Here is a 249,421-nt window from a genome sequence, read left to right as displayed (position 1 = left end):
CCGCTCTCAACTATGCCTCTATCTCCTACTGTCAGTAGCCTTGGAGTTCCCTAGACCTCAGTTATGCCATGGATATTTATGCCATGGGTTTATCCATGAAACAAGAAGCTTGGGGTTGGCTTAATTGGCAGGAATGAGCCACGCTCACCTGCACTGTGCCTTTTAACCTCTGTTGTCATTTGTCTCTGGATCCCTCAGATCCAGTTTTCCTTACTAGGACTTTGACCCAAAGCTTGGAATTGAGTTTGGGACAAAAATTTGTCTCGGGGGGGTGGTGCACGGACTCCTTATCATAAGCCAAATGCTAAGGTGAAACTGTGGAATTGAATCCTCCTCCAACAAGGGAGAGAAAAAGATGTCTTGTGACACAACCACATAACTTGTGGCTACAGTTATGCTTGCGAGGGTTTGGGTGCATGGTCCTTGGCTTTCATTAGCTTTCTTGGTCTTACTTTCCCAAAAAGGAAACCTCCAAGTGATGGGCATTTTATTCATTCCAATCACCTAGCAGGACTTGCAGGATAATTGCTCAGAGCTAGAATATTGATCCAGATTTCTACATTACCCATCCCTTTTGTTCTTTCTGAGCTGCAGCTGGAGATTGCTGGTTGGTTCACAAGAGCAACCAGGGTTAGTCTAAACTGTAGGTGAAAACTTAAAAACAACCAATGAGTTTAGAACTTAATGACAAATGTGTAATAAGTTTTGAAACATGATTTCTCTCTCTCCAGTCCTCATTTTTGTTAAAAAATCATCATAGGGCTGAATGGTTTGCAAAATAGACTTTAGTCTTATACTTGGCCTGATTAATTGCATAAAGTGCAGCAAGAATAATTATTTCTACATAGACCTTTTGGATTGGCTTTAATGCAAGTTTGTTCCACAAGGAATCTCAGATAAGACCATTTAATGCTGAGCCCAACCATGGGTTTGTATCCTCAAACAACTGTGAGTTTACCTTAAGGTCCCAAGATAAACTTGGAGCTCCCGGACCTGTTAGAAAATGACATTCTTTACCTGTACAGGGCAACATATGATGTAAACAACCACATTACCGTAAGAATACTCACAGATAGTTTCCAAATTCTAGAGGAACAAGGCAGAGAGAAACAAACATGCTCCAAATTTTTGTTCATAGGAGTAAACCTTACTCAATTATTAAAGGCTGTAAATAGTTCCAAGTAAGTTTCCTTAACTATGAAAAACAAAACAAGAATCAGCAATATTCCAATCAAAAGTCAAAAAGGTTGCTTCAGCTTTCTGAGTTCAGTTCATTTAGTTAACTCTTCTTTTGTTTGATATTTGTGAACATTTCAGCTCTTCATGAGTCCTGTACATTTTCCTTTATTCTAATGTTACAATCTCCAAAGTTATCAGAAGCCTGTATATGGGAGCACCTGTTAAAGTTCTATAGCTTATTATAAACCATCTTTTGAAAAGAATCAAAACGAGACAACAATTGTCTGTGAATAGCAAAATGTCCAGGGTAGTTACAGTTAGAAACACAATTGACGAAGTTTGGTTATCTTCGTAGTTTGCAATAACTTAACATATCAACCTTAATTATGATTGATAGCATATACTCAGACATTAGAATCTTAGAAATCCCATACAATTTTGGAACATATATTAGTATTCATAAGTATAGCCTAAAGAAGAATGAAGATCATTTTGCAATCCCGTGTACCTAAACATGCCAAATAATCCTGTTTACCTCTTTTCACGGGATGTTTCAGGGGCCCTCTGAAACATCTGAAAAGCCAGGTATCAGAAAAAACAATTTTGAAACTTAAGTTTGATTTCGAGAAGCCTTTTAAATACGTTTAAAGCATCTGATACTATGAAATAGAGTTCCAGATTACCACAAACTATTTATTTTCTCAAAATCATGACTCAGAAATTTTAAAGAAGCAAAAGCTTTTTATAACCCTTTTGCATTTAGTTAATATGTTCACACAGAGAACCTCTTCTGCAAGATTAATTTCCACAGCTTTTCCACCACTTGTGTGAAACTTCAGCTTTCCCTAACTCAAAATAATCCTTTAACCCTAGGCAAAAGTTTACATTTCCATGCCTTCTTATAACCTTTTACATAAAAATCACATTTTACACTTCTTACATCCCTTGCATGTAAATCTATTTTCAGTAGTTTCAATTACATGTCATAATTGTAACTCCTAGCAATTTTTAACTTTAAGGTAAAACTTGGTAAGTTGAATTGTGTGCTAACTGCAGCCAATGTTTGCCTTCTTACTTAAGGGCCTGGTTAGTTCCACATGTCCTCAAGGCTTACCAATTATGCAGCCAGCAAGTCATACAGTTCTCAAAACCCAAAAAGCAGTTTGTAACCTGAAAACACTTAGCAAACTTTGCATCTGACCTGCATTAATAATCTTCATGGCTGTTTTTATTTCTCAAAGATTAAAGTCACATGAACTGAAAGGTACCACAGATTTTATATTCCCTTTAAAAAATATTTATTCCAGGCCGGGCGCAGTGGCTCACGCCTGTAATCCCAGCACTTCGGGAGGCTGAGGTGGACAGATCACCTGAGGTCAGGAGTTCGAGACCAGCCTGGCCAACATGGTAAAACCCCATCTCTACTAAAAATACAAAAAAATGAGCCAGGCATGGTGGTGTGCGCCTGTAATCCCAGCTACTCAGGAGGCTGAGACAGGAGAATCGCTTGAACCCAGGAGGCGGAGGTTGCGGTGAGCTGAGATCGTGCCACTGCACTCCAGCCTGGGCAACAAGAGCAAAACTCCATCTCAACAAATAAAAAAATAAAAAATTTTTTGATCCAAGCGCTTTTCTTTAGGCAAAATTAATTAGAGCTCTTTTTACAGACATCCCACACAGTACATACACAGATAGCACAAGAAAACCCAGTTGCTGGGTGGGGCCCTTTAAGGGACAGGACTAGGAAACATGAAGATATCCAACCAGAGAGGTCACCCCCTAAGGCAGGATTGTTAAACAAAGCCTTGCCAAGCGGTTACTGGCCACGCCCCAGGATGTAAAACAAGATGGAGGCTTAAACCATATAGACCTGCAAAGCTCACCAGATTGGCCACAGCCCAACACTAGCCCCACAAATCCTTTTTCACAATTAAAGCTTTACAGAGAATATAAACAGGGATTCTTATCATTCCTAGCCTAGCAAAATGTCTTCTAGAAAGAAAAAAAAAAAAACAAAAACTTGCTTAAACTTAACTGCTGACGGGGCAGAGAATAGGAAAGAAAAAAAGGTTTAAAAATCCCTGGGGAAGAACCTCTTATTCTTATTCTTATACAAGTGGTTCCTCCATCAGGGAGAAAAGTTTACTGCCTAATGAAGCTGAACCCCTTGGCTGGGGAAGGGGACGGCTGTGGTGGTGCGTGGCTTGGAGCAAACCAGCCAGCTGTGTGCGACCCTTGGGCCATGCATCCCAGCTTCCGCACAGAAGAGAGAGGGAGCAAGGAGCCCCCGCTGGCCTGTCCTTCCCCCAAAAGAAAGGAAAGGACGTTTCTTCTGATCTCCGGAGCCCCCGGATTTGGGGGTATGTTTTGCCCACCTTCAGAAGTTCGAGGATTAAAATGCTTAGGAGCAACAGTGAGAGGTTTTGAGACCCCATTTCACTCACCACTTCTCGAGCCCCCAAATGGGGCGCCAAAACTTTTGCAGGACTTTTCCTTAGCTCAGTTAAAGATGGGGTTCTTTGTCTCATGGCCAGGAAAATTCAGGCTCACAGACAATTTGAATGGTGAGTGAGACAGGGTTTTATTGGGTGAAAAGGAAGAAAAGGGGGAAACAGGGAATCGCGTTACGCCGAATCCCTGCTAGAGCGCTTCCGTCGCAGCTTGAATCTCAGGTTCCACCCAGGAAGAAGAGGGGCCAGGCTCCTCTGCTGCAAACATCCTGAACTCCCCGAGGCCCCACTTCAGTGGGCAGGCTGGTTGGGGTTTCTGCAGGAACCCCTCCCATCCGGCCGTCTCAATAATAATAGTAACCATTGCCATTTGTGTCATGACATATGTTTACAAAGCACTTTCCTCCATCAAGAAGAGATTCCAATTGAACCTGCATTTATTGAGTGTCTACCACATGCCAGGAATGTTCATCTGTGCTATTTTATCTTCCCAAATAGATAAGATGGTTGAGACTATGGTCTCATTAATATCTGAAGACACAGGCTAAGAGAAGTTAAGCAACTTGTCCAAAGACTCACAGCTGGGTAGTGGTGGAGCTGCGACTCCAAACCCACCCCTGCCTCTTAGCATCCAGTCTCTTATGTCCCATGGGGCTTCTCAGTCAGGGACTCTTCCTCCTCTCCCTTCTTGAAAGACACCTTCTTGAATCCCTGACCAAAGATGCTTCCAGAAATGGTACTTGAGGTTTCTTGGCCCCCTTTGAGGAGAGGATTAGGTGGCTCTTTCACCTGGAGCATCACCTGCTGCCATAAGTACCTGCTCTGGGCATGTGGATGGACCTGCTTGAGGCAATAGGGCAACAGCAAGAGTGGAAACCATGCACATTCACTGAGCCATGGGGCCTGGATATTCCTTCATGCCCGCCATCAAGAACCAGAAGGAGGGACAAGAGGAGCTAGACTCTCTCCACATACACGTAGCTGGGGAGCTAGGACAGAAGTGCCACCCCCAGCCCAGCCCTCATGTTTCCTCACTGCCTGCTAGAGAAACACAGAGCTGAAAGTGTCAGTTCAGCCACCGCAATGTCACTCAACCAAAGCAATGGTGAGCTTTTGCCCAGGAAGCAGCAGGCTGGGCTGCTCCTTGAGCAGGGTAGGCGTGTTCCCTGTATGGGGCTCCCCTCCCCAGGCCCTAGCTCCCGCCCCCAGCCAGCAGGCAACCCCTGAGGTGCTGGGATGAAAAACTGCCCAGGGGAGGTTGGCTGTCAGCTGGATCATGCAGACCTTCTCAAATAGTGGCTGCTAGGGGCTGAATTGTGCCCCCTCCTAATTGTTGAAGTCCTAATTCCCAGGACCTCAGAATGTGGCTATATTTAGAGACAGGCTCTCTAAAGAGATAATTAAGTTAAAATAAGGTCATTAGGATGGCCCTAATCCAGCATGACTGGTCCGTATAGGAAGAGATGATACTTGGGAGGCTGAGGGGGAGGATCACTTGAGTCCAGGAGTTTGAGTCCTGCCTGGGCAACATAGCGAGACCCTGTCTCTGAAAAAAAGAAAGAGAGAAGAGATTAGGACACAGACATACACAGCGCACAGATAAAAGACCAGACCAGGTGCAGTGGCTCATGCCTATAATTCTAGCACTTTGGGAGGCTGAGGCAGGACGATCACTTGAGGCCAGGAGTTTGAGACCAGCCTGGGCAGCATAGCAAGACCCCATCTCTAAAATATATATATATTTTAATTATCCAGGCATGATGGCACACACCTGTAAGTTCTCAACTACTTAGGAGGCTGAGGTGGGTGGATCTCTTGAGCCCAGGAGTTCGAGGCTGCAGTGAGCCATGATCACACCACTGCACTCCAGCCTGGGTGACAGACAGAGTAAGACTCTGTCTAAAAAAAACAAAAAACAAACGAAAACAAACAAACAAACAAACAAACAAAAACCATGTGGAGACATAGAGAGAAAACAGCCATCTACAAGCCAAGGAGAGAGGCTTCAGAAGGAACTGACTCTGCCTACAACTTGATCTCGGACTTTTGGCCTCCAGAGCTGTGACAAAATAAACTTCTATTGTTTAAGCCACCCAGCCTGTGATTCTGTGTTGTGGCAGCCCTAGCTAACTAACACAATGATGTGACACAGGGATTGCTGAGATGTTCACTTGGCAGGCAGCAGGAGGAGAGGGGGATCCCCAAAGCAAGGTAAGACACAGCATGGCAAGTCACCTGAGTGTGGTGGCGCTTTCATGGTTCAGGGCGACAGCATCTCCTGTGCCCTGGGTTGCTTCAGATACTTCTAGAGCCCACTTGCTTCCTGGATGTTGGGAGGCATGGCTGTGCAGCTGCTCCTGGGACCCTCACCCCCGCCAGTATCCTTGGGATAACCTGGAGACCTGAGTGGCCAGGGGAGGCATTGTCCTCACTGGGACGTGACTGGCTTGTGAATAGCCCCTTGGGCTGGTGCCTCCTGTGCCTGCTGGACCTGGAGTTCAGGGTCCCCAAAAGGGACTCAGTCTGGAAGAGTTCTCAGAGGAGGAGGAGGAGGAGGCCTATCTGTGCTCAGAGCAGGAGCCTACAGCTGTCTCGCAGTCAGAGGGGTGGATATTTATATTTTCATCAAAAATAGCTATGCTAAAAACAAAAAACAAAAAAACTCTAGAAAGCAAAGAAACTTCTCAAACTAAGAATGCCATTAATAGAGGAAATAAGCACTTTCAAACTCCCAGAAGCTACCCCATCTTCTGAGGTTCCAAACCAGCAGGGGAGCCCCGGAAGTCAGGGGACAGAGGATCCACCTCTGCTGTTGGCCTCTAGGAAAACTTGAAACCCATCCAGAATCCTTTGAAAAAGCCGAGGTGGTGATGTATGGAATTTATTACAAAGAAATCCGTGTTGTTGCTTTGAGCACCCGGTCCTCCAGCATGACGGTGTCCCCACAGTCTGCACCTGCTGTCCCCTGAGTGGGATACAGCCCTTCACACTTCCCCACCTAAACCTTGCCCGGCTTCCAGGTCCAGCCGGAGAACCATGTCCACCGGCGTGAGACAAGGCTGGTCTCTGCCCTCCACCCCGTAATCCAAGAGCCAGTTCCTCCCTCATGAGCTCCATGGGATTCTTGGGGAGGCTGCCAGTCCCAGAGCCCCCCCGTCCCTGAGCAAAGGTGGGCCTGTGGCCCCAGCCAGGCCAATAGCATGTCCTTCTCAGTGGGCTAATATGGAATGATCGGGGTCTTCAATGAGCTCTTTCTAACTGGTATTATGGGAAAACGATTTTTCCTCCTGAAGCTGTCCATAACCAAGGTTCCCACCTCATATAGCAAGAGGCCAGCATGCAGAGGAGAGCAGAGATGAGAGATGGAGGGAGAATGTCTCATGCTGTCATCCCCAAGGCCAGTGCTAGCCCTGTTCCACCCAGAGTTTAATCGCATGAGCTACCTGCTCCTCCCTCCACAATTTTGAAAACTGACATCTGAAGAAGATTGAGTCTCCTCATTCATGACCATAATTTATCATCCCATATATTTAGCCCCCCTTTGATTTCTTTCATAAACATATTATAGTTTTCAGCATATAGATTCTACACATATTTTGTTAGACGTATACCTAAGTATTTTATGGCTTGGGGTGCTATTTATTATACATAATATTGTCTTGAAAATATCCATATCCATTTGCTCATTGCTGGTATATAGAAATATGATTGATTTTTGTGTATTTACCTTGTATCCTGCAACCTTGCAAAGCTCGCTTGTTTTAGTTGCTTTTTTTTTTTTGTACAATTCTTTTGGATTTTCTAAGTCGACCATAATGCCATCTAAAAATAGAGAAAATTTTACTTTTTCCTTTGTAATATGTATTTTTCGTAAAAAGTTCTTTTTCTTGTCTTATTTCAGTGGATAGAACTTCCAGTACAATGTTGAATAGGAGTGGTGAGGGGAAATACGTTTTCCTTGTTCAGATTAGGAAGAAAAGAGTTAATCTTTCACCATTAAGTATAATGGCAAATGCAAGTGTTCTTGCTTTTGTTTTTTGTAGAAACTCTTAGCATATTAAGGAATGTCCTTCTATCCCTAGTTTATTGGCATTATTACTATGAATGTTGCTTTTTTTTTTTTTTTTTTTTGAGACAGAGTCTTGCTCTGTCACCCAGGCTGGAGTGCAGTGGCACTATCTCGGCTCACTGCAAGCTCCACCTCCCAGGTTCACACCATTCTCCTGTCTCAGCCTCCGGCGTAGCTGGGATTATAGCTGCACGCCACCATGCCCAGCTAATTTTTTTTGTATTTTTAGTAGAGACGGGGTTTCACCGCGTTAGCCAGGATGGTCTCGATCTCCTGACCTCGTGATCCGCCCACCTCGGCCTCCCAAAGTGCTGGGATTACAAGCATGAGCCACCGCACCCGGCCACATTTTTTAAAACACATTTTCTGCATTTATTAATATCATGTGTATTTTTTATACTGTTGATATGATGAATTACACTGATTAATTTTCAAATCTGGAACCAGTTCTATATTCCTAGGATAAACTCCATGTGGTCATAAGTTATTATCCTTATTACATATTGCTGGATGTGATTTGCTAATATTTTGTTAAAATTTTTTATTTCTATGTTCATGAAAGATATTGGTCTGTCATTTTCTTATAATGTGTTTGTCTGGTTTTGGTATTAGGATAGTGCTGACCTCATAAAATGGATTGGAAAGTGTTTCCCGCCTTCTACTTTCTAGAAAAATTGGTATAGAATTATATAGAGAATTATATTATTTTTTCCTTCAATGATTAGTAGAATTTATCAGTGAAGTCATCTGGCCCTGGTGTTTTTTCTGTGGAAAGATTTTTGACATAACTTCATTTTCTTTAATAAATACAGAACTATTCAATTCATTGATTTCTTCTTGAGTGAGTTTTGGTAGTTTGTGTCTTTGTCCATTTTATCTGAATTGTTAAATTTGTGAGCATAAAGTTGTGTCTAATATATCTTTATCATTCTTTTTAGGGTTGCACTGTTATTCTTATTGATAGTCACCATAATCAATTTTAGAACATTTCACCACCCTAAAAAGAAATCCCATACCAATTAGCAGTTACTCCTCATTTCCTCATAACCCCCCAGGCCTACGCAACCACTAATCAGCTTTCTGCCTCTATGGATTTGCTTATTCTGGACATTTAATACAAATGGAATCATACAACATGTGGTCTGTTGTGTCTGGCTTCTTTCACTAGCATAATGAGTTCTAAGTTCATCCATATTGTAGGATGTATCAATATTTCATTTCTTATAATTCCCAGATAATATTCAATTGTATGCATATACCAGCTATATCTATCCATTCATTAATTGTTAGATATTTGGGTTGTTTTCACTTTTTGGCTATTATGAATAATGCTGCTAGGAACATTTGTATACAAGCTTTTGTCTGAACATCTATTTTCATTTCTGTTGGGTATATATCTAATAGTAGAATTGCAAGATCTTATGGTAATTCTGTGTTTAACCTATTCAGGAACTGCAAGACTGTTTTCCAAAGTGACTGCACCATTTTATATTCCCACCAGTAGTGTATAAAGTTCCAAGTTCTCCACATCCTGGCCAACACATTGAATTGTCTTGGCACCCTTGTCAAAAATCAATTGAACATAAATGTGAGGAATTATTTTTGGATCCTCAGTTCTATCCCATAAGGGTATACATTGGTCTATATGTATATCTCTATGCCAGTACCACTTGATTACTGTAGCTTTGTAGTAAGTTTTGAACCAGGAAATGTAAGTCCTCCAACTTTCTTCTCTTTTCAAGATTGTCTTGGCCATTCTGGGTCTTTTTGTTTCCATGTGAATTTTAAAAACAGTTTGTCAATTTCTGCAGTGAAGCCATCTGGGATTTTGATAGAGAATATATCAGACTTGTAAGTCAATTTGACATATATTGCCATTTTCTAACAATATTATGTCTTCCAATCCATGAACATGGGACATCTTTTCATTATTTAGGTCTTCTTTACTTTCTTTCAATAGTGTTGTATAGTTTTCAAAGGTAAGTTTTGCACTTCTTTTGTTATATTTAGTTCTAACTAACAGCTTCATTTAAAGAATAATTAATGCCATTTTATCACAAATTCTTCCTACAAATACAAAAGGAGGAAACACTTGCCTCCTGCAAGAAAGAACTGGCCTCTGCTGTCCTTGGGCCCATAATGGTCTGTCCAAGTCAGAGGGTCCACCCAGCACCCTCTGCAGAGTGACCCCTCATCCAGACCACAGGACCCTTGGCTCACTCTCATCTTTGCTCCTGTTCTTTCCTTCTGGAGTTTTCTCATAGACCTGAGCAGGCCTGGAGACTCCTCAGCCCCCAAGTGGACCCGAGCACCACTCTGCCTGCTCTATTGCTCTATCCCAGCCACACAGAGGACATCAGTGGGGCTGATAACCCCCACTCCAGTTGGTAACCCACACTCCAGTTGGCGGCAGCCCAACTGATCTGCCCACTTCGGCCTCCCAAAGTGCTGGGATTACAGGCGTGAGCCACCACACCCAGCCCATCTTAACTTTCAAGAGAATCGGTTAAGATACAACAAACAGGCTGGGCACGGTGGCTCACACCTGTAATCCCAACATTTTGAGAGGCTAAGAGGAGAGGATCACTTGAAGCCAGGACTTCGACACCAGCCTGGGCAACATAGTGACATCCCCCATCTCAACAGAAAATAATTTTTAAAAAATAGCCAGGCGTGGTGGCTCACATCTATAGTACCAGCTATTGTGAGGCTGAGGCTGGAGAACAGCTTGAGACCAGGAGGTTGAGGCTGCAATGAACCATGATTGCACCACTACACTCCAGCCTGGACAGAAAAAAAAGATACAACAAACAGTTGTGCTGCTGCTAGAGAATGAGAGAGGTTATTTCTTTTTTTTTTTTGAGACAGTCTCACTTTGTTGCCCAGTCTGGGGTGCAGTGGCACAATCATGGGTCACTGCAGCCTCGACCTCCCAGGCTCAAGCAATCCCCTCACCTCAGCGTCCCAAGTAGCTAGGACTACAGGCTCACCACTAAGCTCAAATATTTTTAACGTTTATAGAGATGGGGCTCTCACTATTTGTCCAGGCTGGTCTTGAACTCCTGGCTTCAAATTATCCTCCCACTTCAGCCTGCTTTGGCCTCTCAAAGGTTACTCCTTCTGAGCAGAACTTTGTTTGAAAGAGGAAAACATACCATTGATATACAGTGGTTTACTATACATCTTTGGCTATAGCCTGTGATAAATTGTTTCTCACTCCTATTTATCTTACTCTATTAATTTTTTCATAAAGACAGTACCTAGAGGTTTGGTACAAAACTAAAAGTAACAGAAGGACCTAGTTTGGTGGGAGGAACTCCACCTCCTTCCTCCCCAGTCCACCGATGGGTATCTTTTCCAGAAACAAGGGTCCTTACTAGAGAATTCCTTGCCATCACAAACTGTTACCAACCTAGCTTTTTTCCAGTTAACAATACAACCTGGGGTGTGCTCCTTCTCAGTGCCGACAGCTGCTTCATTCATTTAAGAGCTGCACAAGGTGAAGGTATGTATTTAATCAGCCCCCACAATGAGACAGACGTCATCTTCAATCTTTTACTGTCCCGGAAAGGAACATTCTTGTACCAATGTCATTTGACATGTGGGCCATGGTATCTGTAAATAAAAACCTGGATAGTTTTGCTGGGCCCGTGAGTATGTGCTTTAAAAAATCTGGAATGCTGGCCCGGCGCCGTGGCTCACACCTGTAATCCCGGCACTTTGGGAGGCCAAGGTGAGTGGATCACCTGAGGTCAGGAGTTTGAGACTAGCCTGGCCAACATGGTGAAACAAGTCTCTACTAAAAATGCAAAAAAATTAGCCGGGCATGGTGGCAGGCGCCTGTAGTCCCAGCTACTCAGGAGGCTGAGGCAGGAGAATCGCTTGAACCCGGGAGGCAGAGGTTGCAGTGAGCCGAGATCGCGCCACTGCACTCCAGCCTGGGCGACACAAGCGAAACTCTGTCTCAAAAAAAAAAAAAAGATGGAATACTTATTGCCAAATTGTCCCTTACAAAAGTAGCATAGCTTTTTTAACAAGCTCATTGATGTATGTGTTGATATATTATTCGTTATTGCTCATTTCATGAGTTTTAGCATTTGCAAATAGTTGTTTGTTTTTTTATAAACAGATTTTACTAAGAATTTGTGAGCTCCATAAACAGCAAGTTACTGCCCCTGCCCAAGCCCAGGTGCTGTTCTAATCCTGACAAGGGCACTGTCATGGATCCTATGTTGTGGGGGCTGGGGGTGGTCCCAAGGTCTCACCTGCTCACTGGGGTACATGGGCTGTGGCAGGCCCTCTAAGTTCTATTTTTCCATTCATTAAACTAACATTTTCCACGTTGCCACTATGTACCAGGCCCCGGGCTGCAGCTGGGGATGCCAGGATGATGACAACTCACAGTGTGGAATAAGTGCCAAAAGAGAAGGGCTCGGGGACACGGAAGGGGAGCCCATCTCTGTCAGGAGGATTCCGGATGATTTAGTCACAAAGCAGTGACTAGAACAAAATCCTTACGCATGTACGTACTTCTGATTATGAAAGCCAATTATGCTTGTTGGGAAATTTTTAAGTAAGCAAAAAACTGTAAGGTAGAAAAGAAAAACCTTTGGAAGGCCAAGGCGGGTGGATCACAGGAGGTCAGGAGTTCAAGACCAGCCTGACTAACATGATGAAACCCCATCTCTAATAAAAATACAAAAAATTAGCCAGGTGTGGTGGTGGGCACCTGTAATCCTAGCTACTTGGGAGGCTGAGGCAGGAGAATCGCTTGGACCTGGGAGGGGGAGGTTGCAGTTAGCCAAGATCACGCCACTGTACTCCAGCCTGGGCAACAAAAGCAAGTCGATCTCAAAAAAAAACAAAAAAAAAAAAAAGGAAAAGAAAGGAAAAACCACTCATTATCCCATCACTGAAACCAATCTCTGTTAATAATCTGATGTTTTTCTTTTCATTCTAAAACTTCAGGACTCACTGGCACATCTGCTTCTCAATTCTGCATTTCTCGCTGAGCGCGGCAGTGTGTGTTTGCCTACCTGCTGCGCCCCAGCAATCCTCTGATGCTATCCCCATGACTCCTGCCCAGGTCTGGTTCTTGAACTCCAGGCCCACGTGTCCAGCTGGTGTCAGATGTGGATGTCCCACAGCCACCTGTAACTAGATGTGTCTCCACTAAACTCATTCCCTGCTCCCCTGCCCTCTAGTCCTGCCTCTCCTCCCATGCTCCCAGCTTAGGGAGGGCCATCCCCATGCTTCTGGCCTACCAGCCAGTCATTCTCGGGGCACCCAGGCCCACCTTGTTACAGCCACAGGGGAAGGGCATCCGTGCGACCTCATCAGCATCTCTCCTGCTCATGGCCTTGACCTCACTTCAGGACCCCATCATCTCTCCTCTGCTTCACCTGACCTCCTCCTAATGAATCTCCTCGCGTTGTCTTCCTTTCTTCTAAGCCACAGGCAGCCAGAGTGATCCCATCACATGCAAATGTGATCTCATCATGCCCCACCTTGACAGCCTCCAAGGACACCTGCTTGTCACTGCAGGAAAGTCCACGCACCTCATCCTGGCTCCCCAGGCCGTGATCCAGCCCTGACCCCTTCACCAGCTCCACAAGGGTCCTCTGCTCCCACTGCCTGGAGCGACTCCAGACGAAGCATGCTCTGGAGGTGTCTCTGTGACTTTCATGTTCTGCTCCATCCTCCAACCTCCTGGTGCCATGTCCTCTGCAAAGCCTCCCTTGAGTGACCTTCTTGTCCCTCTCCTGGGTCAGGTCTCCTCTGTACTCCGTGGAGCCCCATGTTTGCCCCACCACGGCCCTCTTCACACTGCATGCCATGTGCCTGCGAACCCGACCACTGCCACGCCATGCCCTATACCTGGGTTCTAATCCTGGCTCTGGCATTCACTAGCTGTGCAAACTTGGTCAAATTATTCAGTCTCTCTGAGCATGTTTCCTAATTTATACACGTATTTATGATAACACTAATAGCACCTCCCTCAACTGGGGGTGCTATTAGTGTACAGATGAAATAAAGTAACCTGTGTACAGTGTGCACCACCCTGCCCAGCACACAGGAAGCCCTCCCTAACCTTTGGTTTTGGTGATTCCTTCAGCATTGCCATGGTCACTGCCTTTCTGCCAGGGCAAAGATGTAGTCAGGCTGGGACAAGCCATGAAAGAAAGGCAGCTTTCTCTTCTCCAGGGCATTCCTGGGGGTACAGGATTGGACGTCGCTGAGCTCCTGACCCGTCTTCCTGTTCTTCGGGCACCTTGTAATGCACCCGACCGTCCAGAAGGGGGCAGCCTCTGCAGGCGGCGCCAGGCTATTTCAGACGCCTCTGTAGGCGGCCCTCTTGATCTCACTCCAGCACGTGTTCTCAGAAAGCATGACTAAAATTGGGCATTTTTTTTTCCATTGAAATAAAAACAGGGCTGCTGTCGACAGCAAACTGGCTCTGTAAGATACTGTTTGTCCATAATTTGCAGAAGCTATTTTTAAAATAACCCAAACACGTTGCCACATTGAAAGCCACAGAAATTAGCATTGCACTTTTTTCCCCCAAAACTGCTTTACTCATTCACAAGTTTGAAAAGGTACAGGTTGGAAGTCAGAAACTGTCCAGGATGTTAGTTAGCAACAGATGCACTGTTATCGACCGAATGTTTGTGCCCACCCCCTACCCCAAATTCAAATGTTGAAGCCCTAATCCCTCATGTGTATTTGGAGATGGGGCCTGTGAGGACATGGTAAGGGTTGAATGGGTCATAAAGGTGAGGCCCTAACCCAATAGGGCTAGTTGCCTTATAAGCAGAGGAGTGTGCTCTCTGCAGTGTGAGGACATAGTGAGAAGGTGGCTGTCTGCAAGCCAGGAAGAGAGCCCTCCTTAGAAACTGAACTAGCCTGGCCTTGATCTTGGACTTTCCACCCTCCAGACCTGTGAGAAAATACATTTCAGTTAAGCCATGCAGTGTGTGCTGTGTTTTTATGGCAGTCCAAACAGACTGAGACAGGTGTCTGATAGCACTTTGGCCCTCTCTTGTATTATTGTTGTCATTATTACATCAACTCCTTATTTTCTTGTTTAAAAAAAACCCTGCAAGCCCTCACATCTTGCTAAAGCATGAAATCCATCTTCTCACTCCTGGTTTGCCATTCTCTTTCTCACTTGCTTGTTGAATTTGTCATCTCAGGCCCATGCATGGCACTTGAAATGCCAGGAGCAGGCCACAGCTGTTGCAGTAAAACAGTAAGAAAAATGACTTGTCCACTGTTTCGAGGTGTTTGTGGGAACTAGGATAATATTCCGTGTTTCTGTGGGAGGGCGTGGGAGCCAGCCTGTGAGCTAAAGAGTAAACTTGGTTCTGCACAGTCAGTCTGCTGTGAGGAGAGAGGACTGGGGTGTAGGGGGTGCCTAGGTTGTGCTCCCCTGAAGGGTTTCAGAGAGCCCAGAACAAACAGTGCCTCCCTAGAGAGACCCAGGGTCCCCACCTGCATTGGTCCATTTTCACACTGCTATAAAGAACTACCTAAGACTGGGTAATTTATGAAGAAAAAAAGGTTTCATTGACTCACAGTTCTGCATGGTTGGGGAAGTCTCAGGAAACTTACAATCATGGCAGAAGGCAAAGAAGAAGCAAGGCACGTCTTACGTGGTGGCAGGACAGAGAGAGCGAGGCGGGGAACTGCCAAACACTTTTAAAACATCAGATCTTGTGGGAACTCAATTATCATGAGAACAGCATGGGGGAAACCACCCCTATGATCCAATCACCTCCCACCAGGTCCCTCCCTTGACATGTGGTGATTACAATTCGAGATGAGATTTTGGCGGGGGACACAGAGCCAAACCATATCCCCACCCCACCCCAACTCCCCCAGTCCTGCTGGAGAGCAAGTCCTGCCAGTTGATCTTGGGGGCTAGAGCCAAGGGTTGCTACAACTCAGCTGTCCATACTCCACAGGGCCTGGCCAGGTCCCCAAACCAGGACTCAGCTTGACAATGGCTGTCTCAGTAATCTCAGAATAGTGCTGGTGCCGGGGCAAACCCCGCTGCTGTGGAGACCTCCTGGACTGCTCAGGAATAGGGTGCAGAGTCATGGAAAGGTTTTGAACCTTGTTTCAAAGCCTGCATCTGTTGCCTACCAGCTGTGTGATCTTAGATGAGTTACTCACCCTCTCTGTGCCTCTGCTTTCTTACCTACAAAATGGGGTCGATGAAGCTGATCATAGAGTTTTTTTATAAAGATTAAACAACTTAGCTTTAATCACCTGGTATGGTGCCTGGCACAAAGCAATCCTTAATTGCTACTGGTTGCCATTATTCTCAGGCAGGAGTTGGCAAACTTTCTCTGTATAGGGCCAGATGGTAAATATTCTAGGCTTTGCAGCCGCGCGGTCTCCGTGACAACTACACAATTCAACTCTGCTATTATAGTACTAAAGCAGTTACAGACCAAACATAAATTAATGGCATGGCTGTTTCCAATAGACTATTTAGGAAATCAGGTGGGCCATATTTCTAAGGTGACACCTGTTCAGAAGCTGGGCAGTTAAGGGAGTGGAAAAGAGGGGGCCAGGGGCCAGGCAGGTCTCTCATGCACAGAGATGTCACACACGAGAGAGAGCAGACAAAGGGGCCACTCGTCCATGATGTCTTACTGGGCAGGTTATTACAAGCCAGGGCCCGTACACCATCTGGGCATTTACCAATGGTCTTTAGAGGCTGGGGGGTGTCTGTGGGTCCCTAAATTTGTACATAGAATCATTTGTGTACATGCATATGAGTTGTTCTGGAGACATTTACAGCTTCCTCTAAATTATCTAAGGTATATGTGACCCAAAAGGTGAAGAACTACCATGTTAACACAAAAGACCATCTGGACGTCAGTGAAGACCTCCCTGAGATTGTGGTGCCCTAGCAGATGTGGGGAGGAGAGGTCACAGGGCTGACCCGGCCCACAGCTGCTTAGAAGCAGGAGTCTCCCAGTGCCTCTCCCAGGGTCTTCCCCTCATCACCAATTCTCAGACTGGTTCGAGGAGTGTTGTTCTGGTGTGCCCTGGTATGGAGACGGCCTCCTCTCACCAACACTGCTGAGCACCCCCCAGTCAACCTACCGTGGCACCCCACGGAGCTCCTTTATTCTCAGCTTCTCTCTCCTACCCAGACCAGAATTGGGGGGCAGTCCCATGTGACCCCAGCCTCCTGCCCAATTGAGTAAAAGGGTGAAGCCCTCAGTCGAGGACATACAAGGGACAGAGAGGACCGGCAGGGGCTAGGGGCTGGATGGACGCTGCCTTGCTGGTGTTTGCTGGAAAAGGTCCCATCCAAACTTAGTTTACACAACATGCCAGACTGCAGCCACCCAGCCATGGCCAGTACGGTGCCTGTGGTCTTGGAGCCACATCACCAATGCTGCCACCACCGCAGGGACACGCTATGGGGATGTGACATCTGTGCACAGGCTCAGGGGCCCCGTGGTTACTGGAGAGGCTGATGGTGCCACCCCAGAAATCACACCCTCCGGGAGACAGAGCCAGCGGGAGCTGGCACAGATATTTCTATCCCTGCCTCCTCTAGGAGGACTGTCCCCAGACACGGCAGTTCACACAGTGTCTCTGAAGACATCCCATGAGACTAAGGAGTCAATCACACTTGTTGCCAAGCGGTGGCCACAGTGACCTGTTTCTAGGGGGCCCAGGCTAAGGCAATTGGTGCCAGCAGTGGTCCTGGGAAGCAACTGGTGACTGATCATCCAGGTTTGCAAGGACACAAATGGGACAGCTGGTCTCCTTAGAAAACAGACCGAGGGGTGGAATTCTGCAGTCGGATGGCCCACCCATCTGAAGACAATAAAGGGCTCCATTGCTGGACATTAATTGGCACCTGCAGAGCTGGTTGCTGTTGCATCACCAACAATACCATGTTAAGTGAAGGCACAAAAATCTGAAGGAAGCATAGTTACCACATGCCAGCCTGCAGAGAGCAGGTGCAAAGGCCCTGTGGCTTTCATCATCTGTACTCACAACCTATCACTTCTCAGAGTGATGATAAAGAAAGGATGCAGCTGGGCGCGGTGGCTTACACCTGTAATCCCAGCACTTTGGGAGGCTGAGGTAGGATGACTGCTCGAGGCCAGGAGTTTGAGACCAGCCTATGCAACAAGGTGAAACCCCATCTCTACAAAAAATGCAAAAAAAATTAGCTGGGCATGGTGGTGCATGCCAGTGGTCCCAGCTACTCAGGAGGCTGAGGTGGGAGGATCACATGAGCCCAGGAGATGGAGGCTGTAGTGAGCCATGATCGTGCCACTGCACTCCAGCCTGGGAAACAGAGGAAGACTGTTAAAAAAAGAAAGAAACAAAGAGAAAGAGAGAGAAGAAGAAGGAGGAGGGAAAAAGAAGAAGAAAGGAAGGGAGGAAGGGAGAGAGAGAGAAAAAAGAAAGGAAAGGAAAAGAAAGGAGGGAGGGAGGCAGGAGGAAGGGAGGAAAGGAAACAAGAAAGGAGAAAGGAGAAAAAGGAAGGACCTCCACCTCCAAATAAAGAATTCTGAGTTCTGCAAATGAAGCCCCCAGCAATCCAGAGCTAGGGAGAGGCCTAAAGCAAAGTGCACGGTAGCAGATGGTGAAACCATCACGATGTGTGGCAGGGGCTTCGCCCCCAAAGGTCTTTTCTAGATGCCCCAGCCAAGCAGCCATGAACTAGTTCTCCGGACCCTCCCTGGGCTGCTACCGTGTGCCAAGTCAGGGGCTTAGAGCCTGGGATCTGGGACAAAGATAAGACAAGCTCTCTGCCCTCCAGACACTGCTCCCCACACCTCCCCACCACCAGTTAGGAGGACGACAAAACTGGTTTTCAATCAAGGCACATTCTAGATTCAAATTCCTGCTCCCCACTTAGGGCAAGTTGCTTCATCTAAACCTCAGTTTCCTCATTGGTAAAACAGAGACTATAAATCTTTGTTCAGGGAGTTGATCTGGGTAAAATGCGAACTCCGATGGGCACGTTCAGCCCCAGTCTAGCTTAGAGTAAGGCCCCAGAAGCCATCGCTGCACCAGAGACCCCCCCCCCCCTACTTGGGGACAGTGCTTCTTGGTTGATGTTCTAGTCTCTGAGCTACTATTTCAAAGTTTCATGAGGGTTGAAAAGACTCGTTTTGGAGATGGTTGATATTCTTTACAAATTAAAATGTTACCCAATCTGACACCCACTCCCCTAACAGCCCCCATGTGGGCCCTCTAGCTTTCTAAGACTCCCCAGCCTGCCCCTCAGCCAGGTCTCAGGGCTGGGGGCCAGAAGGATCACACCACAGACAGCGCTGGTCTCCAAGGCTTTATTCAGGAAGGTTTGCATCTGTTTGACAGGCACTGTGCAGGGGTTTGTAACAGTTCAGTTTTCTCCAAGGTCCCATGGGGAGAGGGGTGCAGAACAGGAAGAGAGCCTCTCGGCAGGCGAGGGGTCCTCTCCTCCAGAACAAAAGGCACTGAGGAGGTGAACACCCCAGAGCCAGGGGCTGGGTTATATACACATGGGGTGGACGGATGCAGAGAAACTCAAAGCTAAATACAACTGAAGGATGAAAGAGTCCATCTTATAGGGCCAGGGCTGCTTCTGGGCTCTTTCTACCAAGTGGGAAAGGAAGTTCAAAACAAAGGCAAAGCTTTCAAGGAGAAACAAGAGTCCAGCCTTTCGGTCTTAGTGTTCTGTGCAATTTTAAAACCCAACAAAATAAATATAACTTAAAAATGTCTTACATGACACTAAAGGCAAGCCTGGGAAAAGCAAGCAGTTGAGGAAACCTTCCGAGAATGCTAAGCAGTGCTGAATGCCAAGAACTCGCGGGGCCCCCCAGAGGACAGGGCAAGAGGACCCTGCGCCCATTCACCTGGGCACAGGTGCACAGTTTGTCCTGCCTGCTGGCACCTGCACTGCCAGGACCCAAGGAGTCCCTGTGGCGACGAGGGCTGGGCAGGCACGGTCTTCCAGGCTGCCAGGGCAGGGGTTCTGGGAGATTCCATTTCACAATCCATCTATCTCACTGAGACAAAGGGAAGGGCCAGATGGCAGGGAAGCAGGTGGCAAAATGGCTTGAGAGACAGAGTAGGTGTGGAAGAGAACTAGCACAGTAAATACAAAAAAAGAAAAAAAAAAACAGAAAACAAAAACCTTAAGTAACAGAATAACCCTAAAATGATGCTATTTCATACTACTTTCACATATTTAATGTAACCCACAGCCAAGTATTGCCAATAAGAGGCCCTATGGGCCTCCTTTAATAAGCACATCATTTGCATATTAGCACATTGTTTGCAAACAGCTGGTGTCTGCCTAAAGTGCTTGGAACATTTTGTTCTCTTAAACAGGTCCCCTGTAGTTTTCGTTCATATCATGATTTGCTTTAGCAGACTTCTTTCACAGATGGAACGAGGATAACTTTTGGCCAGTCCATAGTCATAGAATCTTTACGTCTGAATTAATGATGCCCCTGCCCTGCAAATGGCTGAAGCACAGACCACCAGGGTCCCTTCTAGCCCAAAAGTCACTATAGCTCCAGAGGCCCAGAGTTGACTTTGGCTCCCCAACGCCCCCGTCCTGCCTGCCTTCCAGATCACATGCTGCCACGAGGTCTCTCGTGCTCCACCGGGTGCGTGTGTGACCTTTAGCAAGTCGGCCCACACAGGAGCTCACCACTGTTTTAAACAAGAGCCAGGAAGTTTAAGTGATTTCCTTTTTTAAAATCTGTACTTATATATCCTCATGTGTCCCACCCTCCACCCCCAGCAAGTGTCACTCACACTTCCAGCACAAAAGGGGAAATGTACATGTCCCGTGGGCAGGCTGACAGTTCCCCAGAGACCCCAGGGCGGTGGGGTGGGCAGTGGTTCCTCCAGACACACACACCTTGGTCCATAGTCTCCCTCTGTGTCCCTAGCTCCTGGACTCTCCCAGCTCCTGTACCTCTGACAGCAAAGGAGTGGGTGGCAAGCCCCAAGGAGCCTGGGGCACAGAGCTGGGGGTTTTGTTCTTAAGAAGTCATGCAAATCTTACATTCCCTTCCGTAACAGACTCACTGGCTTTCAGTTAAAATTGGGCTTAAACAGGTTCTCCACGAATCTTCAAAGGCAGAGACTTCAGGAAGAGATGCCTGGAGCACGTCCTGGCATCCACCACATACCCTGCAAGATACCCACACTACATTGGAGAAGCAGGAATCTAAGCCCTCCAGGCGGTAAGGCTTATTTCAGAGGCAATAACAAATGATGCCAGGAGGCCACCGCGGCATCTCTGGAAGCCAGAAGCCTGCCTTCTTCCTGCCTGGCGCAGACCTGAGCTCCTCCCCTATTTCTATATCTGCAAGGGACTCTGGGCCCCATGACAGGAGCCCATGTATGCAGGCAGGGTTGACCAACTAGCACCAGGTAGGCGAGGGTCGAGAAAAACGTGCTCCTCCCTGGGGCCAGGGCCCAGAGACTCTATAGGTCCCATCTTCCCCTGGTAGCACCCTTGGAGCTCAGCATGGCAGAGTGTGCCTTCTGAACTCATGGGTTGCAATTCCAAATGGCACAGCTTCTGCTCGCCTCCTCTGGGAAGGCCTAGATCAGAGAACACAGCCAAGCTGGCTTCAGCCTTCTCCTGGCTCCCGGGTCTGGCCTGGAGCCAGCAGGTTTCCATACCAGATGGGTGGGGGGCCTTGCCTGAGCAGCCCTGGAGAGGCCACCAGGGCATCCCTGAGGCTGCTAATCGGAAGACTTTTTGCTCACAGTCAACATGTGGCTCCCCGATGGTTTTGTGCCCCAACTACCAGAAAGCCCTGCTCCCAGCCAGGCACCAGGAACCTGGCCGGCCCCCTGGGCTCTCCTGTGGGGAGGCCCTGGCAGAAACAAGGCTGTTTGGCAGCACTCTAACAGCACTGGCCGCCAGGGGGCAGCAGGCCTCCGTAGGTGGTCGGTCCAGGCTGGTGCTTCCTAGGGGGCTCCCAGAGGCAGGGCTCATCTGGTAGGGTCCCCTCAGCAGCCACGGACCCCCTCCAGCTCGACACCTGACCCACCTCTCGGACTGGGCATTTCTCTTCTAGTAGGTGACCCTCTCTACAAAGAGCAGTGTAAACACCACCTCCAAGCCCTGAAGTTAGGAAAATGACTAGAAACTCTCATCTCTTCTACAAAGTGTCTTGTAGTGCAGTTTGGGAGGGTCAGTCAGGTGTAAGTGAAGGAAAAGTTAGGAACGAGAAAGGAAGCACAGGAGGAGGAAAGGAGGCCCAGGCGGGGGCCAGGGAGGGCGTGGGCAGCTCAGGCCAGTGGGGCATCCTGGGACATCTCAGTCAGGATGTCGATAAGGTTATTTAGCCCCGAGAGGTAGCCATCCTCCCGGTTCCCCTCCTGCCAGGGGACGTCATGCTGCAGGGTCTGGCCCTCAGGCAGGGGCGTGGTTTTCCCAAAGTCGATCATCCACACTTTGGCCTGTTCCTTCTTGTCGTGGATGAAGAGGAGGGAGCTGCCAATGACCTGAGGGGAACAGGGGGGTGAGGGGTGAGCTGAAGCCCCGGCCTCGCCCTCCCCACTGCGGCCTGGGTGACCGGGTGGGGAGGCTCGCTCAGGCCGGGCAGTCAGGCGCCTGCAATTCCAATCCCCATTTTCAGACAGGCAGCAGAGCCGGCCAAGAATGGCCATGCCTGGGCAGAGGGCATCGGGTTCCAGGGTCGGCAACCACCCTTCTGTGTGGGCAGCAGCAGGCACCCCTTCACCCCCTGACTCTGGCCTGCACACTTTCCACTCCTTCCCTCCCTCTTTCCTTCCTTCCTTCCTGCCTTCCTTCTTTTCCTTCCTTTCCTTCCTTCCTTCCTTCCTTCCAGACAGGGTCTTACTCTGTCGCCCCAGCTGGAGTGCAGTGGTGCAACCTCATCTTACTGTAGCCTTGATCTCCTGGGCTCGAGCGATCCTCCCACCACAGCCTCCCGAGTAGTTGGGACTACAGGCATGCGCCACCACGCCCGGCTAACTTTTTGTTTTTTTATTTTTGTAGAGACAGGGTTTCACTATGGTACCCAGGCTGGTCCCAAACCCCTAAGCTCAAGCCATTCTCCTGCCTCGGCCTCGGAAAGTGCTGAGATTACAGGCATGAATCACACTGCACCTGGGCAAACTTTCCACTCTTTCTAGACCACAACCAAACCTGGGGCCTCGCTCTTCCGCCTCCTAGAACGTGACTCCTCTCAAACACTCTGGAGGGAATCACAGTGAAAGGGAAGGTGCCCAGGAGGGTCCAAACTCTCCCGGGGCGGGGGTGGAAAAGAACCCGTTTCAAATGCACACAGCACCCCCACCCCAGCAGGACAATCCCCGGCAGATTCAGGGTGGACAGACCCTACAGGGCCTTCCCAGCCTGGCCCAGAGACAGTGGGCACCAAAGAGCCTGCCCCTCCTGGGTGAGCTCAGAGCCTCTGCATGGGAGCGAGGCGCTTTCGCAAATATGGCCACACATACCCCTGCGTCCCCTCAGTGGGGCCAGAGGAAGGCCGGGGGCACAGAGAGGGCTGCGGTGACATTCCAGCTTCCAGCAGTGCAGGGCAGGTGGGGCCCCTGGCGAGGCTGAGCCCAAAAAAGGGGCTTCCTCTTCCCAGGTGGAAAACAACAGACCCGAGCTGATTTGGCCTCTTTCTAGACCTTAAGGGAGACTCCAAAAAGTGTAGAACAAAATGCTTTTCCAAGAAATAAAAGCAGAAGTGTTGAAGAACGGTGGGAATGGCTTTGAGACAGAGCTCTGTGGCCTGAAGTCCTCCCAGGCTCGTCCCCTGGGGTCAGGCAGCCAGGCAGCGCCTCCATCCTCCAGAGAGGCAGCTGGGGCAAAGGGGGCTCTGGCAGGTGGCACAAGGATGCTTCATCAAGTGGAAAGGAGAGGCCACAGGAGGAGCTGAGGATCTGGGGGACGAGGAGAGCAAAGAACATTCTGAGAAGGACTGAGTTCCCTGCTAGGGGCACGGCAAATCCCGAGTCTCCTCTCTGGGTGTGCCACCCCCTCCTCAAAGCCATCCTCTCCAGGTGCCCCGCAGAGAATGACATCCAGAGCAAGGTAGACCATCTGCCTGAGGAGGCCTGGTGGTATAGTTTTCAGAAAGATTCTCCGCCTGCTGGGTGCCCCAGGGCTGACCCTATGAGTTCCTCCTGCTGGCTCTGCAGCCTTCTCTGTGGACATAGGCTGAGGCTGAGGCCACCTCCATATAAGACCCCATACAAGAGGGCCTCCACAAGAGAGTCCCTATGAGAGGGGCTGCTTTCCTGAACCACCTACACAGCTGCAGGGAGCTGCAGGATCCCACTTCACACCCACCCACCCATGGGATTAGCCAGCCCCAGGAGTGCAGCCGTGTGTTTGTGTGTGTGTGTGTGTGTGACTGGTAAAGGCATGCATGTTTGTGTATGAGTGGGTGTGCACACAAAAATGTGTGTGGATATATGAATACATGAATACATGTGTGTGTTTGTATATGTATGACTTGTGTTAATGTGTTGTATGAATGTGTGTGCATGCATGTGATTGTGATTTGCATGTGTGTGAATGTGTGTGTGATTTGTGAATGTGTGTGAATGTGTGTGCATGTAGGGTTTGAGTGTGATCTGTGAATGTGTGTGCATGTAGGGTTTGAGTGTGATCTGTGAATGTGTGTGCATGTAGGGTTTGAGTGTGATCTGTGAATGTGTGTGCATGTAGGGTTTGAGTGTGATCTGTGAATGTGTGTGGTATAGGATTGATGAGTGTGGGATCTGTGACTGTGTGTGTGAATGTGTCATGTGGCTGGGGACCTGGACTCCCCATGTCAGGGTCTCATACCCCTCCAGGGAACCTGCCGACACCTCCCAGAGCCTCTTTCAGGTGTCTCAGTTCCCCACCTGCTGCCTGCTGCCCCTGCCAACCAACGTGTGCAAAGTTGGGAGGTTCCAGCCCTGCAGGAGAGTGGCACCCGAAGACCTGCCTGCCCTCCTCAGGGTCTCATCTAAAGATGTAGGTGGTGGTCGGGGGGTGCCCGGCTACTCTAGCAGCTCAGAGAGCTTCTGCCCTGAGACCACGGGGTGTGTGGGATAGAAGTCCTGCCACTGCTGCCCAGAATGAACAAGACTCTGGAGCTGGAAGGACAAGGGAGGAGAAAGGGGGCAATAGCCAGGGGTCTCAGGCAGGACAGCCCGTGTGGTCACCCCAGGGAGCATTAAGACGCAGCTCCCCCGTGCAGCGAGGGTCTGGTCCCTGATGGCCTGCCTCTGGCTGCACCACCCTGAAAATGCCCGATGCCCCGGGCTTCTGGAAGGAGAAGGAGAAGGCCTGTTGGCACGCGCAGCATTCTGCTCAAGAGGGCAAAAGCCTAGTATCTACCTCGTGGCACTTGAAGAAGGGAGAAACTTCTAGAGTGGTTCGAATGGCCTTCAGCCGGTCCCGATAGGCGATCTGGGAATAGAAAGAGGACCAGATTTTTAAGCACTGCGTGGGGAAAGGGTGGATTTTAGCCCATTTAGCTCATTAGAGTCACAGACTGTAGAAATGGCAGTGACTTTACACCCTGATCACTTATTCCAAGCTCCTTATCTACAAATGAAGAAACTGCAGCCTAGAGGAGGGGTTGCAGCTGGGCTCCGCTCCCGCCCTTTCTCCCACCACCCTTTCTCCAGGAGCAGGTGGTGCCGGGAAGGGCAGTATCAGAACACCCATGCGGCCTCTAGTGGTTCCTCCTGTGAGTGTGCTTTACCCTGAATGCCGGACATCTAGAGGCAGCTTCCTGCGAGCAGGGCTGCTATGGCGTCTTTCTCAGCATAAATGTCAGTACCTTTGACTTTTGAAAGGACAGGGTAAGAGAGAGAACCACAAATATCTCTCCCAGTGCCCTCTCCATGGAGCCCTATAAACTCATGTCAAGCTTTGCTGGCCTTGGGGGTGCCCCACCTTCCCCAGAAGCCAGCTCTGTGGGTCTCACCCCCGGGCTGCCTTGGGAAGCCCGTCATACACAGGTACACAGAGTTCCTCAATGCCTGCTGGAAAGCAGTGACAGCTGGCAGGGCCAGCAGAGCAGCCCCCTGCAGTCTTCAGCACCAGGAACAAACCCCAGGCATAGGAGGCATGTTCCATGGTGGCCACTGCTTAGGGGCTGAGATCCTCCCCTGCAGGGGACTCAGGAACTGGAGGACTTGGGCTACGAAAGAGTCAGGCGCATTCCCCCTGCCTGCAGCCTCAGAGCTTGCCAGGAGCCAAGGGAAGCCTCCTCAGCTGGAAAAGGAAGATTTCCCAGTTCCAGCCGGTACTGAGTCTCCTTGGAGAAACGGCTGCCTGGTCCGCCCCCACTTGCTCTGCAGCTGCTGTGGACTGTTCAGAAGGTGCCATTCACAGGGGCTCCAGGGCCCGTGTCCCAGATGTGCCTGGATCTCTGACTGTCCCAGGGAGCCGTGCACTTGGGGCACAGTGGCACAATATTCCCTGACTCAGCTGGAAGGGTCAGTGCTCTGATCCCAGTGGGCAGAGCATCTATCCAGTCTGCGAGCTGCTGCAGCAGCAACACACAAGACAGAACTTTGTCATGAACCTGTACAACTCACACTCCTGGACTCGGAGACAGCTCACCAGCTCTCGCTGGCAGGGGGCAGTGTGACCTCGGGCACACAAGATGGGGACAAGCAGGTCTACCCACAGCAGGTCTGCTGTGAAGATTTGCTGCACGCTTGGCATGACACCTGGCAGGCAGTGGGCACTGTTCTCTCTCTCAGGGCATGGGAAATGCTCTCTGGAGCTATGGGGCTGATGGCTAAGGGAGAGTCAGTGAGTGTCTGCCAAGCTTCCCCGCCTACCCGCCGCACGCCAGGGACAAGCACATCGCCTTCCTCTTTACTTTCCAAGCAGAAGCCTGGGGCCAGGATGGATACAAACCTTCCTGGGTACTAACTTCAGTGCCCTTGACTTTTTTTTTTTTTTTTTGAGACAGAGTTTCATTCTTGTTGCCCAGGCTGTAAGTGCAATGGCAAAATCTCAGCTCACTGCAACCTCCACCTCCCAGGTTCAAGCGATTCTCCTGCCTCAGCATCCCAAGTAGCTGGAATTACAGGCATGTGCCACCACGTCCGGCTAATTTTTGTGTTTTTAGTAAAGATGGAGTTTCACCATGTTGGCCAGGCTGGTCTCAAACTTCTGACCTCAGGTGATCCGCCTGCCCCGACTTCCCAAAGTGCTGGGATTACAGGCGTGAGCCACTCTGCCCGGCGTACCTTTGACTTTTGAAAGGGCAGAGTGAGAGAGCCACAAAAGTCTCTGCCAGTGGCCTCTCTACAGAGCCCTACGAACTCGGGCTGGGGTGTGCTGTCCCTGGGGGTGCCTTGTCCTCCCCATAGGCACCTCCAGAGTAGACACAGTTGTCCTTTCCTGGCTGGCTGGAGAGACCCTCTCTGGAGGTGCCAGACTCACCAGGATGTTATGGTTTCCTTTAGTGAACTCTCTGAAGGCCTCGGTGACCTGCTCCCTCGTTTTGGTCTTCTTGAAGTCCCGGTTCACGGTGCCGTCTTCTTTCTGAGAAAGAGAACACCCCACCCAGGAGGGAGTCAGCAGGGACCCTCGGGCAGAGACTGTTCTCACCCACCCAACACCACAGAGCAGGCGAGCCCCATCTGGACCTGGGGCAGGGCCAGTGGAGGCACCCAGGTGTCCACGTATGGCACATGGAGGTGGCGTGCACAGCAGAGGGGAGTCTGCCCTGTGCCCAGACACAGGAGAACACAAGAGGGTGGTGCTGACATCCCCAGACGAGTGAACAGTGGTAGGAAAGGCCTGGAGGTGTGAAGGGCATCCGGGCCGAGGATGGAGGAGCATGGCCCGGGGCTGGCCCGTCCTGAGTGCAACAGCAGGGCCAAGAGAGAGGGTCGGCCTCGACTTCCCACTCCGGGGCCCGGGCCCTGGAACTGGTGCCTGGAGGTCCCTGCCCGCCAGAGGCAGCTCCCCTCAGCAAAGGCAGGAGAGACTTGCTCCCGCCCCGAGCTCAACTTGACTTCCTTTATAATCTACCATCTCTTCTTTCAGGTTTTCTGAAAGCCAGGATCCAACACAGCCCTGCCCATCTCTGCTCCCTCGCCCACCCTACTCCCATCTTCTTGGTCCCAGCACTACCTCTGTTCAGTGTCCTGGGCCCTCAGGTGGGACTTTGCTTAACTATGAGGAAATCTGTTCTTTAGGGACAAAGGGTAAGAAAGGAATGGTCCGCCAGGAGCCAGAAGTCCCAACAGTGGGCCGTGTCTGCCCTCAGGCTGGGGAGTACTTCAGCTGTGTCCTCACTGTGGCTGCCTTCGACAGGACTGGCAGGACCTGGGACCGAGGGAGCAGCCCTGGCTGCAGGACGGGCCGAGAGCCGGGGGCTGTGGGCAGCGCACCCCAAGCAGAGCCTCTTGGCTAAGGGCAGGGCAGGCAGGTGATGGTGAAGACAGCTGGCTTCTCTCTGAGTGGGAAGACAGGCTGTCGGCTGTTCTGACGGCTGGACAATAGACAGAGACCAGAAGCACATCCTGCTCGAGAGGGAGAGGTGAAGGGAAAGTGGATTGTTTCTAATAAAGAAAGGAAAGCGAGCGTTAAGGAGAAGGCGGAGGGGTACAGAATTTGCATCCAGACTCAGAGCTGGATGCAAAAAAGAGGGAAGGGCTAGTTTCAAAATACGAAGAAGGGGGCAAATGCCTTTCTCAGCCCAGAGCTCACAAAGCAGCTGTCCCAGGGGAAGGTAAAAACTCCCCCACATGCCACCGCGGGCAGCGAGCCATTGACAGCTGTGGAAGCTACGTCTAAATGCCATCTGAAAGGAGGCTGAGGGGACCCTCCCATCAGGACCATCGGCTGCCCAACCCTGACTCCAGGCTGGACACTGGAGATGATGCAGACCATGACTGGACAGAGAATGGGAGACCCGACAACCCCACAGGGACCGCCATCTGCTCGAGAGGGACAGCTTCTGAGACCCTGAGGGGCCGGCGCCCCAAAGCCCGGCTCTTGCAAATTTAACAGCAAGGGTGCACACAGGGGCCCAGGGACAGGGAAATCAATCCAGACAGTCATCAATCCAGACAGTGCCAGTTCCCCAATTTATTCTGGGGAAAGTAAATCAACATTTGAACATAATCATGTATAGGAAGCTTCTGCGTGCCCATAGCCAGAGCTAAGAACTTTTCTGCCAGATACACATAGATACAAAGGGATAGAAGGGAAAGAGCCATCATTTTGTAAACCACAAACACAAAGTAAATATATTAATTAGGGGAAAAATTACATTTACTTATAAAGTTTGTCATGTTGTTTCTTTGGGGCTTATGTTTCTATTTCTGTTCCAATAAATATTTTGAAATTAAAAAAAAAAAAAAGAAGATCGAAGAGCAAAGAGGAGAGAATGCAGTTTCTGAGGGACCCTGGCTCCAACATCAAAGGCGGTCAGCATGCTCCTCCCTTCCCCGAATTGTCTGCCAGTCCTGGTGTGCAGCCACGGCAGAATGAACCAGCTCCCCCACAGACATCCCGCAGGCAGCTCTCGCCTGGCTCTCGGTGCCAGGCACCGTCTGGGCTAAATGGAGAGTCCTCGGCAGAGGGCTGACAGCTGGGCAGGGCTAGAAGCCACTCTGCTCTGAGGCCTGAGCCCGCTACACAGCCATCCCACCTGAGGAATAGGCTGATGTCTCCAAATGTCTGGCCTTGGGGCGGGCCACCCACATTCTGAGCCTGTGCCTGGAGAAGCTTACAGCTTCCAAAGGGCCCTGAGAGAAGCCAAGCCCCCTGAGGTGGGCACCGGTGGGGCCCGAGGCTGCCCTCACTCGCCGGCCTCACCTTGATTCCCTCGATCCTGAACCCCAGGGTGGCCGTGGAGCTGATGGTCTCCCGCCACTGCATGTACCGTGGCTTGGTCACAGCCCGCTGTGCTTTCTCCTCCTCGGTGGGGGCCTCGGGGTCCACCTCGATCATCTTCTGGTACATGTCTTTCCGCAGGCTGGGCTTCTTCCGGGCCTTCGTGAGCTCCTCCTCCAGGTAGGTCCTACGTGGGAGGGAAGGCGACATGAGGGCCGCGGCCTGGGGCAGGGCTCACCAGCAGCTCCTTTCCCGCCTGGTGGATGAAGGTTTGGGGCGTGTGTTGCCCGACAGCTGCAGTCAGCTCAGCGCCCTGAGTCAAGGCACGTCTTTCCAAGGGGACAGCAGACTCTGTTCCAGCTGGGGCTGGCTCTAATTTTTTTTTCTTTTTTTTTTTAAGACAATTTTTTAGTAGATGAGGGAGTCTCGCTATGTTGCCCCGGCTGGTCTCAAACTTCTAGCCTCAAGTGATCCTCCCACCTTGGCCTCCCAAAGTGCTGGGATTACAGGTGTGCACCACCACCCAGCCTGGGGTTGGCTCTTGATCCAGGAGAAAAGGGGCAGCCTCACTGAATTGGAGTGCCTTCACTTTCACTCCAAGCCCGTCGGCTGGCCTCACAAAGCCCAAGGAGCTCCTCCTCGGGAGACCCCCACAAGAACCAGCAGAAGAAGGAAGATGGAGGCAGGGCAGCAGGGGGGGTCGGGGGTGGCTTGTCCTGATCCTGCTGCTACGGTGGAGCTGAGAGAGGGGACTAGGGGCAGGGTCTACTCAGGGCCCCACTGTATCCCCTCGGCTGCCTCGGCCCTTCCATAAAGCGAGGGCTTCCAAAGCCAGAACCTGTCCTGGTGGCAGAAGTCGTCTGTCCTCAAGCCCCCATCTCTGCTGCTCTCAGGCAGCCTGGAGGCTGAGCCTGCCCATAAGTATCTCTGGCTCTTTCCAAAGAGGGGAAATCTTCTGGAGCACAAAGTTCAGGTCAGAAGGTGGCCTCTGAAGGGGTCCCAGTATGGATGGAGAAGTCCGTATTGTGGGGGAAAGGCAGGGGGCTCCCTCAGCCTCTGCTCATCCCAGAGACATGCCTGGCGCACCCCATCCCATCGACACCAGGCCTCCTCATAGGTGAGCCCCCAGCCCAAAAAGCCTGAGAAAATGCTTCCAACTCAACTGCCTCATGGCCCTGGCCTCCACACGAGCAGCTCCAGCTGAACTGGCGGGGGCCACCTAGACACTGGGGAAGGTAACAGGGGGAGGGACAGCAGAGCACTTGAGCAGCCGGGGGCTGAATCACTGGCCCTGAGCTGCCGGGACACACCACCTCCCCCAGCACACACCACCTCCCCCAGCACACACCTCTGCGCTTCTACCTTCTCCAGAGCAGAGGTGGGGTGAGTCATCCCACCCCCGCTCCCCTGCTCTCCTTTTAGAGCCCCAGTCTCCCTACACAACAGGCTCAGAGGCTGCCCACAGCCCTTGAGGAGGCAGAAATCAGCAGTGTCAGTTGCAGGATGGGGAAGTTTTCTCCCCTTTGCCCTGTGTGGGTGGGAGCTGCGCACACAGGCCCCGCCCGCCTGCCCTCCACCTGGCCCTCCACTCTTCCTGCATCTGTCTCCCAGGCCTTGTTCCAACGCTGCCCACCTACTTCTCCAAGTTGATGGTTTGGGACCCAGAACAGACTAAACAAAAACTACAGCGTCTTAAAAATGACAGGCTTTAGAAACCACTGTATTAATTGAAATTTGCACAGAAAGAAAAGGGAAGAAAAAAACAAATCCTTTGGGTGTGAACTTAGGCCTGGCTGGTTAGGACGTTCCAGGAGGTGATGAGGGCTGGAGGGGGAAGTCAGTAGCTTTGGGTTGGGCCCTTGCATGCACACACACCCATGTGTGCACACACACACACACGTGCTCATGTACACACAAGCACATACACGCGGACTCCTGTGCACCACTGCACACACACAGGTGCACCCATGCAGGACACGCACAGAGCACACCCCTCACATGCAGAACCAGGTCAGTGGTGACGGGGGTGCTGAGGCAGGGGCTGCGTGTCCATGTGTGTGTGTGCCGTGTAGAAAAGGGGCAGCCAGGCTGGGGGAGGGACTCCTGAGGGTGCTGTAGGGGCCCGTATGGTGGGTGGCTGCACTTCTGCAAAGAGCTCTCAGCACCTCCTTAAACAGGAAGCAGACCTCAATGTGAAATCCCTTTTCACATGGACTTTCTCCAAAAAGGGCCCCCGTGGCTCAAAGCGGGCAGTCACTCACTGCCCAGGAGAGGAAACGGGCTGGGGGGAGATGTCCACAGGGGGTGCCAGCTGGATGGTGGGGCGGGAGGCCCAAAGGAAAGTGAGGCTCAGCCCCTCCCCACACTCCCCTGCCTGCCCGAGACAAAGTCGAAGCTCCAAGCCATGCAGGGAAGCAGAGACCTGCTCGCCCACTCACAGGACGCTGGGGGAGGAGGGGACTCAAGATCAGGTGGAGGAAGTGCTCCTTTGAGACAGGCCAGCCCAGGGAGCCAACAGGTGGCAGATAAAAGCCACCCAGAGCTCCTAGGTGCTAGGGACGGGCTCTCACCTGCACTCCCCAGGCCCCTGGTCCCGATGTCAGGAAGACAGTGTTGACTCTCCAGGACAAGTCACAAACCGCAGAGCATGCCCCAGAGCCACTGAGCACATGTCAGTGGGAGCCAGAGTCTCAAGAAGCCCCGAGGTGCAGACACCACCAGCAACTGCATCACATTCTCCTTAGTGCCACCCTTCTGTCCCCACCATGCCCAGCATTGTTTGGTGACCGGCCCTTCCCTTTCTCTGTGACGTGTCTCAAACTCTCTTGCCCTGGGACTCAGCGTGTGAGGTAACCCTGGGCTCCAGCCTCCTCACCCTGTCATGGAAAGGCCACATTCTGGAGGTGACCATGAGCAGCCAGTCTTGGGAGAGGCCCTGCAGCCAAGGGTTCTGGATGAACGCATTTGGGGGAAGGCACAGTCCACGGCCCAGATGGAACTAGCCTGGCACCCCAGGGAAATGCCATGGAAGCTGGGTCCCACACAGCCCCCTTGGGAAGGGCTGGGCTGCAGCTGGGGGCCTGATTTGCAGTCAAGCAAGCCTGATGCAGAACTGCACCAAGCTGCTGCCTGGCTGGGTGGCCCTGATGAGTCACTGAACCTCCTGGTGACAGAACCCTCCTGCTTACACTGGAACATGACCTATCTCCCAGAATGGCGGTGAGAACGCAATGGGATAAATAATGGAAGCATCTAGCGCAGCCCTTGGAACAAGAAGGGTCCTTAGGATTTGTGTGCAGGAAAGATCGGGCTGGGTGCACCCTGCTTCTGGGGAGACCTTCCTCTTCCCCTCCACACATACTCCTCTCTCATCCTCTTCCCTCTGCCTGTCAAGATGGGTTACATGGGTACCAGCCACGGTCACTCTAGATCTCTCCTGCGAGCACTAGGGTGCAATCAGAGAGAAGCTGCGGAAGTCAAGCGGCTGGGTGGGGGCAGCCCTGGGGCAGGAAGCGGGGCTCCTGTCCCCAGCAGGAGCAAGCAGGTTCTGGGGCAGCCTGGCTCTGTGCTTGGCTGGCTGTGTCCTTGGGACAGCCGACTTCCAGAAATGCCCAGCCAGTGTTCTTCACACAGGCCATACTTTTTGGACCAGGTCTGAGTGGACACCACTTGGATTATTCTCCGTGTGGTCACCTGCGAAGTCCTGCTGCTGTCTGGGTTGGAAGGACGGGCTGGGCCTCCCCTGAGAGGACACATTCTGGTGCACCAGGGGATGCCATCCTGGGTCAGAAATCAGAATTGGGAAAAGCAATGGCCTTGGGCTGGCTGGGGGGGTGTTCTGTCTCCTCTCTGCCCTATCCCAGGTCCCTGCGGGCTAAAGATAGTAAGGAACTTGGATGGTGGGAGGGAGGTGGCCAGGGATGGCACAAGAGCAAAGAGTGGGGCCTGTGCTTCTCCATTCCCCATTCTTTCCCTGTGAGTGATGGCAAGAGATCACAACAGTTGGTGGCAGGGTCTGATTTTAGGACAGAACTCCCAGGAGAAGAGAGAAGGAAGGAAAGAAACGCTGGCTGGCTTAGCTCACTTCTCTCCTGGCCCCTGTCTCTGTCTCTCTCTCTCACACACACACCCCTCTTTCTCAATGTGCTCTTATGAGAAATAATCCGGTTAAACCAGTCACAGTGGACACAGCCTTCTGCTCTGAGCTCTGAGTCTCCGTGCCTGGCCTCCCAGACAGCCCTGCAAGAAAGCATGGAGGGGCCTGGCATCTGGCTGTCCAGCCTGGGTGCTGCAGCCAGGGCCAGGCCCACAGCATGAGCACCGCACGCTGGACACCATGGGGGCTGACAGCCTTAGGGAGGTTCACCAAGCCTGCACGGGGAGAAGGAGCCGTGCTGTGGATGACTCAGGGTGGAAGGGCCGCAGTTTGAGAGGTAATGAGAAAACCCGGCTGCCTAAAACTGAGCCCCGAGATCACAGCAGCCGGCCTCAGGCATCCCTGTCTGCTCTCTGCCCTGCCTCTTCAAGCCCCCTCTTCCTTTCCCCTCTTCCCTGGAGTCCTCTCCAGGCTTATCCCCTGGGCAGGTGTCAGGGTGAGCCTGAGCCCCTGTCAGGAACCTGGGGGTGGGAGCCAGTCCTGCACACAGGGCCAATGACTGCTCTGGGCTCACCTTGGGCCCTGCGGTGCCCTGCCATGTGGGTTTCTTGAGTTCCGTCAGGGGCTTCCTCCTCCTCTTAGGCAGATACAGGTCTTTTTTGGTAAACCAGCATGTTCTACTAGCCACTCTCTCTTCCCACTCACCAGGGCTGGGGAAATGGAAAGACCTCGATTCCCATCTCCCCTGCAGCTCACACAGCAGGAAGTCACCATCCTGCGACCTCCCTACCTCGTGCTCCCCGCATCCTCAGCGATCCCACCTGAACCAAGGGCAGCTCTCTCTTCCTTCCCTCTAGGGAGGCTCAGAACCCAGCCGGTGCCCCTTTTCTGGTTCCGCCAGCCCCTGGCTTCTGCTCACTGGAGAAGGAAAGGGGCCATCATGGGCAAAGCCCAGGTCCGGGAACCCTCTGCACATAATGGGAGATGCCTGGGGATGGGGAGGCTCTAATTGGTCCAACAGCCTCCTCAGCCTGCCCTTGCACCTGTGAGGCCTCTGGGAAGCCCTGAGTGTCGTGCTGTGCACCTGCCATGTGGCTTGCACTGAGGCAGGCATGTGGGCTGCGAGAAGCCTGGCTCACCTGATCCCCATCTTGCAGTCCATCACACAGGGCGAGTCGAAGTCGGCCAGCAGGTCGTCCATCTGGTTGTAGCGCTCCCCGTCCTTCACCACATCCCCATGGTAGGCAGGTACGAAGGGCCTCAGCACATCCACCATCAGCCGGTCCAGGCAGCGCTGCTCTGACTCACAGTGCTTCTTCAGGATCCTGCCATTGGCAGCTGCCTTGAAACTCCCTGCAGAGCAAGTGTAGAAGGTTCTTGGTCCCCGGCTGCAGGTAGCTGGCAGAGGCACCCTCCCTGGCACAGGGCCTGGGCCTCCCTAGGGATGGCTAAGCCTGGGGCTGAAGGTGTGCCTATGTCCCTGCTGTGGACTGAGCACCTTAACGGGAGTGGGTTCAAGACCCAGTCCCCCACTCACTAACTGTAATTCTGGGCTGGTTCCCCAGCTTCCTTGACTCCAGACTCCTCCTCACCAGTGTTCCCTGCTGGAAGGGTACAGAGCTAGGTGAGAGACTGAGGTGCCACGAACCAGTCACTCTTTAGTGTTGCTATTTTCATCCTCACCTCCATCATCAGCGTTGCTTCTCGGCAACGAAGGTGTCTCCTGGCCTCAGTAGAGAAACCCTGATTGGACAGGATTCAGAGCCAAGGTGGGGAGATACAGCAGGCTGAGCAGCTGGGGGGTCTAAGGCTCAGCCCACCTGGGCGGCACTTCTTCTGAGCCAGACCAAGTAAGTATTCACACAGGCTGTCCATCCATGTGCCTTGGGTTGGGCCAGTGTGGCCAAGGAGGTAAGCGAAATGCGGGACCCTGTGCTGGCCTGAGGAGGACCCACAGGCTGGTGAAGTCACAAAGGCCAAGTCCACAGGCAGCCCCTGACATGTCTCCAGATGACAGTGCTTTCAGAGGGTCCTACGTGTGGGCTAGATGGCTCTGGGGCCTTGACTCCAGATGTCCCTCCTCCCCGGCACTGCCTGGACTCAGCTCCTGGCCACCTTCCGCCCAACACTGCACATGGCCTTGTGGCACCAGCTGCAGGCTCCCTCGGGGCAGAAACTATATCTCCGTTAATACCGCAACCCCCAGGACCATGACAATTTGGGCACACAGTAGGTGCTCAATGAAGGGGTTAGCTTTGCCTCTTTGTCCAGGGTGACAAATGGCAGGTAAGCTATAAAGACTGATGGCTTCATCTGTCTTATTGAATACAAAGGGAAGAGAGACAGAAAGAAAGAGACTGGAAGAGACAGAGATAAGAGCCAGAGACCAAGGGAGGGGAGGATGCATGTTTTGGAGGAAGGGGGTGACACAGACTCCAGAGAGGTCAGTTGTCTATGGCATTTACAAGGCACTGGTAAGGCCGCAGCCTGCAAGTGTGGCTGCGATTTCAGACTAGAAAGTCTCAGAGGGAACTTGCTCTGGGGCTTTGATCCCCAGAATGCAGCATCCAGGGCACCTCCCCAGAGGGCTGAGCATCATGCTGGGAAAGTCCAGGAGAGCTGTGTCTACCTGCGTGTCCTGCCAGCTGGATCCAGGGGTACTTCTTCTTGAAGGACATGACAAAGGGAGACCAGTGCACCATGTTTTTTATTTTCCTCCATGATTTGCTCTAGAAACAAACAAAAAGCTCTACATTAGAAAGACAACCACTAATTTCTGGTTAGGACAAATTCAAAGCAAAGGCCCTCATTGCCTGTGGCCACAAGATGGGAAGGGCCCTTGGCGGGCTCCGAGGACATTGCCACCACTATCACCTATGCAGCATATGGTGGGAGGTGGCTTTACCCCATTTAACAAACAGCCTGAGCAAAATGCTCAAGGGAACTCCCCTCGTCCCAAGAGCAACAACCCCTCCAAGGAAGGCTGGAGAGGAGAAGGCTGGAGAGGACACGACCACCCAGCCGCACCACGTTAGTTCATATTCAATTCATAGATGCGGAGGCAACAGAGGCACCTCTTGCCTGCGAGTGGTTTGAAGAGAGACTTTAAAGGAATTCCTCAGAACAGAACCTGCACCGATGGCTTCAGGTCACACAGGAGGGAGCAAGCCCACAGCTCTCTCCTCTGCACCGCGCTCCGCCCTCTCAGGATGTTTCTTCAGTGAAAACAGCCAGGGCTGAGAGTGTGCATGTGTGTGTGCATGTGTGTGTGCATGCGTGCATGAGTGTGTGCATATGTGTGCATGAGTGTGTGCGTATGTGTGCATGTGTGATATGTGTGCATGAGTGTGTGCGTGTGTGCATGTGTGTGCATATGTGTGCATGAGTGTGTGTGCATGTGTGATGTATGCATGTGTGTGATGTGTGCGTGCATGTGTGATATGTGTGCATGAGTGTGTGCATACGTGTGCAAGAGTGTGTGCGCATGTGTGTTTGGGGAGAGCAGGCCCTTTGGGCAGAAAGGAGAACTAAGGTATATTGAGCATCTTCTTATTTTATTTTCTCAATGAGCATGCAAGTCAATTCTTTCTATTTCCATCTGGTGGAGCCTGAGCCTCAGAGAGGTAAATGACGAAGCTGGGATTTAAACATTCATCTATACAACTACTTGAAAATAAATAAAATTCTTTTCTTCCCCAGCAAAAAAAAAAAAAAAACACCGTATTTTTAGAAAAAATATCCTTAAGTGAACTTTAATAAGAATAGGCTGCGGAGTTGAAGATCAAGTGTCCCCAAAATACACCCATCCTCAGGGGGGTGATGAGAACCTGAATGAGAAGCATTGTGAGTTCCTGAGAAAGTGGATCCCAGACCAGCTAAACCAAGGAGAGCAGAAGCCATGAGGCTTGCAGAGGAGATGAGGGTGGTCCTGCCTGACAGGGGGACACGCTGAAGATGTGGTCCCCACTCCTTGCCCCGAAGCGCCCAGCTGCAGCCCTCAGGGGTCAGTGGCGGCTGCTGGGTCCCCAAGGTGAAGTCAAGGTGAAATCAGCCTCCTTTTTTTTTTCTCTCTTTGCTGAGACTCAGCCGCTTCTGTCATCAGGTTTTCAAGTTAAAATCTATTTAAGGAGAGGAATTCTTCCTTACTAAACCTGGCAATTTTTATCCTCATCCCAGAAACTCTCACCCCACCGCCAAGACCAATTCTATTCTTAAGAGAGGGCAGCGCCCCACAAGGCCATGTGACAAAAGGGCCAAGGCTTTACTGACAAGGGTGTTTTTCCTAGATCCTTCTGATGGAGATCGCCAAAGAAGGCTAAAGCCAGCGGAGGCATTTCTTATCTAAGCACCCAGAAGGCTGCATAAACAATCAGGGCACACAATGCATGAGGGCAACAATGGAAAAACCTCATTACACAAGATGAGCCCAGCAGTGGCTCACAGGGACACCCCTGCTCAGGGGGAAGCCATTACGGTGGGTCCAGGGGGAAAGTGCACAGCCGGTCACCACCTGTGGGTCACATCCCCGCAGCAGAGCTCAGAGAGGACAGGGGCTGACAGGCTTCTGGGGTGGTGTGGGAGGAGGGGAGCCCAGAGTGGTCTCAATCCAGGGCTCGCCCTAACCCATGCCATATCCCCATCAGGGGAGAACCCACATCGCACTGTTTCACAGTCCCTCTTGGGGTCTCAGTTTCCTGTGTCTGATGAGGGACAGACAGCTGGTATACCAGGCTCCTTGGATGGAAGGACACTCCAGGGCCCTGGAAAGTGACCTTCCCTCATCCCAACAGCAATGGCCCCTCCGAGGAAGACTAGAGAGGGCTACTCTCTCAGCTGCAGCGTGCCAGTTTATATTTTATGTATACAGGCAGAGGCAAATGAGCATGCATGGAAGAAGGGTCCCAGGACCCTAGAAGGCAGCTCACTGTGGAGAAGGAGGGGGCTTATGGAGGCTGCACCCACCAGAGACAGCTGGAGGCCAGACTCAACAGAGAGAAAGAGAAGACTACAGCTGGCAGAGGGAGTGTGGGGACAAAGGCCCGGGGACTGGGACCGGGAGTGGTTGGGAACCAGACCTGCTATGGGCATGGGGGCTGCAGGCAGAGGAAGACAGGTGAGCAGGCGAGGCCTCGGGAGAGCGTGGGGTGCTGAGGCAGGCCAACCTGAGCCCGAGTCCCGGCTCCCCTTTTCCTCCTCAATGACTGACCTTGAACAAGTTCTTAGTCCTCGTTTGTAAAAAGAGCGACACACAGATTCCCGTTCTCCCAGGAGATAAAGCTGTCAGGAGATGTGGGTACCGGGGTGTCTGTGGGAGGGTCTTTAGCCCTCTGTGTTCAAGGAGGGGACCCAGGTGTCTCTGAAGTTACTTCAAGAATGGTCAGTCCTGTGCTAGGTGGAGTTGCCGGCCTAGGTTCTGAACAATAAAGACCTTGGAGCCTGGGACAGGGTCCTGCCCACCCTGTTGGGGTGCAGCTCTCCAGAGACCCACAAGACACAGTGAGCAGGGGGCCTGTGACCCAGGAAGGTGAACAGATGCTGGGCGAGACAGTGTGGCTTAGCCTCTGCAAGGCCATTTGAAGCTAAGAAACTTCCAGTTCTTGGACTTCTCCCAGAGGCTAAAGACCAGGGGTCCAGAAAGGAGGAGGTGCTCCAGGGTGGGGGTCTTCTGACAGTTCAGGGGATCCACAAGCCTCTCACATCGCTGAACTCTGACGAAACCAGCACTTTTACTATTTGGCTCCCCTCTGCCCACACCTCCATTTCTTCACCATGAAAACAGGTCCCACATGGCCCTGAGAGTCCCCCGATCCCAAGGCTGCTCTGCCTGGATGAGGGCCGTGGAATATTCCACTTGTGAGAATGCCATGCACTTGCACTGGAGACCTCTTTTCTCTCTGCCAGTAGCAGCACACCGGGTTTCCCCGTGATTTTTAAATAGCAGCACCCAGGCAGTGCCTAATGTCACTGCCAAGCAGTAAACAGAAAAAGCCATTTCCAGGTCCAGGCTGGGGGAAGGAGGGCTGCAGGGTGACCCCAACCACCCCAGCCCAGCCCCTAGGAGCAGAGATAAACTAAAGGATGGGAGGAGATTCCAGAGAATCAATGTCCTTGTGATGGTCAGGGAGACCACAGCACCTGCCTCAGGAACCGAATCCACTCCAGGCACACGCCGCTTTCCAGGAGCGGACAGGCTAACTAACAGCCCTCCCTCCAAGCACTGGCTGGAGGAAGCCCCAGTCCTCAGAAATGGACTCCAGGCCTCATCCCCCAGATAAGACGGGTAACAAAGCAAGAAAGGAGGACAACCCAGAAGAATCCCACCCAGAGGGGTTTATCCCGTGCTCCTCCAGCCCTCCCCTGTGGGAGATATTCAAGAGTGAGCTCTCCACAGCAGCCTCTGTCTCTTCTCTGTCTGAAATCAGACCCAGTCCCAGGTCTCCAGCCTCTCAAGCCGAGCTCTAGGAAATACAAAAGTGGCCTTCAAATGCCTTGAACGTGGTGTGGCAAAGGGTACCCGGTCCCCTGACCAGGGCAGAGCTGGCCACCTGCTCCTGCATCACCTCCCAGTCATCAGGGGAATCGAGATGTCCCTTGTGGACCCCTCCCGGAGTGCTCCCAAAGCTGCCTATGTGTGGCAGGTCCCTGCTGGCCTCCTGGGGCTGTGAGCCTCTCTTTGGCAGACCCGGGGCAGGTGGCCAGCTGACTGTGGCCAGCTCTGCTGTGACCCTTACTTCCTCACACGCAGATGTGGGGCCGGCCTAGCCAGTGGATGTGCTGTGTTTCTTCCTAAGCTGGCTGAGTAGTACTGTGCAGGGGGACTTGCTGCTGGCCGGCATTGCTTTTGTCATCTCTCAGGGAGATAGGAGGGCCCATTTCTGCAGGCGTGCACCAGTACCATGGCACGGTGTGCGCACTCATACCTGTTACCACTTATGGGGCTCTCACTATGTGACAGGCCCGGGTTAGAGAATTATGGCCTTGTTCCTATGTTCTAGTTAGGATTATTTTCTCCATTTTACAGATGAAAGAGTCTGAGGCTCAGCAAGTTACTTCCCCAAAGTCATCCCATTCTATGCCCTGTCAGTAGGTACCATGCACATGGGGAGCCTCCAGCCAGTTCACTCACTTCCGTACCTATCAACGAGTGAGGGCTCACCTCCGAGTGCCCCCTCCAGTCTTGAGACAGCAGGATGAGGGGACAAGAGGCAGAAGACTGGGCAGGAAGGATAAGAGCAAGATTCCTCCAGGGCGGTTCCCCTGGACAGCAAGGGTGCCAGCTCAGTGAAGTTTTCTGGCTGCTCCATTAGCAGAGGAGCCCAGGGCCTCTGGTGCCCCTAATGCTGGCCACCGAAACCGCAGATACATCCCTCTCTGCGGCTGCTCAGGTGCCACTTCCAGTGCAGCTGTCAGATGACACAAGGTTTAAGCTCTCCCACGTGTCAGATCAGAGCAGCCAGACACTTCTAGACTCTGTGGATGGAGTTCTGCACTTGTGATGTTCTTGGGGACACTTCAGTGGAAAGGAAAGCACCACGATGCAGGGGTGCCCCTGGGTACGTAAAGGGCAGTGGAGTGGGCTGGAGACACACGGCTTTTACTTTGATTCTGGGCGGGATGGTTAAACCAACTGAAGACCAGGCATGATGTCTTTCAGGTAACCCCCGGCCTCACAGGCTTGGATGCGAACCAGATGGGGAACTCCCTAGGTGGCTGCGCTCCTGGTTACATGAGCACTGGTCTGAGCTTTGCTTAGCTGCTCCTCTGCAGGCAGGGTGGGCAGTGCCTGCTGCTGACATTTATCACACCTGCCTGTTGCAACCTGGACCCTGCTCTGTAAGAGAGTCTCATGCTAAACTCCAGAAGCACAGGGAAAGATGGAGCTTCAATTCACTCCGAGAAATGTGGAAAGAAAGGATCAGAAAACAGCCGGACCAGGGTGAGGGAGGGGTGGTGGTGGTGGTGAGGGGAGTGATTCTTTAAAACTCAGGGAGGCCTGGAGACCTCTGGTGTGGTTTTGTCCCCTGACACCCGACTTGAAAGAGCTAAAATATTCAGAGAATGTGGAGAGAGATTTGTAGTGGGAGGGAAAAAATCTGACAACAAAACCCCAACCATCTTTGCGCTGGAGGAGACAGGAAGTCAGAGAGGAAGGGAGCTTGAGGAGCCAGCAGACAGCAGCCGCATTCCCCTGCAACAGAGAGAAGCCTGCCCCAGCTCCTGATTCTGCTCCCCACATCACCTGGGAGTAGGAAGCCCTCGCCTTGGGGAAGCTCAGGGCACGCCACGTTTTGTCTCCCTTTTCCTCTTCCCCTTTTCCCAGAAGTTCCTGGTCTGAAGAGCAGATGGGAATCTACTCCCTGGGGGCCAAGGCCTACATAGAACGATCTCCTCTCCACACAGAGCCATAAAACAGACCCAGGATTCTGTGGCTGGGGGTGGGGGGGAGCGGGTGGAGCCTTCCTGGGCAAGCAGTTCCTCCTCCCCACCTCCAGCCCATCCTTGGAGCTGCCCCGAGCCAGTGGGGCTGCCTGGGGAGGGTCTGATTTCTGTGTGTTTTTCTGGAACAAGTTCCAATCCTCCCGTGATGCTAATGGTTCCTGGGCGATGCCATCCTCCCCAGGTCCTTCCCATCAGGCATCCTTAGTCATGCTGTACGGAAACACTGCCTTCAACAAATCAGAGGGCAAACGGGCGTAACCTCCAGGTCTAGCCTTTGTCGTTCATAAAGCAGGCAAAAAAGGACTGCTGGGGGCAGGGGAGGAGGAGGAAGGAGGAAGAGGAAGAAGAGGAGAAGAGTGAAGAGGGGGAGGAGGAAGAGGAGGGAGGAAGAAGAGGAGAGAGAAGGGAGAGCAGGAGGAGGGTAGGAAGAGGAAAGAGGAGGAAGAGGAGAGGGAAGAGGAGAGAAGGAAGAGGAGGAGGTGGGGAGGAGGGGAGGAGGAAGAGGAGGGGAAGAGGAAGGGGGGGAGGAGGTGGGGAGAAGGGGAGGGGGAAGAGGAAGAGGAGGGGAGGAGGTGGGAGGGAGGGGAGGAGGTGGGAGGAAGAGGAGGAGGTGGGGAGGAGTGTAGGAAGAGGAGGAAGAGGGGAGGAGGAAGAGGGAGGAAGAGGAGGAGGGAGGAAGAGGAGGAGGAGAGAGGAAGAGGAGGCGGTAGGGAGAAGGAGGAGAGGAGAAAGAGGAGGAGGAGGGGAGGAAGAGGAGGAGGTGGGGAGAAGGAGGAGAGGAGAAAGAGGAGGAGGAGGGGAGGAGAAAGAGGAGGAGGAGGGGAGGAAGCAGAGGGGAGGAGGAAGAGGAGGAGGAAGAGGGAGGAAGGAGGGGAAGGAGGGACCCAGGTCTACCCTACTCTAGGCTGTGGGGATGTGTGGGCCTCTGGCCACCCCACTTACAAAATGCTTTAGCTATCATCAGGATCATCTACATAACATGCAAAATGAAAATGAGGGACCCCTTGTCCAAAATTCAGTAAGAATGTCATGATGGGGAAAGCAGAGCTTCACCAAGCTCGGGGACCTTCTCAGGCCCTGTGACTGCTCAGCCAGGAAATGGGCCCTGCCTCCTGGGGAGGAAATGGCCCCCGTTAGGAGACAGCAGGTGACCCCAGACCTGCAGGCCTCTGTGGCCTGCTCACGGCCAATGACCAGAGGCTTCTCAATCCTAGGATAGGGGAGGGCTCAAGGCCACAGGCACCCGTGGCTCTCTTTTCGGGGCTCAGAGAAGTCCCCTGGAAAGGCCTGGCAGGAGAGGTGAGGATGCAACCAGACCTCAGCCTTCTGCCTGTTCTTCAGAGTCTGGCCTTGCTTCCTGTCCCTGCAGTGCTGTCTGAGCCGGTCAGCGGCCACTTGCCCAGCTCAGCCTTCCCCACAGGAGGCCAAGCCACCCAGGGCCAGCACTGTCTGATCCTCAGCTCAGCCCACATGCCCCCTGGGGTCTGCTTCCTGTCTTCTTTCCAGCCACTTCCCGCCCCTCCAAACCAATGTTATATTTCTCAGTGCAATTTGGGGTGGGTAGAAGAAAGGGTTGTGACGCTGGGGGCTGACACTTGTATGTCGTGAGGACTGCAGGTCACTGGCAGCCCTGGTGACCCCCACCCCCATCCACACATGGCACCATCTGCAGCGCACCTGGGCTCATATTCTCTCAGGCCTGTGGAGTTCTGCAGGCAACTTCTTGCTCCACACACCTGTCCCCATGCCACCTTAGGCCCGCAAATGTGTCAGCTTCTGCTATTAGGGACTTTCCAGAAGAATGACTGAGGATGCTCTGGACTTAGCTAACTCCTGTTTTTAAAATGCTCCTGTTTTAAAATAACTCCTGGATTTTAAAATGCAACCCAGACACCCTCTTCCCAGGAAGCCTTCCCGTTGCCCCTCCTGGGTGCTTCCAAAGAGCCCTGGGCACACCTCCATCCCAGTTCTTCTCTTTAACACAAGAAAGGGACCTTGGTTTACCCTGGTGGGCCCTCAGAGACCCCCAGCAGGTTTCCTGAGTGCCTGGCTGGGCAGGTGCCAAGCCTCACAGCATCCAGGAGGAGGGAGATCAAACTCAGCAGGTGTGGGAGGGGCTGCACTTGCCCATCGGGAGCCCGGTCAGAGGCTGCTGAAGAAATTTCACATTCTAGGCAGGTGCGGGCTCCACTCCATTTCCTCATCAGGGCCCTGACATTGCTCTCCTGGAAGCCACAGCTGTGCTGGAACAACTTCAGAGAAGCAAGGAGGACTTCAGGAAGGCAGCTCCTTCCAGTCCCAGCATACCCCAAGACAGCTGCCCTTCCTCCAGCCCCCTTCTTGCTGATTTTGCCAGGCCCACAGTGGTTTCACCACCTTACAAATTAAGGGCTGAAGCGACATACATATTCCTCTCCCCCTCCATCAAGATCTTAAAAGGCAGCCCATGGAGTTGGATGTTGTTCTAGAAGGCAGGACGATGACGCAGAATGCAATTCAGGTGTAGAGGTTGGAACGAACCTTTGTTCTACTGCCTTCCAGCTGCAGCATGGGCAAACCTCGGTGTACACTGGGCACGGCAGGTATCAATGCACACACCCTGCCCTCCCCATGCAGTCACCGTGAGAGCCTGAGCAGGTGACAGGCACAAACAGCTGCTCTGTAGACTGTCACGGACAGGCAAACCTTCCAGTCTCACTTTGGTTTTTTGCTTCTGTGTCTATTTTCTTAAATTGAAATGATTTTTTCCTCCAAGGCATAGCAGATTGGCAAGCATCCAAGTAGGCACTTTCAGAGGGCCTGATCGTGGCCAGTGGCGATCAGATGAGGCTAACTGTGATTAATTGCTTACAAAGCTTCCCGTCCCATGCCCACGGCAGCTCCGGGGACTCATGGGGCGGTTCCTCAGGCCCCCAGATGTGTAACTTGGAAAGAGTCAGAGCCCAGGTGAGTCAATATCAGTTTCTGGTTCAAATCACTGACGTTGCAAAAAGAAGAATGATTTCCCAAAGCATCTTATTTCACATATGTGGAACTCTGCTAGGCACTGCCAAAGAAAGATATTTTCAAGGTGAATAATAAGATTGCTTGGCAAATTTCATTTTCTAAAGGGGGTTTACATTCTTTTCTTAGCCTCTTTCTCACCTGACTTGTTCCCTCAATTTGCTACTTTTTCCTCCAGCACTTCTCTTTTTATTTAAATAGTTTGATCATTTGGCTTTTATCTTTAGATAATCATAAAGAAGGAGTCTCTGTTTGTTGTTGTTGTTGAGTAAAAGAGATGAGGGGAAATCTCTAAAATATCAGAAATGGGAAATGATCTCTGGACCCTCTAACACTCCGAAAACAGTATTGCCAGCCTAACTCTGCTGCGTGTGTGCAAAGAGATCATGTTACATGTCTAACATAGTGTTAGATACTATGCTAATAGCTCAGGTAACTCTCACAACACTGATATAGTTGTCTCCATTTTGCAAATGATGAAACATGTTGAGAGGGGTTTAGTAACTTGCAAAAGGTCACACAGCTTCCAGGTTTGTGCCACTTAATTCCAAGGATTTTATTTCAGCCAACAGGATTACTGGGCTCCCATCATCTCTCTCGGACCTGGGGCTATCTGCTTCTCCCCTAGTTATAAAATAGCCTTACATAAACAGCAAGGGCTTTGTCAGAAGAGTGACCTTTCAGATGGGGGAGGCCTGAACAAAGGCCTACTCTCCCCTCCCTCCAAGTCTGTTCCCAGAACGTCCTTACTGACACACGCTCAGGGAAGGCACATTTAACAAAGCGTCGAAAGTGGATGAAGAACGCCCCTGCCCGGGGAGATTTGTTCTGTGTCAAAGCCTTTGTTCTGCTCTTGCAAAAGTCTGAGTGAGAGTCATTGAGTTTTCCATGTTTGGAAAAAATCCTTTTTTCCTTCCTTCTTCATTTGGTCTTTCTAAAAAAGCAGTTAGGGTTTCCCTAGTGATCATTATTTCCTTCACTGGGGAAAAGCCTGGTGCTTCTCCTAGGCTGCAGAGTGGAGGCGGTGGCCAACTTTGTTCATTGTATTCCCCCTGGCAGGGCCCAGCTGGGTTGGCGGCAGCTGGGTACAAGCCCAGGCAGGTAGGGGCCCCTGGCTCAATAGCTCCCTCCTGTAGCCCTGGTTAGAAACCTGGCTGGGGCCAAAAGTGAAACCTGCCCCTGCCAAAAAGGAACTGGGAGGGAAGGAGGGGAAGGGCTTTCAAAACCAAGACACCAAGGACTGGAAAAATTAAGCCCAAGGACTTGGCAGGACAGGTAGCTCTGGCTAAAAATAGAAGTCTGGATTTAAGACTAACTGCCTTTCCCCTTTTAACAAACAAGAAAATCCCCCTAAATGCCAAATGCAAAAGCACTTTCAGAAAAGACCCGAGTAAGGCTTTATTTCATCCCCCGTCTCCACCCCCCGTGTGATGTTCCCACAGGCTTGATGGCACAGAACATCCTCCACAGCGCTGCTCACCAGGCATGAGGTTCTTCTCCCCCGCCCTTTACGGAACCCATGAGTGTAGGGTAGGGATTACTGAGCGCTGTCGGGTTGGTGAAGTCCCTCCTTCAGAAGCAATTGCTGGGCCTGGGGCAGGAGAACGAGGATGGTGGGTCCTTACCAGCCCCTGCAGACCAGGACCCCCTGCAGGGGCTACACGAACCAGCTCAGTGAACTAGCTCGCTGAACTAGCTCCAGGTGAGCGCTCTGTCCCCTCCACACCCAATCAGGCTGCGAGGGCTGCCGGGCCCCTGGTTTGCAGTGCGTAGACCTGGTCAGGCTGAAGGCTGGAGCTCCCCACCTGGCTGACCCTTTTTGAGGGACGCCACTATGGTCAATCGACCCCTAGCAGCACATTCTGGCCAAAGCCAGGAAAACCTTGAGTGACTGCCCAGCTGTCTCCTGATTAGCTGCCTTCTTCCGGTTGCAACTAGAGGCCTAGTTTCTAGGCCAAGGGCAGCACCCAGACTGGCACCCAGGGGGCCTCCATCATGGCCACTCTTCCTCTTCCACCATAAGCCCTAAACCCTGCCAAAGGAGGTTGCCCAAGGCCCAGCCAGCAAGGACAGGGCTCCAGGAGCAGCCCAAGGCCTCACCAAGGCTCCCTGACCACCCATAAGAGGGAGCAGAGTCCATCCGGGATACAGAGCCACCCCCAGATACGGCCCCACACTCACTCTCTGGCGTGCCCACTCCAATCCGTCAAGGCAAGCCATCCCATACCTGCCCCACCTCCAGGTCTGCTGTGCAGGTGCTCTGCCCAGAAAGCTCTCCCTCCTCCCTTCAGTGTATCCACATCCTACCTCTCCTTCCAGCAGATCCCCTGGAATCTGCAAGCTGGCCCTACCTTGTCCCTGAAGTCTCTCAGGCCACCCTAGCCCCACGCCACTCCTGGAATCCTCCCTGAAGCTGGAGGGAGATGCAGGATGTGGATACGCAGAAGGGAGGAGGGAGACCTTCCCGGCAGGGCACCTGCACAGCAGACCTGCAAGTGGAGCAGGGAAGGGAAAGGAAGCTGGAGTGCTTCGTGATTCTTGTGTGCCACACCATGTCTCCCAGTGGCAGGAAGGCTCCTGGGCAACTGGGGATCTGTCCTAACCTTCTGTATGTCCCCCAGGCTGGATAGCCAGCAGGAATCCAATACTCCTGGCCTCTGGCTGATAAGAGGACCCTGCGGGCCCAGCACATGCTAAGGGCCCAGGCCTGGAAGATAAAGCACACCTACACCAAGGCTCACACTGCTTTATGTTCACCTGCTCACACCTGGATTTTTCTAAAGACTTCTCCAAGTAGCAAGAGGGGGCATATTTGTGGGAATTTCCTGTTTGGTCTGCCTGGGTTTCTCTCCAGGACCCCACGGCTGGCAGCCTGGCTGGCCCCGGGCCCCAGGGGTCTTTTTCACCCAAGGGTTTGGAGGGCAACCTTTCACTCAGGTTAGTCACTGTTTGCTCACTCTCCCGTCCCTCAATCTGTGATGCCCTTACTGGCAGGCAGGGGACATCTCTTCATGGGTATCCCCAGTGTCCTGCAGGAGCCAGGGACACTGGAGACACCAGCAAAGAATGCTCTTCCTTAGCGACTCTTTCAGGTCCGCACTCCTTCCCTCATCCACACTGTATAGGAGCTGGCATCAAAGGGGCCTGCAATCTTGCTAAACCAGAGTCTTTTTTTGGTTACTCAAGAATCGAGGTGTCCTTCACCCAAAATGGAAATGTTCCTAACCCTCCCTATTGGGCAGGGCCCAGCAAATGCTCCATCTCTGGTGAGAAGGTCATTAACTTGGCTCTTCCCTCCTCCTCTCTCCTGGATTCCATCCTCTTAAGAACTAAAAATAATGAAGGGCTAGAGGAAAGAGGCGAGAGAGGAAGAAGGCACAGGAAATGCTGTGCTGAACAGAAGCCTCACAGAGCTCACACCAGGGGCCTCGCAGAGCTCACACCAGGGGCCTCTCCAGGCCTCAAAGGCTGCTGGGCCCGGAGGCTAGGAGGGGACCAACAATAGGAGGAAACAGGGAGTGGCCAAGGGGGCTGGGGAAGAGCACAAGGCGGGTGTGCAGCCTTTCGAGGCTGACTTCCTAATGGATAAAGCTCAGAGGACAGAAGGGCTCAGCCTTTCCTCTGGGAAAGGGCCCCTGGGCTCTGCCCAGCTGGTTAAGGGCCACCCCTGCAACATGCAGCAGATCCTCTCCCGCCCTGCACTCATCCACTCCTCCCCAGAGATTTTATTTTTACTTTAGTAAATGCAAAACAACAAGGCCAAGTTACAGAGGGTGGAAATTTACCGAAGCCCTTCACTGATCGGCAGACAATTGGCACTGAAGTTCTGGAACCTCCGAGCACCCGCAGAGTCCATCTTGGGCTGCTCTCTCAGAGGCGCCAGCCAGGGGACTCAGCCCCATCCCCACCCCCAACACACCTTCTTGGGAACAGCTCCCTGGTCTGGGGAGCTAGAGTTGCTTAATCCTTCCTTTATAGCCCACAGAGAGGTAAGGCAGGGCAGGAGCGCAGCCCATAGCATGTGAGCTGTTCTAGTGCCAGTTCAAGAAATAGCTCGTGTGCTTATCAGAGCCAGACACAGGGCTGAGTATTTGCTATGTGTGTGTGATAAGAGTCTCTCAACCTATCACAGAGGTGCTGTCACTGTCCCACTTCACAGATGGGAACACTGAGGCACAGAGTCATGAGACAACTTGCCCAAGGTTCTGTACGTGTGTAGTCAGGCAGGCTGGCTGCAGATCCAAGCTCTTCATCACTCTGCTGGGCTACCTCATTTCCTGTCATGTGGAACAGGTAACATTATAACCAGATAAACTCAGATTTAGATCCTGCCACTCCCGGCTGGTGGCACTAGGCAAGTTACCAAACCTCTGTGAGCTTCAGTTTCCTCATCTATAAAATGGAAATACCATGTATCCTAAAGTATTGTTTTCAGGGTTAAATTAAATTCTCTGTGTGCGATGCCTGGTACATACACAAGAGCACTCAACAGAGGCAGATAAATATTGCATACCTCTCATGTATACTGTCTGGTCTGACCCCCTCAAGGTCAAGAGCCTATGGATTGGATGAACTGTATGGGAGACAGCTCTGTATGAGCCCAGCAGATGTTAGCAGTAGGGTCTGACCACCTCCTCTTCTATCCCTAATCCCAGCCTTGAATCCCACCTTTCCACAAGGAAAGGGCAAAAGGTGAAGGCCATAGCCAGGAGGAAGTGGATCCCCAATGAAAAGTCCTATTCCTTGACAGAAACAGTCTCTCTGGAACTCCAAAATGCCCAGGAGCTACTTTCTAGCCGGGTGTGAGAGGGAGTGCACGGACGATGAGGCAGCCTGGCAGGGAAGCCACCAGAGGCTCTCGTGTTTCCTGAAAATCCCCCCACCCAAACCTCCCCCAGGGACCTGCGATCTGAAATAAGTAACTCTGCCTGTTCCCCGGGAGACTGAGCTGAGCAACAGGGACACAGGCAGCTCTGCCAGATGGCCACAAGTGGAAACAGACTTCTTCATCCCATGCTGGAGGATGACATTTACAAAGCCAGGAATCTAAAAGGAAGATTTCTGCAGAAAGTTCAAGAATCTAAAATGCCATCTTCTCTCCCCAAAGCTCCCCCAGGCACAGCTCTGCTAAAGGAAACACACTTACTTCTGTGTGAGCAGCTCTTTAGTAACCCCTGGTACTTTTTCAGAGATTCCTGAGATTGAAAAAACTTCAGGTTATACATTTTAAAACCTTAGGATACTACTGGATATAGTAGAAGGGACAAGATTTCCTCAACCTCCAATTGCTAAAAGTTTACCTCTCTAGGCCAAGAACATTAATGGACAAAATACTGCCTTTTAATTAGTTTCTGGGAATGCAAAAAAGACCTTGTAAGAGATTTGGTTAAGGGGGTCATCCTGGTCTAACTCCAAAGCCAGAGTTTTGGGAACTCCCTCTTAAGGAATTTCCAACAAGGAAACTTTTGAGGGAGGACTTGAATACCACATGACGGCTTATAAGCAGTTATCAAGCTACACTGGTGCAATTCATATTTCTGACAGATTATGCTGATTTGCCTGTGGCTAAATGGCACTCAGCGAGCGAGAATGCAGACTTGCAGAGAGAACCAGAAACCCCAAGCTGCTTTCCAAAGAAGCGTCTGCAGCCCTGCCCCAGCAGTGGCCAATGCGCAGCTCTGAATTCTGCTATGAGTCACCCAGCTTCTCTCTCCTGACAAGAGCTGTTCAGGGTAGAGACCCTGTGTCTCGGTTCAGCAGTCATGCATCTGTTCACGTGCAGACCTCTGGAAGCACAGGAAACGGGTTGCCAAAAAGGGACACCAGAGAACCCCCAAGTATGAGCAAGACTCATCAGCTATCAGGGCTCAGCTGTCCCCCGGGTCATCTTGACGGTATGTGTGACGATATGTGTGATTTTCATAAACAGATTGACTCATCGCCCTTCCCCGTGCATCTCTGTCAACCAGGCCCTGCTAGTGGCAGTGGGTGCTTACTTAGCACTTTCCCCACGTGACAGGAGCCTCCCAGGGCCCCAGAAAGGCAGGCACCAGTCTCGCCTCCTATTCCCAGAGCAGCAAACAGGGGTAAAGGTGCGTCCCTAGGTTTGTGTCCCAATCAGGGCAGACCTTGGGGTCTTGCCCAAACTCCTACTCTGGAAGCCTGCATGCCCTACTGCAGCCAGGTTCTCCCGCCCACCGGGAGCAGGGACACCCCGAAACTGTTTCCTTCAATTCTTGCTTTAGGCTACAATGATTCAACATTTCTTTCTTTTCTTTTTTTTTTTTTTTTCATGAGACAGGGTCTTGTTCTGTCACCCAGGCTGGAGTGGAGTCAGTGGTGCAATCACGGCTCACTACAGCCTTAACTTCCTGGCTCAAGCAACCCAGCAATCCTCCTGCCTCAGCCTCCCTAGTAGCTGGGACTATACGCATATACCACCATGCCTGGATAATTTTTGTATTTTTTGGTAGAGATGGGGTTATGCCATGTTGCCCAGGCTGGTCTTGAAGTCCTGGACTTAAGGTGTCCAAAGAAGTGATCCACCCACCTCGGCCTCTCAAAGTGCTGGGATTACAGGCGTGAGCCACCACGTCCGGGTTAACATTTCTTTTATATCGAGGTCTTTTGCAGCAGCTTTTGGGATCATTACAGACGGCATGGGTTTTCACAAAAGTGAGGTGAGGATTTCCTATGAGACAGGGGCAAAGAAGGGCTGCACCCCAGGTCCTCCCTGTCTTCTCCCTCAGATTTACAGAGAAGCAAAACCAAGAAACAGAGCATCAACATCTGTAGAGGCTGGTCCAGTTTTCTATCTAAGGGATCTTAAAGCTTGGCCCCCACAAAAGTCACTCTCTTGCCTGCACAGCTTACAGAAGGCTCCTGGTTCTCTTAGACTTATTTCATCTCCTTCCTACTGTGTTAGAGGAAATGAAACATTATCGAGGGAATGCAAGCGGGTTATCTGAGAAATGTATTCTGGAATGATAGAGGCTGAAGAACAGGCTTAAATGACCTCTGGGAGTCCTTCCAGTCAGTGAGCCTAAACACAGGGACGAGAGAGGCACTTGGAGGAATGGTCTGCTTTGTGCAGTCAGGATTTAGGTCTCACCAAGCTTGGAGCCTCTAGGCTCCGGAGGCAGGAGCTGAACGAGAGCCTCTGACCATCTCCGAAGAGAGCAAACCTCCTTTGCAATGTCCATCTGCTGTATGCCGGGCAGTACACATATCCTGGTGGGACGAGGGGAGAGCCTTGGGGACTCTGTCCCAGGGAGAAGGACTCCAGACTCTCACAATGACCACGGCCCTATTGCAGGCTCAGCCCCTCCAAGGTCTCCAGGGAGAGCTCACATTTAGGAACTGTAACATCATTTCTAGGGAACAGAACCAGCTGGCTGACTTATTCCCCTTAACTTTCAACGCTATTATTAGGGCACATCTGTCTCGGAGTGAAGTCACCAAGGAAAAACCCAGCTGAAGAAAATATTTTCAGGCAGTCGTCATTTGAATCTTCGGAAAAGGAAGCAAGCCGATAAACTGCCAAAGAGCCCTGGGATTCAAGGTGGCCAAAGAGGCGCATGGAAAGTATTTGCCTTGGGAATGTGGGCAGCTGAGTTATTTACACAGTGTGTGGCCAGCACGACGCAAATGGACCAGAAGCTCCTAGAACTGTTTCCTCTTCCCTTTCCTTTCCCCCTTTCCCTTAACAGGAAAGCCAGCCAGCAGAGGCTCCCCGTAAACCTGAGTCAGGAGGAAAGGCCGTGGGTGAGTGACCAGCAGCCAGGTGATATAGGGCAGAGGCCAGCAGACTCACTGTGTTTAGCTACATTTTTTTTTCTAAATTAGCTGCCAACATTTAAAAATCAGATTCCACACAAAAATCCGAATTCCCAACTTCTCTTTGAAATCCTGGGCCTGCAATCCCGGACAGTGGCCCCTGCCTGGGGCTGAGCAGCAGCCACTTAAGACGGGGCCTTCTCTTCCCCTGTCACTGGGTCCCGCTGACACAGGTCACCTGCCTGGCCCCTGGTGGCATTTGAGTTTGAGCCCCTGAATTTAGAGACAAAGGGGAAAGTGCTGAGGAAAGCCAAAGACCTCAACTGTAGTCTACTCACTGGCCATGTCAACGCGGGCAAGTCACCTACTTCGCTGAGCTGCTGTTTCTCCCTCTGCAAACAGAAATGAAAATGCACAGCAAGGCCTCATCCCCAAAACTGTAGGGAGGACTAGGTAGGAAAACAAGGGACATGCTTGAAAACCTGAATACACACCATGCAAGTAAGATGTGGCCCTTCGGGTCTAAAAGACGAAATAGAACACCAAGACAAAACGGGCCTCTCTGATGAGATGAGTAGCGGAGGAAACGACAGGAAACACAAAAGCTACCTCGGTGGTCACCGGTGGGGGCTGAGATGGAAGCCAGGATTTCTAAACCACCCAGCCCCACCAACCCGGCCCTGCCTGTGGTACCACCTCCCCACCCGGAGAAGCGGAACATCACTGTGGTCATGGCAGAGCAGTACCTGACTCTGACCAACCTCTGCCTCTAATTAGTTAGAACACAATTTAGAACCGGGGATGGTTGGCGTTTGGGACTTCCAGCCATGGCCCAGCCCAGGTGAGGCGAGGAGACACTCACGGAAGCATCTGTGGTGGGGCCAGGAGGAAGCCTACCATCTTGGGCATGAAACTCAACACTCGAAATGCGAGGAGCAAATCACAGGGCACTGTGGCCTCTGAGGATTTCACAGTGTAGCGGCCAACTGCATTTTGAGGGGTGACCCAAAAGCTCCTGGCCATCTGCGGTCTTCCCCACCAGCCTGCCTAAAAATGAAAGAAATGACAGACATGACCGCAGAGGGCTAGCTACCAATGGGCTTCTCAGAAGATAAAGAGAGGTTTAAATGATAAAGGCATCAGTCCTATATCTGCCCCAAAGCCCTCCCTAAGGCCACATGTGGAGAGTGAACAGCTGTGATACCAGAAGGGAGCACACGGCACGGTGGGATCTGGTGCCTGTCGTGGCAGCAATGACTCAGGCCACCCAATCAGGGCACGACTCAGCAAGGTCTGCCAGCTCCCATCAAGGCAGAGGCGCTCAGAGGGAGAAGCTGTAAGTGCTTGCTGCTCTCAGGAGCAAGAGGTCATCTTGCTTCTTACCAGCTCCTTACCAAAGCATCATACGTGACGGACATGGTTCCCTGGTGTCCAGGGGCTCCAGGGGCTCTGGGCAGATAGAGCATGTGCAGCGTCATGCCCCGGCACACAGACCCCGCAGATCTAATGGGACAATGCTGAACATATGAGGATCACAAATTCCATGGGAGACCCTAACATCTACCCTCAGGGACAGCTAAGGAGATTCTGGAACAGGACTGCCAAAACATCCAGTCAATCATTAAAGTTCCTAATTTACCACCCTGACAACTCTCCCTATGGCCAGCACCCCTTGCTCTTCCTATCTCTCCAGGATCACAACAGCCTGTCCCGCCTTGGGTGTGCCTTCCTGCAACCCACTCTCCACTCATCAGCCTTGCAGACCTTTCTAAAACATCAATCTGATCATGCCAATTCCATCATGTCCCTTCCCTGCTTTAAACCTTCTGTGGCTTCCCTAAAGCCTGCAGGACAAAGACCACAGACCACACACGGACTCTCAAGGGCTCTCGCCTTTCCCCACCAATGCGTCCCTTCACTCCCTGGGCTGTTGCAAAACTGATCTGGTTGTGTTTGCCAACACACACCACACTGCTTCATGCTCCTGAACCTTCTGTGCTGGCCCCTCTGGCTGGAAGACCCTTCCCCTAACCTACCGAGAGAACTCTTCTTCATTCTTTACCATGAGCAATTATCACCTTGTCTTTGCACTTTTTGCCCAATGCACTCAAAAAGGCTAATCACTTCTCCCCTATACCTCACACATGCATCTGTTTCTCTGCTGAGAGCACATTCATGTGATCTGGTGATGACATGAGTGTTATCCCCACTAGAATGAGCATTCCCTGAGGGCTGGAAATGGCCAGTTCATTGCTGAACCCCTAGGCCCTACCTGGCACACTGCTTTCCCAGAGTTGGGAATTGATAAATATAGGCTAACATAAACATGTGGGAACCCCACCAAAGACCCAAGAGTCTGGTTGAGAAAGCGGAAGAGTGCTCAGAATGCCTAGCCCTTACTGTGGGGTCTGGCTTAAGGGTGGGGTTTCTGAAGCAGAAAGGTAAGTTAAGTAAGGGTTGCCTTACACCCAGAGGCCAAGAACCAGAGGCAGCAGCCTCCAGACTCAGCGAGGTCCCACAACCAGGGCCAGCCCATCAGGCAGAGAGGCAAACAAGAGGAGCTCCGGAACCAGGACCCAGGCAGGTAACCTGGGCTGGCTCCCGGGCTCCTTTGTCCAATCAGACCACCCACATTTTCTGACATCAGTGCTGTCCCTGGAGGCACTGGACACAGCTGGGAGCGCTTTCTCCTGCAGATCTGGGATAGGGCTACAGGAATTCAGAAGAGGAAGTTATTACTTTGGGAGAAAAAGGGAAAAAATTAAGGAAGCTTCATGGAAAAGGTGACATTTAAGCTAAGTCTTAAAAAGATGAGGAAAATGTGTGTGTGTGTGCGCGCGCGCGCGCACAAGTGGAGGTTGGTATTTCAGGATTGAGAAAAGCATAAGCAAAAGCCTAGAAGCAAAAAAGCACCAACAGCACAGCCAACAGCACAGCCAACAGCTTGGCTCAGCTCGGCTCAGCTCAGCACCAAGGGCCTGGCACGGAGCAGTTTGCCCCAGAGGGAGGCAGAAAGAGGGAAAATTGTCTGTAAGGAATTTAAAACAATACTGAAACTGATGGGCTTTTTATCATGACCATGAGCTGGCAATTCTGATTTAAACATAATCCAACACCTCCCCCAACAACCTTTTGTCTAATTCTAAACAATTGCTGCATTATTCTTGATTTTTAATAATATATGTAAGCTTCAAATTCACACAGACTAATTACCTTTTAATAAACATTACATTCTCTATGGAAGTTAATTCAAATAACTCATATTAATAGTTGCAAAGCCAGCCCCTGACACCCGTGGACTCAGCTACCCATGTTTCAAGAGCAAGTTCACAGGATTCGGTATCACTGGCACTCACTTTGGGGTGGCTCGTCCCCTGAGTCCTGTGGTACGATGTGTTCCTAAGCTTGAAGACCAGACCAAAAATAAAGGCTGGAAGCACAGTCATTGTAAAGACAAAGAAATAGAACCTGGGCTATTCCATCCTCTCATTCTACCATACCACTTGGGAGTTTTTATTTATGTTTCTAACTTTTCAACAATGAGATGTTAATCAATCCTGAAGAACTGAAGAACAGGACTTTGTTGCAATGTCTGGAATTTACTGTGAAATGGGATTGTTGTGAATTTCTGCCAAATTTTACGTTTAAGATTTATCTTATTTGTATATCTGCTGTTTTAACCAAAAGAAACTTTTCAAAATTAACAGGAATAAAAAGTGCTCTGCGACCAGCTTTGAGGGAAGATAGAACAACAAATGCGGCTTTGTCTATTGATCATGATGAATAGGCAAAGATCAGTATTTACGAAGTCTGATCAATTTACAGAAGACTCAAAACCAGAAACTATAGAGTTTTTATTCATTACTGCTACAGACCACTATGAAAGTATAACCTTTCCCTTTTTTCAAAATAAGCATTAGCGTCATTAAATTCATTACTCCTCGCCCCCCTTTTTTTATTGCTGGCATCATATACACAAAATTCAATAATAGAAATGTTTAACTGTCTGAAATTATTTTCTGGCCATTATCATCATCATTATTATTTATTTCTTAATTACTGAAATAATTTTGTTACTATAGAAGAGGGGAGTATTTTAAAAAATCTACTCCTGAGCTGGGCATGGTGGCTCACGCCTATAATCCCAACACTTTGGGAGGTCGAGGCGGGTGGATCACCTGAGGTCAGGAGTTGGAGACCAGCCTGGCCAACATGGTGAAACCCCGCCTCTACTAAAAATACAAAAATTAGCCGGGCGTGGTGGCGGGCGCCTGGGCTGAGGCTGAAGAATCGCTTGAACCCAGGAGGCAGAGGTTGCAGTGAGCGGAGATTGCGCCATTGAACTCTAGCCTGGGCAAAAAGAGCGAAACTGTCTCAAAAAAAAAAAAAAATGTACTCCTGGTGTAAAATATGCTAGATGCACCACTGATTCAGCTTCCCAACAAGAAGGTCCTAAGAGAACAGAAGGTGAGTCTTCTGGAATAACAAAGCCAACATCGCCACAGGCCTCAACTGCCAGGCTAATGAACTTGGACCACTGTCTCTAGGTAAATAACAGAGAAAATTACCAAGAACTATGACTATCCAAAATGTGAAAACTCAAAGTATCAAAAGCAAAGACACCTGCAAACCAAAGCAGAAGTCAAATAAACTGGAGAAAATATTTTACAAAATAAAGTATGATTGAAGGGTTAAGTTTTATATACAAAGAACTCAAACAAATGGGTAAAAACAATCTCAGGTGCCAGTAGATAACCTGGCAACATACATATAATTCAACATACATATAATGAAATAACAATATATGTTTGCCTATTAGCAACAAAAAAAATGTGTTTTTTTGTTTTGTTTTGTTTTTGTTTTTTTGAGACGTTGTCTCACACTGTCGCCCAGGCTGGAGTGCAGTGGCACAATCCCAGCTCACTGCAACCTCTGCCTCCAGGGGTCAAGCAATTCTCCTGCCTCAACCTCCTGAGTAGCCGGGACTAGAAGATGCACGCCACCATGCCTGGCTAATTTTTGTATTTTTAGTAGAGATGGGGTTTCACTATTTGCCTCAGCTGGTCTCGAACCCCTGACCTCAAGTGATCCGCCTGCCTCGCCCTCCTAAAATGCTGGGATTACAGGCGTGAGCCATCAAGCTCTGCTGCAAAAAAAAAAAAAAAAAAAAAAAAAAAAAAAAATTTAAATAGCGAATCCTAGTGTTGGTGAAGAGGAGAGTAAGGTGTGATACATGCCAACCCACTGCTGGGAGGCATCCCCAAGACACATGACCTTTTGGGAAAGCAGCCCAGGAATATGCTGCAAGGGCCATAAAAATGTTTCAACTTTCAGTTATTTATTTTACCTCTGGAAATCTACTTAAGGAAATACTCCAAAAAATGGAAAAAGTTACATGCACAAAGATGTTAATTATGCCATTGTTTCTAATAACAATAGTAGTGAAAATAGCCCAACTTCCAACAATAGAGGAATGATTAAACAAATTAGGGGCACATCCTTGGGATTGATCATTCAGTCCCTAACTATAAGGGTTAAGAAAGAAACGTGGAAAATTTTGCTATAAGATTAAGGGGCAGGGAGCAGAATAAGCTACGAAAAATATACAGACTTAGGCTAAGAAGAAATATACCAATTTATAAGAGTAGTTGTACTAATATGCATTTCTGCACATTAACTTTATACTGGCTTTGACAAACAATTTAACCCTTTGCTCTCATTTCTCAGTTATTATATTCTATTGCACTACATGCATATTTGTAAGTATCCACAAATCTTTTGAATAAGGTAGAATACAAATTAACCAATTAATTAATAATTCATAGAATCAAGCTGTTTCATTATGATCATAGGGTTATGATGATACCCATTCTTTTTCTTTATTTTCGAAATTTCTGTAGCCTGGTTAGTTTGCTTTTACAATGTAAAAAATATACAGAACACCAAATAAACAAGTAACATAAAGAAATTGCTACCATATCTTACACCTTCAGTGCTCCTTCCTATATTTGATCTGAGAACACAGCACTCTCCAAAATGTCCCCTCAGCTAACGGAGAAATAGGGCTTTCTTCCTGTAGGTTCTGTGAGCTCAGGACTGAAAACTGTTCCCTGAATGGGTTGACTGCTCCGTGAAGACCCCAAGGAACTCTAGAAGCCCAGGAACATTAGTGTAGGACCATTCTGATGACAGACAGCAGCTAGACTCCTGGGGTGGAGGGGCCTTTCCAATATTCAAACAACATGGGTAAGAACAGGATCAGAAAAGAGACTGATGTGGGAACCCTTCCACAAAGAACAGATCAAAGGAGTGAGCCCCTGAGGGCAGAGACCGTGGTATCCATCTTTGTACTCCTTGCTACAAACGTGATGCCTAGTAAAAGAACCCAATAAATGCTGTTGCTAATGGATTCACGTATGCATGCACACATGCATTCACTGTTGGACAAATATTTACAGATGTGCCACTGTTCTAGCCGCAGGTGATTTAGCAGTGAACACAACGAAGTCCCTACCCTTAAAGCAGCTTACATTCTAAGTGAGGACAGGCAGATGATAAACAAATAAAGACATATTGCATCAGGCAGCTATGAGCATCCTGAAGATAAATAAAGCCAGGTAGGGGAAAAGGGAGAGCCCCAGGGAGGCGGGGAGAGGGGTGTGCTGGCTTAGCTGGCCATGGCCTTTCTGCAGGAAGTGAGGGGCTGAGCCATACACAGGCAGAGGATAGGGCACTGCAGACAGAGGGAGCGGCCAAGTGCACAGGCTTTGAGACAGGTGTGTGGGCAGCTTCAAAGGCCAGCAGGAACAGCAAAGTGGCTGGAACAGAGTAAACAAAGAGGAGAATATATCACATATGAGGTCAGTTCCTGCAGAGTTTTTTAGGCTGTTCTTAGGACTTTGGATTTTATGTCACTGAGATAGGAAGCTGCTGGAGGGTTTTGGGTGAGGAGTGTCATAGTCTGGCTTATGTTCTAAAAGGCTCACTCTGCTTCTGTGCGTACACCGGGGGAACAGAAAGCAGGTGAGAAAGGGTGAAAACAAGAAAGATCCATTTTGAAGCTGCTGTAATTGTCCAAGTGAGAGAGGAAGATGGATTTTTTTTAAACTCTCCATTTTAGACTAAGAAAGAAAAATTTTGTATCTGAGAATCCAAGCCCCCTTTAATTATCAAACCCAGAGAGGCACCGAAATGTGACAGCGTGTGACAGCGATCACGTCTCACTCCCCGCCTGAGCTAAATAATTACCTCTTGAAGCCACTTGCTATGTGGGCTCCAGACTAACTGATGCTAAGTAGCCATAAAATGACATATGCTGGACACCATCACTCGTACTCCATAGTTCAACAGTGTAGAGCAATCACTATCCAATGTTATCTCTGTAAACCAGGGAGGATTCCTGTCAAACAACTTTGTGTCAGCCCACTTCCTTATTCCTTTTGTCTTTGAAAACTGCTTGTAACAAATGCCAAACAGAGCACTCCCCAAGGCAACTTGGAAGTGTGTCCTGGGCAGCTGTCCTCAACCTTGGCTCAGATATTAGATCAACAAGACCATGGCTGTCTTTTGGTGTGAGGCACATGGCTTCTTCTCACTCCCACTCTAACCTGGAGCTGCAATCCCTGCTGAAAGAATTGCCCTCTAAAGGCCTAAGGATCTCAGCAAGAGGGAAGTGGGAGGAATCTTCATGCCAGAGATAAAGAGCTGGTCCATGGGCATGTGTGGAAAGCACTGGGGTGGGGCGAAGAAATCTATCTCCTGGGAGGTGTTATCACTACATAAATCCCAGATTTGATCAGGCAATGCAGCCATCTCACTATTTCAGGCTGCAGCTGCTAAGACAGGTGTGAACTGGGCAGACAAACAGGAAGAAGGTCCCAGGTGGAGAACTTGCATTTGGCTTCTGTACCCCAATTCCAGTAATTAACAAAGCAAAAACCTGCCACATTCAGAATGATGGCCCTTCCCAACCAGAATCCTGTTTCTGACAAGTGGTGAAGACACTCTAAACTGCACCGAGTGTATGACAAGGACAATCTTCTGCATATTCCCATTTAAACAGGGATGGGCCAGATGCAGTAGCTCATGCCTGTAATCCCAACACTTTGGGAGGCTGAGGCAGGAGGACTGCTTGAGGCCAGGAGTTCAAGACCAGCCTGGGCAACATGGTGAGACCCGTCTCTATACAAAACACAAAAATTAGCCAGGTGTGGTGGCGCGCAGCTACTCGGGAGGCTGAGGCAGGAGGATTGCTTGAACACAGGGGTAGAGGCTGCCATGTTCGTGCCACTGCACTCCAGCTTGGGTGACAGAGCATGACTCTGTCTCAAAAAACAATAAAGAAAATAAAACAGGGATGAACTGGAGAAACTGTGAAGGTATAGGTGCTGTCTTGCTTAAGGGTGGGGATGATTTAACGAAGGCTAACACAAGGGCCTTGGTTAGTCTAAAGATAATCATGGCAACTAGGTGGTGGTACCAGGAACTAGTGCACCAAATCCCAACCTGCAGCCATAAAGTCTCAGCTCTCACCTATAAAGGGATCCTTCTAAATTCTCTAGATGTGTAGAAATCTTTGACAGGTCTTCTGAAGCCTAGAGGCATCGTATAGACATACAGAAATAGTGTAGATATTGTATAACTATAGATTGATATGTACATATACCATATACATTAGATATATGCTATATATTTACACTTCATGGCTTTTCGGCTTTGTTATCTATCTCCACAAAGTAGGACAAGACAAGCTTGTTTCCCATTTAAGTTTTTCTATCTGTACTGTTCTGCAAATCCGCCAGAGAGTTGCAGGACACTCCTGCTACGGAAAGATTTCTGCCAGGCAGGCTCAGAGATCTGCTCTGTTACTGTTCTATTTAATAACACAAACACACAAATGGGGGCCTTTCTTCTCCATGACTTTCATGGCATGGCTGGGGGCAGAGCTGGGAGGTTTTCACGGCCCATATATCCTCAAACTGCTCCATTTCCCCCCACAAATACATGAAAACCCAGCCACAAGTTTTCATATATTTTTAAGTATCTAAAATTACCTCTCTTTAAACCTTTTACTCACCCTTTCCTGACCCTTTCCTTGTATCCCCCATTCCCTTTCGATTTCTTCACCATCCCTATTTGCCTCCTTTTCCTCACTACCTACCCACCAAGTCCTGCTCTGCTCCCATCCCACTTAAGATTTTCGTGTCTCTTCTGTATCACCCTTAATGATCCACTGAGGCTGTCAGCTTCCTGTTTACCCACAAGCGTTCAGCAGATCCAGCCATCCTACCAAGGGTTAAAGATGCTGTAGTCCTACTGTGCTGCCTCCGACCCAGTTCCTTCCAAAACAAAGCAGGATGACAAGGTGACTCCACGAGAACGGTGTTTGACCTCTATGTGGGTTTTCTGTTTCCAAGGCCACAGCGGGGTACTCTGAAAACTCTAAACTAAAGGGAAAGGAGACCTAGCCTTCAAAACTCTGTATGTATGTGTTTAAAGGCCAAAAAAAAAAAAAAAAAAAGGAACCAATGAGGTTGTCAGAAGGGGATACTCTGCTGTAACTGGTGTTTACCACGACCCACCGGGTGCTGAGGAGGAAGTGGTTGCTATAACCCCAAGGGGGAAACACTCGCTTGAAACAGGAAAATGGAACTCTTACAACTTTCCATTAGCAGCGTTCAAGAAGCCGGCCACACTGGGAAACGCTTGCACAAGCACTCCCCAGAGTCCCTGAGACGAGTGTCAAGACAGTCCAATCACGAAGCACAGATCAGGACACAGATACAGGTCCATGTTTTTTCCAGAACGTCTCAGCACTGGAAAAACTCTCATGATCACTTCCCTTACCTCCAGCAGGCTGAACTTGCAAGGAGCTGTGGGGAGGAGGAAGGAAGGGGAAAAAGGCAGGATGACATATTGGAAAGAATGCTGGGCCCAGTGAGGGTCAGAAGACCTGGGCTTTAGTCCCAGTTCTGCGATTTACTAGTGGTGGAACTTTGGGCAAATTACCCAACCTTCCTGCTTCTCGATTTCTACTTCCTCTATAAAACAGGGATATTGTTTACTGCTCTGCTCACATCCTTGGGCTGCTGTGAGAATCCTATGGAATCCTTCATAGGATGAAACTCATATGTGCTATGCAACTGCTTGTTATCACTGTAAGATTCGAGTCTGCATAAAGCTTTCTTGAGTCCCAGCCTCTTGCTCCTCAAACACATCCTCTCGGCTACACTTTCACCTGTGCACTTCCTCAACCCACCTTACTTGTAATTCTTCCCACACTTCTGTAGAATTTCTGTAGAAGATCCCATAGTCTGGTCAGAGGAGTATAAGCAAGTCTAAATAACCAAAGTGGGGGGAATTCAACCAAATCACTTGACTCTGGGCTCCGTGCTCCCACATTCCTTCCTCTCCAGAGGTGAAGACTTCATCCTCAATGGCTAATTTGCCTGCTTGGAGGCTCAGATTGGCCTGTGTTCTGAGTCATATTTTCCATTTAGTAAAATGAACATCTGGCTGCTGCATGATGCCTTTTGTGTACCGTCACCTAAGCCACAATTACCTGCAAGGTAATTCATACCACTACAGCACGGTGCAAAAACTACAGGGTTGGTTTGGGATGGTGAAAGTCAGCCATCTTAGTTTCAATCTTACATGCAAATTCTGATGAAGAAAAGCCACTACCAGCAGGTCCACACACACTCACAAAGAACTCATAAATTATTTTAATCCAAGCGTTCAAAGGGATCTTGGGTCCCAGGAACCATCCTGCTGTTTCATCTCAGTGAGAGGCAAGATGGTTAAGGAAAAACAGCTCTAGTTTCCTCCACCCCCCCAATCCCCCTACTGGTGTGACCTTGACCAGGCCACCCAACTTTCTAAAAACCTTGGCTTCCTCATCTGCAAAATAGGGATAATAACAAGACATGTCCTTCCCGGCTCCCTGGGTTATTATGGCAACCAAGTGAGAAAACAGATGTGAAAGTGCTTTGCAAACCACAAAACACCATCCAAGTGTGAGGTATTGTTATCTAGCAAAAGTGCCTTGAGAATAACACAGAAATCTGGAAGTATTTTAATTCGTTAATGGACTTATACCACACCTTGACTTAAAAAGGACGTAGGGTAACTGCCTGGAGGAATTCTGAAATAATTTCCAAATAAGTTTATCCAAGCAAGTTGCCAAAACAATCCACTGAATTGGGTAGTAGGCTTTTGGATAATAGGAAAACTGCAGATCGCTGTTCTTTATTCTTATTTCACCTTTTGAGCTCTGAAAAGAACTGGAAGGACCATATTGTGTTGTCTTTTACGCAAGAACTAAACAGTCTCTTTGTACCCTCCACACCCTCCCTATTCTCACTTCCATCCCCTGAGCACCTGGGAAGCACCTCCTTCTCCAAACCTGCAAACCCTCTTCCCAGAGCCCAGGCTAGCTTGGAAGCCTGGAGCAATTTGAAACGCTGTCCTACGATCTTGAGGCCAAAGGCATCCCCATCATCCTTCCAAGAGGGTGTTACCCCCAGGGACAGCAGGAGTTTCCAGAACACACAAAGACTTATTCTGCTCACAAGGATATTTACCAAATCAGCCCCACAAGAATTTGCCAGGATCAGGGCAGAAGAACAGAGCTGGGACAGCCTTCTGATTCACTGCCTGGCAGATTCACCCTTCTCTATTATTAGCAACCCAGGCACGATGCCACCAGGGCTGGGGAGAGACCTTGGTGTCAGAGTAGAGAAGGCAGGAAGAGGTGTGTGTGCAGAGGGGGAAGTACACAGAGCTGCCTGAGGTTTCCTCCAGAGAGAGTGAGCAGAGGGGTGGGTTAAAGCCTTTTCCCCTTCCTCCTTAGTTCTCTAACCTCCTGTGAATCTCAGACAAGCCCAGCCCCAGGATCAGAAGCACTGGAACCCAGATCCACCCTGAATATTGCTGGAGGTTCTCCCTCTTCCCCTTAAGGGCCCAGCTCAGAGCTGCACAGCACTGCCTCTGCCGGATACCACTGGACTCTGGGCTGTGCCAGAGGCTGCAAGATGTAGAAGCATAGAGAAACCGATGGGAAAGGTGGAGAATCTCTCTTCCCATGGCAACAATGCAACTTACTGCAGCCCTAATGCACATGTGTTCCCTCCTCATAACAATGACTACCACTGAAAGAGCACCCATTACATACATCACAGGGCGTTTGCCTCCTGTTATAGACAGGAAGACAACCGTGTGGAGGCTCAAGAGGCTGCCCTGGAGAAGAACGTGGCTAATGCCGACTGAGAGGGACAGGACTGAAGGAGGAGATGAGCAGCTTCACCTTCATGCATCTTGTATTATTTCACTTGTACAGGTATTTCACGTGCATTATTTAGCGTGCTATATCAAGCTTGTACAGGCATTACTTGAATACATTGAAAACCATGAAATGAAGAAATTAAAAAAAAAGGCATGTTGCCAATCAATAGTAGAGTCTAGATTTGGACAGATTTGTCCAACTCCAGAATATACTCTCTGGCCACACCTCCACAATTTGTCCAAATACCAAACCAGGACATGGATGCTAACAAAGACTATTTTTCTAATATTATTCATACGAAGAATTTTACAAAATAACCAATAACCAAATAACATTTGGTTATTAAATATGATAAATGTGGCCTATGGAAAATAAAATGACACAAAATGAAAACTGGCTGCCATGCAAACTTAGGAGAGGGCAGAGGAGCCACAGTGACCCCAGACTCACTTTCCCTAATGGGGGAGGAAAATCAAATCCCCTGCAGACGGCTACAGACCTCAAATAGAGCGCTGCCACCAAGGGCAGAGGCCGAGCCCCTGGAGCAGGCTGATTAGTCTAGTCTAGTGGTTAGGAACATGGTCTCTGGAGCCAGGCTAAGTGTGAATTCTGGCTCTGTGCTTCATAGTTGTGACTTCAGGCAAGCTTATTTGTGCCCCATTGGTTTCCTCACCTGTGAAATGAATTTGGGACACTGTGTGGATTAAAATGTAAAGTGTCTACCACTAAACACTACCTAAGTGTTCATTATTATTATCATTATCAGTCCTGGCCAGAGAGAAAAAGGGAGAATTGTCTATTCCAAAAGGAGCCAGGACTGGGATAAGGCTTTGGTGAGCTTTTTACGTGGTCTTGACAACGGTGTTCATGATAGGCTTATTCTAGGCTGCTCTCTGCTCTCAGGAAGGAGGTTTCCTGTTTGAAGAGAAGGCCTCCCAGGAAGTGACAACAGAGGTATCAATACTCCCAGCAAGAGAACCACAGGCCCAGAGTCGATGTCAGAAAGAGGGGCATCTCAGGGAGCACGCCTCTGCAGAGGGCTACTGATGAGGACAAGACCACATGGTTGCCTAGAGGGCAGGCCTGTGGGGAAGCACTGACGCCAGCACTCAGGCTGGGGAGTCCTGGGGACAACTTCTGCAGAGATTGGTGCTCATATCCCAAAGAACTGGGTGCCTAAGATAGAGCTCCCTGCCTCCCAATATCTCTTCCTGCAGGTGTTTTGTTCCAATGGCTGACATCGTCTATTCAGAATTTTTTAAAATGTCCCTTTGTTTCCATTTGTAAAAAGGAATTAAAATGTACCAAAATTCCAAAGAAAATTGCCCCTTTTCAAATGTGGCTCCCTGTCTCCCCGCTTCCCTTTTCTGCTTTTGATCTTATTTAAAATTTCTGACCTAAAAGTGAACTCTGATATTCCATGCTCTTGGAGTTTTGGGAGGACCCTGACTTCAGAAGCGGAACTCCTGAGTTCTTCTGGTTCCAGCTCTGCAGCTAATTTGGAAACCCCAAGAAAGTTGTGTCACGTCTGTCTCAGTCCAGAAAATGGAAAGATTAACCACATAAACTCAAAAATACTATCTGGCTCTGAAATTCTGTGTTCTTGGGATAGTCTCAAAAAAGCTGAGTTGTGGGGACTAACCTAAGTCGATATTCTGCCTCCCTTTTGAACTGATGTTTAAAGGAGAAAGACGATAAAAGAATGTTTTCCTCATCAGTCATTCAAGACTATACTTAAAATTACATTTTGCAGAAATAAAAGCAGTATTTTTAATGCTAGGAAAAAGCCTAAAAGGGTGACTACGGGTGATTTTCATTTCTTTATAGTTTTCTGTATTTACCCAATGATCTACAATGGACATGTCACAGTTTAAAACTCAAAGGTTATTGCTCTAAATTCGATTTCGCTGGGGAGAAGGTTAGGAGTCTGGCTTCTGAAAGCGTCCTTTTCACCAGTGAAACTGCCCTCACTCCCAACCCTGCAGCAAACCCGGGAAGAGTTAAAGCCCAGGCCAGGCGGAGAGGGTGAGGAGAAAAGGGAACTGCAAAAAGCCTCAACACCCAGTAGATTTCCTGCTGCTGCTGACACCTTGGCCCAGCGTCTGCGCCTCCGACCAGCTTAGGGAGACCAACCACACCTCGATCCTAACACATCACCTGTGAGAGCAGGGTCAACTCTCCAGCGGCCTCAGATGGCCTCAAACTAAGCTTGGGGCGGGGTTTTCAATCCTGAAAGCCCAGAACTGAGCCTCCAGGCAGCGCAGCGCCCGCTACCACGTGAGCACGGACCCACCTCCCCAGCCTTTCCATGACGTGACTGCTGGGGCGGGGAGGGGGCGGGGCACACCCAACTGCCCAAATCAGCGCGACCCCAAAAGAGCAAGCGAGTTCCTGAAATTCCTTGAGATTTGAAAGACAGCTTAGAGATCCTAAGTCCCTTTTGGCAGAGAGCGGGGAGGTAGGGAAGCCTGAGGGCATCCCAGAACCAGCAGGAGGAACAGAAATGTGTCAGCTCTTTCCCCAAGAAAGTCCATGCTGAATGTGTTAGGTAGGGTCCTTTTCCGGGACCAGCTGGTGAACCGATGTGAAGAGTCGGCTCTAATGATTACTTGTATTAAGTTATCCACGATTCTTATGAAAAAGGAAAGCAAATATCCCACAGTACAAGGAGGAAAGAAAAGGGGGCCCCAGGCTTTTCAGCAAGGGCATTTGGGAAGAGATGGATATTGATGATAGGGACTTTTCAGAGACCAGGCTCAGCCCACTTGGGATGCAACTCAGGAAAGTCAGATCGAGGGAACCAAACCAAGGTACTGTTGGCCAAGAGACATTTTAAACGCTTTTTCTCACCAGGATTCATGAAGCCCTTTTGCCTTGAAGCCCATAGGGCACAGGAGAGCTACCCTGTCCCTGGGACAAACGGGAAAATGTTCAGCCCCATCCTGGGTGAATGCAAGACCTCTGCCGCCCCCAGCACAGACACCTTGTGACTACCCTAAGTGGATGCGTTCTTTCACGTTGCTAAGAAAAAGTCCGCAGCTATGAAGTGGTCAGCCTCTGAGGTCCAGTCATTGCCCTGACAAGACTTTGAGATGCATGCTCTCTGAAACTCCCCTCCCCTCACCTGGCAAAAATTATTCATGCCATCCTTGACAGCCTTTCAGCTGAGCGCCTTGGTCAGAAAATTAACCACCTGCCTCTTCTCACCATGTCAAACCCAGTGGTCTGGTGAGAAGACCTAACGTGGGATGCTTCTCAGTCCACAGACAGTGTTGCTGGTTCCCAGAGGCCAGATTGTTCCTTTCTTCCTAGCCTGTGAATAACACTCCCACCTAGAACCAGCCCTTCTGCTCTTGAGGGGTTACACTTCATTTGCCTTTGATTTAGCCAGAAAGTTTACCATTGCAGACACCCCCATCTGTAAAATTGGGCAGAGAAGGCAGGGAAAGCAATTAATATGTGTTGAGTGTGTTCTCTGAGCCTACCATTATGCAAGAGAGCTTGTGTCCATTCTCTAAGTTGGTCTTCACAACCACCCTGGCAAGGGCACAGAGTTGGTAAGTGCAGAAAATTTGATAAATCCAGAGCCCAGATCCAACCCAGGCCTTCCCTATGCCAGGCTGCTTTCCTGCAATCGCCTGGGGCATACAGAAAAATACCTACATTGAGGTAAAAGGTTTGATTTAAAAATTAAATAGAATCATTTTCTTTTAAAGCCCAATTTGCATATTTTTGCATTGTGCAGATTTGGATCTGTGCTTCATCCTCTCCCACCTGCAACAACATTTAAATGCCTCAGCCTGGGCACTAAAAAAGGGAGCAAATGCAGGTCTACTAGCTGGCCATGTTTTTGGCAACCCTGCAAAACAAAATTTCCAACTCTCCAGATGATACCCCCGCCTCCTCCAAAACAAATGCCTGTACTCCAGCATCTGCCACTCAGGAGTCCAAGCTGGGAGTTCAGACACTGCTTATAAGCTCATAGGCTGAATGAGGGCATTACATAAAAAGGCTCAGAGCTATGTGGAAGCAGTGTAGGAGTGATGTCAGCAGTCCACCTAAAGGCCTGGCTGAAGAATTTCTCAGCCTCCTAAACGATCCCCAGGCAGCTGCCACCATCTCATCTCCAGTAGTCAAAGGACCACTACTAGCTGAAGGCTGGGAGGGCAATGCAGTGGTCCTTGACCTTGGCTGCACATCAGTATCACCTGGGAGTTTTACAACCATTGTTGCCTGGGTCCCCCCCACCCCACCCTGAGATTCTGGCTTAGTTGGTGTGGAGTGTAGTCGAGCACAGGGATTTATTTGTTAAGCTCCCACATGTTTCCAAAGTACAGTCTTGGCAAGAACCACTGGACTAGTGTTTGGTCAAAGTGGCCCAAAAGAGCTAGGAAAATATAAATAACATTCAGCAGGCCATTCAGGGTTCCTGAGAACAGAGAATGACCGAAAGGACTTCTGTGTACTGGCAGTGAAAGTTGAGGTAGCAAGATAGAGCAAAGGGTTTGGAGCAAAGCAAGCAGAAATTTGAGTCCTAGCTCCAGCATTTTGCCCACCATGTGACCTGGGTAAATCCACTCATTCATTCTGAGCCTTAGTTTCCTCACCTGTAAAATGAGGCTGCTTCCCTTGCTGGGCTGTGCTAGGAATTAGCTGCACTAGGGCATTGCCTGGCACATACAAGGTCTTCCGTAAGTGACACTTATGATTGTTAATAAACAAATTGCACCTGCGATTGACTGGTGTTTGGTATGAAGAGAGGCTGTGGGCCGACAGTACCCTTCAGAGGGGACCCCTTTAGTGAATGAGATTCAGACTTCCTTGGGGAGGAGCTGTGGAAGATAAAAGAAGCTGAAAGTGGTATAGGAGACAGGCAGGGCAGCCACTGCAGCATCTGGGGCACCTCCAGCCTTTGTTCTCCATCTCTAGTCCCTTTTTCTCTGCAAGCTGAGCCTCAGGAGGAGGTGTGTATTTACAGGGAGAGTCCAGCTGTATTTGGCCACGTTCTACCTACCAAAGTGGGTGGCAATCAGACTGGATTGTGTCACCCTGGATTGTGTCATCCCAAGCAGCTCTGCCCAAGACAGGTCTGTCTGCCCACAGACTCACACCTGCCTTCTCCCTCCTACTTTACACCATGATGCTCTGAGGGAAGCCAGGCCCTAGAGGGGCAGCCAGCACTGCAACCTGTCACTGTGCTGTCCACGCTTGCATAAACCTGGGTGGAAGATACAGACCCTGGGAATGTGTGACAACTGTCCCAAGGCAGAGAGGGCTGGGAAATCCCAACTCTGCAACACTTCCCCCTTCGTGCTTTGAGCAGCCCAGCATAAAGGAACCCACTGCCTACATGATTCTTTCTCCTTTTCCTTTTCTCTCCTTTCTCCCTTAACACCTGTAGAGTTGATGGAGCTCTTTCTCATCCATTATTTCTTATGATGTTCAAAACAGCCCTGTGAGGCAGCTGACTGCAGGGACTAAGATGACCTGGATTCACCAGTAAGAAAAGAGAGGCTCAGGCAGATGCCATGACTTGCTCCCGGTCACAGGACTCATCAGAAACAGGATTTGAACCCATGTATAAGTACCAAGAACCCATTCTTCTCCACCATGCTATGCCCCATGACCCCCTACCCATGTCAAAGGCCCTCCTGCTTGCTGTGTAGTATAAGCCATCTGTGAAGTGGAGACGGTGGTGGGGGAAGGGGAGTGTAGACATGCAACTAATCTAAGCTCTAGCTGAACTCAGAGTCCCCCCGACTTGATGCTCCATTCTAAAACTGAGTTTGAGCAACATATCATTCCCTCTTTTCTATGCCTCTCTCCTTTCTTCATCTGAGAAAATGGCAAAGCCAGCTACCCAAGGACAGGCTGGAGGAGGACTCAAAATCAACCACCAAACATCTTACAACATCTGTGCCTCAGAACACAGCTTTCATCTTACCAAACTTCACTTTAAAGAACCTTCATTGCAAAGAGACTTTGTTCAATTGCCAGGCCAAAGTGGGAAATATTAAATTCCAGTCAAAGAAGGCATGGATATCCTACTAATTCCCTGAGGCATGTTCCATATTGACAAACCATCTGACTTTCTGAGTGTCAGGGAAATTTCCAATCCAAAGAGTATATGAACTTCCGTAAGTAGAAAAATAGCCTCTTCACAGCACCCAATTCTCTGCCACCAAGAATTCTCTCTCACTTTTCGCATGCAGTACTGACGTTGGGGCCATTAGGAACAAAACGAAGGGGAAGGAAATGGCACCAGTCCAGGTGTTACCAAAAGGATATGTGAAAGCAAGTGTAGAATCACCCCCAAGAAACTCAAAGTAGAAGAAGCACTTGCTCATCTGTTACCAGATACTCACTGTCCAGCTGGTCAGCCTAGTGCATGCTTCCAGAAGGAGACCAGCACCAGCCAGGAAGCAGAGCAGTCAACCTGTGCACCCCACCATCCTCCCTCGAAAGCCTGCATGGAAGGCCTGCATTTAGATTCACAGAGCAGCTATTCTTTCAATGAGCATAGCAGAGCAGGACAGAGCAACGCTTTTTTTTTCTTTAACCAGGGAAGGGGACCCACAGAGGCAGTACATACAAACCTGAAATCAGACTTATTCTAGAACTGGGGTCTCTTAAAAGCCCTTCTTCTCAGGCACAGGGTCCTTTCCACAATAGAGAACGCTGGTGAATCAGCCCTGGGAAAGGTCAGCTACCGAAATGCAGATGAATGCGTGAAAAGATCTCAGGCCTTGTGCTTTTCAAATGATATCCTCATATGTTCTTTCATTTGCTCTGCATGGAGACTCCAGAAGGTAAGCAGTCACTCACATGTAACTTACAGGTAACAAAACCCAAGTACAGAGGGCCCCAAAGACGTGCCTAGAGGCACACAGCAGGGACCAGAGTCCAAATCTGCCAAGGCCACTGAGCTGCTCTGCCCATCATGGAGGGCCCCCGCCTGCCTCCAGCGCTCCACCGTTCACACCCCTGGGTCAGCATTCCCAGGGTGGCAGATGCTGAACCCACAATCAGCAGACTCACAGGTCCTACATAGGGAGAGTGGAATGGGGTCAGGAAAAACCATTGCTTTCCTTTTCCCTTTGAATGACTGAGTAGACATTGAAGCCAAGGTGGGGAATGAAGGAGTTGGCCTCTGCCCCAAGAGGGAAACAGCCCTTGAACGGGAACAACACAGTAAGAGATTTATCCAAGAGTCCCTGTCTTCAGAGCTACCTCCCTACACCTCCATCTGCGGACGCCCCTTTCAAAACTCAACCTGTCCTCTTGCCATCCACAGGATATTTTAATTTCCTTAGAATGTAGCACTTCAAAATTCAGCTCATGCTGAGCCCAGTGTTCAGCACCCTGGCTCCACGCATGCCCGCTCTGCCCCACCCCTGCCCCTAAGTCCTGGTAACATTGACCCACTCACCATTTCCCGGTCCCGCCACATTCTCTCTGGTTTCCTGGCCATTGCTCACGTGGACCTTCAACTTGGAATCATCTTTCCCCCTCTGTCCAGCCACTGAAGTCCAACTCAACAGTAAAGATGTTATTGACTGTCCCCTCTCCCACAGAGCCTCCACAGATGAGCTCTGGGCCTCCCAGCAGGCCCCAGGGCAGTAGCTGTTCCTCCCTGTCTGCACCCACACGGCACTGCACGGCCCTCACAGGCCTCCCTGCAGCCTCTACCCAACAACTCTGTGATCTGATTGCATGTCTCTGTGACCAGTGACACCTCTACGTCCTCAAGGGCAGGCACCAGGGCTTGCTGGGCTGGAATGTTCAGCATGTAACAGGTGTTTAGTTCATTGTTTATAAAATGGACACATGAGTTAACTAATTAAAAGCTCCACAACATTGTACAAGGAAAAAAATTCCACTTTCTCATCCATGAAGCTCTGGAGCTGGGGAAATGAAGCGGCTGGCTGCTGAGTGCCGCGGTGAACTGCCGGGCAGCACAAGGAAGGTTCTGAGCCAATGAATGTGATGCAAGACAAGGAACTGAGGATGGGGGAGGAAAGGAGAAAGAGTGAGGGAGAAGAGGAGGGGGATGACGAAGATTCCAACCTGAGACATTATTGCAGAAAGCAACCCCAGGTTAACAAGGCAAGTTGCTAAAGGGAAGGGAATGGCAGATAAAGCCCCCCCGCCCTAAAAGGCTTACCAGGGCACTTCAGCAGAACCCAAGGGAAAGCCATGTGGGCCAGCAGGCTTCCAAACCAGTTCTGTCTGCTCTAATTAGGCCACGGGGGTGGGTGGGCAGGGGGCAAATCACAGAAGCATCTGCTCTTGAATAAACAGTGAGGCTCTGGCTGGCTGAAGAATGTCTCCAATTCCCTAGTCACCCAGTGGGCCTAATTTCATTCCTGGACATGTCTAGTATAGATTGAAAGGGAAGCCATAGTCAGTTTCAAAAGGAAGTGGAAAAATTCCCTGGGGTTCACTGAGATACCATTATTAGATTGGGGTCCCCAGGAGCATTTCTTGTTAAGTGCCAAGTCCAGAGTTTGGCCTTGGGGAAATGGGGGAAATTCAAAAGGATCAAACCCCACAAACTCCCTTTAGCTCAGTGGGAAAAACCCAAAGCTCCTGCCCTGCCTCTGTGCATCCTCTGGGGCCCTGAACCTGCGTCAGCCTGCGGTGTAACGTGCCCTCCATCCCAGCACAGACATAACACAACATAAAACTCATTAAAGACCAGAGGACTCCGTACCTATCTGGCACTAAAAGGAGATCTCCTGCCACATGTCTCCCATCTGGATTCTTTCATGAAAGATCACGTGTAGCTGTGCACAATGTTGAAAAAGGGCATCCCAGAGGGTTTGGGTGTGTGTCCATTTTTCCTAAGGCTTGTCCTGGGGTGCCAAGTGTGCACATGCCACCGTGCCCTGGGGGCCACATATGGCTGACTTATCTGGCAATGGGAGGGGACAGAGCAGAACTGGAGGTAGAGAAAAACGTGCAGGGAGAGTGAGTTATTGACAAGAGGATTTGACTGTGCTGTGACAACAGAAGTCCCCTGGGTCTTCAAGCCTCAGGCTGGGATGCTATAATCTGGAACGTCCAGGGAGTGACATCACCAGGTGCTGGCAGGGACTAACGTCCTGCCTCACTGATGTGGCACAAGTCATTTGCTGCCTTGGGTCTCTAGTACTGTATATTTGTAGTCAGTGAGCAAAAAGGAATATTTAAAAAAGGAATCTTTCTATAGCGTCATTTACACTTGGGCCAAAATAAGATCAGAGTGGAACAAAATAAACTCTGGTCAAGAAGAGAAGGCAGAAATAGTGCAGAATGCTGCCAAATATTTCCACCATTAGATATAGAACCGTAAATTATTCATAAGAGAGCTCTTCAGAGTCATGAGCCTATGGCTTCCATCCTCGGATGAAAACAAAAATCTCACCCGCTGTCCACAATGAAACAACCAAAAGTGGGCCTTAAAGGGGAACACTAGGGTTTGGAGTCTTCTGTGCCATCTGCCCTGCCACATCACACCCTGATCCCTTGTTTCCAGCCTCCAGCTCAGAGGCCAACATAGGAACAACCTCTACCCTCTGTCCCTGGAACAGCTTTTTCCACTGAGACCAAGGGTGCTGCCCGCTGTAAAGGAACATGAATAAGCTCAGAAACCACATCTGCTTTTGCACTTGTCAACTTGAGGCTGGCAAAACTGAGGGGTTCCATGAAACTGCAGCCCCAGCAGTTCCAGCACTGTAGGAAGCACTTACCTAGAGACACAGTGCCCTCCTGCCCTCCTGTGGCCTTGCTTGGCACAGAGAGGCCACACAGATACCAGCTGTGGGAAGGAACTTTAGCTGGGCAGCATCGCCATTGCTCCTCATTGTCAAGGGGCCTTTTGCATGTGGCTCTCTACTCAAGACCACAGAGATGAAGGTAAAAAGATTAAAAAGATACTGCTTCCGAGTTTCCTCAAGGAGCTCACCAACTCCCCCAGGCATCTGGGGAGGAGGAAAGAGCAGCTCCTACAACCTCAAGAGTCTTTGCCAGGACCAGCCAAGGGAATCTCTGTAACAACTATTTTTAAAAAGAAACAGGAGAAAGCTCCCAATTGCCCTAAGTTTTCCTTAGGATAAATACACCCAAAGTAGAGGCCATACCAAGTCTCAGGCCCAAGCCTCTGGCAAGAAAAAACAAATGGGCTTAGCACTTCTGATACGGTTCACACTTCTGATGGGGTTCAGCAATGATTAAGCCCCTGTGAATGGCAAATAGTGATATTATCATACAAGAGATCCCTGCAGCCCTGGAGGGTTCCAGAAAAGAGCAGAGCCTTTTAAACTGCAGCCCCCTATATATGGCAGGTACCATGCTGGCACTGGAAATGCAAAGATGAATTAGACAACATCCCTCGGGGAGCTGTTTTGCAGAGCTGTTCCGGGAAACTCAGAATGTAACCACCCCCACTCCTAACCGCCCCCCATCAGGATTGTCTCGTGTGTTCAGGGTCCCACAGAACCCAAGCCAAGAGTCACCCCCACTCTGTATCTTTGGCATTAGATAGTAATGAGGGCCCAGAGGAGAGGACAGAAAAGGAGGTCCTCCATCTGCAAAGCAACCCTTGAGAGCAGCAGCCCAGCTGCTCGGGGCCACTGCCCAAAATGCTAATAAAGCCAGTCACAATTAGCAGGCTACTCAGGGGCTGTCCAGGCCACAGAGCTGCTGCCACAGTCAGCTGTGCCAGAGCAGCCTGCTGAGTCCCAGGCAGAGCTTTTATGCTAGAACTTTCTCCTTCCCCTTTCACCTGGCATTTGGAATCCCACCAACAATCTTTGTACCCTTCTCTCTGCCTGACCCACAAAACCACCCAAGGATGCTGGTAGGACTCTCATTGATAAAGTCAAAGACAGATGGGTAGGGATAGGGATGAGAATTGGGAGAAGGGTCCAGAAAAAATGATTTGGACTCTTTTTGCTCCCATTACCAACCACTCCATTTTCCCCCACAACAAACAAGTGCTTCCCCACTTTACTGACATCTGGATTCCACTGGCTAGTTCCACTAGCTTGGAAGCAAGTTTGCTCTCCGACCTCTTTAGGGTATTCAGCAGATGGTGATCAACACAGCCCTCTCCAAGGAGAGACGTTTAGCTTTATGAAAATTCCTAAAGAAAGCCACTGGGATATGTTTTTGTGCCAAGACATCTGACAACTGGCCTATTTTCAAAGTTCCAACCAATAATCTCTCAAAAGCACTCTACCCACAGACAAAGGGGCAATAATGAAAAAAGTAATGAGGCCAGTATTATGTTTTTGCTTTTCAAACAAGCCAGAATTTACTCATCCAAATAAATAATATTCTCTTCAAAGCCTACCCCCTTAGAAGGCTCTGTGCTGATTCCACTGGGGCTGTGTTTTCTCAGAACATTTTTGGAAAGTCCTGTTGTGGAACAGCCTTTGTTTCCCAGAAAGTGTCCAGGATAAAGTTAATAAGCATCCAACCAGCAGCCGCTACTGCGGGCCAGGTACTGTGGTAGGCCCAGGGAAGGGGAATTCTATAGGTAAATACAACAAGGTCTCTCCCTGGCAAGATGCTCACTATCCTGGTGGAGAAAGGAGGAGAAGGTTTTTGTGGGTTTTTTTCCTTTGTCAGAAGGTTTTATTTATTTGTGTGTGTGTGCACGCATATGTGTTTGTGTACTTTCAAGTTCAGAGGTACATGTACAGGTCACACAGGTAAACTTGTGTCATGGGGGTTTGTTTTACAGATTATTTCATCACCCATGTATTAAGCCTAGTACCCATTAGGTATTTCTCCTGTCCTCTCTCTCCTCCTACCCTCTACCCTCCAAAAGGCCCCAGTATCTGTTGTTCCCCTCTATGTGTCCATGTGTTCTCATCATTTAGCTCCCACTTATAATAACATGCAGTATTTGGTTTTCGGTTCCTGTGTTGGTTTGCTGAGGAGAATGGCCTCCAGCTCCAACCATGTTCCTGCAAAGGACATGATCTCATTCCTTTCTGTGGCTGCGTAGTGTTCAATGGTGTATATCTACCACATTTTCTTTATCCAGTCTACCACTGATGGGCATTTGGGTTGATTCCATGTCTTTGCCATTATGGAATAGTGCTGCAATGAACATACACATGCATGTGTCTTTATAATAGAATGATTTATATTCTTTTGGGTATATATCCAGTAGTGAGATTGCTGGACTGAATGGTATTTCTGTCTTTAGGTCTTTGAGGAATCGCCACAGTCTTCCACAGTGGTTGAACTAATTTACACTCCCACCAACAGTGTATAAGCATTTCTTTAAGGAAGAGAAGGTGTTTTGAACACATACCATCAGCCAGGCACCGGGCAACAGCTTTTGACATGTTACATTTAATATGGACCCCAAAATCCTCTTAGATGTAGACAACCAGGCTCAGAAAAGTTAAAGTGACCTAGCCAAAGTCACACAACAAAGAAATTCTGAGACTCGTCCTGATCTGGGGCTGTCAGGCTCCCAAACTGGTCCTCTCATCCCCACAGCAGCCTGCAGTAAACACACTCTCCAGGGCAGGAGGCTGAGGCAGGATAAGTCACTCCTCCTACGTCAAGCACTCACCTCCTGTTTACCCTTTCATCAAGAGGCTCTGACAAGCCAGTGGGCAGGGAGAGTTTCTTTAGATATAAAACAGGACTTTTTATAACCCTAGTATTTACGTCAACTGAGAAGGACAGACACTCAGACACAGTCGCACACACTTCACTCACACACAGGACCGTCGATTCAACGTGTCCACCTACCTCACAAGCAGGCAGGGAAATCAGGCCTGCATCTCAACACGTCAAAACTAGTTTCCTGCAATAGCCAAAGGGTGGAAGCAAGCCAAGTGCCATCGGCAGATGACTGGATAAACAAAATGTGATATAGACACACAATGGATTATCATTCAGCCTTAAAAGGGAAGGAAATTCTGACACATGCTACAACAGGGATGACCCTTGAACACATTATGCTCCATGAAATAAGCCAGACACAAAAGGACAAATGTTGTATGACTCCACTTATCCCAAATACCGAAAATAGGCAAATTCACAAAGACAGAAAAGTAGATTAGTGGTTGTAGGGACCTAGGAGAGAAGGGAGAGGGATTATTTAATGGGTAGAGTTTCAGTTTGAGAAAATGAAAAAGTTCTAGAGATGGATGGTGGTGATGGCTGCGTGACAGTGTGAATGGATGTAATGCCACTGAACTGTGCACTTAAAACGGTTAAAATGGTGAATTTTATGTTATGCACACTTTGCCACGTTTTTTTAAAAAAACCTCGTTTTTTTTTTCTCTTTGGAAATATGGATGTATAATCTCTTCCTCAAACAAACTCTGGGCACATGCATATGACCAGTGTCTTCTATTCTCTTCCCAGCCTCAGCTCATGAGGCTTCAGATGACAGAGGCAGGAGCCGTGCTGGGGTGGGGCCTGGCTGGGGGGGGCTCTGCACGCACAGTAAGCAGGCATTCTAAAATCGGCCCCAGAAAATCCCCCAAATGCAGCACAGAACGCCTTAGACTGGCCTGAGTCAACAGCAGGAAGGGGAGGGCCCAGAATGAGCAGCCGCATCCCCTCCCCTGAAATTTGCAAAACAGTATTTTGGCTAGTGCATTTGGCCCAATATAGAGCAGAGCAAAAAATTTTTATGGAGGAACAATGAAAAGAGACTGCTAGTCCTAAGACTGAGGTCTTTAGGAGAACTTCATTCTCTGACCCATTTCAACTTTCCCTAATAAATAACAATGCTGTAATGCCAAGCAGTCTATCATGCCACCTTAGCAGCTGTGCTCTGCTCCCAAATGTTCTGTTTATGTCTCCCCATCGTGTCATTGTGATGGGTTCAATTTTAAACTACCCCAAGCTAACAGCAAATCTCCCAGAGCTCTGGAAGCAGCTCTGTGTTGCGTGGGCCCTAATCATGAAGGTGGATTCAGTGGTCACCCAGGGCCCACCTGGAGTCTGTAGCACTCTTTTTCCTCTGGGCTCCCAGGTACCTGCTGAACCCCACATGGGTGCCTACAAAGGTCCAGTGAAGAAAAGTTAAGAGCCCCAGAAAAACAAAGATAAAACGCCTGGGAGGGAATCAGTATTTATCAAGGGCCTACTACATGCAAGGTGTCATGTATTTATTTTTCCTGGAGCCTTCGAAACCCTGTAACTTTCAAGTTTTATACATGAGGAAATGGAAGAAATTCAGCAATATGTCCAAGGAGCAGAGCTAGGATTCAACTCTAAGTCATCTGACTCCAAAGCTTACACTCTTTCCATTACACTAGGCTGCCTCTCAAAATCATGTGGGTTTTTTTTTTTTTCCTGGTTCTTGTTTTTTATAATCCTGCTTGCCTGGCTTCTAAACTTCTCCAGCTTTTCCATAGGCCCTAGCCCAATCCAACTTTCCATTTGGGTAAAAGGAACATCATCCCAGCTGCTATGTCCCGTCACATGAAATGGCGGGAACACATTTCATAAACACAAGTTCAAAAGCCCCTTTAAATAGATAGGAAAGTGGAAATTATTTTTAAGGGGGTAAGCTTCTAAAGAAAGCATTCCCATTCTGCAGCCCTGGACTTCTTAACGTAAACCACCAGGTCCAATTCTCACCCTACACTGCCACAGAACAGCTGACGCTAAACTTGGGCTCCAAAGCCTCTGTCTTCCTCCAGAGAGCCTGGCAGTCTGTGTAATAAGTGTGCTGGCTATTTCTGAGCCGGCCACTATAAGGGAAAGCCACCCCCAAATCACCAGTTTAGTCCCAAGAATGAGAGCTGAAGGTAGCATGTCACGCAGGGGATTTACTCTTCAAATGTAGAATCGTTAGTGCTCAAAACATAAATACTCAGGTTTGAAGAACATACCAACTTCTTTAAAAAAAGAAAAGGGTAAAAAACTCCCCCATGTAACTGTGAATATACTCTCATTTCTCCTTCTCCTCCTTTCCTGACAAGAGCCAACAATCAGCAGACAACAAAATCTCAACTTCTGGCTCCTAAGTCCACAGCTTTCAGCTTTTTCCTGGGCCTGGGAACTCTTGCCTCAAACAAATCCCTGATGAGCTGCTTCAAGTGTGATGGTAATAAAGTTCGGCTGCTCAGGGAGCAAGGCAGGCATGTGAGTCGTGGCTTGGGTGCTTCTGTCCTCCAGGGTGGCCCAGAAGCCCTTGAAGGTAGCACATTACAAGAGCCACTTCTGGTCAACTTCAGTGAGCAGACAGCACCCAGCTCTGCTTTCTCAGGAGCAGGACTGCAGTTTCTGTTGGGAATAGTGACAGCCAAAAGCTCAGAAGCAGAACACACAAGACACTGAGCTGAGATCTATTCGGGCTTCTGGAAGCAGTCAGACCCTCCACCATGCCCTTCCTTTCCCTAGCTGGTCTAAACTGCTGTCGAGCGATGATGGGCAGCTTTTTGCACACAGATATTAGGAAAACCCCTGCCTAAGAGTCACTGCTTTAGAATTTAATTTCTAGACTTTAGAACCACTTCCTATTGGGTCCATAGAGATCACTGCCTGTCCCCCTACTGACGTGTTTTATTGTAAGCAATCTAATTTATGGTGTGCTCAGTATATTCTTCATATATCCAGACACATACAACTGAAAACAAAAGTTTCACACAACAGTACTTACCATTGCTTTGTGCAATGAATGCTGTTATTTTCTATTCTACTCTATCATATTCTATTTTATTAAAATCTATTGGTTGTAACCATCTAAACTGATCCCCATTTGAAGATCACAATCTGTAGTTTTAAAACTGCTGTGGTCATAGAAGCCAGTCCCACGTTTTTGAATTAAAGGCCTGTGCTGACACCATGGGTCAGAGGAAAGGTGATTTGTACCTTATTCCCCTTTCCTGGATAACTCAAGTTTACTCAAAAAGCTCCACATCAACGCTTTTAAAAGAGAATTCAAATGATCCATGCAGCCCTACCCACAATGGGTTCTCACAGCACACCTTGTCTTCAAGGATAGCTCTGAAAGAACTCAATTCTGCATTCACAGAACCATTACTAATAACCTTTAAGAGGTGTCAGAGGACTAAAGATGGGTAACTATTTGCCTAACATTTTGCCAAATTGGATTCTGGAAGCTTCAGACTGGCAAACATAGGGCTGGATTACCGAACAAGTGATTTGTGAGCATTTACAGGGAAAGATAGAAATCACTAAAAATATACATGGGTTCATTAAGAAAAAGTCTCAACAAACCAATCTCATTTCTTCTTTTGATGCAGCATACAAAATCAGGAAGAATGCCATAAAGAATGTGTTCAGATTTCACCAAGGTGCATGAAAAGACAGAAAAAGAAAAATCTGTGTCTAAGTATGGTTGAACAGTTTTGAAGCTGTTAGAACAACTATACCCCTAGAGGCTACTGATAAACACACCCTTAAGAACATTGGAAATTGCTTTTATTAGGATCCTAGAAGGTTCTTTTCTGAGTCTGATCCTAGTCAACCTTTCTATCTATGACTTCTTTAATTAGTGATAGCAACATTACCAATTGGTATGGCGTGTCCTCAATAACAACTGATCAACTGATGAACTGGGCACCCACAGAGCACTTTGCAGTTTTATCAGGTACTTTTACACATCTTATCTCATTTGAGCCTCCAAGTCAAGGAGCTAGGTATTATTATATTCATTTCATAGTAAAGAAACTCAGGCTTAGCCATCAGTGTTTCTCAACCTCAGCAATATGAACATTTTGAACTGGGGAATTCTCTGCTGTCCTGTGCACTGGAGGATGTCGGCAGCATCCTGGCCTCTACCCACTATGTGCCGGGAGCAGCACCACCCTTACAGTTGTGACAACCAAAAATGTCTCCAGACATTGCCAAACATCGCCTAATGGCCAAAATAACTCCTGGTTGAAAACCACTGGGTAAATCAAACTTTGATCTGGCTCGATCAAGGTCCACAGTTAAAAAGTTAACCAGGGCAATATTTGAATTTAGGTCTCCTCATTCTTCCAACTCTTTCAAAAAGCTGGATGGTATTGGGCACCATGGCTCACGCCTGTAATCCCAACACTCTGGGAAGCCAAGGTGGGCGGATCACCTGGGGTCAGGAGTTTGAGACCAGCCTGGGCAACACGGTGAAACCCCATCTCCACCAAAAATACAAAAATTAGCCGGGTGTGGTGATGCACGCCTGTAGTCTCAGCTACTCAGAAGGCTGAGGCAGGAGAATTGCTTGAACCCGGGAGGCGGAGGTTGTAGTAAGCTGAGATTGTGCCACTGCACTCCAGCCTGGGTGACAGAGGAAGACTCTGTCTCAATAAGTAAGTAAGTAAGTAAGTAAATAAATAAATAAATAAATAAAAGCTGGGAGGGATAGTGAACAGGATAAGTTACAAAAATCAAGAGTCAAAATTATCTTGATTGACATTCTAGACCAAAACCAATAATAAAAGACTGAAGGTCCATATTTTGGTTTTAAATAAATCAGTTGTGCAAAGTGAGACTGGCACTCACGGCATTTTATGGCAGTTAATGTATGGAAGGTTGGGGAAGGGGGTCGGTTAACCTTCAGCCCAGAGAGTGGCAGTCCTGCATGACTCCACAGAAGCCAACATAATCTTGGCTGCACTGACAGGGCAAGCAGTCCAGGCATCTCTCACACTCCCACCCAGGCCAGCTGCCCGAGCATTGACCCCGCCATCCTCTCTCTCTTCTCACACCTGCCGCAGACCTGACACTACCTGTGGGGCCTCCCCCTCCCCTACAGAACGTGGCTCTGCCCCATCCTCACTCTGTCCTCCGGCAGCCGCAGCAAGAGTCGGTGTGCAGCAGAATTGGAAGACAGATAGCAAGAGGGAAGAGAGGAAGGACAGGAGGGAGAGGACACGGGGGAGAAGACAAGAAGTGAAGTGGAGAAATTATGGCAGGGCCCACAATGTCACTGTAAGCCCCCCAAACCCAGGGGGCAAGACAGTAAGATGAGGGAAAAGAGAGGGAAGGGGGGAGGAGGGGGAGGAAATGGATGCAAGGCCAGCAAAGGGAAGAGGATAAGAAAAAAGCAGAGCAGAGGGAAAAGACTAATTACTCCCAGCCCTCCAATATTCACTTACATGCTTCTTCTTCTTCCATTCAGTTCCTTCCTGCTGCTTGCCCGGGGCACCCAGCTTGGCCCATTACCCACCCATTAATGCCCCTACCTGGGAATCTCTGGAATTCACTATGCTGGATTAAAACCCTGGCTCTACCAGTCACTAGCTGGTGAATTTAGACCAATTACTTAATCTCACTAAGCCTTAGTTTCCACATCTGTGAAACGGGGATAATAATATCTATCTCATAGTTTTGGAATGGGATTAAGTGAGACTTAATTTTAAATATATACACACATATATATACACATATATAGATATACGTGTGTGTGTGTGTGTGTGTGTGTGTCTCTCTCTCAATACAGATGCTTGGCCCATAAAAGGTGTTCCCTTGTAGCTAGTTTTAGTTATAATGTACATCCCTGGCACGTAGATAGCAACTTATTTTACTATCTTGGACACCGGCTTCCACTTCCGACAAGGCCAAAACTTAGAGACGAAATGGCATATGCCCGGCCCCTGTATTTTCTACTGTTTCCTGAGAACACAATTTCTAGTTGGAGTATTAATTACTAGCTTGGAGCATTACTAGCTGCTGCTATTTCTCAGGGTCCCCTTGGAGACCAAGCAACCGCTAAGATGGCTGGTTTTCTCCATAGAACTCACAGCTAGCACTAGCAATGAGGAAATACGCACGCACACATGCGCGCGCGCGCGCGCGCGCACACACACACACACACACACACACGGTCTTTACATCTGGTTAGGGCTCCGAATATTTCCTAAGTGTCTCATCACACTTACTAAGGCTTGAGAATCTCAGAGCTGAGACACTGCAGAGGTGATGTAGCCCAAGCCGTCCCCTGAGGCCTGAGTGTCCTCTGCAGCACCCGACTAGGGGCAGGGGGGTTAGCACAACCTGTCCCCATTCCCAGGAAAAAACCCAGCACACAGATCACACTCAATGATGTCAGCTTCCTACAGGAAGGACAGGTACAGCATCACTAATTAAAAGGTCACAACCACGAAGTTCATTCATCCAGGCCTCTTGGGAACAAATCATGTCAACAACCACCAAACAAACGGATTCATGTTAATTTGGAGGTGTTCTTATCTGAGAGCAATAGAATATAGTTCACCAAAGCAGAAACCTGGGCAAGCATCAACTAAATGTTGGTAGGTCCAGGAAGAAATCCACTGATTCAGGCTAGGTGCCTGTCACAACTTGGTTAACCTTTCTGAATCTGTTTCCTTGTGTGAAAGATGAAAGTAGCAATAGTCGTTGTGAGCCGTGATTAAGGCATGATGCATTTAGAGGCGCAGTACATGTTTGGCAAAGATTCAAGAAACTTTAGACTCTTTCCCCTTTCTGCACTAATAAGCAAATCTGAAAAGATCATGAATACACAGTGCTACAAAATGAGAAATAGAATTTCCCCCTCTAGACAAGAGAGCACTGTGATGCAGACACAGCCCCGGCATCAGCAAGAAAGGCCCTAGTTCCCCTTCTCATCATCCCTGGAGAGATGGGTGTCCAGAGGTCAGGTGAGGGAATCTCTTTGTGCGTGATTCTCCAACTCTGCAAACAATGGCTGGCCATTTCTTCTGAGGAATAAGCTGAAATCAAACATACCTGATAGGCGAACTGGGCTTTATGCAGTCCCAAGCACTCTGCTGAGCACTGAAGCCACTTTTCCTCACCACGACTATGGGAGCTAGAGAAGGGAGGCAATTAGTGGTGAAGACACTGGGGACCTGCCCCAGGTGGCATTAGTGAAATAGACAATTCTCTAGGGTCCTCTGCACCTACCCAGAACTCTCCACATAAGAGCTGCCCTAGGAACACCACAGTTCTGTGGCCTGCCCTGGCAGACGTGCCCTCACATCTGGGTGATAAGGGGTCCCCAAGAGGAGCCAAACCCTCTGGGGGCAGCCCGGTCACAGCCACAACTGGCTGCCCACAGGCTGGGAGCCACTCAACTCAGAGGCAGGGTCCTATGCACTGCGCTCTCCAGACAGATGGAAGGACACTCCCCCCGGGGCAGAACAGCACTGTAGACTGAAGGACAGCTTTGAATTTGTCTGCCCAACCGGTTCAAATCTTGTTTTCTGTCCCCTAAATGTCACCAGTGTAACTGTCAAGGGGCCAAGGGGAATCACCCAAATTGGACAGCACCTTCAGGGCAGAAGCTCTGTTTGATTTATCTTTTGTTTCCACAGCACCTAGCCTACTGCCTGGCATAGAGTGGATATTCAGGAAATTTCTGTTCATGTGAAAGATGAGAAAGGTCACAGACTCCTTAAGATCCCTAAAGCAGCTACGACAGCTCATTTCTGGACTGAGCAGAGCTGACCTTAGAGGCCAGAAGGGCAGGGCTAGGGATGCTGACTGCTTAGGGGGATGAGAAACCTCTCTTAAATCAGAGTATGGAGGCACTGGGCCAATTAGAGGAGGATCAACCTTTCAGAATCATAAGACTGGAAAGTGTGTGCCTTCACGTTTCATTTTGCCTCTCCCCAGACTAAACCAACTAAACCATCTCTGGAAAAGACAGAGGCCAGGGTGACAGGTATTGTTCATTTATATATGAATGAGGCGTTACTAAGTCATCAGAGGCTGGAGAAAAATGGAAGACTCTTTTCCCCAGGTTGCCAACCTCAAAGTTAGGTAACTATTGGCAGAGGTCAGACTAGGAAGAGGACAGGCATGATCTGCAGGAGGTTATGGAAAGCAGCATCCCAGATGGGGCAGCCCTCCCTGCTCCAGGCCACTGGGCTAGAGCTCAGCTCTGGAGCTGGCCTCTCTTCCTGTCCTGCTGACTGCATAGTCACAGATCTGCTGACAGTCTCCAGACAGGACTAGCTCTGCTACCCTGGTCATATCTCAGGCTGCTACCCTCTCCAACCTGGTGCACCTATTTGCTTAAAATTAAGAGGGCTGAGCTGGGCAGTGCAAGAAAGAACTAGAAAGCCAGTCTCACCTGGAAACTCTACCAACTGCTGGGAAGGACACAGGGAAGAGCTGGCAGGCAGGAACAATGCCTTAAGTTTTCCCCAGGTTCCTTGAACTCTCCATGGCCCTCTAGCCTCCTCTCACCCCCACTACCTCTCGTAAGGAAGCAGCCCTGGCTTTCTAGTATGCTGATAATAAGGTCCTATCAGGCCAACTGAGAAAAGTCTCATCTAGAAGGAAAGTACTCAGTGCACTATCTGTTCTGTAGGAAGGCTGAAAGCAATGCCTCCTGGTCACAGCAGCAATGCTATAGAGAAAGGAAAGGTGCAAGAGCAGGACAGAGACTGCTCTGGCTGCGTACCTGGAGGATGATCTCTGAGGATCTCTGCACCGCCAAGCACCCTCCGGGCCGCTGACGACACTGTCAGATTCCCCAGTGTGTGAGCCTATACTACAGCAGTGTAGACTACAGCAGTTAAGAGCCCGACAGTGCAGCCAGGCAGGTCTGGGCTCTGAAGAACTGTGTTCACATACTAGAATTTTCTCGGACAACTGAGAAGTCATTTAACACCTCTGGGGTCTCAGTTTCCTCACCTGCAAAATAGATATATTAATAGCACTTACCTCACAGGGTCATTAGGGGGATTAAATAAGCCAAAATATTCAAACCACTTAGAACAATGCCTGCAGCATATTAAGCATTCAATGAACGTTAGTCAGTATCATCTTTACTGTCAGCTTTCTGAGAATAGTTCTTTCTGGAATATTCTTCATAGCACCCAGTACAGCAGAGCTTCATTAATTTTAAAAAGAAAGAGAGAGAGAAAGAAAGAAAGAAAAAAAAGACAAACAAACACTAAGCTATTCTATTAGTCAGGGTTCTCTAGAAGGACAGAACCAATAGGATAGATAAATATATAAAGGGGAGTTTATTAAGTATTAACTCACATGATCACAGGTCCCACAATAGGCTGTCTGCAAGCTGAGGAGCAAGGAGAGCTGGTCCAAGTCCCAAAACTGAAGAACTTTAGAGTCTGATGTTCAAGGGCAGAAAAGATCCAGCAAGGAAGAAAGATGTAGGCTGGGAGGCTTGGCCAGTCTAGTCTTTTCACATTTTTCTGCCTGCTTTATTTTCTATCTGCACTGGCAGCTAATTAGATGGTGCCCACCCAGATTAAGGGTGGTTCTGCCTTTCCCAGTCCACTGACTCAAATGTTAATCTCCTTTGGTAACATCCTCACAGACACACCCAGCATCAATACTTTGCAACTGGCCGGACGCAGTGGCTTATGCCTGTAATCCCAGCACTTTGGGAGGCCAAGGCAGGCGGATCACGAGGTCAGGAGATCGAGACCATCCTGGCCAACATGGTGAAACCCCGTCTCTACTAAAACACAAAAAATTAGCCAGGCATGGTGGCATACGCCTGTAGTCCCACCTACTCGGGAGACTGAGACAGGAGAATCACTTGAATCCGGGAGGCGGAGATTGCAGTGAGCCAGATCACGCCACGGCACTCCAGCCTGGCAACAGAGCAAGACTCCGTCAAAAAAAAAACAAAAACAAAAAACCAGAACTTTGCAACCTTAAATCCAATCAAGTTGACACTCAGTATTAACCATCATCACAGCTATTAATACGATTTAATATATATGCAAGGCACTTTACACACATTGCTCAGTTCCCACATAAACCCAATGCCAAAAGTGTTTTCACAGAAAATATCTTGCCTAGAATGATATTAGCGATTGGCCAGGCTAGGATTGAAACTCAGGCTCTGACTCCAGAGCCTGCTTCTTCTTCCCAAAGGTTACACTGCCTGCCTGCAGAACACCACCTTCTGAGCCCCTCTACCCTTATCAGAATAAGAAGTGAGTGGGGGCCCAAACAAAATTCAAGCAAGAGAGGAAAAGAACACAAAAAGAGATGCTGGGAAGCTCAGAAGAAATTCACCACCTTGTCAAGGCCTGTGTCTTTTTCTGGATCTGGGTTTGCCATCATTTGCAGCTTTTGCTTTGACTCTGGATGTTAGATTACGTAGAGCACTACATGGAGCACACGGTGCCTTCAATGAGAAACCAGCGAGCAGTCAGTCTGAAACTGTTTCTACAGACTTCTCACAATGTCCCAGCTACCCAATGACACTGATTGTTCATGCTAACACACCTCCAGGAACTTCAAATGCTTTTGGCACTCTGACCAGAAGCTAGCCACGCGGGGTCTGTGTGAGCTGCAGCAAGACTCTCTGCTGTATAAGCTCAGAACTCCTACTTTTGGAAGAAGTATCATTTCAACAGAACAGAAAGTGACACCCCAACAGGAGAATTCCTACAAATTCTAACTGTGCTAACATGTTCCTAACAACAGTCCTACTTAAAAACTTCACTTTGGCCGGGCGCGGTGGCTCATGCCTGTAATCCCAGCACTTTGGGAGGCCGAGGCGGATGGATCACGAGGTCAGGAGATCGAGACCATCCTGGCTAACACAGTGAAACCCCGTCTCTACTAAAAATACAAAAAATTATCCGGGCGTGGTGGTGGGCGCCTGTAATCCCAGCTACTCAGGAGGCTGAGGCAGGAGAATGGCATGAACCCGGGAGGCAGAGCTTGCAGTGAGCTGGGATAGTGCCACTGCACTCCGGCCTGGGCGAAAGAGTGAGACTCCGTCTCAAAAAAAAAAAAAAACAAAACTTCACTTTACCCATTTTCTCCAAGGACTTAATCTCTTAAGCTCCACAGAGCCATGGAGATGCACACAGCAAAATTGTCAGCACACAGGGAGTAGGAGGGGTGGGACAGTCTTCCCGAATTCTGCTGCTGACTGCGCCAGAAATGAGTACACACACTTCAGGGGCACTCACTAACCCACCCAGTTGTGACTGCAGATGTCATGATGACTGAATCCTTCTGACTACTTGTCAGCATCAGCACTCCCTAATTCTGCAGAATAACTGGTACCAAATAGCCATTTCCTGCTCATTCATGGCTCCCTTAACAGAAAACTCCCTCCTCCTTCCTCCCCTAAGTCCCATGCACACACAGAGAGGGAATCAGAAAAGGCAGGAAATGCTTGCCTAAGACCAGAGAAAATGCCAGGGAAGAGAGAGACAAGAAAATTCCACCAGGTCTACGTTGAGCAGGGAAATGATTCCCCCAAGAGAAAAGTTCAACTTGGCCCCGCACGGTGGCTCATGCCTGTAATCCCAGCACTTTGGGAGGCCGAGGTGGGTGGATCACTTGAGGTCTAGAGTTCAAGACCAGCCTGGCCAACATGGCAAAACCCCGCCTCTACTAAAAAATACAAAAATTAGCCGGGTGTGGTGGTGGGCGCCTATAATCCCAGCTACTCGGGAGACTGAGGCAGGGAGAATTGCTTGAATCCGGGAGGCGGAAGTTGCAGTGAGCCGGTATCACACCACTACACTCCAGCCTGGGCGACACAGTGAGACTCCCTCTCGAGAAAAAAAAAAAAAAAAAAAAAAAAGGGAAAGTTCAACTTCACGGCTACCCCTATTTCATCGTGGTGAGGTACAGAAAAAGGATTCCCTTCTGCAGGGCTGCCTGTCCTCTTCTGATGACCTCATTGTGGCTATCTGGTTACAAAGGCAGGCAACAACTTGCACTAGGCCTAGAGAGAGATGACCAAAGTTGACTACGCTTGCACAGTAAGGGACTAGATTTAATCCAATCATTCGGCTCCAAGAAATGCACGAAATACAACTACTGGTATTCTCTTTATTCGGCAGATGATAATGAAGACCCATTGGGAGGGTGCCTTTCCATTTTGTCAGTCTAGGACCTGAGTGGAGTCCCAACCGGGAAGCCTGGGGCAGTGTGCTAAACCAGTAGCCAACAGATACTGCATTCCAATAGTGGCTTCTTGGTCCCCTGGCATTTTTTGTGCTTACCTTTAACTGTTCCTTGCCTAAGCTCCCTCCAACCTCAAGGAACTAAGAGAATTTCATTCCTTTCTAATTAAATATTTTTCCTCCAACAGATAATCCACACTGACCCTATCAAGGGAAAATCTGAGCTGGTGTAACTGCAGGAGGTGGTTTATTTTCATAACAGTAAAATATCTAAACCAAATATGCCCTGTGTTTCAGCAGTTTAAACATTGAGGTCTGACAAGAATCCGAGATTCCACGTTGCCTGCCAAGGGCTAAGTGTGTATGCTGAAGCGAGAGAAAGTGATTATGAGGAAAAATGGGGAATGTCTGAGTGGGTGAAGGAAAAAAAAGTGCAAGATATTACTAGAAAAACCTGACTGCACACACAATCCTATCCCCTATGCAGGAGAAAGACCGAGTGCCAGCACCCGGGGTGTGAAAGCCTGCACTAAGGGACCCGGGGAACCAGGCCTGCCTCCATTTCTCACTAGACTTGTTTACAATGAACGGACGGCGCCCGAGTCCCTCCGCCCTCAGCTCAGGCCCGGTTCCCACCGCCCGACGCTCGCTGGCCGAGGCGGGGGCGCCGCGCGGGGATTTCGGGCGGGGCGGTGGAGCAGGGCCTGCTCTACAGGGGGCTTTTCCTCGCCGCGGTTTCTTCCCCTGTCGCTGCCCGGCCCCCACCTCCTCTCTCCTCCCGCGCGCGCTCTGCCCGCCGCCCACGCGCGGAAGCCCGCGGCCGGGGAGCGGGCGCCGTCTCCCGGCATGCTCGGCGGCGGTGCCGGTCACGTGACTGGGAGGCGGCCGCCCCTGCCGCCTTCGCCAGAGCCAGCGGCTTCTCCAGCGGCAGCGGGCCCGCAGCAGAGGCGGCAGCGGGGCTTGAAATGCTGACCTGCAAGACTGGCTTGCGCACCCCCAGGCGGGAAAGACAAGGGGGCTGCTGTTGCTGCTTACGAAAAGAATCTCAGCGCTGCTGGCCGCCAGCTCCCGGCTTGGGAGAAAGGATGTGTTTCAGTCTGGGTTTCCTCATTTGTAGGGTTGAACTGTAGGTCAGCAGGCTCCCAAATCCTGTCTTTCCTTGTCCCCCTCACCCCCAAGAGTAACAACTTTTAATTAATTTTGTTCAAGAGCTAATTAAAAAAAAAATCTTTATTTCTTTGGATGACACTGTGCCCAACTCCACGGTCAGCTTGCAGAGCGTAGCGGTTCTGCCCGAAACCCATCCGCCCAAGGCTTTTATTTTCCTAGATCTCAAACAGTGGGAGGGTCGGACTCTAAATACTATTTGTTTAGACCCCTGAAAATTTTTGATAATTCAGTCTTAAGCCGAATTCCGTTTGCCTTTACAGTATGAAAAAAGGGTGACTACGAAACTAATAAAGAGTATAAACATTAATAATACAAGCACTTCAGAAAAATGTTTAGCATGCCATAAAATACCAATTACAAAGCATTGTTAACTCTCAATAATTAGATCTCCGATGTAATTATACATGACCAATAAAGTAATAACACTGCTTATCTTTAAAAACATTAATATAACCAAGGCTACCCACATTGCAACAGGTATCATACCTGGTCAACACGAGAGTTCCCTGTAAAAAAAGCTTCTCGTGTGTGCTAATGAAGATGTGTGAGAATGGAGAAGAACCCAGCTAGTTTATTTCCCGGGCATTTATGAAAAACTGAATGGAGCGGGCAGCAACGAAAATTGTCATTCTGGGGAATGCAATATTTTTCCTCTCTGGGGAAATGAACAAAAAGATGTGACAAAAGCACTGGAGATAAAAGTGACACTGGGAAAGACAGTTTACAGTGGCTTGAAACAAAGCAGTGCATCATTCTGCCAACTTTACAGCCAAGCTTTTTCCAGAGATCATTGGCTACTTAAACAGTAAGTAATGGACGTTCAACAATGCTGTGCCCAGTCTAAAACTAAGAGGATTTTATCTCTACCGATGACATGAGAAAACCTGTGACTACACACAGCCTCGACTTCATTTGAAATCTTGAGCTGGAATGACTTTTCTTGAAGTCAGAGGCTCCTTTGCACAGTGGAACAAACTCCTCATAAAATTTAGAACTTGAAAGAAGTACTGGCAAAAGCTTGTACTTTTTAAAAGAATCACAGCATTGCTCTTGCTTGGCCAAATGTATTAAATGTTCAGAGATGAATTCCAGAATAGCTAGGAGATAAGAACAGCATCAGTAACTGGGATAAAACCAGAAGGGCCTAAGAAAAGTTATAGGTCAGTTACTCAAAGGCTCCCCACATTCAGGCCACTCCTCCACAGAGCAAAATCATCCTAACATTATGTAAAATATTTAGGTGCTAATTCCTTTATCCCTCATCTCACATTTTTCCATAAACATTCTGATGGCCAGAGGAAGAGAGGAGAGTCCAGAAACATAAAACTGATGTCCGTCAGGTGCGGTGGCTCACACCTGTAATCCCAGCACTTTGGGAGGCCAAGGTGGGCAGATCACCTGAGGTTGGGAGTTCGAGACCAGCCTGACCAACATGGAGAAACCTCATCTCTGCTAGAAATACAAAATGAGCCGGGCGTGGTGGCGAGTGCCTGTAAACCCAGCTACTCGGGAGGCTGAGGCAGGAGAATCACTTGAACCCGGGAGGCAGAGGTTGCGGTGAGCCGACATCACGCCATTGCACTCCAGCCTGGGCAACAAGAGCAAAACGCCGTCTCAAAAAAAAAAAAAAAAAAAAAGATGTCAAAGCTTCTGATTTTCTCCCTCCTTCCCCAAGCTTCCTGGGTCAAATCCAAATATGCAGATGTGCCTATGGGCACATACGGGCCTGAATACCTTCAATTTCCCACCAAGGAGACTTATTATCTGTGACTGCCTCCACCCCATTCCAGGAGGCTAGGCTGGCCTCCACAGCTGGAGGTTGGAGGCATCCCCTCTCCAGCTATATCAACTTATACTGCACGTTTTCTCCTGACCCCTGAGGACAGATCTTTGAGGCCCAAATCATTTCTTAGGACTCCCTGTCAGGCAGGTCATTTGAGGAATTAGAAACTCTGAAGTCCCTGGGAACCACGCAAGCCCAGAGTGCTGGGAAAGCACTTGTAGAGCCATCAGAAGGGACTCCCCCCACATCTTCCAACTCCCAAGCACCCATAGGTTCACATAAACATCAACCCAACCAGTTTGTTGCCTCTTATTCCAAGCTGCTAAAGGGCTGGAAGAGGAGGCTGAGGGTCAGCAGGCAGAGGCTAATATCTGCTGGGAATTGCCAGAAAAATGATCCCCCTTCCTGTGAGGTGAAGGTCAAAACCACGTAAATCCCATTTCCACTCCACAAACCTGTAAGAGTTCAATTGTTTCAATCAAAGGCAGTACGAAATTTAGAAAGATTAAGATGATGGGAAAGAAAGTGGTACCACAAAGTCAAACTCAATCCTGGAAAATAATAAATGGCAAAACAATAAATAAAAATACTTGACAGTGAAACCCATTGGGCTGGACAGTGGTTTCCTCCAAGTTAAGTACAAGAGACTCCCTTTTACCCATTTCCATACCTGGGGTCCTTGACAGAAAACTTTCTAGAATGTGGGTTTTCTGAGCTGAGAGAGACTTCAGAGATCAACAAGTCTCTGGGTTCCAAACCTGAAGACTGTGGGCTAGGATCTAGACAGGCTTCTTGTTATCAATGTCCTGAAAGGGCAAAATGGCCTGTGAAATGTGCCTCTCTCTGGAAAGAGGGTGTGTGGCTTTCTACCACTTTCCAAAATGGCATAAGACCCAAAAGGGGTTAAAAACCACTGATTTTGTCCAGTTCTTGGATTTCACAGATAAGACCCAGAAAACTCAATTGAGTGCTCCAGGTGACAGGGCAAATTATATGTCACCTTCTAAAGCAGGTTGGGGCCTGTGGGAGGAGGAGGAGGATACCACTCGAGCTAACAGGTCTTTTCCATTTCTAATTACAAGGATTCCATGAAGTTTCCAGCCGCCAGTCTGTCTGGCTTTCTGGGCCTGGATGTGTCAGTTGCCACTCTGTTGCCGAGGTGTACAGATGGCCAGGGGACTGGGGTGGCTGGATATGGCCAGCAGCCAGCTGGCTAGCATCCAGGCATCAGCTCTCAGCCAAATTGCTTCCTGGGGGCTCAAAAGGGGTTTCCAAAAAGTCCAGTCCACAGAATGAGGCACAGTTCAATCCTCTAGGTACTCATCACTAAGGGTGGTTGCATGAGAAAAATTATGAAAAACCATCACCCTCCAGTACCATATGGGCTCTATTTCCAGGCCAGCGCAATTAAGAACAATTTCACAAGGAAAAAAAGGGACCTAGTATAATAATTCAGAATAAAAACATTATTGCCAAATACAAGTACAACTTTTTTTTTTTTTTTAGATGGAGTTTAGCTCTTTCACCCAGGCTGGAGTGCAGTGGTGCCATCTCAGCTCACCGCAACCTCCGCCTCTCGGGTTCAAGCAATTCTCCTGCCTCAGCCTCCCAAGTAGCTGGGATTACAGGTGCCCACCACTACACCTGGCTAATTTTTGTATTTTTAGTAGAGATGGGGTTTCACCATGTTGGCCAGGCTGGTCTCGATCTCTTGACCTCAGGTGATCCGCCTGCCTTGGCCTCCTAAAGTGCTGGAATTACAGATGTGAGCCACTGCGCCTGGCCAATAAAGTAAAATTTTAAGAGAAAAACATGGAATGGAAAAATATTTGTACATTAAGTAACTGACAGCTTACTATATAAAAAATGCCATCAACATGTTCAGGCAACGGTGGCTCAATGGGCATAAATAGGCAGTGTACACATGAGTAACTAAAGGCCATCATCACAAGGAAACATATAGAGTCCCTCTTGAAAACTAAAGAATTACAAATTACAACTTTAAGGGACAGTAAGACAATATCAAACTACAAACAAAATCCAATGGTCAAAGCGAAACTGCAGCCCTTAGACTTTGCAGATGACCCCGTAATTGGCTCAGTCTTTCCAGAGAGTAGTGTGGGAAGATGAAATATGCTATACATCATTCTTGGTATTGGACGTTGCCCCAGCAGTACCACTGAGGGGAACACTTCCCAAGGAAGTCACTAAAGGGAGAAGAAAAGAGGTCATTTTAACAAAAATACTCATGGCTGCATATGGCAATAACTGCAACAAAATATGGAAACTACCCACCCAAAGGTAGGAGTAAGATGATGTAAATGATGTAGTAGCTGAAAGTTCACACTCAGGAATCAGACCACACAGTTCATTACTATATGAAATGACGTTAAAACAATAAAAGATAAAACTAGTACAATCAGACTGCAATTATGTAAAACAAAATTAGGCAATTGGTCAAAGACCAAATTGGATTTACAAGGACTGTAAATACCTAGAATGAGTTAAATCATTCATTTAGTCGTGGTTATCATTATTTAGTCATGGTTATCATTAGCTTCTTTCTCTGTAATATTTAAGTTTTTGTTAAAAAACAAAAAGAACAAGGAAAAAATAAATCAAACCTGCCTCAAACCGTTGGTAGAATGAGGTAGGGAACAGTTCAAGGGACCTAATTGAGACCCACCCAAATGTATGCTCTTTGGAGCTACTCCCAGAGTCAATACTAATTGTTATAAGCCACTCCCATGCCAGAGGCTGACTTAGGCACGAGTATCCGAGACATTCTGGTCAATGAGACACAGAGGATATCTGCTGGGAGCCTTCTGAAAAAGATGTCTCGGCCTTAGACATCAAGAAGAGCCATCTCCTCTCTTTCCTCCAAGGGATATTATCCTGTCCACAGAGGACGGGAGGCCCTGTAGCACCCATCCGGCAACCACGAGGAAAGATGAGTCAACACGTTGTGGGACAGGGCAGAGAGATGCAGAGGACACAGGTCTTTCAGTAACTCTGCTGTGTTGATGAATTAGCCAATGCTAGAACTGCCTGTGCTGGGACTTACTGATCAAGGTGAAAGAATGTGTTTTCTTTATTGTTTCAACTCTACTGGGTTGCAGTTTTCTGATACTTGCAGCTGACAGCATCTTAACTCATGAGGCAGGGAGCCTGAGCAGCTTTCTGATGGAGGCCTGGCAGGCCGTGCTGCCCTAGGCCAGTATTCTGCCAGGCCCCTCACTGTATTCCATTCTGGGGGACAGCCTACTGGAGATGTAAGAAGACACTGGTGAACATGAGCTACACCAGGCCTCAGAACAACTCCAGATGGTACAGCAAGCAGGTGGCAGCAGTGGGCAGCAGAGCCCCAGACGTCTGGCCCCTCAATAGGGGACCTCCAGAGGCCTCTGGGCCACCAGCTGTCTCCTTTCTGGATTCACCCATTTCACAAAGGCTGTGACAAAACTGCCCTCTGGGTTAGAGCTGCCAGAAAAAGTACAGGATGCCCAGTTACGTTTGGATTTTAGATAAACAACGAGTGACTTTTTAGTATGAGTATGTCTCATGCCTTTATTCTGGCTGCACCCCCTCCCTGGCGAGGCACCAGGCTAGGAACATCCAGAAACAGAGATAGATGGCCTCCCCTGCCCTGGGCTGCCTGTCTGGGCTGCCGTGGGTGTGTCTGGCCCAGTGGTAGGAGGATGTCCAGTGTCTGGCCTCTCCAGGTCTCCGATGGGTCTAGGAATGTCTGATGTGCATTTTATAGTAACAGACAAGAAGTGGCTAACAATTAAATGTATGGGTGGGGTGGGCGTCACTGCGGTCCTGGGACACTTGGAAACTATGCAGCAGGCTGTGGAGGGGACTAGGGTAGAGGCAGGCACAGTGGCTCCTGACATCCAACTTCCCCCCAACAAGAACTTCCTAGATAAGGCAGAAGATGTGATACTTCCCTGACCCTCCATTGTCTAAATATGAAACTTCCATGACTAGGGACCAACGGTGAAAAGCGGCAGTTGGCAGGCCTAGCCCTCACCTGTCCCTGTCTACAGGCCCACCTACCTGCAGTTAGGTTTCCTCACTGTCATTCTCCCTTGGGCCATGTCTTACAGCATGATACTCCTGCCCAAGGACAGTGCTTAACTTGTTTGGTGCAGCACTATCTCCCCGCTTGGTCTCTTAGTAAAGCTTGCTGATGAGAGCAGAGCCTCATTTCTTGGAACTTTGCTTTATGGTTCCCTGTCTAGTATCCTGATAGCATCCTGCCTGGGGCCAGCACTAGCTCATAACTACCTGGGAAGAAACCACTCCCCAATGGGAAGATTCACAACCCACCCACCACAAAATTCAGCCACATCCCAGTGACAGATACATCTGTCTTCCCTGCCCCTGTCTCCTCTCCCCTGACTCACGGCCTCCTTCAGAAGGTGCCATGCTAACAGGTAGCATTGGAAAAGGAGTCTGGGGTGGGGCAGCTGGTGATTGGCTGGTGATCATGTCCCTCAGAAGAACAGAAAGGGGGAAACAAATGGAAGCACCTGCGTTCATGGTGAGCCCTTTTAACTAGTTATTTCTTTTTAGAAACGGGAGACAGAAAATAAACAGAAACTGCAGATAGTAATGAAGTAAGCAAGTAGGGGCCAGCTACGTAAGTTTCAGGGCCCAGTGCAAAGTAAAAATGCAGTGCCCTTGTTCAAAAAGCAGGAAAAAAGTGCCATAAAAGGTACTAAAATAAACCGTTTCCTTCCTTTCTTCTGCAGGGTTTCTCTCAACTTGATACAGTGTTTCTTATTTGCTATTTAATGAGTGCAGAGTCTCACAAGACGCTGGGATCCTGCCCCTTGACTCTGGCCACTCTTAAGTGTCTACTGCCTTCCTGTGCCAGGTGCTGGGCCAGGAGCAGAGAGGTCCCCTCTTCCCACACACCTGCCTAGGCAGACCCAAAGCGTTTGCACACTCGTGCTGGGACGCGCTTGGTATTTGGATCTGGAGTGAGCTGGATTCTCATGCGGTTGTCCACTTTTTGGCCCTGCCAGCCTGGGGTAGGGATGGCCACCACACCCTGCCTTCGGACACCAGTGATGCCAACCCTGGTGTCACTGGAAGGTTCCCTCCCTGAACCTTCACCCAGGCCCCTGATGGGATCAGAAGAGTCAGTAGTTGCCAGGGGTGGGGAGAAGGAAGCCAGGTGGGGCTGGAGCCCAGGGAATTCATGCTTCATTGTCCCACTGGACTTCACTTACAAAACACCAACTCAAAGAATTATTACGAATTTCAAGGCAGCAGCGGCCAGGCATTCAACCCCAAAAGCGGGGCTCTTCTGAGCATGCGGACTGTGCAACTGCATTCATGAAGCCGGCCCCACAGGTAATAGTGCTTATTAAGAGACATCTTATTAAGACATTCTTATTAAGAAAGAATGAAAACAAAACCAAACAAAATGCACAAGATTCTCCAATTAACTGAGAGTGCTCAGTCAATTGGGTGCTCATAAATAGGACAAAAAAAAATGAAACTTCTTCACTTAAAAAAATTAGGCCAACACCCTGTCGAAGCTGACAGGACATTTCTCAGCCTAACATCCTCTACCTCCTTCCTACTCCACCTCCCCAAAATCCTTTGACTCCAGTTCGATATCCTCTTGAGATGTTGCCAAGGTAAATAATTCCTTGCAGTGGTTCCTAAGCAGATGCAGTACCTGCCTCCAGCCCGGAGGGTGTTTTGGGGGAGGGAGGGAGGGGGGGAGGGAGGGAGGGAGAGAGAGAGAGAGAGAGAGAGAGAGAGAGAGAGAGAGTTGTGTATGTTGCACAATGGCAAATAGTGCTCCAGGGCCCAGATGCCCAGATGCTCAGTGACCTTCAGTGTGCTGGACAGTCCCAAACAATGGGGATCATCCTACCGAAAATGACAATCATGGGTTGTTTGAAAAAACTGCCCAGGGAAATTGCAAGGAACCAACGCTTAAATGGAAACCTCCCAACCTGGACCTCCCATCATTTGTCCTGGCGATGACGAGTGCTGAACAGAAGTTCCTCAGGAGTGTTGCCCATCCCCATCCCCTCTGGAGTTTGAGCTGAACCCACTAGGGTGTCTGCTCATACTTAGCATCCCTCACCACCACGTCCATCCCTGACCCAGAGACTCCATGTTAAAAGGCAAAAAAGAGGAAGATGAGGGGCTTCCCTGTAGGCTGGTACCATGTTGGTCCCCAACTCAGCTAGTGGGAAGCTCACTAGGGTGAGGTTGGGCATTTGCCGGGACATTTTTATTCTCCTCCCTGTTCTGCAAAAGGCCTCCCTGCGGGGAAGGTTTTCTCTCTCAGAAGGCGTCCCTCACCCTGGCCCCAGAGCTCCGGGAGAAGGGCTTCAGGAAATGTTCTCCCCGGTGGTGTACAGTAAGCCGCGAGGGTGGAAACTTAGCAAGAGTGAGATAATAGTCTTAGTTTTATATATAGCACCTGTGTCTTCCGGAGACCTCAGAGCATGGGGTAAGGGCAGGGTTTAAACCACCTTCCCACCGCACTAGAGACGGGCAGGGCTCACTGCGAGGCAACCCCTCTCTCTCAGTCTTGCTGCTGCCCCCCGTCCTGGCAGCCCAGACCCCCTTCCTGGGAACTGGCAGGCCCTTGTGAGGTCCATAGCCATCTGGCTCCCCAGCCTTCGTGGTCACTGCAGGCACAGTCCTGATCCTAGAATATGTGAAGGGTAAGTGGGTGTTCATAGCTACTCCAACTGAATGGACAACTGACAAGGTGAAGAAAGCCGAGGCTGTGTGCGCCACTGACAAAGGGCCTTCTTTACTCAAATTCCCAGAGCCTGGGCACTTGCAAACACTTCCTACATAGCTGTATGCAACATGCCCATTTTACAGCTGGGAAACAAAGGCGTTGAAGGGAAGATGGTCATCGTGAAGGGAGCACTCGGCTGGGAGGAAGTGGGCTGGCATTGCCCTAGCCCTGCACTCCCTGGATGGCCTGTGACCTTGTTCAGGCCTGTCTGTTCATTCTGGCCCTGAGCATTAAGGCTCCTCTTAAATTATCTGGTCCTGTGTTTCCTGCTTAAGCACCCAGAAGGGCAATATTGCTCTCCGAAGGAGAAAAGAACAATACAGATTGCAGGTGTGAAAATATTAGCGTCCCGGTGCATCACGGAGCGCCCTGAGTGTCTGCTTGGGGAGGGAGGAAACACACAACCCAGATTAAGCAGCTATCAGCAAACCACAGGATGGTCAGTAATGCTTACGCAGCTGCACACAACTTCCATCGCACCCCTCCCGTGGGTGTACGCGTGTGCACACCCACACTTATCTACACACCCACATATCTACACCCATACATGCATGCATGCACATAAACACACATACACTGCACACTTACCCATAAACACACATGCATGCACACACACACACACGTGCATATGCGCAAATACATATACACACATATACACACACATACACACACACTCATGCTCTGCTAAGACACCAGAGGCGAGGAGACTCTGGACCCAGCTGGCTATTCGACCTCTTCACATTTCTAGAATGCCCCCGCCCCCAGTTCCCAGACGGCTACTAATTCTGCCTTCCTTTGAGTTGCTGCCTGTGTCCCCTTCCTCCCAGTCCCACATTTACCCTGGCTTCCTACACACCATGGGGCGAAACAGTTCAGAAATAGAGTGGAAACCAGGTTTGGAGAGAACACTTTATTGGGGAGGGAAGTGGCAAACAATTGCTATTTTTATTTTTGTTTCTCTAAGGCCTCTGTGCCCCCTCTGTCAAGGGGCGACAAGGACGGCGTCCTCCCCACAGGTTTCCGGTGTCATCCCGTTTTAGATCCACTACAGCCAGGCACCCTCTCTATCTCCCCACCCCAGGGCCAGGGCCAGAGTCGTGGTCTGGAGGAATTTCTAACAAGGAGAATGCTCCTTGGTGTATAAGGAATTTGTTCGGGGTTTACTAAAATCATCCAGAATGTTCTCAGTCGCTACTGTTGGCATCTCTTTGCTCTCAGACACAGCCCCATAAATTCAGAGTTCACGAAGGACACCCTCCTGCTGCTTGACACTTGGCTCAGGCTTTAAAAATGTTCTTTTTACTACAGTGACAGCCAAAGAAAGCATCCTGGGTGTTCAGATAACAATCAGTGTCCTGAACAACTACCCTCCCTCGTAAAACTACCTACCACATCCAGGCTATATTGACTTCAATCACTTCTATCACTCCCACCCCAACATCCTGACTCTAAAAACTGAGGGCTTGTGACCTGGTCCCGCAAGGACTTTCCTTGACTTACTCAGATAATTGATATTTTTAAAAATCTTGACCGTCTGTGGCAAAGGGCCCTTCTTGAAAGTCAAGCTAGGAGGCTCTCAGAGAGCAGACGATGAGTTGTGTGTGCTTGAACATTTCAGGTATCAGCCTCTGACATCTATGGTACACCTGAGTGCTGTCCCCAAATATTTCTAGTTCTCCTGGGCACATGGTAGGACTCTACTCCCTTGTCCCCTTAGAATTAGGTGAGGACAGCAGACTTGCCTGGCCAATTAAATGTGAGCAGAAGTGGTAAGTGTTGCTTGTCTGGAATGTAGCTTTACAAGTCAGTATGTGATTCGCCATGTTCTCATTCCCTCTGTACAGTAACCAGCACCATGAGACCACAGCTGACCCAGATCAGGTATGTGGCATGAGCAGGAAATAAACCTTTCTTGTTTTCTGCTGCCAATTCTGGGGCTGTTTGTTACTGCAACATAACCTAGCTCATCCTGACTAACACAACACCTTTGATTTGAAGTAAGAATGACATGAAGAGCTGCTGTGACCCTGGCTTGCTGCTTGAACAGAGGAAACAAGAGAACAGCACTGAAGAGGAAATTAAAGGGTCTATAGAAAACTACCTGTCATCCTCAAGGTTGCCCTGCTTCCTCCTGCTGCCGTGCTTTTGTGCACACACATCCCTTTACTCCAGATAGTCTTCCTTTTTCTCTGACTACATGAATCCCTTCAAAATTCAACTCCAATGGCACCATATCTGAGAATATTTCTCTTCTCCACCACCCTAGGTAGTGTTGGCATCTGTCCTCTGCTGCCAGCAGGAATTGGGACTTCACACTGTAAACATGCTTATTCTCTTCCATAGCACTCACTCATCTGGGAAGACAGTACAGATTGGTGGGCACAAGAGCAGGCTCTAGAGCAGTGCTTTTCAATCAGGGGCGATTCTCCCCACGGGGGACATTTGGCAATGTCTGGTGACATCTGGTTGTCACAAAAGGGGGGAGGTGCTACTGACCAGAGATACTGTTAAACATCCTATAGTACACAGAGCAGCCCCACACAACCAAAAAGTATCTGTCCCTAAATGCCAACGATGAGAAACTCTAAGAATATCTTGGTTCATAACCTGACTCTTCTATTACTATGATTTTAGACATGTCACTTAACTTCTCCTTCAATGTCTACCACATAATAAAAGCATAATAGGTATTAAGTATTACAATCTGCCTCCTCTACTAAACTTCGAATCCCTAGAAGGTAGGAACTAAGCTATGCTTGTACATGTATCCCTACTGCCAGTACACCATGAACGTTCATGAACTCCATGAGTAAAGCGTTAGTTCACTCTTTCCTGAAAGCTAGTTAGTCGCAGGTAGTAGATAAAACCGTCTACCTTGCACCAAAAAGACAAGGCCTGTGCGTGCATTCTCTTTAGCAAAACCTCTGCTGGTTTTAATAGAAAGTATTTATTCTAGTTCATTGCGAAGCACAAATGCAAGTATAGTAACTCTGACCCAGAAGATTTAAGATACCAGAAGATCAACACATACAACCATCCTGGAAGAATGTAAGTTCACGGAAATTAAATTTTATAACAATGATGCTATCTGGAGAAGTAACTTGAATCAAAATGAACTAACTACTCACCAGTGACCATAATATATTTTATGTATTCAAACAAACCAAACACAAATATCAGATTGAGTCAGGAATATAAAAAGAGGTTTTTGTATGGCAATATTTTGTTTTATTTTTCCCATTCAACGTCAATTTTCTAGGTATTACAAGTTTTCTTTCTTTATTAAACCAAGTCATTTGAAACCTTCAAAACGTGCAAGATTTCCTGGTTCACACTGTAATACTCTATTGCTTTTATTTTTATGTATTTATTTTTGAGATGAAGTCTCACTCTGTCGCCCAGGCTGGAGTGCAGTGGCAAGATCTCGGCTCACTGAAACCTCCGCCTCCCAGGTTCAAGTGATTCTCTTGCCTCAGCCTCCTGAGTAGCTAGGACTACAGGTGCCCGTCATAATGCCTGGCTAATTTTTGTATTTTTAGTAGAGATGAGGTTTTGCCAACTTGGCCAGGCTGGTCTCAAACTCCTGACCTCAGGCAATCTGCCCGCCTGGGCCTCCCGAAGTGCTGGCACTGCAGGCGTGAGCCACCGCACCCGGCCCTCTATTGCTTTTACATGCCATTTTCTGAGCTTATAACATGTTCATACACTTCTAATCAGATGACTTAAAGTAGTGTGGTTGATGTGGAAAATACTAAGAAATCCCAAGTTGTGGCATGCAGTAAAAATGCGTAAGAATAGTTTTGTATATCTCATATAAACCCAAATCATCTTCTGTCAAAAACTGCTCTACCCAAAGTATTTCTATTCTTCCCATACTGTAAAAAGAGATTCGGTGGCTCTAAAATCTTTTTCTTTTTTTTTTCTAAAAATCTTCTTTTTATTTTCTTTTTAAAATTTTTTTATTTTATTTGAAGTTCTAGGATAAATATGCAGGATGTGCAGGTTTGTTACATAGGTAAACAAGTGCCATGGTGGTTTGCTGCACCTATAACCCATCACCTAGGTATTAAGTCCCACATGAATTAGCTATTTATCCTGATGCTTTCCCTACCTCCACCCCCAAAAGGCCTCAGTGTGTGTTGTACCCAAAGTTTTTTTTTTTTTAATCTATTGAACAACTGCAACCAGCATCAAACCTAGGTTTTCAAAACGTACCAAAACGGAAAAATATTCTGAACCAAACCATCATTTGATTCAGTTCCAATTTTGGTCTTGAGCCCAATCAAATAACCACTGAAACATGTTGGACAATTCTAGTGGGCCACGGGGACTGGGTGGAAAGCCTGTGGTCATCTGTCTCCATGAGATGATTTCCATTCCCCAGGCTCAGGGAATACATGGGAAAATCCTCTGCCCATTTTCCAAAAATCCTTTAAGCCCATATAGAAAACAATACTTTCTTTGTGATAGTTTATACAAATTCACCAAAGGAGATTTTGCAAATATTATATAGACTTCATCATACCGAGGGAGAAACAACCATGCCTTTTAGTTTCTTCTGATTCACTGAAATGAGGACTAAGATGCTTTATTTCACACACTACCAGGTTCATGTATATCACTGGGCAGAAAAACAAACATAAATACCTTCTTAAGCAGACGACATCTTCCCCTGTTTCTCGATGGAGACCAAACCCTCCAGCAGGTAATCAAACTAGTAGCAATCCCATTAACTCTCAAGACTACTTTCTGCTGCCCCCTCCTGAGACAGGAGTTAAAAGATGACAAGGACATGGGCAAGTGGCCTAGGGTGCAAGGTGAAATCTAGTGCTAGCTTTAAAGAGAAAATTCCTTCCATCGCTGTGGTTATGAGTAGTTCTAAATTACATACCCCATGTTTCTTTTTTGGCTTAATTACAATAAAAAGGGGAAGCATCTCTGGGACCTTCAGCATGACTGTGTTGCAAAACTAAACCCAAAGCACAGGCCCAGGCTGCAGAGAGACAAAGGGAAGCACCAGTGGCGGAAAGGAAGCCTCGCCCAGAGCGGGGCCTGGTCCTCAGCCACCATCTCGGAGGCGCCCAGAGGGAGGTGGCAAGGAGACACTCTGCATCTGCTTCTTTGTTTTTCTTTTTATTTCCAGGCCCAACAATCAATAAACAACTTTCCTTAAATAATACAGCACCTGTGAGTCAGCCTGGTTAAGCTCCTGTGGAGACGGGGCTGGGCGGTGATGGCATGTGGGCAGGGGCCGCCGTCCGGGCCTCCTACACACCACAGCTCCCGCCGGGCTGCCCGCCAAGGGGCATGACTCTATCCTGGAGTCAGAGGACACCGGGAGCAGGAAGAGACCTCAGAGATGACCAAGCACCTTCACCTGAAGCCCTGAGAGCCAAAGCCCAAACAGGAGGCCAAGGCTTTTGACACCCTGCCCGTTTTTATAGCACCTCTGTGGAATTTTTCTTTTTCTAAGCCAGATCATTCCACACAAGGAGACGGTAAATAAGCCAATGAAAAAATTAACATTGCCAGCCATTAGAGAAAAGCAAGTTGGCCAGGCGCGGTGGCTCACGCCTGTAATCCCCAACACTTTGGGAGGCCGAGGTGGGCGGATCACAAGGTCAGAAATTCAAGACCAGCCTGGCCAACATAGTGAGACCTCGTCTCTACTAAAAATAGAAAAATTAAGCGAGGCGTGGTGGCGGGCACCTGTAGTCCCAGCTACTTGGGAGGCTGAGGCAGGAGAATCACTTGAAACCAGGAGGCGGAGCTTGCAGTGAGCCGAGATCGCACCACTGCACTCCAGCCTGAGCAACAGAGCAAGACTTCTTCTCAAAAAAAAGCAAGTTAAAACTGCAATGAAGGCTAGCGTGGTGGCTCACTCCCATAATCTCAGCACTTTGGGAGGCCAGGAGACTTGAGACCAGCCTTGGCAACGTAGCAAGACCCCATCTCTACAAAATAATTTAAAAATTAGCTGGGCATGGTGCTGCATACCTGTTGTCCTATAAATCATTACTTGGGAGGCTAAGGCGGGAGGATCCCTTGAATCTAGGAAGTCAGGGCTGCAGTGAGCTATGATTGCCCACTGAACCCCAACCCGGGCAAGCTACAGAACAAGACCCTGTCTCAAAACAAAACAAAACAAAAAAAGACACAAAAAGAACCTACAATGAGATGGCCTTGCATACCTGCATACCTACCAGAGTGGCTAAAATAAAAGTAGCTACTTAGCTACTAAATAAAACGCTGGCAAGGATGTGGAGAAGCTGCAGCACTCATACACTGCTGTGGGATGTAAAATGGTGAAGCCACTCTGGAGAGCAGTGTGGCAGTTTCGTAAAAAATGAAATCAACATGCAACTACTGTACGACCCAACAACCGCACTCCTGAGCATTTATCACAAATAAATGAAAGCTTACATCACACAAAAATGTGTACACGAATGTTCACAGCTGCTTTATTCAAAATAGCCAGACCTGGAAACGACACAGATGTCCCCTCCTAAAAAGTGAATCGGGGGCCGGCGCCATGGCTCGTGCCTGTAATCTCAGCACTTTGGGAGGCCGCGGCAGGCGGATCACTTAGAGGCCAGGAGTTTGAGATCAGCCTGGGCAATATGGCGAAACCCCGTCTCTACTAAAAAACACAAAAAAAGTAGCCAGTTGTGGTGGCATATGCCTTTAATCCCAGCTACTCGGGAGGCTGAGGCACTAGAACCACTTGAACCCAGGAGGCAGAGGTTGCAGTGAGCCAAGAACACGCCACTGCCCTCCAGCCTGGGCAACAGAGCGGGACAAAACAAAACAAAAATTGAATCTGAATCTCTGAGGGTAGCATAGCAGAGGCTGAGGAATCCAACTTCAGTAAGGAATCCTGGCGGTCACTCCCTGCTGACTTACTGTGCCCTGTGGTCGGTCACTTGCCGCCCCACATGGCCTTTACGATGGAGGCCACAGCCTCACCTGGTGACTGCAGCTGTGCTCCTTTCCAGGGAGGTGCCACACCCTTCAGTCCCACCTCTATCACCTATTGAGACTATCACCTATTGAAAGCCTGGGCCTTCTGTGTCCTGGCCCCTTTAAGGCCCTCACCCATGTCTCCTAATTTAAATGACGATTTAATTTAATTTACCTGCAGGCAGGTAACTCAACTTGAGTGCATTCAATTCCTACTTAGGTGCTGACGTTATAAGCCCACAACAGCTTGTACCTGTTGGACTCATGCGCAGGCCATGCAGCTCCAGGCTGCCTGGGTGCTTCACCGTATAGCAGTACCTAGCAAGCCCCATGCAGCAAAGAGGCCCACGATGCTCTCTCTGGGTGGCCTGAGGCATCTGGACATGTGCAGATCCGTGCTCTGTATCTGCTGAAACCCTCTGTCCTGTGGGCAGATCTGCCCTTCTTCTCCCTGTGGGAGGCAGGCTGAGTCCCTGGGGACCCGGATTGCAGAGTGAGTGCCTTGGGGTGCTCCCCTTTTCTGCTATCAGGGGCTTACTGCCCTGATATGTCTGTAGCAATGAGGAGCTTTAACCTTTTCCTGCCCTTTAGGGTTAAGAATTCTCTTCCAGTTCATCAGCCTAAGGAGGCAGCTCCAGGGGCTCACTTTTGCTGCAGTTGCATCTATTACATCCCTTTTTTAAACAAAGGCCCATTCATTTATAAGGAAAAGAATCCACTCTTAGTTCCACCTCCTCAAGTAGAAAATTTTTAACCAGACTAAAACGGTACTCCAGGGGACCTATGTGAACACACTCTCTTTCTCCCGGGTCCAATATTTCCACGGCAACAACCAATCCTAATTCCCTCAGCCGCCTCCCAGGGCTGTGGTTCAGAGCCCCCATCGCTCCACCCAACCGCCTCAGCATTCAGTTCAGTTAGCCCCAATCCCCCTAAAGCACAAGGCCCAGAACTAAATTCAAAGCCACCTTCCTCTGTTCTCCAGGCGACAGCTGATGGGTGGCAGAGAGGACAGGGTAGCAACTTGGGAGATTCAGATGAGTTAAAATCCCAGTCCTGCCACTGATCAGCTGTGGGCTTGGGACTAACAATTTATATGTCTCATCCTCATCTCTAAAAGGAGGAAAATAATGAATGCCCTGCAAAAATTATATAAAGTATTTGATGGAACATGCCTGGCACATAATAGGCACTTCTGAAATCATTGCTGCTATTATTTTTATTATTATTGTGCATCCTAAGACTGTTAAGTATTTTTTACAGCCGCACCACCTGTTAATTCATATTGAACTGGTAGTAAAATTATAACTCCCAGTGAATTTCAAAAGAAATATTGGCCGGGCGCGGCCGGGCGTGGTGGCTCATGCCTATAATCCCAGCACTTTGGGAGGCCGAGACGGGCAGATCACGCGGTTCAAGATCAGCCTGGCCAAGATGCTAAAACCCCATCTCTACTAAAAACACAAAAATTAGCCAGGTGTGGTGGCACGTGTCTGTAATCCCAGCTACTCAGGAGGCTGAGGCAGGGGAATCGCTTGAACCCAGGCAGCAGAGGTTGCAATGAGCTGAGATCATGCCACTGCACTCCAGCCTGGGCGACAGAGCAAGACTCCATCTCAAAAAATAAAATAAAATACTGGCTGGGCGCGGTGGTTCACGCCTATAATCCCAGCACTTTGGGAGGCCGAGGCGGGTGGATCACCTGAGGTCTGGAGTTCAAGCCCAACCTGACCAACATGGAGAAACCCCGTCTCTACTAAAAAAAAAAATACAAAATTAGCCAGGCGTGGTGGCACATGCCTGTAATCCCAGCTACTTGGGAGGCTGAGGCAGGAGAATCGCTTGAACCCAGGAGGCGGAGGTTGCAGTGAGTCAAGATCTCGCCATTGCACTCCAGCCTGGGCAACAAGAGCAAAACTCCGTCTCAAAAAAAAAAAAGAAATAAAAGAAATATTGATGAGCCAGGACTCCTCCATCCTATCCTTTGGACAACTGACTTTTAAATACCTTTATGGGGAACTTATGTTCCCTTTTATGATATCTGGTCATGGGGTCATACTGAACTATTTTCTTTTCATTTTTTTTGAGACGGAGTTTTGCTCTTGTTGCCCAGGCTGGAGTGCAGTGGTGCAATCTCAGCTCACTGCAACCTCTGCCTCCCAGGTTCAAGCAATTCTCCTGCCTCAGCCTCCCAAGTAGCTGGGATTACAGTCGTACGCCACCACGCCTGGCTAATATTTTGTATTTAGTAGAGACGGGGTTTCACCATGTTGGTCAGGCTGGTCTGGAACTCCTAACCTCAGGTGATCCACCTGCCTCAGTCTCCCAAAGTGCTGGGATTACAGACGTGAGCCACTGCACCTGGCCTTTTTTTCTTTTCTTTTCTTTTCTTTTTTTTTTTTTTTTTTTTGAGATGGAGTTTTGTTATTGTGGCCCGGGCTGGAGTGCAGTGGCACGATCTGGGCTCATTGCAACTCCCGCCTCCCGGGTTCAAGCGATTCTCTTGCCTCAGCCTCAGGATTAGCTGGGATTACAGGCGCGCACCACCACACCCAGCTGATTTTGTATTTTTAGTAGATACGGGATTTCACCATGTTGGCCAGGCTGGAATCGAACTCCTCACCTCAGGTAATCCACCCACCTCAGCCTCTCAAAGTGCTGGGATTATAGTCATGAGCCACCGCACCCAGCCATAAACTATTTTCTGAAGTTGCTCAAATCTTCTTTGCAAAGTCAGTGTTCCCAAACTACAGTCAGAGGCCAGGCTCACGGTCCCTAGCAACCTGCCACTTGGTACATTCAGGGCACTCGCCCTTCAAGCACAACATGGATCCTTGGGGCTCCTTGCCACTCCAACTCCTAGGAGACTCTCCTGCCTTCCCCTGGGAATGTGGTATTTGAGGCCAATGGTGACAGACCAGAAAATCTAGGCCAGTTCAAAATGCCAAAGACAGGATGCCAGGAAGGACCCAGGACCTGCAGGGCTCCGTTCAGCTTCTCAGGGTTAACCAGCAGTCTGCAGAGGCGGGAGACGGCTCGGCTCTCAGGAGAGAGCAGCTGATTTTTAATGTACAGTGTAATACCGCAAGGTAAACAGCATCCCAGACGCTGCTCCATATGGCTTTACCCTGAGATCGAAACTAATTACCATTCTGTGTATATTTCCAGGTTGGGGCAATAAGGGAGTTACTGTCCAGCACATTCGCCATCAGACCACCTCTGAGGTCAACACTGCCACATGGTAACAAGCTCCTTTCGTGGTTTCAATCCTCCCAGACATCAGTCCCTTCATCCTGCAAAGGGCAGAAAGAAGAAACTGGGGCTTGGGGAGGTGTTAGGGCAGGCTGAGCCTGAGACACGTATGTCTAGAAAGGGACAACATCTCAAAACTGCACATTCAGAGCCTGGAAGCTCTGTACAGATGCCTAATGGGTCCTAGGGCTACAAAAGGCTTGAATAGATCATCCTGGACAGAAAAGTTGCAAATCCCCAGGGGTCAACCCTGCAGGCTGCCTGCTCCCCCTGCCCCCCGCCCATTACAGCTGACAGGAAGGACAGAGTTCCATTTCACTCATCCTGTGTGTAGCAGAGTAGAGACCAGGGTTTGGCAGGCAGGATGCCCAGGGCTGTGGTGACGCCAGTCCGTGCTGCTCAGATGGAACCTGTCACCATCCAGCCCGGATCCTGCATGGGTTCCAGTAGGCCCTCCTGGGACTTGGAAGTGAGCTGGTGTGCTCGGGGTTCATCAGCTCTGTCCAGTCACCTGACTGGCTTTTCCTTCCACTCCACCATCCCAGCCCAGATGACAAGGGCACAGTATGGCCTTGTGACTTGGGAAGTGCTGGGTAGGTTCTCTGTGGCTTACTTCAAGAGGAGGCCAGGGTGACGCACAGTGTGCTTCAGAGACCCCAGAGCCACCTGGACCTGAGTCCCTGTGAATGGACGCGTGACGGGCCTCAATGGGTGTGCAGGAAAATAAAACATCTCCTTAATCTCAGAAAGAGCCTGTGTTAATAAGCACGTGCCTGGCCTGGCACCAGATGCGGCACAGAGAAGAGACGAAGACTAATTAAATCACACACATCCAGAGACCTCCTTGGTAAGAAAAGCCACAGCGATACAGAGCAGTGTTGTTATACACACACACGTGTGTGTGTGTGTGTGTGTGTGTGTATAGAGAGAGATATATGTATATATTTCATTGGCTCTCTTATGAGCTACAGTGACTCTAAAAGATGCACCAAGAAAGCAGAGGAACAAGGGGAAGGGAGGGAAGGGACAGAGGCTTTCACACCCCAAATGCTGGGCGTTTTGTGTCTGGATGACCTCAGCCAGTTTCCACCTACAAAACAGAATAAAAAGAGGCTGGTCCCCAGGGTGTGTAACCTGACACCTCTTGCCAGCAGCTGAATACAGGGGATTGTTTTTTTAAACTTCAAGTTCCAACCCCTAGTAACCAAGTGAGGCCTCTCCTGCAACTAAAGAACCTCCTTGGAAAAATAAATCCTGCTGCCTGTTTTGTCATCATCTTCGACAATTAGCTGTACTTGGGACGATGTGACTCGAGCCAATTGGTGAAGGCGATTAGGGCATCCACTTAAAAACACTCTTCACAACTGGTGGAGGGGTGTCCTCTATTCCACCCCTGTTCTGCACCCAGTACTTGAGCCGCATTATCTCCTTTCATCTTCACAGCAGCCCCTGAGAGAGGCTCATTATCCTCATGTTAGAGATGAAGAAACTGAGGCTCAGAGATGTTCGGCCCATGCCAAGGTCTAGGACAGAGTGAGGGTGTGGGTTCAGGTCTGGCTGGCTCGGGCTCCACACTCCCCAGCAGACCATCTTGCTTCTGTGCTCGGCAGAGCAAGCCTCCTCCAGCACACACTTCCTACAAACCTCAATGTCAAAGAGCTCCCAGACCCCATGACTTCTCCTCTTCCAAGGGAAGAAGTCGGCAATACTGCCTCAGACACCGTTATTCACTCTCACCCAATCAAAGAGAATGGTGGAGGTCACAGGTTCAGCATAAAATACTAACAAATGACACCACAGCTGCCTCTGAGGTCCATGCTATTGTATCGAGCATTTAGTATGTCCAGACGCTGTACTAGGCATTTCCCACATTACCTTGTTTAAGGCTCACAGCCTTAAGGTGGGTATTATCAGTCACATTTCACAGATGATGCAACTGAGGGGCAGAAAGTTTTCTCTAGGGTCACGCAGATAGGAAGTAACAGAGTTTAGACTCAACCCAGGACTACCACCTCAGGGTTCTTCTCCTCCCCCTAGGGCTCTTCCATAGCTAAGGCTCCATAATGCGTACTAAGCAGAAAAACCCCTGCCGCGCTCTCCTGACCATGTCCTTCTGGTCAATCGGGGTCCTCCTGAGAGCACAGCAACAGTGCAGCTGACTGAGCTCTGCACCGTGCATCTGCTGAGCATCAATCTGTGCAGAATCCAACGCTCCGAATCAAGTCCTGGGGCAGGGGTGCCCTCTTTCATTCCAGCCTCCATAAGCCTCTGGATCCAGAACAGTCTCTTTGATCAACCACTTCTAACAGAGGGAGCAAATTCCTCAATACCTTTACCCCAGACTCCTTCCCTAAGGGCTGTTGCCCAAATCCAATTCCTTTACTCCCTGTTCCACAACATGTACTGAAGCTTTCTGCATTGTGCATGCCAGCACCAATCCATTATTTATTAACTCATATTTAATGAACATGCTTGCTCAATGGCCATACAACTTGTTCTTCAGTTTCACAAATCTCCAATATGTCTGTTGGCATTAACTTTGTCTTAGAAGGCAGATCCCCAAGGACAGGGACAGCATCCGTTAAGCCGTTCTTTTCAGCACAGGTGTCTGCAGACAAGGGTATTAAATAAATGCCTGCTATTTGGGCCGCCACTGGGTGCAAAATGCACTTCTCAAAGTGGGCAGTCACCCGAAGGGAGATCCAGCTCCGTGAGAAAGGAGGCAGTGGTTGCCAGACCTAGCCCAGGGCCTGGCAGAGGCACCCAGTATATATCTGCTGAATGTAATATCTGCATTAAAAGCTCAAGACTTTGTTGAATTCCCCTGTTTCACTTTCCATGACACAGAAGAGAAAACCACTACATGGTACTGGAAAAGTCCATGCCCCCATTAAGTACCCTCAAATTCTAGAGTGCAGCGCAGTCTCCCTGTCATGATTCAGCAGCTGGCAGCCCTATTCAGGGAGCATGAGACCCCTGCTTTGGGGCCCGCTCCTTGCTTGCTCCAGCCTTCCCTGGTGTCTCTTACATCTGCATGCCCACTGACGAGTGGGCAAACCACAGCCGGAGGAGGCTGCGTCCACAGTCTACGATGGCCAAGATGGTCACATAGGCAAGAGGAGACAGTGCTGCGGCTGAAGTGAAACCAGGGCGTTATCCAGAATGTCTCCTCATCCCAACCAGACCTCACTGCTCCGTCCACCTCAGAACTGGCTCTGCTGTGGACGCAAAGATTGTTTTTAACATAGTCCTTAGCAATTTCTCTTCAAGCAACAAGGTCAGAATCCTCTTCACGAGTGAGTGCTTGCCCTTGTCCATCCTTTTTGTAAAAACTTAAAGCAAAGTCATCGTACTCATAATTAAAAACTCATTTAGGCAGGAAATAATTCACTGTCCCCAAATGACTGTATACACGTCTTATTTGGACTCACAAAGACCACGTGAGGTAGGAAGACTATCAATATACCCATTTTACAGATTGAGGATACCCAAGTCCAAAGAGGCCCAATGAGGTCAAGTGCTGGATCTGAGAGTCACAAGTCTTTCAAGCACGTTCACTTGTAAAGCACAAAAAACATTCTCAGAGGAGGCCTTGAGTCTCCTCAACTACTTGCAATTAGCCAGATGGTCAATATTAATGAGTGTTTAATGCTGTGATGACTATGATGATGATGAAGGAGAAAGGTTAAGAAAGAAAGAAGGCCAGGCTCAGTGGCTCCCAGCTGTAATCCCAACACTTTGAGAGGCCAAGGCGGATTGGGAGGCCAAGGTGGAAGGACCGCTTGAGCTCAGGAATTCGAGACCAGCCTGGGCAACATAGCAAGACATGTCTCTACTAAAAAATAAAAAATTAGCCAGGCATGATGGTACGAGCCTGTAGTCCCAGCTATTCGGGAGGTTGAGGTGTGAGGATCTCTTGAGCTGGAGAGATGGAGGCTGCATGCAGTGAGCCGTGATCACACAACTGCACTCCAGCCTGGGCAACAGAGTGAGACACTGTCTCAAATTCAACAAAGTTTTTTTTTTTTTGTAAAAGAAAAAGGGTTCAGCAGCCACATAGACTAAAATATCAATTATAACACATTCAAAATGTCCCCTACACTGGCGAATGTTTAATCCGTAAGGTTTTTTTAGTAGTTTCTCAAACAGTGACCTTCTCACTTCCCAGCTGTAACACATAGCAACCAATTTTCCTACCCTTGGCTCAGCAATCTGGGTCTCAGGATTATTTGTGCCCAACAAAATCTCTTAGCCATTTCTTAAGCTACTGGCAGGTAGTTAGATTTTCCACTTGACATTGTTAAGAGATTAAAATTGTTTATCTCATTGTCATACACAGGCCTTTTCAGTTTCCTGCTAACAGATTCAGGTTAGATAAGGATTACAGAAGTGATACTCCCAAGTTCCTCTCTATACCAGCCGGCATCCTTTCCCCATAAGATTATGAGGTATATTTTATTAAATCTATCATTCAGATAGCTAACGTGTAAAAGCATTAAATAACATATAAAAAGCATTATACCTCATGCATAAGCAGAGGCTTAGACAAACACCAGCTCCTATTCAACTGGGGAAGAAGCACTTCACAGGAGAGCCTGCTGAATTACACAGTCAGTCATCAATTGCCATAGAGAAGATGAAAACAAATTGAGTTGAGCCCGGAAAGAATGTCAGTGAAATTGGAAAAAACACTTGCTGGGAACTGCCTGGGGGTGCAGTGACCTCCCTTGTAATTGCCCAGGTCCCACCAACTCGGCAGCGTACCAAGAGAGATTGCAGATTGAGCTGGGTAGATGGCCAGTCACCAGGGAACCAAATCCGTCTCGCGGCAGGCTGAACGCTCCGTGTAGTTCATGAAAATATTAAACACTGGTAATATAAAATGTGTTATGGCTTCTTCTTGGAAAACAGTAAAATCAGTTTATTCATTCTCCTTTAATGGATGGGGGCAGGAAGGGGGACAGAATGCAGAGAACCCTTTAGAAGGGCCAAGAAAGAAAACTGCTGTCATTGCCCCAAAAGCCAGAGGTAAAAGCACCTCATTTGCACCCCCACCCCTCAACGCCCTGAGACCAACTTTATAAATGTGAGCAAATGGCCCACCCCTTCAGAAGAGTTCTCTTTGGCCAAGGGCCGGCCCTTACCCTGCATCATTAATACATATTATCATCTCTGAGTTAGGCAAACCCTAATCTTGGTCACCAGGTCAACGGAAATAATCTTGATGCCTATGTTTGAGATGCTGTATCATTTCATTTGCCCTTTCCACCCAGAATCTTACCACAAAAGTAAAATGCTAAATTAACAGGATAGCAGTGAGCTTCACGAGGAAGGATTCCCTTTAGCTGAAAATTCACCACCACCACCCCAGGTTATGTGAGATGTTTTTCTACTTATTCAAAGATGGGGAAAAAAAACTCCTCCCACTCCAAGTGAAATCATACATAAATATGAATTGCAGAGGTTCATTCTGCTTCCTTATTGTCTATAGCTCCTGCTTTTTGCTTACTTATAAAACTTACCAGCTGATGTGGGGCAACATAGAAGTAAAAATCTCAGGAAATAAAAAATGCTGTATTGACTAGTGGCCTGAAGAGATACCTTTTGTTGAATGGGTTTCTATTAAGTGATATCAAATCAATAAAATGCCCAAGTAAAGCTCAACAGAGGAGAAAAGATCAGATTTCTAACAGTGAATTCTTAATGGAATTGTTGAGAAACACGCCAGACAAGTTAGTCAAAAGCCTGAGTGTTGGCTTGCCTGTGAAATGATTGTAACAAGTCATTCCGTATAAGAAAAAGTTGGAAGACCCTGCCTTTAAGTAAGAAACATCGGAGTGGTCTTCCCTGCACAAACACTTGGCAGACATGTGTCATGGTTGACCTTGTCCCTTGAGGCTGGTGTACAGTGTGCACTTCTGCTGACCAAGCAATTCATTCCTATCGCTTTGAGTCTAAGCCTTAAAGTAATCCCCAACCCTGCAACTGAACAAAAGGAAACCACTACTACTACACCCCTACTATATAGCAGGTACAGTGCTAGGCACTTTTATAAACATGGCATAATTGAACGCTCACCACTCCATGAGGTCACACTTCCTCTCCCCGTTTTTCAGAGAGCTTGCTGGCCATGTGTAGACTGGAATTTCACCCAAGTCTCCTAAACCCAAGCCTAGCACCCTTATCCCTGTGGCAGCAGTCACAGGAATAAGCAACAAACTTGCATTCCCAGGGCTTGATTCCCTTTCTTTGTTCTTCACCTTCCAGATGGTTCTGTATTTCTTTTATGGGTAGATAATGCAGCAGGGATTTTTTCTCTCCTTCATTCATTCACCCATTCCTTTAACAAATGCTTTAAAAGCATGTACAGTGTTCAAAGCTGAGGTGGATCTGCAAAGGCAAGTAAGGAGCTTATCCACTGAGGAAGTTTGTTAGTTGAAAAGGAGGGTGTAACCATGGGTCCTGTAATGGTATTGAATATTTTCCACCCTTGCTTTCCTCCTCTGTAAAACGTGGATATTAAAGGAAATGAGGCCGGGCGCGGTGGCTCACGCCTGTAATCCCAGGACTTTGGGAGGCCGAGGCGGGAGTATCACAAGGTCAAGAGATCGAGACCATCCTGGCCAACATGGTGAAAACCCATCTCTATTAAAAATACAAAAATTAGCCGGGCGTGGTGGCATGCGCCTGTAGTCCCAGCTACTCGGGAGGCTGAGGCGGGAGAATTGCTTGAATCCGGGAGGCAGAGGTTGCAGTGAGCCAAGATCATGCCACTGCACTCCAGCCTGGCGACAGAGCAAGACTCCATCTCAAAAAAAAAAAAAAAAAGGAAATGAGCTCTAAAGCCTGCCCCAGACCCAGATTTCGATACTGTTAATTATGGAAGCTATCGAAAAGTTTTTGTTTTATTTTTATTTATTTATTTTTCTTGAGACAGAGTCTTGCTCTGTTGCCCAGGCTGGAGTGCAATGACGCAGTATCGGCTCACTGCAACCTCCAACTCCTGGGTTCAAGTGGTTCTCCTGTCTCAGCCCCCTGAGTAGCTGGGATTACAGGTGAGTGCCACCACGCCCGGCTAATTTTTGTATTTTTAGTAGATCTAGTATTTTTAGTAGACAAGGTTTCACCATGTTGGCTAGGCTGGTTTCGAACTCCTGACCTCAGGTGATCCATCCACCTCAGCCTCCCAAAGTGCTGGGATTACAGGCATGAGCCACCACACCGGCCTAGTTTTTGTTATTTTTTAATAGCAGGCACAGAGGCCTAACTTCCTAATGAGATCATATATATTTACGGTGTCTTTCAACCAAGGAGACTTGAACTGTATTTAAGATAATAGTTTACTCCTGGAAAAATGGATCAGGGCTGCTGTCTTCACCAGAAAGTTGGGGTGAATGAAGGGGGCCCAATGAGAAAATGAAGAGCTGTCTGGCAGAACTTCAGCAAGTCAAATTTGACTACAAGGTCAAGAGACCAGGTCAGCAGATTCTTCCAGATCACCAAGGTGGCCCTCCACAGTCAGATGGACCGGACCCATGGGTCTGAAGGAGATGCTGATTATTTCTGCTCCGTGTTGTTTGGGACTGCCTGTAGCACCATCGTCACTTGGTTGGTAAGTTCACACAGGACGGGCAACCATCTTAGAACTGGTAATACAAAATCCCGAACAGGCAGCTGCCACTCCACTTTTCAAATTACCAAAGAGTTCATAGTTGGGTTTGGTGTGACTTTTGTTAACAATAAGCTCCCCTGATGGCTGAAAAATACATCTTTCACAATGCCCATTCTACCCAGTGAGGAAAAGAAAAATCACGGCAAGGCCTTCTTATCATGGAGTTGAGAGTACCATATGCGTAAACCTACGATCCCGAGGTCTCCTCTCCCACCAAAATCCACAGAACACTCTACACTGATGCTGCGGTCACAACATGCTTTAGACGAGTTCCCAAGTTAATTCTGAATCACCTCCTGATTATCCAAAGTCTGCAGTTTTTTTTCCACCAAGATATAAAATTCTTTCCATTAAATACCTTAAAATTCTACCTTTAGATAACTAAATTGAAACCTGACAAAACAAAATAAGCCTAAACAATGTTATCAATACTCCTAGGAATATAAATAAACTAGCTGGTACTAATCTAATCTGGAACTGCATTTAACAGGTATGTGCCAACAAAATCAGAAAAGTGACTCTGTAGCAATTCAGCACTTAAAAACAAAAATTCTGAAAATGACTTATGTAACACCTGAAATATATTTCTCTAAAAACACCGACTGGTTTAATGTTTTCTTGTAGTACCTAAAAGCGGGTAAGTCTTGAGCTGTATGTTTTGCAAAGTCTAAGCATTTGCATGATAAGTAGCAAAGCTTAGAATCAATCTCTCTTTGTCTGTATACCTCACCTTTACTTGAAAAAGTTTTAAGCTGGCTGAATACTTTTATCTTTGATAAGAGAAGGTCTTTGAAGTGATGTTTTGGCTCTGTGTGGGCAAGGCCTCAGTTTCTAGACTTCAGTATCTGAGGGGGGACAATGCCCTGCTTTTTGTTTTTAAACAGAATGAATCTTTTACTGTTCAGGTTAATGTTCTGGCATCCTACCAGCTGTCTCTACCACCAGACTAATTATTAATGATAATCTTAGGTATTGTACTGATGATTTATTTTGATGACACTTTTTCAGTGTGAAATTACAAAGAGCCTTTCTTATGGCAAAGAGATAGAAGATAGGCAGATCAATCAATTGGTCTCAAGCAAAAGCACAAAAGTAAAAGTGCCCAGTTTTGGCCTCAGTGCTGGAAACCCACACCTAAGAAGTCTTGTCGCATTTCCTGATACCCTAATACAAACACTAGGTTTTAAATCAGATGTCTTCAATTACATAGTCACAGACAGAACTAGATGACCCCATGAAATCATTCTCATACAATACCCACATTTTCAGAGGAGAAAACTAAGCTAGAGAAGCAGAGCCCATGAGTGTGTCCTTGGTTCCCTTTGACTTTCTGAGTGTTTATTTCCTCATCCCCAAACAGATCAGAGTCATACCCGGAACCCAACATAAATGACTCGGGGTCCTCCCAGATCTCAAAGCTGCTGAGCCCTTGCCAGAAAGATCCTCTCCATGTACCTGAGAGAAGAATGGTACCCCATCTTCAGAAAACAGCATATGCAACCTGAGCTCTTAACCCCACAAATCTGAGCTTTCAACATTCTCATCTAGAAAAGAATTTTCCACTTAAAAGTATTCACCAACAGATGCATTTTTTAAAGTGCCCCTCTAAGGTTTTAAATTTTAGTTTGGTTTACCCCGAACTAAAATTTTTACACACTTTTCAAAACCACATAAAACCATGTTAAACTGTTTGGATTTTTTTACTATGAGTTCGTTTTTCACTCAGAAAAAAAAAAAGACAACAAAACTAGTCAACATCAAAAAAAAAAAAGGCTAAGGAAACAAAATTCCAATGGCCTTTAAAAAACAGTAAGCACCATGAAGCCAAGGGTTTTGTATTACACTTCTTTATACATCCCCCAGGTAATTAGGCCAGTGTTTTTTGTTTTTGGTTTTTGTTTTTTGTTTTCTTTTGAAACGGAGTCTCACTCTGTAGCCCAGGCTGCAGTGCAGTGGTACAATCTCGCCTCATTGCAACCTCTACCTCCAGGGTTCAAGCAGTTCTCCTGCCTCAGCCTCCCAAGTAGCTGGGATTACAGGCGCCTGCGGCCACGCCAGCTAATTTTTGTATTTTTAGTAGAGACGGGGTTTCACCATGTTGGCCAGGCTGGTCTTGAACTCCTGACCTCAAGTGATCCACCCACCTTGGCCTCCCAAAGTGCTGGCATTACAGGCATAAGCCACCGTGCCCAGACTGCTTTTGTTTTTTTTTTTGTACATATAAACTGACAGAACAATTTTGAAATAAATCAATAAAAATCGATTTTTAAAGTAAGGTACTTTTATATCTTAATACAACATTTTAAGCCTGGTATCTCAATGGTCCAGATTCTCTTAAACAGAATTATATAGGGAAGTAAACAACCGCTGGTTAATTTTTAGTTGTCAGAAAGAACAAAAGATTGAGCACTATCCTTGCTCAGTGCAATTTGATTTTGTTCAGATCTCGGAGAACAGTAAGCATGAATGTGCCTGAATTTCAGCCATTGCACACTGGGTGTGTAATGCAACTATTTCTGAGCAAATTTCAAGTGTCTGATCCCTACTAAGCAGATACACTGTCACCCCTTGCCTGCACACCAAATCATACACACTCATTCCTCAGCAAGGATGAAGAAAGCGCCACAGGAGGCCCGAAAGGCTTAACTCTGTGGGAAGGTAGGGCAGCATAGAAAAAAATCTCAGTGTCTAGTGTGGGTCTGAGGGCCAGGGGTTGGTTATGTGACTGGAATGCTGAACGTGCCATTTCAGACCTGTGTGAGTGGGGTGAGCAAGTGGGAGCCTGTGTGAGCATAGGAGGGTGAGTGTGAGCATGTGTGAGGGTGAGTGTAAGCAAGTGTGAGCAAGCATGAGAGTGTGCAGCTATAGCGTTGTGCAGTAGCTGGACAGACACAGCAAAGTCCAGAAAAGAGAATGCTACACCAGTTTGGTAGAACCTCTGATGGGGCTGGTGGGGCTTTTATCTATCAAACACAGAAAGGCCCAGCCAAAAGACTCACTCCATCAAGATGTCTGGCCTTCTGTAGACAAAATATCTATCGCAGGTAATCAAGTGATTTTTAACCAATGAGCTGATGTTTGGGTGTCACAGATAAGGCTCCAGCGTAACCATCTGTACAAGAAGAAAACTTTGCTTATCATGCAAGCATTCAACCAAAGCTCAAAAGTCCCTAGGATCCCATAATTTCCAGTTGGTTACCCACCCTTACCCCCCTACACACACACACACACACCCACCCCACTTCCCACCAGTCTCATGTGATTCAGAGGGCAAAGCCGGCAGGGGATTTTTCCCTGGCTCTGCTCTGCGGGTGTCTGAAAACCTGTTTAAAGGTGGGAGGTAGACTGGACAACAGGCTGGCCTTGTTTCTACCTCTGGATATGTTCAGTAACTTAAAAACACCACTTAACCCTCTGGTTTCTCAAATGGCATCCTTCTGGCAAATGAAAAAAAAGTCACCTGTCGTTATTGATCTCCCCATTAATTCTCTTCTAGACAAGAGCCCTTTTCAAACATCGGGACACAAACTGTTTTGACAACCAGCCAATAGAAGTTGCTAATCTACCACTAGAAAGGGTGAATGGACAGTCAGGAAACAAGTTAAAGTGACTTTGGCTGTTCCAGCTATGCTTCAGGAGTTCAAAAGCAACCAGGAGGGATGGGACAGGGGACCATTTCTTATTCAGTAGGCCTCTAACTGCTGGGCAGAAAGACAGAGAAATCTGGCCCATGCCTTCAGAAAGAAGTATTTCCCACCTGCCCTTGACCACCATCCCCTTCCAGGTGGACCGTTTCCCCCTCTAAAGGTGGTGTGCCTATGCCTGACAGCAGGTGCATAATGCCCAGGGGCCCTGTCCTAGCCACAAAATGCCAGGCTGATTGGGGCGATTGTGCATACACATTTGCCTCCAGATCATCAGCAAAAAGCAGAGTTTCATGAAAAGGAATGCCTGGTCTTCAAAAATCCAGACTGTGATTTGTGAATAGGGAATCAGAGAGGAGTATGTTTTGTGGTCCAAAATACCTTAGTGAAGAATGCAGAGTAGAAACATAAAGCTCCTAGTCGTGGTGGAGAAAGTTATTGAGGTACAGTGAAGAGTATTTGATATTCAAGATGAAATCGGAAGGCTACCTACTATAATAAAATGCAGACTTTCCCCCAAAATAGCACAACCACCCCTGGCACGCTGAACTAGGAAATTCCCCATGCTCTCTGGAAAAGCTAAGAGAAAGCCCAGACCTTTTCAGAAGTGCTAGCTTCAACTCCTATGTCTTCTGTAAGATACGCTGATCCTCCTAAGAGTAAAAGCAGCCTACAAGTTCGATTAACCATGTAATAGAAATAAACTCCTGTCTACTGCCATAACCAGAACAAGATGTCAGTGTGATGACCCAAACCAGAGGCATGTGAAAACATACCTGAAATGTCAACCTGTACCAACTGACATGTACATCCATTAGGAGGTACCTACTCCGGAGATAACACTCAGGTGCCTATGATACTGAAGAAACCATCTGCTTAGCTCAAAGTATGGTTTTCATTTAATTCATACATCAAACTGCACCTTGGTTACACCGACCACACAAATATTGCAATGGCCTAGCTTAACTTACTCAGGCTCAGTGATTCCTCACCCAGTTGACTGGCCACAACCACATCTACAGGTTTCAGCGTCCCTGTCATAGACTCACATCACTCATTTTCCTGGCTTATTAGTAGAGGCTAACTTAATTTGATGATATCCTTGTCAATTTTCTTTGGCCTGTATGAAACACAGAGTTAAGTGTTTCACCTGATCAGACAAAAACTACACTCAGTAGCTCAGTTCACTATCTTTGGGGATTAGTCCAGAAGTTTTTGGTGACGTTTATGAATATTATTTTCCCAAGAAGCGTGGTGACTTACATGAAATACTTTTAAAACTTGTGTTTTAAGATGTGCATGGAAATAGTAGAAAGACTTAGATTCACTGTCCAAGCTAAAGTGCATGGTCAGTGCCTCTGCTTCCACCTCAGCAAACACACCTGGACAGAATTATTCACTGTGACTGTCCCCGGGCCCTGGTCTGGGTTTTCATGACTCTGTAGAAAGTAAGAAAAAGGGATGCATAGGGCATCAAAAGTCTGCTGAAATCAGCATGCGTTCTGGGCAAATCTCAGAGCAAGACTTACCACTCTAGGTTTCTGCTGGTCCAGGGTATGCAGGAAGGCTGAGTTGGGGTCCAGGGTGCGCTCAGGGTCACTGGAGATGTCCTCCTCTGAGTCTTCGTAGGATGAGGAGAAGCCCGTGGAGGAGGCCGAGGAAGAGGACAGTTTCCTCAGGGGCAGGTTGCCCCGAGGGCTTCCCTGCGTCTCCTCCAAGGCCCCATCCTCCTGGGTGCCCATGTCTGTAATGATGACAGCAGGTATGTTGCTGGGGCTGCAGGCCTCCCTCAGGAAAGGCTTGTCCTGATCTTGGGGTAGCAGCTCCGGACTTGAGTGGGCATCACTGTCCTGCCGCTGGCTTTCCCAGGTCCCCTCTGATTGCACCCCTGTGCCACGCGTCCAAGCCAAACCGGCTTCCTCCATGGTGCCCTGCCAAACCCTGGAGCTCCCAGGCTGCACACCCACCCTGTCCCCAGGAGGGCACTGAGGTTCTTTCAGATCTTTCGCAGCGTCCCAACAGGGCAAAGGCTCCAGCATTCCGCCAGAAGGAATTCCCGCCTCCACATTCCCGGTCCCCGGCTGTGCTGAGGGGCTGCCCCCAAGCAAGCCCAGCGTTGGGGACCCTCCCTCCACTCTGTCGGAGAGCTGCCAACGCCCCCCGCCCACGGGGGCCCCACTTCGGGCCTCCTCAGGGCCTACGGAGGCCAGGGCTCTGGGCAGCCTGGACCAGCTCAGGGCATCAGAGGACTCTGCGCTTTGCACGCTCACAGTCGTCTCCTCTGGCCTTTTGCCCACTTCAGGCGCCCCAGAGCCCGGCATGCCACAGGGCAGATTTCCTTTCCCCATCTTCCCAGGGGGTTCTCCATCGCGGGGCCCGCCCCTTTCTGGGGCTGGGCTTGTCTCACTGCCCAGAAACTGCCCCTGCCTCTCCACCAGGGCCTCTGGGGGCTGCAGGTCCTCAAGCTCACGGGCTCTCCCAGACGGCTCAGTGAGGGCAAGATCCTGTGGACGGTGTGGCCCAGTGCATGTAGCTCTCGCTGCCACTTCTGTGGCCACCGTTAAGCTAGCTCCGACCAGCCCCAATGAGGGAGCTAGGCAGCTCCGAGTTCCCGGGGTAAGAAAGCCCCTTTTGTCAATTTCCATAGCTGTGGGTGAGCCACAGCGGGGACTGGCGGGGATACCCTTCTCCATCCTTACAAAAGCGGATGGACCCTGAGCCTCTGATCCTGTAGGGGCAGCCCGGCCGGGAAGAGGTGGCATTCCTTTCTTCACCTGCGAGGTGCATAGGCTGGGGCCTCCTTTCCTCCCGGAGTCGGTTCCTGAAGTCTCTGGACATTGCTCCCCCCAGGACTTTGTCCTCCGTTCCTCGCTCCGGGCGCCCTGAACCGGGACCCTTCCAGGGGGCTGACTGCTGCTGCGGAAGGGGCACGGGGAGGGCGAGCGAGCCCTGCCCAAACGCGGGCTGCGGGGCGCTTGAATGGCGGAGCTCTGTGCCTGGATGTGCGCCTCAAACATGCCCACTTTCTGGTTCACCTGCACGTTCTGCAACTCGCGCTGCAGGATCCGCAGCTTCCTCTTGGCCTCCTCTGGCCCCGGCGGGGAGAGGGTACCGGCTGCCACCACCTGCTGCCCGTCCCCTCGCAGGCGACCAGCCCAACTTGGGCTGCTCACGCTGCTGCCGCTGCTGCCGCTGCCACTGCCGCTGCTACTATTCAGCCTGCGCCGGCCGCTCCGCCAGCCCCCGGGGCTCCGGGGCTCCTCGGGCGACAGCGACTCGGCGGGGGGGAAGAGGAAAGAGGCGCCTCTCCTGGGGCTGAAAACGCTGCCGGGGCTCAGCACTGCCCTCCCCGGGGGCGGGGGCGTCTCGCTGCCACTGGGCCCCGGGCCGCCGCCGCTCTTCATCTCGTTGGCGCTATTCATGATCACCAGGCTATTGAGCGCATAGCAGTACACAGCCATAGTACTGGGTCCCGCGCTGCCCGCCGCCGCGGCTCCCGCTCCTGCTCCGCCACCGGCGCCTCCTCCTCCCGGCGCTCCCGGCTCAGCCCCGGAGGCCCGGCAGCCGCGGCTCCGCGCGCAGATGGGGCGGCATGGCCTGGGCAGCGGGCTGGGGGCACGACCGCGGGCTCAGCCCCCGCCCAAAGCTCCATAAACAACCGTGCGGCTGTGGAGATACAAGGAGAAAAGTCAGGACCCTGGAGGGCGCGAAGGGGGTTGGGGGTCGCCTGCAGAACCCAGAGGGAGCCCCGGGAACACAATCTATCCGGGACCCAGCGCCACCAGACATCTCACCTATGGGGACGGCGAGGCTCGGCGAGGGCATGCCCCGGCTGCCTCGGTCGCCAGCGCGGTTACGGGTGTGCTTCCCCGCCCCCCACCCCGCCCCAGGCTGCGATGCGCTTTATGAGGTCCCTTCAAATCCCAATCCTAACACTCGTCTCGCGGACCGGCGAGAAGCGAGGTCCAAGTTCTTGGCTCCTAAGTATGCTGTGTGCGGGGCGCGGCTGACTCAGCTCTCCCGGGCTGAGGACACCCCAGCCACCGTCTCCGGGTCTCCCCAGCCTGAGCTAACATTGGCTATCCAAGGCAACCCGGCAGCCCTCGCCCTGGGCTTCAGGGTCTCCCTGCTCCACCCTCTCGGGCATCAGAGACCGACCGGCTCGGAGGGAACCTAAGCGGGACCTGCCTTGGCCGAGCCGCTGCCAGCGCCCGGATCTGGGAGGGCGCCCGCGTGCCCGTGGTTTACCTTCCTGACCCTAGCCTTGGGGCTGTGTCTCTCGGCCTACGAAGGCCTGGGCGGGCGGCGGGGCTGCAGCCGAAGCGTTTTTCAGCGCTAGCCTTGTCGCCGATCCCTAGACAAGTGTTTTGTGAGTGTGGGCGCACCGAGGTTCTACACGTTCTCTTTACCGGAACCAGTACTTGCTGCCCCCCTGCCGTCGTCCCCTATGGAGGGGTGTCTGTGAGTGTGCGTGTGTGTGCACGCGTGTGTGTATACGCGCGCACGCGCGCGGAGCGAGTCCGCTCTCAGCGCGCCCTGTTGCAGAGGACGCGGCTGCCCCTGCGGGCTCCCGGACCCGCGCCCACTCGGAGGAACTTAGGGGCGTGCATGGCTGCAGCCGGGCAGCAGCCCTAGGTGCACAGAGCCTCTGGCTCTGCAAACCTCCCTGGAGCCAGCGCTCTAACACCCCAGGGCAGCGCCGCGGAGCGCAGGGCTTCTCCGCATCCCGGGCAGCCTCGCCCAGCGCCAGCAGAGCCGCCCCGAGACTCCAGCCTGGGTACTCCTGGAGCGCGCTGGGGGAGGCGGCGCGGAGTGAGCGGCCCGGAAGGCGGGTAGGAGAAATGCGAAGACCTCGTCTCTCCCTATTTTCTCCCCACCGCCACTCCATGTCACCCTCCAAAATCAAACCCCCTTCCCTGCCTCCCCAGCCCACCCCTTTGCCCTGTTTCGGAACCAGGAACGCCGAGATTCGCTCCAGAGCAGAAAGTGAGGGAAAAGAGGGTTGTTCAGAGGCGAGAGCCATTAAAAGGCCGCCAAACTTACCTGCAGTTTCTCAGATTCTCAGGTCCTGTGTAGACTACATGCCCAGAGGCGCAGACCTCGTAGGGACGAGATGGCTTTAAAAGTAAAAATGCTCAGAAATTATTTTCTCACAAGCTATGGAAGACAAAAAAGAGGAGTGCGAAAGAGAGGGGAAAGCTCTTCGGTTCAGGGGCCCGGCGATCCCGGCAGTGGCGACGCCAAGCCGGCCCTGCACGCCCTTTTCGACCGTGGAGATACTGCCCCTGTCAGTGTCTGCTCCGGGTTACTTCAGTGTTTGTTCAATGTACGATTAAAAAAAAAAAAAAGAAAGAAAAGTTGGGGGGGTAGTGGAGGAGGGAGGAGGGAGAAAGGCGGAGGCTTGGGGGAGGAAAGCAGGAAGGAAGTTGTGAGCCTGTCTGGGGTTGAACTCAGCGGAACAAGTTTTTCTTTTCTTCTTTTTTTTTTTTTTTTTTTTTCTATTGCTTGGCAAGACGAGGGAGGGAAACACTTAAAAAAAAAAAGTTTCCATTGTTAGCTAACAACAAAAAAAAAGGCTTTTAACTTCTGCGGTTTAAAGATATACAATTCATTTTCCACCCCTCAATCGAGGCTTGCTGATGTGTCTAGCTTTATGAAACTATTTTTGAAAAATGTTTTTAATAAAGTTTTGAGTGTATGTCTTAAACAAAGCAAATCATGGGGACCTTTTTTAGCATTTAAAAAAGGCTACAATCCTATATAAACGGTTTGTGTTCTTGTACACAATTCTGCAAATTCAAAGAAGGTACATTGAGGTCACCTTCCTGCAGAGTTGCAGACTTTAAGTGCATCACAGTAGTATTTTGGAAGACTGGTTGGTCTATGAGCTGGGGATGGTTTTGCAGTGCAATTGGTAGATATATAAATACACCTTTACATGTCACATTTATTTATAAATGCACACGGCACATGTGACATTCGCATATTTTTGCACTTAATTCTCAGAATTATTTTAAGAAAAAGCATAGTCCTGGAACTAAGAAGGCTTGGGTAATGTCTGAAACCCCTCTTGCTCCTGTAGACCCTTGTAGACTGTCTCCTGTAGACTGGATCATTTTCAAGAACCTTTCTCCCCTACTATCAGCAAAAAAGGGAGAAAGAACATCAGCCAACGTTACTGGGCAGGGGATCCTGCCCCTTCTAAGCCCTGGCACTGCCAGTGTGTTTTACATAATTCTCTAAATCTTAAACTACAGCATTTAGTGAAAGGAGGGAAAACACAGCTGCACGGCTCAGGAGACTGAAACATCCAAAGCCTGAATTGGTCCTTATATCATGATTAGCTGAAATTCAGATGGAAATTTTGACTTTGCATGTAGCACACAGATCTCTTGCTTGTTTATGTAACAATACTGTTAAGTGAGCAAAGCAACCTGCTGCTCAATCAGGAAAAGGCTCATGCTAAATCTGAAATCAAGAGATCTTCTAGCCAAGAATTCCTGAGAATCACACACTGTTGAAAACTTTCTAATTTTTAAAAATTAGAAATGGAAGAATTGAACCTAATTACCCTCCTACCCTCAATGGGGCTTTAAAAAAAAAAAAAAAAAAAAGCCCAATCCCAGAACTTTGGGAGGCCAAGGCAGGCGGATCACAAGGTCAGGAGTTCGAGACCAGCCTAACCAACGTGGTGAAACCCCGTCTTTACTAAAAATACAAAAATTAGTCGGTCATGGTGGTGCGCTCCTGTAATCCCAGCTACTTGGGTGGCTGCTGAGGCAGGAGAATCGCTTGAACCCAGGAGGTGGAGGTTGCAGTGCGCCAAGATTGCACCACTGCACTCCAGCCTGAGCTACAGAGTGAGACTCCATCTAAAAAAAAAAAAAAAAAAGAGCCCAGAGTTATTCAGGTCTCTGAGCAGTTATTCAGGATCTGAGCAGTTCCTAAGAAAGAGAAGCCAGCCCTCTCCTTGACCCTAATTTGGTTCCCTAGGGGCAAAAAAGAGGAGTTGCCAGTTTTCAGGAGACCCAATCATTGGAGTTTATGTCTGAGGGGCCTTTGTTCTAGTAGAGGCCAATACCTATGTCAGATGTCATGGTGGAAGCAACTGAAGGACCTAGCAACGCATACATTAAGCACAGACACTTAGCTTCCCAATCCCTGGGAAACCTCACTGTCACCTCACAGCCTGACATCATCAGGCTTCCGTAGCTGAGAAACTTAGCCTTCTTGAATGTGCAGTCAACCTGAAGAATTATTGGTCAGAAGGCAGCCAGCAGCTGTCAGGTGTGACATGCAGAAGGGGTTTCTGCCTTGGGCTTGAGGTGGGGCTAGCTGATGCTTCTACCAGTCTAAAATTCTAACTGTGCCACCAAGAGCAGCAGGGGTTGGGGAAAAGATGGAATAAAACCCATGTCTGGAAGCTAGCATAGTGGGCTTGCATCCTGAGAGAGAATCAAGTTGTCTTCCATGATTGTAAATGAACATGAGAAGAATATTTTACATAGCACTTATTTGCGAGACACTGTTCTAGACACATTATAAATATTTATACGTTTTTATCCTCATTAAAAACCCTATGAGGCAGGCATCATTATTATCCTTATTCTACAGATGAAAAAATGAAAGCGCAAGTGAGTGAGTAGTTTGTCCCCAAATTCCATTGCTGGTAAGTGGCAAAACCAGGATTTGAACCTGTGTAATCTGGGTCTAGAGTCCATGCTTGTCACTACTTCTCCATATTGTATAGTTATTATCTATAACCATAGGGAAGGTGTGCCTAACTTTTCAGTTTTCTCTATAACTGTAGGGAAGGTTTGCCTAACTATTCAGAGTACCCATTTGCCTGCTTTTGAAATTGAAGTTAAAAAATCAAAGCTATGAAACTAAGAATAAAAGGAAACTTCCTCAACTTGATAAACAGCATCTGCGAAAAACCTAAAGTTAACATCATACTTAATGATGAAGTACTAAACACTTACCACTAAAATTAGGAACAATGGCCAGGCACGGTGGCTCATGCTTGTAATCCTAGCACTTTGGGAGGCTGAGGCAGGTGGATCACTTGAGGTCAGGAGTTCAGGACCAGCCTGGCCAACATGGTGAAACCCTGTCTCTACTGAAAATACAACAATTAGCCAGGCGAGGTGGCACGCACCTGTAGTCCCAGCTACTCAGGAGGCTGAAGCAGGAGAATCACTTGAACCCGGGAGGCAGAGGTTGCAGTGAGCCAAGATAGCACCACTGCACTCCAGCCTGGGCAACAGAGTGAGACTTCATCTCAAAAAATAATAATAAAATGAAACAAAATTAGGAATAAGGTTAGCATGCCTCCTCTCACCATTTTTATTTAACACTACTTGAAGTCCTAGACAGTGCAATAAGACAAGGAAAAGGAATGAAAAGTCATCAAATTGGAAAGGAAGAAGTAAAACTATTTATTTAGATTATGTAATTGTCTATGTGGAAAATCCTGGGTCTATGAAAAAGCTATTAGAACTAATAAGTGAGTTTAGTAAATGTATTAGTTTGCCAGGCTGCCATAATAAAGTACCTCACACTGGTTGGCTTACAACAGAAATTCTGTTTACAACAGAAATTTATCTTCTCACAATTCTGGTGACTAAGAATAGTTGCAGTCTGTAGATCAAGCTGTTGCAGGGCCAGTTTCTTCTGAGTCCTCTCTCCTTGGCTTGTAGATAAATCTTCTTTCTCTTTTTTTTTTTTTTTTTTTTTTGAGGCGGAGTCTCACTCTGTCGCCCAGGCTGGAGTGCTATGGCATGATCTCAGCTCACTGCAACCTCTGCCTCCCAGGTTCAAACAATTCTCCTGCCTCAGCCTCCCAAGTAGCTGGGACTACAGGCACTTGCCACCACGCCTGGCTAATTTTTGTATTTTTAGTAGAGACGGGGTTTCACCATATTGGCCAGGCTGGTCTCAAACTCCTGACCTTGTGATCCGCCTTCCTCGGTCTCCCAAAATGCTGGGATTACAGGCGTGAGCCACCACGTCCAGCTGATAAATCTCTATGTATCTTTATATGGTCTTCCCAAAATCAATTGTATTTCTACATACTGCCAATAAATAATCAGAAATCTTAAAAAATCAAATAATAATATCTTTACAATAACATAAAAAACTATGAAACACTTAGAGATAAACATGACAAAACATTTGAAGATCCATAACGAGAAAATTATAAATCACTACTGGAATAAAAAAGACCTAAGTAAATGAAGAGATATACCATGTTCATGAATTGGAGGACTCAATATTGTTACAATGTCAATTCTTCCTCAAATTTATCTGTAGATTCAATGCAATCACAGTCAATATTTCAGCAGGTTTTTGTTTTTGTTTATTTTATGTTGTTTTTATTTTCTAAACTTCATAGGGAAATGCAAAAGATCTAGAATGACCAAAACAACTTTGAAAAAGAATGCAGTGGGAGGACTAACACTATCTCATGTCAAGACTTATTATAAAGCTACGGTAATCAAGATAGTGTGGCATTGGCATAAAGTTCAAAAAATAGATCAATAGGACAAAATAGTCCAGAAATAGACCCACGTATATATGGACAATTGATTTTTGACACAAGTGCAGAAAAAGTGGAGAAGTCTTTTAACAAATAGTGCCATAACAATTCAACATCCATATCTAAAAAGAGGAAATTCAATGAATATCTTATCAATATTGTACAAAAATTACTCAAAATGGCTCACAGATCCTAATGTAAAGCCTAAGACCAAGAAACTTTTATAAGAAACATAAGAGAAAATCTCTGGGAATTTGGGTTCCTGTTTCTTAGATATGATACCAAAATTAATTGGACTACATCAAAATTTAAAACGTCTCTTCAAGGCCAGGCACAGTGGTGCACACCTGTAATCCCAGCATTTTGGGGAGGCTGAGGCGGGCAGATCACTTGAGCTCAGGAGTTTGAGACCAGCCTAGGCAACATGGCAAAACCCCATCTCTACAAAAAATAAAAACAAAAATTAGGCCAGGCATGGTGGCTGATGCCAATAATCCCAGAACTTTAGGAGGCAACATGGCTCACGCCTGTAATCCCAGCACTTTGGAAGGCCAAGGCAGGCAGATCACTGGAGGTCAGGAGTTTGAGACCAGCTTGGCCAACATGGTGAAACCCGGTCTCTACTAAAAATACAAAAATTAGCCGGGCGTGGTGGTGAACGCCTGTAGTCCCAGCTTCTCAGGAGGCTGAGGCAGGAGAATCACTTGAACCTGGGAGGCAGAGGTTGCAGTGAGCCGAGATCACACCACTGCACTCCAGCCTGGGTGACAGAGTAAGACTCTGTCTCAAAAAAAATACAAAAATTAGCTGGGCATGGTGGCAAGTGCCTGTATTCCCAGCTACTCAGGAGAGTGAGGTGGGAGGATCAATTGAGCCCAGGAGGCCAAGGCTGCAGTGAGCCATGATCATGCCACTGCACTCCAGCCTAGGTGACAGAGTGAGACCTTGTGTCCACAAAACAAAACAAAACAAAACACCCCACTTCTCTTCAAAAGATACTGAAAAGAATGAAAAGACAATGCATAGACTGGGAGAAAATATATGCAAAGCATACTGTTCATAGCAGCTTTATTAGAATTAGCCAAAAATTGGAAACAACTCAAAAGTCCATCAGGTGAATGGATAAACAAATTGTGGTATACAATGGAATATTATTCATTAATAAAAAAGAAGTGGACATTGATGTACATACAACATGGATGAATTTCAAAAAAATTATGCTGCATGAGAAAAATCAAACAAAAGAGAATATCTACTGTATGATTCCAAATATGGAAAATTCTAGAAAACACAAACTCATCTATAGTAACAGAAAGCAGACTGGGTGGCTGCCTGAACATGGAGGCTGTGGAGAGGGGCAGGAAGTAGGAAAGATGAAGGAACATGTAGGACATTGTGAAAGTAATGGATACGTCCACTGTCTTAATTGCAAGGATGATTTTATGAGTGTATACATACGTGAAAACATATAACACTGTAAAATATTAAATACGTGTAGTTTGTTGTATATCACTTATAACATAATATTTTTTTTTTTTTTGAGATGGAGTCTCGCTCTGCCACCCAGGCTGGAGTACAACAATGGCGCCATCTTGGCTCACTGCAAGCTCTGCCTCCCGGATTCACGCCATTCTCCTGACTCAGCCTCCTGAGTAGCTGGGACTACAGCTACACCATGCCCGGCTAATTTTTTCTATTTTTAGTAGAGATGGGGTTTCACCATGTTAGCCAGGATGGTCTTGATTTTCTGACCTCGTGATCCGCCCGCCTCGGCTTCCCAAAGTGCTGGGATTACAGGCCAGATTTTTTTTTTTTTTTTGAGACAGAGTCTTGCTCTTGTCCCCCAGGCTGGAGTGCAGTGGTGCGATCTCAGCTCACTGCAACCTCTGCCTCCCGGGTTCAAGTGATTCTCCTACCTCAGCCTCCCAAGTAGCTGGGATTACAGACAACCGCCATCATGCCTGGCTAATTTTTGTATTTTTAGTAGAGACGGTGTTTCACCATGTTGGCCAGGCTGGTCTTGAACTCCTGACCTCAGGTGATCCGCCCGCCTCGGCCTCCCAAAGTTCTGGGATTACAGGTATGAGCCACTGTGCTCAGCCAATAAACATATTTTTAAAAACATAGCTATGGATGGATATAGCCTTTGATGAGGATATTATGGGCCCCATTCCTAGTGTCAAGCACAGTGCATGACATATAATCTCTCTTCTGGGTGAAACGTTCTGGATAAATTGTTCATTTGTTCATTCACATGTTTCATGGAATAACTAACTCTGTGTCCCCTTTTTTCAAATATAACTTTGTGAAATTATCACAATCGTTCCAGCTGTCGCATCTATCCTGCAATATCATCCTCTTGGGAATCCTCCTCTGATGGCCCAGCCTGAAATGACCTCCTCCTCCTCACACGTGGAGACTCTGCATCAGCACCCTTCACTCAGCATCCCTCCTTCTGCCTTGCACTGTTAGTAAGCTTTTCACACTCTTTCCCATAAGGTCCTTGAAGGCAGAGAGCAGCTATGGCTTTTCTATGAACAACTCCCACCTCCCCTGGCCACTTAATACCTTGTCTTACATATATTTATTCATCATTAATTCCTTAGTCATTAAAAATACTATTTTTTAAAACACAGACTTATTTATGTAAACATATACATACACAAACACAGTCTTGCTACCCTCTGCCACTACTCATGAGGCATATGGTCTGGAAGAGCAAAATGAAAACAGCAAATGTTATGATTCTAGGTTGATATGGAAAAGAGAAAGTCCGTTTTTACATTCCCTATACACCTGAGCTTTAGCCCTAGTTTCATGGCTTCCTGGGTATACTTCACTATTATAACAGCTTATTCTTCATGTATTCATTCATTCATCAAATGCTTACTAAACCCTTCCCTCACTCCATGCTATGTTATAATGTGCTACCTTTTGTCTCCTCCTCTTTGAGGACTTAGTCCCATTTGCATCTGCTATGTCTGGTGTAGGGAAGGTATTTGATCATATTTATTGAAAGGTCATTGTCCCCAACTCAGGCAAGAGCAACAGAAGCATTTTCTGCCTCTCCTAAATCCAGAGGCTGCTTTGTGGTGGTACTGGAAAGAGAATACCAAGCTGATTAGGATGATTTCTGCAGCAAAGAGTAAGATACTTATAGGTATATTCCATTTACATGTGGACACTGAAACAATTATCTAGTTTCAAACTGACTTTTCCAGCCACCTAAACAACAGATTGGGTTGGCTCTGTTGCAAATCTATTAATAAGTTATGCACAGAGACTCAAAATCCATAGAATAGCCATGATCTGAGCCAGTGGTATAAATATATGTATTCACTCAACATCAAAAATGTATATATACATTTTTTCATTGTCTGTAAACAACCATGAACTGATAAGAGATAGACTGAAAAAATGCGATCCTGCTTTTCCTACCTAAATGTGACTTAGCTAACTTAAACACTCATGTTGAAATGTTATGTCAAGCCCAGGTGCAGTGGATTAGCACTTTGGGAGGCCAAAGTAGGAGGTTTGCTTGAGGCCAGGAGTTCAAGACCAGCCTAGGCAACATAGCGAGACCCTGTCTGTACAAGAATTTAAAAATTAGCCAGGCATGATGGCGTGCACCTGTAGTCTCAGCTACTTGGGAGGCTGAGGCAGGAGGATCACTTGAGCCCAGGAGTTGAGGCTGCAAAGAGCCATGATTGCACCACTGCACTCCAGCCTGAGTGACAGAGTGAGAGCCTCTCTCTAAAGAAAAGAAAGAAAAGAAAAGGAACGTGGTGTCAAGACTTTGTTTTAATTGAAACCAAGTCATTTACTGTCAGTTTAAGATGCTGACTCTATATGGCTTTGCACTAAACCTCTTCTCCAGGGATCCCCTCCTACACACTGAAAAGGCTGCCTTTGCTTTTAAATCCTAAAGAATGAAGGGTGGGCCGGGCATAGTGGCTCGCACCTGTAATCTCAGTACTTTGGGAGGCCGAGGCGGGCAGATCACCTGAGGTCAGGAGTTCAAGACCAGCCTGACTAACATGGTGAAACCCCGTCTCTACTAACAATACAAAAATTAGCCGGGCGTAGTGGCGGGTGCCTGTAATCCCAGCTACTCAGGAGGCTGAGGCAGGAGAATCGCTTGAACCCGGGAGGCGGAGCTTGCAGTGAGTGAGATCGCGCCACTGTACTCCAGCCTGGGTGACAGAGCAAGACTCTGTCTCAAAAAAAAAAATAAATAAATAAATAAAAATAAAGAGTGAAAGGTGAGGAGCGGCCTTAGCACCTTTTTCTGGATAACTGGATTTGTATGACATCTGCCGACCCTTAGGACAAAAATAATTGATGAGAAAGAGCATTGGAAACACGCAAGTTACAGGACATTCACAAAATGTTTTCTCTGAGGTTTTGATACAGTGGGCCTTGTGTTTGAATAGCCTCCATTAGGAAGTTTAGGAGAGCCAGAGAAGGACTTTGAGTCAAACTTGATCCATCATTTAAGATTTTAGGAATGAAAAGAAAGTGTTAAGTTTACGTGCTTGGTGTGTAAGAACAGAGTCTCAGAAAAGGTCACCATATAATGTTCTAATACAAAATAGACGGCTGTCTTTGGTAGAAAAGGGAAGTTTCTCATGCCTCCCATTTCTCCTTTCCCTTACAACAAAGGGACAGCACCAGCAACAGGAGATTATATCTATACTGGTTGCAAACCACACTCAGTCCACGCTTCAGGTGTCTACAGAGCTTCTGCTGGTACCCACTAACGCAGCCTACCTCACTGCTGTTTAACCCATGAGCATCTCATTTCAGCTTTGGGTATCATTAACACCATTCATTTACTCTTTAAACTGTGACTGGGTTTTCTAGGCAGGGGAGAGGGAAGAGAAGGATATGAAGAGGAGTTGTACTCATCTTTAAAGTACTCACAGACTAGAAGGGGAACCAAGTGTTAAAATAGTTATAATTATTTTTATTTTTATGTGATATATGGTATAATAGCACTCAAATTACCAAGAGAGAACAGTGGTAGGGGTGGCCTTGGGCTAGGGGAGGAGATGGGAAGGCTTCAGGAAATGGTGATCTTTTGGTGGACTGTAAAGGATGAGTAGGAGTTCACCAGGAAACGAAGAGAGTCTTCTAGGCAGAGGCACAGCAATCACAAGTCCCTTGACCCGTGGAAGAGCAGGTTTGAGGAGTGCTGAGTCCATGTGGCCAGAGTATATGGTGGTGGTGGGTGGGGGGCAATGGGGGGAAGAAGAGCCTGGAATAACAGTTTGGGGACATGTGGTGAAGTTCCTTAATTACTGTGCTAATTAGCTTGGATTTTCATTAAAAATGATAGGCAGTCACTGAGGAGTTTTAGGCAGAGAGTGACACAATTAAATTAGCATTTTAAAAAGACATCTCTGAGTCAATACAGAGGATATATTGGAGGGGAAATAGAGACCAGATTCAGTGGTCTCTATTACAGAGCTCCAGGGCACCGGGCCCTCAGAGATGAGTGAAACACTGCAACACAGCCCTACCTTTCAGGAGCTCGCTACTGTGGAAGGAGCATATTAATTACCTGTTGCTATCCCAAATTACCAGAAACTTAGCAGCTTGAAACAACACGTATTTATTATCTCACAGTTTCTGTAATATGCAGTGTGGTTTAGCTCAGTCCACGGCTTCAGACTACACTTAAGGTGTTGGCCAGGACTGGGCTTTATCTGATCCTCAACTGGGGAAGAATCTGCTTCCAAGCTCACAGTGTTGTTGGTGAGATTCAGCAACTTGCTGGCTTTGGCCAGAAGCTTCTCTCACTTCTTTGCCATGTGAACCTCCTCAACATGGCTACTTGCTTCATCAAAGCGCGAAAGCTTAGAAGGCAACAAAGAGCGTCTGCTGACAAGACGGAAGTTGCAATCTTATGTAACATAATCACCTCCATTGCTTAGAAGATTATAATCCTATCACCTCCACTGCTTAGAAGCAAATCGCCGAGCCCACTCACGCACAGGGCCGTGAATGCCTGCAGGCAGAAATATTTCAACCCATCTTAGAGTCTGTCTCTAAGGATAGAGACTGATCTTGAACTCTCTCAGAATAATAAGACAAAAATAAGGTAGCTGTATTCTCCAGGGGCTATACAATCAAAGAGAGGTTATCTGGACTGATCTGGTGATTAAGGGAATACTTCCTCAAGGGGCTCAATTAGAATGCCATTACTGTGGTCCTGGAATAAGATGTTGAAGACCTGAAATTTCCCTATTCATCAGTTAATTCTTTTTTTTTTTTTTTTTTTTTTTTTTTGAGATGGAGTCTTGCTCTGTCGCCAGGCTGGAGTGCAGTGGCGCCATATCAGCTCACTGCAACCTCCACCTCCCGGGTTCAAGCGATTCCCCTGCCTCAGGGTCCCTCGTAGCTGGGACTACAGGTGTGCGCCACCACACCTGGCTAATTCTTTGTATTTTTATTAGAGATGGGGTTTCACCATGTTGGCCAGGATGGTCTCAATCTCCTGGCCTCTTCATCTGCCCTCCTCAGCCTCCCAAAGTGTTGGGATTACAGGCGTGAGCCACCGCGCCTGGCCTCATCAGTTAATTCTTATTATCCATTGGGTCCTTTGGTTAAAAAGTCCATGGTGGACAAAGATTTATTTATTTAGTCTTTTGCTTGTTTTTGTTTTTGTTTTTGAGACAGTCTCGCTGCAATGCCCAAGCTGGAGTGCAGTGGCGCAATCTCAGCTCACTGCAACTTCTGCCTCCCAGGTTCAAGTGATTCTCCTGCCTCAGGCTCCCAAGTAGCCGGGACTACAGGCATCTGCCACCACGCCCGGATAATTTTTGTATTTTTGGTAGAGACGGGGTTTCACCATGTTGGCCAGGCCGGTCTTGAACTCCTGACCTCAGGTGATCCACCTGCCTCGGTCTCCCAGAGTGCTGGGATTACAGGTGTGAGCCACTGCACCTGGCCTGGACATGAGTTTAAATCCCAGTTCGGCCACTTAGAGCTGTGTGAACTTGGAAGTCAGGTAGCCTCTCTTCACATCAATTTCCTAATCTGCAAGATGGGGATATTGCTGCTTACCCTATAGGGATCTTGAAAGATTAAATGACATGGTGTATATGAAAGACCCTAGCATGGGCCCTGCCACATTGGAACTTAGCCAGTAACTTAGGCCACATCCTAAGCAAGACTCACGAGTGCAGGAGGACCTTAAGGCCTGGATCGAAGTTACAGACAAAACTGGCTGTGGAAGAGCCTGATCCTCAGGCTTCTCCTTAGAGGGCAGCCAAGACTGTCACAGACACATCCCATATCAAGGCCCGCTCAGTGGTAAAAGCAAGAGGACCTTGCATCTCCATGTTGTGGACCCTCCTTTTATTTGGTGACCACCTGATAAACACTTGCTGACCCGCCAGGACTGGAGTTCCAGGGCTACATCACCCATCTCTAGCAGCTCTCTAGGGCCCTGAAATGAAGTGTTTCCTCCCCTTCCGAGGTCTCCCCCATCATCTATCCAATGGTTTAGCACTCGATTGCTTTTTTTTTTTTAAAAAAAAAAAAAGGATCTTGCTCTGTGGCCCAGTTTGGAGTACAGTAGTGTGATCATGCCTCACTGTAGACTTGAACTCCTGGGCTGCAGTGATTCTGCCGCCTCAGCCTCCTGAGTAGCTGGGACTACAGGCATGCACCACCATGTCCAGATAATTTTTTCACTTTTTTGTAGAGATGGGGTCTCCCTATATTGCCCAGGCTGGTCTCAAACTCCTGGACTCAAGTGATCCTCCCACTTCAGCCCGCCAAAATGCTGGTATTACAGGCACGAGCCACTGTGCCCAGCCTAGACTGCTTTTAAAGGTATTTATTATGTGCCCATCTCTGTGCTAAACTAAAACACCTGATTGGGATGGAAGGCTGGGGTAAACAGAAGCAGGGGTGAGGGGAGGAGCTCACCTTGGGCTGAGGCTTTGTTTTTCTGTCTTAGAGGCCATGTGCTCCCTGCTAAGGCAGAGCTGAGAAGCTGGGAATAGGCTGGGATGCTCTTCCTTCACTTGGTCTCCTGAGTACAGCCTCCGTGCTTGTTGTTACATAATTTCTATTAAAATTCCTGGAAATGCAGCTAGAAGAGTAGCTCCCAAAGGAACCCTGAGGCATGAATGCTGAGGTTGAAAGCTTCCCATCTAAACTGTGTCTCCAAGTGCTGACAATGCCAACCCGACTCACATCGTCATTGGTGACAATGCCAACCCAACAAACTCACATTGTGTGCAGGATTCCCAAATGCCCAGTAGCTTCAAAAATAGACATCTTCTCCAAAGAGAGCAGACACGGTGAAAAGCACAAAGATGAATGACTTCAAATTATGAGATGCAAAGAATGCCAACTTGCTCACATTAAGATAAGGTATAATAGGTTGTAGGACGTTAGGAAGGCATCTATGAGGCCACTGCTTTTCCAGTGGTTCTGCATGCCCTCACCCCACTGTGCTTATTGCCATAAAGCATCACACAGCATGGCCCGACAGTGGTCAGGGTGCTCAATGGCAAGCAACAGAAACTGTGTATTGCCTCTGTAAGCACAAGATAAAGTTATAAAAAAGATATGGGGAGCTCATAAAATCATCAAGAATGCCAGAAAATCAAGCTTGGGAGATGGGGCAGGAATGAGGGAGGCTCCCTAGGTCAAATAACTCCTGAGAGTTTGTCCAGTGCCACATAAGGTGTTGTCAACACAGCTCCTGCTGCAGCACTGACACTCCTGGAGCTTGGACATGGCCATGCTGCTGGTGCCATTACCACAAAGATGGCTTCTCCATGGCCCTGCTTCTCTGTGTCAATGTCCAGTGGGTGTGTCTGATGGGCTGAGCTGAGGTGTGTATCCATACCCACCCCTGGAGGCTGGTGAAGCAGGCATCTCAGGCTTGGAGGCTGCTCAGCTAAAGAGCCCAGAGGGTCCACTGGAGCCCCAGGGCTGACTTCCAGGCAAGTGAGCAAGTGAGTTCTCACAGCATCTTTTTCTTTTTTCTTTCTTTCTTTCTTTTTTTTTTTTTTTGAGATGGAGTCTCGTTCTGTTGCCCAGGCTGGAGTGCAGTGTCACGATCTTGGCTCACTGCAACTTCCGCCTCCCAGGTTCAAGCGTTTCTCCTACGTCAGCTTACCGAGTAGCTGGGATTACAAGTATGCGCCACCATGCCTGGCTAATTTTTGTATTTTTAGTAGAGACAGGGTTTTGCCATGTTGGCGGAGCTGGCCTCAAACTCCTGACCTCAAGTGATCTGCCCGCCTCAGCCTACCAAAGTGCTGGAATTACAGGTGTTAGCCACCTTGCCCAGCCATCTTTTTCTTTAAATAATTAAAAAGTGATTAAAAACCGGGCATGGTGGCTCATGTTTGTAATCCCAGCACTTCGGGAGGCTGAGGTGGGTGGATCACCTGAGGTCAGGAGTTCGAGAGCAGCCTGGTCAACATTGCGAAACCCTGTCTCTACTAAAAATACAAAAATTAGCCTAGCATGGTGGCGGCCACCTGTAGTCCCAGCTACTTGGGAGGCTGAGGCAGGAGAATCACTTGAACCCAGGAGGTGGAGGTTTTGCAATGAGCTGAGACTGTGCCAGTGCACTCCAGCCAGGGCAACAGAGTGAGACTCTGTCTCAAAAAACAGACAAAAAAAGTGATTAAAGGTAAAAAGGGAAGAAGACAAATTCATTGAAAAAATGTTACTGAGCAGTTATATGTCAGGCAGTATTCTAGACTGTGAGGATAGAGCAGGGAGTCACACACAAGTCCTGACCTCAGAGAGGCTTCACAGTAATGGAAGATAGGGAGTAACAAGCCTGTATATATATATATGTGTGTGTGTGTGTGTGTGTGTGTGTCTGATGTGTGTGATGTTGATAAGAGCCGTGGAGAACATGGAGAACAATACAGGCAGGGTAAGAGGGCCTTGGGAGTGCTAAGTTACTTTGTAGAGGTGATCAGGAAAGACTTTCTGCCTAAGATGATGTCTGAGCAGAGATCTGAAGGATGGAAGGAGGGAGGACGTCATTCAGCCACCAGGGAAGAGTGTTATCCACAGAGGGGACAGCCAGAGTGGAGGCCCTGAGGCAGGAGCACACCTGTGGGGTCAAGGAAGCAAACAGCCATTGTGGCCGGGGCAGAGGGAGTGAAGGGAGTGTTGGAGAGAAGAAGGTTAGGGAGGTAGTCAGGGCTTTTCCCAGGGCAAGAAGAGACACTTTTGGAAGGTTTTGAGCAAGGAAGTAAGATGACTTGACTCACATTTTAGAAGGAGCCCTCTGGCTGCTGGTGGAGAACAGAGGGTGGAGGGGCAAGAGAGCAGGCAGGAAGAGCATTCAGGGTGCTCCTGTGGGAGGCCAGACTGGAGGAGCAGGGTGAGGCCAGGCGGGAGAGCAGAGGTGCTGAGAAGGAGGCAGGCTCTGGATGCATTTGAAGGTAGTCGCCAGGTTTGATGCATTGGATGTTTTATACTCTTGCGCTCTCTCTCTCTCGCTCTCTCTTGTTCTCTCTCTCTCTCTCTCGTTCTCTCTCTTACACACACATGCATGCGTGCATGCATATACAGGAATACCTACTTTTATTCTACTTCACAGATATTGTTTTTGACAAATTGAAGGTTTGTGGCAACCCTGCTTCAAGCGAGTCTTTTTTTTTTTTTTGAGATGGAGTCTCACTCTGTTGCCCAGGCTGGAGTGCAATAGCGTGATCTCAGCTCATTGCAACCTCCACCTCCCAGGTTCAAGCGATTCTCCTGCCTCAGCCTCCTGAGTAAGTGGGATTACAGGCACATACCACCATGCCGGCTTATTTTTGTATTTTTAGTACAGATGGGGTTTCACCACGTTAGCCAGGCTGGTCTTGAACTCCTGACCTCAGGTGATCTGCCCACCTCGGGCTCCAATAATGCTGGGATTACAGGCGTGAGCTACCTGTTGTTTAGTGTATCCACCTTCACCACTTAGCTGAATCTTCTGGATAACTTGCTGCTGCTTTTTCATCAGCACTTGCTGCTTCTCCTTGCACTTTTATGTTAGGAAGGTGGCTTCTTTCCTTAAACCTCATGAACCAACCTCTTTTAGTGTCTAACTTTTCTTCTGCAGTTTCCTTATCTCTCTCAGCGTTCACAGAATTAAAAAGAGTTAGGGCGGGAGCCACCACGCCCAGCTGAGCAAGTCTATCTTTGCAATTTTTCCAACAGCATGTGTTCACTTTGTGTCTCTGTGTCCCATTTTGATAATTCTTGCAATATTTCAAACTTTTTCATTAATATTATATCTGTGATGGTGATCTGTGATCAGCGATCTTGGATGTTCCTACTGTAATTCTTTTGGGGGTGCCACGAACGGCACCCATATAAGTCAGCAAATTTAATCCATAAGTGCTGTGTGTCCTGACCGTTCCACCAACCAGTATACCCCATCTCTCTCTCTCTCCTTGGGCCTCTCTAGTCCCTGAGAAACAACAATATTGAAATCAGGCCAATTAACAAACCTACAGTGGCCTCTAAGTGTTCAAGTGAAAGGAAAAGTCACACATCCCTCACTTTAACTCAAAAGCTAGAAATGATTAAGCTTAGTGAGGAAGGCAGGTAAAAAGACGAGATGGGCCAAAAGCTAGGCCTCTTGTGCCAAACGGTTAGCCAAATTGTGACTATGCAGGAAAAGTTCTTGATGAAAATTTAAAATGCTACTTGAGTGAACACACAAGTAACAAGAAAGCAAAATAGTCTTACTGATGACACAGAAAAAGTATAGTGGTTGGGATAGAAGATCAAACCAGCCACAACATCCTTGTAAGCCAAAGCCTAATCCAGAGCAAGGCCCTAACTCTCTTTAATTCTGTGAATGCTGAGAGAGATGAGGAAGCTGCAGAAGAAAAGTTAGACACTAAAAGAGGTTGGTTCGTGAGGTTTAAGGAAAGAAGCCACCTTCCTAACATAAAAGTGCAAGGAGAAGCAGCAAGTGCTGATGAAAAAGCAGCAGCAAGTTATCCAGAAGATCCAGCTAAATGATGAAGGTGGATACACTAAACAACAGGTTTTCAATGTAGATGAAACAGCCTCTATTGAAAGAAATTAATAACTAGACTTTCATAGCTAGAGGTGTGAAGTCAATGCCTGGCTTTAAGGCTTCAAAGGAGAGGCTGACTCTTGGCAGGAGCTAATGCAGCTGGTGACTTTAAGTTGAAGCCAGTGCTCATTTACCATTCCAAAAGTCCCAGGGCCCTTGAGAACTATGCTAAATCTACTGCCTGTGCTCTGCCAATGAAACAACCAAGTCCAGATGTCGGCACATTTGTCTACAACATGGTTTACTGATTTTTTTTTTTTGAGACGGAGTCTCGCTCTGTCGCCCAGGCTGGAGTTCAGTGGCGAGATCTTGGCTCACTGCAAGTTCCGCTTCCCGGGTTCACGCTATTCTCCACCTCAGCCTCCCGAGTAGCAGGGACTACAAGCTCCCACCACCATGCCTGGCTAATTTTGTTTTTGTATTTTTAGTAGAGACCGGGTTTCACCATGTTAGCCAGGATAGTCTTGATCTCCTGACCTCATGATCCCCCTGCCTCAGCCTCCCAAAGTGCTGGGATTACAGGTGTGAGCCACCACGCCCAGCTGGTTTACTGAATATTTTAAGCCCACTGTTGGGACCTACTGCTCAGAAAAAAAAGATTCCTTTCAAAATATTACTGCTAATTGACAATGTACCTGGTCACCCAAGAACTCTAATGGAGATGAACGAGGAGATTGACATTGTTTTCATGCCTGCTAACACAATATTCATTCCGCAGCCCGTGGATCAAGGAGTAATTTTGACTTCTAAGTCTTATTATTTAAGACATACATTTTGTAAGGCAATAGCTGCCATGGGTAGCGATTTTTCTGATGGATCTTGGCAAAATAGATTGAAAACATTCTGGAAAGGATTCATTATTCTAAATGTCATTAAGGACATTCATGATTTATGGAAGAAGTCAAAATATCAATGTAAAGAGAAGTTTGGAAGAAGTTGATTCCAACCCTCATGGATAACTGAGGGGTTCAAGACTTCAATGGAGGAAGTGCCTGAAGATGTAGTAGAAATAGCAAGAGAACTGCAGTTAGAAATGGAGCCTGAAGATGGGCCTGGATTGCTGCCATCTCAAGATCAAAAAACTTGAATGGATGAGAAGTTGCTTCTTATGGATGAGCAAAGAAAGTGGTTTCTTGAGATGGAATCTACTCCTGGTGAAGATGCTGTGAACACTGTTGAAATGACAATCAAGGCTTTAGGATATTACCTAAACCTAGTTGATAAAGCTGCAGCAGGGTTTGAAAGGATTGACTTCATTTTTGAAAAAAACTTGTACTGTGGGTAAAACGCTATCAAACAGCATCGCATGCTGTGGATATATCTTTTGTGAAAGGAACAGTCAATCAATGCAGCAAACTTCACTATTGTCTTATTTTGAGAACTTGCCATAGCCACCTTAACCTTCAGCAACAATCATCCTGATCAGTCAGCAACTATCAACATTGAAGCAAACCCTCCACCAGCTAAAAGATTACGACTTGCTGAAGGCTCAGATGATTGTTAGCGCTTTTTAGCAATAAAGTATTTTTAAAATAAGGTATGTCCATGTTTTAGACATAATGCTATTTCACACTTAATAGACTATAGACTACAGGACAGTGTAAATGTAACTTTTTTTTTTTCTTTTTAGAGATAGAGTCTCACTGTCGCCCAGGCTGGGGTGCAGTGGCGCGATCTCAGCTCACTGCAGCCTCCAGCTCCTGGGTTCAAGTGATTCTCCTGTCTCAGCCTACTGAGTAGCTGGGATTACAGGCGCGCACCACCATGCCTGGCTAATTTTTGTATTTTTAGTATAGACAGCGTTTCACCATGTTGGCCAAGCTGGTTTTGAACTCCTGACCAGGTGATCTGCCTGCCTCGGCCTCCCAAAGTGCTGGGATTACAGGCATGAGCCACTGCACTCAGCCATGTAAACATAACTTTTATATGCACTGGGAAGCCAAAATATTCATGTGACTCATTTTATTGCAGTGGTCTGGAAACAAACCCATGATATATCCAAGATATGCCTGTACATACACATTGTGTATGTGTTTAGGCAAAACAAGAAAACTGTAATTCTAACCAGAATGCTGTTTAAAAGTTATTATTACATAGTAAAATAAGCATAGATTAGAAAGAAGAGTGAGATCAATTTCATTATTAAGCCATAAGTTGATTTACACAATCCGCCAATTTCTTGCTATTAAGTAACAGTAATTATAATGATAGATAAGTGCTTATGAGGTGCCGGGTACTGTTCTAAACACTTTACATATGTTATTTACATGTACTGATCATTTAATTATCACAGCTAAGCCATGAGGTAGGTAATATTACTGTTCTCACTTTAAATGCAATGAAACTAAGGTATGGAAAGTTTAAATAAGTTAAATAAGAACCATTTATAGAGAAATAAAGTTTTGCCTATAGTAAAAGATGAAATAAGCCAGGCATGGTGGCATGCACCTATAGTCCCAGCTACTCAGGAGGCTGAGGTAGGATTGCTTGAGCTCAGAAGTTTGAGACCAGCCTAGCCAACATAGCAAAACCCCACGTCAAAAAAAAAAAAGGAATAGGCCGGGTTGCGGTGGCTCACACCTATAATACCAGCACTTTGGGAGGCCAAGGCAGGTGGATCACTTGAGGTCAGGAGCTCGAGACCAACCTGGACAACATGGTGAAACCCTGTCTCTATCAAAAATACAAAAATTAGCTGGGTATCACACACCTGTTAGTCCCAGCTACTCCGGAGGCTGAGGCAGGAGAATTGCTTGAACCCGGGAGGCGGAGGTTGCAGTGAGCAGAGGTCGCGCTACTGCACTCCAGCCTGGGCGACAGAGCAAGACTCCGGCTCAAAAAAAACAAAACAAAACAATAATCATTAAACAACCACCTAAACATATACATTTCTCACTGGGGTCAAATGACTCACCTATAAAATGAGGGCAGTAGAAAGGTGATTATGAAAGTCCTTTTGCCATGACTATCTGTGACTCCTTCATTGCTAGCAGAGACAATAGTCCCCCTTTTCTCCTTTGATTATAAACAATAAATACAATCAATTAATGTTTTCTAAATGCCTATAATGAGCAATTAAAGATTACTTGAAAAAATAGTTTGATTTCATGAAGTACTTATGTTGTTGCTTAAATAATCATTATTGATAATATTTAGTTTGATGAAGTGTTCCTTTGTTTAGAAAAATTGTACTCTGGCCAGGCGTGGTGGCTCACGCCTGTAATCCCAGCACTTTGGGAGGCCGAGGAGGGTGGATCACCTGAGGTCTGGAGTTCGAGACCAACCTGGCCAACATGGTGAAACCCCATCTCTACTAAAAATACAAAAAAATTAGCTGGGCTTGGTGGTGGGCGCCTATAATCCCAGCTATTTGAGAGGTTGAGGCAGGAGAATCGCTTGAACCCAGGGGGCAGAGGTTGCAGTGAGCTGAGATCGCACCATTGCACTCCAGCCTGGGCAATAAGAGCAAAACTCCATCTCAAAAAAAAAAGAAAAGAAAGAAAAAGAAAAATTGTATTTTTTCACATATACAGGGCCAAATATTCCTCAAAATGGATGAAAAGTCAACAAAGGGTGCTATAGTTCAAGGGACAGCTACATAAACCACTCATATACCCACCCATCCATCCATTCATCTGTTCATTCTTAAAAGACATATTTATTGAGCTCCTAATATGTGATAAATTGTGGCAAGTTAAGATGTTACGAGACAGCAATATTCTCAACGTTGGATGATATAAAAGTTGTTATAAGGATTGGAAACAACACATATGAAGCCCATGTAGCCCTATGCTTGGCTTGGAGTAAACTCTCAATAAATGATGTCTCTCAGGGTCACCTCTCTGGGACAGCTCTTCACTCCTTTGAACTCTTTGAACCCCAATGCCCAGCATCCTGCTATGGCTGCACCACTCCCGCAGAGCCCCCATCTGCTCATCACTATCATCATCAGGGGTATAGTCAGGGACACCTTGGGCAGCTCCCTGCAGCAAAAGGAGCCAGGTAGAAGAACCAGGGTGGGTGGGCTGGGAGCTGGAGGAAGGGATGGAAGAGTCCAGAACCTGCTCTTTCTCACAACCCATGTCATCTTCATGGACCCACAGGCATTTGTCACCACAGCCCTGATGCATGCTCATTGGTTATCCTGGGGCCACCTTTGAAAAACGTTCATATTTATTATATACTAGGACGCAGGTCATTGTAGTAGTTCAGATCATTGACTTTGGTATCAAGCATTCATTCAACAAATATTTATTTAAATGAATGTCAGGCATGTGCCAGGCCTGTATCTCAGCATCTAGGAATATATCCATAAACAAAATAGATTTAAATTCTGTGTTTTCTAAAAAGACACTTTATTGCCCAGGCTGGTCTCAAACTCCTGGGCTCAAGGGATCCTCACCCATCAGCCTCTTGAGTAGCTGAGATTATAGGTGTATACCACCGTGCCAAGCTCAAAATCTGTCCACTTGAAGTTTACATTCTAGATGGGGAAGAGTGTAGTAAATAATAAACATAATTTGAAGCTCAGTGATTTCAGGGATACAAAAAAAGAATAAGTATATAAATAAGTAAATTATATAGTATGTTAGAAAGTGATAAGAGATGTTGATGTAGAAAACGAAAAGCAATGGTAATTCCCCGTACAGGGAGATTAGGGGCAGGTTAGGAAAAAGCTTATGATTTGTAACAGTGTGGTCAGTGCAAGTCTCCACAACATTTGATTCATAGTTGTTCTACTTCATAGCTCTATGACATTGGGCAATTTACTCAATCTTTTTTTTTTTTTTTTTTTTTGAGACAGAGTTTCACTCTTGTTGCTCAGGCTGGAGTGCAACGGCGTGATCTCGGCTCACTGCAACCTCCACCTCCCGGGTTCAAGCAATTCTCCTGTCTCAGCTTCCCGAGTAGCTGGGATTACAGGCATACGCCACTATGCCCAGCTAGCTAATTTTGTATTTTTAGTAGAGACGGGGTTTCTCCCTGTTGGTCAAGCTGGCCTCGAACTCCCGATTTCAGGTGATCCACCTGCCTCGGCCTCCCAAAGTGCTGGAATTACAGGCATGAGCCACCGTGCCTAGCCTACTTAATCTCTTAAAGTCTCAGTTCCTCATCTGTAAACATGGAGAGAATGGTAGTACTTATGGGGTAGGATTGTTGTGATGATGAAATGATGTAATATGTAACAGCTTTAGCATCTAGAGAGCACGCATTACAGTTTAATTCTCTGAATATACTTAATATATTCTGCTTTAATATGTTGCAGAAAGCTTTAATATGTTGCTTAAAGCTTAAAAACAAAGCAAGGCAAGAAGAAAACCAATAATCCTGCTACACAGAGGTAACACTTAATATTGTCGTAGAGACTTCCACTCTTCTTTTCTCTGCATAAATCTACACACTTGGCAAAAAATTGAACTATACACACCATCTTCTACACTGATTCATTTTGCTGAGTAATATTCTGAAATGAATACCACAGCATTTAAAAATGATTAAGAGAGTGGATTTACAACTAGAACACAAGGTTAAGCAATTCACTGTTCCACCTTTAAAGGAAAAGTATTCTTGAGAAAGTGCCTCCCTGTACTGACAAATTACTTTTTATTATGAGGTTACTTAGATGTGTACAAACACAAAATGCACGTGTGTAAGCTCCTGACTATTAAAAACAAATTTTGGAATAAAATCTCCCCTTTTCTCACTGGCTCTTACTCTGTAGACAAGAAGCTTTCAAACCTTTTTAAATTGATGGCCAGAAAGAGATCCATTTTACATTATTTTTCAGTATATCCTCAGGTCTACCATGAAGCATCTATAGCAATAGATATGATATAGATACTCTATAGATTCTATCTAAGCATAGACACGATCATAAATTCAAATCAATTCTTCATGGAACTTACTCTTATTAAGTGTGAGGCACTCTGATACTTTCTTTTCATTCCTTTAGATTTTTTTTTCATAATGCTGGTCGGATCCACTAAAGTTGTTTTCACCACCCTCTAATGAGAAGTTACAATCTTTAGAAAATCTTGTACCTCTGGAGGCAGAAACTGCGCCTTTTTTGTCTCTGTATCCTCAGCACAGAGGCTAATGTTAAAGTTTATTGAAAGAAGGAAGGAATGAATGAAACTCAGTTATATTATTTTCATTTTTAGAAATGGATCTGAACAATAGAATTCAGAGAGGTTAATTGACTTACTCAAGATCACACAGCCACAGAAACGTATTCAAACTCAGGTCTGTCTGGAACTAAAGTCTATACTCATTCCAATGTGGTAGGTGTAGTTCACAAGAAACAGAACGTAAGACAGAGTCTGCAGCACATCATTTATAAACAAGGTATGCTGGAGAGAAAGGGGTGTAGGAGGGAAGATAGGACAAGGGAAGGATATGAGGGAAAGGCCATCATCTTAGCTGGAGACTGGTTTCTTCAGCCGAGTCTCATGGGGCCGAGTCCCTTCAGCCGAGTCCCAGAACATGAATGACACCACAGGGTTTGTCCCACCTCGAGGCAAGAAGGGAGCCAAGTCGGTACCTTTATGTGTCAGTGAGTCATTGGCTATGGGCTGCAGACATTTTCCATTATTTTTCAGAATATACCTAGGTGGGGCAGGGAGAGTACCCTCCCACATGAAGCAGCTCCCATTTGGCCAAGGGCAATTCTCTGGAGAAGAGGAGCAGCTGTGAACAGTAGCAGCCAATGGTCACGGCCATTGGAGATGAGTCCACACTGTGGGAAGGGATATGGGTGGGACATCAGCAAAATCTATTGCTTTCACATTGCATCCCCAGCCACTGACTGAATGAATCAATGAATATACATGTTCACTCAGTAATAGAAGTGGTAATATGTGTTTCAGGGGATCATTATGAACAGGAAATGAGATAATGCGTATAACTTGTTTATTTTAGTGCCCAGCGCATTCTAAGCACATAATTAAAAAATTATTATCAGCTACAGTAAAAATTAGTATTAATTTAGCAGTAATTATCCATTCATGCTATTCGCGATTATAATTTTATTTTTGTGACAATTGGCAATAAACCTTATTCTGAAGTCTCAGCTAGTTGACTGAAGAAAGATGAAAATTTGTAAAACACAAATTCCTGTCTGCCTGAGGGGGGCAGTCCTTTCTGGCTCAGACCTGCATGAGGCAATTCAGTCACTAAAGCCCCGTGGAATCCAAGGCAACTCCACTTCAACCTAAATTCTCCAATGTTCTTTCTTTTTTTCCTTTTTTGAGACAGGATCTCACTCTGTCATCTAGGCTGGAGTACAGTGGTGCAATCATGGCTCACTGCAACCTTGAACTCCTAGGCTCAAGTGATCTTCCTGCCTCAGCCTCCTGAACGGCTCAGACTATAGGCATGTAACACCACACCCAGCTAATTTTTTTTTTTTTTTTTTTTTTTTGAGATGGAGTCTCGCTCTGTCACCTGGCTAGAGTGCAGTGGCATGATCTCGGCTCACTGCAACCTCTGCCTCCTGGGTTCAAGTGATTCTCCTGCCTCAGCCTCTACCGCACTCCAGCCTGGCAAGAGAGCAAGACTGCGTCTCAAAAATAAATAAATAAATTGTAGAGACAGGGTCTCACTCTGTTGCCCAGGCTAGAATCAAACTCCTGGCCTCAAGCGATCCTCCCATCTTGGCCTCCCACAGCACTGAATTGCAGGCATGACCCACTGAAGCCAGCCCTTAATTAATTCCTATGACAATGCCTAGGGATTGTGGTGGTCAGTGCGCCCTTAGAGAATGAACTTGGAGATTCAGAATGAAATCATCACCCCAGCCCCCAATAAGTCCAAGGATGTTGGATAGAGGGGGTGCAGGTGGGGGACAGGGGTACCAAGGGAGATCATGGAATGTTTCCCCAGCCCACAATCTCCCCTCCTAACCAAGAAGAGAGCAGACGCAATCTCAAACCTCATGATTTATGTTGATGTCATTGTTTCTAGACCCTGCGTCATCACAGAGGGTAACCTTCCCAAGCTCTTCCTTCGGGCTACTGTCTGACACTCAGCATTTCCTGCTGGTGCTTGTCTGCCCCCACCCGCCTTGGCTCTACTGGTTGAGCTATTCAAATGCCTATGTAGGTTCTGCTGAATTTTCAGAACTTCACATGACTCATCCCATACACTTCAGTGACTGCAAAGAAAAGTAAACCATTCCCGCTGCTAAAGGCAGTTGTCTTTATGCTTACTGAGATTATATAAATCTGCATTTTATTTTTGCAACTTTGCAAAGAAACATTTGATGGGGGAGTAATGAGGGTAAGGGCAGGATGGGGAAGAAGGTGAAACAGAAGTTACGTTGGGCACAAATGCGACACGCATCTGCATATCTTTTTTTGATTTATTTCTAAAAACATTTTCTGGGACCTGGAGCCTCATGGAACCAGATTTCTTTGCCTGTGACCCCTCCTCTACTTTAAATCTGGATCAGTACCTCACTTCTCTGCCCCATTCTCTTGTCTTCTCTACTCTTCTAATTCCATTGCTTCAACCTCTACCTTTGCTGATGCCTCCCCAAACTGTCCAGCTCTCTTCTCTCCTGAGCATCAGCCTTGTGTTTAAGACAGCCCAATGTGACCAAAGCTAGCAAGTCCAAATTAAACCCATTATGATTGGCCCCTTTGGTGTTTCAATTCTCAGTGAAGGACCTAACCACAACACCTGTTCATCAAGCTATAAACCCCAGAATCTTCAGTTTATCTTAAGAGTCTGGCTTTCCTTCTTACTCACTGCTCCTCACTCCACCTGAGTTAGCAAGCTCTCTCCATTCTACTCCAACTTCCAATGTGCCTCAAAGCCACCCTTTCCTCTCCACTGCTGCCCCACTGCTTAGGCCCACATTGTCCCTGCTTGAACTATGGTGAAAGCCTCCTCATCAATTTCTTTGCTTCTTCATCCATCCACTCATCTGTCCTTCACATACTTATTGAGCACCTGCAATATGCCAAGTACTCTTTTAGCATCCAGAGACACAGGAATAAAACAAACCAACAAGACCCCTGCCCTCATGAAATTTACATTCTAGTGAGGTAGCCAGATAACATACAATAAATAAAGAACTTCCTAACTAAGATGGCAGTATGAAATTTTCTCATAGAGTTTGATATGGTTTGGCTCTGTGTCCCCACCCAGATCTCATGTTAAATTATAATTTCTAATGTCAGAGGTGGGGCCTGGTGGTGGAGGTGATTGGATCATGAGGGTGGTTTCTAATGATTTAGCACCATCCCCCATGTCCTGTCCCGTGATACAGTTCTCATGAGATCTGGTTGTTTGAAAGTGTGTAGCACCTCCTGCTTTGCTCTCCCTCTCTCTCCTGCAGCCATGTGAAGACACACTTGCTTCTCCTTCACCTTCTGCCGTGATTGTATGTTTCCTGAAGCTTCCCCAACCATCCCTCCTGTACAACCTGTGGAACTGTGAGTCAATTCAATCTCTTTTCTTTATAAATTACCCAGTCTCAGGTAGTTCTTCATAGCAGTGTGAGAATGGAGCAAGACAGAGTTTTGGTCTGCCAATACCTCAAAAATAGCCCAAAGAAGTAAAAATAAACAAGGCCGGGTGCAGTATCTCATGCCTGTAATCCCAGCACTTTGGGAGGCCGAGGCTGGTGAATCACTGGAGGTCAGGAGTTTGTGACCAGCCTGGCCAACATGGTGAAATCCTGTCTCTATTGAAAATACAAAAATTAGCTAGGCATGGTGGCATGAGCCTGTAATCCCAGCTACCCAGGAGGCTGAGGCAAGAGAATTGCTTGAACCCGGGAAGCAGAGGTTGCAGTGAGCCAAGATCGCACCACTGCACTCCAGCGTGGGTGACAGAGCAAGACTCCATCTAAAAAAAAAAAAAGAGGTAAAAATCAACAAGAGAAATTTACCAACAGCAATCAAATAAGGAAAGAAGCAATGAACTTTGAAAATTGTTAGCCATGAAAATAAGCAAGATTCTGGAGTAGAGTGGAGAAGCCTGACAGGACTTGGCTCCTCACCTGGTTCCCACGCCCCCTGAATCTGCAGTGGAGACCCAACAAAGTCCTGGCAATTCTCACGAATACCCACAAAGCCGAGAGAAGCCAAGCACAAAGGTTTATTTATCCATTTCCTTCTCTGACTGTAAATAAAGCAGCAGAAATGCCTGTTGGGGAGAAATAGGTAAACTGGAGGAAGTGAACAACTGGGCTGATTCTGACCATAGTGAAGCCTCCAGGGCTACAAACTGAATTTCAGCACTGATGCAAAGCCTAAGGTTCTACCCTCCATGGGACTGGTGTGTACTACCCGGCCTGGAGGAGTAGATCCCGACACGTCTCCTAAATCTTGCAGTGGGCAGAGCGGAGCCCAGACATGCTAGACCCTGACACTCTGCCCTCCGAGCCTTCCCTGCCCTCCCCACCTGGTTCCCTCAACTCTCCCAATGAAATTGCGAGAAGAAAACAAATAGAAGAGGAAGAGCGTCAAGAAGTCACCCACACACTATCAGAACAAATAAAATAAATGGCTGAAATTCCCCAAACATGAGCAAATGAAAAGAAAAAGTATGGCAAGTGTAAAACCATCCTGCAGGGTGGAAAAGGCAACGGATGAAGAAAATGACCAGAAACCCAAATGAGAGGAAACCTGACTCCAGCAATGAAGGCAATTCCTCCCAATTCTGCAGGCTCTACTGCTTAATTAGAAAGTGAATTAGGTGAAACAGGAACTCAAAGAAGAGCTGGTAAAATCGAAATGAGATGAAAAGAGAGATTTCAGATATAGGGAAACAAATAGAGGGCAGAATTATTAAGGAGTTAAAATATAAACTAGAAATAAGAAACAAAATACTGTTGAAAACTGAATTATGATGTAGAGGAAAGGCTTAAGACAATCGTAGGGAATATAAATGATAAAGAAATGGATATGAAAAAGAGGAAAACGTGACTGAATATAAGGATAATTGGTGTCCCTTAAGTAGAGAGTCCAACACATGGAACAAAAGATGTATTCAAATGTATAATCAAGTGAATTTCCATGAAATGAAGGACTGAATATACAAATAAACAGAATAGACTGTATTCCCAGAAAAATGTAATACAGAATGTTAAATACTAATGTGTACTCTAGGCTGGGCACGATGGCTCATGCCATTCTGGTGCTTTGGAAGGCCAAGGTGGGCAGATCGCTTGAGCCCAGGAATTTGAGACCAGCCTGGGCAACGTGGTGAAATCCCATCTCTACAAAAAATACAAAAACTAGCCAGGCGTGGTGGTGCAAACTTGTGGACCCAGCTATTCTGGAGGCTGATGTGGGAGGATTGCTTGAGCCCAGAAAATTGAGGCTGAAGTGAGCAGTGATCATGCCACTGCACTCCAGCCTGGGCAACACAGTGAGACCCTGTCCCAAACAAAAAACAAAACACAAAACAAGAAAAAATGTACTCTAATTAAATTAGCGAACTTTAGTGATAAAAAATTTTTCAAGTATCTTAATAGAAAAAGCGAATCTTGCCAGGGGTGCAAAACCCAGGGAGGATTCAGCCTTCGTCACAGCAACATTCAAGACCAGGATACAGTGAAGACAAAGCGCAGCCAGGTAAACTCATGCCCCGGCGGTGGGAGTTACATTTGTTTAACAACTCTAGAAAAATACTTGGCATTAGCTTGTAAAGCTGACCATGCACATATCCTACAGCTCCAGCAATTTAACCTGTGTATATTTATCCTACAAAACTTATTGCTGCGTATACTAGGAGACAAGCAGAGGTATGTTCACGACAGCATTGCTCATGATAGGAAAAAACTGGAAAGAGCTGTAACTGACAGGAGAATGGATACATGCATTGTAGTATACTCATAAAATTAAAATTCTCAACTACACTGAAAATAAATGAACTACAGCTATATACATCAAGGTGACTGAATCTTAGGAACATTCTGCATTTATCGTGTTTAAAAACAATAAAAAATAATTAAACATTTAACAATTAAATCATATATTATTTACGAAAAAATTGGCTGGGTGCGGTGACTCACACCTGTAATCCCAGCACTCTGGGAAGCCAAGGTAGGTGGATCACCTGACGTCAGGAGTTCAAGACCAGCCTGGCCAACATGGCAAAACCCTATCTGTACTAAAAATACAAAAAAATTAGACTGGCATGGTGGCGGGTGCCCGTAATCCCAACTACTCTGGAGGCTGAGGCAGGAGAATCACTTGAACCCAGGAAGTGGAGGTTGCAGTGAGCTGAGATTGTGCCACTGCACTCCAGCCTGGGCGACAGAGAGAGACTCTGTCTCAAGAAAAAAAGATAAAAGAAAAAATTAATGGTAATTCTACAAAGAAGCCAGGATAATGATTCTCTCTGAGGGTTGGGGTGGGAGAGGGCTTGGGCAGGAGCATAGGGAGCTGCAGTGGCAATATTCTAGTTCTAAAGGGGGCAATGAACTTGCGTTTATTTTATTTTGATTATGTATAATATATTGGTTCTACATGTTTTTTGTAGGTATCAGTATTTCATAAGAAAAAAGGAAACAAAATTCTAAACTTTTTTTTTTTTTAGACAGGGTCTCACTCTGTTGCCCAGGCTGGAGTGCACTGGCTCAATCATCGCTCACTACAGCCTCCACCTCCCAGGCTCAAGGAATCCTCCTGCCTCAGCCTCCTGAGTAGCTGGGACCAGAGGTGTGCACCATCACACGCAGCTTTTTTTTTTTTTTAAATATAGGAATGGAGTCCCACCATGTTTCCTAGGCTGGTCTCAAACTCTTGGACTCAAGTGATCCTCTCATCTCAACCTCCCAAAGAGCTGGGATTACAGGCATGAGCCACCATATCTACCCTAAACATTTTTAAAAATATTTTTATCACTAGGGAATAATTAAGGAAGACAATAGCACATTGTCTGTAAAAAAAAAAAAAAAAAAGTGACTGAGAAAATGAGACCCAGACAAGATGCCATTTCAGTATAAAGGCCAAGTCACAATCCCAAACATGAAAACACGACAAGGAATGTAACACCCTTGAGTGCTTCTTGGGAGAAGAAAGCCTGCTTGTTTTAAAATCTAACCTGTAAGGAGAATGAATCACATGAAAAACTCAAGAATGGAGAGAGCACTGTAGAAAGACTTAGAACACTGAATCCATTTAAATGTAGAATTATGGCATTAAAGAGAGAAAACAGTGAAATTGTGACTTTAAAATAAAATATACATGTTATAAACTTGAACAATATCCTCATCATCACAACATTTTCTTTCTGTCTTTTTTTTTTTTTTGAGACAGAGTCTCCCTCTGTCACCCAGGCTGGAGTGCAATGGCACCATCTCAGCTCATTGCAAACCCTCCCTCTCAGGTTCAAGCGATTCTCTGGCCTCAGCCTCCCGAGTAACTGGGATTACAGGTGCCCGCCATCACACCCGGCTAATTTTTGTATTTTTTTTAGTAGAGACTGGGTTTCACCATGTTGGCCAGGCTGGCCTCTAACTCCTGACCTCTGGTGATCCACCCACCTCGGCCTCCCAAAGTGCTGGGATTACAGGTGTGAGCCACTGCGCCTGGCTCACATTTTTTTAATGAAAAATAAGAGATGAATTTTCATATCTGGCCATGTGGGAGCGACTGATATTAAATGGGTACTCACCTGCTTTAAAGAACTGTAAAAATGGGCAAAATAGACAAGACAACTGTTTCCAGGAATTAGACCCCAAGGGACACAGGGCTGATCCTTGAGAGCCAGGAAACCCACAGGTGACCGCACAACCACCCCTGGGGGCACTCTCTGGACTCCAGTAAGGAGATGAAGAGATGTGGTCTCGCTGAGCTGAGAAGGAAAAGCTCAGAGAAGATGGAGGCTGCTGAAGTCACTGGAATTTGTGGGGGCAGGGAACTGGAGAGGAGAAGCTGCCCAGAAGAGGAGCCCAGGACTGTAGAGGGGGGGTCTTCTCGGGGAGGACTGGACAGGGCAAGACTCAGAAGGCCCAGCAGTGAGCAGCGCTGTGCAGCTGACAGCTGCCTGGAGACCCCAGGAGCCTGCTGGGGCTGAGAGATGCTGTCCTTCCCATGAGGTGGAGTAGACGGGCCTTGCTGAACCCCTGGGGTGTCCAGCTCAACCCCAGCAAGGAGGAAACCTAAAGAGAAGATAAGGTGGGCATGGGACACTCAGAAATGAAATCAGGAACAGTCTAAAGTCGGAACTAGCAAAACCTATATCGATTCCAGGACAAAACCAAAATCAGGGCAAGGAGACCACAGTTTCATCATTAAATAAAAAACTAGCTTAGAGGAAGCAACTTGTACCCTAATGCCCAGCTGGAAGATGCTTTCAGACGTGCACTCTTAATTCAACCTGTGTCAACACAAAATGAAAGGCATTTTTCTCCCACTACAGTATCCCTCATGAAACAAAGATCAAGATTATCATGTAGGGCAATTAACGCTGTGTTTAAAAATCTCCTTTTGAGAATAATGTTTTAGTATTTGTGAAAGTATCTTTCAACTTTTAATGACTTTCATTTGGTGTTTATTTGGTGTTAATCTTCTCTTTTAGTTTTCTGTTTTCAAATGTCTTTATCACGTAGAGATTATTTTTATGTTATTGAAATAATCTATAAGTACCATACATTTTCTCATAACAATAATTATACGTTTATTATACCTTTTTTAAAACAGAAAACTTTTGAAACATTTATGATAACCCTGACACAGGAACATGATTCACTGTTTCTTTCTTTTTTTTTTTTTTGAGACAGAGTTTTACTCTCATCGCCCAGGCTGGAGTGCAGTTGCGCAATCTCTGCTCACTGCAGCCTCCACCTCCCGGGTTCAAGCGATTCTTCCTGCCTTAGTCTCCCAAGTAGCTGGGATTACAGACGTGCACCACCACACCTGGCTAATTCTCTTGTATTTTTACAAGAGACAGGGTTTCACCATGTTGGCTAGGCTGGTCTCAAATTCCTAACCTCAGGTGATCTGCCCGCCTTTGGCCTCCCAAAGTGCTGGGATTATAGGCGTGAGCCACCAAGCCCAGCCTCATTATTTCTTCTTATGGTCACTCTGTTATCATTTAAAAACAAGTAAATCATTGGGGATTTTTTCATTTTGTTTTGTTTTGAGACAGGATCTTGCACTGTCGCCCAGGCTGAAGAAATCATAGTGATGAAATCATAGCTCACTGCAGCCTGGATCTCCTGGGCTCAAGTGATCCTCCCACCTCAGCCTCCTGAGTAGCTGGGACTACGGGTTCACATCACTACACTTGGCTAATTTTTTTACTTTTAGTAGAGACAAGGTCTCACTATGTTGCCCAGGCTGGTCTCGAACTCCCCCCACCTCAGCTTCCCAAAGTGCTGGGATTACAGGCATGAGCCACTGCACCTAGCATAATAGTATTATAAAAATACAGAACAATTTATAAGTTTTGAGACATCCCAAGAAATCCTGGGAATTATGATTTTTCCTGAATCTCAAAGATTAATATAGAACTTTTTGACTGGTGGGCATCTTCTTCAAACTCTAGCTCACACGTCCTATCTTCTTTAAAAAAAACTTTCTGTATTAGCCAAGGCTAATGGTTGCAAATGCCAAAAATCTAATACAGTGGGCAAAGGGGTACTTTACTGATTCATGTAACTGGGAGTGGTTGTAGCTTCAGGCACAAGAGGACCCAGAGAGGTTCAGAGTGTCATGGCCTCTCTCTCTCTCTCTCTCTCCAGTTTCTCCTCTGACTTAGATTTAGTTTTCCTCCACCTAAAGTTAAAGTTAGTCACACTGGGAGCTCCAGATGTGTGTTATCCTTAAGTCTCATGATCCCAGACAAAGAGAGAGTGAACGCTTCTCTAATAGGTTTGGTGAAAGTCCCCAGGAGCTTTCGGATTGCCCCAGCATGTGCCCCATGCGCATCCCTGAGCCCGTGACTGTCAGCAGGAAGACACAATACCCTCAGGGCCAAACTTGGGCCACCTGCCCCCCTCTGGGATCAGTCCCACCTGACTCCATGGAATGGATCCCCCATAAGAAAGATGGATTCTATGTGAAGAAGGCAGGGCTGTGATGCTGGGTACGGGGAAGTGACAGATGTCCCCCTCACCCTCCATTGTTTTCTCCTTCCCCGAAGAATCAGTACCTGCCTCACCTGCATGTCCGTGGCTTTGGATTCTTCCTGTGTTGTATTTCTTCTCACAGCACACTCTTGTAGGCACATCCATCTCGCCTCTGTGAGTTCCTCCAGGAGCTGGTCTTGCTCCTGTGGCACTCCAGCACCTAGCATATGCCTGGCATGCAGTAGGTACTCCATAGCGAACATTTATTGGAATTTATTATGTGTCAGGTACTATTCAAAGTTGTATATGAACTGGTTTACTCTTCACAGTAATACGATGAGGTAGATATTATTGTCCTCCATTAAATATTTATTGACTAAGCTAATGAAAGTAAGCCATGATTTAAAGAACCTATCCACTGAACCCCATGATAGAATTCAAGGGCTGTCTACCATAGTTGAAAGGACTTCTCTCTGTCAAAGGGAACTATTGTCTTGTGACTACTTCCCTGAAGGTAGTAGCATGTCTGACCACATAACAAGGGTGGGATGACCTCCACCAAAGAGGCTGGGCCAATGCTAATGACGCAGGCCAGAGGCAGAGGGCACCAGCCACCAGGCACTCCCTGCCACCCCCATAGCAGGGACATCATAAAATGTCTGGGTTTCCCCGGAGGCCAGCAAACAAAGGAACAACTGCCTTTTGGAGTAAGTAATCCTGATACTGCACGTAGTCCAATGCACACAGAAGGAATCCCTCTGGCAGATAAACCGTAGAGTTGCACAGCAAGAGGGACCTTACAGATGATCTAAGACTGTGCTTTTGTTTTCAAGATGAGGAAACAGAGGCCTGTAAAGGTGAAAGGAATTGTCCAAGGTCCCGTGGTTAGTACAGAAACTAGAAACTGGAAGTAGAACCCAGATCGCTTTCTGAGTCCCCTGAGACTTTGCATATGCTGAATGATTATAAATGATTATAAATAAGTCTTTGTTTGTTTTTTGAGACGGAGTCTCCTGCAGCGGCACTCTGCAACCTATCTCGGCTCACTGCAACCTCCACCTCTCAGGCTCAAGCGATTCTCCTGCCTCAGCTTCCCGAGTAGCTGGGATTACAGGCATGTGCCACCATGCCCAGCTAATTTTTGTATTTTTAGTAGAGACGGGGTTTCACCATGTTGGCCAGGCTGCCCTCGAACTCCTGGCCTCAAGTGATCTGCCAGCTTCAGCCTCCCACAGTGCTGGGATTACAGCCATGAACCACTGCACCCGGCCATAAATAAATCTTAAATCTGATTGAAGGACCCAACTTCAATACTTGGAGGTGATGTTAACCTGAGCAGGTAGGCTCCATGTTTTATCTTTAGCTTCCTATAAATATGCTCTAGAGAAGCTTTGGTTTGCGGGTAATCAGAGGTGGAAGCCTCAGGACAGACCCAGCTTCTGTTGCCTGGAGCCCTCCATGCTCAGGATGGGCCCTGGCGCCCAGGACCTGGATGCAGACCCATTGCAGAGGTCTGCTGCATTTCCTCCAGAGTAGGACAGCAAAATCAGTTGATTTCATGTTCTATTCATCAGAACAAGTGGCCTTCTGAGCCCATCAGCTTCTCAAGGATTCTCTCCCTGTAGTGGTTGTCACAGCCACTGTGCATTTTCTGAATCTCTCCACTTCCAGCCACCAGTCTGCTAGGGTGGCCTTTTCCAACCCTATGACAATGTTTAGCACTATTATTGGAGAATTTCTAACTGATTTGATGCTGTTGCCATCCGTTTTTCTGCAATTTGGGGCTAGACCTAATCAGAATATCAGAATATCTGCTAAGCTGGGCTGCTGATTTTCTGGGATACAGACCCCAGAATACTGCCTATACCCTCAATCTTCACAGAGGCAGGTCCACCAAGATGTGGATGGGTCCCAGTGCAAGGGCATGAATGGAACTCCACATACCATGTGTCTAAATGTGAAGAGGTAATACATCAAGCCAATAAACTGTTAAGTAGCCAGGTGCAGTGGCTCACACCTATAATCCCAGCACTTCGGGAGGCCAAGGCAGGCGGATGACTTGAGGTCAGGAGTTTGAGACCAGCCTGGCCAACATGATGAAACCCCATCTCTACTAAAAATACAAAAAATTAGCCGGGCGTGGTGGCAGGCACCTTTAATCCCAGCTACTTGGAAGGCTGAGGCTGGAGAATCGCTTGAACTCAAGAGGAGAAGGTTGCAATGAGCTGAGATCACACCACTGCACTCCAACCTGGGCAACAGAGTGAGACTCCATCTCAAAACAACAACAACAACGACAACAAAAAGTTAAATAAAACATGTTTTATCCTCTACCTTGATACAGTTATCTTTGTAACAACAAAAATTTTAAGTATGTATAAAGCTCTTTTATATGACTGCATGTCAACAAACTATTAAAGACACCTGAATTTTATTATTTTATTTCTTTATTTTTATTATTATTTTTTTGAGACAGAGTCTCACTGTGTCACCCAGGCTGGAGTGCAATGGCATGATCTCAGCTCACTGCAACCTCCGCCTCCCAGGCTCAAGCGATTCTCCTCCCTCAGTCTCCCAGATAATTTTTGTATTTTTAGGGGTTTCACTATGTTGGCCAGGCTGGTTTCGAACCCCTGGGCTCAAGCAATCTACTGAGCTTGGCCTCCCAAAGTGCTGGGATTATAGGCGTGAGCCTCATGCCTGGCCTTGATTTTATGATTATAGGACATATCTGGTCTGCTGATGGGCTGGCAAGATCTAGCTGAGTAACAAAATTAAGACGTACATAATTCATATGTTATCACAGCCTTTGTTCCATAAAACTAATTTACTTGCCTTGATTTTAGCAACATTATTAATTATATTATTGTAATAAAGTATTCACTTAATTTTCTTTTCCTTTACAGCAATGATATAAGCAATTAAATAATGAAAGCATAGTCTGTTTTTTAAAAAAGGCAAATATAGCCGGGCGCGGTGGCTCACACCTCTAATCCCAGCACTTTGGGAGGCCCAGGCGGGCGAATCATCTGAGGTCACAGACCAACACGGAGAAATCCCATCTCTACTAAAAATACCAAATTAGCCGGGCGTGGTGGCATATACCTGTAATCCCACCTACTCAGGAGGCTGAGGCAGGAGAATCACTTGAACCCAGGAGGCGGAGGTTGCAGTGAGCTGAGATCTCACCATTGTACTCTAGCCTGGGCAACAAGAGCAAAACTCTGTCTCAAAAAAAAAAGAAAAAAGCAAATATATTCAAAGTACACAAAATTTTAACATATTTTCACAAAAATATAAAGAAATGTAAAAAATTAGTTTTTGAATTTCTTCTAAAATATTTGTTTTTCTATTAAAAGTAAAAGCCAAATTATGTTATAACTAGTGAATATGAACATTTTAGACCAAAACTATTCAAAAAAAGATGAAATTTTTCATTTGTCTATTGAAAATGTAATTAAATCTTATTATATCTTTTTATTAAAAAAAGCTATTTGGGCCGGGAGCAGTGGCTCACACCTGTAATCCCAGCACTTTTGGAGGCCAAGGCGGGCAGATCACAAGGTCAGGAGATCAAGATCATCTAACACGGTGAAACCCCGTCTCTGCTAAAAATACAAAACAAAATTAGCTGGGCGTAGTGGTGGGCACCTGTAGTCCCAGCTACTTGGGAGGCTGAGGCAGGAGAATGGCATGAACCTGGGAGGCAGAGCTTGTAGTGAGCTGAGATGGCACCACTGTACTCCAGCCTGGGCGACAGAGCAAGACTCCGTCTCAAAAAAAAAGCTATTTACAATTTTAGTGTTCTAATCCCAACTAATTAATGTAATATAAAAAGTTGATATCATTTCACACAAGTTGCATCTAGATCCACACACTGGTGATCTTCAGTATTCACAGATTCCGTATTTATGAATTATCTTCCTTGATAAAATTTCTTTGCCACCTCATAATCAATACTCGGTGCTTTGGAGGTCATTTGCTGGCATGTGCAGAGCAGTGAAAAAGGTGTCACCGTACCGAACATTCCTAAGCTGAGGTCAAACATTGTGACACTCTGCCTTCCTGCTTCAGCTCTCCTACGTAAAGTGTCCTTTCCTCAGTCTATTTAGTGTCATGATTTTTTAATTTTTGTATTTTTTCAGTGACTCACTGTTTGAAATGGCTCCCAAATGTGGTGCTGAAGTGCTATCTAGTGTCATTAAGTGCAAGAGGCTTTCATATGCTTTACTGAGAGAATACGGGCATTAGATACGCTTCATTCAGGCATGAGTTACAGTACTATTGGCTGTGAACTCACTGTTAATGAATCGACTATATATATATTTTATTTGTTTGTTTTAAGTTTTATTTTATTTATTTTTTAAAGATAAAGTCTTCCTCTGTCCGCCAGGCTGGGGTGCAGTGACAAGATCACGTCTTACTGCAGCCTTGACCTCCTAGGCTCAAGTGATCCTCCTGCCTTAGCCTCCGGAGAAGCTGGGACTACAGGTGCACACCACCAAGCCTGGCTAATTTTAAATTATTTTTTTTTTAAGAGACAGGGTATCCCTATGTTACCCAGCCTGCTCTCAAACTCCTGGCCTCGAGCATTCCTCTCACCTCAACCTCCTAAAGTGTTGGGATTAGAAGTGTGAGCCACTTGTGCCTGACCTATTTCATTTTTAATTGACACATAATTGTACCTATTTATGGGGCACAATGTGATGTTTCAATACATATACACATTGTGTAATTATCATATCAGGCTAAATAGCAAACCCAGCACTTCAAACATTTGTCATTTATTTGTGGTGAGAATATTGAAATTCCTCTCTTCTACCTGTTTAAAAATATACAATATACTAATATATATTTTAAAAGGTGTCTAAACAGAAACACACATAAAGTGAGGTTATGTATTGATTAGTTGATGAAATGTGACCAGATGCTCACAGGCACCTAGCCCTGTATTTCCCCTAGGAGCAATGGTTCAGTATTTGCTAATTCAGTGTTCTTGGTGACTTTTTTTTAGAACATAACTACCTCTAATAATGAGAATTGATGGTATGTACAAATTGAAGAGTGATGTTTAATACTGAAGAACAATCCAAGGCTGACAGAGGCCCTCCCTGGTGCAGCAGTGGCAAGTACTGCACCAGGGAGGGCCTCTGGAGCCACACATGGGAATCCAAGGAGAAGTAAGAAAATGGATGTTTGACAGTACTGGGGAATGGTGCTTCATTGTACAAGAATCCATTGCATTCACACTGAGAATAAGAACTTGTTAACTGATTTGTCTTTCATCTAACTTCTTCCACTACTCAGATCTCCCTGCACCCCAAAAACAATGTCCATCCCAGTTTGGGCAGTGATACAACCAGCAAACCATGGCTTTCAGATATAGTCATTTTTTTGTTTTGGAAATATAGGGCAAGAGATATGGAGAAGCATTTCTCTGGGGCCTGAATAGTGTTAGTCAATAGAGCAGATGTTTTAGGGCTACGAGTTGGGCTATGCCAGCTTTGAGCACCAAATGCCAGTGACCAAGCCTTCTTTGTGTTATTTGACATGTGCATTTTTGTGTGCATATGTTTAATATATAGAACCCTCCAAAGCACAGGCCCAGGGTGGAATAGAGCACTATCTAAGAGTTGTGCTCCATGGCAGCCTGAAGCTCAGCAACCTTGAGCTCCGCCTGGGAGGCCTCCAAACCAAATCCTCTATTAATATGGTTCTTCCTCTGCTCTTATCATAATCTAACTCCATCATCACTGAAGTTCCAGTAGGATTTTGAAACATTGTGTGTGCTTTTCCAGAATAGTGTGTTTGTGTTAAATTGTTATTGCAGGCTAGGTGCAGTGGCTCACGCCTGTAATCCCAGCACTTTGGGAGGCAGAGGCTGGCAGATCACTTGAGTCCAGGAATTTGAGACCAGCCTGAGCAACATGGCCAAATCCCGCCTCTATAAAAAAATACAAAAATTAGCTGGGTGGGGTAGTGCATGCCTGTATACAGTCCCCACTACTCGGGAGGCTGAGCAGGGAGGATCACTTGAGGCCAGGAGGCAGAGGTTGCAGTGAACTGAGATTGCACCACTGCACTTCAGCCTGGGCGACAGAGTGAGACTCTGTCTCAAAAAGAAGAAAAAAAATGTTATTGCAGTCCCTTTTTCATAAGAGAAAGTTTGCTTATTGTTTTGGAGGAAGGACGACAGATAGTTCTATTTGGTCACCCAATCATTATATTAAAAAACCCACAATATTTTAAAAATTATTATCATAAAATGTACTTTGTTTGGCATGCAATCTTTTGCATGGCCTCTTTGCTCCAGATTCTAAATCAGGATTGTTAGGCAATCCCAAATTTTTTTCCAGGAGTTGTTTCTCTGCCAGTCTATAACATTTCCCTCATTCTTCCAACTTCTTTTCCCTTGTTTTTTTCTTCCTTTACGGGTTAGTGTCCAAGACCGCCGTTGCCAGCTACGTGACCTTGGGAAAGTCCCTCAGTGCCTCCATTTCCCTGTCGACAGACAGGGCATGACTGTGCTGAGCACATGGAATTGTTGTGACAGCAAATGAAATCATCTCCGCGATGTGTGGGAGGCTGAGCTGAGTGCTGGGCAAGTGCTCACTGCGCGTTCCTGGTCATTGTTGTTGTTATTGTGGCAGGAGGATTTCATTGAGTTTGGAGCCCTTCCCAGGGTAACAAAGCAAGGAGTCATTTAAGATTAATGTTGCTCTTTTATGATCTAGATAGGCCCTTGGGCAGAGCAAGAAGAAACCAAAGCTGCTTCTCACCAGCCACGTGGGCTCACTGGCTAGGAGAGCTGATTGGGCTCCTTTTTAAACTTGGAAAATAATTCCTCTTTAAATATGGTTTTGGACAATAAAAATGAAACATATGTACCTATAAAAAATGAACATGCGTCTTACTCCAAAAGCTTCTCTAGATTTCATGGATGGGAACACCAACAGGGAAATCCCAATCCTGCTCTCCTTGAAGCTGGGCAGCTTCCCTTGCTCCCTTGCTGGAACTGAGGGAGGGCCTTGTGGTGCAGCTACAAAGATGGGGTACTGGGGACCCAGTGACTGCTCAGATCTGGGCACTGATCTGATGTGTGTTGGGGGCAGGGTGGGAAGCCAGGTAGATTCCATTCAGGGATGGGGCAGTGAGGATGAAGATTTAGTGGGTGAAACGGGATGAAGGGGGCTGTAGGGAAAGGAGCAGGAATTGGGGACAGGGGTGAGGGCAGGGATTGATTGGAAAGGTATCTGGGAACTCATGTAATTGACAAGGAGCTGGGGAACCAGGCTCCAACAGATCCCAATTAGACATGGGCTAGACAAGACCCCCCTCTCAGGAGCCACCTGCATAGGCCACTGCTGCAATCATCACGACTGCACATTCATTCCTGCTCCCCTGTCCCCGGATGTGCTCACCTCTGTCCTACTGGATGCTGTGGCCCTGGACACATCCACCGCACCACTAGACTGCAGGTCCCACTGCAGCCGCTGCTAATTGTCTCTAACTGGCTCTGCATCCTAATGTCCCTCCCTCCAGGTTCCAAGTCCTGAGTGACACACTTCCTCTACCCGCAGAAGGGGAGGAGCGTCTTCCCTCCCACCTGTCCTGTCTAGGAGGGGTTCTTGGCAGCTGGGTAACCAAGAATGACATGTGTTCACTCTCAGGCCCTTAAGAGCAGTACAAATGGACCGACTCGATTAGATGAGCACAGCTCAATGAAAAATCGCTGTCAGAAGGTCGAAGGGAATCAATAAATCTTGGTAGGGGACAGGGGCTAGAGACCTGGATGGCACATGTTGGTTGAGTCCATCTGCCTGCCCGATTTTATCAAAGATTTACGGAGCTTCTACTCCCTATCAGGCGCTGAGTTCATCTCAAGGAATGTATCACAGCTTCTGTGCTCAAAAAGCTTGCATTTGGAGGGGGAGAGAAATAAACAGTCACTTTCGGCTGGGCACAGTGGCTCACACCTATAATCTCAGCACTTTGGGAGGCCAAGGTGGGAGAACCACTTGAGACCAGGAATTTGAGACCAGCCAAGCCAACATGGTGCCCATTTTTATAAAAAAAATTAAAAATTAGCTGGGTGTGATGGTAGCACACTTATAGTCCCAGCTACTCAGGAGCCTGAGTTGGGAGGATCACTTGAACCAAGGATGTCAAGGTTGCAGTGAGCCAAGATCATGCTACTGCACTACAGCCTGGGTGACAGAGCAAGACTCTGTCTCAAGAAATAAAACGAAAAACGAAAAACAGCCACTTTTCAAACTGTGAGATGCATGCAACGAGAGAGGCAAGCGCAGGGAGAAGGGGCTCCTGTCACCCGCCTCATGGATGGGGGTGAGGAGCAGAGTTCTAATCCAAGCCTGCAATGGCCCTGGGGCAGGAGAGAAGGATGTTGAGGCAAAAGGATCTGCCTGTTCTGGATTCACAGCGAAGTGATCTCCTGTACTAACTCCTGTCTATGAGCGGTAGCTGCTTCTAACATTCTGATGAGAAGAAATTTTAGACTAAATCCCATTGCAATGGAAAATGGTGCTGTACTGAACTAATGGCATCTGTTATAGACAAGGGAGTGGGGACTGAGAGGACATACTGCATGGGCTCATCATGCCAGCCCTAGAGGCGAGGAGGGTCACCAGAGGAGACATAGTTACTCAGATAGCAGGTGCTCATAGCAACAACCATATCTGAGAGCTGTAATTATCAGCCTTATCTGACCTAAAGTCCCTTCTCTCTAAAAAATAGTTTGTATCTCCTGAAATGGAATTAGTGCCTAATATAACCTCCAAGCATCCATATTTTCCAGAAAGAAAAAGAAAAAGGAAGCACTATGAGGGCCTAACTAGGTCATAGAGGTCACAGAGGAAGAAGGAAAGGAACATATTTGTAAGAAAATGATGTGTATTTTAATATGTAAATGTGTGAGTACAGCTACTCCAGAAGACAACATAAGGGGTGAGATGTTCACATCCATACTCAGAATCCCCATAAGCACGACTGTGACAAGTGCAGGCCAGTATAGGGAGGTGGATCCCAAGTAGCCTTGGCCATAGTTCGTGTGATTTTCTGATGGAATGGGAATGACTCTTGGTAAAGTTTGGAATAAAGTAAAGCCCATCTTCCCTGGAAGACATTGTCTATATTTGTGAAAAAAAGCACTCTGGGTCTATATGTAAAACAGAGCCAGGGGCTAGCCGCAGTTAATTATAGCAATCAAATGGATCAGCTGCCTTTCTGGAGGTGATGACCCACCCACAAAAACATGCCCTTTGCAAAAGATCTCCTGCATCCCTTTCCAGAAGAGGAGAAGAGGAAACAGAAGAAGTGCCTGGTGCGGAGCCCCAGTTCCCGCTTCATGATGTGAAACACCCAGAATGCTATAAAATCACATTTGTTAGCCATGCACAAACAGTAGTTTTGTGTGATGGCTTCTCCACTGTCCTCTGCCAGCCCACAGGAGGAGAAGCAAGACTTCCAGAAGCCCGATCCTTCAGGAGGAAGCAGCACTGGATGCACTGTGCCTCAAGATGAGTGGGAAAACATCCCCATAAACACATCTCCCATTAAAACAAAACAAAACCGGCTGCCTTGAGTCCTTCAGGAATAACTTTGTATTAGTTTCCTGTGGTTGCTATAACAAATTACAACAAGTTTAGTGGCTTAAAACCACACAGATTTATTCCCAGACAGTTCTAGAGGTCAGAAGTCCAAATCCAGTTTCTGTGCTAAAGTCAAGGTGTTGCCATGGCTGGTCCCTCACAGAGGCTCTGAGGAGAGAGGCCTATTTCTTACCTTATTCAACTTCTAGTGGCCGCCTGTGTTTCTTGGCTTGTGGCCCCTTCCTCCATCTTCAAAGTACATCACTCCAATCTCTGTTGCTGTCACCATATCACTTTCTCCTCTGACTCTGATTTCTCCTGTGTCCCTTCTTTGAGGAGTGCTGTGATTACATCAGGCCCAAACGGATAATCCAGGACAATGTCTGCTCTCAAGATCCTTAGTCACATCTGCACAAAGTCCCCATTGCCATGGAAAGGTACCATTCACAGATTCTGGGTGAGAACGTGGACGTCTCTGGGAGCCATGATTCTGCCTATCAGACTTTGATTCCAGTTCCTGCTGCAGTGTGCGCACCAACATTGACGTTGGGTAAGACATACACAAGTCTGGCAGGACTGTGGACAGTTCTCTGCCACACATTGAAGAACGTCTAACATTCCTGACTGTAGACTAAATGGCAGTAACATTCCCAGTCACCATGACAAACAAAAGAACTCCTTACATTTCCAAAATGCCCCAAGGGGCAGTACTGTATATCTACCCCCACCCCCAAATTGAGAACAATGTTTCCAGAGGAATCAGGCAGGCTTCAGGCATGGCTTGATCAGGACTTAAGACTTATTTTATGATTTTCTGGGCTTGACCTTCCTCTGTGTGTCAGTGTCATCCTCATCTTTCCTCACTGAGGCAAATTGGCTGCAGCTGTTTCAGAAGAAAATCCACATGCTGCACAGGTCAAAGGAAGACAGAGCACTCTCCCCATAGTTCCAATAAGATCCCTGAGAGCCACACTGACTGGGTCAAATGAAGTCACATATATGCCCTGATTGGTGGTTTACCTGAGGCATGGAGTTTGTAATGGACTCTTTCGTTTTGTTTTGTTTTTTTGCCACCCTGGAGCAGGAGCTGGGAGTGAAATCAGTGTCCCTGAAGCTCATGGTGTGTGTGTGTAAGATGCCAGGAGAAAAAGTTGAGCATTGTTTGTTAGGAGAGGAAAGAATGCTGGGTGGGGACCCAACAAACGTGCATAATGGAGAATGTGGCACATTCTCAGAAAAGCAAGCTCCCTGGTGCAACTGTGGTGTGAGGAACAGGAGAATCCCGGGAGATGGGCTAAAGGAGTAAGCAGATAATAGACCATTTATTTAATCAATTTAATCAGTTTCCCTTGTTCCTTAGCCAAGCTTCCCACATACTCACCCATTGACTTGGAATGCCCTGACTGGGGAAGGGAGCCTCTGGTCCTCTGAGTGACTTGGTTTCTTGCTTTGAATCAGTGACTGGGCACTTTGGTTTGTACATCAGTCTCTGTAAGCCAGGTTAATGTTAATTGGACCCTGAAAAAAATGGTCACCCTCATGGTGTGAGACATCAGATTCCTGAGCCTGCATGACTAAACCCAACCTGTGACAAATTTGCCAAGTTAACTGTGGCCCTGAGAGGCTTCCTGCTGGCTACCAAGCCAGCCTCTCCCTAGTGACCCCTCTCCGTACTGCCATGTTCCATTGGCCATCTACCTCCCATAGTGAGGTTGTGTTGTTGTTGTTCTTGCTTTTTGAGACAGGGTCTTGCCCTGTCACTGAGGATGGAGAACAGTGGGGTGATCACAGCTCACTGCAACCTCAAACTCCCAGGCTCAAGCAATCCTCCCACCTCCACCTCCCAAGTAGCCAGGACTACAAGCGTGTGCCACCACACCCAGCTAATTTATTTTTATTTTTATTTTTTGTAGAGACAGGGTCTTTCTGTGTTGCCCAGGCTGTTCTCAAACTCCTGGCCTCAAGTGATCCTCCTGACTTGGCCTTCCAAAGCACTGGGATTACAGGTGTGAGCCACCGCGTCCAGTCTCCTATCATGTTCTTAGTCTGATTTTGCAAGTGAAGAAACTGAAGCTCAAAGAGGTTAAATGATGGGGCACACAGCCAATAGGTGGGGGAGCCAACAGTTGAACCCAAGTTTATCTGACCACAAAGTTTCCCATTATTACCACCCTGTCTTTTTTTATATTAGTGACATCTAATGGGATAAACAGTCTCCAAAAGCCCCTTCTCATCAAAACAATAGCCAACTGTATTCACACAAGCGGCTGTGCTTAATCACACAAGAACAGAGATAATCACACACATACTCATCCCATGCCTTTGTGTTATTGTTTGAGTCTTTTGTCCGCTGGTCCACAGCCTCCTCATGTCCTTCTCTCCTCCATGTGCCCAGTACAATAGGAGCGCTATGAATCAGCAGGGAAGTGTCCTTTGCCAAAGCCAAATAAGGGGCTGGGCCCTAAAAACAGCAATAAACCCCAAGAGGCTTTATTAATTCAAACAAAGTGTAATCCATGGTAGGGAGGATTTCTAGGGCCACAAACAAGAGCGAATATGACTTCCAAAGGAAAAGAAAGGGAAAGCTGGGCTGCCCACCTGTTTATTGGGAACAGTTGTTCCTCTAGCCCAAACCACATCTCCTTAATAGGGAAGAGGAGTGCAGCCCTATCAGGGAGTTTTTATTCTTAGGGCAGGAAAAGAGCAAAAGATGTTTCTTTGGCCTGCAATATGTCAGCGTCGAATTTCTCATTTCCCTCTCCTCTCCTCTCCCTCCACCCCACCCCCAAGCCCTGGTGTTTGTGGCCTTTTGCTTGCATGAGAATTTATTTCCCATCTGACACTGTTGAAATAATCCATAGCACCTTCTTAGGGACGAGATGAACTGGAAGGTGTGGAAAATGCAATCAAAATTTCCACTGTGTCTCAGCAGCTAAGCTTCTGGAAAATCAAAGGAAGTAATCTGGACCTTGCCTTGCGGGCCCACAAGGTCTGAGAGGGGCTCTGATATCCGGGGCGAGTCCTTAGCATCACGGGAGCCCTCATCACAATAGAGAGGTGAGGCTGTCTTGCTGCTGGCCTTGGGGAAGGAAACCTCCGTGGACCTACGCCCTGCCAGGGAGAGAGAGATTTAAAAAAAATGGTTTTCTACCAGGCGCGGTGGCTCAGGCCTGTAATCCCAGCACTTTGGGAAGCCGAGGTGGGCGGATCACGAGGTCAGGAGATCGAGACCATCCTGGCTAACAAGGTGAAACCCCGTCTCTGCTAAAAATACAAAAATTAGCCGGGCGTGGTGGCGGACGCCTGTAGTCCCAGCTACTCAGGAGGCTGAGGCAGGAGAATGGCGTGAACCCAGGAGGCGGAGCTTGCAGTGAGCCGAGATGGCGCCATTGTACTCCAGACTGGGTGACAGAGCAAGACTCTGTCTCAAAAAAAAAAAAAAAAGGTTTTCTGTTTGAGAGTCTCCAAATTATGAAGATAGCCATCAACGGGTTTCATTTGCCACTTGACAGTTTTTTCTTCCTGAAAAGCTTCCTGGTGTCATTTTAAGTACCCAGGAAAGAGCTCTTGTTGCAGGTGGCTGTGACATCAATGAATGCCATTTAAGGCCAGCTTGCTCTTGGGCAGTCAGGGCTTGGGCTTGGTTCAAGGTTCTTGATGGGTACCTAGGCAAAAGTTGGGCCAGCCTCGTCCCCATCCCCTATTTGTTACTAGGGACCCACCCCAAAGGGATATAGTGGATGGTAGTGGTGGTGGTATGTGTCTGTGTGTGTGGTGTGTGTGTGTCTGTGTGCGTGTGTGCGTCTGTGTGTGTGTGTGTTAGGGGCCATTGGTATACTCCCTGAAGTCAAGTTGAAAGGTCAATCCCTGCGTTGTTAGAAACTTTTCTAAAAACTCCACACATTTATTGCCCACTATGTGAAGCTGAGCATCTTGTCTTAAATTTATTAATACATTTTTTTTCAAATGTCAGAGGAGAGAACCCTGTAGGGATTGAGCGTTCATTGTACACAGGCCATCTGTGTTTGATTTCATCAGTCTCAATGGTACTCCCTCCATCTTTCACCTTTCCAGACTGAGGGGTCCTTCTTCCCAAGCAAAAGTCTGTGCTCATCTTTACCCTTCAAAGTTGACTCCCTTCCATGCGGGGGTGGACAGGCCAGGGAAAAAAATGCCAGCTAAATAGAGAGGCCCTTCTATCTGGGCATGGACGTGAGCCTTCTATGCTACTTTCTAAAAATAAACTGCAAGCATATAGGTGGTGAGGGAAATGCGGAATCAATTCTCCTTTTCTTCTGGGACACACAGGTAGACCGCATTGTCCTGCCTTCATTGCAGTAATAGTAGTGTGGTTATGTGAGAAAGTTCTTGCCAATAGAATATGAGCAGAAATTATATGCATAATTCTTACTGGCATTAAAAGAATGAGCATTCCTCCTTCATGCTTTTGTTCTCTTTTCTCCAGCTGGACAGTTGGAACCTGCAGCAACCAAGCTTTTTTTTTTTTTTTTTTTTTTTTTTTTTGAGATGGAGTCTTGCTCTGTTGCCTAGGCTAGAGTGCAGTGGTGGTGCTATCTCGGCCCGCTGCAACCTCTGCCTCCTGGGTTCATGTGATTCTCCTGTCTCAGCCTGCCAAGTAGCTGGGATTACATGCACATGCCACCACACCTGGTGAATTTTTGTATTTTTAGTAGAGATGGGGTTTTGCCATGTTGGCCAGGCTGGTCTCGAACTCCTGACCTCAGGTGATCCACCTGCCTCAGACTCCCAAAGCGTTTGGATTACAGGCGTGAGCCACCATGCCTGGCTGCAACCAAGCTTTGACATGCAAGTGACAACGGTATCACAGAGCACTGACTTGGAAAGAAGCGGGGTCTCAGAATGACCAGGCAGAGCAGAGCTTCACACCAGCGTGGAATGCTCACCTGGGACTACACGTGAGAGAGATTGAAATTGTCTGTTCTAAGTCACTGACATGTTGGGGCCTCTTTGGTACGGCAGGATAGTCTCACCCTAACTAGTTTACATAAGAAACTTCTGCTCCCCTTCCTCCCTGGAGGAGGGGGAAAGGCACAGACATTGAACTATTGATGGCCACTGTTTGATAGAGATTTTTGCTTTTGTTTTCAATGCAAAGGTTTCAAAAGTGCTTTGAACCATCTTTATTCATTCATTCCACAGGGATTGCCCAAGTACCTCTACATGTAGGGAGGCAGTATGTTACCTGCCTCCCACACCAAACGTTCTCTGCGCACCCTATGCCCACCATATCCAAGGAAGCCACCTTCCCAGGTTTTCAGGAAACAGGATCCATAGAGATGAAATGTGAATTGCTGGTCAAATGCCTTGCTGTGTGGGCAGTAGATGGAAGACAATGAGGATGGAGTGTTTAGGTCAAGAAAAGCCTTCTCTGTCTTTGGGCACCAGTCTCATTCCTGCTCTCATAGACTTGCAATTGTTCACTTCCATTTATTCACCACTAAATTTATTCCTGACACACAAATCTCCCTCCTACCCGAGTCTGTGTCTTTCAATGCGGTTATTGTCAATGATAACTGTTTAAAGGAGGCAGGGGCTATGTTTGGTCAGAAGGCTTGGGGGCGTCCCCTGACTCTTAACACTTCCCAGCCAGGGTATTTAACTTCTAGTCTCTGGAATTCAGGTTTCACATCTATAAAATAGGACAATTTCTTCTGTCCTGATTGTCTCACTTAGTTGTTTTAAAGTTGAGACACAAATATGGAGTTTATGAGTTTTTCTGAGTCCCATCATTTGTAGCCCTAAGAGCACTTAAGTGCACTAGGCACCCCCAAATTGAGGATGATACAATCTGACATGGTGACCCCCAAATGAACTACTGCCCCCTATTTATGAGGCCTAGTCTATAAATTTCCAGATCTGCAAATATTTCCTTTTACAGAGGCCTTAGTGAAAGTAAAGGGATCGTCCAGATGTCCATCAATGGATGAAAGAATAAACAAGTTGTGTTATAAACATACGATGGAATATATTTCAGCCATAAAACGGAAGTACTAACACACACTATGATGTGGGCGAACCTTGAAGGCATTCTGCTACATGAAAGAAGCCAGACACAAAAGGTCACGTACTGTTTGGTCCCACGTACCCGAAATATTTAGAATAACTAAATCCATAGAGACCGAACACAGGTTGGGGTTGCCAGAGGATGCAGAAAGGGGAAAATGAGGAGAAACTGCTGATGGGTATGGAATTTTATTTTGGAGGAACTAATTTATCTAGTTCCAAATTTTATCTGGAACTAGATAGAGGAGGAGGTGGCATAGCATTGTGAATTACTAAAGGCTACCGAATTGTTCACTTCAAAATGCTTAATTTTATGTTATCTGAATTTCACTTCAATAATTATTTTAAATAAAAGGAGCCAATGAAATGATAGTGTTTCACAATGGAACCTCAGGAGTGGTTGCCTGTGAACCTTGTGATGAGTTATTCTTTAAGCTCTCTGAAGAGATTCTCCTCCATTCTCACCACTCAGAACCCTTCTGGCAGATCCTCAAATAATGTCGTTTCATTCAATGTTGTTGCATTACAACAGTGATAAGAGAAAAAATAGATTCCCAGCTGGGGTAACCGTTTGTGTGAGTTTACTGTCTCCGCATGTCTGCGCAGGTTTTCTCCAGGCACTCCGGATTCCTTCTACATCCCAGAGCTGTGCACATGACTTTCATTGGTGTGTCTATGTGGTCCCAGTGTGAGTAAGTGTGGGTGTAAGTGTGATTGTGCCAGTGAAGGAATGGTGCCCTGTCCAGGGTTGATTCCCACCTTGTGCTCCGAGCTCCTGGGATGGACTCTGGTCACCTCTGACCTTGAAGTAGAATAAGCAGGCTGGAAAATGAATGAATGAATGAATACAAATTATTGTCCAATAAAAATCTGTAAAGTAGACGATAATCATAAAAATACAAGGCAATAAAAAACATAGTACAAAAATGCTCAACAAGCCACCATATTGGTTACTGTTTCTTTTTGAACTTCATGGTGGTCAGAGATGATCCCAAAAATTTTCCCTTTGCAAACATTTATCCATTGGTGTAACCCACCACCAACCACGACCACTGTCACTCATTGATTACTTATTTTCCAAAGTTGGGTAAAAATCTTACTCGTTTTGATGAATTTTTCATATATACATACATATATACCTCATATTTATTTCATGTGGTTAATAGTAGAAGTGTTTTGGGTCTCTATTTACAGGTTTGGTGATGTTTTTATGACCAGAAATATAATGGAGGAACTTTACTCTTATTAGCCTATGGCAAAATTGCTTTCATTATGCATCACTTCACTGAAAGTTGTAGTTTCTGAGAACCCATCTGACATTCAGTGGGGACTTACCGTACCTGTAAAGCACTAACTGCTCTTGGAGTTACCATGTCTTTGATGCAACAAGGGCTGAATCAGGACTTGATTAACTTCACCAACTGGCTGCCTGCCTTAGCTTCTGGGTTCATGCTCGGCCAGCTTGAGTCGGGACACTCTGAAATTTATATATATATATATTTATTCACTACATTCTACAAATATTGGAACAGCCATTTCAGAGAAATTAGGCAGATCCAGGTTTCCAGGACAGACTTTAAAAAGTGAAAACTATCTGTGTGACGGGGAGGGTGTGCAGTAAAATGTTCACGGTGATTGTGTCTTATCTGTGGATGCTGAAAATATTAAGATGTGGGCTTTAACTCCCGTTTTTATGTTTATCTAAGTATTTTAGAACCATTCTACAATAAACAGGATTTGTTTATGTAATTTTAAGGAAAATATAGATGGGGATGATTTGTTTAAAGATGTAATATATGCACTCATCAGAAATGATATCCATTCATCAGACTTTTATTTATTTATTTATTTATTTATTTTTATTTTTATTTTTTGAGAGGAAGTCTTGCTCTGTCACCCAGGCTGGAGTGCAGTGGCACGATCTTGGCTCACTGCAATCTCCGCCTCCCAGGTTCAAGTGATTCTCCTGCCTCAGCCTCCTGAGTACCACCATGCCTGGCTAATTCTTGTATTTTAGTAGAGATGGGGTTTCACCATATGGCCAGGCTGGTCTTGAACTCCTGACCTCAAGTGATCTGCCTACCTTGGCCTCCCAAAGTGCTGGGATTACAGGTGTGAGCCACTGCGCCCGGCCTCATTAGACCTTTAGGAGTCCACATAACAAATGTTTCTGGAGCCCTGGTAGGTATGAGGCTTATAAAAATGAGAATGACTCTCTATAAGAGAGTTCATGGTATCATCACCTTCCTGTACTATGTGTGATATTAGAAGCATTCAGAAAGCAATGTGGAAACACAGTGGGGAAGATGCAGTAATTCTACCCAGAGGAGGCAGGAAGAACTTAACAGACTTCCGTCCCAGCCAACTGATCTACCCATTCCCTTCATTTCTCTAGCCTTCATGGTTGTCTTTCCTCCTTTGCTTTTACCATACCCTGTCCTTCCTCCACTTCTGAATTACCTATCACTTGCTGATGGTATCATGCTTAATAAAACGTTGTATGCTACTTATCTTTTCATGTACATATTGCCCCAACAAATAATAATACTTTTTAGGACAGAAGCTGCTATTTTATACTTTTCAGGAACCACAGCATCCTTTAAAAAAAGTGTGTTATTGATGGTTATTATATCATACATATGTTCTGAATCCATCAGTAATATAATAGGACCAGGCACAGTGTCTCACACCTGTCATCCCAGCACTTTGGGAGGTTGAAGCTGGAGGATCACTTGAGCCTAGGAGTTCGAGACCAGCCTGGACAACCTAGCAAGACATCATCTCTACAAAAAATAAAAAAATTAGCTGGGCATGGTGGCTGAGGAGGGAGACTGAGGTGTGAGGATCGCTTGAGCCCAGGAGGCAGAGGTTGCAGTCAGCCGAGATTGTGCCACTGCACTCCAGCCTGGGTGACAGAGCAAGACCCTGTCTGAAAATAATATTATTATTTTTATTATTATTTTAATTATTTATTATTATTATTATTAATATAAATATTACTATTTTTATTATTAATATTATTGATATTAATATTTTATTAATAATAATAATAACAATAATAATAATGTAATGGGCTTGCCAGAATAATCTTTACTATTTGGTTTGTAAAATTCTTAAGATGCATTTTTAAAAGAATCACTGTCATAAATTAAGAGCTGGTGGGCACAAAGCCAGGCTACTCATAACGTTCTCTATCTTTAGGGGAGATGAAAGTAGACTGAAGAAGTAGCTGAAAAAATGAGAGTTTCATAAAGCTATTAAGTTCATTAGTTGTATCAAAAATGGAAACTCTGAATAAAATATGTTCCCACACAATTCAGTTTTGTTTAAATGCTTAATACAAGATAAGGCATGAAAAGAATCATCGTCTAGGCTGGAAATGATTCTTTCTCTGGAATGAGGGATGATTTCTGAAAACTCTTTAGATAAACAAGACCCTTTTCAATGTATCTTCAGAAAAGCTTGTTGCATTCGTTTGATTTCAAGCTGATGGTAAGTAACAATGAAGCCCAGAGTAACAGTAGCTAAAGTGAAATAGGAGTTTATTTCCTTCTCAGATTTAAGAAATCTGGAGGTAGCCAGCTCAGGGCTGGTGCAGCCCTCCATGGTGTCAGGGAACCAGGTCTTCTACCTTGTTGCACTGTTTTCTATGGCTTCCATTTCCAAGGCTCAAGATAGCTACTGGAGCTCTAGCCATTATGTCTGCGGTCCAGAAGGCAGAGAGAATGAAGAGAGAAAGAAGGATATACTCCTCCCTTCTTTTTTTTTTTGTCCTTGAGATGGAGTCTTGCTCTGTCTCCCAGGCTGGAGTGCAGTGGCGCAATCTCGTCTCACTGCAAGCTCCACCTCCTGGGTTCATGCCATTCTCCTGCCTCAGCCTCCTGAGTAGCTGGGACTACAGGCGCCCGCCACCACGCCCGGCTAATTTTTTGTATTTTTAGTAGAGACGGGGTTTCACCATGTTAGCCAGGATGGTCTCGATCTCCTGACCTCATAATCTGTCTGCCTCAGCCTCCCAAAGTGCTGGGATTACAGGCATGAGCCACCGCACCCGGCCTACTCCTCCCTTCTGAAGGACTCTTCAGGCCAGGCACAGTGGCTCATGCCTGTAATCCCAGCACTTTGGGAGGCTGAGGTGAGTGGATCACCTGAGGTCAGGGGTTGGAGACCAGCCTGACCAACATGGTGAAACCCCATCTTTACTAAAAATACAAAAATTAGCCAGGCATGGTGGCGCACACCTGTAATCCCAGCTACTCAGGAGGCTGAGGCAGGGAGAATTGCTTGAACCTGGGCGGCGGAGGTTGCAGTGTGCTGAGATCATGCCACTGCACTCCAGCCTGGGCGACAGAGTGAGAAGCCATCTCTAAATAAATAAATAAATAAATAAGGACTCTTCCGGGAAATTGCATAACACCACACTTGTCAGGTTAGACTGAATAGTGTGATCTCTATCCTTGGCAGCAATGTGCCCAGTTAAATATTGGAGTGCAGGGATTTTTAGCCTTTTTTGGTATCATGAACCCCTTTGGCAGTCTGCTGAAGCTTATGGACTCCTTCTTAGAATAATGTTTTTAAATGAATAAAATAAAATACATAAGATTACAAAGGAATCCAATTATATTGATAAGTGGTGCTGCTGACAAAGCCTTTGAAATCTGTAGGCCCCAAGTGAAGTACCCCTTCTACAGTATAGAAAAAGGGACAGAGTTATCAGTCTCTGACATGTGACATAGAAAAACCTTTCAGAATGGCTTTCTTCATGATTCAGCAATTGTTGAGCTCGTATTTTAAGTCTAGCCTTGTGCTGTGGATTATGATGGATACAAGAGAAGAGATGGGCTCTCCTCTCAGACAGTTATTCTCTAATTCACCTACATCATTAATAAAAGAGAAAATATTCAGCTCGTAAGGTGAGTAGACATATAGGCCAGATCCAATATACCAGCATTTAGGGAGTTCAAAATAAGAGAAAGATCACATGGAGTGGGCCTTGGAGGAAGGGAAGAAAGAAAAGTATAAGATTTATTCTGGGGCAGGTGCAGTGGCTCACCCCTGTAATCCCAACACTTTGGGAGGCCAAGGTGGGTGAATCACGAGGTCAGGAGTTCGAGACCAGCCTGGCCAACATGCTGAAACCCTGTCTCTACTAAGAATACAAAAATTAGCTGGGCATGGTGGCTGGTGCCTGTAATCCTAGCTGTTTGGGAGGCTGAGGCAGGAGAATCGCTTGAACCCGGGAGGCAGAGGCTGCAGTGAGCCGAGATCGTGCCATTGCACTCCAGCCTGGGAGACAAGAGCGAAACTCTGTCTAAAAGATAAAAAAAGAAAAGGAAAAAAAAATATTCTGAAAGAAAGGAGAGGAAGGAGAGGAGAGACAGCATATTTTGGGGAGGGGGCAGGAGCATGTAAGGGGTGGAGATGGGATTGGCAGGAGGATCCTAAGGGGTTCTAGAGAAAATGGCTTAAGAGAAGTGGCTGGCAAGGGGAGCATGTGGTTGAGCTGATTTGAAGTAGAGAATTACTATTAGTTATTGGAAATAAATGGATGAAAAGGAGTCCAGAAATTTCTGTGTGTAGAGAGGTCAGCATGAAAGTAAATAGAATTAAATTAGATAGAAGGAAAACCTTCACATTTCTGACAGTGGGTGTTTCTGGGGCGATGAGTGGGTAGCAGTTAAAAGGACTGAAGTTTTATCTGTAATATTTTATTTCTTTAAAAACAGAAAGAGGCCGGAGGCAAATATGAAAAAATGTAAACTGTAAAGAATAGGGGTTTGTTATGTCATTCTTTGTGTTTTTCCTCTCTATCTTTAAACATTTCACCAGTTTAAAAATGGTCATCATCACTTTTAAAAGTTTAAATGAATTTTTGCTCTGTTCTTGATATGATTTAACTTACCAAATAAATTCAAGCTACACACATTCTAAAGTGTTATGTCTACTTTATAGAGGCTGCTGTCTTCCCAGTGCCCTGAAACGTGACATGATTGTTCTTTCCTTAAATTCTTTCCTTAGTCTGGAGTGTGCTCTCATTTCCTCCCTGCTCAGCCATTGTCTAGATTCCACTCAGGACCAGCTCATATCCCTTTTTTCCAAAAATCTTCCAGCCCATTTTGATTTCTTCTTGTGGAACTCCTATAGTACCACTCACATATACAACTTAGCATATGTCATTTGACTTTGAATTTAACTTGTCTTTCCCATAGAAATCATGAAGCTCCTTGAAGGCTTAGATTTCTTATATTCAGGGATGGCAGTAAGAGCTTCCATTCCCGCATTCCCATGCTATTCCCACAGCAGACATCATAATCAACCACATCACTTTTTCCCACTGAGCTTGGACATGGTCTCAGAATCCTTCTTAACAGAGCTCCTGGGACTGCTGTAATATTGCCAATTGCAGATTGGGCATGCAGATGAAACCTCTTTCCATCCCTGCCTATACCTCTATAGTTTCCAAAATGCCAGTGTTATTCCCAGGAGAGACTCAGAAGGAACTAGCATAATCCTGAAAATGCCAAAGTTATAAAAACCTATGACAGCTTAGGTTTTGAAGAAATCTCATAGCTCATTTTAGTGATAGGCTGATGGCTGATTCAACTGTTTGAAAGTTTCGAGAAAACCAGGGGACTCCGAAATGTTGGAAAAGGGATTAATATAATCCCAAACACCCATGCACCTGATACCCGTTTAGTAGGAAAGCGTGGCTGCCAAGCTACAGGTGAAAAACTCAAGTCCAAAGGCATTTCATCATTTCATTATGAAGTGGAAGAACGCGCCTTTCCAAAGCTCTCCAAGGCCTTGAGAAAGCCCTAGGCCAGAGAGAGAGGAGAAGGGTAGGGGACTGGCTCCTTGGTATCCTTGAGAAATAAGGCAGCTGGGACAGAGGCCTGAGGAGTCCTCACATGGACATCCTTGAAGTCTTATCTACCCCTGAGTGTGTCAGAGTCCTGGAGAGTCCTATGCCAACAAGCTGGTTGGGGGAGCCTCTCCCTGCATGGTTTTTTCCAGCTTCATTGTGTTTTTTTTTCTACATTTTAAATTTTCTATAATGACCATGTTTTATTCTCATGATCAGAAACTGAAAGAAAAAAAGAAAACATATCCCAGAAGAATACCACTCTTTTTTCCTAATGTGGTATCTACTATTACTCTACCTTTGAAATCTGACAGAAAGAGAAAAGCGAAGTGTATCATTTCAGCCAGCAAGAAAGTGGGAACTGGAAATTGGAAGGGAATATAAAACCCCTTCATCAAAATACTCTGTATGGTGACTGGTCATTTATTAATACTCGTGCATTCATTCTGTCTTTCTTTCCGTCATTTGCTTAATAATCATTTATAGAGAGGCTACTACGTGCTTGGGATACAAGAGAACAAATTAGATACAACCCCTGCCCTCATGAAGTATTCAGTCTGCGGGTGGCGGGGTGGGGGCGGTGGTGGTGAGGGTGGAGTGAGCAGAGGACAGGCATTTATCAGATACCACACATAAGGATGTTCAATTATAACCAGGCTAAGCATTGTACCATAAAGGTATGTGATGGCCTGGGCTGGAGGGAAGAGGTAACCTCGTTGTCATTCCCAGCTCTGTGCTGTCTCCACCATCACTGCACTGGCTGCGGACTGTAGCAAAGTCTCCTTCCTGCCTCTTCCTCTCCAGTTCATCTTGCAGCTCCTTTTACTGCCGACCTTCCCACAGCCCTACTTTCTGTACTCGGTAGCTCCGTAACACACAATTGCTCAGTACTGTCTATTGTCTTTTTCTTTCTTTTTTTTTGAGACGGAGTCTCGCTCTGTCGCCCAGGCTGGAGCTGGAGTGCAGTGGCGCAATCTTGGCTCACTGCAAGCTCCGCCTCCCGGGTTCATGCCATTCTCCTGCCTCAGACTCCCGAGTAGCTGGGACTACAGGCTTCCGCCACCACGCCCGGCTAATTTTTTGTATTTTTAGCAGAGACGGGGTTTCACCATGTTAGCCAGGATGGTCTCGATCTCCTGACCTCATGATCCGCCCGCCTCGGCCTCCCAAAGTGCTGGGATTACAGGCGGGAGCCACCGTGTCTGGCCTTCTTTCTCTTTTTGAGATAGGGTATGGCTGTGTCACCTAGTCTGGAGTACAGTGGCAAGATCATAGCTCACTGCATCCTTGAACTCTTGGGCTTAAGCGATCCTCCCACCTCTGCCATCTGAGTAGCTAGGACAACAGATACACCACCATGCCCAGCTGAGTTTTGGTTTTTGTTTTTAATTTTTGTAGAGACAGGATCTTGCTATGTTGCCCAGGCTGGTCTCAAGCTCCTGGGCTCAAGCATTCCTTCTGCCTCAGCCTCCTAAAGTGCTAGGATTATAGGAATGAGCCATCACGCCCAGCTCCTATTGCCGATTGTCTTAAGATTAAAGAACTCAGTCTAGCTTGGCCCTCCTGGGGGATCTCACCTCTCCCAGGGTCTCCACTAGCCCATATGGCACCTTTGGTGCAGATTTTTAAAAGGTGGCTCTTGCCAGGCGTGGTGGCTCACACCTGTAATCCCAGCACTTTGGGAGGCTGAAGCGGGTGGATCACAAGGTCAGGAGATCGAGACCATCCTGGCCAACACGGTGAAACCCCGTCTCTACTAAAAATACAAAAATTATCTGGGCATGGTGGTGGGTGCCTATAATCCCAGCTACTCAGGAGACTGAGGCAGGAGAATTGCTTGAACCCGGGAGGTGAAGTTACTGTGAGCCAAGATAGCTCCACTGCACTCCAGCCTGACGACATAAGGAGACTCTGTCTCAAAAAAAAAAAAAAAAAAAAAAAAAAGGTGGCTCTTCCAGCCTTTGACTAGGGCACACAGCTTGGGGACCTGAGCTCAGGTTGAATTTCAGTCCCTAATTCTCTGCTTTCCTGTTTTACCTCTGCAAGTAGACCACATCCCTCCGGAGCAGAAATTTTCATGTTTTTTGTATTTTGATTCTCAGCTGTCAACTAAGCCCTGGACACAAGGCACAGTATCTTCTTGGGGATAGATATGACCAACTGACTGATTCTTTTTTTTGAGATGGAGTCTCACTCTGTTGCCCGGGCTAGAGTACAGTGGTGCGATCTCGGCTTACTGCAACCTCTGTACCCTGTGTCCAAGCAATTCTCCTGCCTCAGCCTCCCTGGTAGCTGGGATTACAGGCACCCACCACCATGCTGGGCTAATTTTTTGTATTTTTAGTAGAGACGGGGTTTCACCGTGTTAGCCAGGATGGTCTCGATCTCCTGACCTCATGATCCACCCACCTCAGCCTCCCAAAGTGCTGGGATTACAGGTGTGAGCCACCGCGCCCAGCCAATTTTTGTATTTTTAATAGAGACAGGGTTTCTATTTTTAATAGAGACAGGGTTTTGCCATTTCGCCATTTGGCCAGGCTGGTCTTGAACTCCTGACGTCAGGTGATCCATACACCTCAGCTTCCCAAAGTGCTGGGATTACATGTGTGAGCCACCGTTCCCAGCCTGACTGATTCTTAAATGACAGCGGCTTTCAGTGGAATCCTGTTCAGCCTCCACATGTGCTCTTGGAAAGTATTCACCCAACCAGAACACCACAAGAGGTCTTGGAGTTTCCAGGGCAGTCCTGATTTGGAATCTTTGAATCTCACTGTCTAACCATCATCATGGAAAACTTTCTCACTGCCTTAAGGCCTCCATTTCTCCATCTGCAAAGTGGGAGGAACAGCTGGGCACTTTGTATACAGAGAGCTGGGAAGAGAGGACAAATCAGAGCACATTGAAACCTTCAGTGGCTGAAGGGACACAGGAGGAAGACGCGTGGTGGAGAGAAGGAGGAGGTAATGGGTCCTGTCTCTCCTGATCTTCACAAGTGAACCGAGTTTACCACAGGAACTGAGAGCAGTTGGGGCCTACTGCTCTGGGGAGAGCGCCTCTCACCAGTGTGGCCCTTATCTGTTTGCAAGAGCTGCCTCCTTCCTGGGCCCCCAGCCACCTGTGGTTGACTGAAGCTCTCAAATGAAGTTTGACCCAACCACACAACACCCAGCCTGAACACCACAATAGGTCTTGGATTTTCCAGGGCAGTCCTGATTTTGAATCTTTATGTCACTGTCTAAAAATGGTATGTTCCAGTTCAGGGCCCAAAAACCTGATCAGCCGCACACTGGGAGTCCTAGGTGAGAGGTTAAAGTGGAGACCTTGCCTTGTTTCTCACTGGCACCCCAGGCTCCCCGCTCTGAACTGTGCCACATGGGAGCACCTCTCCTGCTGCTCCTCCGTTTCCTGAGCCCGGCCCCTGCCCTCCCACTGTCCCAAGACTCATCTGACCATCATGCCAATGGCAGGCTCACTGGGGTCTCAGGGAGATCAGGCCCTCACTGTCTAATTCATCAGGGACTAGCAGTGGGATGTGAGTTGGGGATGTTTTGGGGTGGATGAGTCTTTTGATGGGTGTCACTCAGGTCATATCAGAACAGGGGCTGAAGGCAGGTAGAGGCAGGAGAAGCCCCGCTTCCCTCGGCATCCTGCGTGGGTGAACAGAAACAGGAAGCAGAGGAGTGTGACGGGGTTGGAGACACCGGAGCACGGTGTGATGTGATGGCTGCTCTGCTGCTCGTCAATACTGAATCTTCCAAGGGGGCCATTTCCTCATCTATACAAAGGGCCCGTAACTGGACAGGATGTGTGCTGAGTGGCCGCCCAGCTGTGGCTCCTCTCCGAGAACACCAGCCCCTGGCAATTTCCTGAACGCAGTGACCCCGCTGCGTACCTGTGACCCCACCCCTGACCAGGCCTGGGAGCCTCTTCTGTCTGAGGCAGCCCTGTGGGAGCTGGCAGGAGGAGAGACACATGGAGGGGACTTCTGCGGCTAAGGGACAGCCAGGAGAAGGGCGGTGGGGAAACTCGTGAGTAAGCAGAAGCCATGAGGCAGGGCGAAGGCGCGTGAAGACAGACGGAGCCGCAGGGGCACAAGGAGCAGCTGCAGACGCTGCAGGGTCCCTGGGAAACTGAGTCACGCCTTGGGCACAGTCACTCCGTGGGGCACAGCGTGGGCACTGCTTCTGAAGGCACACCTGCTGCTGTGGGATCCTGAACAACACTCCAGTTCTCCTGAAGTTCCGATTGTCTTGATGCCAAACTGATTTCCAGTGTTGCTTTACTTCTGGTTTATCCCTACAATTGCGCTCCCCGGCCTGTGGGGACCAGCATTGATCTCTGTCCCTTGCAACCTGAGACAGTCAACAACTGGTCTCAGTGGTTCATCTGAACCCACTTTACAGAGGAGAAAATAGAGTCATAGAGGTCTGTGTCCAAGGTTGTGGCTGGTAAGTGCTAGAGCCGGGATTGATTCCAGCTTCTTTCCCACCATACCCAGGTATTATTGCTGAAAAAAAGGGAAACCTAGAATGTTATGCCTACAGGGTAGGCGTGAGCTCCCGCCATGGCCGGAGTTCCAGCCATGTCCTGGTTCTCATCACGCAGACATGCTTTGAACCTGAAGGTGGAAAGTGGAAAAATGCCAAACTGGTTTGAGAAGAAAGGGGGAGAGCGTCAAGTGGAAAATATTCTGTTCTCTGCCTCATCATTAGAAGAAAGGAAAGGGGTGTGTGTCTCATTTTTCTTAACAAAAGCAACACAGGAAGAAAACTGTTTATTAAACCAGGCATAGTGGCTCAGACCTGCAAACCCAGCACTTTGGGAGGCCGACGCGGGTGGATCGCTTGAGCCCAGGAGTTTGGGACGAGCCTGGGCAACATGGTGAAACCCTGTCTCTACAAAAAAATTAAAAAATTAGCTGGGCAGGATGATGTGTATCTGTGGTCCCAGCTACTCAAGAGGCTGAGGCGGGAGGATTATTTTGAGCCCAGGAGGTTGAGGCTGCAGTGAGCTATGATCACACCACTGCACTCCAGCCTGGGTGACAGAGACTTTGTCTCAAAAAAAAAATTTTTTAAAAAAAGAAAAAGAAAAAGAAAACTTTAAGACACTGCATACTTTAGCAAGTAAGCAAAGATGCAGAGACACTCATTTTGGCTCTCAAGCTCTTAAGAAATCTTTGCAAAAAAAGAAGAAAAAAAAAGGTAATCAATAGCCTTTAAAAAAAGAAACCTGAAATGGTTCAGGTCACTTGACGGCATGTTCGGGCAATTTTGTTTTACTTGAGGTCATATAGATTGCATATAATAAGCTGTCAGCTTATTCTACCTGTACCTTGGAAGTGGCCAGTCAGGAAGGTGAACATTATGGGTCTTTCAAGGATTCTAGGGGCCCTGTCTGATCCCCTACTGGCTCCATTCTTGCCAACCTCTCCTAAACACTCTGACCTAGGGGACCTGACTCAGTTGTTAATGTCAAAGTGAGAGGCATATCTGTTCTCATTCATCTTTCAAAATTGAGTTCCACTGCCTCCTCCTCCAGGAAGCCTTCCTTGATTCTCTGTCTCATTCCCACTGCTCTTCCCATTCAGGATTAAATCCCTCTCCTCTGTGTCCCCAACTTTTCCTGTGCAGTAGTGCATCTCTCTGTCCTGGTATTCATCATAACACATTACGATAATCAGTTCACACTGTCAGGCCCTCAGGGTAAGAGGCAAGTCTTCTTTAACTTCGTATTATCAGTACTTAGCCAAGGGCCTGGCATGTAGTAGATGCTCAATAAATTTTGCTGAATGAATAAAAGAAAAGAAGGGAAGTGGGGAGGACATTTTGGGAAATATGAAATTCTCTTTTTGAGATTTATCTCAAAAATATGTGTCTAGTACTTGTCCACAGATAGCAATTAAAGTCAGGATTCTATTTTCTGCAAATGATTGAGTTTCTTCACTCCCAGTTGTATCTTGGGCACCTAAGGCAGGAGGAAATTGGGGTAGACTTAGAGGGATTTGGGAACATTATGTCTGAGGAGTATGTGTGTGTCCTAACACATTTCTGAACTAAATAGATGTCTCTGAACCACATACAAAAGGCAAACATGCCACATTTTGTCTCCCTGGAACTTAGTAACTTAGCAATTTCACCTTTGGGACCACAGCCACCCACTAGCATTCAAATCGCTTAGTGCAGAAGGGGGCTTGTTCTCTTGTTCACTTTTGTAGCCTCAACCCTAGAAAAGGCCCTAGCAATGGGTAGGTCCTCAGTAAAGATTTGTTGAATGATTAAACAAGTGAGAAAAGGACCTGAGAGCAGCTTAGGTGCCACAAAATTTCTGCTGTAGATATCTTGAACTTCACTCCCAGGAGAACCCTCACATTCTCACTCAAGACAGTTTACAAACAGTTCTATCAGATTTCATTATCTCATTCTATATTCACTGCAGACAAAAAATCGGAAGAAAGGAAAAGAGTTTTTACTCTACCTATAGAAATATGTTTTCTTTATTATTTAGGAAGAAAAGTAGATGCAAGACTTCAAAACACACAGTAGACAAGGGCCAATTGTGGCAGCTATAAGCAGCTTTCAGTAATGCCTTGGTTCCTGGGAGCATGAACACACAGCATTAACCGACATGCAAAATGATAACCCAGTCATGAAATGCAGAAGAAGTTCATTTTGACATAATTGTCTAAGACGACAGGCAAGTCAATAAAACCCTTTTTTTTTTTTTTTTTTTTTTGAGACAGGGTCTCCCTCTGTCACTCAGGCTGGAGAGCAGCAGCGCAATCAACACCCAGCTAATTTTTAAGTTTTTTTATAGAGACGAGGTTTTGCCATGTCGCCCAGGCTGGTTTCCAATTCCCAGGCTCAAGTGATCTGCCCACTTCAGCCTCCCAAAGTGCTAGGATTATAGGCCTGAGCCACCACGCCCGGCCCAGAGAAACATTTCTGAAAGGTCTCTATTAATGATGGATAAAATTGAAAAAAGTAAGGTGCTTAAAGAATTAATCCAAAAGCGTTTCTATTAGCTGGACTATTGTGGTATCTTTGGGTATTTTTGATGATCAGGTTTGTTGCTAATTATCCCTCTGTGGCTTCTCCCATCACCGGATGCCTTGGGGTCCTGTCCCTGGTGGAGGTGGGAAGATGTGGTCCCTGGGAGCTGCCCTGTGGACATCCTGGAGTTGGAGCCCACAGTCTAAACCAGTCCTTATGGACTTATTTCTGATTTTCTTAGACTGTGAGAAAGGGCTTCTCTAGGGAGTGTGGAATACAACTCTGATTGAACACGATTGTAGTTAAGTTTAGGATTAGTGGCAATCGGGGAGAGAAGATGGTAGAGAAAGCCACCCAGGGCTGAGTGGGGAGGAAAGGGCCTCGGATACCTTCCCCCTGCCCCGTGAGTGAGGGGGGCCGATGTGCAGATGGCAAGTATATGTGGAAGGTGGCACTCATTACCCCCCCAGGTGGCACTGGATAAGAGAGCCCCTTTGCTAGGGATGTTTGCTTCCCCCCATAGTTCCTATGTTGAGACCCTTACCCCCACAATGTGTATTAGGAGGTGAGACCTTTGGGAAGTGATGAAGTCAAGAAGGTGGAGCCCTCATGCAAGGGAACTGTGCCTTATAAAAGAGACCCAGAGAGCATGTGAACGAAGAAATGGCTCTCACCAGACACCAAATCTTCTAGCATGTCGATTTCAGACTTCTTGACCTCCAGAACTGTGAGAAGTACATTTGTGCTGTTTATGAGCCACCCAGTCTAAGGTATTTCATTAAAGCAGCATGAACAGGCCCTTCTTCCTCCAGACCCCAGTGGGCAGAGCAAATGACTGCAGAGGAACTGAGGCTGGACCAAGAGGAACCCAAGGAAAAGGTGCTGCCATGTGGCTTGGACAGGGCAGCCTGGGGGTAGTCAGTGGGGACAAACGTGCTCATGCTGCAGAGCACAGGAAAGAGTCACTCAGCTCGAGGAGACTTTATTTATGTATTATTTGTTTATGATTATTTGAGTCAGGGTCTCAATTTGTTGCCCAGCCTGGAGTGCAGTGGCACAATCGTGGCTCACGGCAGCCTCAACCTCCTGGGCTCAAGCGATCCTCGCACCTCAGCCCCCAGAGTAGCTGGGACCACTGGCATGAGCCACCATGCCCAGCTAATTTTTGTATTTTTGTAGAGTTGGCGTTTTGCCATGTTGCCCAGGCTGGTCTTGAACTCCTGAGCTCAAGCAATCCATCTGCCTTAGCCTCTTAAAGTGCTGGGATTGCAGGTGTGAGCCACCACACCCAGCCTCAAGGAGACTTTAAAACACCTCCATCAACCCTCTTTGAGAATCCACCCAACACCCGGTGGATGTTCAGTGGCCTCCATGATCCCAACTTCAACAATCTTGAGGGGGTCTGACAGCTCATGGACAGTTGCTCTGGAGGGCTCCCCAGAGGGAGGGGCAGAGCTGCACCATCCCTCAGATACCCTCCAGGAGCTGGTAACCACAAGAAATCCAGCTGGTGGTCTCACCCAGTAGCAAGACTTTGACTATTAGAACTAGCACAATAACAAAACAAAAGCTGCCAGCATCTGTTAGTTGAGAAGAAGGCCTGTCCTGAAGCAGCCTTTGCTTTCTTCTTAAAGGTAAATATAAGGCTGGGTGCAGTGGCTCAGCCTGTTATCCCAGTGCTTCAGAAGTCCGAGGTGGGAGGATCGCTTGAGCCCTGGAGTTCCAGATTAGCCTGGGCAACATAGCAAGACCCTGTCTCTAAAAATAAATAAATAAATAAATAAATAAATAAAATATATATATATCTCTCCAGGGATGATAGTGCACACCCGTGGTCCCAGCTACTTGGGAGGTTAAGGTGGCAAAGGGTTTTCGAACCAGGTCTGTCCCTCTGCTGGCAGGGCTGCTTCTCACCTGTGTGAGAAGTACCAGCATCTGCCCAGGCCCAGCTTCTCACCTGGGACCTCAGCTGCTCTTCCCAGAGATCCAAAGTTGCCTAGGTAGCCTTGGGAAGGGGCTCCAGGGTGAGACTAACTGACCATCCCATGCCCATCAGAGATGAATGCCAATGGGCTTCAGCCCTCCCAGGTGGCACTTCCTGCTGACAGAAGCAGCTGCTGGCCACCTGCTGTATCTAGGGGAGCCGAGTCCCACCCCAGGACATCCCCACAGGAAGTGGAGGTGACTCCAGGGGTCTGGGCTGGGGTCTCTGTCTCATCCTTGATTGTGTAAGTGTCTAGATCATCCAGACCAGACCTTGAACACTCAACAGAGCCACTGTCGAAGTATTCTGGGAAAATATATTTGGTGGCAAAATCTTGCTTCCTTCTGTTTTATGTATGACATTTCCCTTAAAGGGAAAAAAAAGTTGGAATGACTAGTATCATTATTCTTTTCTTGCTTTTATTTTCCACCCCAGAACCATCTGTCATCAAAAAACAGTTTACTTTACACCTCTCGGGTTGAGTTCCACATTCAGAAAAGATTGGTTGGAGGACAATGGTGACCTCTGGACGCCCCGCGTCATGGGGGCTGGGAGATGCAGGAGGTGAGTGAGTGTCACCCCACAAGGGTGCTCAGGAGAGAGCTGAACTGAGCATCTGCAGAAGGCAGATAAGAGCAGTCCCGCAGCTGTGTCTGCACTGTGCACGGGCCAGTGAGGTATTTAAGGCAGGCAGATGGAAATCCATGTCCCCTGTCTCTTCTCACTGTGTGGGAGTAAGGACACCCAGTAGGGTGGAAATGCAGCTGAAGCTCTGCCTTTGTGGGCAGCAGATCTCATCTGTGACATGGTGGGCAGGGATCACATATGGTGGCAGCTAGCACAGAAATGCTTTACATTGAGATTTTTTTTCATCCTAGAGAGTATGAGGTCCCCATGGGACCAGAGAGACCGGGGCCGGAGCTGATAACTATTCGTTATTAGATTTCAACCTTCTCATAGCTTCATATGGGAGGAATTAAATCAGAGACTCTAGGCTGAGGTTGCTGCTGTAGACTCCAAAGGTACAGATGGAAATGGGAAGATGCATCGATTGTCTAAATATTTTGCTTACACCTGGTCTGATATCCAGCCATTGAAAGATGGGTATTACACATTTGGGTTTTGGGCTTGATGCTGAGCTAAGGCATCTGAGAGCTTCAGTCTTCATGTGAACTTAGATAAAATTTACCACAATTTTTTGAGTGACATTTTCAGACGACTTAGATTGAGGAAATGTCAGTCTTGGCAACCAGAAATGACACTGTCTTCACGCTGTCCCCTCCACCAGAAGGTCTGAGCTCTTACTAGGCCAGGCACGCTAATCAGAACTTTATTATGTAACCAATGAAGAGTCTGCTCAGGGTTTGAGGAGCAGGATCACCTGGTCAGATGTATATTTTCACAAAGATCACCCTGGGTGTGTGTGGGTGGTGGGTTCTGAGGGGGAAACTGGCCTTGCAGACACCAGCGGAAAACCAGTGGCATAACCTGGATGGAAGTTGGTGACAAAGGCCTGCAAATCTTTTTTTTTTTTTTTGTCAGATAGGGTCTCGTTCTGTCACCCAGGCTGGAGTGCAGTGGCATGATCTTGGCTCACTGCAACCTCTGCCTCCTGGGTTCAAGCGATTCTCCTGCCTCAGCCTCTTGAGTATCTGGGACAACAGGTGCATGCCACCATGCCCAGCTAATTTTTGTATTTTTTTTAAGTGGAGACAGGGTTTCACCATATTAGCCAGGCTGGTCTCGAACTCCTGACCTCAAGTGATCTGCCCACCTCAGCTTCCCCAAGTGCTGGGATTACAGATGTGAGCCACTGCTCCTGGAAAGGCCTGCAATTCTGCAGCAGTTTGAGGGATGGAGAGGTTGGGGGTGCCAATGGGCCAGGGTCCTGTCATGAGGTTTCACGTAGAGAACCCAAAATGTCTAATCATGCCTCAGCCCAAACATCTGCTTACCCACAGAGCTCCCCAGGAAATATCCAGGAAACAGAGGCAGAGCAAGGAAAAGAAGATGCTGCTTTTGTTCAGTTGTCATATGAACTCTCCTTTCCTCGTGTTTCCTTGCAAGTGTCGGGATGTCAAGGAGCGCGATACCCTGGTCTCCCTCCACTCCTCCACAGACTCCCAAGGCCGCCAGCACACGGCCTGCTGCTCCATCCTTCCAGTTTCACGGGAGCTGGATCTCCCAGTTTCCCAGTCCAGAGGCTGCCCTGGTCCAGAGCTGACTGTGGGAAGAAATCTGCTTGCTCTCAGTATAAGCCACATTTTCTAACACCAGCTTGATCTACAGCAAAAACGACAATTTGATATCCATATGCCTTATTTCTCCTTTTTTGTCTCTTAACTGGTTCAGAAGTTGGATGACAAAAAGAAGCATGTCATTTATTATGCCCCCTCACACTCTAAATTTAACATTATCTGGTGCTTTGGCCCCAAACTCCAACCTCTGTTAAACTGGGTTGAACCATGTGCATTATGCTTTGGCCTGGGTTTGAGATCAACGCATTTTATTGTCCCTAAGTCCAACTCCCAAATTAAAGGGGTAAGCTTCAACATGAGGAAAGGCCTCAGGGCAGCCTCAGAAGCTGGAGAGTGGGCAAACTCACTTGCCCCATTAGAGCCCACAAGGAATGGTAGCTGGGAAACCACCCCATCAGACCACCATACTTGCTCTTTGGGAGGAAGTGAGGAGAGGGAGAATCATTTGGGGGAGGAACAGAGGAGGACTTGAGGCCCACAGACAGAACAGGAGAACTAAGAGAGGCCTGTTGAAGAGGTAGAACCGGTTGGGTACAGTGAGTGAAGTCCTGTGTGGGAGGAGGCCTGATACTCCCGGCTTGGGAACCTGAATGGATGGAGGTTCCATTCACTGGGATGGGAGACACAGCAGTGCGGAAGGATGAGGGAGTTGTCATGGCTAGGTAAAAGGGAAAGCAATTCTCCAAGTCTCTAGAAGCAGGTATTGCTCATGCCTTACACAGCACCCCTTCATTCCAGAGGCCAGAAGGATCACTGAAATTTGCCACATACAAGAGACCAATAAACCTGGGTTAATAGAAGCCATGAAAAGCCTGAAGTTTGATTTGTTTGACAAACATTTAGTGAGCACCAGTATATGTCGGATACTGCGCCCAGATCTGGAAATACACACGGGGTGAGCAAAAGAGATCTGGCTCTGCCCTTGGGTGTTTAGGAAGGCTTCTCCAGCTTCGTCTTGTTTGTTGATCCTTGTATGGGTTGGGAGTAGAATAAACTTGTTGTCCCACCTGTCAATGCTGAAGATCTGTGTATGTTGATTTCCTGTTGTTACAGGCTGGTGTTAGAAAATGTGGCTTACACTGAAAGCAAGCAGATTTCTTCCCACGGTCAGCTCTGGACCAGGGCATGCTCTAATAGCCAGCTCAAGAGCCAGCAACAATAATTTGCCCAATTAGCCAGGAACGGAAATTCTAAGCAGTGTCTTTTCCATCTCCCTTTTGCTCAATTAAAACATTTATTATTACGTACATGTTATATATATATATATCTCCGTAAGACTGTGGATAAAGGGGGTGTGTCCAGGGCCCAACTCCTAGTGAGTGCTAAATAAATGTCACTTTGTCCGTTTCCTCTCTCCCCACCTGTGTGCCCCGATGAGCACAGGAGGCAGCATACCCACACAATTGCATCGAAAGAGTCTTGTTTGGGGATTTGCCTTGTTTGGAAAGAAAAGCCCTTGGCCGCTCCCACCATTAAAAGCTTGAGTGACCATAAGACCTCTCACCTCCCTTGGCCTATTTCCACACCTGGAATAGAGGCGCCTGGCCTAGGTCAGGAGCTCCATCCCTGGCTGTGCATCTGAATCACCTGGGGAGCGTCGAAAGACCCAGACGCTGGGCTCCACGTCTGGAGATTCTGCTTCACCAAGTCTGGGCTCAGAGCTGGAGGTCCGTGCTATCAATAGCCTTTCTCCTGCAGGGATTCTGGCACAGCCTGGAATCCAGACCAACCCAGGCAAAAATAGCCCAATCAAGCCCTGGGATGACCTGGGCTTGTCAAGTGAGGCTGAGGACTCGGCTGTGGTTTTCGGCAGGGGCATCAGTATGGCTGTGGGGCTTTCAACCTTGGAGAAAGCCCAGTGGGCAGTCAAGCACCTGAGAGAGAACAGGAGTGAGGTAATGGGAAGCACTGGCTTCCTGCTTCTGGGGTCTGAGGAAATGTCAGACCTGCCCATGGGGATGCTCCCGGGTCGGCACTCTCGAAGAGCCCCAGGACGCATCAGACCCAGCCACCCGGGGGAAAGAGTCTGTCGCTGGGGATTCCCTTGTCTGGAGCCTTGGCAGACAGCTCAGGGTGAAGTTTTAGGACGGTGGTCACTCCAGAGGGCTTCTAAGAAAGAGTTCTTCTCCTTGCTGGCTGACCCCTGCGGACGCTGGGAGCCAGGTGCTGCCTTCAGCTTCCTAAGGAGACACTTCTGTCCTTTCTGCAGACTCTTCCTGGCCCCCTGGACTCTGCCCTAGCAGAGCCTGGCTCCAGGGGTGGGGTCCTTTGCATGATCCTCAGGAGGCTCTGGACGTTCAGAGCCCCTCTGCTGACCCTACGGTGCCATAGGGCTGTGTGTGGCTGCCTCTGTGCAGCACATGAGGGTCCTCTGTGGGGAGAGGGGGTGCAGCCAGCATGTGCTGTGCGAGCAGCAGTCTGGCTGTGTGCCTATGGGCTTCCACAGGGCTCCAAAGGCTGATGCCCTCCTGATACAAGGTGGGGAAGAGTCAGAACCACAAACAAACAGGAAAAGCCCACCCTGGCTCTCCAGATGGTGCAGACGAGGGAGGGGTGCTGGGAAGGCCTCTATGGGGACTCAGGAGAGGGACTGAGATGTGTTCTGAACCCCATGAGTGGGTGGCCATTGGGAACAGAGTCCTGCTCAAGCATGATCAGTTCCAGTAAACAGGGAACAACTGTAGGGACATTTCATGGGAATCTAAGCAAAGGAAGATCTGCATAGCTGAGCTTCAAAAGGACAGAAATCCATCCAGACCACACTGTCTCATCTCTTTCTCTTTCTCCACCGGCTCCCTCAAGTTCCTGCAATCACTTCTTGGAACCTCTGCCTCTCCCTGCTCATCTGCCCTTTTCTGTCTCCAGCCAGCTTGCTTTACTCATACTTTCTATTCCCTCTTAACTGATTCTCTGCTTTGGCAATACCATCTTTTGGTCCCTCAGTTTCTCCATTCAGAATCCCATTCAGAATGAACCAAGAAAGAAATCTAATCAGCCTTTTTCACATCAACAGTCGATGGCCTCAGGTAAGATGCTCTGCCTGGTTCGACCCCCTGGATTCATTTAGGAGGGGTTCAGGGCAGATCTCCTTAGCAGGGCAGTGGGCATGGCAGCAGTGATTGGCAGCTCTAAAGAGGTCTCTGCAGCCTGAGTATTTGAGTGAGCTGGGAACTGAGGAAGGCAATACACCAAGTATTCAGAATTTCCACTGCGGACATTGTTATGAGGTGACCTGAGACTTCCCTTGTGCTTTAAGGCAGGTTCCCGGTGTTGGCATTATGCCTAGCACGGGGTGCAGGTATATGGCCACCAGGAGCAGTGGTGGTATGTTAGAGTGCAGAGGATGCTTGCACTCGCCCTGGAACATCTCCGCCAGCTCCTGCCGTGGCCTCCACTGGTCCATCAGCAGCTCCATCTGCAGTCACTCATGTTTGGCAAGTGGTGCTGCTGCCCCTGGGATGCAACCCAGGCCCAGCTCAGGGTGCAGGGAGGCTCCCAAGTGCTATTTGACTTGGACACAGTAGTCGCTGCAAGGGAGTCACGGGAAGGAGCGTGAAATGATTCCAGATTCCTGATTTTCTATGGTATGACGGGAGTGTTTCTCTGAGCCTCCTGATTCTCCTGGCCACATTCCCTTGTTGGTTTTACTTCCTCGGGTCATTTTTGAAGGGCCCTTGGCCAAAGCAGCTCAGAGGGGTCATGAGGCTGAACAAAGGCTCTCCAGGAGGTGGGGGCTGAGTTTCCTCCTGCTTACACAAATGGAAAAACGGGGAGGTCATTTGATTCCCATAAAATACCCCTCTGAGCAGACTGCTGATTTCCAGTTAACCACTAAAGACTGGAGAATGCATTCCAAGCCGGCTTTAGCAGTCACCACAGAAATTGCCTGGTAACTGGTGGCAGCAGCTTGGTGGTGTGATGTTGTGTTGAACACCACACATTTGAATAGCTTACTGAGTAGCTGAAAAGGGCAATGACCTTGACCCACTTTGCTTGTGATTTCAGGTGCCTTTAAGACGAACCCCCATGCCAAGTGGAGGACTGTGTGAGAAACGCAGAATGTGATGGGGTAACATGGGTGGGTATCAGCTTCCCATCAACGGACCAGTTCCCCATCATCCCTCTCCGGGCAGCACAGGGTCACTGGGCTCCATCTCCAGCTCAGGGAAAGTTCAGTGCAGCTGTGCTGGCTGTCGTTGGAAATTTCATAATGTAAAGTGGAAATCGGGCACAGGCCTCCAGGTGGTGGGTTCTTACCCCACTTGCCTTCTGGGCATCTGATGTGGTTTGGGTCTGTGTCCCTACCCATATCTCATGTCAGATTGTAGTCCCCAATGTTGGAGGTGGGACCTGGTGGGAGGTGATCGGATCACTGGGGCGGATTTCCCCTTCGGTGCTGTTCTCGTGATAGGTGAATTCTCGTGAGATCTGGTCATTTAAAAGTATGTGGCACCTACCCCACCTCTCTTCTACTCCTTCTCCAGCTGTGATGTGCCTGCTCCCATTTGCCTTACACCATCACTGGAAGCTCCCTGAGGCCTCCTCCAAAGCAGAAGCCGCCATGCTTCCTGTACAGCCTGCAGAACCGTGAGCCAATTCAACCTCTTTTCTTTATACATTACTCAGTCTCAAGTATTTCTTTATACCAGTGGGCAAATGGACTAAGACAGCATCTCAGAGATCCCAGCCAATCCCAGGAGCTCCAGTGCCCCATCTCTCCAGGTGTCCCAGGCTGCAGGGACCAGCCTGAATCCTTCCCTGACCCAGGCCTAGGCCCCACAAGAGGCCTGTGACAAGAGGCCTCCCCGGCTTCTTCAGCTTCCATTGGGATCAACTTAGCTGCCACGAGGCTGGAACTTCCCCCCCACTCTGTTAGTTACTTGAAGGAAAGCCACCAACATGGACAATGGCTGCACAACACTGGAATGGAGAAGGTTTACCATAATTTATACAACCATTCCCCTACTTTTTGTTTTTTGACTTTTCACTATTAATATCCTCATGATAAATATCATGGGCTCATGGTAGCTTTCCCTTAAGATAGAATCCCCAAAGTGAAAAAAATTGGTCAAAGAATATAAGAATCTTTATGACTCTTGCCAAATTCCTTCTCAAGTATTTGCACCACTGTATAATGTCACCATCAACGTGTGAGAGCACCAGTTTCACCCTGACTCTGCTAGTGTTATTATTTGTTGAATGTTTTTCCAACTTAGTAGTTAAAAATATACAGTCTGCCCTCTGTTTCCAGGGGTTACACATCCATAGATTCAACCAGCCAGAGACTGAAAATATTTGGGAAAAGAACAATAAAAAATAACAATATGTCCATAAAAATAATACAAAATTTAAAAACCATCTAGTATAACAGCGATTTAAATAGCATTTATATTGTATTAGGTATTATAAGTTATCTGGGTGACTTAAAGTATATGGGAAGATGTGCAAACATAATGTCACTTTATGTAAAAGACTTGAGCATCCTCTAATTTTGGTTTCCCTGAGGGGTCCTGGAACCAATCCGCCACGGCTATCATGGGATGAATGTACTCCCTCATCAATGTTTAAAGTTGCATCTCTTGGATTACTAGTGAGACTGAACACTTTCTCATGTTTGTTTATTGACTATATTTTCCCTTTCCTAAAGTATCAGTTTCCATCCTTTGCCCACACATTCGTGGGGAGTTCAGTGGGTTTTGTAGGTATATCTGAGGCTACTGCTTTGTGATATTTGCTCAGCATGTATTATCACTCCACTTGGATATCTAATGGGCCATTTAAATTTAAGATGTCAAAATGTAACCCCAGGTTTTCCTCCCTAAACCTGCTGTCCTTTCTCTGGTCTTCCCTGTCTTAATAAATGGCACTATAATCCACCTTTGCCCAAAACCCAGGAGCCCTTCGTGATACCTCCTTTTCCATACTCCATATATCCCATCTCTCAGCCAGTCTCCCCCATCCACCCTTCCCTGACCACCAATTCATGCCAGGTCGTCATTCATCACATAACCTCCTTTCTTCTTTGCAGTACCTGCTAGGATCAGAAACTCGCTTTCCTTCCTTCCTCCCTCTCTTCCTTTCTTTTTTTTTTTTTTTTTTTTTTTTTGAGATGGGGTCTCACTCTGTCACCCAGGCTGGAGTGCAGTGGTAGGATCACAGCTCACTGCAACCTCCACCCACCAGGCTCAAGCAATCCTCCCACCTCAGCCTCCCCAGTAGCTGGGACTACAAGCGCACACAACTGCACTCAGCTAATTTTTGTACTTTTTGTAGAGACAGGGTTTCTCTATGTTGCCCAGGCTGGTCTCCAACTCCCGGGCTCAAGTGATCCACCTGCCTTGGTCTCCCAAAGTGTTGGGGTTACAGGCGTGAGCCACTGCACCTGGCCATTCATTTATTTCTTTATGGTCTGGAGTGGCCATCCCTTAGGGGCAGCTTGAGAAATACATATAGAATTAACATTGCCCTTTTAATCTATTTGAATTTGTATAAGGAGACAGTAGGGCATAGGCCAGAGCACTGCTTGGGAGACAGGCAGTTCCAGTATAAAGCAGAGCTTTACCACCTACTGTGGGCAGGTTACTTAACATCTCTGTGCCTGAGTTTATTCAGCTTTAAAAAGGAGAATAATACCATCTTCATAAAGTTGGAAGATACATTAGATAATGTGGGCAAAGTACTCAAAAACAGAGACTGTTTATAATAAAGTATTCAATAAATGTCAAACTAGCTCAGTGTTTCTTTATGATTTTTACTCTGTGGTTTCTGGGCTTAGGAGTCATTCCCTTCTTTTCATTAAACCCTTAATTAACGTTAAGTTATATTTTATTTTGGTTTTATGGTATACTTTTTAAAAATGTTTACCCTTTAGTTTGGAACTTATTTTGGAGTATTAAATAAAGTGAACTTCTAAATGAGATTGGCACAATTTGTTGAATAATTTTTCCCACTTGTTAACGTTTTATCACAAATTTAATTTTTATATATTAATATAAAAGTGTTTTTTCTGTCTTTGAAATCTGTCTCCCTGACCCCTTTTGGGTTGGGACTACACTGTTAGGCTGAACAGGTCAATAATATCTACACTTATGCTGAGCGATCCTTGTAAATAAATCCTAACAAGGCTTGACTAGATCTCGACTTTGAGCATCAGGCCCAGCCTTGCCCTAGTTGTGGAAGAGTCTCACAGTCTCTGCCCACAGGTGCAGAAATGCGACATCTGTGTGACACGTGCATTTGTTCTAGTTCCAGTCTCTCACAAGACTACTGACTCTTTCTGCCCTTGGGTTCTTGAGACATTAGCACATCCTGATATAAATGTCCCTTTTTACTGGAGCCAATTTAAACAGGTTTCTGTATCTTGTGACTAGAAGAGCCCAAAGGTAACCTTCACCTTTATAATGATCGAAGGAATCTTCCCAGCCAATGAGGCTGCATTCTGACATGCCACAGAGATTAAAATACCATCCCTAACACATTGTCAGAAAGTGTCTGCCAACACATGAGAATTGCTTAAGCCTAGGAGGAGGAGGTTGCAGTGAGCTCAGATTGCACCACTGCACTCCAGCCTGGGTGACCGAGCAAGACTCTGTCCCCCCAAAAAAAAGTATCTGCCAATATCTGCCAACAGGGTCAGCAAAACCCAAGAAAGCCTTCAAGAGCCCTGCATTGCAGGACAGACACACCCATCCTGCCACTGCCTTGCTGGTGGTGACTGCTCCAACACTGCTTACAGATTCAGACAAATCCGAGAGACAGCTGTCCCTGATATGTTCTAGACTCTGCCAGCTCAACAGGCTGTGGGAAAACCAAAGAAATAATGTATGTGAAAGCACCTGAAATCAACATGAGAATTTATTATTAATATTGCCTCATTTCTTTCCAAAAAGGATGTGGGGGTGGCATACACAGTAGATATTAATAATAAAATTTAAAAATAGTTTTAAAAATATGTCTCAAGATCTGTATTTTATAGTTATCATTAAGAATATCAATATCATTTATCAGCCTACAAAAGCACTACAAGTAGGGATTTCTTTGTAACTGCCCTGACCCTGGATTATACCCTACTCCTTATTTTGTCTAAAAAATTAGCTGGGCATGATGGCATGGGCCTGTAGTCCCATCTACTCAGGAGCTGAGTCAGGAGAGTCACTTGAGTCCAGGAGTTTAAGGCTACAGTGAGCTATGATTCAGCTACTACACCCCAGCCTGAGCGACAGATCCTGTCTCTATAAAAGAAAAAAAAAAAAATCCTTGAGAGTAGCTTGGCTTTGCAGAATGCAGCTGTTTCTTGCTTTTGAGGGTGTTTGTTTGCCATTTGACTCTCTTTTTTTAAACCTTATGTTTATAAGGGAAAGCCTCTTACAGTAAGTGTGTTTAGGGTTCTAGTTACAATTAGTCTGTGGTCCTAGAGAAGGCAAGAGGGCCGAGGGGAGGGAGAAAAAGGGCTGGCAAGACAGTGAGAGCAGAGAGCTTGTGACTTCACTCCCCCAGGCAGAGGGAAGAGTGACTAAGCCGGACGCTCCATCCAGGCAGGAAAACCGTCCAAGCTTGCACATTTCCCATCAGCCTCGCACCTGCTGGGATCTCCTGGCTGGCATGGACTCTGTACAGTCACCTGGTGTCCCCAGCACAGGACACCCTGGGGCCTTTTTCCTACTCAGTCAGATGCCAGAGGGTGTGGCCGTCATCCAGTTACAGACGGAGCTAATAACAAAGTCACTCTGCCTTTCATGTGTACACCACTTCAAGCATTTCTAAATGCTTGCACGCCACTAAGAGATCTTGCATAAGCACAGGGTCAAGTCCTTTTGATTTATTCAATAAGACACAAACCAACTTAGAAAGTGAAAACTCTGACTTTTTGACATGCACTTGGCGCTGCTCCACATTTACTGCTGGCCTGTCCCTGTCCCTCCTTGTCTTTGTCACTTAGCTGGGGCCCTTCTTGCAGGAAGACTTCTGGAATTGTCATATTCCCACCTCTTTCTCCTTCCTCTGCTCTCTGCAGGTGACACTAAGGAAACTCATCTCAATGCATGCACAGGGAAAAATGAAGATGCAGAGCATGTGCTATGACCATTGCAAACACTGAAAAATTAAGCTGGGGGCGGGGCGCAGTGGCTCACGCCTGTAATCCCAGCACTTTCGGAGGCCAAGGCGAGCAGATCATTCGAAGTCAGGAGTTCAAGACCAGCCTGGCCAACATGGTGAAACCCTGTCTCTACTAAAAATACAAAAATTAGCCAGGCATGGTGGTGCACACCTGTAGTCCCAGCTACTCAGGAGGCTGACTCTGGAGAATCACTTGAACCCGGGAGACAGGGGTTGCAGTGAGCCAAGATTGTGCCACTGCACTCCAGCCTGGGAGACAGAGTGAGACCCTGTCTTTAAAAAAAAAAAAATTAAGCTGGGGGTGCAGAAGCATCCTTCGGGCCCAGATCCAGAAAAGTTCCCCTGTCCCCATCTTCCTTCCTCTGAGGGGCTCACCAACTACTGGATAATTCAGGTGAGACAGAGGTGAAGTGGTGTTGCTCTTGTTACCATATCCAATTCAAAACAGCCTCAGCTAGCAGCAGACTGCCGGTATTTATCAGGAAATGCTGGTCCCCTTGCTTTACCACCTGGTTATTCAAACATCTAGAGCAACGATTTCCATACACCCCATTAGGAGCCCTCCTCAATTCAAATAAGCTGCTGCTAGAGATCCTTTGTCCATGACCTAGAGGTTTGGTTGAAGATTATCAAGTCTTCCAGGAAAGAAAGGGCAAGTGATGATGGGCTTATATGAATGTCCCAAACTTGCTCCCGCTCTATAGTTAAATGCTAGGTGAAGACTAAGTCTACAACACGCTAAATAATTAATCTTCAAATTAAGGTTTCTACGGCTCTGTCTGGTCTGCAGAGTGCATGATGATCTAGGAACTGTCAAAGTGAATTGTTCATGCCTGGTGGACACCTCAGCACCAGTCTTGGATTCCCTAAATCTAATTAGCCTGTGGAATATCCAGATAACTCAAGCAGAAATTTATTGACTTAACAAACACTTTTGTGAGCAGCTATTGCAGGCCACAGATTGTGCTAGCCTTTGATCATGGGAATTCCTGAATCATTTCTCATCTGGGTCTTCCTAAGAAGACGTGGCTCTAAGAAGCTCTTAACCTCTTAAATCATCCTAGGTCTCCCCAGAAACTCAAATTCTTCAGCTACGACTCCTCCCACCTGAGTGAGACTCTCCCTTGGAAAGCCACAAAAAGAAAGAGAAGGAGGAGGACCTGGAGTCCCTTTTTCCCTTGAGCCAACTCCCCACACTGAGTTCCTGAGAGCCCCTGAAGAAGCCTCTCTTGGCTGTGACTGCATCCTGGGTTCTGCTTCCTTTGGGAGGAGCTGGTTTAATGATCTGCCTCTGGGACTTCACAAAGGGGCAGTCACTGCTTCACAGTATTATGGAGGCCGCATGTTCTTTCCCTCTGCTGATGTTGTTTCAGGTGTTTCTAGGAGGGCATTACCTTCCATCAACATTCCTGATGGCTTCAGTTATCTACTGCTGTATAACAAACTACCCCAAAATTCAGTGACTTAAAACAAAGATTTATTATTTCTCACAATTCTGGGGGTTGGCTGGGCTCAGCTGAGCAGTTCTTCTGCTCTGTATTGAGTTGCTCAAGGTCACTTGTGTGGCTGCATTTAGTTGGGAGCTTTAGTTGGAATTTAGATGTAATGCACGAGATGGCTTCACTTACATGTCTGGCACCTCAGCTGGGGTGGCTTGAGGAGCAGGGAGCTGGTTGAGCGCTCCCTCTCCATGGAGTCTCTCATCATTTAGCAGTCTGGCTTGAGCTTACTTACATGCTGGCTGAATCCCAATAGGCCAAACAGACATTCTCAAGCTTTGTAAAGCGGGAGCCTGGAACGGGCAGAGCATCACTTCTTTTTTTTTTTTTTTTTTTTTTTGAGATAGGGTCTCACTCTGTCACCCAGGCTGGAGTTCAGTGGTGCAACCTTGGCTCACTGCAACCTCCACCTCTTGGGTTCCAGCGATTCTCCCACCTCAGCCTCCCAAGTAGCTGGGACTACAGGTGCAGGCCATGATGCCCGGCTAATATTTGTGTTTTGGGGTTGTTTTGTTTTGTAGAGACAGGGTTTTGCCATGAACTCCCAGGTTCAAGTGATTCACCTGCCTCAGTCTCTCAAAGTGTTGGGATTACAGGCAAGAGCCACCACGTCCAGGCTTCTTTCTCATTCTTTCAGTCAAATCAAGTAACAAAATCACTTCTGGTTCAAAGAAAGGGGAGACAGACTCCACCTCTTGATGGGAGGCGTGGCATGAGGGAGGAATTGTTGGCACCATCTTTGAAAACAATTTATTACACTAATGAAAGAAAAGAATTCAGCAAAGGATCAATGTTGTGTGGCTCAGATGACATACAATTGCTATGTTTTTAATGTTAACATTTTCTCATGTGGATCCTTGCAGGGTGTCAAGCAGAAGCAAGCAGAACTCCATTTTATTGGCTACAGTATATTCTCCTTAAAATTAAAGCCCATCAAAATGAATCAATAATGACAGAAAGCAGATCAGCAGTTGCCTGGAGCTGAGGGTGGACAGGATGGTTGACAGCAAAGAGACATGAGAGAACTTTTTGGGGTGACAGAAACATTCTATATCTTGAATATGGTGGTGGTTACACAAGCATATACATTTGTCAAAACTCACTGAATTGTTCACTTAAAACAGTGCTCAATGTTCGCATTTATTTGTGGGATCTAAAAATCAAAACAATTGAATTCATGAGCATAGAGTAGAAGATGGTGACCAGAGGCTGGGAAGGGTGGTGGGGGGCGAGGTGGGGAGAGGTAAGGATAATAAATGGGTACCAAAAAAAATAGAAAGAATGAATTAAGGCCGGGCTCGGTGGCTCATGCCTGTAATCCCAGCACTTTGGGAGGCAGAGGCGGGCGAATCACCTGAGGTCGGGAGTTCAAGACCAGCCTGACCAACATGGAGAAACCCCGTCTCTACTAAAAATACAAAATTAGCCGAGCATGGTGGTGTGTGCCTGTCATCCCAGCTACTCAGGAGGCTGAGGCAGGAGAATCGCTTGAACCTGGGAAGCGGAGGTTGCGGTGAGCCGAGATCATGCCATTGCACTCCAGCCTGGGCAACAAGAGCGAAACTCCATCTCAAAAAAAAAAAAAAAGAATGAATGAATGAATTAAAACCTAGTATCTGATAGCACAACAGGGAGACTACAGTTAATAATAATTTAATTGTACATTTCAAAAAATAACTAAAAGAATATAATTGGATTGTTTGTAACACAGAAGATAAATGCTTGAGGGGATGGATACCCAATTTTCCATGGTTTAATTATTATGCATTGCACGCCAGTACCAAAATAGCTCATGTATCCCATAAATATATACACCTACTGTGTACCCACAGAAATTTTTAAAAATAAAGTAAAAAATAAAACAGTGCTCTGAGCCTGACCCTACCAGTCCAATTTATTGTATGTAAATTCTACCTCAATGGAATTGTTTCAGAAAAAGTAAAACCTACCTAGTATGAATTTTCAGAAAGGCTAAAAATGTGAAGTGGAGTTAAATAAAGCTGGTGTTAGGGGTATACTATATTTACAAACAATAGCACATTCCTTTGGGGAGGGAAAGGAAGCAAAGAGCTGAAGGGGATGTTTTGTTAGTTCCAAAGCAGGATGCGATTTAATGTGACCGTGTCCCCCTGCTGCAATTGTACTTACAAAACGTTTGCTATCATTTTCAGAATGTTGAGTAGGTGATTTTTTGGTATTCTTGGTATTTTATAGATTATTGAGGAGTGGCTACATCCTGCTTCCTTGGATGCGGGAAGAGCTGGGGTCACCTCAAAGCAGACACAAACAAAAAATGTGGGGGTCACTTGTGTTAGACCATTTGGGATTAAACTAGAGCCAGCATTGGAGAAAACTAATTGGTGACCTTTACAGATGTCTCCAGGGATTTCCTAGCTTCAGGAGTCAAGATCCTGCAAAGCAGGTAATCCCAGTCAAGTCTGTACATTATGTGGGGTCTGAACAGTGTCAAGAAGTGTCAAGGGGCTGGGCGTGGCAGCTCACACCTGTAATCTCAGCACTTTGGGAGGCCGAGGCAGGTGGATCACCTGAGGTCAGGAATTTGAGACCAGCCTGGCCAACATGGTGAAAACCCTGTCTGTACTAAAAACACAAAAATTAGCTGGGCGTGGTGGTGGGCGCCTGTAAGCCCAGCTACTCAGAAGGCCGAGGCAGGAGAATCGCTTGAACCCCGGAGGCGGAGGTTTTAGTGAGCAGAGATCACGCCATTATACTCCAGCCTGGGTGACAAGAGTGAAACTCCATCTCAAACAAACAAACAAACAAAAAAGAAGTGTCAAGGGAGTGAGGTGCGTAGAAGGGGGTGTGCAGCTCTATCTCTCAAGTGTATCCCATCTGGACTCATGGAGACTGTGCCAGGGATTACCGAGCTCTGAAATTCAGTTCTGGGGAAAGAGACTGTCTTGGGAAGGCAGGAGAGACAATAATATTTAGATTTTCTTGAGGAGTACAGAAGCTGGCCAATAATGCCCATGTTGGGAAAGAAATATACTTGCCCAAGAAATGAGAAGGGACAGGGATCTTCCCACGGAAGAGAAAAGTGGCTGTGGGGACAAGAGGGCATCACTCAGGGAGCCCTTGGTTGAGAAGGACAGCCCTTGGTCTCCTGTGTTCACTATGTACACCAAGTTGTTGGACCCACATCAACAATGAATTCAACTTATTGCAGCCATATCAGCAAAGCACAATTAACACAGGTCACTGGTTTTGTATTACATTGTAATCTTAGTTTCTATCAGAATTCTACTTGAGCTCTCAATTGATAGTCATGCTCAGAGCAAACCCTCTGTAGAGCTACATTTTCCAGTGTAATAGATAAAACACACACACCATCAAGGAAGGAAGGACGGGTCCTCGACATGACAGCTTTCCAGCTTTGCTCTGCTCAACAAAGGGCTCCCTGTGAATGGTCTGTTTCTCCCTAATGTAATTTCCTCATCAATGAATGTCCTTACCCCTCTCCCCCATAAAAACATAATTATGGACACACATTTCTTGGGAAATTGTTCTGCTGAAGGGATGTTGAAAACAATCCGATTGAATACTAACATATTGATTACCACTAGATTATAAATTATTGACAAGGTCTTAACTTTTCCCTTTCTAAAGACTTTTGGGTTAGGATATTTTAGCCTTAAGCCATTTCAGGCAATGGTAATCAGAAAACTCCTCCTCAACAATATCGTGGAAGGAAAAGTCCTCATAGGATTAGCATTCTTCAAAGGAAGCTGTATGTGAGACTAGGCAATCTTACTTGCCCCTTGTAAGATCCAAGAAAACTCATAAACAGCATCCCCCGGAGGATGTGGGAGCACTTAAGAGGCACAGATTTGATTTTATAGTAGCTGCAACCTCTATGGCCTCCTGAACACATTCATCACCAATGTGTTTCTCCTTCTTTTATGCTTCTTAATTCTCAAAATCCTCAAAATAACATTCAATTTTCTGGTCAATGTTCTTGGTTCAGGGTCTCAAGAGCATCCTCAAAAGTACAGGCCCAGGATAAAAATCTCATCTGCAGAGATTTTCACACGATACTTCTGGTTTCCAAAGTGCTTATAAACTGTCAAGTGACTCAGAAATACCAAGGGCTAATCCTGATAGAGTCCAGAGGGAAAGGATGACTTCATCTGAAGCTGACCCAAGGAGGAAGGCACATCTGTCATCTCCTTGACAGTGTTCCAGGCTGAGAATAAGCTCCTGGAAGCGGCTGTGTGTCAAGGCTCCGCTCACATCTGGCTCCTCTTCTGTGAGCCTTCTTGGCCCAGACTCAGGGGACGGGAAGGGAGGGGAGGGAGAGGAAAGCCAGGAGGACTTCAGGCACCTCTCCCCAAACTGAAATAGGAACTGGCTATCCCTGAGGGGAAAGTGGCTCTGAGAGAGTGCTCCTAGCACCTCCCTCACCTGCATCTGAGGAAACTATGCCAGTCATCCCTCACCTCTCCTAGATGGGCCCTTCTGCAGCCCACCTGGAAACCCCATAGTCACTTATTCTCTGGACATGGTCCCCCTCCATGGCCACTCCAGGTCTAAAGAGCACCAGCTGTTCTGTGGTTGCTGGGATGCTCTGCAGCTGTAATTAGAAACTAATGTGCACTTTGGCTTCCATTTCCTGATCTTGCTGAACGATTCTGGCTGTCTGGAAAAGCAAAATGCTTCACCTTCCAGCACTAACACTGACAGCCTTGCCATAAGGTCAGAACTTGCCATCAGTCAGAGTTCTTAGTGGCAAATGAAAGAATCCACAGTACAAGATTAAGTAGCAAACAGATTCATAGAAGGATACTGTGTGGCTCACAGGATTTCCAGAAAGGCCAGCAAATCAGGCCTGGAGGCTCTACAGCCTGGAACAATACCCAGATCATCCTCCCACCACTGCTGAGGGCAGGTGCACACTTCAGATACTGAGATGGGACACCACAGCCAGGACCTCTGCCCCTGCTGCCCCTGAGATCTCAGTGACTGCTCCACAGACCCCCTAGGAGAGGAATCCTCCAGGGGCCTTCTCACTGAGGTGCATATGATTGGGGGGGCCCAGGTCAAATGTTTGTGTCCTAGCTGCAAGAGATACTGGGAAACGCAGCATGGCCTGAAAGTGCCTAAAAATAGGAAAGGAATTTATTCAAAAGATATTAAGCATACACAAATATGACACATGTTCATTCTACATGGCTCCCTCATTTTAGTTACTGTGGTCTAAAAATAGGCATATATATTATATATAATATACAACATAATAGGGATATATGTATTTAATCTGCTACTTGTCTTTTAAAAAGGTGAGATGGTGCAGCTGGAGTGTATTAGCTTCCTACTGCTGATGTAACAACTTATCACAAACTCAGTAGCTCAAAACAGCACAAATTTATTCTCTTGTAGTTCTGGAGGTTAAAATTTTAAAATCAGTTTTGCTAGGCCAAATCCAAGGTGTGGGCAAGCTGGCATTCCTTCTGGAGGTCCTAGGAGAATGTTTCCTTGTCTTTTCATCTCCTTGGGGCCTTCTGCATTCCTTAGCTCCTGCCCCCTTCCTTGCATGGCCCCTCTCATTTCAGTCATCACATCTCCTACTACTCTCTCAGATCCTCCTGCCTCCCTCTTATAAGGACCCTTGAGATTACATTGGCCCCACCCAGATAATTCAGGATGAGCCCCCTCACCTCAAGGTCTTTGACTCAATCACACCTGCACAGTCCCCTTTATGGTAACATGGTCACAGTTTCCAGAGACTCAGGGTGTGGACATATTTGGGGCCATTATTCAGCCTGCCCTGGTGTGTCTCTAAGGAAGGCCAGCTGGTTGTCTACACAAAGGCCTTGAGACCAGAGTTCCTCTGGTGAGTTTACCAGAGTTCCTCTGGTGAGTTTACCAGAGTCTGGGCTTCATCCTTGCCAGTATCTCAGACTTGGAGATGTTAGCTTGGAACCACTAGATACCTGTGACATTGTTGGATAAACTGGAATTCCAATGAATTCATTTATTCCTGTTTATCAGGCACTATTCCTTTCCAGAAGGGTCTGCCTGGTGTTTGAACACCTGTGTGGCCAAATGAATAATCAGAATGCTGTTTGGTGAACATGAACATGAACATGAACTTGGCGGTGGGTGTTGCCAAGGGGTGTTTCACCCAGGTAGCAGGGAAGACAGTGAGGCATCCTGACTGACAACAGAACTCACCTTTCTACGGGCCAGATTCTGCATTTTTCCCTAAGCAGAGCTGGACACAACTCCCAAACTCTAGCTTTTTCCCTCTTGTCCCATGAGCCAGGATCCTAGAATCATCCTCAACTCCTCCCTCACACTCCACATTCAATCCAACACCAAGTGCCATCTTTTCTTCCTAAGTATCTCCCATATTCAACCACAGCTTAAAATCTCCTCTCCCACACCCTACTCCAAGCCGTCTCACCTGGATCACTGTAACAGCCTCCAGATGGGCCTTCCCGCCCCTACTTTTGGTCCCCTCTGTCAAATTCTCTACCCAGCAGCCAGACTGAGCTTTACATGTAATCTAATCATGTCACTTCCTCATTTAAAGCTCTTCAATGGCTTTACAGTATCATTAGGGTAAAGCCTCCTGTGTTAGTTCAGATCCTCCCAGAAGCAGACACAAAGTGCAGTGGCGCGATCTCAGCTCACTGCAATCTCCGCCTCCTGGGTTCAAGTGATTCTCCTGCCTTAGCCTCCTGAGTAGCTGGGACTACAGGTGTGTGCCACCACGCCCGCATGCAAGGGTTTTTTCTGGGGAAATTGTGACAGAAATGTGGAAGGAAGCTGCAGGAGTCTGGGAGACCCATCCAGTGTGATGTGAGTCTGGCCCCACAGGAAGGGGAAGGTGAGAATGGAGGGTAGACATAGTCTGCTGACCCTGAAGTCTAAGGAAAGTTCAGCAAACCACCATGGAATCCTTGAGCCAAAGCTAGTGACAAAGGATTTCTGTCCCTAGGGGAAGCCTGGCTTTGGGGTGAGTGGCAGGAGCCCCTGGTCAATTTTGCTGCCCAGTTAGAGGTCTACAAGGTGCGTTCTGGCCACCATGCTCCCAATCCTCATCTCATCTCTGGCCCACCTCTTCCGCTCCTGCTGTGCCAACCCAACTTTCTCTTTCCCATATGTGAGTCTTTGTAAAGGCTGTTTGCTATGCCCGAATTACTCATCTTCTCACCTCCCCTGTCCCCTTTCCCTTCCCCCAACTCACTGATACCTCAGCTGAAACATCAATTCCTCCAGCAGACTACCCCATCCCTCTCCCACGTGCTCCCACAGCCTGGATCCTTCTCCATCCACACTCCTCATCTCCTGTGTTTCATGCCTAACTCCTTCCTCAGATGTGAGACTTTAGCAGGCAGGAACTGTGACTATTTTATTCACTGCCATATCCCCAAAGCCTGGCATGTAATAAGTGCTCCGTAAAATATTCATTGTTGAGCCAGCAAGGTCACCTGAGTCTGGTAGATGCAAGGAAAGAATGTCAGTTTAGAGAGTAGTCAACCATGGAGGCTCGGAAAAGGGAAGCACGGAGGCAAACTGGCAGAGTCCATCCAGGCATCAGCGGTCGGTTGAGCTCAACATCACGAACGCTGATGTGTGCTGTTGAGCATCTACCATGTGCTAGGTGCTGGTAGCTAACCAATGAATAGAACCTCTTAAAGTGTAATATGGCACGGGTACGACTAGCTGGGGCCATGGTCGCAGGTGGTAAAGGAATTTACCAAGACAGTTGTAGGTAAAGAAAGGCGGATTATAAGAGGAAGTATGAAAATACCTTGCAACGTTGCAATGGGCAGCACAGCAGAGAAGTATCTGTCTGCCAAGAGGTGGGGGCCTGGAGGGAAATTTTACAGGGCCGTGCTGGAGGGGGCTATGTGCTGAATGAGGACATTGTGCCCCCAGAACAGGCCATTGTTTGTGATTCTGATTTGTGTTTCTCAGAACGATTGTTCATTGTTCTTCCCCACCTGGGGCCCCTTCCTCTTGTTGCTTACTTATCTAATCAGGACTTCGAGTAAGGAATTGTGTAGTCAGTCTAGGGGAGAGACAGTGCTGTCAGCCTACTAAAAACTGACTCTTCCAGCAGGTATATGTGCACCTATTGTTAAAGGTGATGGCCATAATATGTAACCAATATTACAACAGTTGTTCTGATGTGGCAAAGACACTGACCAATTTGAACAGATGCCAGCCATTAATAACTAGTGTAGTCATGGGGAAGATTCCAGCTGAGTATTGGCCAACTGAATGCAGGCAGAGAGCCGTGCCATTTCCACTGGAATCTACCTCTTGCCATACTTGTTCTGACCCATGACCACCAAGGAAAGCCCCCAGCGCCCTGCCCCTGCCTGTTTGGTTGGTCATGCGGACACAAATATCTGATCTTATTTCTCATTTTAAGTGATGGCTTTATGCATCAGACTCTTGTGAGCTTCTTGAGTCCCCGCACCACAGAGCCATGGACAAAATAGAGTTTCTCGGCATGCAAGACTGAGGTCTGGAACCTGGGCCATGGCACCTACCTTCTTTAGGGCCAGGCCAACTTGTGAGCCCACTTCCTACAACCCTTGACCTCTCTGTGCTGATAGACAGCTCTCTTTGATGGCTGCCATTGGCACTGGGGAGTTGATACTTGAGTGGGGGCAGGTGGGGTGGCCTCTCAGACTGTAGGCTCAGGAGTAGCCCTTCCAAGAGGCTGACCCTGATAGTTGAGTCAAACTGGTGACAGAATTGATGTGAGAGCTTGACAGCAGACCTAGGGCAGACAACTAGGGGCTGCTAACCAGAGACTTAGAATTAGTATGCAAATTGAGCAAGAAGGTGATCAAAGCTGGGAAGTGGAGGAAATGAGATGTCTGCTTCTGCCTGCATTCTCATACATGCAGAAGATGCAGTAGTTTGTCCAGCTGTGTGTCTTAAAGATACCATTTGTGTCAGTCTCAGAGGTGCCAGGAGCCCCTCTCCCAATTACCTGTCATCTCTGCATCAAATTCTCCAAAGTGGATTTTGTTGTTGTTGTTGTTGTTTTGAGATGGAGTCTCGCTCTGTCGCCGAGGCTGGAGTGCAATGGTGCGGTCTTGGCTCACTGCAACTTCTGCCTCCCGGGTTCAAGTGATTCTCCTGCCTCAGTCTCCCAAGTAGCTGGGACTACAGGCGCCCGCCACCGCGCCTGGCTAATTTTTGTATTTTTAGTAGAGACAGGGTTTCACCATCTTGGCCAGGCTGGTCTTGAACTCCTGACCTTGTGATCCACCCGCCTCACCCTCCCAAAGTGCTGGGATTACAGGCGTGAGACACTGCGCCTGGCCTCCAAAGTGGATTTTTGCTCAATATGTTCTATTCCCAGCTGTCTCAGACATGGTGGGGGTAATGACTGATTCCTAAATTTGTTGACCTCAGCTTTTTTTGTTGTTGTTGTTTGACACAGGGTTTCCCTCTGTCGCCCAGGCTGGAGTGCAGTGGTGCAATCACATCTCACTGCAGCCTCAACCTCCTGGGCTCAAGCAATTCTCCCAGCTCAGCCTCCTGAATAGCTGGATCTGCAGGCCCGCACCACCATGCCTGGCTACATTATTTATTTATTTTGTAGAGATGGGGTCTCCCTATGTTGCTCAGGCTGGTCTCATACTCCTAGGCTCAAGCGATCCTCCCGCCTCGGGCTCCCAAAATGCTGGGATTTACAGGCATGAGCCGCCAGGCCTGGTGACCTCAGCTTTTACCCAGCACCATCAAAGCAGGACGCACTGCACAAAGCCTGAACATTAGCTGTTGTCTAGCTGCCGGAGTATGCCTGGGGAACAGCCACAGTTGTTACAGCTACACAGCATGTGTGCGTTTGTGAGTTTGGAGTTGGGAGTTGAGTGAGACCCTGATACTAGGGAAAGAGAGGGAAAGACTCTTACTTAAGGGCTTCTATCGCAGGAGGGAAGATTTCTTCCAAAAGCTCACTGCAATAAATGAAAGAAATTTAGAAGGCTGCCACGCTCAGGGTAGCCCCGGAGCATCAGAAGTAGGAGGCTGAGGGTCGGGAATGGGAAGCAGGGGTTAGAACTGAGGAAGCACGCGTTAGAACTGAGGGGTTGCTGAAGACACTACCACGTTTCAGAACTCAGGATAGGGCCTGCCTGGGGACTCGCACAGAGGAGAAGGAACCGGTGGTCTAAAATACTAAAACGTGTGGAATTCCTGCATGGAGGCTTCCTATTGGGAGTGTAAAATTTCTGTGAGAACTGTAAGAAGTAAGCAAACAGCATCAGAGGACATGAGCCCAGTGGAAAGTGCCTCAAAGTGTGGTTTGAGGATTACCTGCCTGAGACTCCAACGAGGTGTTTGCCAAAAAAGGCAGATTCTTGGGCCACACCCGGCTCTACGGAGTGGGAAGCTCTGAGGGTGGGGCCTGGGCGCCTGCTCTCAGAACTGGTGCCTCTCAAAGCTTGCAGAACCCAAACGCTGCGAGGAGGTCGCACCAGCAAGTGAGGAAGCAGAAGGGATGGCTTCCTGCGCCTCCCACACAATTTTCAACTTTTCAGGAAGTACCATAGGAGAAGGCAATGTAGATGAATACGTTTTTCTTTGGTCCCTAGCATTTTTCTTTTAAAATTTTATTTTCCTTTTGACCAAGAATGTGAGAACAAAGTGTGAGAACGAATCTCGAAACGTGAGAAAAAAGGCCTTCTTCCCCCCCTCCACCTCCCCTGCGTGGTCCTTGGGTGCTCTGTGAACGGTGACCTCACCCTTACAAGGACCCTGACTCCTGAGGGGTCACCACCCATATCCTGTGAGAGACTACGCTGTTCCCTGATTCAGCGGGGTCTCCAGGTCTGAACGCCCAATGCCAACACAGAGGCCTAAAAATAGAGCCCGGGAGGCCCAGTCAAACCGGAAGAGAGCCAGAGGCCTCCCTGGAGTCCCGAAGACGATTTGAAGCAAGGAGCCCAGCGCCCTCTAGCGGGAGAGAAGTTGCTTCGCGGCCCTGGTCTCGGGCCAGAGGCACTGGGCTGGGGCTGAGTACGCCGAGGCGGAAACCAAAGGGTGAGCCCCTGGAGACACTGCCTCAAGACCCCTGACTGAGGCTCCAAAAGGAAAAATTGTGCCACTTGTGTTTTACGAACTTCAACGTAATTGTAGGATACATAATGTATAATGTTGTAATAATTATTACCTTCTATAATCACAGATTTTTATATTTATTTATTTATTTATTTATTTTTGAGACACAGTCTTGCTCTGCCACCCAGTCTGGAGTGCAGTGGCACGATCTCAGCTCACTGCAACCACCGCCTCCCGGGTTCGAGCAATTCTCTACCTCAGCCTCCTGAGTAGCTGGGATTACAGGCGCCTGCCACCATGCCCAGCTAATTTTTGTATTTTTTTGTAGAGACAGGGTTTCACCATCTTGGCCAGGCTGGTCTTGAATTCCTGACCTCGTGATCCACCCGCCTCGGCCTCCCAAAGTGCTGAGATTACAGGTGTCAGCCACCGCGCCCGGCCGACTTTTATTTCTTTACTTATTTACTTATTTATTTATTTATTTTCTGAGATGGGGTCTTGCTCTGTCACCCAGGCTGGAGTGCAATGGCGCGATCTCAGCTCACTGCAACCTCTGCCTACCGGGTTCAAGTGATTCTCCTGCCTCAGCCTCCCCAGTAGCTAGGATTACAGGCACACACCACCATGCCCGGCTAATTTTTGTATTTTTATTAGAGATAGGATTTCACCATGTTGGCCAGGCTGGTCTCAAACTCTTGATCTCAGGTGATCCGCCCTCTTTGGCCTTCCAAAGTGCTGAGATTACAGGCGTAAGCCACTGCCCCTGGCCTGGCATCACAGACTTTAGACCCTTTTCATTACTTCTCAGTGAGACCAAGGTTCCTATCACTAAATTCACATGCACATAACATATAACCTGGAAGGGTACCCAAGCACCTCCAACAGCTGCACCAAGATTCGATCTGGGAAGGCTGTTCTCCGGGGGAACATACAACTTTGGGATGGGTGCTCAGGAGCCTTAAAAGCAGAAAAGGACCCCTTGCAAGTCAGAAAATTTGGCTGAATCATTCCAGGCACTCGCTGAGGGGGCAGATGTCTCTGCTGGCTAATTGTTCCCCCACCTGAAGACATCAACTCAGTTTTCCCTAAGTCAGAAAGAAAACATACTCCTACTGTACATATTTTGAGAAAGGAAATATACAGCTGAACACCGAAGTGCCCACTTAGGCTTTGAAAGAAAAGGATTGTGGCCAAAAGACACCAGGCTTTTAATAAAAGCTAAAAAGCAAAAGTGTATACCACCTCACACCCATGAGGATGGCGACTATTAAAAAACTAAAGAAAGAAAGAAAGTAAGTGCTGGTGAGGATGGAGAAATTGGAACTCTTGTCCACTGTTAATGGAAATGTAGAATGGTACAGCTGCTGTGGAAAGCAGTATGTCAGTTCCTCAAAAAATTAAAAATGGAAAGAACATTCAATTCGGCAATTCCACTTCTTTTTTTTTTTTTTGAGACGGAGTCTCGCTGTGTTGCCCAGGCTGGAGTGCAGTGGCACAATCTTGGCTCACTGCAACCTCCGCCTACCAGGTTCAAATGATTCTCCTGCCTCAGCCTCCTGAGTAGGTGGGATTACAGGCACCTGCTACCACGCCCGGCTAATTTTTGTATTTTAGTAGAGACGGGGTTTCACCATGTTGGCAAGGCTGGTCTCAAACTCCTGACCTCATGTGATCCGCCCGCCTTGGCCTCCCAAAGCACTGGGATTACAGGCGTGAGCCACTGCGCCCAGCCCCAATTCCACTTCTGAGTATGTAACTACAAAAATTGAAAGCACGGTCTCAAAGAGATAGCTGCACACCTTTGTTCATAGCAGCATCATTCCGAATAGCCAAAAGGTGGCGGCAACACAAGTGTCCCTCAACAGAACAATAGATCACCAAAACGTGGTATATACCCACAAAGGAATATGATTTGCCCTTTAAAAGGATGGAAATTGAGCCGGGCATGGTGGCTCATGCCTGTAATCCCAGCACTTTGGGAGGCTGAGGTGGGTGGATCCCCTGAGGTCAGGAGTTCGAGACCAGCCTGGCCAACATAGTGAAACTTTGTCTCTACTAAAAATACAAAAAATTATCTGGGCATGGTGGCGGCGCCTGTAATCCCAGCTACTCAGGAGGCTGAGGCAGGAGAATCGCTTGAACCCGGGAGGTGGAGGTTACTGTGAGCCGAGATCGCGCCATTGCACTCCAGCCTGGGCGACAAGAGCAAAACTCTGTCTCAAAAAAAAAAGGATGGAAATTCCGCTGGGCACGGTGGCTCACATCTGTAATCCCAACACTTTGGGAGGCCAAGGTGAATGGATCTTGAGGTCAGGAGTTCAAGACCAGCCTAGCTAACATGGTGAAACTCCGTCTCTACTCAAAATACAAAAATTAGCTGGGCGTGGTGACATGAGGCAGGATAATCGCTTGAATCTGGGAGGTGGAGGCTGTGGTAAGCCAAGATTGCTCCACTGTACTCCAGTCTGGGCAACAGAGCAAGACTGTCTCAAAAGGAAAAAAAAAAAAAAAAGGATGGAAATTCTGACAAATCCTACAACACAGATGAACCTTGAGAACACATTACACCAAGTAATTTAGGTCAGACACAAAAAGATAAATACTGTGTGAACCCACTTATATGACATACCTAGTCATGAAAATCATAGAGACAGACAGCAGAATGGTGGCTGCCAGGGGCTGGGGGGAAGAGAATGGGAGTTATTGTTTAATGGGGATGGAGTTTCAGTTATGCAAGATGAAAGATTCTGGAGAACTTTGAATGACAATGATGTGTCAGTGTAGGTTCACTGATCATAACGAGTGCAGCACTCTGGTGGAAGATGTCAAGCAGGGGATCTGTGCACCTGTGGGGACAGTGGGTACACGGGAACTCTGTACTCTGCTCCCAATTTTTCTGTGAACCTGAAACTGTTCCTTAAAAAGTTGTGACACTAAACTGCTCTTTAAAAAGTTTAATAATTTGGCTGGGCGTGGTGGCTCACACCTGTAATCTCAGCACTTTGGGGGGCTGAGGCAGGCAGATCACCTGAGGTCAGGAGTTCGAGACCAGCCTGACCAACATGGAGAAACCTTGTCGCTACTAAAAATACAAAAAATTAGCAGGGAGTGGTGGTGCATGCCTGTAATCCCAGCTACTTGGGAGGCTGAGGCAGGAGAATTGCTTGAACCCAGGAGGCGGAGGTTGTGGTGAGCTGAGATCGTGCCATTGTACTCTAGTCTGGGCAACAAGAGCAAAACCCCGTCTCAAAAAAAAAAATGTTTAATAATTTTCTTTAAAAAGTTCTAGAGATGGATGGTGGTGATGGCTGCACAATAATGTAAATTTCCTTAATACTATTAAAACTGTACACTTAAAATGGTTATGATAGTAAATTTTATGTGTATTTTATCACAATTAAAATTTTAAAATAAATAAAGTAAAAAACAAAAGGCAGAGGGACAGATAGGCTAGAAAGGGACTGTAATTTAATAACCAGAGAGTACTGCGCATTTAGAAATGTCATCAATAGGAGTTATAGTCATTTGGGGATATATATTTTTAAGTATTTTATATTAACATGAAATCATTTGGAATTTCAAAAATAATTTTAAATAAAAGTACACAAGAAAGAATGCTTACCAGACAAAGTCAGGGAGGATGGGACAGGCAGAAAGAGGAAAGCAAAGGCAAATAAACATTTTAGGACCTTCAGACCTTTGTTCTGAAGGGATTATTACTGGGGGCCTAGAGGAGAAAGTTGGGACAGAAGGAAGATGGTTCAAAGAATGAGGGAACTCAGCTCTCCCCTAGGATCCAGGTGAATCACTGTTCCTGTTCTGAATCACCCAGGCAGGAAAGTGGTTATTTTGTTGTTGTTGTTGTTGTTTTGAGACAGGGTCTCACTCTGTCACCCAGGCCGGAGTGCAACCTCCACTCCACTGCTCACTGTAGCCTCTGCCTCCCGGGTTCAAGCAATCCTCCTGCCTAAGCCTCCCGAGTAGCTGGGATTACAGTCACGTGCCACCATGCTCGGCCAATTTTTGTATTTCTTGGTAGAGACGGAGTTTCACCATTGGTCAGACTAGTCTCGAACTCCTGACCTCAGGTGATTCACCAGCCTCAGCCTCCCCAAAGTTCTGGAATTACAGGTGTGAGCCACTGTGCCCGGCCTAAAGTGTTGTTTTTTTTTTTAGGCTTGGAAATTGTGGTGAAAGAAGCTATGAATGAGATAAATGTGTTGTTCTTTCCACCCCTAAGAACAGTGTCACCACCACTCATCCTTGAAACCATCAGGTACAGGCAGGAGAAGACAACAAATTTGGAAAAAAAGAATGTGGAAATGGAGACACAGGCTTGACATCGTTTGTTTTTCACTTTCCAGCAGCAGGGAAATCTGTGAGTGACGTTCACGTCTAGTGTCCAGTGCCCTGCGTGGTCCCAATCACAAACCCCTAGCTTACAGGCATCGAGGCCATGAACTAGGGAGGTCGCCGTAATGACAGCCTGGCAGGAAGCCTATGTCCAAACAAGAGGAGCCCCCTCAGAGCAACCTCCACAGGCAGTGCTGCTGTCAAGGAAATGCCAGAGCCGGGTGGTGGTTAACATGGTAAAAGGAGACTTCATTCAGGACCATTGCAGTAGGGGAAACAGGTCCTCAATATAGAAGTGGGCTCAATTCGGAATACAGCATAAGCAACTGGGACACTACAGGCAAAGAGCAAGGTGAGGCTGGGTGGGTGGAAAATTACATCAGGAGTAAGGGGTCTTAGTTCAACCGACTCTGAGAATATAGAAATAAACTCAGTTTCTCCCATTATAGCCTCACAACACACTTCTGACACCAGCTGTGGGGAGGATTTTCCCCACACCTCGAGCGAACAATCAATTCTGCAGTGGACCTCCACTTGATCCTCCAACTGGGTATTCTCCAATTCGATTCTGACATTATCCACCTGGGATAGTGTCAGATCCTGCAGGGTAAGGGATCAGTCTCCATGACTGCCCCCCACCACTTTCAAAGCCAATTGGAAGCCCCAAGTTCTTTAACCTGTCCTTCAATGAACAGCTCTAAATTAAGCTATAAACTGAGGTTCCCATGGCTCCATCTTCAGGTTCCATTAATTTGCTGGAGCAGCTCACAGAACTCAGGGAAACATTATACTTACATTTATGGGTTTATGACTGTCAGGCCTCTGAGCCCAAACTAAGCCATCATAACCCCTGTGACCTGCACGTATACATCCAGATACATATACAACTAAACAACTAAAGTTCTGAAACAACTAAAGAACCACAGAGGAAGTGAAATAGCCAGTTCCTGCCTTAACTGATGACATTCCACTATTGTGATTTGTTCCTGCCCCACTCTAACTGATCAATTGACCTTGTGACATTCCTTCTCCTGGACAGTGAGTCTCAGGAGCTCCCCACCAAGCACCTTGTGACCCCTGCCCCTGCCTGCAAGAGAAAATCCCCTTTAACTGCAATTTTCCACTACCTACCCAAATCCTATAAAACTGCCCCACCCCTATCTCCCTTTGCTGACTCTCTTTTTGAACTTAGCCCACTTGCACCTAAGTGAAAATAAACAGCCTTGTTGCTCACACAAAGGCCTGCTTGGTGGTCTCTTCATACAGACACGTGTAACATTTGGTGCCGAAACCCGGGACGGGGGACTCCTTCAGGAGACCGGCCCCCTGTCCTCGCCCTCACTCTGTGAGGCGATCCACATATGACCTTGGGTCCTCAGACCAGCCCAAGGAACATCTCACCAATTTCAAATCAGCTAAGTGGTCTCTTCACTCTCTTCTCCAGCCTCTCTCGCTACCCTTCAATCTCCCTATCCTTCCAATTCCAGTTCTTTTTCCTCTCTAGTAAAGACAAAGGAGACACATTTTATCCATGAACTCAAAAACTCCAACATCAGTCACGGATTTGGGAAGACAGTCTTCCCTTGGTGTCTGATCTCCATGGGGATGCCTGCCTTGATCATTCACCCACATTCCATTGGTGTCTGATCTCCGTGGGGACGCCTGCCTTGATCATTCACCCACACTCACTTCGTGGCAGGTCAATTACGGGGACGCCTGCTTTGGCTGCTCACCCACATTACAGCCCGGGGCTGCTCATCCCCCACCCCCCCACCACCTCTCTATGTCTCTACCTTCCTCTTTAAACTTACTTCCTTCACTATGGGCAACCTTCCACCCTCCATTCCCCCTTCTTCTCCCTTAGCCTGTTTTCTTAAAAACCTAAAACCCCTTCGACTAACACCTGACCTAAAACCTAAATGTCCTGTTTTCTTCTGTAATATCACTTGGCCCCAATACAAACTCAAAAATAGTTCCAAGTGGCCAGAAAACAACACTTTCAATTTCTCCATCCTACGAGATCTAGATAATTTTTGTCGTAAAATGGGCAAGTGGTCTGAGGTGCCTGACGTCCAGGGATTCTTTACACATCGGTCCCTCTCTAGTCTCTGCTCCCAATGCAACTCGTCCCAAATCTTTCTTCTTTCTCTCTCTTGTCTGTTCCTTCAGTCTCCACTCCAAGCTCTGAGTCCTCTGAATCCTTTTCTATGGACCCATCTGACCTCTCCCCTCCTCCCGAGGCTGCTCCTCGCCAGGCCAAGCCAGGTCCCAATTCTTCCTCAGCCTCCGCTCCCCCACCCTGTAATCCTTCTATCACCTCCCCTCCTCACACCCAGTCTGGCTTACAGTTTTGTTCCACGACTAGCCCTCCCCCGCCGCCCAACAATTTCCTCTTAGAGAGATGGCTGGAGCTGAAGGCGTAGTCAAGGTTAATGCTCTATTTTCTTTATCCGACCTCTCCTAAATCATTTAGCGTTTAGGCTCTTTTTCATCAAATATAAAAACTCAGCACAGTTCATGGCCCATTTGGCAACAACCCTCAGATGTTTTACCGCCCTAGACCCAGAGGGGCCAGAAGGCTGTCTTATTCTCAATATGCATTTTATCACCCAATGTGCTCCTGATATTAGAAAAAGCTGCAAAAATTAGATTCCAGCCCTCAAACCCCATAACAGGACTTAATTAACCTCGCCTTCAAGGTGTACAATAATAAAGAGGCAGCCAAGCGGCAACATATTTCTGAGTTGCAATTACTTGTCGCTGCTGTGAGAGAAACCCCAGCCACATCTCCAGCACACAAGAACTTCAAAACGCCTAAACCACAGTGGCCAGGCGTTCCTCCAGGACCTCCTGCCCCAGGATCTTGCTTCAAGTGCCGGAAATCTGGCCACTGGACCAAGGAATGCCTGCAGCCGGGGATTCCTCCTAAGCCATGTCCCATCTGTGCGGGACCCCACTGGAAATCGGACTGTCCAATTCACCCGGCAGCCACTCCCAGAGCCCCTGGAACTCTGGCCCAAGGCTCTCTGACTGACTCCTTCCCAGATCTTCTCGGCTTAGTGGCTGAAGACTGACGCTGCCTGATCACCTTGCAAGCCTCCTGCACCATCACAGACACTTCGGGTAACTCTTACAGTGGAGGGTAAGCCCGTCCCCTTCTTAATTGATATGGAGGCTACCCACTCCACATTACCTTCTTCTCAAGGGCCTGTTTCCCTTGCCTCCATAACTGTTGTGGGTATTGACGGCCAGGCTTCTAAACCTCTTAAAACTCCCCAACTCTGGTGCCAACTTAGACAACATTCTTTTATGCACTCCTTTTTGTTATCCCCACCTGCCCAGCTCCCTTATTAGGTTGAGACATTTTAACTAAATTATCTGCTTCCCTGACTACTCCTAGGCTACAGCCACACCTCATTGTCGCCCTTTTCCCCAGTTCAAAGCCTCCTTCGCATCCTCCCCTTGTGTCTCCCTACCTTAATCCACAAGTATGGGATACCTCTACTCCCTCCTTGGTGACCAATCATGCACCCCCTTACCATCCCATTAAAACTTAATCACCCTTACCCCGCTCAATGCCAATATCCCATCCCACAGCACGCTTTAAAAGGATTAAAGCCTGTAATCACCCACCCGTTACAACATGGCCTCTTAAAGCCTACAAATTCTCCTTACAACTCCCCTATCCTACCAGTCCAGAAACCAGACAAGTCGTACAGGTCGTTTCAGGATCTTCACTTTATTAATCAAATCGTCCTTCCCATCCATCCTATAGTGCCAAACCTGTAACCCTCCTATCTTCAATACCCCCTTCCACAACTCAGTATTCTGTTATCGACCTCAAAGACACCTTCTTTACTATCCCCTTGCATTCCTCCTCCCAGCCTCTTTCCGCCTTTACTTAGACTGACCCTGACACCCACCAATCCCAACTCGCCTGGACTGTTCTGCCCCAAGGCTTCAGGGACAGCCCACACTACTTTGGCTAGGCCCTTTCTCATGATCTGCTTTCTTTTTGCCCGTCTCACTCCCACCTTATTCAATATTTTGATAATCCTCTTCTTTGCAGCCCCTCTTACCAATTTTCCCAGTAGGACACTATCCTGCTTCTTCTACATCTCTACTCAAAGGGGTACTGAGTATCCCCCTCCAAGGCACAAATTTCTTCCCCTAGCGTTACCTACCTTGGTATAATTCTCCATCAACATACATGTGCCATTCCTGCAGACTGTGTTCAGTTAATCTCCCAGTCCCCAATCCCCACCACCAAACAACAACTCCTTCCCTTCTTAGGCATTGTTTGGTATTTCCAACTCTGGATACCAGACTTTGCTATCCTAACCAAACCACTTTACAAGCTCACAAAGAGTAACTTAACTGATCCCACAGACCCTAAGTTTTTTCCCTATTCTTCCCTTCACTCTCTCAAAAAGGCCCTGGAGACAGCTCCCACACTAGCACTCCCCGACTTGTCCCATCCTTTTTCCTTACACACAGCTGAAATACAAGCCTGTGCTGCTGGAATCCTCACACAGGAGCCAGGCCCACGACCTGTTGCCTTTCTATCAAAACAACTTGACCTCACAGTTCTGGGCTGGCCCTCATGTCTGTGTGTGGTGGCAGCCACCACTTTAATACTTCTAGAGGCCTTCAAAATCACAGGCTATGCTCCACTTAGCCTTTACAGTTCTCACAACCTTCAAGCATTAATATCCTCCTCACACCTTTTATACTTATTGCCTGCCCCTCAACTCCTCCAGCTCTATTCACTCTTTGTTGAAACTCCAACAGTAACTATTACCCATGGGCCTGATTTCAACCTGGCTTCTCACTTAGCACCCAACACAAGTCCTGAACCACATGACTGTATTTCAAGGATAGAGCCCAAAAACTTGCCAACCAAGCAAATAATTACGCTGAACCCCCTTGGGCACTCTCTAATTGGATGTTATGGGTCCTCCCAATTCTTAGTCCTTTAATACCTGTTTTTCTTCTTCTCTTATTCAGACCTTGTGTCTTCTGTTTAGTTTCTCAATTCATACAAAACCACATCCAGGCCATCACCAATCATTCTAACAACAAATGCTCCTTCTAACAACCCCACGATATCACCCCAAAATCTTTCTTTAGTTTAATCTCTCCCACTCTAGGTTCCCACGCTGCCCCTAATCCTGCTTGAAGCAGCCCTGAGAAACATGGCCCATTATCTCTCCATGCCACCCCCAAACATTTTCGCTGCCCCAACACTTCACCACTATTTTGTTTTGTTTTTCTTATTAATATAAGAAGACAGGAATGTCAGGCCTCTGAGCTCAAGCTAAGCCATCATAACCCCTGTGACCTGCACATATACATCCAGATGGCCTGAAGCAACTAAAGAACCACAAAATGAGAAATAGCAAGTTCCTGCCTTAACAAATCACATTCCACCATCGTGATTTGTTCCTGCCCCACCCTAACTAATCAATTGACCTTGTGACATTCCTTCTCCTGGACAATGAGTCTCAGGAGCTCCCCACTGCGTACCTTGTGACCTCCGCTGCTGCCCACAAGAAAAAACCCCCTTTAACTGTAATTTTCTGCTACCTACCCAAATCCTATAAAACTGCCCCACCCCCGTCTCCCTTTGCTGACTCCTTTCTCAGACTCAGTCCGCCTGCACCTAGGTGATTAAAAAGCTTTATGGCTCACACAAAGCCTGTTTGGTGGTCTCTTCACACGGAGGCATGTAACATTTGGTGCTGAAACCCAGGACGCTGATAGAAGCAATGCATGGGGTAAGGGATGTGGGAGGGCACAGAGCTTCCATGCCCTCCCTGAATGTGCCAACCTCCGGGAACTTCCACGTGTTCAGTTATCCGGAAGCTCACCCAACTCTGTCCTTCTGGGGTTCTATGGAGGCATCATTACATAGGCATAATTGTTATATCACTGGCTACAGGGGATGGACTTAATCTTCAGTCCCTCCCCTCTCCCAGGAGGTTGAGGAGTGGGGCTGAAAGTCCTAATCCTCTAATCCTGCCTCTTTTCGGATGGGTGACCAGCCCCATCCTAAAGCTACCTAGGGACTGCCAGCCATTAGTCAACTCATTAGCACACAAAAAGACATTTACTTTTTGGGAATCCCAAGGAGTTTAGGAGTAGTATGCTAGAAAAGAGAGACAAAGACGAAATACTGTATCTATTTCACAATATCCCTCCCACCCCCAACCTAACAGGATTCTGGCTGAAAACAAGCCAGGGCAATCAGACATCACCTGGCAGGTAGCAGGGGATGAAGAATCCCATCAGATATTGAGAGTGACTGGATATGGAGGGTGGAGGGTTCTGGCTAAGCTGATTTAGCATCTTGTTAAAACTGGATTTTACAAGAAGGTGCACCGATGGGCCTAGGAGAAGTTTCAGGAGTCTAACATTTGGCCAAGCACAGAATCTTTGTCACTACCAACTGATATACATCTGCAACCCTGCTGGTAAAAATGTCAAAAGCACATTCTCTTTAATATCTTTACTAGTGGCAAATCTTTGTTCTGGGGTGGATTGGATGTTTTGAAACAGCCAAAAGTTATTTAGAACCAACCACTCTGAATTAAGAAAACTGAGCTGATTTCCCTCATGTGGATCACATGCTGACTCTGACAGCAATTTTAACAGAAGAAATCCAAAAAGGGTTCTAAGAAAGGCACTGGGCAGTGTCTTCCATGGTGATTAAATAGAGGGTGGATCACTTGAGGTTAGGAGTTCGAGATCGGCCTGGCCAACATGGTGAAGCTCTGTCTCTACTAAAAAAAGCCCACAAAAATTAGCCGGGTGTGGTGGCAAGTGCCTGTAATCCTAGCTACTCTGGAGGCTGAGGCTTGAGAATCACTTTAACCCAGGAGGCGGAGGTTGTAGTGAGCAGAGATTATGCCACTGCATTCCAGACTGGGCAACAGAGTGGGACTCTTTCTCAAAAAAAAAACAAAAAACAAAAAAACAAAAAAAGGCAAGTAGCTACATGTCATGATGTTTCAGTTTTATCTCAGTGGCACACTTTGCAGCATTTACAAAACCCAGGTAATTCTGATTTCTCAGCTCTAAACACCCTCAGATAAGTGCTATGCAGCTCTATGGAAGACTAACTAACTGCCTGGCTTTTTTTTTTTTTTTGAGACCAAGTTTCGCTCTTGTTGCCCAGGCTGCAGTGCAATGGCATGATCCTGGCTCACCGCAACCTCCATCTCCCGGGTTCAAGCAATTCTCCTGACTCAGCCTCCCAAGTAGCCGGGATTACAGGCATGTGACACCACGCCCGGCTAATTTTTGTATTTTTAGTAGAGATGGGGTTTCTCCACATTGTTCAGGCTGGTCTCAAACTCCGACCTCAGGTGATCCACCCGCCTCGGCCTTCTAAAGTGCTGAGATTACAGGAGTGAGCCACCGCGCCTGGCTCACTCCTGTAATCTTTTGAATTTGAAGATGTTGCTGTTGCTGACAGGGATTGTCATACAGGCCTGGCTTTGAAGACTCTGAGACACCAATATTCTCTTCAACTTGTGCCAAGGCTAGCTGTTCTTTAGCTCAAGGATAAAGCAGAGGTACCACCAAGCCTGGCACTTAACCCCGTAAGTCAGACACTTCATATTGCAAAAATTTCCGACTACTCCCAGGTCCACATGTCTGATACCAGAGACCAAAGCCAATCACCCAACGATCATTTCCCCCAAGGTTAATACTTATCAAATGTATAACAGTTCATATGTCTCACAGGATGGTTATACTATTCCAGCAAGAGCAATTTCCTATTCTTTCAGGTGACTATTTCTGCTTTACCTTCTTTTGAATATTTCAAGAACTCTAATTTCAAGGGAACTGGCTGGGTGCAGTGGCTCATGCTTGTAATCTCAGTGCTTTAGGAGTCTGAGGCAGGAGGATCACTTGAGGCACAGGAGTTCCAGACCTCGTCTCTACAAAAAATTTTTCAAAATCAAAAAATTAGCCAGGTGTGGTGGCATGCACCTGTAGTCCCAGCTACTCAGGAGGCTGAGCTGGGAGGTGGGAGGATTGCTTGAGCAAGGAAGTTGAGGCTGCAGTGAGCTATGATTGTGCTACTGCACTCCACGCTGGGCAACAGAGCCAGACCCTGACTCAAAAAGAAATTTTTTTTCAAGGAAACAGGCCAATTTCAAGCTGTATTAATCTGAAAATGAGGCCATTTAGAGAAAGGCAGTCATATGCAGAAAAAGGACAAGCACCCCTGCTGGGGGCAGATAGACCCCCTCTATAACTCCCATCAAGAAGAGATGTCTCACACTTTGCTACCTCTTCTTTTCCCTTGGCCAGAAGAAGCAGTCACCTGAGCAGGGAGCTCAAGGGAGGGAATTTGGATGTGAAAAGAAATCCTTTCCTCTGTGTGACTGGAAGCAGGCCTTCTCTCCTCCAAACAAATTCTGGATGGAATACAGAGAAATACAGAATATATATATATATGCATATTTTTTTTTTCCAAATTTCTTTTTTTTGAAATGGAGTCTCACTCTTGTTGCTCAGGCGGGAGTGCAATGGCGCGATCTCGGCTCACCGCAACCTCTGCCTCCCGAGTTCAAGCGATTCTCCTGCCTCAGCCACCTGAGTAGCTGGGATTACAGGTTCCAGCTAATTTTTTGTATTTTTAGTAGAGACGGTGTTTCACATTGTTGGCCAGGCTGGTGTCAAACTCCTGACCTCAGGTGATCCACCTGCCTCAGCCTCCCAAAGTGCTGGGATTACAGGCATGAGCCACTGCACCTGGCCTTTTTTCCAAATTTCTAGCTGGGCAAAATCTCTTTAAGCTTAAATTACACAGAGGAAAATACCAAGGAAAAGACAACATAAACATTTTTTAAATCTTTATTATTTATTTTAAGATATTCTATGTTTACAATGGGCAAGAAAAGAGGAGATAAAATACGTAGTTAAATGTATCATATTTTTTCATCTTTAAGTAGAACTTACTTTTCAGTTGTTGGAATGTCCATCAGAAATATAAGTATGCACCTGTATACTTTTGCATTATTATGTAGTAAATTAAAATTTACATGCAGTGAAACACACAGATGTATGTTGAATATACAAGATACATTTGGATTTGGGTAAGTGTATACACCCACATAACCACCACCCAGACAAAATATATTCTGTCATCCAGAAAGTTTCCCAGTATTCCCTTTCAGTTAATCTTTATCCCCCCAGAGGAAAACACTGTTCTGATTTCTATCTTGTAGATTAATTTTGCCTGTTCTTAAACTTCATATAAATGAAACCATACATAGATACTCTTTTGTGGCTGTCTTATATATATATATATTTTTAATTTTTTATTTTTTTTAAGAGACAGGGTCTCGCTCTGTCACCAGTGATCACAGCTCACTGTAACCTTGAACAACTGGGCTCAAGTGATCCTCCTACCTCTGCACCCGGACCACAGGCACATGCCACCACACTGGGTTAATTTTTTTCTTAATTATTATTATTTTGAAATGAGTCTCAGTCTTACTTTGTTGCCCAGGCTGGAGTGTGATGGTGCAATTCTGGCTCACTGCATCCTCTGCCTCCTAGGTTCAAGCGATTCTCTTGCCTTAGCCTCCTGAGTAGCTGGGATTACAGGCACCCACCACCACGCCCAGCTAATTTTTGTATTTTTTAGAAGAGACGGAGTTTCACCATGTCGGCCAGGCTGGTCTCGAACTCCCGACCTCAAGGGATCCACCCACCTCAGCCTCCCAAAGTGCTGGGATTACAGGTGTGAGCCACCATGCCCGGCCTACTTTTCCATTTTTAATTTTATGTTTAGAGCTTTTTTTGTGACTGCTCTGAGAAAACTTGTCCTATTCCAAAGTTATGAGAATATTCATCTAAATTTGTTCTAGAAGCTTTATAGTGTTAGCATTTAGATTTATGAAATAGGGGGGGCAAGGTTTATTTTTTCCCATACATTGATTCAATAGTTCCAGCACCATATTTCTTAATGAGACTTCCTCTCCCTATTGAATTATCTTGATATCTTTGTCAGAACTCAAGTGACCATCTATCTATGGACTCTCTTTTTTTTTTTTCTTTTTTGAGACGAAGTCTCGTTTTGTGGCCCAGGCTGCAGTGCAGTGGCACGATCTTGGCTCACTGCAACCTCCACCTCCCAGGTTCAAGCAATTCTCCTGCCTCAGCCTGCTTCAGCCTCCCGAGTAGCTGGGACTACAGGCGTGTGCCACCATGCCCGGCTAATTTTTTGTATTTTTAGTAGAGACAGGGTTTCACAATGTTGGCCAGGATGGTCTCGATCTCTTGACCTCGTGATTCCCCCAGCCCTGGCCTCCCAAAGTGCTGGGATTACAGGCCTGAGCCACTGCACTGGGCCTTGTAGAAATCTTAAAATCAGGTTCTGGCCAGGCAATGTTGAATAGGAGCAAGAATAGACATTCTTGCATTTTTCCCGATCTAAGAGGAAAGCATTCAGTATTTCGCCAGTAAGTATGATACACAGCCTTTATCAGAATAAGAAAATTATCTTATATTCCTGCATTTCTGAGAATTATTATGAATAAGTATTGAATTTTGTCAAATGCTTTTCTGACATCTACTGAGATGATCATATGGTTTTTCATTATTCTATTCATAGTTAATCATATTGATTGATTTCCAGTATGAAATCAACCTTGCACTCCTAGGATAAACTCCTTTTGGACTTGAGGTATTGTTCTTTTTCTGTGTTGCTGGATTCAAGTTGCTAATATTTTGCTAAAGATTGGTATGTCCATGTTCATGAGGAATATTGGTATGTAATTTTCTTTTCTTCTGGCATCTTTGTTCAATTTTGATTTCAAGACAGTTTTTTGCTGTTCTCATCAAACAAATTGGAAACTATTCTTTCCTCCTTCACTTTCTGAAAGAGTTTGTATAAGATTGGCATTATTAATTTGCCCTTAAATGTTTTAAATAATTTACTAGTGGAACCATCTGGGCCTGAAGTTTTATCTGTGGGAAGGTTTTAAATTAGGAAGTCAGTATCTGTAATAGGCAATACCTACTAAAAGGGACAATTTAGATTTTGTATACTCTTGTGTCAGTTTTGATGATTTGTATTTTTCAAGGAATTTTCTCATTTCATCTAGGTTACTGAATTTAATGGCATGCCATTATAATAATATTCATTTTTTATCTTTTTGATGTCTGTAAGATCTATGATGATATCCCCTCTTTCATGCTGATATTGATAATTGATATTTTCTCTTTTTCTTCATAATCGGCCTTATTGGAGTTTATCAATTTTATTAATCTTTTCAGAGAACTAACTTCTGGATTTGTTAATTCATTGTTTGTATTGCGTTAACTTCTGTTCTTTATTATTTCCTTTCTGCTACTTATTATGGGTTTAATTTGCTTTTCTTTTCTAGTTCTTAAAGTGAGATTTGGATCGTCATTTTAAAAATGTTCTTCTTTTATAACACCGTAAGCATTTAATGCTATAAATTTTACTCTAAGCACCACCTTAGCTGCAGCCCTTAAATTTGCTATGGTTGATTTTCACTCAATTTGAAATATTTTCTAATTTCCCTTGTGGTTTCCTTCTTGTTCCACAGATGCTGTTTAATTTTCATATATGTGGGGCTTTTCTAGTTATCCTAGTATTGATTTAATAAGAACCAATTGTTGTCATAAAACACACTCTGTAAGATTAAAACTTATTCCTGTAATCCCAGCACTTTGGGAGGCTGAGGTGGGCAGATCACCTGAGGTCAGGAGTTCAAGACCAGCCTGGCCAACATGGAAACCCCATCTCTACTAAAAATACAAAAATTACCTGGGCATGGTGGTGTGTACCTGTAGTCCAGGCTGCTTGGGAGGCTGAGGCAGGAGAATCACTTGAACCTGGGAGGTGGAGGTTGTAGTGAGCCAACATTGTGCCACTGCACTCCAGCCTGGGTAACAGAGGGAGACTCCATCTTACAAAAAAAAAAGTCCAGGCACAGTGGTTCATGCTTGTAATCCCAGCACTTTGGGAGGCTGGGGCAGGTGGAACACCCAAGGTCAGGAGTTTGAGACCAGCCTGGCCAACATGGTGAAACCCTGTCTCTACTAAAAATGCAAAAATTAGCTGGATGTGGTGGCATATGCCTGCAATCCCAGCTACTCAGGAGGCTGAGGCAGGAGAATTGCCTGAACCTGGGAGGTGGAGGTTGCAGTGAGCTGAGATCGTGCCACTGCACTCCAGCATGGGCAACAAGAGCAAAACTCCATCAAGAAAGAAAGAAAGACAGGAAGGAAGGAAGGAAGGAAGGTCGGTCAGGAGGGAAGTCAGGAAGGAAGGAAGAAAGAAAGGAAGAAGCCCCTCTAGAAAATGGAAATGGCAAGGAAGTAGATTTTTTTCCCTAGAGCCTCCAACATGAGCAAGGCCCTGGTTTGGCCCAGTGAAACTGACTACAGACTTCTGACCTCCAGAGCTGTAAGGGAATATATGTGTGTTGTTTTGAGCCACTCAGTTTATGGTCATTTGTTAAAGCAATCATAGGAGACTAACATATGTTTTGGCATCTGGAAGTGGGGTGTTGCTGCAACAAATACCTAAAAATGTGGAAGCAGGGTGCTGCTGTAAAAATACCTCAAAAAATGTACCTTAGTGCCAAGTATTTGGGAGGCTGAGGTGGGAGGCTCACTTGAGCTCAGGAGTTTGAGTCCAGCCTGGATAGCAAGACCCCTATCTCTTTAAAAAAAAAAAAAAATGGAAATAGTTTTGGAATAGGGTAATAGGGCTGGAAGAATTTTGAGAAGCATGATAGAAAAAGCCTAGATTGCTTTAAACAGACTGTTATTGGAAATATTGATTTGAAAGATTCCGCCAGTGAGGGCCAGGAGGAAGTGAGAAACACAGCAGAGAAAGCTTATATCACCTCAGAGAATATCTATATTGTCATAAACAGACTGTTAGTAAACATGTGAACATTAAAGGTGCTGCTGGTGAAGGTTCAGAAGGAAATGAGGAACACGTTATTGGAATTTGGAAAGAAGAGGGTCCTTGTTATGCAGCGGCAGAAACCTTAGCTGAATTGCGTCCTGAAGTTTTAGGAAAATAGAACTTGTAAGCAATGAACTTGGTATTTAGCTAAGATTTTCAAGCAAAGGTTTGAAAGCATAGGCTGGGTTCTTCTTGCGCCTTATAATAAACTTTGACAGGTAAGAGATAAAATGAGGGAAGAGGCAGGGCACGGTGGCTCACACCTGTAATCCCAGCACTTTGGGAGGTCGAGGCGGGCAGATCACGAGGTCAGGAGATCGAGACCATCCTAGCTAACACAGTGAAACCCTGTCTCTACTAAAAATACAAAAAATTGGCTGGGCGTGGTAGCGGGTGGGGCCTGTAGTCCCAGCTACTCAGGAGGCTGAGGCAGGAGAGCCACTTGAACTCAGGAGGCGGAGGTTGCAGTGAGCTGAGATCATACCACTGCATTCCAGCCTAGGCGACAGAGCAAGACTCTGTCTCAAAACAAACAAACAAACAAACAAACAAACAAACAAAAAGAGAGAAGAAATGTTAAGCAAAAAGGAAGCAAGCCTTGATGATCTGGGAAATTCTCAGACTCTCCAGATTGCAAAAGATGTTAAACTTCTAGAGATTCACTGTTAAGAAAGCGGGCTCTAGATTGAAGGCCAAAGGTGTGGCTAGACAACCTTTTCTAGTGCTGAAGAGATTACATATGTGATTCATGGAGTCCCTCAACCATTTTTAGCAAAAGCCATGAATAGAGATCGAATGATCTATGGAGGAGCCTTTTGTTTAATGGAGTAAATCTCTGTGACATACACAGGAGACCACCAAGGTTTCTGAGTGTATGATAACAGCAGCACTGCCAGCTTGGACTGAAAGGGATGGACAGAGAATGAAATGAAAGAAGACTGTCAGGGTCCCAAATTCTACAGGCAGGAAATGGCTGATAAAACTGGTCAGCTGCAAACATATGCTACCCTTCAAGAAAAAGAAAGATGACTTTGAGGTGGGGTGCCTTGGGCCCACAGGGTAGAGTCTCAAGCCCCAGAGAATTGTTCCAAGATCTTGAGACATAATGGAGTTTGCTCAGTTGGAATTCAAAATTGCTTGAGGCTAGTGATGACTTTTTTCCTTCCATTTTCTCCCTTTTGGAATGAGAATGTCTACAACTGTTATCCTGTGCCTGTCATGCAATTATGTATTAGAAGCAAACCATTTGTTTTCTAGTTTTACAATTCCACAGATGGAGAGAGATTTTGCCCAGGATGGACCATGCCCAAAGTCTCCTCCACACCTGATTTAGATTATATGGGCAATGAGATTTAGAACTTTTGAGCTGATGACACTTAGTTAAGATTTTGGGCTTGAGTTGATGCTGTTAATGGGTTGAGACTTTGGTGGATGTTGGGATAGGGTGAATGTTTTTTGCATGTGGGATGGATGTGCAAAAAGAAAGTATCTTGGGCCCCTTCAAGCTGGGAACCACTCAAGGCAAATCTGCCTCCCATTCTATTCAAAGTCATCCCTCTGCTCACAGAGATAGATGCATAGTCTGACTACCTCATATGGAGAAACTTATCAGAAACTCAAAAGAAGGAACCATTTGTATCTCACCTATCTGACCTGGAAGCTCTTTCCCCACTTTGAGTCTTCCTGCCTTTGCTTCAAGTTGTCCTGCCTTTCCAGACTGAACCAATGTACTTCTTACATATATTGACTGATGTCTCATGTCTCCCTAAAATGTATAAAACCAAGCTGTGCCCCGACCACCTTAGGCACATGCTGTCAGGACTTCCCGAGGCTGTGTCACGGGCGTGTCCTCAACCTTGGCAAAATAAACTTTCTGAATTAACTGAGACCTGTCTCAGATTTTCTGGGTTCACATTTTGCTGAATTCACATTTCTGGGTTCACTATGGGGGGATTCTGAGTAGAGATACCCCTGACCTTTGACGAAATCTCCTATCAGTGCTTGGTACCAGCATGAGCTAACTTTATGGCCCAAACCAATAAGACAATTTGCTGAGGTCTGAGAGCACCTCCTCCAGAGAATCCCTGAGCTCCCAAAATTTGATCAAGATCTAAAGTTTATTTTGTATTTTGTTGTACAGCTCCTCTAATTGTTTTGGAGTTTTACTTGCTTCCAAAACAAGGAAGGCAAGTTTTTCCTGCTTCCATGATGATGGAAGGCAGGTAACTCCTTTATGGAGTTTGAGCTTGCTTCCAACAGAGAACATAAGGTTTTTTTGTTTTGTTTTCCTGCTTCTAGGATGGTAGAGAGCAGTCTACAGCCTGAGACCCATCACTAGGTAAGAAACTGGTCTGGGATTCTGTCTTGCAAATTCTTTTTAAAAAATTAAAGTTAGCATTAACAACCAGCTGGTGTTAATTTCTGCATACGCTTAGAATTTCAGCCTCAGAAATCATAGCATTTGTGTGATCATTGTTAGATTTACTTCATGTTTTGTTGTTTCTGTCTTGGTCAAATCCGAAGGGGAACTCTAAATTATGGGGAACAAGACCTTTAAAGTGGGAGAAAAAATGGCCAGCAAAAAAAAAAAAAAAAAAAAAGAGGAAAGATTTTTGATTTTGACTACTAAATGGGCTTTATTTACATAACAAGGCCACCTTTTGCCAGCCAGACCAAACTGAAAGAGCAATGGTTGTACTTCTGAAATAGCAGCATTTTGTCCTAGCTGAAACACGGTAATAAGATTTAAAAAAATTTTTCTTAAGGAGCTCAGTGGTTAAAAGTCAGCTTAATTAGGCCAGTCGCAGTGGCTCACACCTGTAATCCCAGCACTTTGGAAGGCCGAGGCGGGTGGATCACCTGAGGTTGGGAGTTCAAGACCAGCCTTACCAATATGGAGGACTCTCGTCTCTACTAAAAATACAAAATCAGCCGGGCATGGTGATGCATGCCTGTAATCCCAGCTACTCGGGAGGCTGAGGCAGGAGAATCACTTGAACCCAGGAGGTGGAGGTTGCGGTTAGCCGAGATCGCGGCATTGCACTCCAGCCTGGGCAACAATAGTGAAACTCTGTCTCAAAAAAAAAAAAAAAAAAAAAGTCAGCTTAATTAAAAGGCTAACATCCAAGATGTATGTGTGCATGTGTGCATGTTTGTATTTGAAAGGCCTTCATGTTTTTGGTTTCAACATTTGTTTTTCTATTCTAAGACCTTGTCTTTTCTTGGAGTGCAAGTTTTTTTTTTCCTTTTCTTCTCAGTTGACTGAATTCTGTTTTCACCTGATTTTTTGCCTAAAATAGCTATTGCAACAGAGGCTAGTCTTGGGTTTTTAAGGAAGAGTGTAGTTTAATTTTATGTTTAATTTGGCTCAGAAAAATTAAAAGCATCTCCCTCTAGCACCACCAGACTTTTTCTCTCTGTACCTTATGATGTACATTTTGCTCTTTGATTTTCACCTGAGCTGTTTCCTTTAATGTGCAAATTTAAGGCTATTTAGCTGACAACTGCCTAGGGTTGTAAAATAGGTTATCAAGGATCTGAAAGTCTAAAATGGGGGGGAAAAAAGGGGGGGGGGCTGTTTATAAATCTACAAAATGTACTTCCATCAGCATGTCTAATATGTTTATGTATTGTATTTATGTGTTGTGTACACGTTTCACTACTAAAAATACATAAGAGAGCTCTAATTAATTGGCTAAAAGAAAAATAAAAGCACTTAAATTAGATACTAAAAAAGAAAAGACTAGTCAAATGCTTTTTCAAGTTTATGTAACTTAAGTAAAATCTTTAATAAGCTAGCTTTAAAATTATTGGTAAAGTAACATTAGAAATTTCTTAAGAATTGCCACCAAACATTTTTCGTTTGCATTTATTAATCAGGCAATTTCATACTTATTTCTGCCAAATACTATAAAGGTGTTAAAATTTGGCATAGGGGTTACAAAACTATAAACCCAGCCCAAAATGAATGATCTTTAATTGTGTAGTTTTTAATAAATAAGACATTGATATTGGTTTAATGAAAATAGCTGCATCTTAAATTTAGTAAGATTACCATAACTTCTAATCTTGTGGCTTTTAGGTAATCTAGTACACAGGGAGTAAGGAGGTTTGTTTTGGGAAAAGGCTGTTATTGTCTTTGTTTCAAAACTAAACTATAAACCAAGTTCCTCCCAAAGTCCAGGAATGAACAGGCACAGCTTGGAGATGAGAAGCAAGATGGAGTCAGTTAGGTCATATCTTTTTCACTGCTTCAGTTATATTTTTGCAGTGGTGGTTTCATGACTATCACAGTTTTCATAAATAATCTAGGTAAACAATTACAGTAAAATAATTAAGTCAATGTAATGGAATAAATACTTGTAGGCAAACGTCATAATTTAGAATATAAAGTTATATATTATAGATATTTCATTATTTGGGTATTTTCTTTTTTTTTTTTTTTGAGATGGAGTTCTCGCTCTGTCGCCCAGGCTGGACAGAGTGCAGTGGCGCGATCTCGGCTCACTGCAAGCTCCGCCTCCTGGGTTCACGCCATTCTTCCGCCTCAGACTCCCATGTAGCTGGGACTACAGGTGCCCGCCACCACGCCTGGCTAATTTTTTGATTTTTAGTAGAGACAGGGTTTCACCGTGTTAGCCCGGATGGTCTCAATCTCCTGACCTCATGATCCACCCGCCTCGGCCTCCCAAAGTGCTGGAATTACAGGGGTGAGCCACCACGCCCGGCCTATTTGGGTATTTTCTAATAAACAGATACTGTAGGAAAACCAAGTGTGTCCTTTAAAAAAAAAGAGGTGAATAAGTTTTGTCTAATTCAGTTTATTTAAAGGTTATGTATAAAACAAGGTAAAAGGAACCAGGAAATAAAAAAAGATGTAAAGAAAGTTATAAAAATAAAGAGGTATTTTTTGCGGTTAGAAACCTTAAAGAGAAACAATTTTATATGAGAAAGAATCTTGTATGGTAAATTTAGTCCTAAAATAAAATGACTGGTTGTTTATGAAGGAGGGATATTCAGGACAAATCAGGAAGTGTAAGTGTCAGAGGCATGTGAACCAGAGCAACTCCATCTTGAATAAGAGCTGGATAAAATGAGGCTGAAACCTACTGGGCTGCATTCCCAGATGGTTAAGGCATTCTAAGTCACAGGATGAGATAGGAGGTCAGCACAAGATACAGGACATAAAGACCTTGCTGATAAAACAGGTTGCAGTAAAGAAGCCGGCCAAAACCCACCAAAAACAAGATGGCCATGCTATCTTGCTACACTCTGACCAGTGCCATGACAGTTTACAAATGCCATGGCAACGTCAGGAAGTTACCCTATATGGTCTAAAAATGGGAGGCATGAATAATCCACCCTTGTTTAGCATATCATCAAGAAATAACCATAAGAATGGGCAACCAGCACCCCTTGGGCCTGCTAAGTCTACGGAGTAGCCATTCTTTTGTTCCTTTACTTTCTTAATAAACTTGCTTTCACTTTACTCTATGGATTCGCCCTGAATTCTTTCTTGCACGAGATCCAAGTACCTTCTCTTGAGGTCTGGATTAGGACTCCTTTCCTGTAGTAACACAAGTATGTCATGAACAGTCAGTGTAAATCACGAGATGATTTAAAAAAAAAAAAAAGTTAAAAAAAAAAAAAAAAGTTAATATGGATCAAGTTGTCATATTACTATCAAGTTTTGGTTTGCTTAGAAAAAAACTGAGAAAAAAAATTTTTTTAATTAAGGTTATTATATCCATGTACCTCCTTGTATGTGCTTTTAAAGTCCTTGTGACATTGAGTAACAGGGATTCGACTCCTGGGTCTAAAAAGGACACCAAGTCCTGCTAAATATTAAACACTGACAGCCAATTAAAGCCTCATCTTCAGGCCCTGTAGAAGATGCCAATCAAAATAAACTGCATTTTTGAGACACAGGGCAAGAAATCAAAGCTATTCAACTCCTCAAGGCCTAGGGACTATCGTGGAAGAGGTGGGCACATATGATTGTGAGGGCTGATTTTGAAAGGTAAAATAAGTTCAGGTTTTCTATAAATTAATCATTAATGTTAAAGGCACACAGATGCAAGACCAGCATATGGTCCCCTGTGTCAAGATTAACAAGAGTTTCTTTTTCTTTTCTTTTTTTTTTTTGAGATGTAGTCTTGCTTTGTCACCCAGGCTGGATGGAGTGCAATCGCCTCATCTCAGCTCACTGCAACCTCTGCCTCCTGGGTTCAAGCGGTTCTCCTGCCTCAGCCTCCTGAGTAGCTGGGATTACAGGCACACGGCCACCACACCCGGTTAATTTTTATATTTTTAGTAGAGATGGGGTTTCACCATGTTGGCCAGGCTGGTCTCGAACTCCTGACCTCAGGTGATCCGCCTGCCTTGGCCTCCCAAAGTGCTGGGATTACAGGCATGAGCCACAGCGCCTGCCCTAACAAGGTTTTCTTGAAGCATTAACCAACTCCTTAATAAAGGTTGTAAAGGTTATAAAAGGCTTATGGAAGCTATATCACATGGTCAAGATTAAAATTTTATAGATTACTTATAAAATTTTGAAAAACAAATTTAATTGGCTTCATGCTGTTTTTATTAGGGCTTATGATTTGGAAAATTAAGTCTCCTCTCTCAAAGAATAAAGGTTTTTGCTTTTTTTTGAAATTCTTGAGTTATCACTTTGGTTAAATAAATGACTTGTGATCCTATTTTGTGATATCAAATGTTTAAAACCTTTGATATTTGATAAATTTTCCAAAATCAAATTATAAATTATATCTTTTTCTGACCTAATTAATCTTTTAAGATATTAGGCTCCCTAAAGTCCAGAAAATAAAAGTCCAAAATTTGGCTTATTTGGTACAAAAATTATACAAGAAGCATTATCAAATATGAAATTGTTTGGGTTTTCTTTGGGCTATATTTGTATACATATGTTATTGGTACATGTTCTAAAATTATGGGAAACACCTGTAATTCTGATATAACAGTATACATTATCAGTAATAATCATAATTGTTATGTTAAAATTATTGTGTGCCACGGAGGTAACAAATTTCCTCATCAATCGTGTCTTTGATTGTGGCTACCCTAAAACTTTTATCATCCATGGACGATTGTTGTCCTGTTTTGGTCCTCTTTAGAAGGTAGTTTTATAATCAGCTATACAATTCTAACAAGTGCTCTTGAATGCAAGTTTCTGATAACTTTGGAGATTGTGACATCAGAATAGAGGAAAAACTTTCAGGACTCATGGAGAGCTACAATGTTTATGAGTATCAAGCAGAACAGGAATTAACTGCATGGTCTGAACTAATCTTTTTGACTTTTTGCTTAAAATGTTTGCTGATCCTAAAATCACAAGCATTCCTATACACCAATAACAGATAAACAGAGAGCCAAATCATGAGTGAACTCCCATTCACAATTGCTACAAAGAGAATAAAATACCTAGGAATCCAACTTACAAGGGATGTGAAGGACCACTTCAAGGAGAATTACAAACCACTGCTCAACAAAATAAAAGAGGACACAAACAAATGGAAAGACATTCCATGCTTATGGATAGGAAGAATCAATATCCTGAAAATGGCCATACTGCCCAAGGTAATTTATAGATTCAATGCCATCCCCATCAAGCTACCAATGACTTTCTTCACAGAATTGGAAAAAACTACTTTAAAGTTCATATGGAACCAAAAAAGAGGCTGCGTTGCCAAGACAATTCTAAGCAAAAAGAACAAAGCTGGAGGCAAAAGAACAAAGCTGGAGGCATCATGCTACCTAACTTCAAACTATACTACAAGGCTACAGTAACCAAAACAGCATGGTACTGGTACCAAAACAGAGATATAGACCAATGGAACAGAACAGAGCCCTCAGAAATAACATCACACATCCACAACCATCTGATCTTTGACAAATCTGACAAAAACAAGAAATGAGGAAAGGGTTCCCTATTTAATAAATGGTGCTGGGAAAACTGGCTAGCCATATGTGGAAAGCTGAAACTGGATCGCTTCCTCACACCTTATACAAAAATTAATTCAAGATGGATTAAAGACTTAAATGTTAAACTTAAAACCATAAAAACTCTAAAAGAAAACCTAGGCAATACCATTCAGGACATAGGCATGGGTAAGGACTTCATGATTAAAACACCAAGAGCAATGGCAACAAAAGCCAAAATAGACAAATGGGATCTAATTAAATGAAAGAGCTTCTGCACGGCAAAAGAAACTACCATCAGAGTGAACAGGCAACCTACAGAATGAGGGAAAATTTTTGCAATCTGCCCATCTGACAAAGGGCTAATATCCAGAATCTACAAAGAACTTAAACAAATTTATAAGAAAAAAACAAACAACCCCAGCAAAAAGTGGGCAAAGGATATGAACAGACACTTCTCAAAAGAAGACATTTATGTAGTCAACAGACACATGAAAAAATGCTCATCATCACTGGTCATCAGAGAAATGCAAATCAAAACCACAATGAAAAATCATCTCATGCCAGTTAGAATGGCGATCATTAAAAAGTCAGGAAATGACAGATGCTGGAGAGGACGTGGAGAAATAGGAATGCTTTTACACTGTTGGTGAGAGTGCAAATTAGTTCAACCATTGTGGAAGACAGTGGGGCGATTCCTCAAGGATCTAGAACTAGAAATACCATTTGACCCAGTGATCCCATTACTGGGTATATACCCAAAGGATTATAAATCATGCTACAGTAAAAACACATGCACATGTATGTTTATTGCGGCACTATTCACAATAGCTAAGACTTGGAACCAACCCAAATGTCCATCAATGATAGACTGGATTAAGAAAATGTGGCACATATACACCAGGGAATACTATGCAGCCATAAAAAAGGATGAGTTCATGTCCTCTGAATGGACATGGATGGAGCTGGAAACCATCATTCTCAGCAAACTGTCACAAGGACAGAAAACCAAATACTGCTTGTTCTCACTCATAGGTAGGAATTGAACAACGAGAACATTTGGACACAGGGTGGGGAACATCACACACTGGGGCCTGTTGGGGGTTGGGGGGCTGGGGGAGGGATAACATTAGGAGAAATACCTAATGTAAATGACGAGTTGATAGGTGCAGCAAACCAACATGGCACATGTATACCTATGTGACAAACCTGCATGTTGTGCACATGCACCCTAGAAAGTATTTTTAAAAAAAGTTTGCTGATCCTTTGTTTTTTTCTGAGTCTAAAACTTTTCTTTTGAGCTATTGACAGCTTTTAACAATTTAGTATATTCTCATGAACAAAATTTGGAGCATATTTGTTTCTCTCTACTTGATATCTACAGAATTTGGAAACTGTGAGTATTCATAACTTATGGCAATACAGTTATTTGCACAAGTGCAATAAAAATCTGTTTTCATTTGTAACAGGACACAATTGGAGAAACTGGTTATTTTACCAAGGCTTTGACTGGAATAGTGTACTTTCCTTTAAGGAATCAACTTGGCTCCTGGAGGAAATAAAGCCCGTGGCAAAACTGGCCTCCTATTTTGTGTACGCAGTGCCTGTAAAAGGTTTCTGACCTGTGGTAAGTAAAGAATGTCAACTTCTAACAAGTCCAGAAGCCCCAGGTTTATCTGGAACCTCAACAGGAGAGGAAATTCACCCAACTCATAGATATTTGATGCACAAATCCACGACTGGGCTTGGCTTTAAAAAAGTCTTATCTGAGATTCCTTCTGTGGAACAAAGTTCCATCAAAGCCAATTAAAAAACTATTAAAAATAATTATTCTTGCTGCACTGTATACAAATAATTAGGCCAAGTATAATAAGGCAAACCAGTCCTACCATCATTTGTCTTCAGCAAGGGAAACTGGAGAGAGAAAACTTATGTTTCAAAAAGCATAGTACACCTGTTGTTAGATTCTAGTCCTGCCTAATGTTTTTCAATTTTTATTATTTCTACAGTTTGAGTTGAATTCTAAAATTTTTCTTGGCTACAAGTGTTCAAAATAATGTTTTCAATTATTTTTTCTTTTTTTCCTTCTTTTTTTCCCATTTTTCCTAATTGGGAATCACTGAAAACTAAGCTGTTCTTTCTTAAAGCCCTGCGAACTGAAACTAGATAACTTAAACTTCAGAAGAAAATAACAGCAACCTATTTACATACATAAGACAGTTTCATACCTGCCTACTGATGTATAGACTTCAGAGGAATGTGGCCTGTATCAATTTTCCAGGATTGTTCTTTTGTTTGTTGTTGTTTTTCTCCCTTCCTCCTCCTATTTTCTCTTCAGAGGACACTAGACTTCACAATCTGCTAAAAATGAGCTTTCAGCACCTGCTCGTCTAGGAATAAACCATCCCAGCCATGAGAGATCAGATGAAACCTGAGACCAGAGACTCATTTTCTTGCAAAATGCTTTCTCGAAAAGATTTTAGAAAAGTTGGGAAATGTGAAAGGAAAGTATCTTGGGCCCCTTCAAGCTGGGAACCACTCAGGGCAAATCTGCCTCCCATTCTCTTCAAAGTCATCCCTCTGCTCACAGAGACAGATGCATATTCTGATTACCTGCTTTGGAAAGACTTATCAAAAACTCAAAAGAATGCAACCACTTGTGTTTCACCCTATGTGTGACCTGGAAGCTCCTTCCCCACTTTGAGTCTTCCTGCCTTTGCTTCAAGTTGTCCTGCCTTTCCAGACCAACCAATGTACTTCTTACGTATATTGATTGACGCCTCATGTCTCCCTAAAATATATAAATACTGGAACAATCTCCGCTTTGTATAAATCTGGTTTAATTTGATCCTTTGTGTTAGCTCAGAAAATATTTAAGTAAATACCGAAATGGGGTGAACATCTTTATCATAAAAAGTTAAATTACTAAGAAAAGCATCAAGAAACCAAAATATACACAGGTGAGGGCCATGATGGGTCTTTCACAAAGGAGAATATGAAACTGGTACACAAACATAGAAAAATTCATACTTCCTAGTATTCAATGGAAATTAAAACACTGAGGTTTTTATGAATCTTTCAAATGAGCAGTTTTATAAAAAACTGAAACATTTAATAATGGCCAGGATAGAGACACTGTCATACCCTCCTGTAGGGGAGTAAACCTTAATTCAAGTCTTTTGAAAAGCAGTTTGAGAATATACTTCAAAAGCCCCATGCGACATAAGAAAAAATATATTGATCTCTGCCCCCAATTCCTGACACATATCTAAAACTCTTAGAATTTCCCGGGTGATAGAAGGATCTTTTGTTGTAATGAGGTGACTCTTGGTGGGCTCCTGGGTGGGCACCTGGCACCAGAAAGACCAAGACATGGTTAGGAGCTTGGAACTTTCAGCCCTATCCCCCCATCCTCAAGGGAGGAGAGTGAGGCTGGAGACTGAATGCACAATGGATCATGCCTATGAACTGAAGCCTACACCAAAATCCCTAATCTGCAGAGTTCTGAGAGCTTCCAGGATGCTCAACACATCCACGTGCCAGGAGGGCGGTGTACCCCAACTCCATGGAGACAGAAGCTCCTGTGCTCAGGACCCTTCCCACCTCACCCTAGGTACCTCTTCATCTGGCGGTACATCTGAATCCTTTCTACAAAACCAGGAGACATAAGTAATGCTCCCCTGACTTTTGTGAGCTGTTACAGCAAACTCTCAAACCTCAGGAGGAGGCTGTGGGAACCCCCAATTTGTAGTCAAGTTGGTCAGAAGTATCAGAGGCCTGTGTCTTATGCTTGGCTCTGAAGTATGGGCAGTCTGTGGGGCCTGTGAGGTCTGCACTAACTCCAGGTAGGTAGTGTCAAAATTGAACTGAATGTCAGGACACACAACTGGTGTACAGAGAGTTGAAGAAATAATTAAGAGTGGGGAAAATCCCCATACAGTTGGTGTCAGAAGTGTTTTGAGTAGAAAAACGGTGTTTTTCCAGACCCCAATAATTTTACTTTGGCAGATTTAGAAAGAAATCTAAATACGGAAAAAGAAATCTATGGCCTAAAATTTTTTTAACTGGAAATTATCTTTAATAAGCACAACAGTGAGTATATGGTTATAGTGTGGTGTATCTATTCTTTGGAATACTTTTTCACTATTTCTTTTTTTTTTTGAGACGGAGTCTCACTGTGTCACCCAGGCTGGAGTGCAATGGTGTGATCTTGGCTCACTGCAACCTCTGCCTCCTGGGTTCAAGCAATTCTCCTGCCTCAGCCTCTCGAGTAGCTGGGACTACAGGCACGTGCCACCACGCCCAGCTAATTTTTTGTATTTTTAGTAGAGACGGGGTTCCACCGTGTTAGCCAGCATGGTCTCAATCTCCTTGACCTCATGGTCTGCCTGCCTCAGCCTCCCAAACTGCTGGGATTACAGGCGCGAGCCACTGTGCCCAGCCCTCTTACATTATTTCAAATAATGTTTATGAAGACTACACAATAATACATGCATAAAATGCAATGTCAAGGGGGAAAGGCAGGCTACAAAATGCTCTACATACTGTATTTTTGATAAAGGTTGGAAGGAAATGCACCAAAATATTATCATTGGTCATCTTTGGAAGATGAAACTATTATTTTCTTCTTTATACTGCTTAGGATATCTAAGTTTTTGTTGTTGTTGTTGCTTTTTTTTTGAGACGCAGTCTCACTCTGTTGCCCAGGCTGGAGCGCAGTGGCACGATCTCGGCTCACTACGACCTCTGCCTCCTGGGTTCAAGCAGTTCTCCTGCCTTAGCCTCCTGAATAGCCGGGATTACTGGCATGCACCACCATGCCCGGCTAATTTTTGTATTTTTAGTAGAGACAGGGTTTCACCATGTTGGTCAGGTTGGTCTCTAATTCCTGACCTCATGATCCGCCCACCTGGCCTCCCAAAATGCTGGGATAACAGGTGTGAGCCACCGCATCCAACTCTTTTTTTTTTTTTTTCTTTCTGAGACAGAGTCTCGCTCTGTCGCCCAGGCTGGAGTGCAGAGGTGTGATCCTGGCTCACTGCAATCTCTGCCTCCCAGGGTCAAGTGATTCTCCTGCCTCAGCCTCCCGAGTAGCTGGGACTACAGGCATGTGCCACCACCCCAGGCTAATTTTGTATTTTTAGTAGAGACGAGGTTTCACCATGTTGGTCAGGCTGGTCTCAAACTCCCGACCTTGTGATCCGCTCACCTTGGCCTCCCAAAGTGCTGGGTTATAGGTGTGAGCCACTGCACCTGGCCTAGAATATCTAAGTTTTCTTTAATGAATGTGTATCGCTTTACCATAGAAACAAAATCTGTAAAGCCAGAAAAAATCATGAATGCTAATTAGCATAATACAATATTATCTTATAATTTAGATGTGGAAGCAAACAAAATGTAATGAAACTAAAAGTATTATCCAGATGTATGCAATACTTCTTTTCTCTCCACTGTCAACAAAGTAATTTCTGGCTAAGTGGGAATAACCATCTGAGAGCTACTACTTCCCTTCATAAATCAACATGTGTATAGTAGCACACAGAACCCAAGAAAATGCAGAGAAAGCCAAGGAATTTTTAAAAGAAAAACATTTGCCAAATTGTCTACAAAGTACATGTTGTGAATTTCATAAATCTCGTTAGAATACGACAATAAAGTGGGTGTGCACATCTTTGCAACGGTTTACAGAAACAGACAACAAAATGCTAAGCCCATGCACTACATATCGTAGAAATATGGAATGAAGGTGGAGACGTCCTTAGATAAAATGGCATAAATAAGCAGTTCTCAAAGTGTGGTCTGCAGACCCCCCGGGTCTGTGTGGGCAAAATGGTTTTCATAATAATATTAAGACTTTGTTATTACTCATTTTCACTATGTCGATACGTGCACTGATGGAACAAAATCAGTGTTGGGTAAAACTGCTAATGCCTTAGCATGAACAAACTCTGTGACGCCAAACAGGAGTAGTCGATGCTGCATTCTTCACTGCTATGAAATCGGTGATTTTTTAAAATGGCAGTCTCCGTTGAGAATGTACTTAATAAAGTAGTAAAAATTATTAATTCCATCTAATCTCTGCCCTTGATCCTGTACTGTTTTTAATATTGTGTGTGATGCCACGGGACATAGGCATAAAGCATTTCTGCTACAATTTGAAGTATCTTGGTTGTCTCCAAGAAAAGCACTTACATCATTTTGTGAGTCGTAACCTGTACTGTTTTTTGCATAGAGCACCATCTTGAAAATATGACGGACAACCTGAAGTGATTCAGACTTGTGTGTTTGGCAGACATTTTCTGAAAAATGAATAAAATGAGCCTGTCACTTCAAGGGAAACAACTGATGCTATTTGTTGCCAATGATAAAATTTGAGCTTTCAAATGAAAACGAGAATTCTGGAAAACTTGTATCTGCCATTATGAGTTTAATAGCTTCTCTATATCTTTGGATAAGATTGACATTAATGAATGTGATATTTTTTATCTTGTGTAATGAAATGTGTCAACAGTTGGAAGATCTGCATAACTTAGTGAATCAGTGTTTTCCAAATGACCAGTACATCATGTTACAAAATAATGCATAAGTAAAAGATCCATTCAAATTGCAAGACAGGCCAATGGGTATTAATGTAACAGATATGAAAAGTTTGTTGATATGATTTCACGTTCTACATTGCAACTAAACTTTAAGAAATTACAACTGTTAAATTTGGTGTTATATCAAAGAATAATCCACAATGATCTGAAAAGGCTATTAAAATACTCCTACGGTTTTCAACTATAAATGTATATAAGGCCAAATTTTCTTCATATACTTCAACCAAAGCATCATATCACAACAGATTGAATGCAGAAGCAGGTGCAAGAATCCAACGGTCTTTGGTTTAGCCAGACACTAAAGAGATTTGTAAAATTGTTGGATTAATTTTTCCTTTTTTTTTTTGAGACAGCATCTCTGTCCGTCACCCAGGCTGGAGTGCAATGGCGTGATCTCAGCTCACTGTAACCACTGACTCCTGGGTTCAAGTGATTCTCCTGCCTCAGCCTCCTAAGTAGCTGGGATTGCAGGTATGCGCCACCACACCCAGCTAATTTTTGTATTTTTAGTAGAGACGAGGTTTCACCATGTTGGCCAGGCTGGTCTTGAACTTCTGACCACAAGCAATCCACCCAACTTGGTCTCCCAAAGTGCTGGGATTACAAGTGTGAGCCATTGCACCTGGCCTTGTATTAGTTTTTCTATTGCTACCATTAAAAATTACCACAAACCACAGTGGCTTAACAACACAAACGTATTCTCGCACAGCTCTGAAGGTCAGCAGTGTGACATGGGTTCTCACTGAGCTAACACCAAGGTATCCCAGAGCTGTGTTCCCTTTTGGAGGCTCTAATGAAGAATCTGTTTCCTTACCTTTTCTAGCTTCTGGAGGTCCTGTTCATTCCTTAGCTCTTGACTCCATCCTCAATCTTCAAGGCCAGCAATAGTGCATCTCCCTCTGAGCCTTCTTCACTGTCATGTCTCCCTCTCACCAGTTGGAAAAGGTTTTCCATTTTTCAGGAGCTGATGATTATATTGGGTCCACCTGGATAATGAAAGCTAATCTCCCATATCAAAATCGTTAACCCTAATCATCTGTAATGTCCCTTTTGCCACATAAAGTAACATGTTTATAGGTTCAGAGTATTAAGGTGTGGACAGAATTGAGGGCCATAACTGCTCACCATGAATGTGAAACAGTACCATTCTTTCCTCTAAATTTGTTTGCAAAATATATTTTTCATTAGAATGTCATATGTTAACACATAATGGGTTTGTCATTCTAAGTGAGTGAATATTTTAAAAAAATTTCTCAGTTTCGCTTTCTAACATGGTATCTTGGTCCACTTAATGTTGCTATAACAGAATACCTGAGGCTGGGTAATTTATAAAGAAAAGAGGTTTTTTTGGCTTATGATTCTGGAGCTGGAAGTTCAAGAAGCATGGCGCTCACATCTGCCTGGCCTCTGGTGAGGGCTTCCTGCTGCATCATAACACGGTGGAGAAGCAGAAGGAGAAGCAGGCATATACAAAAAAGGGACCAAAAACAAGGAGCAGCCTCGCGTTATAACAACCCACTATCATGGTAACTAGTCCAGTTCTGCAAGAACTAGCCCAGTCTCACAAGAAGTCCATCTTAACGAGCTAATCACCTCTGATACGCCCCACCTCCCAGCACCGCTACACTGGCAATTCAAGGTGAGTTTTCACAGGGACAAACCACATCCAAACCATGGCATATGATTAAGTATTGATAAATATAAACCACATAAACAAAAGCTTTTGGAATTCTGAATTAGTTTTAACAGAGTAAAGAGGTTATGAAGCCAGGAAGGTTGAGGATTGCTGGCTTAAATTTTTGAAATGGTAAGAGCGGACCCACCCTAAGAGTGTCTCAAAATCACATAAACATCCTCCATAGAAAGATGAAATCATCCCATAATACAGAGAAAATGCTGGAAAAATGTGGTGGTAAGTGTCATTAGGTGAGTTTACCAGAATCTTTCAGATGATTGGTGCCAACTCCCAGACATACTGGCAAAAGCTCTGGCAAAGAAAGAGCTGCTTTAAGGTGTCCTTTAAACATCCCTTCTGTCCCCAGTGTCACACATGACTGGCAAACCCTGGGGATGTGTCCCTAGTGCCTATCCTATGGCTGGGTTTCATGCATGTCAGACTGACCCTGCCCTGGAACCCTACTGGTGAGACTACTGTTGACATGGAATGTGGTTCTGCATGGCTCAAAAAGAAACTACTTCAGGCTCACTCCATGGCAATCTTATGTCAGATATTGCTAGCACTTATCTACTCTTCTTTTTTTAGAGACAGAGGTCTCACTATGTTGCCCAGGCTGGACTCAAACTCCTAAGCTCAAGTGATCTTCCCACCTCAGACTCCCAAGTAGCTGGGACTTACAGACATGAGTCACCACACTTGGCTTCATCTACTCTTCTATTTTTTTTTTCATGGGAAGCAAGGCTTCCAAATTTGTGAACAATAATATAGTCTATCATTTCAATGTCAAACAAAACCAAACAAAGCTCCTACCTCAAATGAGGAGAGAAGTAGAAGAAGGAAGATAACTAACATTTGTTGAGTGCCTGCCATACTCCTGTCATTTTGACTGGTTTCTCTTTAATTCTCTCTATAAACCTCTGAGAGATATCATTCTATCCTCTCACAGGTGGGAAAACTGAGGCCCAGCAAGGTTAAGAAATCACCCTGGGTCATGCAACAAATAAGTAGAAGAGACAGATTTCAGACCTGGGTCCATCTGGTTCTAACATTCACACGGGTTCTGTTCCCCTACACTGTTTGCTAAGCAGTGTTGGACCCCTACAGTGTGTTAAAAGAAAACAGCATGCTCTGAACACCAAAACCCGAAGCAGAGGCCATCCCTCCTGAACTGAGGCCAGGCCCAGGAAGAAGCTTACTCATCCTTCACAAATCAGCATGTGAAAAGCAGCTGACGACCTCAAAGGAAAACTGCAAAGGGAATGAATTCATCAAATATCCCTCAGCCACAGCCCAGTGCATGCACTGCCATGGGACCTTCAAAGTGAAGCAGAGAGGGCCAGCCACTGCATTGGGCCAGAGGGACTTGAGTTCCACATCTGGTTCTGCTACTCATTATCCAAGCACAATTGGGAAACAATTTTGTCTTTGTAAACCTCCATTTTCCCATGTGTAAAAAAGCAATAATGCCCTCCTCTCCCTGAGTTCCTCCAAGAATTAAAATAAGGAATCCAAGACAGAGACAAGACACTCATGGGTAGTGAGGGAGACAAGTGAAGAAGACCCTCCTGATAACTCGCAGTAAATGCTGTGCAAAGAAACGGAAGCAGAGAGAGCT

General features: G+C 46.8%; 1 protein-coding gene and 1 pseudogene across 2 annotated transcripts; one reads left to right on the top strand and one right to left on the bottom strand.

Annotated features, from left to right (window-relative positions):
* Nucleotides 1-19,017: 19,017 nt before the first annotated feature.
* ITPKB (inositol-trisphosphate 3-kinase B) lies at nucleotides 19,018-126,566 on the bottom strand. Of its 2 annotated transcripts, none has more exons than XM_002809381.6 (8): nucleotides 126,260-126,561; nucleotides 122,746-124,882; nucleotides 36,265-36,364; nucleotides 34,775-34,988; nucleotides 29,522-29,726; nucleotides 27,134-27,235; nucleotides 25,064-25,135; nucleotides 19,018-22,203 (listed from the first exon to the last, which is right to left on the bottom strand). In XM_002809381.6, the coding sequence occupies exons 2-8, from the start codon at nucleotides 124,675-124,677 to the stop codon at nucleotides 21,988-21,990; spliced, it is 2,841 nt and encodes a 946-aa protein (XP_002809427.2). In that variant the 5' UTR covers nucleotides 124,678-124,882; nucleotides 126,260-126,561; the 3' UTR covers nucleotides 19,018-21,987. The 2 variants fall into 2 exon arrangements, with proteins under 2 accessions (XP_002809427.2, XP_054375301.1); XM_054519326.2 differs by lacking the exon at nucleotides 19,018-22,203 and adding an exon at nucleotides 22,212-23,616 and having other exon boundaries at nucleotides 126,260-126,566.
* Nucleotides 126,567-168,116: 41,550 nt separating this feature from the next.
* Nucleotides 168,117-168,391, top strand: LOC112132314 (small ribosomal subunit protein eS27-like; annotated as a pseudogene).
* The last annotated feature ends 81,030 nt before the right edge of the window (nucleotides 168,392-249,421 follow it).

Source organism: Pongo abelii, chromosome 1 (assembly GCF_028885655.2).
Source record: "Pongo abelii isolate AG06213 chromosome 1, NHGRI_mPonAbe1-v2.0_pri, whole genome shotgun sequence".
NCBI lineage: Eukaryota > Metazoa > Chordata > Mammalia > Primates > Hominidae > Pongo > Pongo abelii.
The sequence above is the reverse complement of the archived record's forward strand: the minus strand, read 5'-3'. Positions and strand labels throughout refer to the sequence as shown.

Excerpts from the sequence above, each read along its gene's own strand:
- ITPKB (XM_054519326.2), bottom strand. The coding sequence starts at position 124,677 with ATGGCTGTGTACTGCTATGCGCTCAATAGCCTGGTGATCATGAATAGC. Across the intron at positions 36,365-122,745 it reads ACCAGCAGAAACCTAGAGTG|AGCAAATCATGGAGGAAAAT; the intron begins GTAAGTCTTGCT and ends GTTTGTTTCTAG. Across the intron at positions 34,989-36,264 it reads CCAGCTGGCAGGACACGCAG|GGAGTTTCAAGGCAGCTGCC; the intron begins GTAGACACAGCT and ends CTTGCTCTGCAG.